A 275,051-nucleotide genomic window follows, 5' to 3' on the forward strand; every position below is an offset into this window, starting at 1 on the left:
AGGTGCCGTTGTGGAGCACTCAGGAATAATTTCGACCACCTGGGGATCTTTAACGTGCTCCGAAATCGCACAGCACACGGGTGCCTTTTTGCATTTCGCCTCGGTAAAAACGCGGCCGCCGTGCGGCTGGGTTTGAACCCGGGTACTCGGCTCAGCGCCGAGCACGCTCACCACTGATCCAGGACTTAAATTCTGCTATTCAGATGTGCCCCATGGGCAGTATTAAACGTTCATCGTGTAATCAAATTATTTTAATAACTTTTAATATCTCCCTCTCGGGGCACTAATTAACCAGTGTTTCCTAGTCGTTGCCGGAGCACCCAGCTCAACAATAGAAAGCTAGCTCAGCCTGCTTTTCTTTAGTGCGTTAGCATTAAAACAGTGCTGCATACAAAAACCAGTTTTTCGGCTTGTGTAGTGTCACTGAAAGAGGAGAGTAGTCGTAGCGTGCTTCAATGCAGCCCCGCAAGTTGTCGGTAGGCCCCCGTCATGGGCGTCCGGAGGGGGGGGCAAGGGGGGGCGGCTGCACCCCCCTGGAAAATCACTCACTCGAACCGTGAGTGATGGCCGCACGCCAGGGGCGGTGGTGCGCTCAGTCAAAAGGGTAAAAGCAGCCCCGCATGGTCACATCTGCGAAATGCCGCGTCCGGGCGTGCGTCGTTCCGCCGTTTTCAAACCACGCCATCGTTAGCTCTACTGAAGGGCGACCTGTTCCAGACATACAGCGGCACCGGCGAGCATGTGTTTCGAGCCGCCTTGAGATGGGTGTCTGTTTCTTTGATCTCTAGAGAGATAGCGACATGGAGGCAGACAGTGCACGGGGCATCTTGTTTTCGCCTATCGTTACGCCGGTCACCGATGAATTCTTAAGGAGGGAAGGTAAAATCAGCCGTGTCCACCCCCGCTTTGTCGGGCTGCTCAGGGGCAAGCGGGCGATGAGTTGGCGCCGCCGCCGCTCGCTGTCTCCTCCGATCCACGGGTAGCGCAGTTCGGTAGAAGCGCCGCTTTCAGAATCTCCGGCAAAGGGGATTAGCTGCTTTTGTTCACGGCGACGCAGTCTCCCGAGGCGCCCCCACACCAGCGTTCTTTGCGTCTTCTGCGAAAACCAGCGCCTTTGGTCAACGCAGCCCGATGGCGCCTGCCTGGCTCGCCTGTCACCTCTGGCTGGGCCTCAAATCACAACAGCGCCCATGTACTGTGCGTGTCAGTGCATGGTAAAGAGACCCAGGTGGTCGACATTACCCGGAACTCTGTACTACTCCATCCCTCATAGCCTGAGTCGTTTTGGGGCTCTGAACCCCATAAAAACACAAAAACAAATTTTCCGACTGGAGTGGCGAGTGTCCCTTCCCCTCGGAAGTTGCGCGGCGTTCCTTTCACCCCCAAAGTGCGCATTCGGGGATACTGCGGCAAGTAAGCCCTTGCACGTGTGCGCGCCTCTGTGTTTGTGCTTGGGTGTTTTTAGTGGCCGGTTGTCAGCGAAGCTGAGAACAACCAAGACAGCGGACGAGAAAACGACGAGCGGAGAGCAGTGTGTGTGCGGTTGCTCGACTGTGCGGATGCGCAAGCAAGATGGAGCGAGGTGTATGAAGCTGCGAGCGTGCATTTATCTTGTAAATAAGTTTTCGTTGTATATATAGTCATCTTTTGTTTTCAACGTACGCGTTCAACAGTTTTTCCAATCAATGTGTATGATGAGTGTGCACCGAGAGCGTGTAATGAAGCACAGAAGTGAATTTATCACACGTGTAATTACGCAATTCGCCCAGAAAAATCCGAGGCGCCTACAGTTGCTGTTCAAGGAAGACTGACTGAGTGACTGTAGTTGCGTGTTTGTGAACATATTGTGCTGTGTGCTGGTCATCAATCCGGGTGAGTCGAGAACCCGTATGCAGCAAGACTGAGCACTCTTCTCCACGAAGTGATATAGCATCTTTTTGCATTTTTATTAATTTTAGTTGTTTCTTCGTTGATAAACTCCAATGTACCTCTCCTAGCCGCGCTTTAATTTGCTGTTTGTAATTTTTCTTTCATGTGTGCATTTTGTTTAATTTTTATTTATATATAAATAAATAAATTTACTCCGCAAATAGCGCCTTTCTGCTACGAACATACCCCCCCCCCGGGGCACCAACGGGGCCCCCCCCTGCAAAAAATTCTGCGGACGCCCTTGGCCCCCGTGGCTCTTCCATGGCATTCAGCGCTCGCATTCCAAGAGTCGCATTGTGTTATGTGCGCTGTAAAACTAATTACTGCGTTACTGTTGCATGAATCCCAATGATCGCACTTCGTTCTTTTTAATTAGGTGAAATTACAATGAAGCATGGGATATATATTCCAGTACTGTAGCAGGGGGGTCAGTGGAGGGAAAGGGAGAGGGGGCCTACATTCGCATTAGCCCACGGCCCCCATTTTCCTTCATCCGGCCCTGGTAATAGCTAGGCCATAAAAATGTCAGAACCACCACTGCATCGTACGCCGACGGCTCGCAGCGTCTTGGCAAACACCAGTTGCGGCTCAATTTAGATACGAGCGCTTCGTCGGAGGTTCGACAGCTTTTCTTTTGAAAAAAGAACACTGCTAGACGAATCGGGGTCGGGCGCGTCCGGATGAATGGGAGTTGTGGGCGACAGCGCAGCTTACTGGCGTTACACTACACGCTTTACAGCGCGCTAGCATGGGCGCCGCCATATTTGGTCACGTGACCACTCCGCCATCGCCGGCCTGCGGGCCTTCTCGTGCCGGACGGCACAAAATCTTCGTGTGAGTCCGCACAGAACCTGTTGGTACTGAAAAATGTTTGCTTCAACCAAATCATTTACTCGTCCCTTTCAGACTGCCCGCATCGGCTCGAATGTGTCAACAGACCGCGGTCAGCTACCTGCGCGTTCAGCTACCTGCGCGTTCATATTTATTCAGTCAGTTCACCTTCTGACACTATTGGTGGACAGCAAAACTTGTGTAACTGCCGATTAAAAGCGGGCCAATGCCTTAAAGCTTGCGTTTTAGAGCTCGATATTTTTGCCGAATGGAGGAATATGTGCTCACCGCTATCAAGAACGTTCGCTGCTCAGCACTGCACGCGACTTACAACCGAACGTCCGCGTGCGTGCGATCGCCGACCGATTATTCAGATATTTACTTTATCCTCCGTTAACATTCCGGCTTCCAAGAAAGAGTATGGATGTTCTTCGTGGACTCTTTCAGAAGCTCGGCGACCTTCGAACATGCTCTCTCGCAAAGTAAAACTGAAAACTGCCCCGGAGTTCAGCCCCGCAGAGTGTAGCCAGCCGAAATAAGCGGAAAAATGCAATGTCTGGTCATGATAAACTTCACCGCTGTCCTATGCATTAGCGCACTTCTGTAGAGATTTGCACTGGGCGACCGAATTGCATGTCGGAGCGCCTTCTTTGAGGACTTCTACAAAAGCTCAGTTGCCGCTTCCACCCTGCTAGCTTCCACCGTGCTAGCGTTAAGTACGGACGACAGTTTAGTGAGCACTGTGCTGACGCCAAGGAAGCACCGATCGTTCGATGTATTGGATCAGTGTTTGTCAACGGTGAGAAACGTGGCAGGCATGTATGCTCGTTCTGCTATTCCCGCAGCTAATGCTGGCGCTGAAATAAACTGGCGCACGGCGTTTGTGATATGTTTATTTTCTCGTGAAACAATACATTAACGTTCTGTTCTGTTTGGAAGCAGCATGAACTCGCAAGACAGCTAATCCAAGAACGGCGCCAATTGTGTAGCGGTTTCCTTTATGTAACAAGCGCGTCTATTTTTTCGACACTGAACCACAGGGATATTTGCTCTGGATATTAATTCAACAGCAAAATTCATTCACAGGTAAATTAATTCAATAATACGCATGACGCCATCTGTCGAATACAAAGGAAACTGCTCTCTGGCGCTGGAGTCAGCAGTGACTTTCGTTGTGTAGGCAAAAGCCGGTACCGTGTGCACGGTGTAAGAATAATTTAGGTGCTGACACTCGCCGCTCCCCGTAGAGAGAAGGCGCGGGCAGATTGTGTTCGCAGATGACCTTGAGTCAGCGGTAGTTTTCGCCGCAAGAGTACAGATGGCGCTGTAGTATGGGAGCCCAGGGGCCCGCGCTGCCCGCTCGCGTGCGTTCGGAAATTTCCTGAAACTCGTGTGTGTTTGTGTGAAGGCTTCTCCGGGTTCTCGAAAATTGTTTGGTTGTGCCTGTGAGTCCTGTGAGTGCATTGTTCGGCTGAGTTGGTATTCTGCTTGGATTCACTCAACGTATACCACGCCGCGGCATATGACGCCGAGTGCAATTAGTTGCGCTCAGGCTTGCTGCGCTTCAAAATGGGCAAGTGCTTTGTACCGAATTGCAAGTCGGGGTATCGGACATGTACGGAGCGTGTGTCGCTTTTCAAGGCTCCGCGTGAACCCGAACGTTTAGAAAAGTGGTGACGGGCGATTCCGAGAGCAGACAGAGTTTTGCAGCCTACCGACCACGTGTGCGCGAAGCATTTCCCGAATGAAGTGATCTCTGCAACATATCACGCGGAATACAAGGGGAACGTCCTTCTACACACAAAAAAAAAACCGGTGCTCTCACCCGACGCTGTGCCTAGCATTTTCCCGAACTTCCCAGGATACTTGACTGTGCAGCAAAAAACGAGAAAACCTCCGCGGAAGCGGCAGGCTCTGCCGCCGACTTCTCAGAAGCCTAAGAAGCAAGGACAGCCAGAAGCGTCGAATGCTTCTGAAGAGCTACACCTGGCCGTTGAAAATACACAAAGTTTATTGCTGGTTGACATAACGAATTCAGGACATTCTGATGCCGAATCAGCAGACGCGCCTTGTAAGAGGCCACGCTTGGATTTCAGCAGCGTCGCGCCCCCTCCACGTGAAGGAGAGGATACTTATCAACACGATACTGACACTTTGAGTGGCACATGCACTGCCGACGTACCTAGTCACACAGCTGAAAAGGTAATTTCCTGCTTTAAATTCAGGTGGCATTCCTCCAGCCGCCTCATCTAAGCTCGCTAGGCGCAACAAATCATCATATTTAACTACTGAGCGGAAATTATCGTAAATACCATTTGTTGCCGCAGCCGTGTTTTCTTCCCTTCAGTATATTTATTTGATTATAATTAATTAGCCAGGATCTCATTGGACATCTAATAGCACAGTGTGCTAGTAATTGCATAAGCTTTGCTCACTATTAGGTGGCATCCGGAAAGTGAACATTCATTTATTTAATTTCAGCGCCGGCGTTCAGGCGTTAAAAAAGAGGTTGGTAACAGGAAAATGTTAGATTAATAAGAAATAACAAAATAGCACGAAACATATAACACCAGCTTGTTTAAGAGAAGTAATGACATAATATAGATGACGTAAACGAAACTTTGGCTTAGTTGGGACGGCAGAAACATTCCTGATTCTATCATTTCTTTTCATTCAGCAACAAGTTTCTTCCTCACCTGAAAAAACTACGGAGCAAGAGAGAAGTCATGGACCAACGCAAGAGCAGCGACCCACCGAGTCCCTGTTCCTCCAGGACGGAGGACAGCAAATGACAATTTCCGCTCTGTCATGCTGTGCTTCCAGCCTTAAACTTTCAAGTGAAGCCTGGGCAGACCAGTTTTCTGACAGATTTGGGTTTAAATCTGTTGTTTTCAGTGAGCTAGATTTGCCGAAAGATAGTAACCAAGCGCCTTTTCATAGAAAAGTACTAGAAGTAACCAAATTACATAATGACTCCTTGTCAGTGAAATGTTTTGTTTATGGCCGTATTGTTAACGTACAGACCATAAGTTCTGGTTTGCCCATGAATTCCCTAGCTGATATAGAGTGTGCAGAGCGGGTCTCTCATAAAATGCATGTGTGTGCAGGTGGTCCCAGTGGTGAAATGTAACAATAATATACGCCCCGAGTGCGCATATATTGACAAATGTGGAATCTGGCGGCACAACAGTTGCCTACTAGTGACAGAGAGTACAAGTTGCAATGCATGTGCTAAGTTAAAAGATGTACTTCGTATTCATGCTGCACAAAAGAAAAAGAATTCTCAACTGAAACACATTCGCATTCCGGCCAGTCCATCGAAAAAAAACACGCATTGAAATGTTGCGGCGCGCCAGGACTGCCTGCTACAAGTCAAAAGTGCGGCTTCAAAAACAAAAACATAATCTTGAACAAGAATTGGCTAACTGCAAATTGGCGAACTACGATTGTTCAGTCGCTCGATGGCAGCAGGTATTGAATTTTACAGAAACCGTGGTGTGCGCAGTCTGGGAGACACTGAAGCCACGCAAGAATTCACATTGTTTCTTAATAATCTTTTCGATGCCTTGAATCGGCGGTTTCCTCATGAAGGTGTCACAAAGCCGGGCTCTGACCTAGGCATTCTGTCACGTGGGGTAGAATGGTTGGATAACTGGGAAAAAGAGCTGCAGAGTGGAAATATCCCGAAAGATATGTTCCTGACAAAAAGCACCTCTGAAGGGCTCCGAGTTACCTTGAGATCAACTAAAGAGCTTTGTGAGGTTCTTTTGCATCAGTACGAGTACCAAGTACATGTGTAAGCTAGAGGTGCAATGGTTCAAGGTGCTTTGAGGACGTTTATTTTGTAAAGAGGATGATGAGCAGCGGCGGCAGCCGCACCGCCAGCGCGAGATCACTGGGTTGACGACCGTTCGAAGCTCGGAATGGCATTTTGGCTAGCTGTCCTTAGGCTATTTCCCCGAAAATCCTGCTACAATTTATTTATTCTTGCTTTAATTAGCTAACATTGGCGGGCGCAACTAGAAAATACGATTGATATACTGGCTTCAACGTATGCTAGCTATCAGAGCTATTACAAAAACGTCGTCGAGAAATCAGTTGCACATTCATTTAGATAATCAGTCTTGGTACTGCAGAAACCCGGTGTATTCATGACTGGGCATACTTTTCTATATACCGCGATAACGAGCGCGACAAACGAGCAACGCTTAGCATCGATAACCTACGCAGCGCGAATCCGAGAGCCTCCACCTACTAGCGCCACCTGTGGCCGCGAAACGGAAACAGCGCCGGCGGCGAACACAACCAGGACGGTGCGCCGGCCGCAGTGTCATCACCTAAATTATTCTTACACCGTGACCGTGTGCCTTGGGCACGGTGTGGCCTTGGGTATGCCACGCTTGAGCGTTTCTGAACGCATTTTGCAATATTCCGGTGAGTTGTGGTGCGAGTGGTTGAACTGCAATGCTGAAGAAAGGCAGCGGCACAAGTTTCCACAAGTTTATCGCATTTAGATATGGGCCAAAGCGATGCGCAGCGGCCGTGGAGCGGGAAAAGTTCGGCGACGGATCGGCTGCGCGGCTAGTATTGCATTTCTGCATCGAAGTGTGATAGTTTGCGCCTTTTAATCCGCATGTTTGCTCTTCAGTCGCGCGGCGAAGAGTGCAAGAATCAACGTCTGCAGCTTGTTCGCGTTCTGTTGGGCTCTCATTATGAGAATTCTGGACGCGACATTTCATGTGGGTGTGACCGTATGAATTGAACGCAGCAGCTGGGACCGTTTTCAGGTGGCAGTCACCCGGACTACGTTCCGGGCATCTCTTCGCGCTAAAAAAAAAAAGAAAAGAAAACAGCTGCTGCCAGCCGCCTTCAGCATTCATGGGGCCACTAAGCGCGACGTTTGAAGCAGCACTGTAGTCCGGTAGTAGGAATATAGGGCACGTAGTTTTTTCTCTATTTTCGCTTCCACGAGCTTCAACTTGTACGTTTTTTCACCACTTATCCTAGAAAACGATTAAACGCCGCTAAGGTATCGGCAAAATCATGCAGTGTTATTTCCCATTTTACCTGAATTTTACAATTACTGGTCAATCAGGACCTGGCGAAAAAAGCAAATACCAGACCAAATACCAGTTATCAAGCAGAATAAGGCCTGCAATCAGAATGACTTCAGATATTTAGCTCTGCAGAGCAAACGTAACTTCGTTGTAGCTCGAGGTAAACTTCTATCCATTCGCCTGTGCACCTCTCTTAAAGCCAAGCGAACAAAAAAAAAGCATTCTTTTCAGACATTACCAGTGAAGATCGCGTTTGCATGACTCATTCAAAGTAACTGCATGGCTTCAGTGTCCGGTAGTGTTCGGCGTTCTCCGCACTGAAGTGGCTGGACGAGAGCAGGCACATCGCTGCTGCCTCGCGTCGTGCATCCCGTCGTTCTTCTTCTTGCACTTAGTGATCGGGTATGCTGTATCGCCCCAAATGTTAAGACTGCAGACCTGTATACCTCGTGCTTTTTCGGTTTCATTTAATAAGTCAATCTAGTCGACCGCCGCAGCCGCGCCGTTGCTGCCAAATATAGGAGCGCTGAAAGAAGCCTATGCAGCGTTTCGCCAGATAATTCCGTCTGGCGAACAGGTTGAAAAAGTGCTGATCTGCTCTCCGGTCACCAACAGAAATGTTTCTAACCACAAGCGACGCGCACGCTTTGAAATATGCGCGCACGCGAGTTGGTTTCGAAGGCAGCATCGCTTGGCGCGGTGTAGGCATGCTACGTTTTTGCCTACACCCCGTGTCGCTGACGACCGCAGCGCCACCTTTGTTTACAAACATGACTTAGCTATACAAAGTTTGTATGGAGGCGGAGGAGGAGACGCGCGAGTAGTGAATACGGTGCTGTCTTGGAAGGTTGCTAGAGACATGTACTGTGGTGTCCCTTCCTTTCGGTGTACACCAAGATATGAGAGACAGGCATTTCCTTTCCTCAAAACCAATTTTCATTTCATTTTCCTTGAAACTCTTACGGCGCGGTTCGGGTATGCACCGAGATAAGAGAGTTTCCTGGCGCACTGTTTGTCTTCCATTTATTTTTTTAATTTGTGATATTTTATTTCTGGCGTCTTTTTTTTTTTGTTCCTGTCAGCGACCACCTGCGCCGTGCGTGACGTCGCTCGGTTTCGCGCATGCGCAGAAGTGGCAAATCTGGGCTCCGGCTCACGCGAAGCGCGGTGTTGACTAGCCTAGCGAAGCTTTTCGCTTCAAAATCCTCCACGTGAGCCCAGCATTGCAGCCTAGCAGGAACTTCCGAGCTCATTGTGAGGCTACCAGGGTTAAGTGTCAATCTCGCGGTTCGGATGCGTATCGACACTACAGTAAAAGCTCTTATTCCAACTTAAAGAACCGCAAAAAAAAAAAAATGTTCCAGTTATCTGAACTTGGAATTATCGAATGATCCTGACAAAACTGACAAGAACCGCCTGCTTTCATCGCGATATTTTTTTAACTGGACAATGGTCGTTTGCTGTTTAGGTGGGCACGGCGTGAGTGACTAATTTTCACATTCCCATCAATGCTTACTACATGCCCACTGCCAGGAGCGTCAAAGCGGAACAGCTACAAAATGATCGGCCCCGCGGCATCTTTCACGGTGCGATGTGGTAACGATCATGGAGCCCTATCACAAGAGGATGCGCCACGCCTCAGAGCCATTAGACACAATTTGCATACAGTGCCGCTCGCAGCCATTAGACGCCTTTAGCATACAGTGTTACTGTTCCCGGCGCCCGTTTCCGTCCGCTCCGACGTCTACTATTCATGTCGGTCGTGTGAATGCTTTTAGCCCGCGGACAGCTCTCCGACGTGACGTCACGGTTTCGCTCCGAGAGATCTGCGATTCAGTCCGTCGTGCGAATTATACCCGTGCCACACGGACAGATTTAATGCCAATAAGCGCTTACTGCCTTAAGTTTTAATGGCATTCGTGCGGTGCCACACGCATAAATTTAATGGCATTAGCCATACTGCCATTCGCGACCTACTGAGTTCGCCACAACTCATTTGCCCGTGTATGTGTACTCTCGTTCCCATTCCACACGCAGAAAAGCATGCAGCTTTGTTAGTAACTTCCTAACCAGTAGGAAATGGTTAATTATTAACTTTCAGTCAGATGAGGCATCTATACCACATTTTCGATGCGAAGAGCGCCATTTTAACCAGCCTTATTGACAGGTACTCTCGACTTATGTGCTGGCATGCGAGTTTATGGCTACTTTTTCGACTTGTAAAGCAGGAACAGCCGTATTTTCTGGAAAATCGTTTTTACATTACATTTGAACAACATTCCCGATATATTGTGCTCATTAGGAAAGTTATATTCAGATGAAACTTGACTACCTTGCAAGCGTTATCGTCATCGCCACTTTCGATAATGTCATTAAATGTGGACATGTAGCACCAACTCCGAAAATAATGACATTAACAAACTTAAGGCCCTAAGCATTTACTGCCATTTCTTGTGCGCGTGTGGCACGGGTATTAGAGCTGCGCTTTAAAATATCAGTGCACAACGTGAGAACGATGAGCGCAACACGTATGCGACAGACATAATTAGCATACAGTGCAGCTCGCAGCCATTAGACGCCTTTAGCACACAGTGTTACCTGGCGATGGGTGGGCTCCGCACAGTACACAGGTATGCTAAAGGTGTTTTTGCGGTCTGCCACGGTGCCAGTGATAAAACTGCCTATGCGGCGCCAGCTCTCTCCACATCGGGAGCATATAAAGGGACACTAAAAAACTGCCTATGCGGCGCCAGCTCTCTCCACACCGGGAGCATATAAAGGGACACTAAAGTCAGCAATGATGAAGACTGGTAGATGAGGACTCAAGCTAGGCTTAATCGGCCGGCCAGTCGTAATCACACCAATGAACGGCACCTCCATCTCGACGCGTGGGCTGCTCGTGTTTTATAAGGAGAGAGAAACGTGCATGCAGTGCCATAAAATGTTCACCATGGAAGTCTGCGTTTCAACGTTAGGGTCTGTTTACTTACTGCTAACTTCAAGAAGAAGGAAAGAATGCTGTGTGACAGTCAAGTTGGCCTCAACTGACCTTAACCTTTTCATGTAGCGGCGACATCTAAGGTTGTCTGCATGGATAGCCTGTGCACGAAGCCATCCAATTTGAAAGCAGCAAGTATGGAGCAGTTTAACACAGTTTTTGAGATTTTTATCAGGATGGTGCAGCTTGTCTGGTTTGCACAACGGTGGGGTGACGATTCGCAAGGTGAGGACTATTACTCAGGAGTCTGAGCCTGGCACTTCAAATGCAACTTGAGTCCCAGCTTCGAAATCCGAAAAGTGTTCAAGAAAATATTCGTCAATGTGATAATTGGCTGTTTACATCAGCAATATATTCTACCAAAGGTGACTGAAATTGAATGTGCTACACAGTTTTGTCTACCCAGAATCATTCATGTAGCTGATTTCCCAGATACAAGAGCACAAAAAACTAGGTGTAGCTCCATCCCAAAGAGTCTAGACGCTTGTCAATGATACCATGTTGATCACCAAATCCTTCAAATGATGGCATAGCAGAAAATATCACTCGAATTTTTAGTGAACAAAACACAGGAAAAGACAGCAAAAGCTGTCAGGAGTGTGCAGAGTGCCACTTTGCAGTTCACACATGCAACTTCAAAATAGATTTTTCACAAACAAAAAAAGTTTACTTGCTTGATTAGAGACGAGAGCCAAATAAAATTAAAATTTCTTATACCGCGTGTTGCGGAAATAAACGCACGCAGTAGAATGCTTCTCTCAGCTAAACAGGTGGATTGTTCGAGCTCAAATTTAGCACAGAAATGGCATTTGGCCGGCAGAATTGTTTCATGCACTTTCGCATGTCTGCGGCAAAGGAAATCAAGGCAGAGAGATTCGGCAGAGAGAGAGCGTTGCGGGATGTTTGAAGACTCTCCTTCACCAGTGAATTCAGTGGAGTTTTGGCCAAACTACATTCATTTTGATCACCAACAAAGCAGCTGAAAAAGGTCTTCAAACATTTTTGAGATTATCTATCAGGATGGCACAGCTCATCTCGCTTGCACAACTGTGGGGTCACTGGGGTATGCAAACTGAAAATACCGTAAACTTTTAGAAGAAGCAGTGTGACTTGATCCGCAAGGTGAGGACTATAAGAGTCTGAAACCAGGTCCCGGCTTCGAAATCCAAAAGTGTGCAACAAACGAGATGGCACCACCAATGCGATCACTGATGGATGGCGTGACTTCCTTCACCGTTGCCGCAGGCGATGCGAATATGCGACTTTTGTTGATAGAATCAGGCAAGTAACTCAAACAAATGTAGCATGAAACAATCCTACCGACAAAGTGCCATTTCTGTGCTAAATTTGAGCTGAAGCAATCCACCCGTTTAGCTGGGAGAAGCATTCTACAGCATGCGTTTATTCGCGCAGCACGCCTTATGAAACGTTTTGAGCAAGTTATTACTACTAATTCTTTCTAACAACCCAGGTCATGCTGTGCAGTGAATGCGTTAAAGCATATTCGTCACTAGACTCCTCTGCATACTGCTGCATGCCAGTTACATGCAGGTTGTCTCAGTGTTCCAAAGGGAAGATCCACAGAATCCTGAGACTTTGTACCCCAGCAATGCCCGAAACTAACATCAAACACTGACTGATTATTGCTTATTGGCTACCAAAACCACATCACATCAATCGCATCATTCCCACAATGGCTGGATAGCCATACGCACTATCAGGTGGCACACCAGTGTACCTTGCTTGCACAATATGTCCACCATGACACTGCCCACTCTTGTGTTCTCAAAAGGAACCATTCCCTGTGGAATGGTTCCACTATGCACATGCACACAGGATGAGAGAGACCTGAAATGTCCAGACGTGCTACAATTTATTCAGATAGAATTTCAAAAACATTAGTCCTAGTCATAAAAGAACTGGGAGGTGATTAGGCCAGATGGAAAGAGAAGCAGCCTGTTGTGGCAACCGGAAGGAAGAGTACAAAATGCACTGCCTTAGTGCATGCCCACAAGGGAGAGAAAAAAAAAAGAGCTGCATGGTCTCAGCTGCCCACTCATCACCGGTCTGTTCATCCACAGCTGTTGTGGCAGGAAGTCACCAGGAAAAAAAAAAAAGAAGAAAAGATGGTCTGGCATGGAGAATCAAAAACTAGACAAAGAAAATGCTGGGAAGAGAAGATGGTTGCACACAGCCACTGCTTCTGAGCGAGGCATAGTCGTCCACTTTCTATCCATCGAGCAGGCAGGAACTAGATCTTGGGCAACTTGGCCGCTTTGACGACAGGGTTGTTCCGCTGGAGGATGTAGCGCCCTTCCGTCTTGTAGTCATGTGAGCACGCATGCTCCTCGGCGTAACGGTGAGTGGCGCAGAAAATGCTTCCACACCTGCAGGGAAGAGAAACCTTCATCAGAGCACAGCAGCAGCCCACCTAGACAACATGCTAACTGGACTGCAGGAAAACCAAGTGCCGTACTGTGGTAAACTCATCACCTGAGAACTGGTGTACAGTCAGGGTCAAAAGCCTCTAACCCTGACTGCACATACAGGGCAGAGAGAGGGCAGGAAGGTCAGGCTCTTGACAACAGAATTGAAGGGGAGCCTCAATCCGCTTTGTCAGGCCCACATGCCAAAACGCTGGCTAGACTTCCCCTCAACCTTTGTTCATAGTGAAATGCCCTCGCTAAAACCCCATAGCATCCAAGGCAACTGTGCTGCGACTAAAAAAAAAAAATTTCCCTCACGTGGCAATTTCTATCCAACACTCAAAAATACTGCAAAAGCACCAACCACATGCGTGGCAGTACCTTTAGCAACCAGTTCACCCAAATGAGTGCACAGCAATGGCTGCACCTCTCCTCTGACAAGGCCCCTACTCAATCATCCCAGTCTACGCCCTGTCCTGCTTTTGTTCCCCTTGGTTATCTGCTCTCTTCCAATCTGTTAATGTTGCACCTCCATAGTTTGCAGCGTTTTCCTCAGTCCTACTTGAGGACAGAAGTCGCCAAGATGGCAATCGAAGCGCATGTTATCGGCTGGTGGCTTGGGACCATACTCCAGGAGGTACACGTGCCAGTGGCATCAGGGGATCGCCCCAATGCCCCCACCAGACACCATCAGCAAGAGCCCCCTCACCTGCAGACATAGGTGGAAGCAAGGCCTGTCTTCTTGTTACACCAGGAGCAACGCTTGCCCTTCTTCTTGGCCTTGCCCGGCGATGGGTGCAGTGGGTCGACCACTGTGTCATCCGTCTTCGACTCAGACGTGCTGCTTGAGTCTTCGTCCAGCTGAATGGGCACCATTCCATTGCCACTGCTCATCTCGGTGGCCGACACGGTGCCCACGTCCACAGAGAGCGCCAGATTGCTGCCACTGCTGGCTGTTGGCCCAGTCAGGCTGCTCGAGGTCTCCGCCATCAGGGTACTGGCTGCCCCTGTCGAGCTCACTGTGGTCGTGCTGCCTTCGGGAGGCACTGCAGCACCCTGCAACCACCACAAAAAACTCCGCATGAAAGCAATCACTGTGCCTTGGCCCATCTGAAATTAAACTTGCGTATTAAAGCAGTAGAGCCATTCTGCACCAACTGATGAAGACTTTACACTACACCATCTGTGATTTTTTTGGCGTATAGTAACGTAATAAACCATAATACAGCAGAATCAACTTTCAGGGGACCGCGTGAAACAGTAGTGTGATCCGGGCGTCGTATAATCAAAAATATTCGCGTAATGAACGCATCCGCTACTCTGGTTTGCAAATAAACTTCCTTTTCCCTGTGCATTATAAGAGCACCCGTTTTTGTTCTGCAAGAATTAATTCCGAGACCGCGCACAGCCAGGCTATTCGGTGTCAAAGAGTAGACGAGGCACATGGGCACTCCAGGCACTGCACACCAAGCAGACATCACATGCGCCTCGAAAACGATGCTTTGGACGACGCGCCAGAAATACGGCAGCTCCGACTCTCGGAAGGCATTTTGCCGCACACAGTACGACCATGCAAGGGATATTATGTCTTCTGTTCGGACTTCCCCTAGGACTGCTGTCACTCCACGGCAGCAATGTTTGCACTAGGAATTCGCATAATAAAGCAAAAAAGAAAACACTATGTTTGCTGGCGGCTCTTACACGTTTATATGGTAAATGGCATGCTAAGACACTTCGCATTCTTGCAACACAGCAGCACACGCAGTGCTGCTTTCCTTCCATTAAAATAGTGTTGTGCATAAAAATGGTGAATCAATCATGGTCAGTAAGGAATTCACTTGACAGCTTTATGTTTTCATTACAAATGAAACATCGTATTCACGAGAATGTTTACTGGTTTATTGGGGTCTAACGTCCCAAAGCAAATTAGGCTATGAGGGACACCGAGTGAAGGTCTCCAGAAATTTCGACCACCTGGGGTTCTTTAACGTGCACTGACATCGCACAGTACACCGGCCTCTAGAATTTCGCCTCCATCGAAATTCGGCCGCCGCGGCCAGGATCGAACCCACTTCTTTCGGGCAAGCAGTCGAGCGCCGTAAGCACTGAGCCACCGTGGCGGGGGTATTCACGAGAATGATAGAGTGACCATGAATGCAGCGCAAGGAATGAGACTGCAGTATACTGAAAGATAGGCAACACCTATCAAAACTGACAGTTGTTTGCCTCGCCTTCATTCTGAGTATCACCACAACAAGAGACTCTTGTAACTGGTTGCATTGGACAGAAGAATTGCTGTACGTCTGAAAACAGTTGTATAGTAAGCACGACACACTACGCGCCTCTTGCACAGCATTTTCATTTATATGTTGTGAAAGGACATTGTGATATATAAAATCAAAGCCCACTTTACTGCATTAGGTGACAACAAGCATTTGCTGTGCTATTTGCAGTCCTAACATCATTCTCTACGTAAGAATGAACTGAAACACGAGGTGACACTAATCTCTCCATTCGACTCAACTAATATGGTCTTGAAAGAACCTCGAGACAGTGCCACACATTGTAAATATAGGGCACTGCATTTTCAGCATGCATGGTGTACCTTGCAACACAGCACAGCTTGGCTTGCCTGCCACTTGGTTCTACTTTCCTCAACTGAGTGAAACTGATTCCTGTTGTGCAATGTTAACACTGCTGCAATGCACAAACAAAGCCCCGAGAGGAGAATATTTTGTTTGTAACAAGTGACATTCATTCTCATGCCTCATTCTCAGCCGTGGCCTCGTGGCAGAGCGCCCGCCTCGGCTTCGGGAGGTGATGGGTTCGACTCCCGCCACCGGCCGGGTACCCACCGGTTTTCTCAAAATGGGTACAAGCTATGGCCCGGCCTGGTGCTCGGCTTACTAGGGCTACATTGCTTGGGAAAGGAGCCTGCGCCTTCAAATCCCGTCACTGTGGGCAGAGAGTCGTGTGGACAAAGCGAAAAAAAAGGGCCACAAATTGGGCTTATGCCGCACGAGGCGGACTTATGGTTGCTTGGCAGGGGAACTTATCACTCATCCGCCAAGGCAACTGTTTGGTCTAAGACCCTTTTCCCAAGCATTTCACCCTAGAAGAGCCGAGCACCAGGCCAGGGGAAATCTTGTACCCATTAAAGAAACCGGTGGGTACCCGGCGGCACTGGGGATCGAACCCAGCACCTCCCGAATGCGAGGCGGATGCTCTACCACAAGGCCACGCTTCGGTGCAGATGCAGAATTAAGTGCAGATGAAAAAATCATGTCACACCAGACAGTTAGTAATACGAGACTAACGTATCAGCCCAATGAAACTGCAACAGAATAGATTCTGATGATCAGATTTCAAAGGCACAAGGACACCTAACGTTGTGGTGCATTCTGGACTGCAGGTAGGTGGGTAGAAGATCACACCGTGAATCAAACCCCCATGCCTCTCGCATATTAGTGGTGGATCCAGGGGGGGGGGGGGGGGGGGGGGGGCATCACTAATCTTTAGATGAAAGTTGTCCTCGGGTAACGCAACAAACTTGGAAGAGTTCATCACATGCTATCATGAGCAAAGGTGCATTGCACAGTGTACAGGGGCAAGTTGGTCCGTACTAAAGAAGAGAAAACAATGCAGCACATGGGAAGAGTTCCTCGTCCCGTGCGTTGCGCTGTGTTTTCCATTCTTCTGAACCAACCTTCCCGGTCAGCTCAGCACCAGGATGACCTCTAACACTGCGGTGCTAATGCTAGACGCAACGGCTCGTCGCATTCAAATCCTACCAATCTGTTTAGAACTGCAAGGAAGCTGCAAATGTAAGCAAGGCTTAGCTGATTACACATTATTCGCTGCCGTTAACCAATTGTGTGTACATACAGGGTGTTGCGTATTTATCTGTCCGGGTTGTAAAAATTCTCTTGCACAAACCACTGGTCTATTTCTGCTCAAGCACAGAGTCTGCGTCTTTCCATAAATAATTCAACATTGAAACTTGCCTGCACTTCCTGGAATCGGTGAAAAAGTGGAGTCATCTGCACGGAGCATTTCCATCGAGGCAAATGGGATAGCCGATTTGAGATGTTGCGCCATCTGGCGAACTGCAAGGCAACCAATATCCCTGCTCGGAGCTGGGGTAGATCTCAGAACACCCCAGATGGCACAGCCTGTCAAATCTGCCACTGTGCTCGCCTAGACAAATTCTCCACACAGACGACTGCAGTTTTTCACTGATTCCAGGAAGTCCAGGCAAGTTCTGACGTTTAAATTATTTACTGAAAAACGCAGACTATATCATAAGCTACCCTACGGTCCGTGCTTGAGCACAAGCAGGCAAGTAGTTTGTGCAGGATAATTTTTTACAACCCAGACAGATAAATATGGAACACCCGCTATATGACAGGCTCACCAGCACTAGTGTTGTATCTTTAACGGGTGTCTGACCTCATCCCTCTGCGTGTGCTGGTACTACACTGTATTACACTCTACCAACTCAACAGTACTCAAGTGCGCCAATCCATCTTTGCCCACATGTGCTCTGCGGTGCATGCAGATGGCCGCTTCTCCACCGCTCTTGTGCATGCCTGCTTCGTGATGCTGCTCCACAGTGTTATATGCGAGCCAGCGGTGCTGACACTCACAGGTGGCAGCCATCACAGGCATCTAAAGGAGTGCTCAAGGGAAGCCGCTGCTGCCTCTGCAGAAATTATCAGCCCCTTAGTCAGTGACCCTGCAACGTTCAAAGCAAGTGCGGACTGAAACAGGCATGACGGTGGCACATCTTCTGCCAGTGATGACCTCAAGTTGTGGGGGCCTAATTAAAGAGAGCCTTTGCCACCCGTGTTTCCCGCATTCAGTGGCCTCCGCTGAGTTGCCAACCTCTTTACGGCCCTGTAAAGTGAAAGCGTACGGTGCAAGACTTCCCCCCATGGTGCAGCAATCGCAGCATTGTTTCCTTGCGACATGCACAGCAGCACATGACCTCCCCCAAAGTCGTCAATGTACCGAAATTTCGAAGACAGTGCTGAAAGTTTGGGAGGATGACCAGGCACAGACAAACTATGGAGGTGGTTTGTTCGACTAGGATCCAGTGACGTTGAGCTGGAAACCCCAGGTCGGGACTGACCCTGAGGATGGCTGGGTGCAGTAGCATGTATCATGCTGTACGCACCTTCTGTTACTTAACAGGAGAACAGAGGTGACCTGAAGCTCCAGGGTTAAACATAAGTTGGCGGAGGAGGCACCTAAGACAGCTTACGTCCCTGGGTGCACTGACATCCACCCACACATACATACACACGCATCACAATTTTCATAAGAGGATGACGCTCCAGAAACAAAAGCTGGGCACTGTCACATGTGGTCCCTGGGTGCCCAAACAGATTGAAAAACAAGCCTGGTGGGAACAGTTTCTTCAACACGTCTTCGGTGGGTCTCTGCTTTTGGGTTCCCTCTCTATGGGAGGGACATATGCAACAAGACTTTGGAAGAACCGATCCACCTTCCGTGCACCCACACTGCTGTGAAACAAATTAAAAGTACCGTATTTACCCAATTCCAACGCGCACCTTTTTTCGGGGAAAATACGTCTCAAAATCGCATGCGCGTTGGATTCGAGTGCAAACCGAAACTGCCCCATAGCTGCCCATCGTCATCGCCATTATACGATGTGGGAGCTCACTAACTGCTGGAAACATGGGAGCACGTTTGCTCGTCGTTTTCTGCGTCGCAGGAGCCGTTTTCAACCGGTGTGGCGCTTGTTATTGGTCGCGTGCTCAGCGACCACGGACCGCGTTCACGGCGACGGTATCCCGTGCACTGCCGCGGGCGGACACCTCATCACTGCCGTTGCACGATCAAGATACGCGGATCGAAGAATATGTTGATGAAACAACGGTTATCGGAAACACGTCATTTCGGCGGTAAAGTTCCAAAAACGATGAGACTCCTTTCTGTTTTGCGGCCGACTCTCTGACAGAGATTACATCGTCCGCAGGCGGGGCACGCCGCGCCGCTGACGAGGTCGTGCATCATGCCGATCTCACAGATAACAGCGCTCCCGCGCCCGTTTTTACAGTCGAAGATCTTTATCTTCCGCTCAGACGCACTGACGAAGTCATCGATGCTCCGCAAGAAGCATCGCCGTTGCCGCAGTTACGCCTAGCAGCAGACGAACCTCCCGTAACCGGAGCTCTCCGCTTGCGCTTGGGGCGTCTTCCTTTATACTGATGCTTTGTCAGGAAATTGCGTGAGCGAAAATCTCGTTTCTCAGTCACATCCATAGCGGAGATAGGAGAAAAACCCGGGCAGAAGCGTTGGTTCACGTCTCGGTGGCGGCAGAACGAAGAAAGAGCGTCTGCGTCCGACCGTGCGGTGGAATGCTCGTAGCCAATGGAACGGCTCCGATCGTACCACGTGATTTGAAGGGCCAGTCGCGACGCTAGACTCGGGCGGGAAACGATCTTTTTTTTTCGTATTTTTTATCAAGAATGCGCCGCTGCCGAAGTGGCTTCTCGTAGACGATGGGTAGGCCTACTTCCCCGCGAATATTCAAGAGCGGGCGACGCCGTGGAGCGAAATGCCGCGTTCCCGAAATTCGGTCAAATTCGCACTTTCGCGAGCCACGGCGAGTGCTTTAAATGTATTTTTTACTAACTTCCCATTGATTGTCGGCTTTGATTTTTTTACACATAAAAGAAGAGGCTTGGGGGAATACAAAATCGACTTTATCGAAAAAAATCGCGGTTTTTTCACCCGCATCTCCCCTTAAAATATAAAAACGGTTGCAAATTATTTTCATTCGTGGAAGTCACATGCACGTTAGAAGCGGGGCTTGTAGTTTTTTTTTTTTATTACCAATATAGGGCGCGCGTTAGAATCGGGGCTTGAAAATTTTTTTTTTTTTTTTTGGTGCCGTAAATTGGGTGCGCGTTGGAATCGGGGGCGCGTTGGAATTGGGTAAATACGGTATATGTCGTTACAAGGTGCCTGAATATTTCAAGGATGCCTACAGCTGTTCTTTTCTGAAATTCGTCAAACACGGCACACAGAACAATGTTACACTAACTGTACTAGTTATCTGAGGAAAATGAAAACCTTATGCTACGTTGTACACAAAGTTAATGTCAATTAGGCGAACCAGAGTTCAAAATACATTTTACAGATGAAGAAACAACACTGTGAAAACTGCAAGGAAACAAAACAATTAGTTTAGATGGCGATCAAAAATACTTCACCATTCTTATACTCTGTTCAAGTATTGTACTCAACATTAGATGAACATCAGCATTTATTAATAAAGACGTGTTGCATAATACGGATGGGATGAATCTGCAACGTTTTCCTGACAAGAAGTTGCTGACTATATAACAATAATTAACTAATATAATAAGGGATGCACTTGAGAACACAGCACCTATCCCCAAAATGCCGCCTAAGAAGCAGATGCTCAAACTGACAGTGCTACAACAAGTCCACAAAAAAAAGAACTGCCACAACATTCTGAACCAGGAGAAGGGGGGCACCCACCGTGGCGGCTGAGTCGGCCTCGGTCGATGAGCCGGCAGTCTTCTCGGAGCCCCCGCTCGAGGGTCCATTGGATGTGGGCACAGCTCCACCTGCACACGGCAGCCCCAGCGTGTGAGGCAGGCTTCCCTCCCTCCGGTGGTGGTATCAAGGGCTTTAATAACGCAAAAGTTATGATGAAGTTATTTTTACACCAATATGCGCAGCTTCGGCTGGTCTTCTTCTCTGACCGCCCTCGGTAAATTGGCTTTTGAGGAGAGGAAATGGCACATATCTCAGTGGACACCTGAACCACGCCACAAGGAAAGGAAGGAGTGAAGGAAGACAGAAAGGAATACACGGAGCGCTTTTACAGTGGCATGTCGGCGATTTTCGCCAGACGGGATGCAGTCGACACCCAGTGTCGAGAAAAACGCCCGCCGCCGCTGATCTGGACCTGCCAGATACTGACGCACAGCGTCTGACGAGACCAGAAGCGGTGGCTGAAGCGAGCCGATAGCAGCGCAGAAAGCCTGCTCTTCAGGTCTGGCTGCCTCTGCCCACTGCTATACCGCCACCCCCAACATGACCGCCATGGCCGATGAGCTACGCAGGGACTAGAGCACATAAATCGTTATATATATATATACCTATGCACGCTTGCTGAAATTAGTACAGTGGTGTCGAAATGAACAATTTCGTGATTATGAAAGAAGAGTCAATGTCGCTGCTCTTGATGAACTCCTTGCTCAGTGGTATTGGCCACCTGTTGATCACATTTGCTTTCGGGGCAAGGCATACGGGTGCTTATTCACTTGATGTATCTCCGGCCGGGTGGTAACGCCGCCACGACATTTCTGGCAGCATGAACTTGGTCGAAAAAAAAACCGACGCATGTATCCCAGGCTTTACCGGCCGCATATTGTTAAGTGCATTCACCGCACAGGATGCTGAGAAGGATCCGGTCACGTGATACACCTTCCCCCTTGCGCCTGCTCTCGGAGAGCATGGAGCGTTTCAATGGGAGAGCACTCAGTCGAGACTCTCGCTGTGCTACTGCTCTGCTCCCCACTGCTCGCTGCCTCTGCTCCTGTTCTGCCGCTGGAATGCACCACTGGTCATGATCAGAGTATAGGTGCTTCAAAATATGTTTCAGGACAAAAGTAATTGCAGGCACATCCTTTTCCAGGCATTAGACAATAACGTAAAAAAATACTAAGCAAATCCAGGACGTCGACCAGCCATCCATTACACTGATCTTATCTGAAACTGCTCAGCAATAAAAAGAGAAAATGGCAAGCTATGACTGAAGCAACATCACCAATGGAGACAATGAGTATCAATCAACACCCAATACTACTGTATATGCATTTGCAAACTAAGAAACCAAGGCCCCAAAATGCCGGTCTGCAGCAGCCACTCACTGGGTGGAGGTGTCTTGCGGTCATCGCCCTCGTTGTCGGCTGCCCCACGGGCCCAACGAGACAGGTTGGGATGCCACAGCTCGGGGCGCACCCGGCGCAGCAGAGGGGCCACACGCAGCCTGGTGGGCGACTGCGCAGCTGCACGACGTCCACCATCCCCCAGGGCCCACCGGATGCCCTCGGCACCTCCTGCACAGCACCCCCATCATGTGCCATGGTCATCATCATCATCAGCCTGACTACACCCACTACACCCTCTCCCATGTCTCTCCAATTAACCCTGTCCTTTGCCAGTTGCGGCCACTGTATTCCCGCAAACTTCTTTATCTCATCCGCCCACCTAACTTTCTGCCGTCCCCTGCTACGTTTGCCTTCTCTTGGAATCCACTCAGTTACCCTTAAGCACCAGCGGTTATCTTGCCTTCGCATTACATATGCCCTGCCCAAGCCCATTTCTTCCTCTTGATTTCAACTAGGATGTCATTAACCCGAGTTTGTTCCCTCACCCACTCCGCCCTCTTCCGATCTCTTAACGTTACCCCTATCATTTTCCTTTCCATAGCTCGCTGCGTTGTCCTTAGTACCATGGTACCATGGTACCATGGTAGGTACCAACAAGTAGGTACCATGGTACCTACTTGTTTCATAGCAGAAGCCGCAACAATGAATGCCAGGCAGCAAAAGGTGCCTATAATCAAAGCATGTTTTCTTTTTACGAAATGAAAGTACAGCTTGCGCCAGCTCATGCTGCAAGTGGCTGCAGTATTTCTCTTGACAGATCTGCACTGGTGCGTCTCCCCCAATGACAATGGCCCATGCTTTCTGTCAATCACCACTGCAGTGTCACTCCCACAGGGTGGGGGGCACAACATGCAAAAGCTGGCCTGGGTCACCTGTTTACACCACATTTGTCCCACACAACAGACACACTCTGGCTGTGCCATGATTTGCCAACACCGCTGAACCCACCTTCAAAAAAATCTCCATTCACTCATTGCTTCTGAGCAGCCAGAAAAAAGTGAAAAATGTCCCCATGTGAAATAAACCCCACTACTTTGAGTGGCACAATGCTCATGTTGTTAAAATGCTGCTGCATACTGAAGGACAGGTCAGCAGCAGCAAAGATGGGGTGAGCTCCCAGAGGGTTATTGCCAACCCAGTGGCATGACACACCAAAATGGTGCACACAGTGAAGAAATAAAGGCAGATCCAACCAACAGCAGCAGCTGCTGCAACCTCACCTCCTAGTCCCTACTTGAGAAGACTTCCTGTTGGGCTAGTTCATCATTGTAATTTAAAGGCGCCAAAACCCACATGAGAATGGGACAGAGTGCCACTCCCAACCGGTTTATTTTGCAGAAACCACATACATGTATACACTCAGCCGGCACCTGCGCAAGTAACAATTTTACGCATCAAGTCCTACATGAAGCATAGCTCAAGAAACTTTTTTTCTGCCTGATGCAAAGATAAAGGTGTTTCGCTGGTGCACGAACTGCCTTTCTTGTTGATCTCGATAGAACTGATCTTGATAGAAGTGATTGATGAGTTTTATATCAATAAGAAAGGACCAGCGAAACACCTTTATCTTTGCATCAGGCAGAAAAAAAGTTTCTTGAGCTATGCTTATCATGCAGGACTTGATGCGTAAAATTGTTACTTGCGCAGGTGCCGGCTGAGTGTACATATGTGTGTGGTTTCTGCACGAGTAGCCAGTTGGAGCTCTGTCCCGTCCCGTTGTCTAGTGTGGGCACCTTCACATTCCAGTGCTGCCCCGACTGAATGAATGCCCCCACCTGGAGGGGGGGGCCTCCGGGCAGCAGCCAGGTCGTGGCGGCAGGCGTCCACTCCCGTGGGGAGCGTGTCCAGGAGCAGTGTGGTGGGGCTGGACGCCCGGGGGGGGCTCGGGGCGAGGGGGCCCGACGACCCTGGGCTGGAGGACGACAGGGGGCTGGGCGAGGCCTCCTTGGCGGCCCCAGCCGACGCAGCAGCAGCATCCGCCTCCCGCCCTTTGTTGGGGGAGCACGGCGAGGAGGAGACCGCGGGACGGATGGCCGAGCGGAGCACTGACAGACGCACAAACCTGCAACAGGGGGGAGATCCAGCCGCACTTCTGCAACCAACATACTGCACTGCACATGCACTTGTACACTCCTGATGATGGTTTGGTTTGGTTTATTGGGGTTTTAACGTCCCAAAGCAACTCAGGCTATGAGGGACGCCGCAGTGAAGGGCTCTGGAAATTTCGACCACCTGGGGTTCTTTAATGTGCACTGACATCGCACAGCACACGGGCCTCTAGAATTTCGCCTTCATCGAAATTCAGCCGCGGCAGCCGGGATCAAAGCCACGTCTTTCGGGTCACCAGCCGAGCGCCGTAACCACTGAGCCACTGCGGCGGGGCGTATACTCCTGATGAATCCCTAAACACTCACTGGCTCAACAATAGCAGTGCCTTGCCCAGCAGTCAGTGAGTGTAGCTGCTGAATGGCACTGCAGCTAGTGCCACCCATGCTGATGATGCAAGGAAAACTGGCACCTGTCGCCAAAGCTTTTTTTCTTCATCTAATCAAGGTATATCATGCAACAAACTATTCCTAAATATTTTCAACAAACAGATGCATTCCTTACTCTATATACCCAACACAGCTTGCCATAAAATGGATATATCAAACTGCCGAGCGCCAGCCATTGCCCGGGTTGATGGCAGGCTTTGCCTCACTACACGGGTGACTGATGGTGGAGCGGCAAGCATTCGCACTATACCTCGCTTTGCCAGCAGCACCACAGATGATACAGCAGCAAGAAAAGCTGGCAGCCAGGCAGTCGGCGCCAGTTTGCACCTCTGGCACCCAACGACAGTGCCCCGGAACCAGCGATACGGTCGGTCGGTTATAGCTTTCCAGCCGCAGTTCTCTGCCCATGTACATCGTTGTAATGCGAGAAAGCCACCTTGGCTGGCATTTGTCTGCCACATCGTGCTGCAGTGCTGTGTGGTGAAGGCAACTTAACTAGTGCTTGCTGCTCGGTTTTTTGTTGGCTCCGCAATCGCCACAAGTGGCTTGAAACGGTGCTAAAGTTGTGGAAAAGGTCTCTACCAATTGACATTCCTTCAGTGACTAAATTTAGCTCCTCCATCAGGAGTTTTTTGGTGATGTTCTATAACTATGAATTTCGGCTATATCCAACTATTTTACAATTTTTTACCAGTTCACTATAACGAGGTTTCACTGTACCACATAAAAGGACAATACGTGGAAGGTGGAAGGTATTTCTCAGTGTTTCTTTCAAAAACCAACACTGTGGCAAGTAGCCAATTAATTACCAGACAGCCCCCTCACACCATATTGTTACTAACAACTGATGTAATGACTTCACTAAAGAGGGATCCTACTGTCTCATTTCACACACAACCTCTAGTGATCCGCATGCCTGGTCAAAGCTCAGACTACTGGGGGCACTTAAGTCTGCTTATGTGCTGCGAGTGCGAAAGCATTGTGCACTACTGTTTCCGTTGGTGCGTTGGCTGATATGTCTCTGGTATTCTGTACGTTTCTTCAACTTGGTTGGCGTTGGCCACCAAACCGCACACCATTCGCAGCTCCGTAGGCTAATGCCCACCATTGCAGACATTCTCTACTTAACATTCATAGATCCCCTTGGCTGCAGCTTGCAACTTACCAGAGTTTTGTGGACAGAAAGCAGCGCTTTCTGTGCATGCCACACATGAAGCAAGCAGTGCATTAAAACAGTGCAGCCACCACTATTCTCTGATCTCTGCCAAGTCTCTGGAGCCCTGCGTCCACATGCATGCACCCTGTTTTGGGATGCCGACTCAGCAGCAAGGAATGACTGACCGAGCGGGTGCGGTGCGGGGGCGGTCACAGTCAGCCCAGTCCAGTTCAAGGGGCTCCAGCAGGGGAGCAGTGGCCATGTCCTGCTCAGGCGGCCGGTCACATTCAGGGTGCAGGCAAGAGCAACCCTGCTGCTGACGACCCACTGGAGGAAGAACCTGCAACCATTGTTTGTACAAGGGGTGCGTAAATATTGAAATTTTCCAACAATTGTGCCTCTTCTTTAGTATAGTGTACAGCCTTTTCCACTTTCAACCTTTTCCCCCACCAAGTTTACTTAATTGACACCCTAGAAGCTATTCAAAACCGTGCAGCCCGCTTTATTTCATCCGACTATCCCACCCACTCTAGCGTTACAAATATAAAATTGTCGCTCGACATAGAGCCTCTGGTGCACAGGCGGAAAATTGCCCGTTTGTCTTCCTTCCACAAACTTTACCATTGTTTTCCGTCACTTCGGGACTCCATTCTGCTTCCGCCCCTCAGAACTTCTTCAACTCCATGAGCATTCTACGCGTGCACGGCTCCACTAACGCATTTAACAGTCTTTTCTGCCTGTGCCATCGAAGAATGGAATTCATTACCCGAGTGCATTGTCATCGAACGCGATCCATGTAAGTTCCGCCAATTGCTGCTGTCACACTAAAAAACCTGATGTTGATTATTCTTCTCTTTTATGTTTGGCCACTCTCTGTGATGGGTTCATGCACATTTTTTTCTTTATATCCTGCCAGTATACGGCACTGATTGTGACCTGGCGTATTTTTGTTATGTAACCCCCCCTCCCCTTATGTAATGCCCCACCACCCAGGGGTCTTTAAGGGTCAATAAATGATGATGATGAAGAAATTAAACTAAACCAGACTAGCTAAAAAAAACATTTCGTCGGTAAGAAGTTGTGTGTAAGGTGTGTGTGTGTGTGTGTCCGATAAGTAGTCGACATAGAATAACTTGTGTCAAACGCTCCTGATGCCCACCTGATTGCCATTCTCCTAAAATGGGCTTTAGGGAATGCAGTTTGTTGTCTACCTGTTCTTCCCATGCAGCCTGCCACTTATCCCTGGCCTCACTGTGCATTAACTTGAAACAATCCGTTGTGTGGCATGTTCACGTGCTGTGTGTGACTGAATCGTGCCTGTGCTGCACATGCACCTGATTGCCTGCAATCTCGACATGGCTGTGTTACGTTTTTTTACATTATGTATAACGTTTCCTATTAAGGGTTCAGCAGCATTTTCACAGTACAATGATGTGAGCATAGTTGGGCAATCAGTGTAGATGACACTGTGTTTGTCGTTCTTTCTTACTATTTGCTCTACAGCCACAGAAATGGCACAACACCCGGCAGTAAAAACTGATGCACACTAACACTATGGCAGTCTTACAATTTTTTTCCCTTAAACTTGAGCTATTGTGCTTTTAACATGTGTTTCTGTTTTCGAGCCATCAGTGTAAAACACAGTGTCGGTGTGCTCATGTGGTGCTTGATTTTTGTATAAATGTATCAGTTAGAAGTTGCATACCGAAGGAAGGCTCTACCATGGTGGCAAGTTGGTTGGTTTCTTTGGTTTATTGTGGTTTAGCGTACCAAAGGCTATGAGGGACGCCGTAGTGGAGGGCTCCGGAAATTTCGACCACCTGGGGTTCTTTAACATGCACTGACATCGCACAGTACACGGGCCTCGAATTTCTCTTCCAAAGAAACCATGGTGGCAAGTATTCATGTCTCTGTGCAATCTTTGGTAGGGCATCAAGTACTTCGAAGTGCAGTACTAAAGGAATGATAAAATGAGGTTTGTTGTTGGACAATCTTTTTTCGATGGGCACGTGGTGACGATGGCATGGCAGAAATGTTTCAGGAGAGAACGGATCTTTACGATGTATGTGCACGTAAGTGCGATTCTTGGATCCTCTAGAGCAGGCTAATTAGTTTCAACGTAAACGCTGGCTACCTATGACATTCTGTGTGCTGCAGATGATAGGCACAGACAAAGATTATGAACAGGGTCTAGTCTTTTCAGGTAGGATGCTCTTGCTGAACCATAGTCCAGCTTGGAGCGCACCAGAGGACCGCCACAGTTTTCTTGAGAGCACTTTGAAGACGGCTTGAGAAACTTTCTTTTTGAGGTTGTTAATGTGCAGCAGAAATGTGTGAGTTTCTTGTCGAAAGTGACGCCCAAAAATTTGCGTTCTTGTTTAATTGGTAGCGTGGTTTGGTTCAGGTATAGATGGGGATCGACCTCGGAAAAAGAACAGCTACTGTTCTTTTTTCTAAGGAGAAAACCTGAATCCATTTCTCTCTCCCCAAGCAGCCAGTTTGTTTGGTGTGATTTGTATTTGTCTCACACAGGTAGATATGCTGGCAGACTCTATTTGTAGGTCAGCTACACAAACCGAATATTTTATGCGCTGTGTTGGGTTTAATGGCACACAGGCCGCCATCATGTGCCAAGCACAACGCATAGAAAAGTTTTCTGCAGACTTTTATAAAAGAAAAAGTGAAAAGCGATCGGTGGTGTAGAGGGCCTAAAATGTTACTTCTACTGCCTATGATGATGCACGAAGGACATATCCTTGGTCAGGCAAGAATCTCGAGGCTCCCAGCCAATAAAATAAAGACCTCTGCCTTTTTCTCAGAAGTGAGAAAGTGAATGAGGGGTATTGTAAAATCAAGCAAAACACTGGGTAATTCACAATTACCGAAAAAAACTCGCACACAATTTCTGAAAAAAACCTGCTTCTCTTAGAAAGCTAAAAACATAAGATATGTCAACAACTGAATCATCACTTAGCAGCGCTGGGTGAAGAGGAATGCATTCATTATCTCTTTCGCTACCGCGCCATAGGCCATCGTTCACATTTGAAAGATTCAAAGCGCCCACGCAAAAAACTCACTCCGGGGTGTCGTGGACATGCTGCACCACCTAGTTTGTGTGCTCAACAACTGTTCTTTTGATTGCAGTTTTGATTTTAGTGTGTCGACATGAGGGGGTGCAGTGAAAAATGAATCTGAACAGCCACAGCAGCAACAGCCGGCAAACATGGCGTCCGCATCGCTGCGCGCTCCTCGAAAGCAAAAGAAGACACTTCAGCTGGTTTCAGTTCCGTCTTTTGCGACGAAAGCTGCGGTGATGAGTCAGGCAATGACATACAAGCGTCTCATTTCAGCTCCAACAGCGAGACTTCGTCTCAGGGGCTGGGAACCTCAGCGCGTACTTGCATGTATGTTGTGTTTTCATTTGCTCTGTGTTTTCTGCAGTGCATGCGGTTCCTACAGTGGTTTATATTTGTGCTTCAGGGTCTTCACAATGTATGGCCAGGACGGTTTTGGCAAATGCTCAAGGTCGCGCTGCGTTTTTCAATTAAGACGACAGCCAGGTGTCCATACCGTCGCATCGCTGCAGAGCGGCACTCAGAGATTCGCTCGACCTCTCGACTTTCTTTACGTTCCTCACGGCGGAGGTGATGAAGATTGTGTGCGAAAACACTAATAAGTATGCATAGGTGAAGATTTTGGACGAGGTGAATCCGTTGGAGATGCTGAAGTTTATCGGAATCATCATATACATGGGAACTGTTGACGTACCGCGACTATCTCTACTGGAATACAGGAATCGATTCTGGCCTTCGGCTATCAAAAATCATTTCCTGAAATCAGTTTTTCACTTTGCATTTTTTTTTTTTTTTTTTGCACGTAGTGGACCTGGAAAATTCAGTGGCGGCAGCATCTCTTGGCAGGACTTGGAAAATGTCCTGGCTTTTGAACCACATCAACGAAACTTCATCCATCCTGATGTTCCAGAGCTTGCCCAAAATGCCAAATTTGATCAGCTGGCTATCAGGGAGCAGCTCATTCAACAAATCTTCGAGCATGACGAGGTAAAAGAAGTCCACGTCCCCGATCCTCCCATAGAATCCATTCATCACCAACCGAATAAAGATGAAAGAAGAAACTGCAAGCTCAGCTATCAGAGAATAAGAGAGGAACAAAGATAAAACGGTATGTGAAGCACCTGTCAGTCTACCTCTGCTTCACATTTTCACCCCCGATTGCTCTTCACAGTGGCACCATAGTCATGACCCCCGACTTGACCGGCCATGAAAAACGCAGTAATTTTTCCTCAGAGCTGAAACTGGGAAGAATGACAGCCATAAGCATGTGCAACAGTTTGTTGCACATGCTTATGGCTGCTGTGTGGCTGAAGACATACTGAACATATGGTAGTTGTTTTGAAGTTAAGAATGGTGGCCGCAACAGCTTCATATTTCGTTCAGAGCTTGACTTCATGGGTTACAACACCGCTCTGAACTACAATGGCAACACCTGCCTACTTGCCTGCTCCTGGTCGCAGCGAAACACTTTATGCTTTTTAAAAATATTCTTGTGTACAGCTCCCAAGTCTGTCTCCCGTAGACACAGTGCTACAGGAGACAGGAGAGAACTCTTGCATCACTATAGTTATTTAGAATTCCACAGAAGTTCTACTGGATAAGGAGTGCCATGATAACTTTGGGGGATGCATTCAGAGCCCTAGGTCCCTCCTTGTTGAGGGCCTGCAGTTTGCACAGCAGTCGTCGGACTGGTGGTCATTTGAGGGACATTTAAGACAGGTGTCACAGCCGTGGCAGCTTTTGGCGGACATGGCCAAACCTCTGGCATTTGAAGCAGCCTCTAGAGTTGGGTATATACGGGCGGACGGAGATTTTTGCATACTCTACCTCGATTGACTTGTAATTATGTGCACATTAGTCACATTCTGAGGAGACAGTCCTTCAGGCATCTCTTCCTCTGTTGGGTGCAGAAATTCAATGTCTGAGATGACACCGCATACTGTGTTCAATGATCTGTGTGGTGCGACAGAGACCGGAATATCAAACAAAGGTTTCAATGTTTGCAGGCTTTGATATCTGAGTTGTGTCGAGCAGTTCGAGGAGGAGGTCACCACTGGCCAATTCTGTGACTTTGCACTGAGGGCCCAAGGAATCTGTGAGAACTCGTGAAACAAGGATTTGTTTCTTTACTGTGAACTATGTGGTTGTTTGGAAACTTGTCATGTTTTTATTGAAAAATTGAGAGGTGACATCGACAGCAACTTAAAAAATAAGTCCTGCCCATGTCAGCTGACACCACAGCTATAACAAAATATGAAGTGAAAAAAAAAAAACGAGAAGGGAGGAGGAGACAGGTCAGTTGTGAGAAAGGAGATAGGAAAGCGAAAGATAGAGGGGAGGACAGGAAAAGGCGACTGCCAATTTCCCTCCCCCGGTCGGGTCAGGCCGGAGGTGCCGTCTACGGGAAGCTGGGGCCACAGTGGTGTGTGGCCTCCGCCGAGGGGCCTTAAGGGTCCAGACGCTCGGCATCGGCTCCACCACCAGGATCCCCTTTACCCCCCCCCCCCCCCCCCCCCGGACACGGCGATGCCACGCACGGCTAAGCCCCTGGTGGCGCACTGCTCACCACCATCCTCCTGCGGGATGTCCCTGCAGATGCTCGGGAAACCCCGTGGTGTCCCCACTCACCAACGTCTGCATGATGCAGACACACGTGCGGGGCCGAATACTTTACGCACTTGGGGACTACTTTAGCCAGGGAATTCATTTTTACAATGAACAGTGTCGTGCTAAGCATACACCCCTGGGGTACACCATTCTCTTGTGTGAAAGTCATGGAAAGAGTAGCTCTGAGGCGGACTCTGAATGTGCGCGTAGCCAGGAAGTTGTTCAAGCAGTTCAGCATCCTGCCGCGGATGCCCAACTCTGCCTCCCCATGGTATAATAGGCCTTCTCCAGGTCAAAGAAGACTCCAGTACAGTGCTGCTTGTGGATGAACGCTTCCGGGATGGTGTTTTCTAGGCGGACAAGGTGATCAGCAGTTGAACATGCTTCTCTAAATCCCCACTGATGATGTCTAAAAGTCTCCAGGATTCAAGTACAAAAGTCAGTCTTATGTTTACTACACATTCGAATGATTTTGCAACATGGCTGGTGAGGGCTATCAGTCTAACTGCTGGGACTCGTCTGTGGTTTCCCGGGTTTAAGAAAAGGTACTATAACTGCTTTTTTCCATGCTTCAGGTACTTTCCCAGTTACCCATATTTTATTAAAGAATTTCAACAGTGCCTCTACAGCAGCTTCTGAGAGATGGGCAAGCATAGCGTAATGCACACTGTCTGGGCCTGGTACAGTTTTTTTTGCCAGAGAATACTCTAATTCCTGCAGTGTAATAAGCTGATTGCAGTCGTCATGCGTGCCTGCTGCAAAGGGAAGTTTGTTTTTCCACTACTGCTTTGTGCTTCTGGAGTGTGTCCGTGTAGTTGGACGAACCTGAGACTTCAGCAAAATGCTTGTCCAATATATTGGTCTGTTCTTCTAATGATGTTTGTGTACCTGGTGTTGTCAACAACAGAAATATGAAAGGGGTTCCCAGATTTTCTTCGAGGGTGTTGCACTATTTATAGTCGACACACATTTTTTCCCAGGTGGTTTTCACTGCATTTGTTTGGCTGTATCGCGCTCCAGTCTTAGCCATCTTAAATATAGGAGGTATTCACATGACGTCATCCGCAAGGGGCGCTAGCGGCCGGCGCGGCATTCGCCATGTTTGTGGTCGCGCGCGCGGCCGCCGCAGCCAGCCGCAGCGTTTGAATAGCTGGTGATGGGTGAAATGTGAGTATTTCGCGTCTCGCCGCACGTAATTTCTGTCCGACCCGTGCCGCCGCGTGACTGAGTGAATATTCCGTGAACTGTGCGAAGCAGAAAAGAGCGGGCACGCTCAGAAGGTTCTACTTTGTGAAAAGGTCGACCCCCGTAGGAATGCGGAGGCACCGGCATGGTGTGCGACGTATACAAGACTGCTGCCGCGCGTTGAATTCACCGGTATCGAAGCCCACCTTGTGCACGGCTTAAGTTTGCTGGCAGGCCAAGGAATTAAAGGATATAAACATATGAGAGGGTGCAATTACTTGACAAGCGGGTGAGTCCAAGAGCCGTGCTGTGGGTGCCGACGGCCGAAGTGCCGTTTTTGAAGAGGTGAGTACTAATTCGAAGGGTCTGTTCACTTAGCTGTAGCTTAACTTGTCATCTCTACCTGCTGAAAGTGACGTGTTACAACTGAATCTAGCGGAATGGCTGCACACTGCGTTGCTGCGAAAACGGTCTTGTGCATACGAAGCAGCGCTATGTAGCTACAATCAAAACTGCAAAACATTCTCGCTGTGTCTGCCGTTCGTGCTGCGAGCGCATGGCAGTATTTGTTTGGCCGTTCTGTCGGGTAAATAAGGCAGCTATGACGCTTTGCCTTTCTGCTGAAAGACCGTACGTCTGAGAAGCGTCAGCAGTTCGCGGACTACAGCTAGGCGCTTGGATTATCAATTTCTGCGGTGGCAGTTCTGGAATTTCGGTAATCAATATTGCTGTTTATCCACGATGTGCCCTGCATGACTAGCTGACAGTTATCAACTGATATTAAAAGCTGCAAGACGTGTACGTTCTTGCGTGCAGCGCAGCCAGCCAGTTTTGCTGCCGAGTTGAGGCAGCTCGGTTATAACACGGCGCAGAAGAATTCTGCTGCAAGCTTCATGCACAATACGCGCTCCACAAAGACAAGTGGTCGCTGACGTATTCAACAACGTACAAATATGTTACGGATCACTAACAGTTCAGGCCGGGTACCTCACGGCGCACCGTGACACTGCGCGAGCTGGCCTGAAACGACCGCAAACATGGCGCGCCTGCCGCGACGACGCTCGCGCCGTCTGGTAGCGCGGCCTCAGTGAATACCTCCTATAAGTTCTCGGCTGTGGGATAACGACACAGTGTGCCTCAGGCTTTGTTTTGTTGTTATTTTGCAAATATGCCCACCATACTTCATGTTTCTTCTGTGTATCTACCGTGTTTCTACCATGTCTGTGCCATGTTCCTTCCGTGTGAGTCCTGTTGTTTGTGTTACAGCTAGTGTTGCGGACAATATTATGCATGTAGTAAGCTTTGCATTAATTTCATCTGTGCTGAGGTGATCACAAAATTCTTTTTCCAGAGTGGCATATTTGTTCTAAAAACTGGCCAGTCAGCGAGGTGAATTTTCCAGCGCCATGGTCTTGTGGGGATGATTGGAGTAGACTATGAGAGCCTGATGACAGAATGATCACATCCCAAGGGGGGGGGGGTCATTTAAAACATCCCATTTAAAATTGTGATGCGAAAGCTAGATCGAGGAAGCTCATTTTTGCTGAGCTTGGGCAACAATAAGTGGTGTTTTCTGCATTTAAAACACACACTATTTGCGAGGATAAAATCTTCAATTATTTGTTGGCCCCTAGAGTGGCAGCGTTCCCTTCCCCAAAATGGGGAACGAGCGTTAAAATACGCAACTACCAGATACGGCTCCGGTAGTTCATTTATCAGGCCTTCTAAACTTGGACTGCGGGTGTGATATGTGGGGGAAGATATACAGAATGTATTGTTGATAATTTGCAGCTGACAACGCTATAACCGCAGCCACTTCATGTTTTGTATTAAGCTTGACTTCTTGAGCAGGGGCGCTGCTTTGGACGACAACTGCGACGCCTCCCGAAAGTCTATTTGCCTGCTCGTGATGGTGTTGAAAAAAATTAATGATTTATCGGGATGTTTACATGTTGTGGGTCGAGACTGGTTTCGTGAAGACAATGTGCTATGTCAGCAGTCCATCGTACCAAAGAAGTCATGTTTGTATGCTTTGGGCCCGTAATGGGGGCTTTTTTCTGCTCAGGAGAGCTGCAACGCGGGCGGACTGGGTCCATCACCCTGCCGAACCATGGGCTCTCTCTGAGAGATGATGGCAGCCAGCGCTGAATAGGGCCCTGCCTCAGGCTCACTGCGCGAGGTCTGGGCCGGTGTGGGACACCACCCCCGCATCGGCGAAATTTGTTCTTGCTGTGGACAAGAATGTGCCTTGTGCCGTGCTTCCTTGAAAGTTATTTTCTTTTGTTTTTATCGTCCTTTTCTTTCTTCCAGGTCGGACAGAGTACACGGGGTGATCCCCTTCACAGTTTGGGCACTGTAGTGCAGCATTGCGATACTCAGATTCATGATCGTGTGATGCACATTTGGCACAGGTGCACAGTTGGCACAGGCTGTGACAACTATTGGAGCCATGGCCAAATTTTTGGCAGTTGAAGAAACATCGAGGATTTGGGACAACAGGTTGTACAGTTACTTTCAGATATTCTATTTTGATGGATTTTGAAAGCTGGCTAGAGGTAGAAGTCAGGACTATGCGCTTTGTGGGTATTTCTCCTTCACTTCAGTGACGTTTTGCTCTTTAAGACCTTCAGAAAATCATATTCTGAAATGACACCTTTCACTGTGTTCAGAGATCGATGCGCAGTAAGAGGGAAAGTCTCCAATGTTTGTCACATTTGTGAGCTTTGAATATCGTGCTTGGTCATGGATCTGCAGGAGTATGTCACCGCTGGTTAGTTTTGTCATCCTATAGCCAAGACCCAAGGCATAATTGAGAGATGTGGAAACTATGAAGGGGGGTATTTTTATGGTTGGCTTTTCTGCTTCTCCACTGTGTATCACATGACACTTGAGCAATGTTTCTTGCTTTTTCATTACAAACTGAGCCGTCACTTCGGTGCACACTCTTTCATGAGAGCGCTCATTTGGTGAGAGAGGGGGAGCTGTGCGCATTTCAACTGGGGTGCCAGGCTAGAACTTGAAAGCAGGCCCTGCCCTCGCCAGCTGTACACCCAAACTACAACCCAGTATTACATAACGCAGGGTAGTCCGCCACACAAGGTTAACCCTGGGAAATGAAAAAAACCAAGGGAGGAGAAGACAGGAAAGTGAAAGACGAAGGGGAGGACAGGAAAAGGCGACTGCCGATTTCCCTCCCCCGGTTGGGTCAGGCCGGAGGTGCCGTCTGCAGGAAGCTGGGGCCAAAGTGGTGTGTTGCCTCCGCCGAGGGGCCTTAAAGGGGCTCCAGTATGCCTAGGACGTTAATGGATGCCACTTCACAAATATCCTCCAGCAAGAATTCCTTTTAATGCCTTTTGTAGAAGCTGTAATTTTGTAACTAAAATTTTAATTTCCGCATTTTCGTGCCTTTCTCTCTCCTCTCGTCACTTCTGCTGGCCCCACCCACTCGGCCCCTCCGCGGTGGGGAGCTTCCAGACACGGCCATGTTGGCTGCGTGACGTCAGCAACAGTTGACGTGGCGAACCAATGATAGCCCTCCACTGCTGACATAATGAGCGCTGCAGGACGCACTGCACACAGATTTGGGCGAAAGCCCAGCACCACTGGTCGCCCAGAGGTGCAGAAGCACCAACTTTTAAAAATACATATTGTGAATGATCAGCTTGCTTTTGAGGTCCTGTATGTGGCATGAATGCTCGGTGGCCTACACTCTACATAATGCAACTGTATGTATAGCCAACCTCAAACACCCTTTTCAGGGACCCTTTAGAGGTCCAAACGCTCGGCATTGGCTCAACCACCAGGATCCCCTTTTTCCTGGATATGGCTGAGCCACGCACGGCTAGGTGCGTGTGCTTGGGTGCGTGGTTATGCACTGTTCACCATCATCCCCCCGTGGGGATGTCCCTGCAGATGCTCAGGAACCCATGGTGTCTCAACTCATCAACATCCGCATGTTACAGATGCCCCTGCAGGGCTATATCCAGGTTCAACTGTATCAGCTGACAACATTACACCGGATAATGTGCCTTCGCTACAACACACCTGTCTGAGATGTTCCAAATGCAGCACCTGAGTTGTTTACAAACTGCCCAGAGGGGGAGAGTACCACTGTCAGCACGAATGCTTGCCTTGGGCTGATGCCCCCAAGCATTGGCCACTGGAGTGCCTTGGTGTGGCTGACGATAGCTGGAGTGTGGCTCTACTAATCTTTCACCCGTGTCTGACCCACGGGCAGAGTGCACACTCTTGACGGGCGCATTTTCACTCATAGACGCACTCCCACGCACACACGTTGCAGTTTGTTTATCTCCGCAACGCAACATGGCTTACAAGTTTGGCCTCGAAGCTGCTGCTGGAAAGAAATAAACATTAGAAAGAGCAGAGCAAACGCGCGTTCGCGGTGAGTGTAAGGTTGGATAACAAATAAATCTGCTGCCTAAAAGGTGTTCGGGTTGTTCTCGACTTTTTCATTCTCTGCCAGTGCGCATCAGAGAGCACTTGCAGCTGTATCCGGCTTCCCACTCTGTCCACGCGGCTCAGGAAAGCGCACATTCTGGTGCGTCCTGAGCAAGAGAAGAGGATGTTTAAGCTTCGCCTTCAAGAGCAGAACGTGATAGCGTTAACGGGGGCCGCCATGCATGGGGCATGCCGGCTCTGCACGCCAACGGTGCAGCTTCGCAAGGCCTCTGCCACTGCTGCTCTTGGGATTTTTCAGGCACTACCGACAAAACGGAGCCTTGGCAGCCATGGACTGTGGCGATGCCAACAGCACCAACTTTTCCGCCTCATAAGCTCCTAAACACTCTCATGTTAAAACCATGACCCCACGCTTGCTCTGCTTTTCATAACCTGTGCTTCTTTGTCACCTGTGTCACACGCCATGCCGGGTCACAGAGAAAAGCAAACTGCAACATGCTTCAAGGTAAATTGACCTTGCATGCTCCTAAGCAAACCTGAGGGTGCAGCCACGAGTGAAACATGGCTAAATGGGCCTGTCAAGAGCGCTCTCTCGCCATCGGTCGGACATAGGCGAATGACAAGGCAAATCAAACTGAGCTCCAGCTATCATCAACTGCCACAAACATACTACAGTGAAAGCTCCTTCATTCGAACCTCAATAATTCGAATTTCGGATAATTCGAACTACACTGCTTGGTCCAGCCAAGCTCCATAGAGATCTGTGTATAGAAAAGCCCGTTAATTCGAAAGCGAGTCGGTTCCGCTACGGATAATTCGAACTATGCGCCGCCACGCCTGTGGGGCTTGGCGCACAGCACGTCGGCAAAAAAAAAAAACATCTCCGCATAGTTAGAGGCTGCACAAGTCCTAAACGGGGACAGAAGATGGAACCAGATAAAACCGTGGATGAGTGGTTAAAGCCTATACGGTGCCATCACCGGCGCGGCGGCCGGCGGCACCGGAGGGTAGGGGTTGGCGGCGGCGGCTGCCTATCCTCTTTTCCGCGCAACCTCCGGAACTCACAACTAAATACTCGTTAATTCGAGCCCTGTTAATTCGGAAATACGGATAAGTACTGTCCGCGCGGTCCCAGCCAATGCCCGTGAAAGGCTATGACTTCGGGCGGGCGCTACCAATTACGTGTGAAACTTTTTCCTTTGCGAGTGTCGTCCATCCTTCCACCCCAACGGAAGCACGCGGTCCGCGCGATCATGACGCCAGCTTTTAGCATCGTTCGCTGCAAAAGGCATTTGCTGCTGCTATCGCGCGTTCCAATGATTGAGTGGCAGTAGACAGCGTCCGCCCCAATCGCCCATGGCACGATAAGGCAAACGTACTGAAAACAAGGCTTGCACAACCCGACAAGCGTTGGCACTCTGCCAAGTTCGCTTCCCCCCTTGCTAGAGCTAACGCCAAAAGTAAACACACCGTCCGCGATGTTATCGCTGCGCAGCATCCTGGCGCACCGCCAAGAAATGCGTTGTGGATCGTGATGGCGCGAAACGGAGGGACGCATTTTTTTTTTTTTTTCAAATTGGCAAAAATCGGGGGGGGGGGGGGGGGGCATTTTGCGAGTGGGTTCGTTGCGCAAGTAAATACGGGACATATACCTTAATGTAAATGGTTCTTGCCGGTTTTTTCGCGGCCATTCAATAATTTGAACATCGGATAATTCGAACTTTTTTCCCGATCCCGTGGAGTTCGAATTAACGAGCTTTTACTGTAGAACATTTTCTCAACTCCAGCTGGCAACGCTTGTCAGCGCTGGCGTCAGTCCAAGCCATGTTGTCAAGCATTCGTGTCAAGCATGCTGACGGCGGTACTTTTGGGAAGACTGAAATGCACAGCCACGTGACAACAGTTGGACCATCACTATGCTCATTTGTTGCCCAATGGCATGCATGCGCAACTTTCCACCAAGAGTCAGTATAGTAATTATGGTTCAGGCAAGTGACGAATACACGGCCGAAAGCCCTGGGCTGGTGGCGAAGCTCAGACGCCAAAACAATGCAGCCAGGCTACTTTTTGGACTCGTGATGGAGGCCCTCCTGTCGTCGTCGATCCTGTCATTGCACGCACTTCAGATGTGGACAGGCTACAATGCACCATGCAATGGGTGGGATATTCAAACGATCGCTTGCCCTGCCACTGACTGCCCCCTCTGAGAGCCCCAAGTAAAATCCTGCCAAGTGGGCTTTCCCACATACCACAGTTGACCAAAACGAGACTGCGGAGCTCACGCTAGAAGAGTTGGGAGGACAACAAAGACAAATGGCATTATGTATGAAACCCATTTACAAAGCATCAAACAAAAAATGGCGGCAAGCTTTTGCATTGAGATTGTTTAAAGCAGGTGATCCACCATGTTATAAATACATGTTGTAAGTGGGAAGGCCCACTTGTCGAACTTTGTACAAGGTCCAAGCTTTTCAGCATCCAAATGACTGGTCTACGCAATGGAGGAGACGATGAACAATGAAGAAGAAAGCAACGGATGCCTTGAACTCCCTTCTCCAGAATGTTTGGATTTATGGAAGTCGGCAGTATTAGATCAGTGCCGATTATTCTGGAATTTTTTAACGTTCGCAAACTTTCAAATATCAATTTCTCAAATCGAAGTTTTCACGCCATTTGACAAAGTTTTCATCCGTGTGCAGCATGAGCATGCTTTCTCGTATAATAGACTTCCAGAAGTATCTCTTTCAACTGTGTATTGTCACCTTTTCTTGTTGTCACGAAGGTGCAACCAGGAGTGATGAATTCTCTAGTCAAAAAAAGCTTCACTGAAAGACACACACAGTCTGAGGTTAGTTTAAACACTGAATTCTCGCTGCATCTAGCACTGACAAAATGGGAACTAAACACCCCTGGTGGACTGCAAATTCAGTTTGCTCTTTGTGCTGCTTGGCGCATGAGAGCACTCAAAATATCAATCACATGCTTCGGCATACTGACATTCAACTGGCCAGGCAGTCAGTATTCTCGTGTTCAGCAGCAAGGGTGCCCCACATTCGGCTCCTTGCTCACCCAGTCACGCCGGGAATGACGTCATAGGTCAATTCTGCCCACAAGCAGCAACAACTGTACAGGGATGCCCAACAGCACTTCTGTGCCACAGCTCACACTGAAGAGGAAGGCTTTAGGGTGACGAAGGTGGTTTCAGAATTGTCCCTAAAGAACTGTGCAAACAAAGTATCAACTTTTCTCAAGTACCTTAGAGAAGTCGACTACAGGAAAACAAACTTGGGCTGGTTGGTACTGGCCACACGTTAAAGAGCGCAAAAAAGACTGCAGGATGAAACAAAGGGCACAGTGGATGTTGCTACTGAACCCCTCCACCTACAGTTGATGCTCAAGAGACAAAAGGGCTCACACACTCCCCCTCATTCGCGTGCCACCAGGCCATGCATCCCTTGCTGGCAACCAGCACGCTCGCCCGTGAGCTAACCACCCGGGTACCAGGAGGCCAGCTACCAGAGTTTACAGAAACCAAAAATGCTCCAGTGCCAACCACACAACCATCACCCTCCACCGAAATGCAGAAATCCCTGTCCAGAACTGACTCCACTGCCTGGTGACATCTTCACACACCTTCCCAAACCCCAACCACAAAGGTCCACTCTTCCCCTCGCAGTACCTCTTGTGCAGTCAGTCATGCGGCAGCTCCAAACCCACCTTATATCATTCTTCCATATGGGCATGCCACAAACCACCCGCTCATTCCCCACTCCTCTTGGGAAGCTGCTCTGTCCAGCTCAGAAGACTGGCAACGGCTGATCGAGGGGGCAAGTGGGATTGCGGCGACTGCCGGTGTCGGATCGAGGATGCAGCCAAAATGGTTTGGCAGCCTTTCTAAGAACAGTTCTATCACCACAACACGACAGTGGGCCCTTTCTGTATCCGCAACTGACACTGCAGCAACAATTCAGGAGAGGAAAAAACTAAGACGCCCTCTTCGAACAACGCTTTGATGAGCCTCATGTCCTCAATCAAAAACACCTGATGCAGCTACTTCACTTGCTGCAATGGCGAAAATCACCTCCCTGACAATGCTCAAAGCGCCAAGGACAGCTGCTCAAAATACTCCCACGGAATTCCGTCACCCAGTTCCCCACCCAGTAGAACACCAGAAATGCTTCACACTACGGTAGAAGTGGACACATTACATTAAAAGTAGCACGAGATATGCTGGTAGATTTAATGTCGCGGATACGGCGCAAAATACCGTACCACACACACGCACAGAAACTCGCACAAACTGGGGTCCCATAATAAAAATGATGACCGATTTAGGGTGGTTAGGCCAAAAGCAAATTAAGTCCGCTAGCAGTTCGGTTACCGCTTGGAGCTTCAGTTTTCAAGGTCAAGCAGGCCAAAGATTGGTGAAATCAGATTGAAGCTCCCTTCCCAAGAGTATGATGAAATTCGTTAATGCCCATATGTGCAGTCTGGGAGTCCTCATACCACTGGTGGAACTTGTGAAGCCCAGACTGCTCTTCCCAAGCAACCTCTCATGACCAGTCATTAACTGAACTGCCACATGCCATGGTGGGCAGGCTGCAATGACTTAACAAGGTCACATGACCTAGGTGGCAGACCTCGGGCAGGTTTCCCACAACCTGGTGGGAGGGACCTCACAGACAAACTAAAGAATAAAGAAAACAGGTTGGGACTGCACCCCTCCTCCACAGCCCCATCCCGCCACCTGGGCCCACCCAATGAGAAGGCTCACAAAGACCACCTCTAGAGATCTGCTGCATTAGAATATGACCATCAAAATAATTTATTCAATGACTTGCACAACATGGCACGTGGTGGATGGGGGGATGTTGAGGCAAGGGTGCAAGTCAGAGGCGCTCACTTCCCTCTCGCTTCTTGCAGTGGATTCCGTCTTTGTGCCGTTGCTGCCCCGAGAATGACTCTGTTCTCAGTTTGCGTGGCACACATATGGCGACACAGCGTGACACATGTATCGCAGCTGCGCTGCTCTGTCTGGTATTGGTAGTGATAAAAGCTCGACAAATATGAACACTAGCAAACGGAACGTAGGAAATGCGAAAATCGTCATCTTTGAAGCACAAGAAACTAACCAATTCTCAAGTCCCAGCATGTTTGAAAAATTGGCCGTTGGCTGTATACCGTATTCACAGGATTGTAAGAGCACCTTTTTAATTTTGAAAATCCTGCGTTGGGCGGTCGACTTGCAAATGAAACCAAAGCATCACACCATCAATAAAGGCAAAACAAATGAGATATCAAGGACGCTACGGCGTGGTTCGGTATGCGGCTATTCTGCACGCTTGCTCGAAAGGATTTTCCATTTCTTTCAACCTTCAGTGTGCACTCAGCGCTGATGGGAGTGTCAGTAGCTGATGGAAGAGCCAAAACTCCTCACGGATAGTTTCTCTTTGGCTTTGTTTGCTGCACTTGACTTCAGTGCTGGCCACTTTTTCACCAGTTTTTACTGTGGTGCCTCAATCGTCACGAGTGCTTCAGGTCCGGTAAATGTTCGGCGCTCTTCCAAGGCCACACTCGAAAAGGCTGTCATTCTTTACGTTGAAGAAACGAGCAACTGAGTGCCAGTCCGCAAGTCAATGTCGCAGTGCGGTTGTTTGCGAAGTGCGGATTTCCATGGACGATGACGTGCTGTGGGACCGCAGCAGCGATGATGGCAGCCCGAGTGAGGACGTTGGCACAAGTGTAGACAAGCAGTCCAGTGAGTAATACATTTCAGTTGTGGAATGTGCCCATGGGCACACCCTGCCATCTCTTTTGGGGGTAGACTTGTTTACAAATGCGTAAACAAGGTACTGTATGCTGAAGCTGATGAACCGAAATCCCGTCCTATCTAGTGGAAGACAATTGACTTCCCTACCCATCACACCCAGTTCCATGGCTCAGAAATCGGTGACATGGATAAGAAACTGGGGTGTGCTGTCATAAGATGGCCGACCATTTCTGCCGCAGCAGGAAGAGTCCCATTCCAACCCACCAACACCCCTGTCACACCAGAAGAACCTTGGTCTTAAACCCCTCATCCTGTCGCCTACCACAGTACTACACCAGCTGAGAAAAAGCCAGTCTCCTCCCAGTTTCAGCACAACCTTGTGAACAAACAAAAGCAGTGACTCGTGGAGGGCGCACCGGAATGAGCAGCACCAGAGGCCCCCATTCGGCGCCCATACCTTGTAGATGCGTCCAGGCTCGAGGGAGCATGCAGCGTCGTCCTCAGCCAATGAGGCACCACCCCGGGATGCCGAATGGCCTGCCTGCCCCACTGAAGTGGTAACCAGTAGCACCTGTAATAAGGCAGTGCAGACAACCCATGACCCCAGCGAAAGCACTGTGCTGTTGTCCCCCAGGGCTGCAACCACACTCTGCCTGCATGCCACGAGTCCCTGCAGAGGACCCTCGTAGGGTGTGAACAATGCTGCATTGCCCAACAGCACTTTGCATGCATTCCGAAGTGGAGCACTGAGGCATGTACACTGCAGGGTCGATGCATGATGTGATAAAACACAGCTATGAAAAGAAACAGACATTGCAAAACAAATTTTGTTCAATCTGCTACACTTGTAAGGGAGGGGGAACCATGTAGGAGCAGTTAGAGTGTACTAGATTAGGGGTAGTGGGACAAGGCTGTGCGTTCGCAAAGCCAAAATCCCAGAAACCTCAAGCGGCTGTGAGGTGGTGCCGCTGCACCTTTCACCTGGGCTGCAGTTGTACACCGGCTTGCCTGTCCCGTTGGTGTTTGTTGCAAGCAGATGGTTGTACATTCCTGCTGTGTTGTGTGCACTTTTCATGGTCTACACATAATGTGCAGTGATAATTCGAGGTTTGTGGTTTATGAGGGATTAATGCCCCAAAGTGACCCAGACTATGAGGGACACCGTAGTGAAGGGCTCCGGAAGTTTCGACCACCTGGGGTTCTTTAACGAGCACTGACATCGCACAGTACACGGGCCTCTAGCATTTCGCCTCGATCAAATCGAGCCGCTGCAACCGGGATCAAACCCACGTTTTTCGGGCCAGCAGCTGAGCGTGATCATTCGTGATGAAACAACTCTTTTGCGCCTAGCTGCAGCGAAGAACTTGTTTCTTCAAGCCCCCGACAGATTTGGGAGCGCAGCGTCCATCATGCTAACAAGACTGCGGAATTGACTGACTCGGTGAGCTCCATTTTGAAGATAAGTAGATTTTGACAGACTATGTATATATTATTAATGGCAAGAAAATCTGCCTTCCACGTGGAAAGCCTGACGCCAAGCCTACAATTCTACCAAACCTCCCGACGTATCTTTCAAAGGAACTGAAATGTGGCCGACCTCCCGTGGGGAGAAGATGTGGAGGGAGCGAAATTGTACACAACAAAAAAATTCTGTTTGCATGATGTGGATGACTGCAGCAGCACAATGTTGCAGCCCAATGAACCGGACTCAGTGATGGCACTGTTTACATCCAGGCTTCGCAGGACAGAGAGGCTCACTCTATCACTAGGAGAGAAAACAGATTTCTTGCACTGGGGCAGCAATCCATACAAGGTAACTTGTCGAACATACTGTCGGAGGACCCTATTTTAAAGCAAGTTTCCTACACTATGGACAAAGCAAGTGCTGCATGACACTGATACCTTGTTCATTAGCAAGTGTGTGGGCAAACCTACAGATTTCACTGTGTGCCCCTGATCAAAGGATTGGAGCAGCAAACGGTGCATGTGGACAGACGTGTCCTAGCCTAGCGCAAAAGGCAGAGAAAGCGTTACTGCACAAGGGGAAAGAGTCCCGGTTTTTAATATTTCATTTCATACTTCACCATGGAGCCCCCCGGGAACTGCTGAGCGACCGTGGGCGCATCTTCCTGTCCGAGGTCATGGAATCCCTTCACAAACAATGTAAGATCACTCACCATACCGCCATGGCCTAGCATCCGCAGACTAACTGTTTGACGGAACGGTTTAACCGCACCTTGGGCGATATGCTGTCCATGTACGTGTCTTCCGACCACTCTGGGACCGGATCCTGCCGTTCATCACCTACGCCTACAACACCGCCACGCTGACCACCACTGGCTTCTCGCCGTTCTTTCTTCTTTACGGGAGAGAACATTCCTCACCGCTCAACACTACTTCCTTACTGGCCCAACAAGTCTTCCAAGCATGCCGAGGAGTGCCGTCAGCTCGCTCGGTCATAAACGTCCGGTGAGCAGGGAAGTCAAATTCCACTTTGACACTACCCACCCTGCTGACAGTTTTCTACCTGGCTCTCTCGTCGGGCTTCGCGTGCCGTCTACCACACCTGGCCCCTCTTCCGAACTTCTCCCGAAGTACCATGGACCTTACCGCGTTGTGAGCGCCTTTCCCTGGTCAACTACACTGCCGACCCACTGACACCCGCAACAGATCGATGCCAACATAACCGCGAGGCTGTTCATGTGTCACGCCTGAAGCCGTACTATGACCTATTGTGTTGTTGTGTCCCTGAGTAGCCACGATGGCTTCGCCTTCAGCCAGCGGTGATTATAAAGAGGACGATTAAAGAGGATGATGGGCAGCGCGGCAGCTGCCGCACTGTCAGCGCATGGCACAAGATCGTTGGGTTGATGACCAATGCTCGGACCGCCATTTTGGCGAGCTGTCCTTAGGCTGCTTTCCCTCAAAATCCTACTCCAGTGTCATAAATTGCTTAAACTAAAACTGCATTACTGTGTCCTGCTTCATACTGCAATGCTGCATCTACTGAATGTGCTACCAAGTCTAGCATCTGTTTTTTTAGTGTTTATAAAATCTGTCCTACTGGAACGGCATGCATATCTGAGGAAGGCTCTGCAAACAAGGATGAGTGAGGAGCGAAGAAGGCTGCACAGCATGAATGGAAAATTGGTCACCTAAGCTTAGCAGGAGCACGTAAACGCTATTGGCTCAGCCAGAGGCATCAGTTTTTACAGTGGAACCCCGTTCATGCGCTTTTCACCGGACTGGGAAAAAGAAATGCAACAATGAAGAAAGCTCCAAAAATGAAAACAGTGCAGCTTTGACTTGAAACAATTTATTTCCAGAAAGTGAGCTTAGGACTTTAAAAAAATCGAGAATGGTGGATTGCAGTTTCTTTCGCTCACTGGAAAGCACCCAGCGTTTCTCAATAGCCTGGAAGGCCGCACTGCTGTCAGCGTCGCTTTGAGGTGCGAAATACCTGCAGAGGAGGTCCAAAGCCGCGACGACTTCTACAAAGCTCGGATCTGCCAACTCCCCGGAATCATGCGGCTCGCACTCCTCGTCATCATTGCAGTCAGTGGCTTCACTCACGACCGAGTTCAAAATGATCTCGGCGATGCTTTGCCACTCCAACGCCATGACGGCAGCATCCACAGTGACGTGGATAAAAAAACGGTCGATTCAGACATTTGATGCCGCAAAGTCAGTGATGCCCAGTCTGTCGGCTATATCCATCACCTTCTCACGTAAAATGCTGCCGTCGAAGTTAACACCGGCAGCGCGAGCTTGTTTAAACCAGGTAAGAAGAGCCTCATCGAGGTTTCCATACTTGGCGCCTGCTTAGCTTTCGTATCGAAGAGCGCGGCATTCCCTTCTAGCTCGGCATGCTTCAAGACGATGCTCTTAAGCGTTGAGAGTGGCAGACCAGGGTTTTTGGCAATGTCGACTCTCTTCTGCGCTGCCTACCTGTCGACTGCGTTAAGTACATCAAGCTTTTCTTCAAGGGGAAGCGCCTTCCACTTGAACGACGCCATCAAACCACGACAAAGATCGCAGTTACAAGTCTGATGTTCACGAGGAGGATGGCCTTCTAATGGACGCCTTTCCAATTCGGGTGCGGCTTCTTGCCGCCAGTTCCGTAGCCAAGCCTGGCCAACACTCGTCAAAAGTCATAATTGGGCCTTTTCAATTATCCGCCTCTGGCTGCCTGCAGGCTGCCAAAGCGCAACGCTCAATTTTCTCTGGCTGCTCCGCGCACTTCCGGACGCTGCCCAAAACGCGTTCGTTTTTCTCTGGCTGGGCAGTTTCGGGCTGCCAGCCGGCGGCCAGACTCGCCAGGACGATTTTGTGCTGGCAGCGCTCGGGCAACTAGCAGACAACGGCACAGGGGTAAGGCAGCGGGAAGCTCGCGCAGCCATTCTTATATCGACTAGAAGGACCGCAGTTCTTCATGCGATGTTTTGCGCGATGCAAGTGCTTGTTTCGACTAGGCCACAATGCTTATCGTCTGTGTCCCCTGCAATGACGCCTGTTGCAGTACTTCTCACTGTTTATTTATGTTTTGCGTGCGTACGTGTGATCGTATTTCGATCTTCTCACTACCTCGCAAGCACAAATGCTCGCTTCATTACGATCACATAGTTCTGATTAAAAAAATATTCTGGCTGTTAATTTCGTGCGCTCGGCTGATATGGCGACGGTGTTTGAGGCCTTTCATTAGAGCGGCCGCAGACTACAGCGCGCATATACGCAAGTGCTGAACGTGTTTTGTGAGGTGTTAGTTGAGTGCGATACGAGAGCGTATGGTCTTCACTGCATTCGGCGCAGTGCAAAGGCGGACATGCTTTGAGAAACGCTTGACTGAAACGTGTCATTTATTAAAAGCCCTCATGAGGACATTGCTCGAGGCAGCTCTGGAGGCATACTGTGGCCACAAAGTTGTCACTTACAACAGCCGATCGAGGCTGATTGTGTCGCCGCCAACTGTTGTACAGCTTGATGCACAGGCCTTCTGCCACATATGCTTAAAATATCTCATAAGTACTGTAGGCATGCATCTACTCGCATTTGGCTCATTAAAGAGATAAAAAGAATCTCCCAGCGCTAATCGATCATGCCAGCACACGCGATACGCATGACTTGACGGCAGCGCCTGTCATTCCAGTGACAGTTCTCTGCAGTAAAGCTGCAGCATTACAGATACGATACAAAGATAATTTCGTACTGTACACCCACCTGTTCTAGACGAACGTTCAACAAGCTGATATGCGCTTTTGTCCAGATTACGTGTGAATTCCATGCCCCCAGCAAAAGCCGGTGGCCGACAGACTACAGTCGAACGGAACGTATCCCGATTCTTTTCTGATTACAGCCTACAGGAAGCAGTTCACAAACGTATAAATTGCAACGACCACAGCAGAGTCAATCACCATGCAGGGTCGATCGTCAGAGGTCATACCAGTCATACTTACTGCGTAGTAAACAAACACGCGATAATATGAGAGTACAGCGTGTTGTTTGATAAGCAACGCACCGGCAGTTTTTTCCCTGCGATGTGGTGTCAACTGAAACACGTTTGATTGCGAATGCTCATTGCATGCTTTTGAGAATTTCTCAAAGCTTACACAGCACACTGTGCACCGAACGAAGGCACACGTTATATAAATGATATCTGCAACTCTATGCACCCCAAGAACCATCTGCGCAAAATTTTGTTGCAATCCAACGAGTGCAAGAGGAAAACATTGTGTGCACAAACTTTTAAATGGGAAAAAGCACCACTTTGTGAAAAAAAACGAAAGTTTGTTCGTCTAGATGTCGAAATTCTCACTCAAATCACATGAAACTTGGTGCTAATACAGTTCAAAACGTGGGCCATTAGATCACAAGACGAACTCTCCTAGTGTGCAAGATTCACCCTCACAGTTCTTGCGAATAGGGTCACAGGCTCACTTCACCTGACTTCAGCTGGGCAGAGATCTTTTTAATCCTTTTCTGGCCACTTTTACAGCTCAATATGAAGGGAGAACTAATTCTTCCAGCAGCTGACCATGCTCAGCACCAATCGAAGCCAAACACCACTTTCACGTTGATTGCCAAACCGCTCCAGGACACCGCCTTCACAGCTAGCAGTTCCAGCGCAATGTGACGTATATACAGCAGAAACTACTGTGGCCGGGCATGCACACTTGAGCGCCATGACAGGAGTGAAGCCCCTGCACTTATTTACTACAACCTCTAAAACAGCGAGTTCCCACTTCCCGCACATGGCACCACTCACGAGTCAGGTCAGCGCTGCAACAACACTTGCGCCACTTTCGCTGTCTCACCATCTTGGCACGCCCGCTTCTCCAACACACTCCCTAAGCTGAAAGCAACGCTTATGATCAGATCAGACGTGCCCGACTGTGCTGCCAATCAGCTCACACGGGAGGTGACACTGGTGAACTGCGCTGAGTGACAAGATGTGTTCACACAGGCGAGTAGAGTTGGTTAGCGCCTCACTTCCAGAGACTCTCTCCAAACCAGAATTGGCGGGGGAGGAGAGGCACCACTCGCATGCCCTTCCAGCTTGCACATGATGGTGTGAGCTAAAGTGGCCACGCTCAAACGCAATGTGGCTTTAAAGGCCGAGAAAGCTGCAGTGCACCACCGACAAAGCCAGCGGTGCATGCACCCGTGCTAGCAGTGACGGCAAGCAGCCAGAGCAGTCAGAAGATCAATGGTGCTACCGAAAATCAGTTTCCTCTTACTGGCTGTGGTCACGATGTGTTCATGTCCTCATTTACTACCACAGGTAGACAAAAGGCCAAGGACACATACGCGTCACCTAGCTAACAACGCATAGCGAAAGTAACCTAATTGCGAAAAGCATATTGGTTTGGTTTGGTTTATTGGGGTTTAACGCCCCAAAGCAACTGACGCTGAGAGGGACGCCGCAGTGAAGGGCTCCAGAAATTTCGACCACCCCAGCGACCACCACGGCCGGGATCGAACCCGCGTCTTTCAGGTCAGCAGCCGAGCGACATAGCCACTGAGCCACCGCGGTGTCAAAAGCATATCATTATTCATCAATCAGGGAAAATTACTTGCAGTAATCATCTCAATATCACAAAAGCAGCATACATGTATATGCATGCATGACCTGTTGTCTGTATAAATGTTCAAGACAACTCTGATATCTCTTTCCACATTTCGTTTTTTTTTTAACGGCACATGAAATTGACATGGTACTTACTCATAAGAATGAAAAAATATGTTATGACATCATTGATTGCCTCTGCAGAAAATTTCATGACAAAGAAGCGAACATCTTGTCAATTATTGAAAAAAAAAAAGAACGGCGTATGCAGTAGAAAGCGCAGTGTGGCTGCCAAAGCATGTATTTTTGAACACAGACGCCTAGAACGGCCGTGTGTGCAAGTGGCTGCCGTGCGCCATGGCTTGTATTTTCCAGCGGAGCAAGATTCCGAAACCGACAGACGTGTCAGCCAATGGTCACTGGATGGCCACTTCCAGCAGATGGTCGCTATGGCGGCTGCTGCCCAAAGATGGCCACAATTTGGCAGCAATCACGATTTTTTCAGTAACTCAGGGTCCTTCAAATATGTTTTTACGATTTATGGATTATGAAGGTGTAATATCCCGAAGCAACTCAGGCTATGAGGGACGCCATAGTGGAGGGCTCCGGAAATTTCGACCACCTGGGGTTCTTTAACGTCCACTGACATCTCGCACATTACACGGGCCTCCAAGAATTTCGCATCCATCAAAATTGGACCACCGCAGCCAGGATCGAATCAGCGTCCTTCGGGTCAGCAGCCGAGTGCCATAACCACTGAGCCACCGCAGTGGCTTTAAATACATTTTTAACTTCTAGTTAAAATCTTGGTTTCATATTTTCCTCCATGAACGTACAAGGTTCACGCAGGAAGATAAGAGCCGAAAACAAAAATAAATAAAGCCACTATTTTGAAATTTCCTTCGACCCGCATCCCCCCTTAAATCACCAGACGTACAGCGAGCGCCATGACTGTACTGCTGTGGCTTTCAAAAGAAAAACCCCAATGAAAGGCTCCTCTGACCTTCACCAGGCGAGGCAAACGCACCTTGCGGCAACGTCCCTGGAAGGTGGCGGTGGACCGGCCATGCACCACGTTGGGCTCGACACGCTTGGGCTCAATGCGCTTGGGCACAGCCCCGGTGGCTTCAGGCTTGGCACCAGCTGACTGCGGTGGGGGAAGCTGGGGGGCCCCGCCATCACTGCTGCATACGGCACCACCCTTTCAATCGGCAGCCCATGTATGATGCACCACCCACCATTCCCAGCCAGCACAGTCCCCTGACTGCTTACCTCTGGGCCCCCTTTGGCATGGGGGCAACATTTCGATTTTAAACCTCTATAGAGGCATGGTTTAATCCGAGCATAAGGTCACAAAGCACCTTTTAGCCAGAACGTGGGTACTCACGAGACTTCAGTATCAGACGCTCTTCACACCAATTCTTTTGCAATTTTTTTAAGCAGGTCACTGTGATGTTGAATGAATGTTCTTGCAGTGAACAAACAAAGCAGGCAAGTCTTGCAGACACAGAAGTGCTACGGACGCAACAGGACAGTAAGTTGGGTAAAGACTCCTGGGTGCCAATTTGAGACCACATACATTTTAAAGAAAAGATGGAGAATTCTACACAATGCACAAAAACGAGCACTAATACCTTCCTTCTGGATAACCTGATTCACCAAATCAATACACCCTGAATTCAGGAAAAAAGAAACCCTAGCCCAAAGGGCCTTATTTATGCACCACAGAAGGTTGTCAACTGCACTGAGAAATTCCACGCAAGCACCCCAGCATGCACTGAATGCAACAAGCTGCTGGTATGCAAAATGTAATAGTACAATCATTTCCAACTTTCATGCTTTCAGCAGTCAGTGTCACTCCAAATATTAGTAAAACGTTTGCTTTTGGTAAATGCATTTCGAGACAACAGTGTCAAAAAGCTGCCTGTTTGCATTGGTATGGCATTCTTCCTTCCCCTTTTTTTTTTTTTAAACAAAAGTCCTTTTCATTTCCTAGAAGCAACTGGCTACAAAGAAAGCCAGCAGTTTCTTTCCCGTGAAGAGGCTGTTGTGAGTAACTGGTATGTATGCCTCCTACAGTAATTCTTGTCCAACTAACAGTGAGATATAGCCATGCCGGCAGCTACGGAAGTAGTAGTGCACAAATATACACGACATTTCAAATAGCTTGCGAATAGCCCTTGCTATTCGATTCAATTCACACTGCACTTGTATACTATACGAAGTATTGGGATTAGAGCACTGCATGGGCTGCAATTTTTGACCCAGGCCGGAGGCCCCTTCTGTTACGGGATCGACTGAGCATGAGTGAACTCACACCTGCCTGGTCCGCCAAATGCGCAGGCCCAGTTCAGGACCAGAAACAACACAATAGCTAACCACCTCATTTTCAGAATGAAGCCATGAAATCTTCTTGCTTTTGCTTCGGATAGTTGAAAACCGGCGCTAACTTACTTGGTCTGCTATTGTTTGGTTTATGGTTTACGGGGGTTCAACGTCCCAAGGCCACTCGGGCTCTGAGAGATGCCGTAGTGGAGGGCTCCGGACATTTCAACCACCTGGGGTTCCTTAACGTGCTGCACTGACATCGCACAGTACACGGGCCTCTAGAGTTTCACCTTCATCGAAATTTGGCCGCCACGGCCGGAATCAAACCCGCCTCTTTCGGGTCAGCAGACAAGTGAGCCACAGGGGTGGCTGGCCTTCTACTGTCTTCACCTGTAAACTCCTTGAGAACGTAAAAAGTGGGAATTCAGCCACAGCTCCCGTTCAGTACGCAAGACTGAGCTTGGCCCAGGCCATTTAGCCTACAAGCAGAGCCCAGCCACAACCAAAAGCCGGCCCAGCAAGAAACTAGTGTACCTGGCCCAGCCCACAGGGCGCACTGGGCTTTCGGGTAAGCTTGTGCAGTGCTCTAATCTGGATAGTAACACACGGCCAAACATCGCAGCACATGTGTGGACTGAGCTCACATGTTACAGTAACTGACTCTTGTCGCATCAGTTAAATCCATTTTTTTCGTAAAACCAAGAGCAAAACCGGACGCGCGGTAATGTCCAGTCTTGCACAAAACCAATGTGCTGAACGGCCATCAAGACATGCCTGCTGGTCGGAAAAGGAAGCACGTGCTGTGCAACACATCGCTGTGGCATGCCACGATGCAGCTGACTGGCTGTAAACATGAACTGGTGCCAGCGATCCTCTCGTTTTTCATAAGAGACAAAACGGGGCTTGCGGTTGTTCGCTTTCACCCTTGACTACAGAGGTCAACAAGCAGGCGTATGAAAGCTCAGAGGAGAACGAAACGGTGGTTCGAGACAGTGTCCCCAAGGGGCGGGCAGTCTGGCGAAACCAACACGTGAGGGCTAAGCGTGCCACTGTCAACACTGCATTTGGAGCATGAAAGGGGTGGTAGGGCCCAAGCTGTAGATCAAGTTGCCACATTTGCAGGGACACCCATAAATCTGCCACCCTGCACACGTGTGTCCGTTTCGCGAACAGTCCTGTTGCGTGTCACCAGCAGTAATTGTGCCTGCAGTGCTTAATTCATTTATTTATTCATTTATACGATACTGCTGGCCCTGGTTTTAGACCTTAGGCAGGAGTGGGCAGTGCAATAAAGACAAAATGAACAACAAGAAAAAGCATTGTGAGAAATAATTTCACTCAAAACAGTTACAGAAAAAAGTTGCCACTGTAGCAGACAATGAAATATTTCTTGATACGCACCAGTTTAACACACAAAATTCCAGCAATATGCTGCCAAGAAAAAAAAACAGCCAGGGAGGAAAAGAAGCGATAGTCCCTCACCAAATAAATTCACTGCGATTCAAGCGCCCCTTGTCTTGTCAGTTTTCTTGACTGTCATTTGAACATTGCTTCCGATCCCTTGACCTTCAACTGTATTTGAAAATAGTACTCCATTGCCAACTAATCTTTATTATTGGCATTCGTTTCACAAACAAATTTGATATTGTCATGTGCTGGTGACAACGCTCTCAATAGACGAAAAAAAAAACTGATGCAGCACTCTTTATTTACCTGACTTGTGCCCACAAGGAATCTAACAACTTGGCAACAGTGACAGCAAGTGACAACAATCAGTACACGGTCGTCGAAGAACACAGTGACTGCCACTCTCGGCTACTCTCAATTTAAAGCTGGCAAAGAACTTTATAAAACGCAAAGAGCATCTATGATAACCTCAAACAATGTAGAAGCAAATGCACGTGGTTGCGATCACATCTCACAACACACAAAGTAATAAAACGCCGTGTGCCAGCTTCCTTGAGCACAAACATTACAGAGATTTGCTCTAATATTCACACACCTCCACACAGAGGAGAGCTATCTTAAAGGGCAACTGCAGCACTTTTTTGAGAATATCGCGATATTCAAGGTCTCAAATCTATATAGGCTGTAGGTGAAGCATGCCAAGTGTTTTTGCACTAGCACTGAGAATAGTGATGTAATGGATGATTGAATTTCGCGCTTCTCCTCAACCACTGGAGGAGTGCAGGGGAATTCAGTGTGACGTCACGGAAGGTATTATTTCAAATTACTGCTGTCGTCAGCCACACCCTGCCCTGACTCGTTAGACGCTGCCAAACAACTCTCGGTGGGATTCGCCTTCGGTGGCGTTGGTTTTTTTTCCCTAAAAGCAGGCATTTTTGTGTTGGAAATGTACAGATACCTTCGATGATGTCAGGTGCCCCCCACTTGGCATTGTGCACTGCAGAGAAGCTTGAAGGGCGTCTGGATTTTCATCGGCGATTACTTCACTATTTCAGGTGCTAGCCCAAAAAGACCTTGCGTGCTTTACCTGCAGGTTTCACACATTCGACCCTCTTAAGCTCATTGATTTCTAAAACCTATGCAGTTCCCCTTAAGCACATCTATGCTCCGACAGCAGCATGGTTAAACACGGGCACAGTCTTGGCCGAAAGGCTTGCTTCTCAATCATGTGCCATCCCCCCCCCCCAAGGAGAGCCCCTGTTCTCTCCTTCCAGCTCCCCTGTCAAGGCCAGCTACAGAGCACAAGAGCAGCTTCCCCTGCACACCACCTATGGGGAGGAGGGGCTCACCTCTGGCGCAGGGACATCCAGTGTCGGGTGGTGCGGCCAGACGACCCTGGCAGCAGGGGCAGTCCACTGGCCCTTTGGGCTGCAGTATTGGGCAGAACATGACCACTGGGAAGGGCCCCATGCCATCTTTTCTGCTGCACTGAGTTACATGTGGCATTAAAGGTGCAGTGAAGAGGAATCTGAACTCGTCTTTCTGCCCCTGCGGGAACTCAATCTATACGTTCCGAGCATTCTTAGAAGCTTCGATTCATTGCCCTGTGTGGCCGATTTCCCTAATTAAATCGGATTAACATCCAGCTCCCGCCTTCTTTCTTTTTTTTTTAATTCTCCCCGTACGGTGGGCGGAGTCGACCAACGCGTGGAGTGCCTTTCAGCCAGTCCCGTGGCGGCTTGCCGCTCTGCCATCAGCAGAGTAATACGCAGTAGTCCGTAGTAGCAAATAGTTTGTGTGTATTTTTATTTCTGCGGGCTTATTTCTCAACTATCTCATCTGCAAATGAAACTATTTATTCAAGGAAACCTAAAAAACAAAATAAAGCAACAGCAAAACCTCCACGGAGCTGGCTGAAAGGCACTCCACGCATTGGTTGACTCTGCCCACCATACGGGGAGAATTCACAAAAGAAAAGGCAGGAGCCGGATGTTAGTCCGATTCAATTAGGGAAATGGGCCGCACAGGGCAATAAGTCGCAGTTTCTAAGAATGCTCGGAACGTGTAGATGGAGTTCCTGCGGCAGAAAGACAAGTTGAGATTCCTCCTCCCTGCACCTTTAAGAATACGCACCCTGGCCATGTGCCACATCTGCTTCTGTTCCACAGAGGGGGCAAGTGCAACAGTGACCAACCGATTTTTCCAACTTGAAAAAAATAAATAGAAAACCTTGTCCACTGACAAGTTCCACCTGCAAGCGATAATATTAGCTCGCATTTTCAGCCAAAATCATGCTTCCGTGATAACCGGTCCCCATGCATCTGCTGCACACTGCAACATTTGCATGACCTGCAGCTGATGTCACAAAGCATTCCATGATGAAAAAAACTGATCAAGAATTAAAGAAGAAATTTTATGACCCACATTCTCCTTTAAAATCACGCATGCAAAATGCCTAACCACGGACAATGTCCCCCCAAATCACTCCATCATTGGATGCGTCTCACTTTAGTTAGACAACTTTTGACCAACAAAGTTTCAATTACCGTGGTTCTATACTGTACAGTCAGGGACAAAAGTCTCCGGACCACGTGTTCCTCAAACGAAGCTTATAACTCTACTATCAGACAACGGCTGGAGACCGCACTTGTGGAGATGAAAGAACAAAAATTTAACTTTTACCTCCACAAGTGTGGTCTCCAACCGCTGACTAATAGCAGAGCTATTGGCATCGTTAGAGGAACACGTGGTCTGGAGACTTTTGTCCCTGACTGTACAAACGAGAAGCATGGACACTGACGCCGCTGTTATAGTCAGTGCAAGTGGGGTCCGTGAAATAGTTATCAGCTGTAAAGCTTTAAAAACCTCACCAGCAGTTACACACTGACCCATAGGGCATGTGGCAGTGCTGCGAAAATGACCGATAAATCTAGGAGGACCAAAATTCAGCACTACTTAAGCCTCTCAATAAAAGAGAAATGGGGTTGGATTCCATCGGTAATTTTCCTCATCATACATCGGAAGAAGAAACCAGGGCAATGCCTGTACGCATTAATGCAGCAGCCTCAGCCACCTCACATCTGCTGTTGGCAGCTGAAACAGTATTCGGGCATAACATCTGGCACAACTTCACCATGGACCACAGATTGGTGCAACTGGGCACAGAATGCCCATCACTACCCATGCCCACTTTCACACTGCTGCAGCAATACTGACGAACGCGAGGCTGACTATAGTGTTTTAAAGAAATTAAGGGAAGCCTTGGCCAATTAATAGCAGCTCGTGAAGAACGCACTTAGGCGGGCACAATTACCAGAAGAATTTGACATACCACTTGTGCGCAATTCTCCGCTCAGGAAAGCCCACCCACTATGGCTGCATAAGAAACTCCCCCCTGGTAAAAACGGCACTCACCCTCGTCCCTCTTCAGAATCCGCTCACGCACTTCTGCAAGCCAAAGAGTGGTACGACAGTCTGTAGACACAGTTGGCGCCCAGAGCTGGGCCTCCTGGCAAGTGTACTCACTTTCAATGGAGGCTCTCGAATTTCCTGGTCCTGTTGGAGGAAAGAGAGTGCTGTACTCGCACACCCTGCCTCCATTTATCACAGCACACAATAAGACTGCACTATAGGGACACCCACATCCAATCACTCTGGTTTTCATTTCAACAATCACCCAGCACAAGGGGCAACGACAATTGAAAAATGAGAGAGAGTTTCATGAAGCCATAAGCATGTCTAGAGGCACTAAAAATGAAATCAAGATGCAAACCAAGTGAGAGATGTGACTGGCAACTTTGTCCACCTGTTGAGTAAGAACTTATCACAGAAGAGGCCAATGTTTGCATGAGATGTGAAGACGCATAAGAGTCAAGTATGGAGAAACTGCCAATTTGCACCCCCTCCAACACATCCCAAGGAAGAGATCATTTGAGTCCAGATGGCGTTTTTTCCATTTTGCAGAAGTACAAGGCAGTTTCCGTGCCCTATTCAAACAATTACAGCCAAACCACAAAACATTTCACAAACTGGAAATTCAACATTATCGTCAATTCAGCTCAGAACAGTGCCAGTAGACTACATAGTTCAGAGATTTCGTTTATTTCCATAACCCAGTCAGACTTGGCAGCTTTAGTTGCGCCTACATCAGTGCCATGGCGAGACTTTCGCCGTTCACCATTGCACTGACACCTTGTTATTTGAGTATGATCTCATTACAACAGACCATAATAGTCTCCATGATTTCAGTCTATTGAAAGAGTCTACAGAATCAAAATAGAGTAAAAGCTCAATTCAAAGCTCGTTAATTCAGAAATCCACATAATTTAAACTGCCAGCTCGGCCCTGGTAAGTCTAGAGTCAGATGCTCGCCAATTCGGACACTGCGGATGTTCGGGGGCGGAGCTTCCTGACCCAGCAGAGCTATCATTGGCCATGGCAGCTGCCTGAAAGAATCCTACCAACTGTCAACTTGTACACGCAGGTGCGAGTGACAGAGGAGGGTCACCGGAAGGGGCTCACCAACTATCGCGCGGGATTTCTCTGTTGCATGTATAAGTGTGTTATTTGGCTCACGTGTTCACGACAACACAATGCAATGATTGAGCGAGTTGGTGTGCTCTCCACGGAAGGTGTTTCAGAGCCCTTTTAATACTATAGAACTCCTCAATGTTGCCAGCTATATCCTGATTGATGAGGAATCCCACGCCTAGTTCTCGTCTGTCTGCTAATCCACGATAGCACAGTACGTGTCCGCTCTTTAGTACTGTATACACTCTCCTAACATCACTAAGCCTTTTGGCACACATTTAATACCCGCTAGTTCCTCTAAGAGCCCTGCTAGACTAGCCTAACATCACTAACATCACTAAGCCTTTTGGCACACATTTAATACCCGCTAGTTCCTCTAAGAGCCCTGCTAGACTAGCCTAACATCACTAACATCACTAAGCCTTTTGGCACACATTTAATACCCACTAGTTCCTCTAAGAGCCCTGCTAGACTAGCCTAACATCACTAACATCACTAAGCCTTTTGGCACACATTTAATACCTGCTAGTTCCTCCAACAGCCCTGCTAGACTAGCCTCACTGGATAAGGTTCTAGCGTTAAAACGTTTCCAGGCGCAGTTTCCAATGGCGGCCTGTCCGGAGACAGTGATTCTAAGCACCCTCCGCTGCGTCACAGGTCTGACCACCGCCTGGGTCAGCTGCTCCGCAGCTGCTGGGGACTGAGGGCCGAGGGTTAACTGGCTTGGTCACACAGGAGGTTCTGACCGAGAACTACACCAGGGTGGCCAAATCCTGTTCTGGTGAGGCAATACAGAGATCAGGGTGCACCTCAGGCCTGGTTATGCAATTCCATGGTTCGTGTAGGCAGTATTAAATTCATCTGCAGCCCAATGGGCAGGCTGCCACTGGCTACTGACACACGCTTACACAGAGAAAAGAATGACCCTGCAGGTGCCAGACCAGACCTACCTATATGTGAGCCCACTGATACACCTGACTGAAGCCAATCAGTTGAGGCTAGCTCGTGCTGCTGCAGCTTCAATCCAGAAGGAAGCAGGAGGGCAAACTGACAGCTGCAGTGCGCCAAGTTTGCAGCCAAGGTTGGACCAGAAGTTTCAGTGCGAATATATTTGCAGCTGGACTCCCTCAACAGTATCTGCGTGAGGCCTCACTGGCTCAGTGGACACCTCAACCACGCTTTGAGGTGTGGCAGTGTGCCTTTGCGCAATATTTCGAGCTTAGCAATGCTAAACCGCCAGTCATTTTTTGCTTCAGGTAGAGTGTGAACCTTCCGCCACCGTCAAGAAGAAATGGACCCTTACCAGGTGGGAAGGGGTACCAGGGAGCCGAAGTGGAGGGAACTACTGTCCCATCAGGCAACGTCTCCCGGCGCTTGGTGTTTCGGGGCCGAATGGGTGGCAGGATATGCTCAAGAGGAGGCTCTGCTGGGGTGGCATCCTCAGTTGGTGCTGGCTCCTTGGCCGCATCCCCCTTGTGGCCCTCCTAGAACAGGCAGGCAGGACATAGGCTTCGTCAGCCATGCCATTCACCAGCAGCAAAAACACTGACCATGTAATTGCTAGTGGTACAGGAGTGCAAAGAACAGGCAGGTCCATGGAGAAAAAAAAAAAGTCACTGCGCAATAATATGAGCAAATTCCTGTCGAAAAAAACAAAGCTACGCACACACACACCATAACTGAGCAGCAAAAGTCAAGACCACCCAACCATCTACAGATGTCGAAATTTTAGGTTGCTGAGCCAGGAGGGCCATCTTTTGTAGTTTCAGCATGCCTCCTACATCTCTGGTAGTTCACACAGATGCCGACACTGCCTCAAGAGAAAAGAAACGAGGGAAACGCACCACTGTGAGGACTGGATGGTGCTAAGTGGGCACCCTGCTCCTTTTAAAGGTGCAGTGATGAGGAATCTGAACTCGTCTTTTTGCCGCGGGAACTCAACCCACACGTTCCGAGCATTCTTAGAAACTTCGACTTATTGCCCTGTGCGGCCGATTTCCCTAATTAAATCGGATTAACATCCAGCTCCCGCCTTTTTTTTTTTTAATTCTCCCCATACAGTGGGCGAAGTCTACCAACGCATGGAGTACCTTTCAGCGAGCTCCATGGAGGCTTTGCTTTTGCTTTATTTTGTTTTTTAGGTTTCCGTGAATAAATAGTTTCATTCGCAGATAACATAGCCGCAAAATAAGCCTGCAGAAATAAAAACACACACGGACTATTTGCTACTACGGATTACTACATATTACTCCGCCGATGGCAGAGCGGCAAGCCAGCACGGAGCTGGCTGAAAGGCACTCCACGTGTTGGTCGACTCCGCCTACCATACGGGGACAATTCAAAAAAAAAAAAAGGCAGGAGCCGGACGTTAATCCGATTTAATTACGAAAATCGGCCACACAGGGCAATAAGTCGCAGTTTCTAAGAATGCTTGGGAACGTGTAGACTGAGTTCCCGTGGCAGAAAGACGAGTTCAGATTCCTCTTCACTGCAGCTTTAACTCCACCGCGACATGAGTGTCAAGAACGCGGGGCAGCTCTGGCAGTGTTGTGCCACGAAGCAGCTGTACACCTTTTTCCACCTTTTTCCAAGAATTTCCACTGCACACAAAACATGGCTCATATAAGTGAGGCCGCCTGTACTAACTTCGAGATCTTAACAGGAGTTGAGGCCCCCGTACAACACCACAAACTGACAGTAAACTGAACTGCCACTGAAAACACATGCGTGAACAGGCATTAACAAAGTTTAAACCATTTTCTTCCAGCTACCATGTTTATGGCTTATGGCCTGTGATGCCAGCTGATCAGCACAACAGACAGCACTCCAGCGGACCCCATGAGAACCAGTTTATGGACTGCCCCCACTATCTGAATATGCTCACAACAAAAGCTAAAGGAACAAAACAAGAACAAGCTTAGGCAGTGGTGCTTCTTCCAAAAGATACAACCCAGTTCCACTTAAGTTACCATGGTAACATGCCTCCACCACAACCATAATGGCAGTCTTAGGTGCCAGCCCTGAGCCACGCAGAGCTGAGGAGTCTATGCGCAGCACCTTTATGTAGGTGCTTCATCGGCACTGCAGAATTCAAAGGATCCTTGCTGTCACTAGTAAACACTGCCACCTAACCAATAGCGCCAAAGTGCTGTCTTCTAGCAACCTTAACCTCCTCCAGTTGAAGAGGTTTGAAAGGAGCAACTTCATATGAACAAGGGGTTCTAGCTCACCAAGAACAATGAAAGTGATTTGTAAGAGCATTACTTGATTGTGAATTTGTCAAAACGCTTCTGGTTTTCTGATGAGTAACATGCAATGGCACTGACAATGATGCCAGACCACTTCGTACAAAGTTTTTTTTCCTCTTTTTCAGGCTGCTAACTACTCGCTGCTCACTGTTCTGCAACAGTTTTGCCCTGCAGTCGTCCGTGTGGGCCAGCAACCAGCTCACTATGTCCCACGGCTGGATCAGCAAGGTGAGGTGTTTCACACTCTTCCAAGTGTGATAGGCAGGGCCTTTCAGTGACTGCCGTCTGCTGCTCTAGCAATAGGAGACCACAGTGCAAGAAATGTGCCCGCCCTGCTCAAACCACTCTTATGACGCACCACGAGACAATTTCTGAAAAAAGCTACTTTGGGGCACACTATTCCTTATTGTAGTCTACAGCGCCGAAAGGCAGTCTCTCAGCCATGCGCTGGAGCGCCTAGATCCACGCCCACTGACAGAAATGAAGATTCTCGGCCACTGGCCGCGGCGATCGTTGGAGGCCTCCAAGGCACTACTCCGCTTCTTGCGAATTTCTGGCTTGCACGATAGGCTGTGACTTCAACGAACACTGACTTTTCAGAGTGACTTAAATTTTCAGCCACTCTCTTTTCTCTTCCATTATTTCTTTATCCCCCTTCCCCCCGTGTAGGGTAGCAAACCGATTACTCTTCCTCCTCCTCCTCCTCCTTACTGTAGCCTACAGCAGGGATTTTTCAGCCTCGAGGGAACCCCCTTCCTGCCTGACAAGCACGCACAAAGTAGCACACCACTGCTCTTTTTGCAGCCCCTCAAAAAATGCCCAATTCAATAGACTGGCTCTAAACAGTGAAAGAGTATGATTAGTCTCAAAGAACAAAGTGGATGGAAGCATGCATAAATTTGGGTGCTTTCGCAACCCGAAAAGCACTTCAAGAAGCTCAAGTGTTCCGCAGAACTAAGTCTGAGGACCCTTGGTCTATGGGATAGCATTCCCCACGGGAAATATAACAATTTTACAGACAAGCTACGAAACATAGTGCATTTCTCTCGCTCACAGCACTTTTCTTTTCAGGTCATCCTGCTTGGTTTTTACCACATGAAGTGACTATGAACTGATCGTACACAACTCCTCCACACACCACTCTCTCCACAGACATGGTGGCGGCAAGTGCCACGCAATGCGCAAAACCAAAAAAGAGCATCACCTTGCGGAGTCGGCAGGAGCGCAGTTTCCTCTGGAGCTGCTCCACCTTCTGGCGAGTGATCATGTTCTCTCGGTGCCGCCGGCTCTCCGAGGCACTGTCCTCATCGCTCAGCTCACGGGGCGTGTTGTCCTCACTGCACCTCGCCAGTCACACACGCACACTTAGGCTTAGCGCACCACTTCTCTCTCCCCTCTACCTTGGAAGCAAAGCTGCCTGTGGCTAATCACCCTTCACACCTGCCTTTTTTTCCAGTGGATATCAGTGGATAGCTGATATCAGTTCATGTCTCCACTCAGCTTTCTCCCCTGTCCCAACATGAGACAGCATCTCATTGCCACTCTTACTGAAGTTGCTATTGGCCCAGCTACTGCACAACACCAGCAAAAAGAGGTCTCAAGCAAAACAAGAGGCCAGACGACAGTACTCACTTTTTGCTGGTGTTAATTTTGTGTAGCAACAGTGTAGACTACATGACTGGCCATACCAACCAAGACATAGACTCCTCAAGGCAATAAAACTAAATGAAACACACACTGAAGCTCATTGGTGGCGAAGTCACTTAGAGACCCTGCTAAAAATGTGAGGAGGCAATTACTCGGAGCAAGGCACGCATCCACTCCGTCTAGGGAGCCATAGTGCCCACCATGATCGACTGTGTGCACACAGAGTCAAATCACGCCTACATCTAGGTTCCTGACGTCGGATATCCCAAGCATTATTTTTACAGGAGTACTACTCTATCCCCCGCACACCTGGCTAGCTGCCCATACCGAGTGCACCCCACTAAGCCTAAGGGGCACTGAGGCACCTCACCCCAATGGACAACCCACTTGGCTGGAGGGTCTCCTTGGAGGGGCTCTGCATTCTTAAGAGTTGTGGCGGCCTACAGCTAGCATGAATTGGAGAAGGAGAAGCGTGCATGCGCAGAGCGGCTGTGTGAAAAAGGTCGATTCTCACCAACATGGCTGACACTCCTCTTGATGCCCACATGTTCAACTACAGACAGGACCCTCAGCATCATTAGCCCCAACAGATCACCTTTGCTTTTCAACCTGGCAATGAAAGAACTGCTCCACCACCTCTAAAATCCTTGTGGATAACAGGTACACTAGATTCCACTGTGCTACACGGCCTTGACATCATTCAAGCGCATGCTTGACATCAGTCTGGGTTTCTGTGCCGAACACTCTCGCTCAAATCCCCATCCCCCTATGCCCTTTCTCAGCAAAATTACAAGTGCAACGTGTGACTCAGCCACTCCTACAACTACTGCACCATATGGTCTCCTCCCATATCACTCATCAAAAATATGGACACAAAGGAAAAACTGAGCCACTCATCTATTCGAAGCTGGTCAGCGTTGCTCCACTCTAATTAAATAGTTTTAAGGCGCAAAAGACAGACAAGACACATAGGTAGGCGTCACCTACCTATGTGTCTTGTCTGTCTTTAATTATGAACCAAAACCAACTAGCCCAGCAGCAAGTGCTCTTATGCTCCACTCTAGTTACCATCTATGTCGCAAATGCTCTTATCAACTCCCAGAAGGAATGCACTGCAGTCTTTCTAGCTCCAAGCAAGTGAAAAAAAAACTCCTCGGCCTTTTTGTACATTCGGTCACTCACGTGCCCCCACTTCACCCATCAAACTGGCGGCTAAGAAGGGTCTCTCCAATGCTAGTACTGCTCACTAGCAGAGTGAACAAATGAGACAACAGCAAAGACAGCAGAAATCATGCGCTGCACCTGAGCAGTCCTGAAGGTGGCCTGGTGGCTCCATCCACCACCGTGTACAAGTGGACCTTGTCCCCGTCGCGCATCACTACCATTCGCACTGCCCGCAGCCGAGGGGTAGTCAGGCCTCCGAGCTCGTCACTATCAGAGGGCACACAGCATGCTCTAGAATGCACAATGGAGATTGAGGCATGCATGCATTAGGTGCGCCCAAAAACGGCACTCCAAGGAATACGAGACCCTGCCATAGATGGCTATACCAAATTCCTCACTCAGCAAGCATTTTCTTACAGTCCTACAATAACACAGAACTAATGACAACGGCAAATCAACTTCCTGGAAGGCATTCTAATCGGTAAAAAATAAATGCCTACAGGCTAACTGCAATAAAACCAAAGCTGCCATTTTTCAAATTCAAGGTAAAGAAATCCCAGAGCATCACACTGTAATGTTCAAGTCTATGCATACTGAAGTTGTCAACATAATTGAAATTCTTGCAGTAACCTTCTCCAGCAACTTGCAATGGGATGGCCACACAGACTCAGTCCCCAAGAAGCTCAGCAGTACAGCTGATCTGTTAAGTCATAACGGACACATTTTTCCTACTTCTGTTAAAATACTGCCTCGCACATCAGTCATGGTCACTCAGTATGGGGTACAACAATGCAATCAAATCTCAATATATCACTCATGCAGAAAGGCCGCTATGTCTTATTGCCAATGCATCCCACACTGAACACATTGACCCTCTCTTCGAAAGGTACCCCAGAAGAAAAATTCATAACGTGTACACATATGGACTTGTACAGGAGTTCAGTACAAAGAAGCAATTTTACATTAATGGAAATCCCCAATTTACACCACAAAGTGACAGCTACACGCTGCACACAAATGTGGAATGTTATAAGACACAGGACTTATTACAGCAAACAAATGCTTGAGAATAACTTGCCGAGGTCATTAAACAGCAAACGTTATTAGAAAGGCATAGACATCCAAAATATGAACCCTTCAGAACTTAAGGCTTTCCTATGTTCTTACCAAATGTGATACTACGAAATGTTGCCATATATTCTCTCTTCATTATCTCTCCTATGTGTTTGCATTTTTTTTTTTTCAAGGCAAGGCACAACTAACAGTCACTGTTGCGTGCACATTGGACTTGTTATTTGGAACTTGTTTGTGAAAGTATCACAATATACTTTGTATGCCATGCTTATCTGAGCTGCTGCATGTGAAAGGGGTTGAAGGCCTCTGAAGCTACATACTAGTAGCTTTTATCTTCGTCCACTCATTTGTAATGAAAATCAATAAAGAAAGAAAGCTCAAGAGCAGCAAATTATTTTGGACCATCTCTAACGTTTGGTGCATAACAGGAAAACCTTCGTGCCCACAAAGGTTGTCCCATTATCACAGTCAAGGCTCAGAGACATCGTCCGAAGAAAGCACAACCTAGTGTGAAATCTGCCTCACAAGCAGCAAGGTACACAGCTGCATTTAAATACAAGCACTGCACAGAAAACTTACACAAGCTTCCAGAAAGCATTTTGCACAGTTGGAATTTGCTGTTTTCTCTTGTAGAAGTCTATGCAGCAGTTCTTCCAAATTGAAATCAAGTGAATGTTGTTAGGAGTTACGTAAAGTACCAGCTAGTGCCAATTAAAGTCACTGAAGTGTTAACATTCCAGTTGTCAAATAAGTAGTGCATTCCCAAAAAGAGCAACACAGCAGAAGTCTTTGTTCGCAATGTGTGAACCCTTTTGTTACTAAATGAGCGTTTACTTTTGGCAGCATTTGTGACCGAAGAAGAGAACTCACCCTTTGGTGTCCAGATACTTGGCTACGTCATACAAGGTGGGGCGATCGTCAAGAGAGGCTGCACGAAATGCCAACCAAATGAGAGCTCCTCAAGGCACATGACGCTCGAACACCCCCCGCACTAAACAACTATGCCGTTTCGACCCATGCTAGCACACGGGCCGTGAGAAATGCTGTGGGCTCAGGGAACAACCGAGGCAACATGCACAATCATCTCGCAACACTCGTCCGGCCTATATAGTATTATAAATAGATAATCCCATGACCTGAATATAACGTTCACTTTAAAGAAATATCTTTGCCACAACAGGCCTACGAGATTTCCTTCTTATACCCATGCTGCACGGGCAGATTTAATGCCATTAAGTGCTTACTACCTTAAGTTTTAATGACATTCGTGCAGTGTCACACTCATAAATTTAATGGCATTAGCCTTCCTGCCATTCGTGACCCACTGAGTTCACCACAACTCATTCGTACTCTCGTTACCATTCCACACACAGAAAAGCACGAGTAACAACTTCCTAACCAGTAGCAAACGGTTAATTCGTAACTTTGTCAGATGCAGCATCTAATATATGTCGCGTTTTCGATGCGAAGAGCGCCGTTTTAACCAGCCTTTTTGACAGGTACTCTCGACTTGTGTGCGACATGCAAGTTTATGGCTACTTTTTCGACTTGTAAAGCAAGAACAGCTGTATTTTCTGGAAAATTGTTTTTCATTATCTGGTGCTGTCTACACGCTGCCTTATATTTGGGGCTGCGGACTCGTCAAGTTGCCAAGTGGCAGCTTTTTTTCCGTAGCCCTCCATCTGTAGCCCCGATGGAAATAAAGATTTGAGATTTGAGACACTACATTTGACCAACATTCCCAATATAATGTGCTCATTAGCACTGTTTACATTCAGATGAAACTTTTGACTGCCTTGCAAGCGTTGTAGTCATCCTCACTTTCGATAATGGCACTAAATGTGGACATGTAGCACCAACTCCGAAAATAATGGCATTAACAAACTTAAGGCCTTAAGCATTTGCTGCCATTTCTCGTGCGCGTGTGGCACGGGCATTAGACATCCGTTCCTTGCTTCAAGAAGATCCTTGGCATTGCCATGAATGCACTTTGGCTTTGATGTTTCGTATCACTGTTGCGCACTTCAATGCAAACAGCTGCTGCCAGAAACCAGAATGCACGCCTCGCCCGCCCCGTTAATCCGCGTGCACACACGCACCTTTGCGAGTGTTGATGGGCCCACCGCGCATGCCAAGCACCAACTTGAGGGTGGCCCCGTCAGTGATGTTGCAGTCATGCAGAGACAGCTCGTCCGGAAGCTCTTGGCATTGCCAGATCAGATGCTGCTGCGACACAGGGATGCCTGCAGGCAACAAAGCAAATGCAGCGCCGGAGAGAGAGAGAGCAGCCCCCCGGTGCCCCACGTGGGAGGCCAGGTGGTTTGATTAAGCAAGCGCTGTCCTTCAAGGTCAACCATCCCAGATTTGTTAAAAAAGTTCACGGGAACTCATTGCAATGTGCGTAATCTACTCATGGTTAATAAGCACAAAAAAGACGAAGAGAAGAAGATGACAACACGACACAGGCGCTCACTCGCAACTGAGCGTCTATTGGGAAAAAACTGCAGTATGTACACAAAGAGGCGAAAATGCAAATAAGCAGGAGACTAGGGTTCAATGACGCCACACCAGGAATCTTAATCAGGAACGGATTACACGCGCATCAACCAGAGATCTAAAGCAGTGCAGTGAGCATCGGCACGAAAGAAGAAATACCCGAGACAAAATCAAGTGCCATCAAGGAAAGGTCATCCATGAATTTTTTTATTAATGTCGACAGATACTGGCTTTCGATATAATTCTGATCATGTAATTTTGGAAGGTACAAGTAATTTTTTTAATTTAATATATAAAAATTACACTATTTTCACATTTTTTTTAAAAAGACAACTTCCTCTCAGAAGTCCACAAATACACATCTAGGGAAGCAAGACGGCCACCACCAGTAAAAAAATTTTACAGCTGAGGAAACTGAATATGTTGAAGTGAAATAAAATACTGAAGTTGCAGAAAAGAGCATTTTGAACCGTAAACACCTGTTTATTTCACCCTGAGCTGGTCCAAGTACAGAAACAAACGGTGGCGGGTTTAGTAGAGCACTTTACTGCCTTTCATTTCTGAAGTTTCAATCGAGGAGATTTTTGCTTAAAGCGGGAAAAAATTTGCGAAGTTGCGCATTTGCGCCGTAAATTGTGTAGTCTCTTAACGCCTCTCCACCGCACAGCACCATCGACACTGTGGCCAGGCGAAATGTACAGTTGTCATTCCCAAGTGAAGTTTACACCGCAGCCAGGCATCAGAACACTGTGCAGTAGAACATATATTCGTGTTGACACGTTTTGGCGGGCGAGTTGGTTAAGCATCTTGAACAAACAGCGCGAACGAAGAGAAGCACAGGAGACAAGGAAACGGACGACACAGCGCTGATTACTAACAACTGAGGGTTTATTGGTGATCACACAAGTATAAATACATAGATGTGTGCAAAGATATAAAGTGAAAAAAAAAAACCATAAATGTGACATAAATGCACAATAAATAAAGAAGCACAAACAAATCTGTGTGCTTCTATTGCTGTTGTCACATTTATATATATTTTTTTGCACTTTGTATATCTTTCCACACATCTATGTATCTATACTTGCATGATCAGCAACAAACCCTCAATTGTTGGTCAGCGCTGTGTCGTCCGTTTCCTTGTCACTTGTGCTTATAGTCCGCGCTGTTTATTCAAGACATAATCGTGGCAAAAGATTTTCTTAATGCTGCCAGGGCGGCAGGTACGCCGCCGAGGTTGTTATTCAGTGTGTTGATGCAACCCTCAGCCACGTGTAGAGGACAACGGAAGGACGGTCACTCGAGAGCAAGGCACCTCTGCGCCATCACGAGGCCGCCAGCATGTCTCGCGTTACCGGAAGCCGTGGACGTCACGTGCGCTCCGAGAAGCGCGGCGTCTCTCCGCGATCTTATTCGGACAAACACTAAGGACTCGTGTTGCATTTGCCGTGCTGGCTGGTAGCTCCTTGTGGCCCACGCAAGACAGCACATTGAATAACCTCGCTTTTCTGCTCTTGGCTGCCTGGCGCCGTAGCGGGTCCGTTTGAACTTTGAAAGTGAAAGCCAAAATGCTTATCGCATCATCATCAGCCTGACTATGCGCACTGCAGGGCCCCTCCCATGTCTCTCCAACTAACCCTGTCCTTCGCCAGCCGCAGCCACTGTATCCCCGCAAACTTCTTAATCTCACCCGCCCACCTAACTTTCTGCCACCCCCTGCTGCGCTTGCCTTCTCTTGGAATCCACTCCGTTACCCTTAAGGACCAGCGGTTATCTTGCCTTCGCATTACATATGCCCTGCCCAAACTATTTCTTCCTCTTGATTTCGACTAGGATGTCATTAACCCGCCCAAATCTGATCTCTTAGCGTTACACCTATATCATTTTCCTCTCCATAGCCCGCTGCGTTGTCCTTAACTTAAGCTGAACCCTCTTTGTTAGCTTATCGCATACCGCCTGCCAAATGCCTTAGCTCCAGGCCTAAAGATGCTCGACTGAGCAAACTGCAATGGTTATCTGGCCATAAATGTGTCATGCCAGGTGCCGTGCTCTGCGGTGAAGAAGCGTTTAAAGAGATGATGCAACTTGCTGCATGAGAGCTCAACTTTTCTCGTTTTAAACAAAAATTTTTTTTTTTTCTCACTTTAAACAAAAATCACCTCCAATCAAACTTCAGAAATGAAAGGCAATAAACTGTTCTACTCAACTCACCATCGCTTGTATTCTTACTTGGACCACCTCAGGGTGAAAAAAACAGGTGTTTACGGTTCAAAACGCTCTTTTCTGCAACTTGAGCATTTTATTTCACTTCGAAATATTCAGTTTCACAAGCTGTAACTTTTTTTTTTTAGGTGACAGGCATCTAGGGAAGCGAGATGGCCATTTCTCAATTGCCGAAAGGTCTTTTTTTTTTTCAAAAATGTCATAATTTTTACCTTCATTTAAAATGTAAAAAAATATTTATACCGTCCAAAATTACACGACCTGAATCGTATCAAAAGCCACAATCTCTGCAAATGTCATTAAAAAATTTACAAAGCAATTTCTAAAAATTCTGATTTTTTTTATCGATTATTGCGCTGTGCCTGGTTTCATGCCTTTCCGAAACGTTCAAAGTGAGCGCATCTGAGGAATAAATTATTTTTTTGGAAAAAGTACTTTAGGCTTAGATTATGCACATTGCAATAAGCTTCCAAGGATTTTTTTTTACGAATCGGAGATGGTCGAGCCTGTCTAGGACATCTGACGTGGAATGACCCTTCAGCATGCCAGCCTGTGCTCAGACATTGCTTTTTGCATACTGAACTGTTCTTTCAAAGTCACACTCAAATAAGGGACCAACCAACTCTGGATAGGTAAAAATGCAATGCACCCAGGACATGAGGTTTCTATTCAACAGCAAATCAGCCAGTGCAGCACTCTATGAGGGTACACTGCTCTTTTCACTGACCACTGTGCATGCGACAACTTCCGAGCATTGCCCTGCTCCCTTATCTTAGCTTGGCAAGCGTTCCCCAGTGCCAGCAGTTGAAATAATCACTTAAAAATCGCCTCCAGAATAATTTCCAAAGTAGGTTTCCATAGCAAGTCTCGAAAAGCTGTAGAAAGTTGCCGACAAGCTACACGGGCCAGGACAGCAGCTTGGGCATGTTGGTTATTCATTTGTGACAGAACAGCGCAAAAACACCGGGACAAGAGACAAGCGCTGACTTACAACTGATGTTTATTTCGAAGAAACTGCTTCTTATACCTTCCTCACCCCCTCAAAAGCACATGCGTCACAACCACATCGTTCAAGCATCCTAAAATGACAACCTAAGACAAATAGAGAGATTTACAATCACATTTTTAACATGTCGAATTCTTTCTTAGTCAAAGCAACAGACGGCGTGCTGACACAATTGTCGCGCAGCCTCGCTATCGAAGCTGCCTCGATTATTTCACGGACTAACTGCGCTTTGTGATTAGCCAAAAGTTCTACATTTTTGGAAATCAGGTGCACAAGTTGTTGAAGGGCAATGTCTGCAAAAATGTAGAGCCTTGGCTAATCACAAAGACCAGTTAGTCCGTGAAATAATCGAGGCAGCTTCGCTAGCGAGGCTGCGCGAAGATTGTGTCAGCACGCCGTCTGTTGCTTTAACAAAGAAAGAATTGGACATGCTAAAAATGTGATTATTTGTTTTAGGTTGTCATTTTAGGATGCTTGAACGATATGGTTGTGACGCATGTGTACTGAGGGTGTGAAGAAGGTATAAGAAGCACTGTTTCTTCGAAATAAAAATCAGTTGTAAGTCAGCGCTTGTCTCTTGTCCCGGTGTTTTGCGCTGTTCCGTCACAAACAAGCTACACGGGGTGCCAACAAAGGTCTGGAGAGATCCCAAGCCATTCTGCCTCTACAAAACATGCATGTGCACAAAGCATGTATGGCATTGATGTTTACTGCCTGCTTAAAATCAGGCTGAGAGCTGGCTGGATGCTCATGGGCGGCACCGCCATGGAGCCACCAGTTTACGCACAAGCAGCCCTGGTCTGACGCTTGGCTTTTGTGGGGACTGAACACTTAAAAACGACTCCACATGGCCTCAGTGACCTGGCATGTGCAGAAAGTGCAGGATTCAAATCACACCTCCCGCACAGCAGCTACCAACTGCCAATCATGCATCGCTTTATGCGCAGCCACTTCTTTTCCTGTACAGAGAGGGTGCACTCCTCGCAACAAACACAGCTCCATGGCAGTTACCAAGGAGGGAGATTCTTCCCCCCTCATGCCAGGCTGGTCTCCATTGCTCACGCGAAAGCATCAGATGGCTCATCAACACAAAGAAAAAAAAACCAGTGTCACCCAAAAAGTGACAGCATTACAACAAAACTCAAAATTGGTCAAAACGGTGAAACGTCAACAAAAGTGCGAAAATATGAATGTACTCACAACCACACTATACTCCATTTCATACATAGCACACAACGCTGCCAAAGCTAGTGCGCCTGTTCGCACAGGCTAAGTCCGCATGCAAAATGTAGTTCGCCGTAAAACTAAAGCGAACACAAACATATTTCGTGGCGACAAATCTTAAGTGCCGTGACTGGCACCTCCTGGACTGCGTTTTACCTCTTGCCACACTTTCGTCCTGCGACTCGTCGAGATTTCGAGAAGCAAAAAGTACACGTGGCGGTATGATACGCGGTTGGTAGGGCAAATCGCTTCTACTAGATCCGCGCCCAAAAGGTAGTTCACTCTCCGTGAAAATTATGGCCAGGGAGCCCGGACACTGAGCATCTCACAGCTTCGACCATGATTTTCAATGCTACCACATCTTTTTATACCGCTCTCTGTACTCGTCCAAACAATGACCGCAGTTTCGAGAAGAACGAATGATACGTGGCAGAGTAATATGGTTTTGCAGCAACGCCCGCAGCGTTGCCTGCTATGAATGAAACGGAGTATAGGTACACAGGAATAACGCAGAATTAGAATAGAGCTGATTATAATTAGAACACAATTAGAATGCAACAGACAGAATTGCATTACTCGCACGTAACTTCCTTCCTTTCCACATGCTTCCCTCGAAAAAGATGGCAGGATGTGCTGTCAGGCAAACAGAACAATGGATCATGAGCAGCAGCAAATATCCTGTCTAAATTTCTTAAAGGGGCTGACCACTCAATTTTTGAGCAACGGCAAGCTAATAAGGTGCTCGATCCCTCATGTCAGAAAAAGATTTTTACCGAGAATTTTTTGTACACATTTCGATGGTGGAAACCATGATCAGCGAGCACAATGGCAAGTGCATGTCAGCAAAAGTGCTGTATCGAAAGTAAACAAATCTCAACCACCAGGCAGTACTTCCAGAACTGAGCAGCATTCCACACCCAAAGCTGTTATGACACAGCAACACACGCCTCATAGACAAAAGTATTAGTGAACCGTAGCTGTACATTCCTCCAAGAAATGCAAAACACTGTGGTGCCATCCAGTGATAGATGCTACAAGCCCCTGACTGGCGACGCGAAAGGAGTGCTGCTTTTCCCTGAAGGGCACACTGGAGAGAGCATACACCAGAACAAACATGACAACCACTCCTGGAACAAAACACCGCGCATCTAAAACAAACCAGTGATATTTTACAGAGATGAGGCCACGTGGTGGGATGCCATTTCAGTTTGTTTTATGCGACTTTCAATTACAAATCCTAGTCTCTAACAATACTGGAGAGCTCAATCCTTACAACATCTTCCCATTTCCACCATAATTGCACGACACGTTTTGGTCAGCGGTTGGTCACAAGTAAACACAAGTAAACCTGCGCACACCTTTATACCAAATGCTTTTGCCCACCCAACAAATGCAGCAAAGGATAATGTGCTCAGTGTTGATGGAAGAGAAGAAAGCCTACTGGGCAGGCATGCCCTGCACCAAAGGTAGGTCTTCTGTAAAGTCCAACAGTCTTTTCAGAAACTTTAAAGGTGCAGTGAAGAGGAATCTGAACTCATCTTTCTGCCGCGGGAACTTAATCTACACGTTCTGAGCATTCTTAGAAACCTCGACTTATTGCCCTGTGTGGCAGATTTCCCTAATTAAATCAGATTAACGTCCGACTCACACCTTCTTTTTTTTTTTTTTTAATTCTCCCCGTATGGTGGGCGGAGTCGACCAACGCGTTGAGTGCCTTTCAGCCAGTCCGTGGGGGCTTGCCGCTCTGCCATCGGCGGAGTAATACATAGTAATCCGTAGTAGCAAATAGTCCATGCGTATTTATTTCTGCGGGCTTATTTTGCAGCTATATTATCTGCGAATGAAACTATTTATTCATGGAAACCTAAAAAAACAAAATAAAGCGAAAGCAAAGCCTCCACAGAGCTGGCTGAAAGGCACTCCACGCGTTGGTCGACTCCACCCACCGTACGGGGAGAATTCAAAAAAAAAAAAAAAAGGCGGGAGCCGGACCTTAAAGGGACACTGAGGAGAAATTGAAGTTGGCTTGTATCGACAGAATACCAGCTCCTGATTACAAAAACGCCACTCATACTGACAACAAAGCTCTTGTAACGTAGAAAAGAGCAAGAACCAAAATACAGGTATCGCGGCCACAGGCCAAACTCGCAAGTACAAGCGTCATGACGTCATATAACAAAACAGTGTTGCTAGAACCAATGGTTCTAGCAACGCTAGGACACGAGAAGCACAAATCACTGAGGCGCAGCCAATGCATGCGCAAATCTCCTTGACGTCGCCAGATGGCGCCACGTGCCGGGCAGCTACGCACTCGCCTGAAGCATCGGGACCAATCAGCGCCTGCTCGCCGGCGTTAGGCGGGCTCCCGGTATTCCGCTAGCGGTATCAAGGTACACGGTATGCTAAAGGTGTCTATTTGCGAGAACTTCGTTGACGACTTCGAGAACGAGATCCATCGTAACGCTCGCAAAACGCCGGTGCAAACGTAAGCGAAGCGACTGTAGCGACGGCCGCAATAGCCGATAGATGCCTTCAACGTGCGGCCGGCGGTAGCTTTCTTTTCGGCTGCTGCTAAGCCGCACTGCTGGCCGCCAGAAATCACGGAGTCTGCACACGTCATGTCACGTCATGTTTCACGTCACTTAGTCCTCTGTCGTCATAGCCGAATCCCAAGTTTGAATCACAGCGGCGGGAAAAACCTTTTCAACTTCGAATCCAAATTTCTTAGAAATAAATGCATTTTTCGCTGCCGGCCAAGTGGCAACAAAGCCATGACATGCCGAACTATCGGATTTTGCTATAAAAAATATATTAATAGTGCTCTCCTCAGTGTCCCTTTAACCCGATTTAATTAGGAAAATCGGCCACATAGGGCAGTAAGTCGAAGTTTCTAAGAATGCTTGGAACGGGTAGATCGAGTTCCCGCAGCAAAAAGACGAGTTCAGATTCCACTTCACTGCACCTTTAAAACACAAAGAGAGACAAAGTACTTTAAAAATGCCTGAAAATACCAAAAGTCAGATTAAGCAACACCAAAAGTGGAGCAGGTTGGTTTCACGTCATGATGAAAAATGCTGCCAAGGACAGACAGGACAATGCAGACAGGCGCTTAAAGTGTTGCCTGCGTTGTCAGTCTTCCCAAAGTCAGATGTTTTATTGCATAAAGAACTTTTTCTCTCATAATTTGAGCTATAAAAAAAAACGTTTGCAGCCTTACAGAAAGATGGTATTCTTTGGAGGCATTAACGTTTTTTTTTTTTTTTTTTAATATTTTCACTGGGAAATGCTAGAAGTATGCAGACGCCTGTTAAGTTAAATGTTATGAATGACAGACATTTAAAGAGCAAATGATCAGCTGTAAAACAAAAATTGTCAGGTATGAAAATTTAGCAAAGCTGAAAGCAAAACTAAAAAAATATGCCACAATCACAGATGAAAAAAGTTGGATAATACAAATCAGGCGCACAAAGTATTTTCCAACTAAGGTGACTAGCCACATGTGGCAATAATCTGACGCTGCACATTGGCATTGCATGATGAGCTGAGGGCCACTCATTGTGTTGCTCAGTTTCTGGGTTTGCAGAAAATTTCGCTCATCGCCCGGAAGCATACAAGCCAATAACAGAGGGTTTTGGGAGTACACAACTTTTGATCTAGCTATTTTGCGAGTGTTTTCCAGTGCTGTTTCAGCAAAGAAGCTGTAGGCGCTTGCTACGTCCGAGCCATGCATCCAATAGTTGAGTGAAAGCTAGGCAGAAATAACAGAAGAAATATAGTTCAGTAGCGTGGTTTTTTGGGCTTGTTGGTACATAGTTGCATTACACTGTAGTGCAGCAAAAGACGAGGACACAAGAGACGAGAGACGAACACCACGAGCGCTAACTTCCAACAGATTTTATTCTCCTGAAGCATCACATTTATACGCCAGAAAACAGTAATCACATGTGCTAACAGTATCAATTCCTTAGAAAAACAAGCTCTTTATCTGAGAGGAGAATGGAAGGTGTGCTTACACACGAGCATCCTGACCTATTTATCTTTTCGGCTTCAATGATTTCATGCGTTACTCTTTCTCTGCTTTTTCCTATTACCAGGCTTTTATCAAAGAAAGGCTTACAGGTTTTTGACTTGCATTTTGAGAATGTGATCAACCAGCGGTCCGCCTTGCCCGTTTCTGACGTTGCAAGTCAAAAACCTGCAACTTGCAACATCAGAAACGGGCAAGGCGGATCGCTGGTTGATCACATTCTCGCAAGCAAGTCAAAAACCTGTAAGCCTTTCTTTGATAAAAGTCTGGTAAAAGGAAAAAGCAGAGAAAGGGTAACGCGCGAAATCATTGAAGCCGAAAAGATAAACAGGTCAGGATGCGCGTGTGTAAGCACACCTTCCATTCTCCTCTCAGATGAAGAGCTCGCTCTTCTAAGGAATTGATACTGTTGGCTGATGTGATTACCGTATAAATGTGATGCTTCAGGAGAATAAAATCTGTTGGAAGTTAGCGGTGTTTGTCTCTTGTGTCCTGTATTGAGAACAAGAAAGGCTGGCGCATGTACTGTTATTACTGCAAGGTGTGGGAGAGAAACGTCACTTTGTGCAAGTCTCAGCACCAAAGAATCATGGCATTCCAGAAAAATTCAATGTTTGACCAGAAAAATTTTCAGCAGTGCTTTTAGCATATGTTACGCTGTTTAAACAGGTTAGTAGCACAGTTATGACATGAATGGTGAGGCGGCAGAGAAACAGTGAAGATGTGCTGCTCTATCACCAAGTCTCGTTGCGGGTTTACCAGCAGCAGAGGAACGTGCAGTTACCGCTTAAAGCTTAGGCATAAAGTCAGGGTTGAAAAGAAACCTTCACTAACCAAGGCTCACATGTTAGCAGCCCTTAGTTGCGTAACTATCGCAGATATCCAACAAGTGCAGAAGAGCCTTGTGTGCCTGGGAATAAAAAGAATGTAGTGGCAGCAACTTGATGATTATTCCCTATGAGCGAAGCATACGCCTCTGTTTTGTGGGTCGTCAGTTTCAGATCATACGGCTCAGGATAAATCCTGTTGGCTGAAATTCTGCTGGCAGTGCGGAAAAAAAAACATTCACCTCATCCCCTTTTTGAAGGGAAAATGGATGCCTCTTTAGGACCAAATCTTGGTCCACGCAATGTTGACAAACGGCAATTGACGCCTGTAACAGAGGTCATCTGCAAGACTGCGCGGATGTCTGGAAACTTGCCAAGCTTGCTAAAAAAGTTCCGCACCAGGTTGTTCAATCCTGCGCCGAAATTCACCGCTTCGTAGCAAAGTTAACACGCCGCTTCGTAAGTGAAAATTGACTTGTTGAAACTGGTATCGTAACAGAACAGAACAGCACGCGATATGACCCATGCTCAATGGGCACGGTAAGGAAAGAGTTAACAAGTTGACTCCACATAGCATCCACCCACAGCTCCGGCCAAAACAGGGAAATGATAACAGGTCATGACACAAAGGCAAGCTTAGCTGCCTGGCGTCAGCAGAGCAACACGCAAACCACCAATGACAGAGGCACAAGGCAAACTCCAAACACGCTTCGCTGGAGTGTGCCTTGGCAGCCACCAAAAAGGCAACACGTACCGAAAACCAGGCCGGGAGGAGAGGCGGCCGGCCACCGAAGGCGGCCAGGGGACGGATGTCTGCGTGCGCTCGGCCGCGCGAGCCCGGGCGCTCGTGACGCACGTTCCAGCCACTAACCCTACCGCCCCGCGATCGGCTTTCGCCGGGCCACAACTGTTTACGAATGTGGCGCAGCGGCGCCAGAAGGGCATGACAGGAGGCCTAAGGCGACGGTAGATTAGGCTCCTTCCTGCCGCGGCGGCTCAGGTTTCTCCGGCCGCGCAGGCAAACGCACTACGCTGCGCAGCTGACGACCTTTCTCGCCAGCAAGGCTCGCCTCGGAGAACGCAGCAGTCGATCGGGGCTCACCTTCGAGTCTCGAAATCCTGGACTTGATCGAGACCACCGTGTCAGCTGGCGACACCAGCAGCTCGAAGGCTGTGCCGTGCAGAGTTTCGATGAACACTTCGATCACGTCACTGCTCGCCATGGTCGGGGCAGTGCACCTGCGGGCCGCACGAGTCAGGGGGGTTTCGAACGGTCGGCCACGGGGCACGTTCGCCGCGTGCTCGGTCAGCAGCGCCGGCCGCCGCCCACGGCGGCCCAAAACAACGCCGGCCTTCGCGGCTGACCGCTCTCTGCTGGCGCCACCCCGAAATGCCCCTCGAAACGGAGAAAGAAGAAGAGCGCTCACCAGCGGCGACGAAAAAGTGACGCCTCCAACCTTGAACTTGTTTCGCCGACGCAGTCCGGCAAATAACATCAACGCAGCCCGCGACGGAGGATGAAAACGGACTCCGGTCCCGCGACAGGATGCGAGGCGAATACGACGCGAGCGGGCCGACGCTACAGGCGCGAGTGGAAACGCATAACCGCAGCTAGGATGGGTTCGCTGTCATCTGAAGAAGCACGGTCACCACAGTGAAGAAAGCGTCCGCTGTTGCTACCTCCATTGGTTAGGGCGCGAAAGCTGCTCCACAAGTTAACTCACGTCCCGACCAGTAGTGTACCACGTACTACTTCTACGGGCTTTTTCTTCGCGTGGAATAAAAGGAGGCCACACGGATTTACTAAACGCTACTCCGTACCAGAATGCGCTCTAGTGAGCCACACCCGCTCCGTATGACGATACGGTGGCCGAGGGCGCTGCAATCGCTATGCCATGCGCGGAGTGATGCAAAGACGCGTGCAAACTGATGGTAAACACGTATTTGCGTAGGGGCTTTTATAGTCTCTAAAGGCTAATTGGCACGTTGTTGACCAAATAATAGCAAAGGATTAGCCACGCTGCGCGCGATTTCAACCTCATTTCCATGATCTCGGCATAAGTGACGTCTGCTACCAAACAAGCGCTAGCTGCGCGCGCCCGATGTCCAACATCTTGCGCAAGGCTTAATTATGAGCAGCGTAATTTTTTTTACCAAAATAATAGCAATGTCAACCTCTGCTGTTATCCTCAATATAACGGTCATGTTGATCCAGTTTCGTCCAGCGATCGAGTAGCTTCGGTGCGTCTTTCTTTTCATTACATTTGCTCGAGGGCGTCGTCTGCTTGCGCGCGTTCGCTCCAACCAAATTTGTTACATAGGAACGAGGTTCTTCTGCGGCAATAATGGCATAATTGGCGGAGTTCTGGAACACAATACGCCCTACCAAATCTGTATAACTAATACTTGCTCAGTTGAGAACCGCATGCAAAAATTCGACTTCGAATTGCGCAGCTGACAACGACGAAAACGAACAGTAGTTTTTCTACTACAGGCCAGTGCACTGTCCGACGTCAGTGAACGTTAAAGAACCCCAGGTGGTCGAAATTTCCGGAGCCCTTCTCATGGCCGCTTTGGGACGTTAAACGCCAGTAAACAAGTAGTGGTTATTCCAGGTTATATTCTAAGCCAAGTCGATCACAGCGCCACCATGGCATTTTCGCTGCCATGCACCTAACTGAAAGGCGTGAGCCGCGCTGGTGGTCGGTCTCTTGACCGCTTCTAACACAATCTGCTCTAGAGCTACTATATACATGATTTTAGTTTCGATACCTGGGCGCCGCCATGTTTGTTTTACTCGAGCGCCACCTACCGCCGACGCCATCTTGGACTGATAATTTGCAGCCGGTGGGCTGCAGACGAAGCAGCGTGCGAACTCTGAAAGTGTCATTCGCCCGTTTTATTCCTGCCAAGCCTAGAAATTTTGGGTGGGGGTTCGCCTCGTGTCCATCCACCTGTGTGCTATGCCATTAGCTCCTGCAATAACCAAATAACTGCTGATCGTTCGACGCAGCGAACGATCAGCATCCGTGAGCGCCATGCTCGCAGTTCACGCGTGCTTTTTTGTCGCCGGTTGCCTGTAGGGCGAATGCGGCACGGTGTTGCATGTTAGAAAAACGAAAGCAAAATGTGTTGAAACACAAGATCGCGGCGAGCAATGAATATCTAGTTTTTCGTGGAGCGCAGTTTTTCATGAACGCTTTCGCTGCCTGCTTGGACATGGCGAGTGTGACAGTTTAGATGCTGAGCTTGCGACAGAGTACCCCGTTTACAAACTGAACATTTTGGAAACAGCGAGTACATGACCGAAACGAATCCACTTCTGACGATTAGAATGCTAGTTTGCGGAGATACGCGCGATGAAATGGAAATTCGGCCCCTCCTGCCGCTTGCGTAGGGCCGTTCGTACTACGAGCGATACAAGCCAGTTGACTGAAAGCAATTCGCATTCTCGCCTTCTCCGCTCCCGCCAGTACTCACTGGTGCACAAATACCAGAGAATGTGCAGTTACACGATCTAGTAGGTTGGTACGCTAATGCAACGCTAATACCACTTACTGACAGGCAGAATCGCCGCACTGTGTTGAGAATTCCAATCTCAATCGGGTCGGGGCACTGCTGAAGTCGCTGCGTTTGTTGTATCTCTGGCACGGTTATGCATAGTGTGGATTTTTTTTACAGTGCATTCGATGCGATTGCAGTTGAATAATTTATTACAATGCGTGGCAGAGTTTACCGTCCTGTGCATGCCGTGTATTTTTTCATCTTACGTTGCCATGGCTGCATTTTTCCTCACTTTGCAGTTGGGTAAAAGTTCATGTCGCCGCTTCTATTCATGCCATGTGTGCAAATTAAATTAGTATTGTTGCACTAACGACATGTTCATTTTTTTCAGGTGGCGATCCCCACACCCTCCCGATATTGACGATCATGTGGGGCGGCGAAACGAATTTGTGGCCAAATTTGTGAAGTCCTCACATAGTGCACTGTTGAATTAAAAGAACTCTGCCAAGGCCGTCCAAATACTTGATCTCTTAAAATTATGCACAGATTATAGTTTGGTAACCCAGGCGCTGCGCTTCGTTCCGCGCCCGATATTAGGCACAGGCAGTGGGTTTGTTTCTGTCTGCGTTTCGTTCACAAAGTGCGCTAACGTTTAAGCTTTTAGTTGGCGCAAGTATTTTTTGTTCCACAACTACGCCCACTGCCAATGCAACTCGGGACCGGCGGAAAAGCGGTGAAGAAATGGACACCGCAGACGTGCTGAGACCTTCACATAACATGGTGCACGTACATACTGGCGGCGTTTGTTTTTTTCTACTTTCGTCGACTATTTCCGCAAACGACAATAAAACAATGATGTCTAGAAGACGTTGGTGTTTCGTACAACATTGCTGTTTTTGTTGTAGAGATGCAAACACGCGCTTGACCGGTAGCTAAGCAGCCGCGGACGTTGCTCCGCGCGCCGGATTATCAGCCCAGGAGAGGACGGCAACAGTGGGGTGTCGCGCAGCGCACGTGTTTGAGAGTATTTCTCCCTCTCCTGCCCGCTCCTCGTAAAATGGTGTATATACGATCTACTAAACACTCAAAAGACGAGTTGCCACCTTCCTCCATGAGTCGCCACCAACGTTTTTAGACAGGGTCAGTTTGCGAAGAGCACCGGGGTGTGGAGGTAGCCCAAACGATCGGGTTAGTTCACGCGCGTCGTCTGCTGCCTCCCTGCATGAGGAGCGTCGGCAGGCGGAGACTCGCACGCATGAAAAAAGTGAATTTGAGAAAGAAAAACGCGGTTTTCGCCTCTGCCCTTTTCATATTATTTGAAGAAGATGCTTTAGTTGCATTATAACACCAGTTTTATCGGAGCACGTTAAAGGCGCGTCGGCAAACGGCATGAGATGCGCATTCACTTAAAAACGATATCGCTTTATTCAAACAAGCTGCTGCCTGACCTTACCATTATATTTCTATCTTGGCATGTTAACGAGGAGAGGGCTGCTAAACTGACACCATTGCCCACAAAATAAAAAAATAATAAGTTATTTTTAAAAATTCATTTCTAAGTCTCAGCTGCAGAAAATTGATTTCCGGCAAACTGACCAAGGCTAGTAAGGCATGTTGACGGGCTAGTTGGTTTTCCATCTTGAAACTTGGCGCCTGTCCGTTGTCTCCTCGTCTCTTTTTGTGTCGTGAAATCATTTGCGCCTAGGTGGTTTTTTTTTCCCAAGTTTAAAAATGAACAAGGCTAGCCAACTCCAAATATCTGTGAGCCATTCTAACTCATATGACATATTCTGATGCGGGTTTTTGCTTTTAGAGCTTTTAGGGCCTCACTTTAACGAATTTGTCACGCGCGCGAGAGAGAATGGGTGAAAAATGCACAAAAAGGAACAAATGTGCGAAAGCTAGCGCTTTAGTGTTCGAAAGTACCTTCTAAATCCTTTTTGAAAGAAAGAAGTTTTCCCTTAAGGGAGTATAGACACCTAATTTTGGTGACATGTCTTCTTCTTTGCACTGATGCGTAAGGACATTATACATGGATTCTCATGTGACATTCGCTTACGGCCGCTAAATGATACCTATAATGAAATTTTTCTCTCATGCTGCTTTGGTTTCGGTTTCAACAGTTCTGTGACGCTAAAGTTATGAGAAGACTGCGATATAATCACTGCTTAATTCATTGTCATTCCGGCCCTTAAGGCAGGCTGGCTTTAGCGCTGCAGTGTATTAAAGCGGCGGAGCAGCGATTATATCGCAGCTTCTTCATGCCTCGCGTGACCGACGCAACTTTGACGTCGCAGCCATCGTTCGCGGCTGCTGAAACCAAAACCGAAACAACATTATCTGACTTACAAATCCACGTATCCACGCGTCGTTACAAAGAAGAAAACATGCACCCAAAAATGAGGCGTCGTACTCCTTTTAGCCCTTTTATCGCGGTTTTCTTTCTTCCAAGACAGGCATACACCAAACAACCTGAAATTTTAAGAAGACCTTTGAGTTTGAAACGTTTAGGGAATGTCGTGCCCGGTCACTGAAACTTGGGAGCTCGTTCTTCAGGCTTTTAAAAGTAGCTCCAGCATGGGGAAAGTGCTGCTCGGCGACAAGTGTCAAGAAAAAAATTAACGTCTTACGGTCATATCACTAAACAATCCAAACTCTCTTTATGCTTCACTAGCAGCATCCTTGCATATTAACTCTGTGATCCTTCCTAAACATATAGAGCTTTGTTCATATATCTTGACAGCTGTGAATGTGACATTTTAATACGATTTTGAACCTGGCCGTCATTTAAAAGCCTGGAAAATATCATGTATAGGTACCCATTCCGCATACCTGTGTACGAATGTGCTGGGTATTTCGTCAGGCCCGGGGCACTTCCTTATGTTGAGTTCCAGGAGAATTTTGAGTGTGCCTTGCTTACTGATATGACAAGGTCCGACACTGGAGGTAAACATGTTTCAAAAACAGGCCAAGTGTCATCACGTTCAGTGGAAACAGATTTAAAGTAATCATTAAATGTGGTTGCGATCTCGTTTTCGGGTTAGAGTACCATTTGATTTCAAATTCGAAAGAGCCCCATGGAAGCGTGCGCCAAAATTTTTCAGAGGTGAGGTCACAATATATGTTCAGATAAACACCATGTCGTTCGTCCTAGCCTCAGTGTGTGCACCCTTGCGTCCTTCAAGCAGCGTGGTATTTTAACCATGTACCAACACCAGCTAGGCCATATTCTTGTTTGTTCACGAGGAAAAAATTAATTTACCTGCAGGTTCCCAAGCAACCACTGATATCCTTAAGACGGCCGACAGAGGTCTGTTTCGGATGTTCTGTACGTCCGCTGAACATCCGCAAACAGCCGGTAGACGTCCGTCGGCCGTCCGAAAGGTGGCCAAAGGTATACGGTTCGCCGGCCGACGGACGTCCAGTTGAGTACGTCCATTGGCGGATCTTTCTCGGATATTCGCATATATGGTGCATGCGTGCTTTTTTCACTCCGCCCGATGCAATAAAACCAAAAACAATTTGATGCATAGCACGCATATTTTATTTTGGTTGATGATACATCAGCAGAGCAATGGGTTATATTCGGAAAATTTCTTAAATGGGACTCTTCAAATGTGGCAAGCATGGGACACACATCCGTAATCTTCCCACCCACAGGATTTCTGAAATAAAAAGAACGCGGCAAACATCAGTCATGTGAAACAAATGGCACAATGCAGCAGCCCAAGTAAAAACATTGGAACCAATTAATAGAAGTGTTTAATGCTGCAATTATAACAGACAATGCACTTTAACAAACACCTCAATAAGTATAAGGCTCTCACTTTTCCACACCATATTTGACTATGTATCTGTTCTTTATTTATTCTCATGGGCCTTAGGGCACTAACCTGCGCAGCACAGTACGCGACTGTGCACAGAAAGCCGCAAAGCTTCCGTTGCGAACCACTGCGAACTACACGTGCTTTCTATGGTCTGCCTTTCGCGTGTTGTCACTCTTTATATAGGCACAGTGAACCTAGCGATACCTTAAAAATTAACAAGATGCGAAAATACTCTGTCCCGCAACTTTGAAGAGGAGTGGGAATTAGCCGCGCGAGTTGAGGGCTCCCGCAGCTGTGTGATGCTCCCGAAAGTGTGAGAACAGCACGCACTTGTGGAAGCCATCTCCTCGCGCTTACTGCTCCCACTGTCCTGTGAACGAATGTTATATGAGCATGCTGCATTGTCCTGGAAGCAAGTTCCAAGAAGTGTACTGATACATACCTTCGTAGGCAATCACATGTGCACTAAGCCTTCTTTACACCAAGGTCGACGCAGTACGGGATTCCGGTGTTCCAGAAGAGCTTCAGGCGCTTCCCGTATCTTTCGAATTGCTTAAGTTACATACAACTTTCGTCCACAGACCGAACAAAGCCACATTTTATAATAACAGAGCTATAAAGATCTGCGCGACAACACTACGCGACATATCAACAACAGCGCTACGGAGCCGTACTGATGGATTGGATTGGTCTGACCGCGAACTGACATCTATGATGATGGTGATAGCAGAATGCACGGGAGTTTTGATCATTGGTTTTGATGCTTACGAATGGTTTCAATGGCAAGTTTAGCTAGCAAAACAGTGGACATGTCGCGCAACTCCTCTAATTTGGAGAAGTTTTATAAATATAAAACTAGTCATTGAGTTCTTGCAAAATTCTGCAACACCTGCTTCTCCTCTTAGATAAATTTAGCTCGTTGGCGGCTCTTGCACTGCAGGTAGGAGTGGTTCAGTCGCATTGTGTTATGTGCGCTGTAAAACTAATTACTGCGTTACTGTTGCATGAATCCCAATGATCGCACTTCGTTCTTTTTAATTAGGTGAAATTACAATGAAGCATGGGATATATATTCCAGTACTGGAGAGGGGGCCTACATTCGCATTAGCCCACGGCCCCCATTTTCCTTCATCCGGCCCTGGTAATAGCTAGGCCATAAAAATGTCAGAACCACCACTGCATCGTACGCCGACGGCTCGCAGCGTCTTGGCAAACACCAGTTGCGGCTCAATTTAGATACGAGCGCTTCGTCGGAGGTTCGACAGCTTTTCTTTTGAAAAAAGAACACTGCTAGACGAATCGGGGTCGGGCGCGTCCGGATGAATGGGAGTTGTGGGCGACAGCGCAGCTTACTGGCGTTACACTACACGCTTTACAGCGCGCTAGCATGGGCGCCGCCATATTTGGTCACGTGACCACTCCGCCATCGCCGGCCTGCGGGCCTTCTCGTGCCGGACGGCACAAAATCTTCGTGTGAGTCCGCACAGAACCTGTTGGTACTGAAAAATGTTTGCTTCAACCAAATCATTTACTCGTCCCTTTCAGACTGCCCGCATCGGCTCGAATGTGTCAACCACGACGTGGAGTGGAATCGTACCAATTTACAAACGTCTTCGCGTCAAACCCTCCAACTGATGCAAATAAAACAGTATACATACACGAAAGACTCGAATTTTCTGTGAAATAAAAAACGTCCATACTCATGGCCTGGGAAAATACTCGACCTTACATCCTTCGGACGTCCACCTCGTCTCTCATGCGGATATACAAAAGTGGACACTGTCCGTACGTCCAGCGGATGCACGAATACGGATATCCTACGGAGACCTTCTGCATCCCAGCCACAGACATCCCTATGGAGTCGTCGGGACGTCCAATTGCACTCCAGCTAGCTCAAATACAGTTGAGTAAGCGAGTACATGGCCATTACGGGAGCCCAAAACACTGCAGAGGACTTTTGAGTGCGTCAATGCTTTATTGCGCTCGGCCCTTTCACTGAATCTTGAATCTTCTCGTTGAGCATAATCATCAGGTTTACAGGTGCGGTGACATCAATACTCTTGTGCCGAGCCCAATAAGTCAGGGTTGCTGCAAAAGAAAGCATAGTTGCTCACAAAAGTGAACAACTATGCTTTCTTTGACAAGAGAATAGCACAGCAACCACAACAAACAAGCCCAGTAATTTACGCCATTTTTACCGACGCAAGACTATGAAGCGCCCTTGCCGTTGCGGCACTAAAAGGCGTCGTGCTGAGCGGAGTGTACTTGCACACGCACTTCGGCACACCATCCGAACGCATGCCCACATTCCGGCAGTAGAGGCCAGTTGCATACATCACCAGTCTTTGTTTCAATACACAGCGAATTTGGCAAAACAGCCAAACGAGTGAGCGTAAAAATATATAGTGCCGATAAATGCGTTAGAATTTTTTCATTACGAACGCAAAAATAGCATAAAATACACTTCAATGAGTGAACTGAGACTGAGTACGCGAAAGATCACGATTCCAGCCGGTGAAAACGACTTGTAGTCCTAATTCGTACTGACGGGTCCACTTCGCCGAGTAGTAAAAGCAAGCAAACTGTCTTCCTTCAGCTCCATCAATTGAGGAAAGAACTGTTGAACAATCTTGCCAGCAATAATAAGCGAATAATTAATTCTATGTCGAGGTTCTTCAAACACAACGTTCCCACGGAACACGATGAGAAATCGCTCACGCCGTGCGCTCAACCACTACCGCTACGGCTGACCATCATGCGGAGTGTGCGAAACTGACGCATGTTTGTATCGTCTCTTTTTTATACTTAGTAGTCTGCTTGCTGTTGCACAAAAAGTAAGTCAATAATTTCTAAATTGTAACATATTACTTTTTTTTCACAGCTGTAGTCGCCATGCGCAGTTCGCGCGCTATTCTTGATAAAATACGATACGAACGTCAACGCGATGGCGGCGTTGACAGACCGCGGTTTCCGAACCGCCGCCGGTCCGCAGCAGTCACGGCGTGTCTCGGTAATCACGGTGTCTAGAAGTTCGTTTCAGTGGTTGGGCAGTTATAAATAAATAATTATAATGTTACCCTGCCCGAAACGTCTTTGTCACAACGGGCTGGAGATAGAAAGATAGCGGGCTTAATAAGAAGGAAAAAATAGCAATTGCTATTAACGCGGGCACAAGATATGTTCGCTGCAGTGCGACCCATTCTAAACTCGCGTTGCAGAGTTTTGAGGAAAGTGGCGTTATTAGCCAGGAGAGCGCCTACCGGCATTTTCGCATGCAGCTAATGCACACAGTGCTATCGGACTGATATTCGCCGGTAAGCGAGCTTCAATCTAATTTCACAGTACGTTCATTTCTGCGCCTAATGACTGCTGAGCCACATCTGCATTTATTTCCTTCTCATCGTCCCTCCAAGTCGTGAAAAAACTTCGCATTTGGTTTTTACCCACGACTAGTTCTGCCCAGATGGCCCTCAATTGGGAATTTTTGCTTCCCACTTGACCCACAAATGGAACCACTTACCCAGTTGGTCCCCAGTTCCTCCCATTTGGCCCTCTAGGAGACTTGAATAAACAGCGCGAACGAAGACGAGCACAAAAGACAAGAAAATGGACGACACAGCGCTGTGTCGTCCATTTTCTTGTCTTTTGTGCTCGTCTTCGTTCGCGCTGTTTATTCAAGATGCTTAACCAACTAGCCCGCCAAAACGTGTTAACCTCTAGGAGAGACGTCTGAGAGATTTTGCCTCGGTACATAGACGTTCATACTTAATCTGGACAGCTCTGGGAGATTTGTGGTTTGCAGGGAGGGTGTGTTCCCCTAGTCCAGGGCTCCGTTGAGGGTAGCTGCCCTGCGTGCACGCCTTACTAGCCCTATTGGACTTTCAGGATGTCGCTGGATAGCATCCTCTCCCACTGTTCCGCACTCGCGTTTTCTATTATGGCTAGCTCGTCTATTTTCTGGCAAGCCCATGTGGTATATTGGTATAGGGTTGGTTTGTCAACACACCACTCGCTGTCGTACTGCGTGGGGTAGATTTTGCTTAACATGTTTATAGGCATGGGAATATTAAGGCGGTACCTCATCGGCCGCATTTGTTTTTCCAGTCCCGGACTACTTGCTGACAGGTCTCGGCTTCCGCTCTGACAGGAAACAACGTCATGGTCACATGACCTACTTGCCATGCTTTCGAACGCGGCGCCAGAGCCGGGCTCCCGATCGGTTACCGTACAAGGACGCTGTCATCTGCTAGCAGACGACGCAAGCCACGGACACCACGACGCCGAAGCAACGCCGTGCGCTCGATCATGATACTGAGTCGATTTAAGGTGTGAGGCCACCTTTTTCAAAATTTTTTTAAATTTTGACCACTAAATTTTTATTTCACATTTACCTTATAAAGCACCACTTTATATGATATTCAAAAGCAAATAAGAGTGAAAAAAGTCATGCTGGCAATTATAATTCACAAAAAATTGCCCAAACATGGCTGTTATGCAAACACTCATAACTAGTGAATGAAGAGCAGGAATTGTAAACTTTTCAGCACAGAGTTAGCCCACTAACCATACTGTGCAACCAACTAGGATCTTTGCCATTCGATAGTTGAGAAAAAAGTTATAGCAAAAATGCTAAAGAAAACAAAAAAATATGCCATTTTTGCCTACCTTCCTTGACATAAAACATGATTATATCAAAACTCTCCATTCGATTTCATTTATCCTAGTTCATTGCACAGGCTAGTAACAAAGGAAGTAGCGTGCAAAGTTTCATTGAAAAATATGTATTCATTTGGAAGTTATCACTGTTTGCGCAACACGAAAGTGCCAGAAATAAAGTTTTGAGAAAAACAAGAATAAAGTTTTTCAGTCCTTGTAGAAACACATCATCATGCCCTAGAAAGTTAAAATCCTCCAGGTTCATAGCTAGGGCCCTCCTTAGCTGACACGAGCTCTCTTTTGGCATTTGTTGCTGCCCGTCTTTTCTTGCCGAGATGTTTTGTCTCGCCCGTTGATTGACGCTGGGCCTTCATCACACGGTAATGGTCACTGGTGCAACATGCTACGAGAGTGTGGTGGCCAGATTCGATGCCTGCTTCCCTCAAAATATCTGCTGTACTTCTGCTGCCATCATTGAAGGACGAATCCGGTAGCATTCAAAGCGATTGCGTCAAGTGCGCGCAAAGTAAACAACTGAGACACTTATATATCCATACTTGTAGAGTCTTGCATCCCCCTTGCGGAAATTTCAAGCTATGTTTTAAAAAAAAAGAAGCATTACAAATTCCCTTTGAATAATCTTTTACATATCAGACTAAAACAAAACAGAAAATTTTCAAAATACGCCGCTGATTAAAGCTGAGTTATCGTTTTCTGTTACCAAACCACATCAGTTTCGGTTTCAGAACTGTTCACCACCTGTTCGAAAGTTGGCTATATCTTTTGAAAAAAATAAGATACGAACATTATTCTTGCTGCAAAATATTTTTGAATGTTTGGGGATTCGCGAAATATAAAAAGAAAAAATGTCATTTTTGCAAAAAAACGATTTTTCAAAGGTGGCGTCATACCTTAAAGACTGTACTGTCAGCTTAGCGTAGGTGCATTACAGAACTCAGCTTCGGAGGTATGCTCGCCGCTACTGCTTGCGGCGAAGTTCGCACAAAGTAGCCCAACTCGTTGCGGATCGGCAGATAGACGAAAGCCTTCGCAAAAATGTTGACAACAAGCTCTATAGCTGCTCCAGTATACGAGTGGTTCACCTGCGATGCTTTCAGGTAAGCGTACAGACAGCATGTCGCAAAACAAGCGAACGAGAACCTCTTGACGACACGAGCAAACAATACGCGCTCGCAGCTTCGAACGCGCGTCCGTGTGCGGTGGATTTCAAGAAAATAAACGAAGATGCAAGAACAAAAAGTATTGCGATGGCTCAGAGAGCAGCTGCGGAGCTCATGTGAAGGTTTAACGCATGATATCGACCTCCAGGAACACGAAAAATACTCAAAATGCACACGGAGTCTACTACCCATTTTACGAGGAGCGGGCAGGAGAGGGAGAAATACTCTCAAACACGTGCGCTGCGCGACACCCCACTGTTGCCGTCCTCCCCTGGGCTGATAATCCGGCGCGCGGAGCAACGTCCGCGGCTGCTTAGCTACCGGTCAAGCGCGTGTTTGCGTCTGTACAACAAAAGCAGCAATGTTGTACGAAACACCAACGTCTTCTAGACATCATTGTTTTATTGTCGGTTGCGGAAATAGTCGACGAAAGTAGAAAAAAGCTAACGCCCCCAGTATTTACGTGCACCATGTTATGAGAAGGTCTCAGCACGTCTGCGGTGTCCATTTCTTGAGCGCTTTTCCGCCGGTCCCGAGTTGCATTGGCAGTGGGCGTAGTTGAACAAAAAATACTTGCGCCAACAAAAAGCTTAAACGTTAGCGCACTTTGTGAACGAAATGCAGACAGAAACAAACCCTCTGCCTGTGCCTAATATCGGGCGCGGAACGAAGCGCAGCGCCTGGGTTACGAAACTGTAATCTGTGCATAATTTTAAGAGATCAAGTATTTGGACGGCCTTGGCAAAGTTCTTTTAATTCAGCAGTACACTATGTGAGGACTTCACAAATTTGGCCACTTCGTTTCGCCGCCCCACATGATCGTCAATATCGGGAGGGTGTGGGGATCGCCACCTGAAAAAAATAAACATGTCGTTAGTGCAAAAATACTAATTTAATTTGCACAGCATGGCATGAATAGAAGCGGCGACATGAACTTTTACCCAACTGCAAAGTGAGGAAAAATGCAGCCATGGCAACGTAAGATGAAAAAATACACGGCATGCACAGGACGGTAAACTCTGCCACGCATTGTAATAAATTATTCGACTGAAATCGCATCGAATGCACTGTAAAAAAAATCCACACTATGCATAACCGTGCCAGAGATACAACAAACGCAGCGACTTGAGCAGTGCCCCGGCCCGATTGAGATTGGAATTCTCAACACAGGTGCGGCGATTCTGCCTATCAGTGTAAGTGGTAATAGCGTTCCATTAGCGTACCAACCTATTAGATCGTGTAATTGCACATTTTCTGGTATTTGTGCACCAGTGAGTACTGGCGGGAGCGGAGAAGGCGTGAATGCGAATCGCTTTCAGTCAACTGGCTTGTATCGCTCGTAGTACGAACGGCCCTACGCAAGCGGCAGGAGGGGCCGAATTTGAATTTCATCGCGTGTATCTCCGCAAACAAACATTCTAATCATCAGAAGTGGATTCGTTTCGGTCATGTACTCGCTGTTTCCAAAATGTTCAGTTTGTAAACGGGGTACTCTGTCGCAAGCTCAGCATCTAAACTGTCACACTCGCAATGTCCAAGCAGGCAGCGAGAGCGTTCATGAAAAACTGCGCTCCACGAAAAACTAGATATTCATTGCTCTCCTGCGATCTTGTGTTTCAACACATTTTGCTTTCGTTTTTTCTAACATGCAACACCGTGCCGCATTCGCCCTACAGGCAACCGGCGACAAAAAAGCACGCGTGAACTGCGAGCATGGCACTCACCGATGCTGATCGTTCGCTGCGTCGCTTGCTCCCAGTTGGTTATTGCAGGAGCTAATGGCATAGCACAAACGAGGATGGACACGAGGAGAACGCCCACCCAAAATTTCTAGGCTTGGCAAGAATAAAACGGGCGAATGACACTTTCAGAGATCGCACGCTGCTTCGTCTGCAGCCCACCGGCTGCAAATTATCAGTCCAAGATGGCGTCGGCGGTAGGCGGCGCTCGAGTAAAACAAACATGGCGGCGCCCAGGTATCGAAACTAAAATCAGCGCGGCCCGCAGCTATCGTCTGCTGCCTTCTCAGCAGCCCCAAGCAGCCCGCGGACTGCCATAGGCTAAAAACGAACGCGTTGCTATGGCGATGCAGGCAGGTAGGCGGAGCTTTCGGGCTGCCCGAGAAAAACAAATACCGGACTCGAGTCCGCAAGTAGTCCCGGACAGTCCGGGACTGAAAAACAAATGCGCCCATCGTTGTAAGCAGGAGCTGTCGACAGAAATGTCACGCTTTTGGTTGGTTGGTTTGGTTGGTTTATGGGGTTTATGGGAAATTTCGACCACCTGGGGTTTTTTAACGTGCACTGACGCTTTTCAATTGGTCGAAACGGTCGTGACGTCACAGTGCGCGAATTTCAAACGGGGCCAATAGTACTTTGGCTACTAACCATGCAATTAATTAAAGGGATCGTATAGTGATGCTTCAAGTAAGTTTGACTTAGTTTAGTTAATTGCTTACTTAACCAATTAGTCTCATTAACCTTTCTAGTCAGACCAGATAAATAAATAAAACAGAGTAAGAAATTGGCCGAGCTTGGGAATCGAACCCCGGTCTCCGGAGTGCGAGTCGAGCACGCTACCACTCCGCCAGGCCAGCTCGATGGTTTGGAATGAACAAAGGTGCGTCTAGAGAATACGGTGTCTTCGTTCACTCCCATCTTCCTCCCTTCCCGTTACGGCGAGGTTTAGGTGTCCACCGAGATATGAGAGACAGATACATTTCCTTTGCTCAAAAACCAATTTACCAGCGAGCAAGGCGTCTTTGTCCGCGATTCAGATTGGCGGTGTCGTGACGTCACCGCGCGCGAATTTTGACGAGTGTCCACCGAAATATGTGAGACAGTTACTGCGCAACTTCCTTTCCCCAAATACAATTTTCGACTAGTGTCTACTGAGATATGTGAGACAGTTAATGCGTAATTTCCTTTCCTCAAATACAATTTTCATTTTCTTCTTTCACTCACACTTCCTCCCTTCCTGTACGGTGCGGCTCAGGTGTCCACCGAGATGATAGAGAATTACAGCCCCATTTCCTTTCCTCAAAAAGCGTTGCGTTCAAAGGGCAACGCATCGCGCCGAACGGGTGGTGGAGTTCCTTGGACTCCGTGGCAGCGCTACAACACGCTGTCGCGTTCCACTCCTAAAGGCGAAGCTTATGCGTCATTAATTGGCAGTTAATGAATGCACCAACAAAATGTGCATTGAACAATCGCGTAGCAGAATGCAGCTTTCAGGCTTTCTTTCGCCTTTCACCACTTTAGCCGCTAAAGTTCCTCGTGTAATTTTCCCGTTTGTATAGATGTCGCCGTTCTACGGCGGGCGCAGGGTGCCTTGCGTGCGCTAATCAGGAGCGTGATTTCTATATGTGCAGCGTGTTGATGCCAGAATTCCTTGCACTGCAGTGCCTACGAAAATCAGCTTGAAATTCTGGGCTACGATAATTGGATATGATTAATAGCTATCATGATCATCATTAGCCTTAATACGCCCAGTCAAAAAAACCATTGAGATTTCCAATTGGAACCAGTTGATTTTTGGGCACCATTGGAACCAATTGGCTAGAAACCAATTGGAAAGACCAATTGGTTCCAGTTGGATTTTGAGCCAATTGGTTCCAATGGTGTCTGAAAACCAATTGGTCCCAATGGCTTTTTTTGACTGGGTAGTGCCAATCAACATTTTTCTAGGGAATTGAAATTAACATGTTTTTATGGAAATCAAAGCCAACAGACACATATACACACAAGCAACACTGCACATATACATTAGCTCAATATGTACATCCAGAGAACACACTTCTGCTCCAACTTATATACCCAATTTATTAGGCTCTCATGCTGGGGCCGGTGGTGCTTGCCCACTGAGCGCAGTTATTTAATTTAATTTCAGCTCCAGTGGTGGTGTAGGTGATTATGTTTGTTTGTTTATTGGGGTTTTACGTCCCAAAGCGACTGAGGCTATGAGAGACGCCGTAGTGAAGGGCTCCGGAAATTTCGACCACCTGGGGTTCTTTAACGTGCACTGACATCGCACAGCACACGGGCCTCTAGAATTTCGCCTTCAAGAAATTCAGCCGCCGCGGCCGGGATCGAACCCGCGTCTTTCGGGTCAGCAGCCGAGCGCCGTAACCGCTGAGCCACCGCGGCGGGGTGGCTCAGCGGTTACGGCGGCATGAGTACAATTTATTAGGCTAAGCTGCTGATAGCTCTTATTGTAAGTACCATATTAGTTCTACCTTTTTCGTCAAACATGCAAACATTCATTGGATAAATTGGGTGCAGTTTGGCGGACCAATTGGATGCAATGGGTAAGATCAATTGGGCTCACCAATTGGAAACCCAAACGGTCCAATTGGATAGTCCATTTGGACCGTCCAATTGGAACACCAATGTTGGTTCCAATGTTTTTTTTTTTTTTTTGACTGGGCATTCACTGCAGGGCGAAGGTCTCCTCCATGTCCCTCCAATTATTAATTAAGAGTAGTGAGCCTTAGCAACCGCTAAGTACACTGAGGAGCCAAACATTAATACTCAGGAGCTTAAGGTATGACGCCACCTTTGAAAAATCGTTTTTTTTTTGTGAAAATGACATTTTTTTCTTTTTTTATATTTCGGGAATCCCAAAACATTCGAAAATGTTTTGCAGCATGAATAATGTCCGTATCTTAATTTGTTCAAAAGTTATAGCCAACTTTCGAACAGGTGGTGTACAGTTCTGAAACCGAAACTGATATGGTTTGGTAACAGAAAATGATAACTCAGCGATAATCAGCGGCGTATACTGAAAATTTTCCTGTTTTGTTTTAGTCTGATATGTAAAGATTATTCAAAGGCAATTTGTAAGGCTTCCTTTTTTTAAAACATTGCTTTAAATTTCCACAAGAGGGATGCAAGACGTTACAAGCGTCTCAGTTGTTTACTTTGCACGCACTTCACACATGCTTCATACTATCGCTTTGAATGCTACCGGATTCGTCCTTCAATGATGGCAGCAGAAGTACAGCAGATATTTTGAGGGAAGCAGGCATCGAATCTGGCCACGACACTCTCGTAGCATGTTGCACCAGTGACCATTACCGTGTGACGAAGGCCCAGCGTCAATCAACGGGCAAGGGAAAACATCATCGCAAGAAAAGACGGGCAGCAACAAATGCCAAAAGAGAGCTCGTGTCAGCTAAGGAGGGCCCTAGCTATGAACCTGGAGGATTTTAACTTCCTAGGGCATGATGATCTTGTTTCTACAAGGATTGAAAAACTTTAATCTTGTTTTTCTCAAAACTTTATTTTTCGCAATTTCGTGTTGCGCAAACAGTGATAACTTCCAAATGCATAAATAATTTTCAATTAAACTTTGCAGGCTCGTTCCTTTGTTACTAGCCTGTGCAATGAACTAGGATAAATGAAATCGAATCGTGAGTTTTGATATAATCATGTTTTATGTCGTGGAATGTAGGCAAAAATGACATTTTTATGTTTCCTTTAGCATTTTTGCTATAACTTTTTTCTTAATTATCAGATGGCAAAAATCCTAGTTGGTTGCACAGTATGGTTAGTTGGCTAACGCTGTGCCGAAAAGTTTGTAATTCCTGCTCTTCATTCACCAGTTATGAATGTTTGCATAACAGCCATGTTTGGGCAATTTTTTGTGAATAATAAATGCCAGCATGGCTTTTTCCACTCTTTTGTGCTTTTGAATATCATATAAAATGGTGCTTTATAAGGTAAATGTGAAATAAAAATTTAACGATCAAAATTTAAAAAAAAATTGAAAAAAGTGGCGTCATACCTTAAACTCTAACATGGCTTAGCTGTTTGTCGGTATCCCTCACAGGCAAATAAGAGCATATTTTAGTATTATTGCTGCTTCAGCCCCCAGGACAACCAAGCGTGGCATTCGGGATCAGGAGTGACAATAGATGGGGCCATTTGGTAAGAAGAAGACGAAGGCGTAGCAAGCTCGCGCTGGAGGCTCTCGCGCGCTGCCGTGTTCGAGCTTCGTTCCCTCGGCAGAATTCGATTGCTGCGGCCTCGGAGCACGCCCCCAGGAATAATCACGTAGTCAGCTACCAGTTAAATCCCAACGGCCGCATCTGAAGATCCGGAGATCCTGGCAAAGAGAAGAACTGCTCGTGTTCCGAGAATGGCCTAGCACGCTTTGTGAGTACCAACGCTTAGCTTAGGCCGCTGTGGAAGACATACCTGCTTCACAGAATATACCTGCACCGACTGAATTTTTTCGGGCGAGTCGATACTAGCATGGACGGTGCAGGCAGCTACTACCCTTGGCAATGGAGACTGGGACATCTGCTACGCGGGCTTGGCAGCAACCGCCCCTGCGGCGCAGACGACCTCGGTGGATGCTGGCTCGTCGAAGACAGAGCCTCGTGGAACAGGGCGTTGAGGGCGACAAGGCTTGCGTTGACCGAGGTCGAACCGGGCAAGCTCTGCCTGCGCTCTTGCGAAGACCGAGTTTACCAGTGGGCGCGATGCCAGAGCTCCGGCAACGAAAACGATGGCGCCTTCCTCATCGCCTGGCTTCCTAGAAAACACCCGTGCATCCGCGAGGTCCGAGTGCACGACACAGCACACATTGACCGGCTCCCTTTCGTCTCGTCTGCCGTCGTTGGACAGGCGAATAGCCTGCAAAGCGTTGTGCTTCATGCCAGCTTGAGCTTTCCGCCTGATTCCAGATTTCTCCAAGCCTTTGGCCCTCCAAAGTGCCTGCGTGAGCTTGAGCTCACCAACATTTGCGTCAGCGACGACATCGCTCCCAAGGTGGCTGATGTGCTGAGGGGAAACTGGCAGACTCTCTGCAGCGTCAAGCTGATCGGCAACCTTCTGTCTCGGGAATCAGCAAGCACCCTGCTCCTTGCCCTAGTCGCGTGTGAACGGCTAGAGAACGTGGCCTTCCAGGACAGCCAAGTGTATTCAGCCTGCGACGCCCTTGCAGGGGCCTTCAGGAGCAGCAGGCTTCTGCAGAAGCTCTCCTTGAAGGGTCTGTGCGAAGCAGGTATGGGCTGCCAGCACTTAAATGGAGGGCGAAGGTGTCTTTACTGTTTGAGAAGTCTATTTGGTGCGTTAGAAGGCATTAAATCACTTCAGCACCTAACTCTGGAAGAGACATCAATTAGTGACACAGTGGGAGAGGCATTGGCAACGTTTTTGATTGGCCATCAATCACTTCAAACACTGTCGCTACTAAATTGCAGCTTTGGTAGCAGAAGTGCTACATGTATTGCGGAGGCATTATCGGCGAACTGCACTTTGAAGTACCTCGGTTTGCACAACTGTTCCATTGAAGAAAGAACTGTCAGCGAGTTGTGCGCGGCAGTTCCTTTAAACACCAACTTGAAGAGCCTCGTTCTGCCGCAGATCAGCAGCACATCACGAATTGTACAGGAGAAAAATTCTACTTTTGAGCTGCTTAGACTGAAGTGTGCTGGCCGCGTCCAACTTTGCCTGTTTGTACACCATCCCTCGTTGGTGTCTGAAACCCTGGCACAGGCCCTCGGATGCGCTGCAAAGGTGAAGATCTGCCATCAAGGGTATGCCGTCAACGACCTGTGCTCCGTGTATGCCTCGTTGGCCTCGAATCACTCACTGCGTTCACTGCACGTCGAATACGAAGGCGGCGCCACTGGCCATGATGACCCGACACAAGGAGCTCTCACCACTGCGCTCTGTGCGGCACTGAAGGCATGCGGATGCCTACGGAGCTTTCACTTAGACGTGCATAGGGTTTACTACGAGAGTGAGCTGACGGCCCCACCAATATGCAAGATCTTTCCTGCCCTCGCATGCAACGCCCGCCTAAGTAAATTTACGTTGGTAACCTCGCGACTGACCTTGAAGACTGCTCAGTTGCTGTCGGTCCTGATTGGCCTATTCAAGGGAAGCTTGGTTGAGCTGCGCATCGAGAGCACGGCCGGCAACATATCTGGCGATGTTCTTGCCGTGCTTCAAGAGATGATCGCCAGGAATGTCTTCCTGTCGAGGGTCAGTGTAAGGTGCTCTGACTGGAATGACGTGGTGTGGAATTGTGCAGGCATCGACGATGCTAATGAGCAGAACCGGGGCCTGCTCAACAAGGCAGCGAGATTCGTGATGAGCTCTGACGCAAGGCCTGCACCTTCGGCCAAACATCCCTGGGCAACTGCCTTCGACGAACTGTGCGGCACCGCTTCGCTACAGGAGCACCTGGCGTCCATCTCTGGAAAATCCGAGCTCCAGGTGTCCATGGACGTGAAGAAGGCAAGGTGCCATCTGCACGACAACTACATGATCTATGCTGGTGTTGTGCGCGCGACGGTTCTCTGCGAGGCTGGCGATGGCAGCACACAACTTGATCAACTTAATGTGCACTGCTGGCGCTCCGTAGTGCAGTACCTGAAACTGAGTGATGTGGTTTAATAACGGATTGCAAGACGTTGGATATGACCACTGTGCTCTTGTTTGGGTGGATGTGTCTTTTGTGTGCATGTGCGTTCTTGACATTTTTTCTTTGGCTTTTTTTCGTGCCGTCGGCCAGGCTTGAGTGTCCAAGGGCGTCACAATGGCTTCACTGGACGTGCCGATGACAGTAGCCATCCAGTAACGTTGGCCACGCCAATGAGCGGCGGTGCGAAACAAACTATCTAGGAACGTTGACTCGACCCGAAGTACAGTGAACCGCACTCGTTTCAAAGACTTGAACAATACTGTGTGTCAATTTTTTCACATTCTTTTCTAGATTTTCCATGGAGTTGAGAACCCTCACTTACTTACCCTAGAGGTGACAGTGGTTTAAGTCTGTCGAATCCAAGACTGGCCAAGAGCCGGGATCGGGCCGTCTTGCTTTCCCAGCGCAGGTAGCGTGTCTTTCGGCGAGTATGTCTTCAACAACCGAAAAGGCGCTGCAGATTCTTCGATACCTGCCTCGAGTAAAAATTTCGAACCTTCGTGACACACCGGGAAGCAACTATGTAACCAAGGATATGCTTCCATACGGCCCACGCCTGCGTACGCTTTGGAAAAAAGACGGTCACAAGCACCACATGGGCTGGGCTCGCCTGGGCTACGAGGGCGGCCAAACGCCGTTCTACCTGAAGATTCCCATGGAGAACTACAATGCGAAGCACTTTCTGCGCCGCCAATACCCACCGCTGTCTCTTGGCCAGCTGCAGCTGTTCATCGATCTCGGCCGCGTCGACCCTACGCGACCCATTGACCTGGCTGCGCTGTGCAACACCAAGCAGTACTTCTTGAACCCGAGCGATCGTCACTTTGGCGTCCACTTGACCGCCGAGGGTGTAGACAGTTTCAAGGCCAAGGTGCGTTGTTCGTGGCTGTGTTTTGAAGCCTTTAATGCAAAAATTGCGCCCCGTTGCTCGATAGGAGGTTCCGAGTGAGAAACGCAGGGGTGAGCAGGCATGTGTAGAGCATGTCATTAAGCGTAGAAAGCTGGGCTAATTGGTTGCTAGTGCTATTGTGAGACATTCCAGCGGCTGAAGAGACAGGGACGAAGGTAGACGAGACGGGACTCCTGTCTCGTCTACTGCCGCTGGAATGTCTCACAATAGTATGTGTAGAGCGCTGGTGAGCGGAGGGAAAGAAGCGAAATTTCAAAGATACTTGCTGTCGGCGCAGTTGAGCAGACATGCGGAGGCGCCTTTTTCCTTGCAAAGAGGATTGACTTCATTTGCGGCGCCAAACACCGCTCGCGACAAGCGCGCACAATGCGACCACTTGTCGGCCAAAATAGTCGCACTGCCGCTGCTGCGACTCGCAGGTGTTTAGAGGCCTCCTTAAAAGTAAGCTCAGATCTCCCCCCTCATATTTGAAGCTGTCAGTTCGGGGGGATATTCTCAGCGCCTTAGGTGTGGTGCCATAGTGATTGGACGTCCGGGACTGGACTGTTTCGCGTGACCTTCATTGCTCTCATGCTGGAGGAAGGATGGCATGTGTGTTCATTTTGGGGTCATCTTACGCGTGGCGAGAATTCTGCGAAGAGCCCCCTCGAGGATATTGCGACCAGAGCACCCACCATTTCTTTCTCATTAAATAGGTGCAGTAAACTCTAAATGCTGTTGACGTGACTTAACTAAAACAAGCGTGTAAATGATGACCATGGGAAAATGTTATCCATATGTTCTGTGAAGCAGAACCTCTCTGAATGGTCTTGTTTTGTGGCCAGCTCCTGGGAAGCAGTTTAGTAAAGTCTTTGTGGGTACACATTATGCCTACAAACACTTTAATGTCAGTATATAAATGTTAGGGTTGGTAGCGAGTCCTTGTGGAATGCTTCTAGATTTAGGATTATCAGTTGTTATACCACTGGGTGGCTGCAGTATCTAGGAGCTACCATACATGGTCTGTTTGAATGTAAACCTGAAGCTACCATAGACATAACTGCAAGTTCTTTCAGTGGTGTTTTCTTACTGTAAGCTTGCACAATGTCCTTTTGTTCTCCTGGTACCACTGTGGCAGTAATTTCGGTGTACATGCACAGAAAACTTGGACTTGGTGTGCGCGCATTGAACAGAACAGTAGAGAGCGGTGGACAGACCTAGCTAACAATTCAGAATCAGCTCTAACAAGCCGCAGTACCTGAAGCAGCTTGTTCAGAATGCTAGTCCAGTTTTGTGGCTGGCAAACCATTGAATTGCCTCAGAGGGGGATTGGGGTGGAGGCTCCCAACTCCATTGCCTCTGGCTGCCACAAAGGGAGTTTGCAGTGATGTGATCTCTGGACCAAGCTACACAAAGGTGCCAACTCTCTTACAGATGGACTGAGTTTGTGGCTAGGCAGATACTCTCAGGTCACGAATAGCAGATTTGCCGTTATCCCTTGAGGTGGACTCGGCCATGGGGCAGGAACTTGTGAGACTGCTGGACTTTACGTTGAGGACAGTGCAGCTGTGCAAAGGAAAATGGTGGCCATAGTGTAGAGATGCAGGGGTGGGGCAGTTAATCATGTCCTGGGTTTCTGATTGTGTTCGCACTAGTCATGAGCTATGATGGCACCTCTTTCTGTATTACCACTCTTGTGGCAAGTTTTGTGTAGAAATGTACTGTTTTGATTTGAGGAAAAAAAAAAAAGAAGAAGAAATGAGCCAGGCATGGCAGATAACCGGGGGCCCCTGAGTTTGTCCTAAGAGAAGATAAAGCAAGGGAATAAGGTGCGAGGATAACGTGACCACAGCTGGCACAGCAGAACAGGGTTTATGGGAGAGGTCCCGCAGTGGACGTAGTTGGGCTAATGATGAAGATATCTGTCAAAGTACTTGTTTGCATACTTAGTGGAGAAAATAATTTTCTGTAGCAATGCTATAATCAAATCTGCACTAATGAAACTTGGCACAAATAATGGACACAAGTGCTAGTTAACCATTTTTCTTAATTTTCAAAAAAAAATTGCAGTTCATATTTTTGTTTTACACATTTGCCCCATGACGAAATTAGAAGGAATGTGGTTCTGTTTGGATACCACTCAACAATGCAGCGGTGAATGCCTTTCAGCAGGGGAGCCCTTTAGACAGTGACGTCGTGGGCGGCTGGCAAGCGCCTCTGTGAAATGGGATTGGCTGGGGGGCCTCCTTTGAGGGGTGCTTACCTCCTCCAGGAAGTATGCAGTTCTACTTGTGTGTGTTTTGGCATGTGCACAGAGCGAAGCTATGCTATGTCTCTTTTTCATGTCTGCACCAAAACGTTCAACCACGTGAATTTTTTTTACAGTTGCAGTTGTAGAGCTGCGGGTGAACAATTTGACCTGTGACAATGTTACAGTAGTGCAGGCAGTAAATGACAGGCACAAACTAGTGCCTACTTCACCTGTCACCAGCCCTGAGCATTCGGAATGCATTAGGAGTTCCACATTGCTCCCAGATTTCTGTGCTACGTCTGAGTATTTTGCTGTTGGGAGTTCTACAAAATGAGGCAATGGTACGGCAGGGTTTTCAGGCAGGTTTTGAGCAGGAATGCCCAAGCTTGACACATCACAGACAGCAGTGGGCACCTTGTGGTTCAGTAGCTGGAGAGGGAGGCAAGATACTCTATGTGCAGAAGCAAAAACTGCTTCTTCTTCTTCTTATTGTTCACCTGTAGTTTTAAAGGCATTTTGGTTGGCCACTCGTGCCTTAACAGGGGTGGTTCATTCTTTTGGTCTTTGCAGGTGAACATTGAGGTCCAGCATGCGAGAGAGCCTGTTATTGCTGCTATTGAACGCAATGGAGGCACCATCACCACAGCCTACTTTGACATTGAATCCGTCACAGCGCTCATGAATGCTGAGAAGTTCTTCAAGCGGGGCTGCCCCATTCCCAAGCGCAAGCTGCCACCAGAGGATGCCATTCGGTATTACAGTGACCCGGCATTTCGTGGCTACCTGGCAGATCCTCGGGAGGTGGCCAAACACCGTTACATTTTGGCCCAGAAGTATGGCTACGAGCTACCCAACTTGGAGGAAGACCCCAACTGTGAGATGCTCATGGAGCGGAAAGATCCACGTCAGGTCTTTTATGGCCTTGAACCAGGCTGGGTGGTGAACCTGCGAGACAAGGTTATCCTCAGGCCAACAGACCCTGAGTACAAGCAGTACTACAACATCTGAGGTGGATTTTTGTTGGCCTCTTGGCTTGAGACTTCCATTTCAGGGCAACATTGCCAACACAGTGCTGCTGCAGATGAGGACTTTCATTTTTGTCATAATCAAAAAGATTAATGATGCCATGGGAAATGTGTGTTTGAATTCAGTGCAGAATAAAATAGGCTTGTAATTAGGGATGTGTTTTTGTCACTCTCGGCATTCTCTTACAGATTTAATTCTGTGCTCTCATCAAGTTGCCTCAGGATGGACCCAGATCAGCAGCATTTATAATAACTGCATGGCATTTTTCTGGGGCACTATTAATATAATGTGGAGTGGTGACATTGACTCTTACCATTGAGAAAGACATTGCATGCCAACAATCAAATGTAGCTCTGGTGTAGTTATGGTGGCTCTACCTAGGCCAATATGTCTTGGCGGAGGCTTGCACCACGATCATTAGCTCCAGTCCAAACTCCGTGGGTGGCTGATTGGAGCGCAATTATGCAGAAAAGAACATATTGACTGAGATCACGGGTCTGCTCAGTGCTGGTTGAGCATGTCAGCAACTCTCAGCACCATTGGGCATTAGTTGTGCTGAGAACAAAGAGGGCAGTGGTGGTATTCACCTCTTGTTGTTACAGCCATCGACTGGCTACTGCTAATTTCTGCACATTGTCTAATTCCATCATTTGGCACTGAAATCTCATGGGGTAGAAAGTAGGGGTGTGGGAATATTCCAAATTTTGAATACGAATCGAATATATTTGATTTTAAATCCATACTCGCATTTGAGAATTGATGATCAAGAATTTCCAAATATTCAGAAATTTTAGAATGTTCGCCAGCGATCATAACCGCGCATACTTTCATAAATTCGACCATGGTAAACCCACAATGTGTGGGCAATCTATCCGACATACCTCGGCACCATGAGAGGTGGCTCAATCACACTCATGGCCACTCGCACTCGCATCCACTCATTCACACTCGCATTCATGTCCACTCACTCACGCTCACACTCATGACCACTCGCCCTCACAACCACTCACACCCACCCTCATGTCCACTCACTCTCATTCACGTTCACACATTCTTTCCTTGTTTGCTGACATCAGAGGGGATGAGGGATTCACTGCCGACTGCCCTCGTGGCTCCCCTGGCATAGCCTGAGTCGCAGAGAGGTGGTGGTGAGCTGGCCAGGCTTTGTCGGGCTAGTTGGCCAATTTTCATAGTTCGATGATGCTCGATGGAAGTGGTCACTCATCACGCATATTCCATGCACCGCATGCTACGCACGTGTGCTCCCGCGCTTGCTGCTGAGATATTGAGCGTCAGCTAAGATGCTCGGACAAATTTTTGAAGGGTGTCCATAGGTGTGCGCAGGGTTCTCCATGAGAATCAGCCAAGTTTCAGTACAGTGAACCCCTCACCGAGGCCCTTACAGCTAAAACGGAGCGAAAAGATGAGGAATGATTATAAAACATTTATTTCCATGTGATGGAATTTTAATATGTACAAGATAATATTCAGCAGTAGTTTTTATTTTAATCGGCAGAGGAGGTTAAGCAGATGGTTTTTTGACGCTGTGAACAAAGGAGGGGAAAGCCTCAGGGCAGCATTTCCACAAGAGGTCGTTGTCTTCACCCAGATGGAGACAGTCCTCTTGCTGAAACGTTTGCTGAGGCTTTCCCCTCCCTTGTTCACCACGTGAGTGCCGGCAGAGGAAGGCAGTCACTGCGCCGCTCAAGCATCAGTGTAGCATCGCGCTTCCGGAGCAATTTCCACTCTCTCTAGACCCCAGAAAATGTGAGAGATTTGTTTTTTGGTTACTGTCACTGCAAAAAAGAACCTGAAAAGATTGCCTCAAAATGACCCGGCATATAAACAGTTCTTGGAATGCAACGTCATAGGTCTTCAGCTGTTAAAAAACCTACTTGGCCATAGCAGTGCACTGTAAACAATGATGGAACATGTCCGACAGAGGAAATGTATGGGGCACACTTAGCGATTAGGGGGCTTTGACGATTGGGGGGGGGGGTGCGCTTCCTTGTGCGTGCACCTATGACGGTGTCAAAGTAACAATAATGAGTTTGCCATGACAATAGTGTTGGATGGTGTCTGTTACCAATATTTGGTCTTCCTTGACAATGACGTTCCGTGACTCTGCATGAACACATTGGAGTCAAGTGGAGGCTATGAATACTTTTCGTGGCATGCAAAATGGAGCGTGTTTTTCAAACGATTGAGTCATTTCCTCACGGAAGGGAAATGGCTGGAATAACGATGCTAGGGGGAGTTGCCATTATCAATTCATTTACAAAACCTCCTATGCTTACTATGTGTGACCGATCTGTGGACATGTCTGCAGTGTAGTTTGTAATTTTCTGGATTGCACATAATCCCTGTCTGAAAGAGAGCAAACAAGGGAAGGGGAATGAGGGGCTCGTTATAAATATGAAAGAAGCCAACAGCCACAGAAACCAAGGGGCGCAGGGAATTTTTTATTTTATTTACTTATTTCGCGGTGTTGATCAATTTAGAATATTACTGAATATGTTATCGCTTAAAGCTAATTGATTAGAAAAGCAGAAGAAAAAACAACCACTGCCGCCGGTGGGATCCGAACCCACGACCTCCGAATTAAGCGTCCGGTGCTCTACCTCTGAGCTACGGCGACGGCTGTCAAATCTTCTGCTTTCGGGGGTATTTATGTTTACAAGTAACCTAACCTTGAGAGTGTTCATCAGCGCCAACCACGCTCATAAGCGGCGGACGTGGAACGTCCTGAGTTACCGCAGGTGTGACGTAGAACGTCATCGAACGAAGAGGGTGGAAGCTGCGTGAGAACCCTCTTATGCTTCCTATGGCGTCAAGGCTGCCAGAACCGAGGCCCTCGCTAAGCAATTAAGCAAACAAGGGAAGGGGAATGAGGGGCTCGTTATAAATATGAAAGAAGCCAACAGCCACAGAAACCAAGGGGCGCAGGGAATTTTTTATTTTATTTACTTATTTCGCGGTGTTGATCAATTTAGAATATTACTGAATATGTTATCGCTGAAAGAGGTTTTACAAAACAGTGCGGTGTTTTTGAGGTCAGTGCATGCGGAGACCACATGTGCATCTGTGTGATAGTAGGGGGTGTTTATATTGCACAAGATTATTCTCCAACGTCATTTGCGGAAGAATGCGTATGCAGCTAACTTGTGAGCCATTTTGTAGTGCACGCCATGCTGAATCAGTAGGACTTTACTGGGAAAAAGCGCTATCCAATTCTTAGAGGAAATTCCAGTATCCGGTTCAAAGGATACCTCATGCTGTCCAGATATCAGTGCGGGTAGGATTGCTGGAATCGGTGCGTGCAAACAGAAGTTAATCCACTTACTGTACTAGACAAAATCGTATTTCACAAGCTCATCTCGATTTCACTTGCCCAGTGCCAAAGATTATGCGCCACAAATCAGAACCATGCCTTGCACACATAGATTGGAAGCTTGTATGCGGTTGTTGACTTGCCAGGGCAGCCCCCAGCCGCTCAAACTGCTGGTGACGGAGTTCCGCTTACATGACGCTGACGGGAGCCTTTTCATGACCACACGTAAAAAAAAATTCCTGGACTCCGGGGAGAGTGTGGCAGGGGAGCTTAATTTTCAACTCTTCCCAAGGACAGTCCAGTGTTGAACATGCCGGCACCCTGTTTATGAGAAGCTCCTCCTCCCACTTCCGCCCTCAGTTTTCTGTTCTCTGCTGGTCACATTTTTGGCTGTGGCGTCCGTCGGACATTTTTCTCTTCGCTGCCTTCTCAGTATCGGCAGTTTGAACAGCAGCACTCGCTTGCACGATAATTTTAGGCGAAACAAAAACTGTCGCCCTAGCTACATTCTTATTAGCTTTCACTCGCTTGTACTGCTTTTCTTTTCTAGTTTCTTTCTCGAGCGAAACGGTGACAGTACTCAGAGACATTCTTTTTTATATCCCTTTCCGAGTACATAAAAATGAAGTTCGAACTATGCGTCCAACCAATCAAAAAGGGTGCGGCCAATTTGGTTGCCACCTCAATTCCATTGCCAAAAATCGCCACAATGTTTCATCACAGTTAAGTTTCCCTCTCAATCTTGTTGAGGGACATTGAGTTGATTCATTGAAGGATGCTTGACATCTTGCAGATTCGATACTGCTCAATCACATTGCTAGAGGACACTTCTGGAGAGGTTAACTTTTTATTAGCAATTTATAAAACAAAGAAAGCTACAAGCAAGGAGAAAACTTATTTACATTTGGTTTGGTTTATTAGGGTTTAACGTCCCAAAGCGACTCAGGCTATGAGGGACGCCGTAGTGAAGGGCTCCGGAAATGTCAACCACCTGGGGTTCTTTAACGTGCTGCACTGACATCGCACAGTACACGGGCCTCTAGAATTTCGCCTCCATCGAAATTGACTGACTCATAGTTTTATGTGACAAAACCAGCCCTCAGTCCAGCCGAAACAGCTAGTTTTAAACCTTATGTGCCCGCCCTCGGTGGGGACTGCAACCAATCAGGTAACTCCACAAACATCCACCCATTAAATCATTGGGGAAAGGAAAACATTACCAGTCAACAATTGGCGAAGGACAACACAGCCAATCAATGATTTTGGAAAGAAGTCATCTCAGCAAACACTTCAGAAATATGTACACTTTCCACTATCAAGATTTCGGAGGATTCTCCCTTCCTCCCGCGGCCTTCGCGAACATTCTCACTTTCCCATGGTGCTTGTTGTTTCAACCTCTGGTAAACCTAGGTTCGAGGAGAGTCACCTTCAGGCCCATCTGTTCAGTACCCGTGCTTACAAACTGTCCTCACGCCTGCAGTTAGCATGGCAATTGCTCCAAGGCCGGATGGGACGAGTTGGCGGGAATGTCCCCACGAGTACAGTGGCTGGAACAGTATTCCAGCCACTGTACCACGAGGCCTCGCTGGCGGAGAGCGCCGCGACGAAACAACCGGACGCGTTCCTCAGCCGAAGAAAGAGCTGTCGCCCGCGCGCGCAGCAGTCACGCCGTCCGTAGCAAACCAGCTTGGAATCCACAAAAGCACTGTGCAGAAATATGTGTACCTTTTCTGTAAGAAGGCACCTCGCAAGCAAATATATCTACCTGCCATCAACTGCAGAGGCCACATTGACTGCCAGGAAGTTCTGCGAGAAGTGCCACATCCCACAGATATGTGGTGCCATAATTTGATGGCACCCATATTCCCATCACTGCACCAAAGAAAGGGCAGAGATTTCATCAATCGTAAAATGTGGGCATCCTAGTGGTTAGGGGCGCTCGGCTACTGAGCCGCAGTTCCCGGGTTCGAACCCGGCCGCGGCGGCTGTGTTTCAGTGGAGGCGAAATGCAAAGACGCCCGTGTGCTGTGCGATGTTAGTGCGCGTTAAAGATCCTCAGGTGGTTGAAACTAAACCGGAACCCTCCACAACGGCACATCTTTCTTTCTGTCTTCTTTCACTCCCACCGTCCTCCCGTCCCTTACGGCGTGGTTCGTGCTTCCACTGCAAAAAAAAACATTTTTTTTTTTTGTATACTGAAATCTGCCACCATCCCGCTTCAGAGAAGACGTTTTTAACATTCATCCACCTATGCAAGAGCTTCTACCTTGTAGGTGCTTCCTCCCTCCTGTACGCTCCATGCTCTCTCTTCAGAGTGAGGGTGAGGGTGGTGAGCAAGACCTACTGAACTACAGACCTGCACATTTGGCACTGCTCCAGCGCGCATGTTCTAGTTCATGCCTTTTGCCGCTAGGAAAAGGCACCTACGGGAAGCGTGGCGCTACATTATACCTGTTGAACAAGATGGCCTCCTCCATTATTTTATTTCAAACAAGGCAGTTTCGTTGTTTGTCCACGTAATCATTAACATCCATTTATCTATGCTAGGCACGGTGGTGCTGACGAAAAGAAAGCGGATAAATAGAAATACGTTTTTTATACTCATCCAGAGCGAAAAAAGTCGTTATTGTGGATATTTTTATCGTTTATGGTAAGATAGCAGATGAAGACGAAACAAATGTATTAAATATCTTGCTCAAATTGGCAAACGATGATGATGATGACAGCAGACGAACAGGTCAACCGAGCGCCCTCAACGGCCAATAAGCTAACGAAAGTTGGCGCACGCTGCTCCATAGGACCCCGCCAAATGTGCAGGTCTGTAGTTCAGTAGGTCTTGGTGGTGAGGACTTGCTGCGCGTTTGGGCGCATGCGTTTCTTGCAATCATGGCCGACCCGTTGAGCTTGCTGCGGCAGTTCAATGTCAACAAAAAGGATATCACTGAGAAAAACTCGCAAATAATCTTCGATGAGTACTCCTGGCCGAAGACTGTGAAGACAAACTACCTCGTGTGGGGGTGAGTGCCGCTTTTAGCGGATTTGATCTCTCGGTAGACGCTGTTGCGCGTTTTTTTTCCCTAGGCTTAGGCAGTGTGCTCTTGCTGCGACTGAAAGTGACGTTATTAACCAGCCGCGTATTAAGCGCGGATCGAGATCGGAGGCAGGCTTGATCTTTATCGATGCTAAACGAGGGTGGAAATGCGGGAAGCGGTGTCTGGGAAAGCGCCGCAGCCTGCAAACGACGATCCATCCCGCAGGCGTTGCATAGTACGTGGTCCGCGTATTGGCGCAGACTAGGCGTTCAGCCTGATGTCCCGGCCGAAGTACGCTGCATGCTGTCGTGAGCCGCGATGCATTTGTAGCGGCCCCAAGCCAGGGTATCAAATGTGCGTCTCATTTTTTGTCTCCAGGTCCGGAAAGGATGGCACCCCGCGGGAGTACTACACGCTTCAGTGCTTGCTGTTTCTTCTCAAAAACGTGCACCTATCTCATCCGGTGTACGTGCGGCAGGCCGCGGTGAGTGCTTTCTGGATCGCGGTTTCTTCGAAGGGCCCGTAGCGAAAGCGCGTGTTTTACAGTGATGGTCTACCTGCGACTGCGAATCCAAGTGCTTAGCAGCGTACAGCAGAATGGTTTTGAACGGGCAGCTTGGCTTCATTGTGCGACATTTACCGGTGTCTGGGCACCCTGAGGTGGTGTTCTGAATGCGAGCAGTGAGCCAGTCGACTCGCGCGGTTAAAAGATGCCCCGAGCGTGTACACACGCTGGTAAATGTGTCCAGCTTGAACGTCCCTGTCGTTCTTGTAGCACAGCTGCCGCTGAAGTGAAAAGTGTTCTTAGTAGCGTTTTTCGTAGACCCTCTGCACCTAATTGCTGGGACGCCACCGTGGTGAGCATGTAGCATAAAAGACTGCAGCGTTTGGGTGCAGCTACTTAAGGTAAAGGGCGTGCAGCTAGTGTAGGTAATGGCGTACACATCATCCGTGGCATTTCATGTGTGTGCACTTACTTGCACTGGGGTCGAAAGCATTGCCTGACGGAAAAGAAAGGTAAATGCAATGAGTTGGCTGCTGCATTCCCATGAATAGGAAGGGCACAGAACATGTCAAGTCTGTAGTGATGCCTGGAATGGATTTAAGAAATTGGCAGCTTACGATTAATGTTCAACAAGATAAGTGATAGCTGAGCTTGGTCGAAATGCAGGGTGTGAATTTAATAGGGAAACAAGGCCCGTGACGTAATGGAAGGTTTTAGTATAGCCTGGTGTGCTGTGCTTTTCTGAGCTGCGGCTTTATGAGGCCGCAGCTCAGAAAAGCACAGCAAATGAGAATTTGGTAACATGCTGCTCATTGTATTGTGCTCAAGTTCTTAACTGGTGACCTTTTGTTTCTGTATGAAGAAGATGTGCAGTGATAGGTTGATGAAACCTGTTTTGGTAGCCCTGAAGAGGTGAATTTTGCAACATGTTGTGGCAAGAACTAAATAAAATTATTCACAGATTGGATGTTATAACTTTGTAAATGATTGAAACTTAGCCTCTGTAACTCATTTGACGCGGCTATAATCCAACCACACTACCTGTGTGATTGAATAGCTTTTGATTGTAGGCAGTTCAGGTAAACTTGGTCCTTCTGGTATATTGAGTTGGCAGCTTCTACCCATAAGTGTTGCGTAGTTGAGCAATGTGTTTGACCTCTGCTAATATGTTGCACGCCATGATGAATGCATAGTTTTCAAAGTGCAGTTTTCCTGCATGGTCACAAACATGGTGGCTGCTATGACATTCAAGTTTAAAGGATAATTTCACGGTTGCTGTTGGTCTTCTCAGCACAGTGCAGTGGATGACGTTTGCAGTCATTGCGATGATGGGAGAGTAGTCTGCAAGTATATGTTGAATTGAGGCACATGTGTCAACTAGCGGACAGAAAACTGTGAGATTGCATGCATGTGAGGTGAGGAAACCGTCATTGTGGAAGCTTTATTTTGCAAATTATTATTAAATCCTGACACGTGTAATTTCTGGGGCTGTTTGTTTTTGACAGCTTTGTGGTACCAGCCTTGTCGGTTGTTCAGGTCGGGGTGTTTCAACTTTGCAACCACGTACAGGGTGTGTTGAAAACTCCCCGGACACGTGTTGTTGTATTCCTCCTCCTCCCTTCTGCTTCTGAGCCATGAAGTGGGGCGTTCCCAAACTGGGAGAAGTGGCCTGGGAGGGCTTTGACATGCCCTGTACATTTCCATCGCAACAAATGTGGTTGTAAGGTGTTGCATCATTTTTTTTTTGTTTTCTTTTCAGGCTGAAAACATCCCTGTTGTCAGGCGTCCTGACAGGAAGGTGAGCCACCTTCACTGTGCAACAGGTTTGAGTGCAGTGATTGAAAAAACCACTCAGCCTTCCTTCCCCTGTGGCCCCAGAGTGAGAGACAACTTGAAGTTTCCTAAAGGAAACTAAATTTGAATGGGGCTCAGCAAGGGTGCCTGCTGCTGTTGTCATGTGCATTGGTTTGGTAAGGAAGTCACGTGCAAGAATTCACCTTGCAGAGGTGTTGTGCATGAAACTTCCTTTCTTGGTTGCTTTTGATTGCTGTGTATAGTTCTCCTTCGTTTCATGTATTCAGTATAACTAAAATGGCATGTGGGAATTTTTTTCATGCTTTGCCGGTGGAGCAATGTGCTTGCTTTGCCGAGAAGCTTGAAATTTTTTCCTTGTGCCTCTGAGTTTGAGTCAGTGATGTAAGATAAAGTTATTAAGCGGGCAGGCCGGAAAGTGGTTTGCAGTAGCAGTCTATGGAGGTGTTGTTTTGACCCTCTACCTGTGTTCATTATTTTCATGCTTTGTGTGCTTACTTGGATTGGTACAAATAATTTTCTAATGTGGTCAGTTCCAAGGGTCATCTCCTGTGGGCTGTTGGAGGCGGCTTTTGTGTGACATTTTGTGCTGGTCATGCAGGACATCCTGGCCTACCTGAATGGGGAGACAGCCACCTCGGCCAACATAGACAAGAGTGCCCCCATCGAGATCCCCACACAGGGTGGGTCATGCCTCTCATGCCAGCCTTGCAGTGTCTGTGCAGTGCAGAGCTCTCCAACTCATGGAGGGTGCTAGCCACATCCTGGCACTGGTTGGCGTCTGGCCGAGCTAGTATGTCGGGTCGCTTGTCACCTCCGAGTTCGAGAGCTGTGCAAGCAGGAATGATGGCTCATTCTGTAACTTCAGGCTGTTAATGGGAACCTGAAATGATTTCGATGGGCATATTTTAGTGCAACAGATCTACGAGACTGTTTTGGATTGAGAGCGACCTGTAATTCGGCCCCAGTTGTCAGTGCAGCACCGTCCTCGTTGTGTGTCTGTTACTTTTTGGTCTTCTCTGCTGCTGTTTTTAATTGATCATGTGCCATCTAGCTCAGCAATCGACTTTATTAACTGTGAAATCGCTTCAGGGTTCCTTGAAGTTTGCAGTAGTGCACCTCTGCTCACCGTCTGTGTGTGTAAATTGTGTTGCTTCAGAAGTGAGGGTCACGGGAAGGGATGCTGCTGGCTCTGCCTCTGCCTTATGTGCTCTGCCTGACTCTTGAGTTGGTTAAGACCAGCACTGTGACAGCCTGTTGCAGTTTTGGCCTATAGCCTATTTGTGTACACTTAGATCTCATTATAACCAAGTCAAAAGAGGGGTCGTATTTTTTTTGTTTAACCGTCACTTTGTTACAGCCACTTACCAATTATTGTATGTGAGGGTGCATTTACTGTAGGTAAGCCATCACCAAGGTATCAGCTGCCATTGCAGCTGAATCCGCAGTAAAGTGCTAATCATTCTTGCTTGTGTCACATATGGCAAGAAACAGACTGCTTTTATTGCCTTTTCATGTGGATGGTGGGTGCTTCACTGGGGCCCCTTCCTTAACGTCCTTCTCAGCTGTCTCAAGGCTGTTTTTGTGCACACCACGTCCAGTGCCTGAGAGATGATGTACCCACAGGGGTCTTTGTCCCCCACTCCCTTCGTGCAGGCAGGTAGTATCAAGCACAAAGTCGTCATTGTTCAGCTCCTCTGTTGCCACAGCAGGTTTTATCTCCACGCACAATACCAGCGCCATGGAGTATGACGGTACTGCTTTGTCTGATGTGTTGCAGTATCATAGGGTCAACTACTCTGTCCATTAACATGTTAGTGCCTTGGTCACTTTCGTTGGTGGAAAACTGTGCATACCGAAAACAGTGCTGGCAGTCACATTCATCCATGCCATGTAAAGCATTTCGATTGCCATGTACAGGTAGATCTTAGTGTCATGGTTCAGCTTCATGTTTAACACTAGCCGGTCTGTCACTCGCTTGTGGTACCCAGCTTCGAAGGGCATTACCACGCCTTGGTATCACTGCTGTTCAGTTCAGGGCAAGAACTGAGGTTCAGCATTCTCCAGCGCTGCAGTTGTGGGGGGCATCTGCTGCCTCCTCAACTCCTTGCCCCAGCCACGCACCCATCCGGCAAAAACTTCGGCATGCACTGGAGAGTTGAAGTCGCCTCTTTCCTTTCCTGAGGACAACTCTTATCAAATTTGTTAGTGAAATCCAGTAGTTGGGCATTTCGTGGCTTGTCTGATAGCGAAAAGTGCATTTATTGCTGAGAGGTTTGGATTCAGAGTCAAAAACTTTTTCCTGCCTCTCTGATTCCAACTTGCGACTTTCTGATGACGAAATACCCGATAAGTGATGTAAACTGGCGTAAGCATGGACCATGAATTTGGAGGAGTGGCCCGTACACTGATATAATGTTGTAAGTGCATGGGCAGTTGTTAGGCTCTAACGGAGGTTGAAGACAATAGAACAGCGCACCTTCCAACACTTGCATGTTCTGATGTTGCAACTGATTCAGCCGGTGAGTGGCAAAGTCAGCTACCTGAACTGCCGTTCGCCACGAGAGGTCCTGTGGCAGTAGTTTCGGATTTTGGTGCTGTGCACGCTCGTGAACTGCTCAAGTTTTCTCTGGGGCCACCTATCAATCTTTCAGGAAGATGGCTGCTAGCGGTAGCGTGCCACATAGACAACTGCGGCACGCAGTTCGAAACATCAGGGGTGGCACCAGTTTCATTGCTAGGGCCGGAGGAACTCGGTGCTGTAGTCCGGAGCATGCACCACGCCCACTCCCATAAAATTCAGTCACTGCTGCCAGGATTCGGTCCTGCAGTGTTTGGCCCACCTGCGGAATGCCAAAGCTGTCAAGTTAGGGATGCTAAGTACACAATTATGCACGCAAGGGGCCTGCTGCTGCCTTTGGCCCTGCAAATACTATAGCGTGAAATAGGTCAGCTCCGGACGCTGGTCGTTTCCCTTCCCCCAATTCTCTGCGTTAATGATCAATCCCTGGCCTGGCTTAGATCACCCTGAAAATGGATGCTGAAATATATATCAAAACCTAGTAGTCATACATCTACCTTCTTTTAAGGGTGTTAAGACTGAATGAACAAGGTCAAATATGCAGCTATGTGCAGGTTGAAAGTCAATCTGGTTATAACAGACTCACCTATGGTTATGATAAAAGTCTGGTGTAATAGAACTGCTGTTCTGCAGCAGACTTCTCTTGCAACTGACCGAAATCTTGGGACACTATTGGGGTCTGTCTAAACAAGATTTTACTGTACTGGTGCAGCCAAAATAATGCGGAGGACGCTTCACGTTTGAACTTTGCTCAAAGAAAATGTGAAAGTTTCTTGGGGTTATGCGGCAGCGCACCAGCGGCACTTGCTAGCACAGGTTTTAAGCATCTCCTAATGTTTGCAAGGTCAGGCTGTAGGTTATGCTACACTCCGTATAATGTGCTCCCAGACATTATGGCCGTGGCTGCGTATCTTGCCATGTCCGCATGAAGGGTCACTTCATGCTTCATCGAAAGTAACATTTCCTGTTCATAGGTAACAGAAAAATGTTTTTTACACTTTTATAACTGAAGCGTGCAGCGTACTACTGCGTGGAATAGGGCTGGATGGTCTTTTTCTTTAATATGTCACTGCCTGAGTAAAGTTAGCAAAGCAGAAAAGCCACAACAGGTAGCGTGCACCTTTTCTTAGAATTTTTTTTAAAGCCGCTCCTAAGGCCACTTTTTTGGAAAAAAATTTGAATAGCACACAAATGCAGAAAGTTAGTTGGATGTCTTAAGAAGGGCATTGATTTATGTTAATCAGAATGTCAGAATGAAAGAAAAAAATTATTTAAAAAAAATGTACTAAATATACATCTGATGCCAGCTGGTCCTACCGCTAATTTAGTTCATTGGAAGTAAAATTGCTTTTGCTGTTGTACACCTTCAGGAGCTGTGCAGTGAACCACGGTAATTTATACAGTCAACTGTCATTGTGTAATAGTTGAATTACCAAGACAAACACTTTTGTATAGCATTTCTGAAAAAAAAAAAATGCAACAGTAAGAAAATAAATTGCATGATTTTACTTAGAAAAAGCAGCCACCCTGTACAATGCCTTGACCTTGAGCGTACCAGAAACTTGGAAGAACACTAACATTATACTAATTCATAAGAAAGGAGACATCAAGGACTTGAAAAATTACAAACTGATCAGCTTACTGTCCTTTACCTACAAGGTATTTACTAAGGTAATTGCTAGTAGAATCAGGACAACCTTAGACTTCAATCAACTAAATGATCAGATGAGCTTTCGTGAAGGATACTCGACAATAGACCATATTCATACTATGAGTTGGGTGACAGAAAAATGTGCAGAATATAACCAGCCCCTATATATAGCCTTCATTGATTACGGGAAAGCATTTGACTCAGTGGAAACCTCAACTGCCCTGCAGGCATTGTGGAATCAGGGTGTAGAAGAGCCATTTGGGAAAATGCTGGAAGATGTCTATACAGTGAGGGCAAGGTGTCCACATCTCGGTGGACACCTGAACCAGAGGGAAGGCGCACAACTGCCCTCTTGGAACAGTGTACACCTCAACCATGCTTTAAGCTAAGTGGCGGTAGTGACCGGTGTGCGCTACATGCGTTGGCATTGACAACGTCGTGCCAGAAACGTGGCGCTGAAGCCATTGGCCATCGGCGTTCGTTGTGTTCATTGGCGTTGGCGTTGGCAACGTTTTACACTGCAATCATTTTAAGGAAAGGAAGTGCGCATAATGGCTCCCTGGGTCAGTGGGCGCCTGAATCATGCTTATAGGTACGTGGGGTGATGAGAGAGAGATATGAGCTGCAGGCATTGACAAGGCTGTGCCAGAAACGTGGCGCTAAAGCCATAGGCCATTGGCGTTCATTGTGTTCATTGGTGTTGGCGTTCAACTTTTACACTCCAACCATGTTAAGGAAAGGAAGGCGAGCGGGCATGGCGAGGCATGCCAGCCGTGCGTAGTGACCTCACTTGCTCCTTGTGCATGCGCAGTAAGAGCACAGCGAGAGTGTGGGCAATGTAGCTCACGCTACAAAAAAAAAAAAGTGTCAGTCTTTAACGCTTCCCTCCGCACCGTCCACAACTCATTTCTTGGCAGTGTGCCAAGGTGCTGCGCAGCGATAACATCAAGGTGTGTTTACTTGTGTTTACTTTTGGCGTTAGCTCTAGCAAGGGGGGGAAGCGAACTTGGCAGAGTGCCAGCACTTGTCCGTTTGTGGCAGCCTCGTTTTCAGTATGATCGCCTTATCGTGCCATGGGCAATTGGGGCGGACTGCCCTACTGCCACGCAGTCATTGGAACGCGCGAATGCCTTTTGCAGCGAACCATGCTATAAAGCCGGTGCCATGATTGTGGCTGACCGTGTGCTTTGCTTCCGTTCGACTGATGGGAGGAAAGATGGAGGACTCTCGCAAAAGAAAACAAAAAGTTTTTCGCATGTAATTGGCAGCGCCCATCCGAAGTCATAGTCTTTCATGGGCGTTGGCTGGGACTGCGCCGACAGTACTTATCCTTATTTCCGAATTAACAGGGCTCGAATTAACGAGTATTTAGTTGCGAGTTTTGGAGGTTGCGCAGAAAAGAGGGTAGGCAGCCGCGACTGCGACTGCCAACCCCTACCCTCCGGCGCCCCCGGCCGCCGCGCCGGTGATGGAGCCATATAGGTTTCATACCCACTCTTCTGCGGGTTTATCTGGTTCCATCTTCTGTGCCCGTTTGGGACATGCACAGCCTCTAACTATGCGGAGGTGCCTTTTTTTTTTTTGCCACGTGCTGTGTGCCAAGCTACCCAAATGCAGCGGCACATAGTTTGAATTATCCGTAGCGGAACCGACTCGTTTTCGAATTAGCGGGCTTTTTTATACACTGATCTGTATGGTGCTTGGCCGGAGCAAGTAGTGTAGTTCGAATTATCCGAAAATTCAAATTATTGAGGTTTCAGTCAACAAGCTTTCACTGCAGCGGGAGCACAGCAACCATAGCCCTGCATAAAGCCTGCAGTAAAATTCCATTAAGGAAGAGTGTAGGCAGGGAGATGCGATCTTGCCAATGCTATTCACCGCCTGTTTACAGGAGGTATTCCAGGCCCTGAAATGGGAACAGTTGAGGATAAGAGTTAATGGAGAATACCTGAGTAATCTGTGATTTGCTGATGACATTGCCTTGCTTAGTCACTCAAGACATGAGGTGCAAAGCATTGGTTTAGTTCATTGGGGTTTAACGTCCCAAAGCGACTCAGGCTATGAGGGACGCCGTAGTGAAGGGCTCCGGAAATTTTGACCACCTGGGGTTTTTTAATGTGCACTGAGGTTTTTTAATGTGCACTGACATCGCACAGTACAGGGGCCTCTAGAATTTTGTCTCCATCGAAATTCGACCGCTGGGGCTGGGATCGGGTCAGCAGCCGAGCACCGCAACCACTGACCCACCGCGGTGGGGCGAACTGCAAAGCATGATAAATGAGTTAAGGTAGAGCAGAACGGTAGGTCTTATAATTACGTGCTGACCCCACGTCTTTTTGGTCAGCTGGTGAGCGCCGTAACTTCTCAGTCACCGTGGCAGCCTCAGCTTAATTTAAGGACAATGCAGTCAGGCATGGAAAGAAAAATGATAGGTGTAACATTAAGAGATCAGAAGAGGGCAGAGTGGGTGAGGGAACAAACACAGGTTGATGACATACTAGTTGAAATCAAGAGGAAGAAGTGGGCTTGGGCAGGGCATGTAATGCGAAGGCAAGATAACCGCTGGTCCTTAAGGGTAACGGAGTGGATTCCAAGAGAAGGCAAGCGTAGCAGGGTGCGGCATAAAGTTAGGTGGGCGGATGAGATTAAGAAGTTTGCTGAGATACGGTGGCCGCAGTTGGGAAAGGACAGGGTCAATTGGAGAGACATGGGAGTGTGGCCTGTGCTGTGCAGTGGGCGTAGTCAGGCTGGTGGTGATGGTGATGACTTATTGTGGTTCATTGTGCAGCTAGATGTGTACAAAGTTTCAGTATTAAATCTTGTACAGGGATTAGCTAGGATTTCTTGTGTAAGAAGGAATGACAAAAATGTGAGTTCCGAGAAAGAAGATATCGAATAACTACAGATGCCATAGGCCTACTTCCTTTTTGAGTACGCATCACAGTGTAGTGGCTTGAAACCACGATTTGCTGGTAAACCATGTCATGACCCCTTGATGTGCCCATTCCTGCCTTGCAACGGGCAGGACGAAAGAGCACAGCAGAGGAGGGAAGTATGGTGGTAGCATGCAGAGCACGAGGAAGAAATGAAAAATTACCTTTTCTCAGTGGCGACAAAACAGAGTAAACTAGTGCCACGTCAGTGCACATGAGCCATGGCATTCGAGGTGGGCTCGAAGGCAGGGTTTGCTGAACCCCTGCTGCATTGTCCCATTTCGGAGGCTATGCACAAGCATTATAAGCGCTGCCACACATGGTATACAGTGCTGAATCCTCCATTCTGCACATGCCGGTCGCTGCAGCAGGGGTGGATCCTGTTTTTGGAATAGTCGTCAAAAAAAGAAAGATGAGGTGGGCCTTATTAGAACTTCGTGGCAGTTATTTGAACAGTATTGGAAAACGTGAAAACATATTTGATTTGTTTCGAGTGATTTTCAGCATGACGAATGGAATACGAGGATGTACTATTCACAGTTTCAAATTTTGCAGATAAAAAGAATGTGTGCCAAAGATGAGACGGCCACTGTGGTAGGCTGTCACACCAGGCATCCACTGGGACACCTGGCGAGGAACCAGAGTATAGCAACGAGTTTTAATCTTATACAGAGCCAGCGATATATGGACTTACAGCATCCACTACTTGAGCAGGCTCTTTCCTGAGCAGTTTACAAATGTGCACTGCTAGGAACTGTGCGTCCGCGAGGATTGCTCCCTTATTAGCCACTCACATTTCAAGGATGGTCCATGCTCCGGTGCCCATGAAGAGCACAGCCACAGGGGTCCACATAGTGCTGCTCCATCTTGTCTTTGGCAAAGGAATCATTGTCCTTGCTGACTTGGACGGAATGCATTCCAAGGTGGTGGCTGTGCGTCTGGGCATCTAAGAGAGTACTGAAATGCATCCTTAAAAGGGTCCCATTCTTTTTGTGCATGTTGGAGCACAAGGCTTGGTGTCTAAAGTGGCTGATCCTGCAGTGTTTCTGATGGAAGTGCTGTGGACACAATCATTCTTTTGTTCGGCATGCCAGCCGAAGCAGTGAATTGTAGACGAGGGCAGTGTCATATGAAAGGTTGCTAAGCCACGGGACTGTGATGCGGTGCATGCTCCAAGGACTGTGCTGTCCTCTTGGTGTGGTCAGTGGCCACCGACAGTTTTCTGTTGAGACTTGGAAGGGAGAGGGATATGTTGTCAGATGTATGCAAGGTGACGCAGAGGATCAATGCAAGGTGCATTTATTTATTTGCTTGCTTGTTTCTTTAGTGAAGAGAACAGCAGAGGAGCCCCAGAATGAGGTCATCAAGAAGCCACGCCTCGAGGTGAGTCACCTCTGCTGTTTCCCAGGACATTTGCTTGTAGCTGTTGAGGCACACACTTGCCTTCATGACAGGATGGTGAGATTCTTGTGCAGTGGGGATCTTCCCTGTCAAGGAAACTGTGGGATGGATATATACGTATATGAAAACACGAGTTTTCAGTCGCTGCCACACATGCATGTATGTATGCATATGCGTGTGTGTGGCCACATCTGAGCACATACTGTGGATTTGGTTAACAGTTTGCGTTATCCTGTCTTGGATTCCTCTCGAGTGTACTCCAAACTTCATTTTTTGGAAGACTTTATACTGGAGCAGTCAAGTGGGGGAAGGGGGGGGGGGGGGGGTACTTGTGTAGACCACTCGAGGTGAGGAAATAAATGGGTGCGAGGCATAGAGAGTAGAATGGAAAGCGGCAGAATTTAGAGACTAAGCGTACAGACCTTGCGGGTTTTCACTGCATGAGTCGTTTATTTAGAGTCCTTTCCAAACCTGTGCGTTGTTCTGTGACACCACTGGACCTTGCTCTTCTCTGTGCATGCATAGCCGGGACCAGCGTTTTTTTATTTAACTGTGGGAACATTTGGTGATGCAATTCTGCGGCAGAGAACAGCAGGAATAGGAGAGGGAAAGGTTGCACAAGCGGTGCATTGTGGTGTGGTGGATGCGCACTGAGTTGCAAGATAGACTGCTTGTGTAATGGGTGTGTGGCAGCAACTTTGCACATTCTCCCACAGTGCCCGAATACAAAGTACAGGCTGTGGGAAAAAAACTTGGGGGGGGGGCCTCGGAATTCAAAATTGGTTTTGAGGAAAAGAAAATGACGCATTAACTGTCTGGCATATCTCAGTGGACACTCGAACCGCGCCGTAAGGGAAGGCATAAAGGGGATAGGGAAAGAAAAAAGGAAGGCAGTGGTGCTGTAGTTGAGGTCTCCGGAATAATTTCGAGCACCTGGGGATCTTTAATGTGCGCTGACACAGCACACGGGCGCCTCTTGCGTTTCATCTCCGTCGAAACGCAGCCGCCGCAGTCTGGTTCCAACCCGGGTACTCCGGCTCAGTAGACAAGCCTTAACCACTGAGTCGCCACGGCAGGTATTCTTAACCACAAGGAAATGCAATAACATTTAGGTTACCTCCTATGGTGTCTATAGGGAGTGTCTAATGTTCTTGCTATTTTCCCACCAAAACTTCATTTGGAAATGGTTTGATTGTCTTTATAAGGCATACCTTCTGGAATGTTCGACTACCTTTAGGCAGGTTGCTCACAATCCGGTGGCCACGTTGCCACGGGGGATGACGATGCACAGTCGCATGACCTCTCTTGACCAGTCAGGATGACCCTTCGGGGTAGGTTGTGGTGACATCACAAGGTTGTCACCTCTCAACTAGTCAGAGAAGGTTGTGACGGAGAAGCTTGGAGTTTTTTGCGAGAACACAGCCTGAATGATGTTGAAATAACTACTCTTGCTGTTGGCAAGCTGCAGTGTGCTTAGGTTTCATGCTATCATCATCAGCCTGACTACACCCACTGCAGGGCAAAGGCCTCTCCTATGTCTCTCTCCAATTAACCCTGTCCTTTCTTAACTCTTTCGCTACCGCGGAAAAATGCACGATTTGGAGCGTACTGAAAGAAAATTTTTTTTCTCAAGAACTACTACACCCAGCACATATTGCAATGCATGAAATTGTAGCTTATTAGTTACACTTCTGAATGAAACAAACACCAGAGTTGTGTGTGCAAAAGTAAATGAACACTTATTTGTGAAATTTGCTAAAAACACAAAAAAAGTAAATAGCAAAAACAAAAATTACCGGCTGCACTAAGCCCGAACTTGATTAGAGGAAAACTGGAATATACAAACTGTTGCACATGTTTATAGCTGTCATTATTCACAGTTTCAGCTATGAGAAAAATTTACTGCACTTTCCATGGCTTGTCAAGTCTCAGGGGTCATGACTGTGGTGCCACTGTGAAGAGCAATCAGAGGTGAACATGTGAAGTAGAGGTAGACTGACAAGTGCTTCACATAAGGTTTTATCTTTGTTCCTCCCTTGTTCTCTGATAGCCGAGCTTGCAGTTTCTTTTTTTCATTCTTTTCAGTTGGTGTTGAATGGATTCTATGAGACATAGGATTGGGGGCGTGGACTTCTTTTCCCTCATCATACCCGAAGATTTCTTGAATGAGCTGCTCCCTGAAAGCCAGCTGATAAAATTTGGCATTTTAGGCAAGCTCTAAAACATCAGGATCGATGAAATAACTTTTATCGATGTGGTTCAAAAGCCAGGACACTTTTCAAGTGTTGCCAATAGAAGCTGCCGCCACTGAATCATCCGGGTCCGTTACGTGCAAAAAACAAACAAACAAAAAAAGCGAAAAACCAATTTTGAGAAATGATTTTTGATGGCAGAGGGCCAGAATATATTATTCTGGTATTTCAGTAGAGATACAGTCGTGGCAGGTCAACAATTCCAATGTATATGATGATTCCAATGAACATCAGAACCTCCAACAGATTCACGTCTTCCCATGAGCCGTCACGCCGAATTTGCTGAAAATCTTCATCCATGCATACTTATTAGTGTTTCCGCACACGATCTTCATCATTTCCGCCGTGAAGAGCATCAAAACAAAGTCGATAAGTCGAGCGAATCTCCGAGCGCCGCTCCGCAGCGATGTGCCGATATGGACACCTAGCTGTCGTCTTGGTTGAAAAACGCGACGCGACCTTGAGCATTTGGCAAACTGTCTTCGCCATACGTTGTCAAGACTCTGAAGCACAAAAATAAACCACTGCCATTAATTACAAACCGTATGCACCGCAGAAAACACACAGCGAACGAAAACATAACTCGCATGCAAGTACGCGCTGACGTTCCAGGCTCCCGAAGCGAAGTCTCGCTGCCGAAACCGAAATCCAACGTTTGTACATTGTTGCCCGACTAATAACCGCTGCTTTCATCGCAAAAAACGAAACCAAAACCGGCCGATGTGCTCGGTGTCAGCTTTTGCTTCCGAAAAGCGCGCGGCGACGCGGACGCCATTTTCTCCGGCTGACGGTACTGCGGCCGTTCAAAGTTTTATTTTTCACGGCGCCCCCTCATGTCAAAACACTGAAACCAAGGCTGCAATCGAAAGAGCAGTTGTTGAGCTCGCTAACTAGATGGCGGAGCACGTCCACAACGCTCCAAAATTAGCTTTTTTGCGCGGGCGATTTGAATCGATCATATGCGAACGATCGCCTATGGCGCGGTAGCGAAAGAGTTAATCTCATCTGCCCACCTAACTTCCTGCCGTCCCCTGCTGTGCTTGCCTTCTCTTGGAATCCACTCTGTTGCCCTTAAGGACCAGCGGTTATCTTGCCTTCGCATTACATATGCCCTGCCCAAGCCCACTTCTTCCTCTTAGGTTCGACTGGGATGTCATTAACCCGCGTTTGTTCTCTGACCCACACTGTCCTCTTTCTGTCCCTTAACGTTGCACCTATTATTTCCATTTCCATAGCTCGCTGCGTTGTCCTTAAGTTGAACCCTTTTTGTTATCTGCCCCCATAGGTGAGTACCGTAACGTAGAACTGTTATATACTTTTCTCTTCAGGGATGTTGGTAACTGCCATTCGTGATCTGAGATATCCTGCCAAATGCGCTCCACCCCATTCTTATTCTTCTAATTATTTTGCTCTCATGATTTGGATCTGTGGTTACTACCGGCCCTAAATAAACATATTCTCCGTACTACTTCCAGCACCTCGCAACCAATTATAAACCGCTGTTCCCTTCAGGGACTGTTGAGCATTAGTTTTGGTTTTCTGCATATTAATTTTTGACCCACCGTTCTACTCTGCCTGTCCAACCTTGTTGATCATGTTTTGCAGTTCATCTCCTGAGTGACGTAGCAAGGCAATGTCATCAGTGAATTGCAGATTATTTAGGTATTCTCGATTAATTATCCCCAGCTGTTCCCAATTCACGCCTTGGAACACCTCGTGTAAACAGTTGGTGAATAGCATTGGCAAGATTGTGTGTCCCTGCCCGACACCCTTCCTTATTGGAATTTTATTTGCTGACTTTAAGGAGGACTATGGTAGCTGTGCAGTCATTATAGATATCTTCTAGTGTTTTTATTAAAGGCATATCTACACTCCGATTCCGCAATGCCTGCATGACAGGTGAGGTTTCCACTGAGTCAAATGCTTTCTCGTAATATTAACACCTCTTTTTGGGCTAGTTGGTGCATACTTGAACTGGGGAAAAACTAGCGCCACACCATGCACACCACAAGAAAAGAACGAGGACGAGACACAAGCGCTAACAACTGAAATTTTATTGAAGCCAGGAAGCACCTTATATAAGGTGAAGTTTCAAGGGGAAAGAAGGGTGACATGGATGAGAGAGAGAGAAATGGACGGAAAGGCTGGGAGGTTAACCAGGTGATGCCCAGTAGGCTACCCTACACTTGGGGAGGGGAACAAAGGGGAAAAAAGGAAAAAGAGCGGCAATGAAATGAGTTTTCCAAGTGTCCAGCGACCACTATGTCACGGGGACAGAGGGCGTGCACTGAAAACTTGAAAGATTATAGACGGGAAAACAACCCGAAGTCCCTTAAGAATCTCAGGAGCGCCTTCACCGCTTTCCTTTGTGAGGGAGGTTGTGTCCGAGGCCCCAGAACGTTGGACTCTGTTAGAGGACGCGAGTCCAAGCGGTACAGAGTAACAGTCAGAAAACTGCGCTCTCACTCAAAACGTTTCATCACAACCGCACTGCTCACATGGCTGGAGACTCTGCCATTGTGATGAGATTGGAATAGGCATTTGTGAACGCCACTCCCATCGACAGGCGGCGCAACAGCGTAGTATCTCAGCCAGGGAGGCCGAATGGGTATGAAGTTGAAGCAAGAGGTCGAAATGGTGCGAGCGGGGTGTCCAACCTCCAGGGATAGACCCCGACTGTACAGTCACATTTCGGGCAAGCTGTTGAAGGTGCCTTGCTGCGTCAGCTCTTGTTAGCGGTATGCGGACAGTGTTGGTTGTATGAGAAGGTGAACAAAGGCAACCATCTGGGAACGCAGAAACAGGCAGGTAGCCAAAAATCGCACTAGAAAAAGAGCAGTTACTTGATAACAGAATCTAGAAAATTGAACTCCGAGGCAAAAAGAGATAAAGATGAGGGCTGACACACCTACAGCCCTCCAGACTAACACGTGCAGTTTTATCTGTGCTCTTGCCAAGAATCTTCGTCTCATTTAACCGCACCTCGTACCTGTCCCAGCTCATTACGTGCGCAACCAAATGTGCGTACTTATCTTTGAAATCTTGTGCTTGTGTCTCGTCCTCGTTCTTTTCTTGTGGTGTGCATGGTGTGGCACTAGTTTTTCTCCAATTCAAGAAGGGAATGATTATATTCTGTGCACTTGTCCATCAACAGATTGAAAGTGTGAATATGGTCTATTGCTGAGTATCCTTTACGAAAGCCTGTCTGATCATTTCGTTGATTGAAGTCTGAGGTTGTCCTGACTTCATTAGCGATTACCTTAGTAAATACTTTGTAGCCAACGGGCAGTAAGCTGATCGGTCTGTAATTGAATATTTCAAGTCCTTGACATCTCCTTTCTTATGAATGAGGATAATGTTAGCATTCTTCCAAGCTTCTGGTACTCTCGAGGTCACAAGGCATTGCATATACGGGGTGGCTACTTTTCCTAGCACAATCTTCCCCTTCATCCTTCAGCAGATCTGCTCTTGCCTGATCCTCACAAGCTGCTTTCCCCCTTTGCATTGCTCCTAAGGCTTTCTTTACTTCCTGTTTCGTTTCTTGCGGAATGTCTCATTTGGGTCTGATTACATTGGTTACTGTATAGGTTTGTGCAGAGGTCTTTGTCTACTTTAACTATCTTATCCATATTGCTAATGACATTGCCCTCTTTGTCTTTTGCATGCATCTGGTTTTTGCCTATGCCTAGTTTCCTATTCACCGCTTTTGGGGTACTTCAGTCTTTAGAGTATGCTCGATTCTGCCTATATTAAACTTCCTTATGTCAGTTACCTTGTGCTTATTTATTATTATTAACTCTGATAGTTCTTCCACTTCTATTCTGTCGGTAGGGTTAGACGCTTGCATGCTTTGGCGTTTCTTAATCAGATTTTTCGTCTCCTGAGAGAGCTCGCTGGTATCCTGTCGAACCATTCTACCGCCTACCTGTGCCGCTCACTGCGTAAGGATAGCTGTCAGACTGTCATTAATTGTTTGGACATTAAGGTCTTCTTCCTCAGTTAAAGCCGAATATCTGTTCTGTAGTGAAATCCTGAATCCCTGCTGGTGCCCCTTAACCGCTAACTCTTTAATGCGCTTCCGCTTCACTAGTTTCTTTCGTTCCCTCTTCAAGTGTAAGCTAATTCGAGACGTTACGCCATTCTGTGGTCGCTGCAATGCACCTTTCCGAGGACCTCCACATCCGACACGATGCCAGGATGAGTGCATAGTGTGAAGTCTATTTCGTTTAGTCTCACCAATGGGGCTCCCTCACGGCCATTTCCTGTTCTCTTGTGTCCGGGAGAAGGTATCCACGATCCGTAAACTACTTCTCTGCGAACTCTACTGATTACTCACCCCTGCTGCTATTCCTGGTGCCTATGCCATAGTCACCTGCAGCCTGGTCCCCAGCCTGCTTCTTCCCCACCTTGGCATTGAGGTCCCCCATCAGTACAGTGCACGGTGTTTTTACTTTGCTCATTGTTGATGCAGTGTCGTCATGGAAGCTTTCGTCATCATGGCTGGACGTAGGTGCCATTTTACCATATTTGCAGAAATATAAGGTTTTTTTTTTCCTTCAGTCATCTGCTTCAAAAAGCACCTCTCATTGTGTTTGGAACCAAACTAGGAACGTAGCGCAACTTTGTTTTTTTTTTTTGCTGTTCTTTGAGATACCCATCTCACACACCAGGCTTGTGAGATATGAGAAAAAAGCCAACTTCTCGTCTCCCTTGGGCCATGAGGGTTAAGTGTGCGGTAATTTCTGCGTGAAAGGCTCACGTTAACATGTACGAGGCTTGCTCTTAATACGTCTGATGTAGAATTTTTTTGTCGCATGAAATTACGGTCTTTAGGTGTAGTATATACTAAGCAGACATCCGATCTTGCGGTCCTTGGTCTTGACCCAGTCAGGCAGGAATGTAGAAAACCTTTGCCAAAAGTATGAGGCATATGGAGTGTGCTTGCAAGTGTTAATTCCACTTTTAAATCGAAAACATTACTACGCCATGTTTTGTGAGTTTCGCCGACTCCGCCGCTTTGACCTTCGGCCGCTCCGGAGCTGTGCCGAAACCGATAAGGAGCGGGAGCTTCGAAAGCAAAGGATAGGCGCATGACTGGCCCCTTGGAACAGTGGACCCCTCAGTCGCGCTTTAGGCTACGTGGCGGTAGTGACAGATGTGCGCTGCATGCGTTGACATCGACAACATTGTGGTAGAAATGTGGCACTAAAGCTATAGGCTTGTGTTCATTGGCGTTGGCCACATTCTAGACTCTCATGATTTTGAGGAAATGAAGGGTGCATAACTGGGTCAGTGGACGCATGAATTGCACTTTGAGGTATACGTGGGGTGGTGAGAGAGAGATGTGGGCTGCATGCGTCAGCGGTGACAACGCTGTGGCAGACTCGCGGCACTGCAGCAATAGGCCGCAGCGTTCGTTGGGTGAGCAGACTCTTGCAATCAACCATTAACTGCCACCTGGCAGGGTAGTAGGGTGGGTGCACTGCCTATCCGGTGTCCGGAACGCACTCAACGTTACAGACGCCAAGCCGCGTATGGTTGCCCCATACACCATAGCTTTTGCTCTCTAACTAGGTTCGGCAGTAGTTAAGCCGCAGCTAATTTCTGTTTTCTCTTTGCACGTATGTAGTCAGCTGAAATACGTAGGTTCAGGTATCTGTCGACTACTTTTCAATTTCATGCTGTGGTGGGCCCTTTGTCCAAAAGCCTCATTTTACTACGAGGTTTTTCAGGTTTCATTTTATGGTTTTCTTTGCATATTTTGCAGTGTTTTACAATGCGATATCCCAACTGCAAATTTTGTGTGCTTTGGTAGCTTTACTGGAGACTGATGGATACGGGGATACCTTGATCTTTGCTGAGGCACTGGCTTGAGCCAAGCCGTTCCAACTTATTTTTATGACATTTGCACGTGGTTATCACTTGGGCTTCGTTGTTGCTACTCTAGGCTAGTACGGCAAGCAATCATCATCATCATCAGCCTGACTACGCCCACTGCAGGGCAAAGGCCTCTTCCATGTCTCTCCAATTAACCCTGTCCTTCGCCAGTTGCGGCCACCATATTCCCGCAAACTTCTTAATCTCATCCGCCCACCTAACTTTCTGCCGCCCCCTGCTGCGCTAGCCTTCCCTTGGAACCCACTCCGTTACCCTTAAGGACCAGCGGTTATCTTGCCTTCGCATTATGTGCCCTGCCCAAGCCCACTTCTTCCTCTTGATTTCAACTAGGGTATCGTTAACCCGTGTTTGTTCTTTCACCCATTCCGCACGCTTCCGATCTCTTAACGTTACACCTATCATTTTTCTTTCCATAGCTCGCTGCGCTGTCCTTAACTTAAGCTGAACCCATTTTGTTAGCCTCCACGTTTCTGCCCCATAGGTTAGTACCGGTAGGATACAGCTGTTGTATGCTTTTCTCTTGAGGGATATTGGTAAAGTACCATTCATGACCTGAGAGAACCTGCCATATACGCTCCACCCCATTTTTATTCTTCTAGTTATTTCCCTCTCATAATCCGGATCAGCTGTCACTACCTGCCCTAAATAGACATATTCTCTTACTACTTCCAGCACCTCGCCATCAATTGTGAACTACTGTTGTCTTGCTAGACTGTTGAATGTTACTTTGGCTTTCTGCATGTTAATTTTTAGCCCCACCGTTCTGCTCTGCCTGTCTAATTCATTGATCATGCTTTGCAGTTCATGCCCTGAGTGACTTAGCAAGGCAATGTCATCAGCGAATCGCAGATTACTTAGGTATTCTCCATTTACTCTTATCCCCAGCTGTTCCCATTTCAGGCCCCGGAATAGCTCCTGTAAACAGGCAGTGAATAGCATAGGCGAGATCGTGTCTCCCTGCCGTACACCTTTCCGTATTGGAATTTTATTGCTGACTTTATGGAGAACTATGATAGCTGTGCAATCGTTATATCTTCCAATATTTTCACATAACACTCTTCTACTGAGTGTTCTACCGAGTCGAATGCTTTCTCGCTATCAATGAATGCTAAATATAGGGGCTGGCTATATTCTGCGCATTTCTCTATCACCGGATTGATAGTGTGAATATGGTCTATTGTTGAGTATCCTTTACGAAAGCCTGGCTGATCATTTGGTTGATTGAAGTCTAAGGTTGTCCTGACCCTATTAGCGATTACCTTAGTAAATACCTTGTAGGCAACAGACAATAAGCTGATTGGTCTGTAATTCTTCAAGTCCTTTACGTCTCCTTTCTTATGCATTAAGATAATGTTAGCGTTTTTCCAAGCTCTAGGTTTGCTCGAGGTCACAAGGCATTGCGTATACAGGGTGGCTAGTTTTTCGAGCACAACCTCTCCTCCATCCTTCAACAAATCTGCTGTTACCTGATCCCCACCGGCTGCTTTCCCCCATCTGCATTGCTCCTAAGGCTCTCTTGACTTCCTCCTTCGTTACTGGTGGGATGTCCCATTGATGTGCTCTACTGCCTCTCTCAGCAACATTCTGATTGCAATCGCTACTGTATAGATTTGTGTAAAACTCTTCGGCTACTTTAACTACCTTATCCATATTTCTAATGGCGTTGCCCTATTTGTCTCTTATCGCATACATCTGGTTTTTACCTATGCCTAGTTTTCTCTTCACTGCTTTTAGGCCACCTCTGCTCTTTAGAGCATGCTTGATTTTCTCCATGTTAAACTTCTTGATGTCGGCGACCTTGCGCTTATTTATTAACTTCGACAGCTCTGCTAGTTCTATCCTGTCTATGGAGTTAGACGTCCTCATGCTTTGCCGTTTCTTAATCAGATCTTTAGTCTCCTGAGATAGCTCCCTGGTATCCTGTCGAACCATCCTACCGCCTACTTCTACAGCGCACTCCATAACGATATCTTTGAGATGATCGTTCATTGTTTCAACATTACGGTCGTCATCTTCAGTTAAAGCGGAAAATCTGTTCTGCAGCAAAATTCTGAATTCCTCTACTTTCCCTCTTAATGCTAACTCGTTAATAGACTTCCGCTTCACTAATTTTGTCCATTCCCTTTTCAAATCTAAGCTATTATGAGACCTTACCATTCTGTGGTCGCTGCAACGGACCTTTCCAAGGACCTCCACATCCTCTACGATGCCAGGGTGAGCGCACAGTATGAAGTCTATTTCATTTTTAGTCTCACCATTGGGGCTCTTCCACGTCCACTTTCTGTTCGCTCGTTTGCGGAAAAAGGTATTCATGATTCGTAAATTATTTCTATGTGCGAACTCTACTAATAACTCTCCCCTACTGTTCTTGGAACCTATGCCATAGGCACCAACCGCCTGGTCTCCAGCTCGCTTCTTGCCTACCTTCGCATTGAAGTCACCCGTCAGTACAGTGTACCGTGATTTAACTTTGGTCATCGCTGATTCCACGTCTTCATAGAAGGCTTCAACGATCTGGTCATCATGGCTTGATGTCGGCGCATAGGCCTGCACCACCTTCAGCTTGTACCTCTTATTAAGCCTAATTACGATAGCTGCCACCCTCTCGTTAATACTATAAAACTCCTCTATGTTGCCAGCTATATCCTGATTGATGAGGAATCCCACGCCTAGTTCTCGTCTGTCTGCTAATCCACGATAGCACAGTACGTGTCCGCTCTTTAGTACTGTATACGCTTCATCTGTCCTCCTAACCTCACTAAGCCCTATAACATCCCAATTAAAACCCGCTAATTCCTGCAACAGCACTGCTAAGCTAGTCTCACTGGATAAGGTTCTTGTGCTAAACGTTGCTAGGTGCAGTTTCCAATGGCGGCCTGTCCGGAGCCAATAATTCTTAGCACCGTCCGCTGCGTCACAGGTCTGACCGCCGCCCCTATCAGCGGCTTTGCAGCGGACTGAGGGCCGAGGGTTAATGGGGTTGTTCATAGAAGGTTGTCGCCAAGTACTACACCAGGATGGCCAAATCCTGCTCTGGTGAGGAAGTGCGTTGTCTGTTCTAGTCACCGAGATCAGGCAGCACCCCAGACCTGTTCGTACAGTTCCATCGACACATGGAGTGTCCTCTTTCTAAAAAACCCGGTGGAGAACACTGGGGACCCAGGGGGGGCTGGCCCTACGCCTTGCTAGGGCTAAGCCTCAGTGCGAGGCCCAGAGACCAAGCGCCACGAAAAATGCGGCCAAAAAAGGCCAGCGCCCAAGAAAAGGGAGCCGGCGAGGACCGCAACCGTTCGCGGGAGGGCATTGAAACGGCCCACCTGGGTCTCCCGGCGCCGCAGGCCAGACAAACCGAGTGCTTTCCCGGTGAGGGCAGGCGCCGCGGCCAACTGCAGCAGGGCAATAGGTGGACAATGCCAAGCTGCAGAAACGGTCGAAAAACCGCTGACCGGCTGTAGGAACCGGCAGCGGTGGCCACAGGAACAGCCGGGACCGCCGGCCACAGCTGAATATAGACAAGACCTAGTCAAATAACGGAGCTGAGGAGACAACAGATCAAGCGGGATGTCCCATTGCTGTGCTGTACTGCCTCTCTCAGTAACATTCTGATTGCAATCACTACTGTATAGATTTGTGTAGAACCCTTTGGCTACTTTCTTTTTTTGGCGGGGGAGTCTCTACAAGTGTTTAGTGTAGAATGCAGCACATTTCTAATGCCATTGTGATGATGCCGCCTTCATGGTTGATGTGCACTGTACAGAAGTCTGATACAGTGTAGCTCGGTTGTCTTCTCAGGGGGAGGCAGTGCTAGTTGGGGTGTATTTGTTGGCACATAGTGGAAGTTCAGTGCACTTGTGACACACAAGCAAAATGTAGGCCAGTATGAGACGTCAGGATTGCTGTAATACAGTGAAATCTTGATACAACGAGCTTCACGGGCCCGCCAAGAATTGTTTACTATATTGATATATTGTAATTTTGAAGACTGTGAAATGAGAGCTAGTAAGTGCACTGCATAGAGGAATTTCCATACCTTTAAAAAGGGCACACACACGAGCAAGGCAGTCATCGAACAGGAGTGCAGTGAGTAGGTTGTTGCTTGTTTGTTTAAAGAGATGAGTGATTTTCTTTTGGTTTGTATGACATAAGCTCTCCAGGACGGACGCTTCGCTGTCTGCTTTCTCGTGGATGACATCAAGCAGACCTTTGCAATGTCCGATGAGCACGCAAAGCAAACATGGATGTTTGACCATATAAATGCACCGAGCATCTGAAGTGTCACCTCACTGGTGCACTGAAGCTGTTAGCTCATCTGTTATGCTGGTGAAGGCCCCTGCATGAATAATATGCACATGCAGGGTGGGCAGTCAAGACAAGTCCTTTTGAGTTGCAGCTTGTCAGGAATTGACCTCCCATACAAAAAAATGTAGGCAAATAGTAATAGACAAACGGTGGGGCTGTAAGCATTGCCGCTGCTCACATTTTTGTGCATGCAATTCTTGTGGGTACTACTGTTGAGGGGGAGCACGCGCAGTAGGGAGCGGCAAGTCTGGCACAGGGCAGTGGGTGCAGTCGGGCTGCTGGCGGTAGTTGTCTGTCTGTATATTTTAAGTACTGCAGCCCCATTCACAGGCTGTAGCAGCAGTGGATTGTGTGAAAATACAATGCAGTAGAGAGAGAATTTATATCAGTAATAAGATATAAACATACATGACATTCCAATTTGGGGGGCTTTGCTTGCATCCCTTTTAGTGCATGTGTAGCAAGGTGTGGGGGCAGTCTGCGATTGTGTGGCCCCTGAAACCGTGGTGGTTGTGCATGTGGCGCAGGAGACACAGATGCAGCGTGCCAAGGAGCAGTTCTCGGCACGCCTGGATGCCCCCAAGGAGGCCCCCGTGGTCACAGAACAAATCAGGTACTCGTCTCACTGCAGTGCACGCCATAAACGGTGGCGACAAGTGCGTGTAGGGACTCTGCTCGGGGTAAAAGGTGTCATTGTTGGGTGGGCTTTTCGCTGAAACTTGTGTATTGGCTGTGTGTGCAATTTTTTGTTTCATTACTGGAAGGGACGTGCAGTTTCTTCAGGCAGCCAGAAACATGATGGAAGGCACGAGAAATGATAAGTTTTGTGTGTGAAATCAAGGCGGAAAGCTGGGCTAGCTGGTGTGTCGTCATTAACTAAAAGACTAGCGCATAAAACTAGGACAGAGAGAGAGAAGGAGACAGGACGAGCGCTAAACATCAACTGAGGATTGAAAGCACAAGCTGATGGGCGAGTTGGTTATTCATTGTTTGATTTGAAGCAGCGCAAGGCCAAAAGCCAAAGAAGAGAGCAGAGAAAGAAACGGACAACACAGCGCTGAACTAACAACTGACATTTATTTGGCACGCTGCACGTATAAATACATTCAGGCACCAAAATAGAAAACAAAGCAAAGAGCTCATTCATGCGCTGGGAATCTGCACGCCAACACAAGCTAAGATGTGCAATTCAGGAAGCGAAGTTTTTTTTAAAGACACTGATGGAGCGCTTACACATGTGTCACCATACGCTTTGATGTTCGGAGCCTCGATTATTTCACGGCACAGCTTATCTCTGTTCCTATCCACAACTCTGCAAAATTCAAACTGTGGGGTGCACTCGCACTCACGGCAGTGCATGCTGAGGTTACGGGACTCTTTATTATCAACATTGTTGCGGTGCTGCCTAAGCCTGTCATTCAAGCACTGTCCTGTCTGGCCAATATAAAACCTATTACAAGTGAGAGGAATAGAATACACGACATTTTTTTGACACTTCACGAATTTGCACTCATGATTCTTCGGGCAAACGGGGATAGTTTTACCTGGATTGTTGACACGCATGCACAAGCTTGATAACTTAATGGGGGCCGAAAAAACAACATCCACTCCGACTCTTTTTCCAACACTTTTCAAATTATGTGATACCTTGTGGATATACGGAATGGCTGCTACTGGCTTCCTTGTTTGACATTCAGGACTCGGGGAGCATTTCAGTTTCTTCAACAAAACCTCGGCGACAGAAGAAAGAACATGAAGCGGATAGCCACAAGCAGTAAGCCTCTCTACCTGGTTACTAAAGCTGCGTGCGGTTTTATGTCGACAGGATTTTGTAAGTGCACTCCTGAAGCTTGACATAATAATTCCTCTTTTAACAAGCTTCGAGTGCGCGGAACTATATGGTAGCAACGGTTTATTAGCCCTAGGCTCGAAAGACCAGCACACACTGCAAGGTGAAAACTGCAGGCTCAAGTCTAGAAATCTGATTGTGTCCTCTACAGGAACTTCATGAGTCACTTCCAAAGGGGCAAGAACATCAGAAAATACACCTCCAACTTTGGACACTTCCCTACTAAAAGCTTCGCGGTCACAGGTGAGCAAAACTAGATAGTCATCCACAAAGCGAGAAACTGCTGCAACAGCTGTGCCATTTAAGCGGTTATTCAGTTCTCTGTCATGCATAACTAAAAAGAAATCACTCAAAATTGGGGCAATGCAGGAACCTATGCAAATGCCCTTCTTCTGAATAAAAATTCGCCCTTCCCACTCTGTATACGTGGATTCAAGGTAGGCTAATAACAATTCTAAAAAGTTTTCCACCGACATGCCGGCTGCGTTCTGAAAGCGAACGGCACCATAATTGTCAATGACGTCCCTAATGCACGAAAGGAGACTATCATGCGGAATGGAGTAGTACAGGTCCTTTACGTCAATAGAAAAAGCACACAGTTGCTTGTCATGGTAGTAGTCTAGGGTGCTAATCACATCAAGGGAATTCTTAACCTGGAAGGGATCGTCAACTGGTAGTTTTGTTAGCTTTTCTTTCAGAAACTGTCCTAGACATTTTTGCCAGGAACCTTTCTCGGAAACAATAACGCGGAACGGCACGTCAGTTTTATGTGTCTTAACAGTAAAAAACATGGTCAAGCTGGGCTTTTTACAGTTATTTATAGACGTAAACACCTTGTCTAAGTTATTCTGCTTACATAACTTTTTCACCTTGCATTTAGACTTCGCAAGACTTGTTTTTCTCCCCTCCTTACACACAGACTGGACGGCATCCATTGCTTTTTCGTTGAAACTATCCTTAGACAGAACGACAAAACCCCCTTCCTTATCCGCAGTCAGCAGGGCCAAAGAATTGTCACGTAGATAGTCCACAGACTTATTGATGGGTAGCTTCTTAGACTGATTCCTAGGGCGGGAGAGAACATCGACACCTTCTGAGATGCATCTGCTGGCCTCAGGAGCTGGAGCATATCCGGATATATGCCTTACCATAGCAAGAAGCTCTGGTGCACTTTTTCGGGGCTCAACGGCGAACTTTGGGCCAAGATCGAGCACTTGACGCACATGGGCCGGAAGCGGCCCATGGGCCGCTTCCACATGGGCCGCTTAAATGGCACAGCTGTTGCAGCAGTTTCTCGCTTTGTGGATGACTATCTAGTTTTGCTCACCTGTGACCGCGAAGCTTTTAGTAGGGAAGTGTCCAAAATTGGAGGTGTATTTTCTGATGTTCTTGCCCCTTTGGAAGTGACTCATGAAGTTCCTGTAGAGGACACAATCAGATTTCTAGACTTGAGCCTGCAGTTTTCACCTTGCAGTGTGTGCTGGTCTTTCGAGCCTAGGGCTAATAAACCGTTGCCACCATATAGTTCCGCGCACTCGAAGCTTGTTAAAAGAGGAATTATTATGTCAAGCTTCAGGAGTGCACTTACAAAATCCTGTCGACATAAAACCGCACGCAGCTTTAGTAACCAGGTAGAGAGGCTTACTGCTTGTGGCTATCCGCTTCATGTTCTTTCTTCTGTCGCCGAGGTTTTGTTGAAGAAACTGAAATGCTCCCCGAGTCCTGAATGTCAAATAAGGAAGCCAGTAGCAGCCATTCCGTATATCCACAAGGTATCACATAATTTGAAAAGTGTTGGAAAAAGAGTCGGAGTGGATGTTGTTTTTTCGGCCCCCATTAAGTTATCAAGCTTGTGCATGCGTGTCAACAATCCAGGTAAAACTATCCCCGTTTGCCCGAAGAATCATGAGTGCAAATTCGTGAAGTGTCAAAAAAATGTCGTGTATTCTATTCCTCTCACTTGTAATAGGTTTTATATTGGCCAGACAGGACAGTGCTTGAATGACAGGCTTAGGCAGCACCGCAACAATGTTGATAATAAAGAGTCCCGTAACCTCAGCATGCACTGCTGTGAGTGCGAGTGCACCCCACAGTTTGAATTTTGCAGAGTTGTGGATAGGAACAGAGATAAGCTGTGCCGTGAAATAATCGAGGCTCCGAACATCAAGACGTATGGTGACACATGTGTAAGCGCTCCATCAGTGTCTTTATCTCAAAAAGAACTTCGCTTCCTGAATTGCACATCTTAGCTTGTGTTGGCGTGCAGATTCTCAGCGCATGAATGAGCTCTTTGCTTTGTTTTCTATTTTGGTGCCTGAATGTATTTATACGTGCAGCGTGCCAAATAAATGTCAGTTGTTAGTTCAGCGCTGTGTTGTCCGTTTCTTTCTCTGCTCTCTTCTTTGGCTTTTGGCCTTGCGCTGCTTCAAATCAAACAATCAACTGAAGATTTACTGCGACAAACAGGTGCATAAAAGCCCTTCAGTGGCACATGCGCACACTGGGTCAGAACAAGCGCAAACCAATCAAAATGTGGCAAACTGCTCCTGAGATACATTTATTTTTGTTGCGGAAGAAACACTATGCTAGGTGTGAGCGATTTTGCGGAGCCCCTGAGAGCCCCAACTGCGCATGCGCGAGGAGCAAGTGTGAGACAGTTACTGCGTAATTTCCTTTCCTCAAACACAGTTTTCATTTTTTTTATTACGGCCCCTCTTTCTTCTTTCACTCCCACTTCCTCCCTTCCTGTACGGTGCGGTTCAGGTGTCCACCAAGATGACAGAGAATTACTGCGCCATTTCCTTTCCTCAACAAGCGTTGCGTTCAAAGGGCAAGGCATCGTGCCGAACGGGTGGTGGCATTCCGTGGACTCCCTGGCAGCGCTACAGCACACTGTCGCGGTCCACTCCTAAAGGCAAAGCTTAGGCGTCATTAATTAGCAGTTAGTTAGTATTTAGCCATTAATCAGTGATTAGTCATTAATTATGTGTTACGTCACCCAGTGGTGATGTCATCAGTGCCACCGAGGCAGTCAGAGTGGTGAGGAAAACGGTTTTGCCTCTACGCAGTTTTAGACAGTCAAAGTGTCCCTCCCCTGAGTTGCCGCTGAGACGCCCTGAGGCGCCGTTGCTTCCACAATTCTACCCGGGATGGCCATTGGTCAAACCACAGCCAATTTTTTGGTCAGGGCAAGTGATGTCATGCTGACACAGTTATCCCCTTCCCTGTTAATGTGATAAGGCTCACAAAGATTTCCGAAGGTGTTGACTGCTTGTTAAGTAAAAAGCCATGTCCACGTGGGTAACGTTAGCGGTGAGCAATGCAGTTCACTACCTCAAGAAGAATAATCTTTCTTTTCCGACTGTTGATAAAGAGGGGGATTCGTCGTGTTGCCGAAAACAATGCGTCATGGAAAGGCTATGCAGGCTATTGACAAGGATTTTGTCCTCCTAAAAAGATCTGGCAGGAAAGTAGAGGCAGAGGCATTAAAGCTTTGCGAACAGATCAATTTGACAGGACTACGCAAGTCTGTAAAAGCAGCGAATATGCGGGGGCTCAGCAGATTCTTTTCCGCAAAAACCCACAAAGAAGGCATGCCTCTCAGAGCTATTGTGTCCGAGAAAGAAGCCTGGCAAGGCCTGGTGTCAAAATACCTACAAATGTACCTTAGCCAACTAGACATAGAAGATCTTTTTCGCGTGAGCAACTCAAAAGATGTGATTGAATTTTTGCCCGAGCAAGGTGGTGCTTCAGGAGCCAATCTTGCTTTTTCAGTTGATATAGAGGAGCTGTTTTATTCCATTCCCCAAACAGCTGTTAGGCGCAGTAAAAGAGCGGATTGAAAGCTGGGGGGCTGTCAAGTTTCAGAATAGTAGCGGGGTTTCGGTAAATGCCTTTGTAGCCTTAGTTAAGTGTTACCTCTCATCCACTTACATTTGTTTTGACGACCAGTTGTTTGTGCAAAAGGATGGCATTTGCATAGCCCCGATTCTTGGTGGAATCTTCTTTGGCAAGCGTGTTGCAGCGTGCATGAAAGAGGAAAAACGTGTTGTGAGGTGTTTTAGGTAGGTGGATGACTTTATTGTGTTTGTGAATGTTAGTGACGAGAGTGACAAACCACAAGTTTTAAAAAGCGTTCTAGAGATTTTCGGTGATTTGTTCTGGCAAGCTGAGGCTCACGCATGAAGTTCCGATGAACGGGTGCCTCCAGTTCCTCGGGCTATGCTTGTTCTTTGGCACTGGGCACAGGTGTTGGTCGTACCAGCCACGCACAAAAAAGGAAATTTTAGCGTGTAATTTGGCCCATTCAAAATTGGTCAAATGGGGCATTGCAAAAAGTTGCCTGCGGGGTGCTCTCGAGAAGACCTGCCAGCATAAGATTGAGGACAGCCTGCAAACGCAAGTGCACCGGTTGAAGGAGGCCGGTTTCCCTAAGGACACAGGGATGGCTGTGGCGGAATGCCTCCTGAAAGAAGTCGGGGCAGGGGGCCGCCCTGGCGTGGCAGCCGGAGAAAGCTGCAAAAGGCATACGGCCATACCTTACGTGCACCAGCTTTCGCACCGGCTGAGGAAAGTTGGAGGGAAGTGCGGTGTGGACATCATGTTCACTGACCCCGAAAAGCTGGTGCGGTTGTGCAAAGCCGTCAGTGAGAAGAAGAAACCGGTATGCACCATAAACCACGAGTGCAAGTTTGTTCCGTGCACTGCTGGCGTTGTACACCGCATACCCCTCTCCTGCGGTAGCTGCTACGCGGGGCAGTCTGGACGCTGCCTAAGTGACCGGCTACGAGAGCACCGCTCGCTGGTGGATTCACTGGCGGGGGAGCGGCCATTTGGCCACGCATTGTAAGCGGTACGGGTGTGTGTCGGCGTTTGATGCCACGTGTGTGCTTGGTAGGGGAGGCACAAGGTTAGGCCGTGAGATTTGTGAGGCTTACATTAACAGATAAGGTGATAACTGGGTCAGCATGACATCACTTGCCCTGACCAGAAAGGAAGAAATGTACCCCAGGAGTGGTTTGCATTATTTTATTTAGTTTGTGCTTGTTCTGACCCAGTGTGTGCGTGTGCCACTGAAGGGCTTCTAGCCGCCGCGGTGGCTCAGCGGTTATGGTGCTCGGCTGCTGGCCCAAAAGACGCGGGTTCGATCCCGGCCGCGGCGGCTAGAATTTCTTTGGAGGAGAAATTCTAGAGGCCCGTGTACTGTGCGATGTCAGTGCACGTTAAAGAACCCCAGGTGGTCGAAATTTCCGGAGCCCTCCACTACGGCGTCTCTCATAGCCTTAGTCGCTTTGGGACGTTAAACCCCATAAACCAAACCATAAACCAAACCTGAAGGGCTTCTATTTACCTGTTTGTTGTAGTAAATCTTCAGTTGATGTTTAGCGCTCGTCCTGTCTCCTTCTCTCTCTCTGTCCTAGTTTTATGCGCTAGTCTTTTAGTTAAGGACGACACACCAGCTAGCCCAGCTTTCCGCCGTGGTGGTCACGCACAAAACTTATCATTTCTCTTGCCTTGCACCATGTTTCTGGCTGCGTGAAGAAACTGCACGTCCTATGTTCCTATGTTTGCAGTAAGTGGATTGCGAGGCACCTGCAGTCCTGTGAAGTTTTTGCGCTTGTTTTGATGTCGCTGCCTGTTTCTCTCTCAGCTAGAATACAATGTGAGCAGCACATGCATGCTGATCAACTGCCCGGGTACTGTGTGTCTTTAGAATCTGCCCTTCTTGGGCACAACGTTGATGGGCCATCCGGATGAGCCTAGTGTGAATGAGGTGGTTGGAGGTTAGTTTTAATTATGACACGGCTGTCAGTTTGTCATAGATTTTGCATGTGCGGATATGGTGATTTCTGTACATGTGGTATGTAACATCTGCCTGAGCGATGACGGACGACAGCCTATGGGAGAGCCTTCGCTAACACCCCATGCGGGTGCTACGGCGACACGTAGGCAGCGTTCGATGCCATACAGCCTTTAGTCTTATCTAGCATTACCAAAATTTTTGGGCTGAATGAATGGCAGGGACTTTCGAAAGTGCACCTCTGATAACCTCGTAGGCAGATGATGTGGCGGGCGGTGAAAGTGGGCAGAAGGCACGATTTGCCCGTCTACTTTAGTCTAAAGGCCATGCAGTTGTGCACATTTGGCAATTCCGTAGTGTTTCATCTCTCTTTGGAAGATTTAGTGATTGGTGTGTGCAGCTCAGGTGACCTCTCCAATGCAGGCGTTGTTTCTCGTGGTATGGTTGGTTATGGCACGCTGAAAAAAAAGAAATATTTCTCTGTTTTAGGGATAGGTCGAGGAAAGGTCAAGAAAGCCTTGACAGTGCATTGGTGTCTCCCTCCTATCTGCATTCATCCCCCAGATTCATCATCATCATCAGCTTGACTACGCCCACTGCAGGGCCTCTCCCATGTCTCTCCAGTTAACCCTGTCCTTTGCCAGTTGCGGCCACTGTATCCCCGCAAACTTCTTAATCTCATCCGCCCTACTAATTTTCTGCCGCCCTCTGCTACGTCTGCCCTCTCTTGGAATCCACTCCGTCACCCTTAAGGACCAGCGGTTATCTTGCCTTCGCATTACGTGCCCTGCCCAAGCCCACTTCTTCCTCTTGATTTCGACTAGGATGTCATTAGCGGTGAAGGCGGTCACCGCTCGTCATTTGTGTGCACTTCCCGCTGCGAGAGTTAGACCCGTGAAGCTTCAGAATGAGTATAAAACTACTCACCTCTTCCTCCAGCAAACTGGCAATTAGAAGTTGAAATAAAGTCATTTTTTTATTTTTTATTTTTTCTGACAAGTTTGATTTTTCTTGACAATTTCATGGACCCTAGAGTCAGAAAAATCAGTCGGCGACTTTAGTTACATGCATAGCAACAGCATTAGTGCAGCTGCTGGCCGAAAAATCAGCTGTTCTCGATCATTTAGAGTAAATTACAGCGTATATTGAGGTGCCTTATTCTGAACATTCATTCTTGCTCACAGCAGCGTTGCCATCAGGAAGCCATGCCATCGCCTAATTTGTGCTGTGGAGCCTCACTAATTCAGGCTTGAACTGAATAAAAGATTTGTTTGTATAAACCCGGCTGTAAATTTGAGCCCCCTTGAAGAGGAAGGACTGGCGATCTCCTCACATTGCCATACATTCACTGTACTGCTAGCGCATAGCTGCAGGCTCATTTCATTAGTGGCTGTACAGTTTTTTCAGCACAAACCTCAATGGTAATCATAATTTATACAATTTTCTAAACTCTATGCCTAGGCCTGTCATCCCAAATGTGTGGTGGCCATGACATTTGATTGCTGGGCCCAATGCTGGCCACAGCAGTTTTGTTGTGATGGAGGCTAAACAGCAGCTGCAAACAAACGTTCTTCAGTAGGAGGGGACACTTGAGCTCTGCCTTGACGCTTTAGTGAGTTAATGCCATTCTCTGCTTAACATTCGTGGATGTTAAGATGTTAGGGTGAAACAAAGCAGCTGACTTTTTTCAGAAAAGAAAGGTATCTTTCCTGAAATTCTACGTTGTCTGTAGCAATGCAGGTGAAAAACAAGTAAGACTCGTATCCCCGTCCCTGGTAGCAAAGTGCTTGACAGATACGTTTTTTTTTTGTTGCCTGTTTTTGTTTGTCACCTGTTTTTTTTTGTTTGTCACCTGTTTTTTTGTTTGTTTGGCGCCTGTTTGTCTTTACCCCGCAGTTTCCACGTCCCGTCTTTGTTGCGCTGTTTCAAAAATGAATACGTACCAACTTGCCCAAATTTCTGCTTGACAGATACCTTGGGCCTTGGGTGCAAGGTATCAAAAATGGCCTGTGGTAATTTACTGCTCGAACTGCGTGACACTGTCCGGTACTCTAAACTCTCAAACCGCGTGTCCATAGGGGAAATCCCTGTCTCCGTGACTTCACACCGATCTCTAAGTACTGTCCGAGGCATGATCTCTCAAGTTGATTTTGTACATCTCGCTGAGAAAGAAATGCTGGAAGGTCTCACTGACCAAGACATCATAAACGTTCAGCGGATAAAGATCCGGAAAGATAACAAGGAAATAGACACAATACACCTGATCCTCACGTTCAACACTAGCACATTGCCCGACACAATCCAAGTGGGGTATTTGAAAGTTGATGTAAGACCATACATGCCCAACCCTCGAAGATGTTTCAATTGTCAGAGGTTCTGCCACGGCTTGCAGAGTGGCTGCAGTCGAAAAACTTGCATGGAATGCACTTCGAAGGATCACCATTCTGATGAATGTGATGCTGCCCCGCACTGTGTAAACTGCAAAGGAGACCATGCTGCATACTCCAGGGCATGTCCATCCTGGAAGAAAGAAAAAGAAATTATTGCTCTCAGAACTACTGAAAACATCTTTCAGGGAAGCAAGAAGGCGATTCGCCCTAACAAACACATTCTCTTTCACGGCACAAACAAGCTTCGCCAATGTGGTGCGTGGGCGTGGCACACCACACCAGGCTTCGGCACCTGTCCAGGCCACACACAGTGAGCCTGTGGCGGGGCCATGTTGGAGTAGCCAACGCTATTCCATCGACTCCAAAGCAGGCGGTGCAGAGCCCCTGGTTGGTCGAGGCCTAACTCGAACGTCAACATGCCCTCTGCCCGGTCGTCGAGCCCCTCTGCAGAGGCGATGGACACGACCCAGGGCAGCCCCGTGCCGTCCACGTCGGACGGTCGGTGGAGCTCCCTGGATCGGTCAAAGACAGGCCCCGAGTCACGGGGCCATAAAAACAGCTTGATCTAGTTTTTCACTCCATGCAAGCACAAAATTAAGATGGCTTTCATAATACAATGGAATTGTAGAGGACTTTTAAACAATTACGGTGACATAAAAGGCATACTAGGAGCACAGGCTCCCGTCGCCCTATGTCTACAAGAGACAAATTGAGGTCCGCAAAAACAATAACTTTCTTAAATACTGTTCTCCGCCACGACTGAGAACAGGTGAGCAGGCTGTTGGGAGGTGTAGCCATCATAGTGAAAGGCGGTGTCCCGGCTCGAGAACTTAATCTAAAAACAAGGCTTGAAGCTGTTGCAGCCACTCTGGTTGCTCATAAAATCATTACAGTGTTCTCTGTGTATATTGAGCCACAGCTGAAGGTAACACTGCATGACTTGGAGGTTCTTTTAGAGCAGCTACCAGAGGCATACCCGGTAGTTGGAGACTTCATGTTTTTTGGGGAAGCGAGAAAACTGATGCTAGAGGCCATCTTATAGAGGATTTTATTCTATGCAATAACGTCTGTCTACTGAACTCAGGTAAACCCACACACTGCTCTCCAACCTTGGGGGAAATGAGTGTTTCAGATTTGTCTTTTAGTTCACCGTCTGTTTTTAGTGATTTAATTGTGTTTTACACAATCCATATGGAAGCGATCATCTCCCTGTTATAATAAGTCTGTCATCCTCGCCAATGGTCATTCTGACAAAACCACGGCATTGGAAGCTGCATTTAGCTGACTGGGCATTGTTTGGAAAGAAAGCCAGTTTGAAGGATATAATTTTAGCAAATCATAGCATAGATGAGATAAATGAAATGTTCACAGCATGCATTCTTTCTGCCGCACATGTATCAATTCCAAAATCCGCAGGAGCGATCCGCCAGAAACACAAAGTGTGGGAGCAGGTGCGAAAACTAGATGGTAGCTTCTCACCCTTCACAGTCCCGCTTTTGACAACACCTGGTACACAAACAAGCATAAGGGAACAGGCAGACATGTTGGGGGAGCACTTTGCTGTGGTTTCAAGTTTTTCACACTATAGCCAGTCATTTTTAAAATACAGAAACATAGCTGAAAAACAGAGGCTCCCAGCAAGTGGAGGTGCAAATGAAAAATACAATAGTCAATTAGACTATTGTATTTTCCAATAAATCAATAGGTACTGTCTGCCAGCAAAAAAAACTGCTCTAGGACATGACCATATATACTATGAAATGCTTGCCCATCTTTCGAAACCTGTCGTACAAGCACTTTTGAATTTCTTCGACAAAATATTCATAGAAGGAAAAGTACCTAAGGAGTGGAACCACCTTTGCATCGGGCGAGGGAGTTGTCGAAGTGACTCCTCTCTGGCTGCTTCCACCGTGCTAGCACGAATATGGCAGCGCCCAGGGTGCCCTTATTGCAAAGGTCTATAGTACCATTCCTGAAACATTGAAAGCCACTGTCACACAAAAATGTGCCTACGATTTTGAACGGTAGATGCTCTGTCTATCAAGCAGAGAAAAGGCTTCGAAGGGGAAACTCAAGACGCCACACTTTATACATGTCTGAACAACTACTACACATACGCCAAGGTAATGCTACATGAAACACCGCAGTGCTACCACACTAATGGTCCTCACGCGTAAACCACAAAGCCACACTCATACAAGCTTGCTACCAAACGCGGGTGGTTCGCATGCCATCTCAGACGCGGAGTATGGACAGAATCCCAGGTGCTACCTTGTTTCAAGAGACGTCGCCGTTCCATGAGAGGAGTGTTCAGGAAGATCAGGTGGAGGGAGTCGATGCGGCCACACTGCCTTAGCTGGATGTCGGTGTTGGAGTGTCCTCGTACCGGTGACGAGGTCTGGTAGGTGCACCAGGTGCTGGCTGAGTCGGCGTTCCAGGAGGCGTTGACACAGGGCTCGCGTTTCGAATATGCGGTCAGCGTCGTGATCCACAGGACTGGGGCATCAGCTGGTGGAGACCACTCCTGGTCAGTAGGCCTCACTATCGAACACCTCTTGCAGCAGCCGATGGCCGTGCACCAACGTCCGCGCCTAGAATGTCCCTCGTCCTGTCCACGTCGCCACCCCTCACCTCATCTTCTTCTTCCGCCTCGTTTTCAGATTCGTATTCTCCATCTCTTCCAAAAGTACCACTGCACTCTCTTTTCTTCTCTCTCCTCTCTCTCAAGTGCCAATTAACGTGCCTTTCCTTAGGTCCAATGTTTCGCTCATTCTGCTTTTCTTCTTCGCTCGTGGCAGGAAACTGTCCTGTGAACTTTTTTTTTTTTTTTTCAGTTTGGAGGAGTATTTTTAGGCATTTTTTTCTTTGGAGTGATGTGCTGGACAATACACAAGTCACGACTTGGAATTAACCTACAGCAGCTGGATAAATTACCATTGAATTTTTTCCCCGTGCCATTTTGGCTTTGGTTTCAAAAGCCGAGCAACGGCTGTAACATACAAGATGCGCTTAGGTCACGTGAGGCGGGCGAAAACTGTGATGCTATTGCTGCTTGTTCATTTTTTGTCATTCTAACTCTTGAGCAGGCTTGTGTGAGAGTGTGTGTGAATTCAGAGAAAGAAAGCAGCAACCATACTGCAGTTGTTGTATGCCTCGTGTGGCCTGGGCGCGTCTTGTACATCACAGCCATCGCTTGGCTGTTGAAACCAATACTGAAACAGCGTGAGAGAGAAAAAAAACTCAGTTATGAATTATTTACCTCTTGCTGGCACAGTCCACGGGGCTGTCTCTGTGTCCTGGTGGATCATTCTGAAGAGAGAAATAACTAAAATTTGGTGCCTCATCTGCTGTAAACTGAAAACTCCTTAGCAATACTGCATTGCTGGTTTCAAGGCCGATTTTGATCTTTGCACACCGCTAAGCCTAATTACAGAAGCGAACACCAAGGGAGTCCGTGTCATTGGGCATATAGTGGTTCGTCTTTCTGTTTTGGGCTCTGCGTACGGCAGATCCATGCAGTGTTGCTCACTTTTGCATCTAAATGTTTTCTCGCCATGTTCGCTTGTTGATGATGTGAATGCCAAACTCATGGAAGCAGTTTGTTTGTGATCTTGGTGTACAACATGTGCTGTGGTTTTGAATGGGGTATTAGTCAGAATGTACAGAAAACTATTGGCTTCTTCCTCGAGCTTGTTGGCAATTGTAAGTTTTTTTTTCTGACATTATCATGGTTCCTTGCAAGCACGTTCAGATCAGCTGGTGACTGTATTTATTTGATAACGGGGTGCTAGGATCTCTTTGATGGGGTTTCCTTGGAACTTACGCCACATGACAGTGATGGCGTGTGAAATGCTTTGTGCACATGCCTGCTCTTGAGCATGTTCCCGGGGTTTGGATTATCCATGAGGCCTAGAGAAACACCAGAGGGTCCTTTCCCTGAGCATTCAATGTTGGGCTGAAAGTTTAGATTTGAGGTCAGAGGAGTTGTGTTTTCAGGAGAGGCGATGCATTGTCGTGTGTGTGCAAACGAGGCACAAGTTTTCCTTTGGGGAATTTCCCCTGCCAGGTCCCTGTCTGAGGCCATGTCTGTGGAGAAGATTGCAGCCATCAAGGCCAAACGGTTGGCCAAGAAGCGTGCCACCATCAAGGGGGATGATGACCTGGGCCTAGCTGACATGCAGGGCATCCTCGAGTATGACGTCGATGTCACGAGGGATATCGTCAGCCGTGAGCGCCAGTGGCGTACACGAGCCACTGTGCTTCAGAGTGCAGCAAAGGTAGGGTGCTGCTGAAGCTTGTGACAAGGCTCCCCCGGTGTGCGTAACTTTGCAACTTCTTTTCAGCGCCCTGCACTATCTTCTCCTCCTCCCTGTGTTGTGTTCGCGCTGCTGATACATATCTTTTCGATTTTCAGTATAGTCTTGCTTGTGTGGAAGACCAGTGTTTAGGCACTGCACACTTGTTGCATTGCACCAGTGTTTTTGATATGGGGCAGCTATTTATGAGGATGTACCATGAAAATCTGGGTGTAATATGGTTTCTTTAGATTTTAGCATGTCAAATTTGTGCTGCATGTTATATTCAGGTCCAGACAATTTCAAGCCCAGATTTGCAGGAGGTCTGTATTTGTTTCATTCATTGCTCCTCTCTAACACCACCCTTATTGAAGCACATGTATTTGTGAACTTTGTGTGTGTTACAGCAGTTGGCCTTGATATAGTGAACTTGCTGCACCAACTGTTAGCTTTCTTTGTTGAGACAGGTTTAGCAATATTGCTGCAGGGAACTTGCTAACATGCATGCCATCCTGACATTGAGGAATGTAGCAAGGTTATAATTATCATCGTGCCTATCATAGAACTTGGAGATACGGGGTTTTGAAGTTGAGACTTCATAAACAGGGATACTAGCTTTTTTTTCCAGTTTCTAAAGTGGCAACTATGAAACCCCATATGAACTTCTGTGGTAGGCAGGGTGATAATTTTACCTTTAGTGAATTCCTTGGACGTCAAGACTAACCAATGGCACGCATTTTCACAACTAACAATTCTTGAAAGCTTGCGGCAGATAACTTGGATCTATAATCGATAATCGGCTCACGAAAATGCATGTTCGCTGAAGCTTTTTGAACTAATCATCATCATCATCAGCCTGACTACACTCACTGCAGGGCAAAGGCCTCTCCCATGTCTCTCCAATTAACCCTGTCCTTCGCCAGTTGCTGCCACTCTATCCCCGCAAACTTCTTGATCTCATCCGCCCACCTAACTTTCTGCCGTCCCCTGCTACGTTTGCCTTCTCTTGGAATCCACTCGGTTACCCTTGAGGACCAGCGGTTATCTTGCCTTCGCATTACATGCCCTGCCCAAGCCCATTTCTTCCTCTTGATTTCAACTAGGATGTCATTAACCCGCGTTTGTTCGTGTTTTTTTGAATTAACCACGATTAATTAAATTGCTTTTTTTACGAAACACTTTCCCCATCACTGAAAAGCATTCGTAGTAGTAGTTTGTGTGTGTTGAGCCTTGTGGCCACAATCTCACATGTATCCAAGAGTTTGTCATGTCTGAGTATGTTTTCCCTGTGCTGGTATTGGTTTAGTTATGGAAGGGGTGACTGGAAGGGCAGATTGGAGGACTTATCCCATGCAGGTGAGGAATGCAGAGGTTCCTTTCTTTGCACGCTGTATATATATGTTTTATTCCCTTACGTGTGGTGGGTTTTTGCCCAGGGCGGGAGTTGAATGTGGCCGAGTGCAGGGGCCTGTTTGCTTTGGATGAGCAGCTGGTTGCCCTGGCGTGCTGTGAACCTCCTCCTTTGTGCTTTGCCCTCGGGCTAAGCATTTGAGAGGGGAGTGGCAAGAATTGCAATCTTACTACAAAGTGAAACAAACAAAAACACCGAGCCGCCGCGGTGGCTCAGTGGTTATGGCGCTCGGCTGCTGACCCGAAAGACGGGGCTTCGATCCTGGCCACGGTGGTTGAATTTCTTTGGAGGAGAAATTCTAGAGGCCCGTGTGCTGTGCGATGCCAGTGCACGTTAAAAGAACCCCAGGTGGTCGAAATTTCCGGAGCCCTCCACTACGGCGTCCCTCATAGCCTCGGTTGCTTTGGGACGTTTGAACCCCATAAACCAACCAACCAAACAAAAACACCAAAGAGCTCATAGACACAGAGCGGCAGGTGGTGAATTGTGTTAGTAATCGCGTTTATGCAATGCTTCTGGATCTTTAGTGCACGTGCAGGCTGAAGGTGGGTTATTCCAGTCGTCACCTGTCTGAATGAAGAGTGTTTTGTAAATGTTTTGTTGTATGGCAGTGTGGTGTGCTGGCTTGATGATTATGATCATGGTGAGAGTCGGTAAACGTGGCTGGCCGGATCCAAACAGCAGAAGGAGCTGGGCTGTGATGATGTAGTTTGTGAATTAAGGGGGCACGAGGGGCCTAAAGCTGACCTTTTTATTTATGGCTAGAGTCTCATGAAATTTTGCACACAGATTTTGCATTCTGATTTTGCATTCTGATTCCAAATGTGTAACCATAATTGAGCTGGTGGTCTAAGATCAAAAGTTACCTTGAATTTTAGTGTAATTTGGTAATTTCTTACGCAGCTTTAATGAACTTTCTCACTGCATTTTGCTGCTTTTATTTACATGAATTAATAGCCAGCGAATTCCCATACCCAATGACATTCTTCGTTTTTCTGAAAAGGCGTGTCATCCTGATGTACTATGTCGAGAGTAAAAGGTCACAGTATTTGACACTGCAACTCGTTAAGCTAATTGTCAATTGCTATTTATACATGGCCTAAACAAAAAAAGTAAGAATGTTATCGGGTATGGGAACTCTCTGCCCATCAATTCATGTAAATAAAAGCAACTAAATGCAGTGAGAAAGTTCATTAAAGCTGCGTAAGAAATTACCTAATTACACTCTAGAATTTCAGATAACTTTTGATTTGAGACCACCAGCTCAATTACGATCACATATTTGGAATCAGAAGAGAAAAACACATCTGTGTGCAAAATTTCATGAGATTCTATCCACAAATGAAAAGGTCAGTTTTAAGACCCTCATCCCCCCTTAAATATGAAGAGAGGTCTTGCTTTAGATTAATAGTGATGATAAATTTAAAGTAGTCTTCATTTTGGGTTACGCTAGCTGACCTGTGGTAGTCAGAAATGAAACAGACTGAACGATTTTGTGCAGCCTCCAGCTTATCGATTAGTGCTGTGTGATATTAATTTTAAATAGATGAAGCTGTGAACCTACATGAGTTGTAATTAACAGTAGCTGTGAGTGTGATGGCGCGGAAGAGAAGTACCTTTTGAGATATCGTAGTGTAGAGCTGGTTTTGAACATTAAGGGGGGATGAGGGTCTTAAAACTGACCTTTTTGCTTATGGCTAGAATCTCATGAAATTTTGCACACAGATGCCTTTTTCTCTTCTGATTCCAAGTATGTAATCATAACTGAGCTGGTGGTCTTTAATCAAAAGTTATCTGAAATTCTAGAGTGTAATTAGGTAATTTATTACGCAGCTTTGATGAACTTTCTCACTGCATTTTGTTGCTTCTAATTACATGAATTAATAGCCAGCGGATTCCCATACACGATGACATTCTCACTTTTTTTTGTTTAGGCCATGTATAAATAGCAATTGACAATTAATTAGCTTAACGAGTTGCAGTGTCAAATACTGTGACCTTTTACTCAGGGTTCGTAGCGGTCCTTGAAACCCTTGAAAACCCTGGAATTCAAAAATAGCATTTTCAAGGCCTTGAAAACCCTTAATTATTTTGAAGTACTTAAATATCCTTGAATTTCTTCAATAGGCTTTCGTTCAGCCGGTTTTTAGCGGATGCGTCTTGGACGACTGGCAACTAAATACTTGAGCCAACCAACGCATCCAATCCAATCCGTTTCTGTAGCCACAACGCAGTAGCCTACCTTCAATGTGGGAGAGCATGGTGTGTGAATAATTGCTGTCGCGCCTTTCGTGTCTGCAATGTGCCGGGAAAGTGCAAGTTCCAGCAGTCGTGGTTATGCAGTGCTGCTTATAGGGATTGGATTTCTCCGGATACGTCAAACTCTCATCGGGCAAAGGGCAAGACATGCGGGAAAACCTTCAATGTGTCATCCATGGGTGAGTGGGCCCTCAGAAGTCATATGAAGAGCGCAAAACACATTGTGAACACGAAAGCGACTATGGCGAATAGTACCATGCGGAACTACTTGATGGAAATTGCTTCTGAGCAACGCACCGAGCCGGCCCCATCAACGTCGTCGGATGTGAGCAGCCTGTGCAAAGCGCACGAGTGTGTGACCGACACGGAGGTACTGTGGACCCTGAAAATGGTAACATCACATTATTCCTACAACTCGTCATCACACACAGGGGAATTGTTCAAGAATATGTTCCCTGATAGTGAAGTCGCGAAGTCATTTTCCTGCAGTGAAGGAAAATCTGCACACGTAGTGTGCCATGGTCTGAGACCATTTTTTCTCTCGTTCCTACAACGTGAATTAGAGCAATCTGATGGCTACACCGTTCTGCTTGATGAGTCTTTGAATGACTGCCTGCAGAAAAAACAAATGGACATCTATTTGCGGTACTGGAGTACCATGCCCGAGCGTGTAACCACGAGATATTGTCACCGACAAACGCAGCAGAAAAGGGGGAAGCACAGCGTTTCCTAGGACGAAGCCCGCCGAACCGCCGAGCTCATGCAGAACAAAGACGACGCTCGGCCACGTGCTGGGAGCCAAGGTTCGGCCACCAGGCCCAGAATGAGGTCCCAGAAATCCACGCACAGAATGAGGTCTTTAGAACAGTCACGCAAGACGGCAAAGGAGCCAGTGAAAGTAAGACCTCGGATCTGGATGCGGCAGGTGGAGGCGCCGATCGGCGTCACTATCGGCGTGCAAATCACGGGTCCACACCAAGGCGTCAGAACCTTACGGAGAGTCGTGGCGAGTTGACTGCTCATCACAGAAAAATCAGCGTCGGTATCGACGAGTGTGGTCACTTGATAACTGTCGGCGGTAACTAAAATTTCAGCTGAAACCAATCGTTCTCAGCACTTCGGTGAGGTCGTCAGATCGGGTCGCCACCCCCCGGGCAGTCAAGTCGAATCGTCGGGTGGAGGCTGTTGACTCTGTGCAGTGGCGGCGGCCCTACCCCCGGAGGACGCCGTCTTCAGTTTTCCCGGCGAGGGGACGTGCGTCTGAACTGACCAGAGGTTGAGGGCCGACTGGGCGAAGCAAAGCGCCTCGGGAATGGAGATCGCGATTGGCGCTGCTGCGAGGCCAGGGGCAGCACGTGAACGGCGAGGTACTCGTCGATGTCCTGCGGTCTTTCACCATAGCAAGGTCGAGGCGCGTCGGGCGGGAATCCTCTCAAACCCATACGCCGGTACGGGCAATGCCGCAGAATATGGCCAGGCTCCCCGCAGTGGTAGCAGAGCGGGCGATCGTTGGGTGTGCGCCACACGTGCGCTTTGCTGATAGGAGGGCGCAGGTTCTGCTGCTGCTCGACGGGGCGCAGGTAACGGTGGGGTGGTCGAGGTCCGGCAACGGGGCGAAACTCTTGCAGCATGGGGCAGGTCGGCGCAGGTCGCCGTAGGACATGACGTGTGGCTCCGGTAGTGGTGCTGGTGGTGGCTGCACCGCTCGCTGGATTTCGTCACGGATGACGTCCCCTGTAGAAGGTATGCTTGCCGGCGGAGCATCCATGCGGAGGTGTCGCAGTTCTTCGCGGACAATTCCTCGTTCAAGCTCTCGCAGCGCCTCATCCCCGGGGCCTGGCAAGGACGCGAAGTATTGAGTGGCCGCTACATTTGCCTGACGGCCGTATTGGGCACTCCGTTCCAGCAACGAACGTTCCATGCCCGTAGCTTCCTTGGCGAAGGCGGCGACGGTTAGCGGAGGGTCGCGCATGAGGCCAGCAGACAGCTGCTCCTTCACCCCACGCATAAGGTGCCGCACCTTTGTAGCTTCTGGCATGGTAGGGTCGGCCCGATTGAAGAGGCGTGTCATGTTCTCTATAAACATGGCCACGCTCTCGTTGGACTGCTGTGACCTGGAGCGAAGGGCAATTTCAGCGTTTTCCTTCGGTTGGCTCGAGCTGAATGTGGCGAGCAACTCACGGTGAAAAGCTGCCCAGTTGGAAAACGACGCCTCGTGGTTCTCAAAGCACGTTTTCGCCGAGTCGAGCGGTGCGAAATATACATTCAGCAGCTTCCGCTCGTCGTCCCACTGGTTGAATGCGGCCACACGGTCAAAATTGGCCAACCAGTCTTCTACATCCTCGAACCGGTCGCCGTGGAAGGATGGTGGCGGCCTAGGTGCGAGAAGGACGCACGGCGGGGCACTGCCGGAGGACTGACCTGTCTGGCTGCTGCCAGTGGTGGACGTCATAGCTCTCACAGGCGTTGTCAGTGGCTCAAACTCGGGTTGCAGGCCTCGCAGGCGACGGCTCGTTTTGTGGACGGGTGTGGGGTCCGCGGGTCGGGAAGAAGCGTCACGGCTGTCGTCGGGGTCAGCGTACATGGGATGGTACCCAGCACGGCTCCACCAAATGTCACCGACAAACGCAGCAGAAAAGCGGGAAGCACAGCGTTTCCTAGGACGAAGCCCACTGAACCGCCGAGCTCATGCAGAACAAAGGCGACGCTCGGCCACGCGCTGGGAGCCAAGGTTCGGCCACCAGGTGGCGCTGGCAGAGTGCCAGCAGTGTGGCAATATTATACATCGGTGTTCATGGGACATCCGACTGCCGAAGACCTTCGGGAGAAGCTTCTGGCTGCCTTGGCAGATTTGCCGCTGGCGAAAGCTGTCCAGCTGTCTATGGATGGCCCCAATGTGAACCTAAGTGTTTAAGGGAAATGCAGGAATACTTGCAGCAGAATCATCAAGTTCAGTGTTGTACAATACATAACGCTTACAAGGCGGCTGTTGTTGCCAGCAAGTGGGGCATAGAGAATCTTCTTTCAAGCCTCAGTGCCATTTTTCATGATGCGCCTGCTCGAAGGGAAGAGAATACAGTAGAGAATACTGTGACAGGCCAAATGACATTTCCTCTCAACTTTGTTGCTCATCGCTGGGTAGCAAAGGTTGTTGTGATCGAACGTGCCATTGCGCTGTGGGGTGATGTGAAAAGGTACGTGGAATGTGCGAAAAAGAAAGAGGTGAACTTGCCAAAGTGTGCGTCATTCACACAGCTCTGCGAATTTTGCCAGGACCCACTGCTGTTGGTGAACTCTCCTCTCGATGATTCTGAAACCATTCCTCAGGGAATACGAAATGTCACTAATGTTCTTTTTAAAAAGAGATGTAGAGTGTCTCGTGAGGAAACTTCTCACGAGATTCATCAAGTGCTCAGTGCTGCCAGCTTCAACAGGTATTGTCGGCTTGCTCAAAATGGATCTTGTAGACCCAAATAACCATGTATCTTCAGAGAAAGTTGACATTGGGCATGTAGCTGAAGAAATGGTCAAAGCCGCAAAGGTGAGCGCCAAGGACATACTTGCCTTCAGGATGGAATGCAAACAGTTCCTTATTAGTACCGCCAAGAAAGGAGCCTGTCTTCGCTAGACCCTCGCCATCAGAGCCAGATGAGTGCCTCACAGGCTTCAGGAAAGTATTAGACGCCCTCATTGCGGTGAGACGATTGGGTGAGCATGAGTGCGATTTGGTCCTAGGCAAATACACAGAACTTCTGCAAGAGAAGAAACACAACCTGCGGCAGTTTTACAAACATTCTTTTAGCCTAGACGAGTTCTACCTTGAGCTCTTGAAGGTTGACTCATCCTATAAGCACTTGTGGAAAATTGTGCGACTTCTCGTCTTGAGCCACGGGCAGGCAACTGTCGAAAGAGGCTTCAGTGTGAACCGCCACGTCTCTGTCGAAAGCCTGAAGGAGATCTCATATGTGTCGCAGCGAATCGTTTACGATACAGTAAGCAAGGCTGGTGGCATCCTGAACATTGTAATAATGAAGGAGTTGCGTAGATCTGTCTTGGCCGCACACAACCGCTATCGAGCCTACTTGGAGGATAAAAAAAAATAAGCGATCGAGCAGTCAGAGGCATCAGAGAGAAGCCACATTGAAGAAGAAATACACGGCATGAAGATGAAGAGGAGGAGGCTGGAGGCAACAATTGCCGATTTAACAGCTTGTGCTGACAACTACGCTGAGTGGGCAGAAGCTACAAGCGACATCACCTTCATTGTGAAGTCCAACAGTTTGAGAAAAATAGCAAAAGAAAAGACTCTGGAGCTTGCAGAAATTGATGACAAGTTGAAGGGAAAGCTTCAGGAACTTAATCACGAGTCCACTGTTTGAGAATGGGCCTCTTTTTGCGGGTTGTGTGCAATACGTCTGAGAAAAAAACCTAGTTAGCTATTGATTGTGGAAAATGTGCCTACTTTTGCTTGTGTGCAGTAAAAGATGTGTTTCCTTGCTGTAAAACATGTTGTGGTCTTTTTCTATGATCTCAACAAGTCGTGTTTCAAGTCCTTGAAAATTCTTTGTTAGGGCCTTGAAAGTCCTTAAAAACCCTTATATTTTTTCCTTCACGGTGACTGTGAACCCTGACTCTAGACATAGTATATCAGGATGACATGCCTTTAGAGAAAAACGAATGCCACTGGGTATGGGAACTCCCTGGCTATCATTTCATGTAAATAAAAGCAACAAAATGCAGTGAGAAAGTTCATTAAAGCTGCGTAACAAATTACCTAATAATATTCTAGACTTTGTAAGAATTAAGATCACCAGCTCAATTATGATTACATTTTTGGAATCTGAAGAGAAAAACGCACCTGTGTGCAAAATTTCATGAGATTCTAGCCATAAATAAAAAAGTTGGTTTTAAGACCCTTGTCCTTCCTTAAGTACTTGATATGTTTTTTCCAGGACAAATTTCTTGTTATGGTGGCACCAAGGTAACTGCAGGATGTGACAGATCCTAGGGCACTGAGATAGTAGTCAGTGCCTGCTGAATGCAAGGGGTTGTAGTTTTGACTGAATCGCCGTGGTGGCCATTTTTCAGCTCTTCTCAGTGGCAGGGCATGGAGCCTGTCTTCTTTTCTCTCTCTCCTCGTGCAGAACTTTGCCAAGTCCATCTTCCCGATTCTGCAATCAATCAAGATGAGGGAGGAAGGCGTCACAACCAAACATGCAGCCCCCGAGCCTTCACAGGCACCGAGGGTAATGTACAGTTTTAATGGGGGCAGTGGTGCTTAGTAGCCTGCTCAGTGCTTACCAGTCGAGTACCGCTATGGCAAGGAGAGTATGGCACCTGAGTTAATTCGGACTTAAAGGGACTGAAAGAAAGGATCTATCCCCCCCCCAAATTGCCAGAACCTGTTCGCATCATGGTAAATTTGTTTGGCGAGAACTGTGGAGCATGATTGCTTTAATGGAAGACTGCTCCAGAATGGTAGGGGCCCCTGTGGCCTCCTCCACAGTGCCACCCGTTAGTAGTGGAGCCTCTTCATAAGGAGCGTCGTCATGTGTGGAGACTCGCCACCGCAACAAACTGCCAGCAGCTCGTGACGAGCACACAGTTTTGCTGCCATGAAAAAAGAAGACCAAGTGGTGCACCAGTCAGCTCCTGAACAGAGCTGTGCTCAGCTGACTGGCCCATTCATAGCCGACCCACCATCGCCATGGCCAGCAGAAAAACTTGGAAGAGGGAAACTGTCCGGCTGCATAATTTTTCACTGCCGGTACCCTCCGAATGTCGTCATGCGTGCCGCAAAAGGGGCACTTTACCAAAGTGACATGACGCAGGATATTAGCTGGCTATGTCCTTCATGCAGGGGCTCCAGTCCAAATTAACACTCGGCAGCGTCTCACCATCTGATGCCATACTAGCCGAACCACGTGGGCAGCCCAAATTAGCCGCAAGGGTCGAATTAATGATGCTTCAAGGTGCCGTGAAACTTCACTGGAACAAACTTCAAGGGACCTCAGGAAAAAGTTTGTTAAGTGAAGGTTCACTCAACTGAAATAAGCATGCTGCAGCTTGTTACCACGAGCCAGAGGAAAAATGGGCTGCTCAGATGATATTTCAACCTATTAGCCGCCGCGGTGGCTCAGTGGCTATGGTGCTCGGCTGCTGGCCCGAAAGACGCGGGTTCGATCCCGGCCGCGGCGGCTGGAATTTCTTTGGAGGAGAAATTCGAGGCCCGTGTACTGTGCGATGTCAGTGCACGTTAAAGAACCCCAGGTGGTCGAAATTTCCGGAGCCCTCCACTACGGCGTCTCTCATAGCCTGAGTCGCTTTGGGACGTTAAACCCCATAAACCAAAACAAACCATTTCAACCTATTTATTTCTCACTCTGCTTATGTGCACATAGGACTGCTGTTGTTGTGAATTGAGGCACTGTGAACCTTTTCTGTTTCTGCTGGGCAGCAAATGCCTCTTCTTCCTGAGGTAGTGCACTCTCTGCAATCCCTTCTGTGGCTCATGTCTCAGCCACAGGTGTCCTGAAAAGGCTGTGTGTACCTAGACAGTGCCCCTCCTCTATGAGGTTGGCATTCACAGCAGTGTTTAGACTGCTGGCTTGATAGTCCGCATCCTCAGGTTTAACTGGATGGCCACCTTTACATTTTTTGTGATCAGGAGGCTGCTGCACGTGCATTTGGTTGGGAGGAATTCCACTTGGATGTTGCTGACGTGTCGACCAAGTGGGCCGAGCAGTTGTCCAAAATCTTTCTGTCTGGCCATCTCATTGTTCATGCCTACGGTCCACTTTGTAAACAGTTCAAGCGACATCCAGGCCTTTGAATCATGGCACATGGGAGCAATGCAAGCCCTTTTAACTACTTTGGACGGGCATAGCAGCCCAGTTGCATACCCGATGCATTGCAGCAAAACAGTGCTGTGATTCTGACATTCGTCCCACCTTTGCATGTGTCATCTTTGTAGCACATGGTTTTGTTCGGGAGCAGTTGGTAAAATATACCGGCCTCATCCACGTTGTACACATCATCCAGCGCTGGTCACGCCGCAGACTTTTTCTTCTCTCTCCATGTCCTTGCTGTCCACGATGCTTGCTTCATCACAGACCTGTTTTTATGCGATTCTGTAGCGCACCCGACCCGGCCACAGAAGACGGCGACAGTCCCAGCACGCACAGACTGGATTTCGTGGCCGCTTAACTGCAAGGCCGACAGCACGCTGTTTCGTTCGCCGCTGGTCGCGCATGTGCCTGAGCTGTCAGCAAAGCAAAGTGCATCGACACACTGTGACGCCGTTTGGCACGTTCCCATCTCTGGACGCCCACTTCAGCCACCTGCACGTCGCCATTGCTGGTCCCCTTCCTCCCTGCGGGAACCACCGCTACCTGTTAACCTGCATTGACAGGTTCACGAGATGGCCTGAAGCGAATGCCCCTTCTGGACATAACGGCGGAGTCGATCGCAAGAGCACTCATCACACTGTGGATCAGCCGCTACGGTGTCCCTTGCACCATTACGACTGATTGTGGTCGTCAATTTGACTCCTCCTTATTTGCCAACCTATCTCGGCTCCTCGGCTTTGATCACATTAAGGCGACCTCTTACCGCCCGATTTCCAACGGTGTCATTGAGTGTTTTCACTGGCAGTTGAAAGCTTCGTTAATGGCGTCCGCTTTTCCTTTGCCATGGATTGAGTGCCTACCCTTCGACCTGCTTGGTCTCCGCACTGCACTTCGCAGTGACTCTCCTACCTGTGCAGCAGAGCTAACGTTTGGTACTACTGTCCGTGTCCCTGGCGAATTCTTCGAGCCCTCGCCACCCACGCTTGCTGACGTCTCAGATTACGCCTACCGCCTATGTAGCGCTATGAGCACTGTTGTTCCACCACGTCAGCGCCAGTATTCTCGTCGTGTCCACGTCACCTCCGACCTTCAGCGGTGCACTCATCACGTCTTTGTTCGCCACAACGCCGTACGCCCGCCCTTGAGGCCACCATACGATGGTCCCTACCAAGTGCTCCAGCGTGCCCCTAAGCACTTTCTCCTGCTCATCACCGGCCGGCAGGACACAATCTCAGTTGACCGCCTTAAACCTCCTCGTCTTGACACCGAAGTCATCGCAAACTGTGCCACTGCATTCCCTCCTGACCGTGCCAGTCCTCGCCGCGTACGATTTGCGCCAAGAGTATTGGCTTTTCGCCATTCACACCTCGCCCATGGCTTCATCGCTAGAGGGGGGGCCCTATAGCGTGCCATCGTGGTCCGGCCACAGAAAACGACGACAACACCAGCATGCCTGCCAAGCACGCGCAGACTGGATTTCGTGGCTGCTTAACTGCAAGGCCGGCGGAGCGCTGTTCGGTTCCTGCCTGGCTGAGCGCGTCCAACCGAATATATTTGGGGAGACCCGATGACGACTGGTGTCTACGATTCGTCTCCACATAACCATCCACTGCTTGTGGTGACTTCGAAAAGCACTGCAAATTCCACGGCCTTCGCTTGAATTAGGGGTCCTGAAACTGGAGTGTTTTTCAATCGTAAATCCTTCAGCCATGTAGCCATGTGGCAACAGTGTTGTCAACTTTTCTGAAATATCCAGTGCAGAGTCTTTTGCGCATGGGGCTGAGCTGCGCGCTTTCCGATGCAGCCGGGATTGCTTGGCGCTGGCTCTTAATCATAGACAGTGATGACGCCGGAATGCCATATGCCTTCGCAACTTCGTCTTGACACTGCCTTGAGTCCAGCCTACACAAAATTTCCCATTTTCCGTCTTCCGTTGGTGACTGACGGGAGGAAGGATGGACGACACTCGCAAAGAAAAAGAAAAAAGTTTTTCGCACGTAATTGGTAGCGCCCATCCGAAGTCATAGCCTTTCTTGGGCGTTGGCTGGGACTGCGCCAACAGTACTTATCCGTATTTCCGAATTAACAGGGCTTGAATTAACGAGTGTTTAGTGGCGAGTTTCAGAGGATGCGCGGCAAAGGGGGTAGGCAGCCGCCACTGCGGCCGCCAATGCCCGTACCCTACGGCGCTGCCGGCCACCGCTCCGTTGATGGGCGCCATTTAGGCTTAACCCACTCTTCTGCGGGTTTATCCGGTTCCATCTTCTGTGCCCGTTTAGGACGTGCGTAGCCTCTAACTATGTGGAGGTGCTTTTTTTTTTTTGCCAAGTGCTGTGTGCCAAGCCGCCCAGACGTGGCTGCGCGTAGTTCGAATTATCCGTAGTGGAACCAACTCACTTTCGAATTAATGGGCTTTTTTATTCACAGATCTCTATGGAGCTTGGCTGGACCAATTAGTGTAGTTCGAATTATCCGAAAATGCAAATTATCGAGGTTCGAATTAACAAGCTTTCACTGTATCAGTTTTTAGCTCTGACTATGCTGTCTGGCTGCTTACTAAGCATGAAGTGTTGGGTTATAAAAGAAACAGTCACAAATACCTTACCTCCTGCTATTAATGCACCCTTTGTGCGACAATTATTCATTTTCATCTATCACATGTTTTCACATTTTCAAGGTAAGTTGCTGGGCGAGTTGGTTGCGATATTCTACGAGTACAGTGCAACGAACGGGACAAGAAGAAGGGCACAGGCAGAGACACAACACAGCGCTGTGTCCTTCTTCTTGTCCCGTTTGTTGCGCTGTAGTCATGGAATTCACATTTTCAACTTGGTTAACGTGCGCGTCACAGTCAAGCACAGCAAAACCACCTACGCAATGCTGCCGTGCCTCCTCTTCTTGCCGTCACTTTTGTGTGCTTTGCGCTGCCATGATACGAACGCACGCTCCTCTGTTTTCTATAGTCGCATACAACTTAAGTCTGCAGTGAAGCTCCGCCCACATTCAGCCTCCGCGCACAGAATTCTTCCACGACGAAAATGTAGTCCACTGCTTAAATGTTTCTTGTTACGTAAACAAGAAGTTTTATGGATTGGCTGATATAGCCAAGCATTAAAAAGCTCATTTCGCTTGCTGTTGCGATTGGCCAGTGGAGTAATACAGGACGCCGCGGCCCAGTGTTAGCAGCTGCTGTTTCTTTAAGTTGTATCCTACTATAGTCCTCACTGCACTCTTACCTTTCTCAGCGACCCATGCCTCCTTTCTATGTCCATAGCCAGCTTTACGTTTTCCGTGTGCGGCACACGCTTCACCTCATGGCCTCAATGTCCTCGAAAAGTTGGGTTCTCCTTGCAGCTTTCAAGTTAAGGTGGTGAAGCCACCTTAAAAAGTGCTGTTTTATTGCATTCAGTATCTGCAGGCCTCGCGATCCTAGATTTCGCGCGTGCTGCAATGTCATCATTCCATGGGAAGTTCATTGCCATGGCCAGACGCTCTTTACTGTAGCCGTTTCTTGGAAAAAATGTACAGTTGTCTGTGAAAGGCACCCTGCATTAAGAAGACATGGGGTGAGCAGTTCGCACCCACCACTGCTGCACGGTTGCTTGTGGGATTCTGGCACCCACAGCTGTCGTTGGTCAGGAGCAGGGATGGTGGAGAGCGCAGTGACGCAGTCTGTGGCAATGCTGGCGGGCAGACTGGGAGCAGAAACAAAGAGTGCCTCGATGCTGACCCATCGGGGCACCCTATCTCCTCCAGCCTGGCCGTGGTGCCTCCTCTCAGCCCCTCTCATAGCAGAAGTGGTGGTAGCTGCTGCTGCAGTCCCACCAACAGAGCGATTTATGATTTGCAGTGATGGGGGTTTACTGTGAACATTTTCGAGGTCATTAAACCTGCATTTACAGTAGAACCTCGATAATTTGAAATCCCAGATAATTCGAAGAATCTCTGTGGTTCAGTTATTTCCAGTGTAAATTTGACTGCAGCATTTGATGCGGTGGCGTGCACCAGCCCGGTTAATTCGAAGATCTGAGGTGCTATACAAGGCTGTCCAAAGCTGTCCAAAGCTGATGTCCCGAGTTTCGTCCCAAGAATGTCCCAAGGATGTCCCAAGTTTCGTCCCAAGCTCATGAAGCAATGGCCCCTCGGAGCCACTAGGCGGCGCAGCAGAGAGGTACCTATTAGTAATGCTGAAGGTCGGGATATGCCCTATTTACACGATTGTAGGTCAACCTGCTTTTTTTTATTTGAATATCCGAAGTGGAGGGTTGACTTACAATCGAAACCAAAGCATGCCACCATAAATAAAGGCCAGACAAACAAGATATTGGGGATGCTACAGCGTGGTTGCATTTCTGCTGTGGGGCTCCGTCGCATCCCTCTTGGCCCTGAGCAGCTGCTCTGTTAACGTGCAGCACCCTGTCCCCGCGCACGGCGGCTGTCGATAAGCGGCGAACTGGCACACCCCACCCTCCCCGCGCATGGCTGCGTATTGCGGCTAGTGATAAGTGGCGGCGCAATAATGCTCTCGCATTCTACTCTTTAAAGACTACGCTTAAGCGTCCTCCAATTTTTTTTTTTTTTACTTTCCACTGCGCACTCAGCGCTCAAGGGAGTCTTGATAGTTGGTGAAAGGGCCGCTGTTCCAGTCATGGCGGCACCGCCACTCAGAATGGCAGGGAGTGTCGGTAGCTGACGTAAGAGCCGACACCGCTCACACGTAGCTTCTCTTTGGCTCTGACACATTTGACGACTGCCTGCCACGTTTCACCAGTTTTGAACGTAGTGCTTCGTCAGTCGTTATTTGTGCTCCGGTTCTGGTACGGGAACGGCGCTCATTAATGGCTACATTCCAGATGGCTCTCATTCGTTACGCTGAATAAACAAGCTGCATGCCGGGCCACGAGTTCGACGTCTCGGAATGGGGGATACAGGTGTTGCAGCTGCAGCGAGGCAAAATATTCAGCTGTTCGGCGTGATTTTGTGATGTGGCTGTTTGCGAAGTGTGGGATTTCGCTGGACGACGACGTTATAACAATGTGCTGTGGGACCACAGCAGTGATCACGGCGACAGTGCTAGAGAGGACGATAGTGTGAGTCTGGACAAGTAGTTCAGTGGCTAATACATTGTAGTTTTGGTCAAGTTTAGGGGAATCCCCCAAGGTGGAGTAGATTTGTATTAAGGGAGTAATTACTCCCTGGCATCCACCTGAGCGCAGTCATACGGCTACAAAGGAAAGCTGTACAGCTTTCTCAGAAACTTCGCAGTTAAAGAAAAATTCGTCCTGGTCCGAGGTTCGAACCCGGGACCACCGCATCAAGGGAGCAGTCGCTCTACCCCGGACCAGGACAAATTTTTCTTTCACTGCGAAGTTTCTGAGGAAGCTGTTCACCTTCCTTTGTAGCCGTATGGCTGCGCTCGCGTGGATGTCAATGAGTAATTACTCCCTTACTGTAGTTTTGGAATGTGCCTACGGGCACGCCTGCGCGCAGCAGCTGATAGCGTCTGAGGATAAGTGGCAGAGGCCAGATAATGTTATCGCGTTCTGCTATTAACGGGTAATCTTAAGGGACCTCCAGGTTTTTTTTTCCTGATATGAGATATGGGGGGGTCAACTTACATTGAGTCGACTTACAATTGTGTAAATACAGTAAGGGTCCGAAACTGTAGAACCATTTGGAGTTCACTTTGCTACTAGTCAGTGCCGCATCCGTGTGTGGAGACGGTGGAATGCCGCTTTTTCGATCTCCGTTGGCTTCAGACTGCTGTCCTTTTGATTACATTGTTACGCGTTTATTGCTTTGAGCTGTGCGTGCGCCCTGATGCCATCCTGTGGGAGGCTACGAGGCAAAGCGAGGGCAGGCGCAGGGTGTGCGTCCACTGATATCTGGAGTCGACTTTCTTTCTGTCGAGGACAGGCTACAAGGTAGACTTATGCGGCAATACACGGCAGTCGCATCAGGCATCAAGATGCCGATGGTCTATCCGACTTCCTACTTCCAGCCGTTATTTCTAGCCTTTCCACGTCTGACGTCTCCTGGCCGGCGCTTCACATCAGCATTATGCCTTCGGTGCAGCGTTCCGGCCCATGGATCTCTTCTCTTCTTGACTTCCTCTCCAACCTATGGATGCTTCTTCTTCGCGTGCTCTTCGCCGCCATGCTTCTCATTTATCAGTTCGTGATAACCTCCTTTATCGCCACCACTACAGCTCAGGTGGCCGCAAGTGGTTGCTAGTTATTCCCCGTCACCTTCGCTCGGAAGTCGGCGCCCATTTTCACGCTGACCGGGAGTGTGGTCATGTCGGAGGGTTCAAGACCTACGATTGCATCTGACTACGATATTATTGGCGTAGCATGTACACATTCATCCTGAAATACATGTGTTCATGCCTTACCTGTCAACGTCGCAAGCCTCATTGTTCTGCTGGAGAATTGCGGCTGCTACCTTGCCCGCCACGCCCATTTGACCACGTCGGCACTGGTTTATACGGCCCTTTTCCATACACTTCAGCCGGCAACCGTTGGGCTATTGTCGCGGTTGACCATTTGACAAGGCATGCCGAAACCACCGCCCTTCCGGCTGCCACAGCCTCAGAAGTTGCCTCGTTTATCTTAAACCGATTCAACCTTCGTCACGGTGCCCCTCGCGAATTGCTGAGCGACAGATGCCACGTCTTCTTATCCGATGTTGTCAAAGCACTGCTCACCAAGTGCAATATAATTCATCACACCACCTCCGCATATCATCTGTAAACCAACGTTCTCACCGAGCGCTTTAACCGTACCCTCGGTGACATGTTATCTATGTACGTCTTTTCAAACGAGTCTAACTGGGATCTTGTGCTTCCGTATGTAACATGTGCGTACAATACCGCAACGCTGTTCACTACTGGCTTCTCTCCTTTCTTTCTCCTCTACGGCCGTCACCCTTCTGCTACCATCGACACCATTCTGCTGTACCAGCCCGACACTTCCGAGTACGCACCTCTTTCTGAAGCCGTCCGGCACGCCGAAGACTGTCGCCACACCGCCCGTGCTCTCACGACTGACACCCAGTGCCGAGAGAAATCCCGCCACGACCTCAGTCAAATGGTGCCGCACTTCCCCAATGGCACCCTTGTGTGGCTCTGGATTCAAATTCAAATTTCTTTATTTCAGCATCTTTTACATCGATACTGGGGGCGGTAGACTAAAAAGCCACAGAAACGGCTTGACAAGGTCCATGGCTGCATACACTTGACATGTTCCAGGTCATATTTTCTTCAAAAAGTTACGCCAAGACATTTAATTTGAGATGTCTCGTATTTTAATTCTAAATTATTGTTTATTCTTTCGGCTGGTGTGAAGTAGTTGTGTTGGCAGTGATGCAGACGTTTTTTGACAAGTGATTGCTAGTTCCACACCATTTTGGCTGCAGCTTCAGTGTGGGGCACCTTAGGCCTATCAAGTGGTGCACAGCAATCCTCCACTGCCTGGCCTGCCGATGGGAGGCACAGTGGTGCAGGACTTAGCACCGCAGGCTAGCATTGTGCTTAGGTTTTTTCCCTTTCTGCTGCACTGCTACGCATGTGAATGGCATGGTCTCACCAGGCATGGTGCAGTCTCGCCTGTGTCGTCGGTATGCTCGTATCACGTCGCAAAATGTCTTCGGAGAATCGGAAGGACCTTATATCTGGACCTGAGTGTGCATATGACCCCTTTTTGACCCCCAGTGCTGTGAGTGTGTGCATGCCTCTTACATGCAATGCAATCTGTGTTAATTAAGTGAACATCTTGAGATTTCTAGAGCACCATGAAAATTGTGCCGTGGTGCTGATTTCGAATAGACAAAAAGCCAGTGCTGACACAGCTGTTTGGCAATAAACGTTCATGAACTGCCAAATCCTGGCAACATTCTGGTCTATTTCACGCCACCCAAGTTTCTGCTTCAGTTAGAATTTGGCGTCGGTTCCATTAATTTTTGTTATAGCGGGATTGAAGCACATTGTTGCGGGGCTGCAAATGTGTGCGTGTTCCTTGTTCTTGCAGGCCACACCGGTGCGTGCAGTCCCCCAGCCGGCCGTCTACAACAGATACGATCAGGAGCGTTTTAGGGGCAAAGAAGGTGATCGACCGGGAGCAATGCTGTGCAGAGAGTAGCAGACTGTTTGGCATGCTGATTTAATTTGTTATGAAACCTTCTTGGTACCAGTTGGAAATTTACTCCTTTTATTCCTCTTGCCAAAGTCTCTGCTGTGGGCATTCGCAAACAATCGCATACCTGCCAGCAATCGCACTTTAGTCGAGGAGACTCCTGGATTTCGGCCAAACTTCCCGATTGTACAGAGATGCCCTTGTTTCTCCCAAATTGCCCCCGACTGTGTTCGGAATTTGCTCCAAAAAAAAAAAAACAAACAGACTCTGCACTGACATTAGGACATGCTGGTTATCAGCGGAAGCCAGAGTGTCTTTCATGATATACTTTCATGATGAGCTGCCAGCTTTCCTGCAGGACGGTTTCTGGCCAGTTTTTCAAAACGAATCAAGTACGTAAATTGGGTTTTTGAACTGAGCAGCATTTCTGTGGGAGCCACCATGTTGACCTCGCATGGTGCGCTTCTGCGCCGTTTGCAGTTCTCCTCGCCATCATTGGGTGTGGCGAGAAAAGGAAGGGCAGGGTCACTTTTCAGTTGCCACAACGGTGCAGTGCATGTTAAAGCACACATTGCATGTTGTTGTGCCCCCCCCCCCCCCCCCCCCCCCCTTTGTTTTCTCCTGAATTTGGGCACTGGCAAGTTGGCAGGTATGCGATCGTAATTGTCTTTGCAGTCTTCTGATGTTCAAGAGATGGGGTCAGCAAAGAACAAGTCACAGTGGCTGCAAGCATTGGTTACAGAGTAGCATGTTATTTTCTGGAAAGCAGTGGCAGCACTTGCAATTCATTCAGCCGAAGCTTGGCACGAACACTTGGTGCAGCTGTGATATTCTTTGCTCAGCTAGAGAATTGAAAAGTTGCTCTGGTGGTCAAATGTTGAGGGGAATCCCCCAAAGTGGTGTAGATTTGTACTAAGGGAGTAATTACTCATTGACGTCCACCCAGGCGCAGCCTTACGGCTACAAAGGAAAGCTATACAGCTCTCTCAGAAACTTCGTAGTTAAAAGAAAAATTCGTCCTGGTCCGGGTTTCGAACCCGGAACCACCGCTTCACCGGAGCAGTCGCTCTACCAATCGAGAGCGAATTGATCAATAACTTGAAGTGGGAACTGTGTTGGTCAAATGTTTAGGGGAGTCCCCCTAGGTGGAGTAGATTTTCAATAAGGGAGTAATTACTCAATGGCATCCACCCGAGCGCAGCCATACGGCTACAAAGGAAGGCTATTTTTCCTTTGTGGCCGTGTGGCTGCGCTCGGGTGGATGTCAATGAGTAATTGCTCCCTTATTGAAAAGTTGCTCTGAACGTCGGTTGACACTTCTCTGGGATTTGCAGAGACGGAGGGCTTCAAGATCGACACCATGGGCACCTACCACGGCATGAACCTCAAGTCGGTGACGGAGGGCAGCCAGCCCAAGCGGCCAGTGCCCGTGGCGACCCCCGCACCCGTGGCCCCTCCCGCCCCGGCAGCAGCAACAGCCGCCGCCACAGCACCCGTGCCCCGGCCAGTGCCCAAGAGAGGTGGGCGCTCCCTCCTTGTTTGGCACTTGACGACGCAGTATCGCAAAAACCCTCGTATAATAGCATTTGGGGACGGCAAAAATGGACAAAAATTTTCGTCTGCATACAATGCGAGTAACGGCTGTTTCACACGCATGCGATTTTCACCTGCGACGCTGCAAATTCCGTCAGTCTGCGACTGGGAAGGCCGTCGGTCTAGCAGCAGACGGCCTGCGACCAAGTTCTGTCCGGTTGGAATTCAGTCGCAGCGTCGGTGTGTTTGCTCTGCGACTGGCCAATGGGGAGCGCCGAAATGACGTGTGACGTAGGGTCACATGGGAGCTGTTGCCGCGGCATAAACAGAACTGTTTATTGTAATCAAAACATACGGAATATTGCCTTGCATCTAAAAACACTCTGGTCATAACATGAGCAACACATTCCGTGCAGCGTTTCTGTTGCGTTTGATCATGGTTTGCCTATGCGAACATCGAGCAACCGTGCGTGTCCCTCCGACCAAATTCGCTGGGTACGCGTTGCATGTGAAAGCACTGAGCGAAAATCGCACTGCGGCGTCATCGACTAGGCCGACTGTTTTCGTTCTAGTCGCAGCATGTGAAACGGCTCTAAGGAAAAACAGTCAGCTCGAAGACGTTGCGGAAACCAAACACCCTTCAGATTATTTGTGTACACTGGCGCAGTGGATACAATGTGTGTAGTGCAACCAGCAGGTACAGAGGGTCAAGACACGGTGCCGTGCTCACGATGATCGTGGCGCAGAGTGCGATTGTCCTTGGGACTGCAATGTCAGGTCAGCGTAGTGAAGTGGCATTGCAATGGAAACTACTGACCTGTGCCATCGCTAGATAGTGGCTCCTCTTGCTGAAAGCGTGATGACGCTCGCTCCGCTCAGTGAGCAAGCGGGAGTGCGCATGCGCGAAACACTCGCCCAGGAGCGGAACATTGGCTCGCTCCCGGGTGAGCCAAGTGGAGTGGCGCAACGAACGGGCCTCGCAAAACCTGCTGATCTTGCGCAGATTTTCACTGGTAATTGTTTGGATCCGCATTGAATACGAGATGGAAATTTGACATGGTGAAATTTGGAAAAAAAAAACGTATTATCCGCGGGTTTTTACGGTAGGGCATGCAGGCTGCTAGTTGCCTGCTAGTTGCTCATCTGAAGACTGTGTCAGTTGTGCAAAGCTTATTGAAAACAAGATAATGGTGCTTTTATTAACAGATGGTCCCCAATTCTCGTGGAACAGGTTATTATTTTGCAGGAAGACAACGTAAGTACTTGCTTGGCAACGAGCAGAGCAGTCTCATTTCTTGCACGCCACCTGAGCTAGGTGTTTGAGCAGCTTCGAAGGACGGCAGCCCCCTAATGGGGTGGAACGTTGGTCCAAGGTCACAAACCAGCCCCTTGGGCATAAAGCAGACGATCATGTTGTGTGCTCGCTTTGCGGTCCTCATCAGTCTTAGCGCATTTTGTGCTGCGGAAAGGGCAGAGTTGTAGGGTCTTATCCTTGTGTGGTTTATGTGTGGTCGCATCCCACTGGATTGAAAAGGATCATGCATGTCAATGCCTGCATTAGCTCTTTCGTTGTCATGGCAAAAATGACTGCTTTTGACAGGTGTGGCACATAATGTTTTCGTGCGAAATATGTGACGTCTAAGAAAGCGAAATTTACATGAAAATGATGGGAGTAGAATGCATGTTCTGAAGGTATTTATTTCAGTGCGAATATTGCAAAAAAAATTAGTCAGCACATAAAAAAGTTGAAAATTTAAAAAGACATGTACTGGCAAGACATGTCTTGGAGAAAAATTATAAAAACATTCTGGGAATGTACAAAATGTTTCCAATGTATTTATTAACTAGCCACCAAAAGTTTGAATTTATAACGCAATAACTTTTCTACCTAGCAATTTTTTTTTTCTGACACTACATGATAAAAGGCCATTTTTAAAGTGTGTTTGATATAATTTTTTCACACCAAGTAAAAAATTTTCAAAGTATAATGCAACATATGATAATATACCTTGATAAATGTACTTTTCAACGTTATCAGTTTCAGCTGAAAATGTTTTTAAAGAAACAGGAAAAAAAATTGCAGAAACACAGAACGTATATCCTCCATACCATTTGTGATAGTCTACTCGCATGAAAACTACGAAAGGTAATACAGTGGTATATCCTTATAGCAAATAAGTGAAAAACTAAAGTGGTTCAATGCAGCCAAAATATGTATAAAATTTCGGCAGAAACTCGAGCTGGGGAAGCAAAATTTAATTAGCTGAAGAATGGAAACTGGCAGAGACCTTTTCTATAGTTCCAGAACTGTTTTGAAGCCGCTCGCGACAGTGGCAGAGGCCGTAAAAATTTGAGTGACAAACATCAGCTAGGTTGGCTTCCTCACATTACAGCCATGTTGTAAAAAAAATTGACAGGGGCTTAACGTAGTTAGACCGAGTAGACCTGCGAAAGCAGGTGTTCAATTGGAGGGGGCACTCAAACTCCGCCTTGGGGGTGTGGCATGATATCTTTAGGGCCCACGTGTGCTGAATTGGTCATTCCTACTTGAGATTCATTAGGAGTCCTCATGTACCACTACCAGTGCAGCGGTCGAGCGATGCGCCACTGCCCCGGCAGGTGGCTGTCTCTGTCCCGGCCACCCGTCGGGATTTGGCGACCCATGTCGCTCTCCCCAAGCAACCTCTCCCGCAGATGGCACGGCGCTCGTCCGAACTTACCAGAGTTACTACCCGAGTAAGTCGTGCAAGCTCGGGTAGTAACTCGGGTTGCCAGGCAACGGCACTAGGTCGTACGTGCTGTTTTTGCCAATACGCTTGTGGTCAAGCGTTTGGTTTAGCTCGTGCCGGCGTCATGAGCTGTGAAACCCAGCGGCTGTGCGAGGGTGGTGCCCCCTGGGTGTGTGGGCGCCATCTGTTGGAGCGCAGCTGAGGCTGTTGCTAGGCAACGGCGACTCAAGGTCGTCTGGTATGCACGAGCATACGCGACGAGCCGAGCTGGGCTCCAGTAGTGTTGCCTTGGCAACAAAAATCGGATTTCAGGATGAAAACTATTGCCATTGTCACCACCTCCAGGAGAGGATGGCTGTTGGAAAGCAATAACCAGCCTTGTCACTGGTTCCGAGGTATATCTATTCTAGCCACTGTCGATTCTGTTGGCCAAAGGGCGCTTGTCGGTCGACCACCGTGTAGTGGGACCGCCTGCCTCCTGAGCAGGCATAGCTTGGCAGTTCGATTTATCCATGTGATGGCAAACCGCATTCGATGTATCAAGTAAGAAATGCATGTGTTGGTTTAAAATGTTTAGGAACTGTTTGCCAATAATTCATAATATCCGTGTTTGTTACAAGGATGTTTGACTGTAAGTTCCTCGAAAATGCTCCACAATGGTGTGATCGTACAAGGGTGGTTCCACGCAAGATTGAACAAAGGGTGGCTGGTCGACCTCTTAAATTTATTTGAAACTTTTACACATTGTTGCCTGATGACTGCACAGAAGCCGGCTGCAATAGGTTTTGTCCCTCCAAATTTTTTTGAAGCTTGTGAAATTATTAATGACGGAGAAGTGGAGTTCCGCGCTTAAGTGCTCCACTGTTTTGGCCAACTTTCGATAAGAATTACATAAAATATATTAAACTTGGGTACCTGAAAATTGTTTGGATAAATATATTGATGTTTTTGTTTGTGCTTCGTTATTTTTGTTTGTCTGCAAGCTATAGATGATTTTATAAAATTTGTCAAAATCCGCACAAGGAGCGTTTTTCTGTCTAGTTTGCAGGTAGTTACCGTATAAACGCGTGTAAGGGCCGCACCCGTGTATGGGCCGCACCCCGTTTTCCCGAAGGCAATGTTAAAAAAAAAAATAAATCCGTGTAAGGGCCGCACCCGAACTTTCCATGACCCAGGCGGGAATAGCCTTCTAAATGCACGCGCCGTGGCCTCCGCGATCGGCTCCGGCTGCGAACAACGGTGCGCTCGATCACGGAGCGCTTGATCGCGGAGGCCAAGCACGCGCACAAGAGCTTCCAAAAACCGTCCAGGGATGCCCCCCCCCCCCCCCCCCCCCCCCCCCTTCCCGCTATCTAATCAGCATCAGTATCGCCAGCTCCAGCCTTTTATGGCGGATTAGCGCGTTCGCTGTAGTTGTGGCTTTCGCGTGCTGCCGCCGAGTAAGCACCTTATCAGCTACAGGGCTGGGAGTTAGCTCTCGAATGTGGCAAGCGTGTGGCGGGCAGGGAACTCGACGGTGGCCAGGGAACTCGACGTGGCCGAGAAATGCGTCCGATGACCGTGCAATCAAAAGGGTGCATTGAGAAACACAAGCTGCAAAAAACGCGCTTTCCGAGGCGAGCCGTGTGAGTTTCCCCGAACTGCTCTGCAAGTGATGGAAATGCGAACAACGGCTACGCGTTAACAGCGGACATGCTGCGCGGCTTTTTTGGGATGAGCGTGCACCAGAATAAATGCCGTTCATTCCCTGATTGCTGTGTTTTTGCTTAAATTTTTTTTTTTTTTTCTAAATCGCGTGTATGGGCCGCACCCCGAAAATTGGCTCCCGAATCTGGAAAAAAAAGTGCGACCCTTACACGCGTTTATACGGTATATGAAAAAGGGCTTGTAGCAGAGTGGCAGTAATTACGCGTTATCATCTATGCAAACAGACCTATCAAAGTGCTGAAGTTGATATTTGTGCGTCTCTTTGACAAAGAGATATGATATTTATGCCTCTTTTCGACAAAGAGATATGATTGTGCTAACTTCAGGAAAACACAAACGAATGAAAACTTACACGACAGTTAAAAAAAAAACATTTCTATATTTTTTAAGCTTTGTCCATGTGTTCTCCTTTATGTATCAAGTTTTTGAATCATTAAAAACATGCTGGATAATTTTGTTTGTGCAGCAGTTACGACCCTTCCAGTGAGACCCTTGCGCAACGTTGAGCACACCATGCAGGTCTGAAGAGTCTTGCGTCCTTTGTGAATCGCCTGCGGGTTTTCAATTTTGGTTGGGTATTGTATGTATTCCTTTGTGTCTCAATGGGTAAGATTAGCTACGAGAGCCACTGCAGTGAAGGATGTGGGATTAATTTTCACCGCCTGGGGTTCCTTGATGCGCTGCGGCTGCGCACAGCACACAGATGTTTTTGGCATTTCACCACCACCATAACTCAGCCAGGATTCAATGAGCAGCTTTGAATACACACAAAGCAAGCAGCGTATTTCATATAATTTCTTAGCAAAATGAATAAATTGAAAAGGTCATGGGGATGTGCTTTATTAAAAGGACAGTGAGGAGAGTTCTATCAATTTTTTTTTTTGTAGTAAAATCTGATAGTTTGGCATTTTGCGGCTTTGTTGCCACTTGTTCGGCAGTGAAAGGTGCATTTATCGCCAAGAGATTTGGATTCGTAGTTGGAAAAAGTTTTTTTCCGCTGTTCTGATTCAAACTCAGGACTCTGATGACGACATAGGACTAAGTGACATGAAACACAATGTAAATTCAGACTCCGTGATTTCTGTGTAGTCCAGGGTTTGACGGAATGCCGTCTGTGCCTCCTGTTGAGATTGTGTCTTGACAGCACGTGTTTTGTTTTCAACAGGACCTTCTTCAGACAGTGCTTCGGCACAGCAATGGGTGCATCTATTTCCGTGGTCTGCGCAAACCTCGCATTGGAAGCCATTGAGAGCGTAGCCGTTTCCACATTCAAACCATCACTGAAGCTATGCCTGCGCTGTGGGGACAACTGCTTCAGCATTATGCATCGCAGCAACGTACAGCCTTTTTCTAAGAGGTCTAAACTCAATCCAGCCAAGTGTACAATTTACCGCGAGGAAGAAATTAATGGACAAGTCTCTTTTCATGATGTACGCGTCCAGAGGAACAGCACCTAGCTGAAACCTCGGTGTATCGGAGACTGACACACACTGGAAAGTACCTGAACTTTCAATCAGCACATCCTATTGGACACAAGCGTTCAGTCGCCAAATCACTCTTCAGTCGCGCGTTCACCCTCTGGTTGAGCCCGGCAAAACGCCGCTGTGAAATTGCCAAAGTAAAGGCAGATCTGAAAGACAACGGATACCCCCAGCAGCTACTGAAAAGCCAAGAGCGCTCCGCCCAAGCATCCAGACTTGGCCAAAAACAGAAAAACGCGGAAACCAAGCATGCAAGTATTTCGTACGCTGCTGGTGTGAGCAAGGCCCTTGCACACATTTTCAAAGGCTATGACGTGCACATTTCCCATCAGCCTACCAGCAAGTTGAAAGAGCAGCTGGTCCGAGTGAAAGACCGCCTAGATCGCTCAAGATACCCTGGCATGGTGTACAAGATACCATGTCAAGGCTGTGACACTGCCTACATTGGCGAAACTTGAGATGAATGCTCAAAGAGCACCAGAACGGCCGCTCTGCACCAAATGAACACAATGCATCATTGATTGGGATGAAGCATCTATCATTGCCACAGAGAAGAACTTACCATTGCCCCTCCTTTTGGAATCATGTCATACACATAGCATGCTCTTAACAGAAATCTGTAATCGCTCACTATGCAGTTTTGACCATATATAAGCCACTGACGTTCCATGCAGCTAACAAGGGCCCCTAAACGTTGTCTTTTCCTTGTGAAGAATTTGTTGCTGAGTGCATGTTTGTTATTTCCGCTCCGTGATTTCTGGCGGCCAGTGGTGGGGGCTAGCAGCAGCTGAAACGAAAGCTACCCTCACCACTGGTCGCACAGTCGCTTCGTTTATGCTGGCGTTTTGCCAGTGTTACGATGGATCCCGAAGTTCTCGCAAAGAACTCTGTCCTGCACCTCAGCCCCACAGAGCGTGCGATGCTTTTGAGGGCTGAAGTGGCTGGTGTGGCCGGATATGGAGAATGTCCAAACACCGAGGAGCCGGCATTGTCAGCAGCAAGTGCGGGAGCAGTCATCGCCAAGCCACCGTCAAGACTGATGAGTCGAGACCGGTACGGGCGGACATAAGTGGATTCTGTAATAATAGTTCTCAGAGATCGCAGTGCTGCCCAGCATCTTGGTACATTCGCTAAGCGAGTACACCGAGCAGTGCATTATCCTTTTCCAAAGCATATGTCTGCAAGGTGCTCGAAAGCAACGTTTAAGGGGGGACGAGGGTCTTAAAACTAACTTTTTTATTTACGGCTGGAATCTTATGAAATTTTGCACACAGGTGCGTTTTTCTCTCCCGATTCCAAGTATGTAATCATAATTGAGCTGGTGGTCTTAGATCAAAAGTTATCTTGAATTCTGGAGTGTAAGTAGGTAATTTCTTACGCAGCTTTGATGAACTTTCTCAGTGCATTTTGTTGCTTTTACTTACATGAATTGATCGCCAGGGAGTTAACATACGTGGTGACATTCTTCATTTTTCTCAAAAGGCATGTCATCCTGATGTACTATGTCGAGAGTAAAAGGTCACAGTGTTTGACACTGCAACTCGTTAAGCTAATTGTAAATTGCTATTTATACATGGTCTAAACAAAAAAAGTGAGAATGTCATCGGGTATGGGAATTCACTGGCTATCAATTTATGTAACTAAAAGCAACAAAATGCAGTGAGGAAGTTCATTAAAGCTGTGTAAGAAATTACCTACTTACACTCTAGAACTGAAGATAACTTTTGATCTAAGACCACCAGCTCAATTATGACTGCATTTTTGGAATCGGAAGAGAAAAAGGCATCTGTGTGCAAAATTTCATGAGATTCAAGCCACAAATAAGAAGGTCATTTTTAAGACCCTCATCCCCCTCAAAACCTGGCAGCAGCTATGTCTAGTACTGTCACAAGGAGCCGCAGCAATAAATCCTCTTATTCATTTACCGGCTGAATGCTAGGCTAAGTGAAATTTGCATTGCTGCTACAGACAAGCGTACTCAGTCAGTTTTTCTTCTTTTTGCACCGTAACTTGGTGGTCTTTTGAGGTGCAGTTGTGGACAGTGCCAAGTTTTCTGTCCAACTGTGAGGCGGTCGAGTGTGTGTGCTGCCGTGAGGTAGAGCGCCTCGTCGGGGCTCAGCCAGAGGGTGCATCACAGAGCACTCAGAATTCAGCCTTCTGTGCCTCAATATTGGCGTGCTCCACATTGCTTACTTCGAGCTACGTGCACAGCAGGAAACTCTGAGATACGATATCCACAAGTGAGGTTCGGTTTGATGCTGCATTAGGCTGCGCGTACGGTACAACTCAGCATTCCAGGGCATTCATCCCCAAATGTTTTTATTTTACACTAGATTGTAGGATTGTAGTGAATTTACTTCTTTATGCGTAAACATTTTATGCTACACGCACTGCAAAAAGGTCAATTTCTGGTGCACAGCATTGCGTATCAATAGGACTTGTAGCATACTGAGTTTTAACAACTATGTGACTTTATGCATCCTTGGGTGTTACCTAACATTCATGCACGTGTGTGTTGTCAGCACAGTGCATGATTCACTCAGTGCTTTTGTTATTTACTCCCAGAAAGTACCAGTAAACAGCATGCCAACAGTTAGTTCGGTGGCTCTGGCATCGCCTGGAAAAAAAAAAAAAAAAACATAGTCTCATCTTGCCACCGTGTGTTGTGGCAAAGATAAGGGCATCATTCCTGACATACACACCAGCTTGGTTTCAGTGTGCTGAATATTAGGAGGCAAGTACGGCCGATTTCTCAGGTTCTTGTAGTGTGGCTGTATTTCGTGCTCCTAAGGGTAAGAGTAGAGAAACGTGGTTCTCCTTACATCCCAAGAGAGCTGCTTACTGTGGGGGTTGGAAGCTGTTCATTGTAACTACTGAAAGGCACCAAAGCAATTACACATCCCACAGTGGAAGACAGCGGGACAGAGCACCACTCACAGCTGCTTTATCTCACAGAAAACACGTGCACTTGTATCCTCAGTCGTAAATTGCTCAAAGAACACATCCAGGCATCAATTCATCATCATCAGCCTGACTACGTCCAGTGCTAGAAAAAGGCCTCTGCTGTAATTCTTCTATTAACCCTGGCCTCTGCCAGCAGCGGCCACCCTATCCCTGCAAACTCCTCCACCCACCTAACTTTGTGCCGCTACCTGCTGCGCTTGCCTTCTCTTGGCATCCACTCCGTTACCCTTGAGGACCAGCAGTTATCTTCTCTACTTACTACTTGCCATGCCCTAGCCTATTTGTTCTTGTTTGATTTGAAGCAGCGCAAGGCCAAAAGCCAAAGAAGAGAGCAGAGAAAGAAACGGACAACACAGCGCTGAAACCAAGACGAAAAAACAGGGCCCTTTGTACTAGAAATGAAGCTTGAAAGCACAAGCTGATGGGCGAGTTGGTTATTCATTGTTTGATTTGAAGCAGCGCAAGGCCAATTACAAGGCTACAAGGCTACCTATTTGTAAACTGCTGTTCCCTTGCAAGCAAGACTGCTGAGCAGTACTTTAGTTTTCTGCATGTTAATTCTTAGGCCCATCGTTGTGCTCTGCCTGTCTAACTCATAGATCATGCTCATCAACAGTTTGTCCTCTGAGTGACTTAGGAAGGCAGGTTACTCAGGTGTTCCCCATTAACTCTTATCCCCAACTGTTCCCAATTCAGGCCCCGGAATACCCCCTGTAAACAGGTGGTGGAAAGCACTGGTGCGATCGTGCTTCCCTCCCTGAATTTTATTGCTGACCTTATGGATGAGTATGGTAGCTGTCCAGTTTTTATAGATATCTTCTAGCATCTTTACTAAAGGCACATCCGATTCCGTAATGCCTGCATGACAGCTGAGGTTTTTAGTGAGTAAAATGCTTTCTCGTAATCTATGAAGGCTATATAGTGGTTGGTTATATTCTGAGCATTTTTGTGTCACCAGATTGATAGTGTGAATATGGTCCATTGTCGAGTAGCCTTTATGAAAGCCTGCCTGATCATTTGGTTAATTGGTCTAAGGTTGTCCTGACTCTTATTTTGGATCAGGTGCGAGAGAAGTTTTTCTCAGCCTTATACAATATTATATATGATTTTCACTGATGCACGAGGTAACTTCCATTCTGATGTAGAATGCTTCAATCAGTTCCCTGGCTATTGTATTCTTACTTCTGGCAAGAAATCGCATGCCAGCAAAGCATTGCTCACAAAAGCATGAAGGGCAAGTTTTGATGTTCTTTTGTTAAATTTTGGCCCTCTTTATTTTGTTCAATGTTTCGTTCATGTTCCCAGATTTCCTCACTTATTCAGTGCCCGGTTTATCCTATAAAGGAAAAACCGCTTGAGAGGGTGATTTGATATACAGTCGAGCCCACTTATAACAATACTGGTTATAACAATATATTGGATATAACAATGGTCAGTCGTGGCACCATCAGCTTTGCCATGTGTTCTATGGTAAAATAAACTGCTTATAGCAATGCAGTCAGGGCACATTATTGGTTATAACAATTAAATCTGGTAATTGAGTGTCAACCATTATAGAAAAAAAAAACCAAGGAAATGCTACAACCACACCAACAAAACCATGCTTACAACACAAAAGCGTGCGCGTGTGGGGCCGACCAATGGACTGAGCTGGCGCAGCAATGCCACGAAAGCAAAAGAACCCGTGAATGCGTTCCCCTGTTCAAAAGGCCCATGCAGAGAAGAAAGTAGGGAGCATGGTAGGGAGCCTTGGCGGACCAGTCTATTATTAACGTTTCTGAGGGGTGCGCCGCTCGCAGAAAAAAAATGTGAAGAAGCATTTTTCTTTGTTTTTACACTCTGAGCTACGGCTGGCACTGGCAGCGTGTATGTTGTCCCATCTTCCGCTGTTCTTCGCTAACTTCCCCACGGTCCTCGCTTCACAAATTTCCCATGTCCCAGGGGCAGGCGTCATCGCGTCAGGAGAGCTGCTGCATTGCTGCATTGGCTACGCACGCCATGCATACCCCCAATCAGTCAGTGCAGTGCGCGTGCGTGCAGCCAGCGCGGTTTTTCTCACGTCAGCTGTCGCCGCACCCTTAGTTCTGCATGCTTCTTGAATATCTGATAAGAATCACTTCCGGAAAGCCGGCTTGATTCCTGTGATGTGGAGGTGTGCGAAGCTCCCGGTGGTGCAGTGATGGCGGTGCTTTGGTCATCGGTGAACGGTGAACATTGTTCCGGTTCCCTGAAGTTCGAATTAATGACCTTTTACAGGTATTAGGACAATCAAACCCCTCCGGGTATCTACTGTCAGTAAATGCTCTGAAGTTTGTCATCTTTTCTTTTTTTCAGCACAACCCTGTTATAACAATTATTGGTTATAACAATGGTATTTCCATGGCCTTTGAATATTGCTATAAGTGGGCTTGACTGTAGTACCCCTATGGTGCACCCCCAGTGTCAGAGACCTGCCTTTTAGACACTGATTGCATTCGCCTGAAAGGCACTGCTTTGGTGACTGAGTGCAAATGAATGCTGGGTGATTGTCATCAGCATCGTTTCTGTGGCCAGTGCCATTCTCAAGAGCAGCGACACAAAGTTTATAGTTGGCACAAATGACACACACGCATATCATGCTGGGGATAACATTTTACCCATCGAGGTCTCAAGGTTAAAATTTTGATAGGCCAATGCCTGAATCAGGATGATCATCACTGTGTATGCAGAATGCCTCTCTAAATGATCTTGTCATGAAACGCTTTGCTATGAAGGCTTTTTCTCCATCTATCATAACCGAGAGCACATCTGTTTTGTTAGGACCTTGTCTGGAGCATTCCAACTTGACCTTCGTGTAGTACTCTTGCGCCGCAGATGTGCACTCAGAGCTCACCTTATGCCTAGGGAAAGGATCCGATCTGTACCACACGCCGTGATCAAATATATCGATGCTTCGGGAATAAGAGCACCTATCTTTGGCTGAACTTCCCGGTGCATCATTTTGGCTGTAGGCCTGGCAGTGAACGCCTTCTGCACCTCACTTTGTTTTCTTTTGATGTAAGCAGGCCTGTCCCGATTTCTCACTGCACCTGGCGGTTTCAGCGGGGACACATCTGTGGTCGCAATGCTCCGGTTGATGACACCGAATTCTTCTTCAGGGAGCATAAAAATGTCATCACAAAACTGATCTTTCCATAAAGATATTTCATTGCCGATGTAGCGAAATCATGGATGTCACAAGTAGTCCATCTGATTGATTTTCACAGGTCTTTCGGATATTAGAAGTTGCTTCAAAGCGTTGGTGTCTAAGGCCTAATTCTCACAGCCGGTCTCCTGTACGGCGCTGCGGCGACGGAGGCGGAAACCGCGGCCGCAACGGAACGGAGTGGTGTTCTAATCGAAAGAGGCGCCGGACACCGGCAAACCATTTAGGGTGGGCGCTTGCTGCTCCCTCGCTGCTTTATTCGTGCCCGCGCACTCACGCACCTGCGCATCGCCGCTGAAGCCGCGACGCTCGCCAGCGCCATCTCTTGGTCCCACCAAGCAAGCGGTGGGTCACGTGAAGCGAGCTCGCGCTGTGACTGTGACTGGCGCGCTCTCCGTGAGGTGGGGCTCTGTCGTCACCGCTCGACGGAAACGTAGAGCAGGACCTGGTGGCACTGACCGCCCGATTTGGGGGGGGGGGGGGGGTGGGGGAACGGTCAAAAGACTGGTCCCTCTGTCAGATGCGGGCGCGACGGAGCAAGGGAAAAACCGGCTTTGAGAATGTGGCCTAAGTCGGTAACGCGGCGAAAATTTCGCTTCTTCGGAATGAGCGTCTTGTGCTTGGAAAGGTAATCTGCACAAAACGCTTGGTCGGAGCTATACTTTGTCCCCATGAGAGGCACGTGAGCAGCGCACGCAGTAAGAGCAAAACGCAAGCACGCCTCTCGCTCATCTGCGGCGGCGGCGACAGCAAGTCTCCTCTGGAATCAGCCAGCACAGCTTTGCTGGTGCACCCTCTGTCAACGTGATGAAGACTGCTCCCAAGATGTGCCATAATGGACCGAGGACCCGAGAGTCTGTCGCTTGGATCATCGTGCTGGGCCATGCCACAGTGCGGCCATCGTCAACCAAAAACTTCGCGCTGACCTTTGAGCATAAAAGACCTCGTTTCTGGTGGCTCTTCGGCACATAGTAGCGTGGTAATGGCAGGTGAGCTTGCATTGCCCCATCCACAGCGACCATGTCTGGGGACAAAGGACCAGTCCCTGCCGGTTTCCCCATGTGCCTGCCTAAGGATGCGAAAACGGACTCTCAAAGCGTTGCCTCGTAGAACGAGCATCTGGGGTGCGCGAGCATCTGCATAGCAGCCCCGCTCTCATGGCCGCTGTGGAGCCCATATCATCTCGATATTGATGCCCTCAGTGCTGCCGACACACCTTTTCGCTACTCCAGATCTTTTTGAAGAAAGCGAGATCCAATCGTTCCTGCATTCTATAGACAGCAGGCAAGGCGTCAGATATACTTAATATGCCAGTCCTTGCCCAAGGGTCTCATTGGAGGGAGGGGTTGTAACTACTAGAGAAACAAAATTATGCAACATATTTTTATTGATTGTGAAATCAGATATAAAGGAGAATATGTGGACAAAGTTTAAGAAATACAAAAATGTGTTTTTTTTTTAAAGTTGTCGTTAGAAGTATTCATTCTTCTGTGTTTTCTTGAAGTTAGCGCCAATATATCTCTTTGTCGAAAAGACACATGAATATCAACTTTAGCACCTTGATAGGTCTGTTTGCATAGATGATAACGTGTAATTACTGCCACTCTGCTTTTTCATATAACTACCCTTTTCATATAACTACCTGCAAACTAGACGGAAAAACTTTTGTGCCGATTTTGACAAGATTTATAAAAACATCTATAGTTTTGGATGATTTAGGACCAGTATAAAGACATCCACAGCTTTCTTATGAAAGCCCGAGAGGTCGGCACCCCGATTTCTGCCGGGCCTTGAGTCTAATCTTTTTTGAGCAAATAGAAGTAAATCTTGCGTATATGATGTCAGACATATCACTCATGGCACCTGTGTGATGTGTGAACCGGCTCCGTGAGTGAAAAAAAAAAGAGGAAAATGTAGCCTGCGGGCGGACAGGTGTCCAAGCTTTGTGCTGAGGTTGTGCAGTTTCTTAGTCAGAATCAAAATGCAACGAAATATCATTGTCAGGGTCACTGCTGCTTCAAGCACCAAAAAAAAATCTGCTGTAGATGTAGCAGAATTGCGTGAAGCAGGATTTTTCCAAAGACATGCCATCTCTGCTGCTGATGCTGTCCCACAAGCGCCCTGTGCTAGAATCTCAGCTTGAAGTGCGTTTCAAAAATTGCCACCTTGCTGGATTTTTTGAAACATACAGTATAGTGTCTAAACAACAATCTAGATAGGGAAGCAAATCCTCGTTAGCATCGAAATCGCTCCCGTCGATCACCGGTGATCGATGCATAGTAGCGTGGTAACGAAAGAGTTAACATGTTCACTGTGTTGTTGGTCACTGGCAGATGACGTTGTATATGAAAGACGTGCAGCCACGAATACCGAGTCACACGATATAGCTGAGTAGGTTGCAAAGAGCATATGAAAAGCACACATGCAAGATCACTGTTGCCATCTCATGGTGGCTTAAAGAAGCTGGAAAGGGATTAGGCGGCTGCTGCAATGAACATGTTAAGCACAAAAGATGCAATGATGTACAGTAGAGCCCTGATTACTGTATTTACATGCATAATGAACCCACCCTTTTTTTTCCAGAAAAGCTTATATCAGTTTGGGGGAGAGTTCATTGCGATATTTATTCGAATCTAGGCCAGCAAATTATAGGAAGCTCTTAGGTCGGCTTAGATTCGATGATTTTTGCGGTCGTATTTGTGGATGGAACTTTTTGCTTGCACCACAACGAGGAGGGCCTGAAGTGGAATCAATACTGACAGAGTTCATGAGGTCAGCGGCACTTCCAGTGACCACAGAACTGCTGCAGGCCAGAGCTGGCAAGAGAGCGAGGCATTCCCCGGGACCCGAGCTAACTCCAGCAGACCCTATCAAGGGCGGAGTTGAAGCTAGGGAGATCGCTGCAGTCTGGGATGACACGCCGGAGGAAAGCTTGGTTGTGCACTCATACAGAGAGTGCAGCATTTCCAGTGCACTCGAAGGCATGGAGGATTGTGCACTGTCTGGAGTGGATAGGGAGGCCAGCGAGGATGGGGATGAGTGAGCGGGAGCAGGTTCGTGGAAATAAATTCCATTGGGTGCTGTTGCTGCTGGCTTACATTCCAGGAAAGTTTTTTTTTTCTTTAGCCTCAACTTTTGGGTGTCGGCTGATAATTAAGGCCGGCCTGGATTCGAGTGAATACGGTACACGGGGGGAAAAAAACTTTCGCCAGACCTTTTTGTAAGAGTTGAAATATCATGTGCCCACCTGCCTCTCCATTCATCCATTGTCAGCAAAAGCAGATGGTTTACAAATTACGTCCCCGCGTCACCCGAATTCTTGTCGCTAGTGTTTAGCATCAGTCACTTCAAAAAGTGTTGAGTGTATCACGATCCGACAGTTTTGTGATAGGGGACAGCTCCAGCCAATAGCAGCGAGATAAAGCGAACATGCTGAACGCTGGCCCTGAAGATGAGGTGCGGGTTTCTCCTGCGAGGTTTAAAAGAAGAAAAAGATAAATTCTTGGCAATTAAAGTGGGGGATTGGTTCATTATATGAGTAAACGCAGTATGTGACTCTTAGGGGACCAGTGTTGTAGGCGTTACCGAAAAGAAGTAACTAAATATGTTACTCTTTACACTAAAAAAAAAACACGTTACCGCCCTACGTTACCTACAAAAAAGGTAACGCGTTACCGTTACCAAAAAAAAAGTAGCGCATGTTACTTTGCCGTTACTCTATGACCATAAATTTTAATCAGTGTGTCTTCGCTGTGAGAACTCAAAATAACAATTTTATAAAGCTCATACTTCATATAATTCCACCTTCACAAAGAAAACAGCTGAGCTCAACAAATTTACAGGAATTCTGGTGTGCTTCTGTTTATGAAATTACTTGGAAATCATGTAGCAATAAAGAAATGCTTAAATGTCATAGTTCCGGAAAAAATAAATTTGCGCACCAAAACAATTTTTTTTACTTGAATCTGCATAATTATCGCAAAAATTCGAGTGTTTACGTTGAGGTGTTCAAGTTCAGCTTCGCTCGCAATAACCAGAAACGTAGCCGCAGTTGCAGATAGAAACAGCCGGTTGACTGCAATCCCCTTTTCTCTGCTGTACCAGTGTACTCTTTCGACGACTCTCTTGGGGCCATCTTGAAGTGAACTGGCGACATTCCTGAGTTTGCTCAGAAGAGGGAACTGCTTTCACAAAGAATGCGAGAGTGTCGCCTGTGAAAGCGACCTTTTGGTTGGAAAAATGGAATTGAGTGGGCGAGTTGGTTTTCCATCTTGACAGTGAAAGCGCTCAAAAGGACAAGGACGACAGAAAAGGAAAGACATACAAAGACATACAAAGCGTATGTCTTTCCTTTTCTGTCGTCCTTGTCCTTTTGAGCGCTTTCACTGTCAAGTTGGTTGGAAAACAAGCTTACGCAGAAACTGACTTACAGATTTCTGCAAATGGTCCTTTGGTGGCTCGGCATGCGTCCACTCTTTAGAGAGTTGTGTGCGTGAGTGGTTTGGGGATGGAGACAAGTGTGTGACTGCGTGTTCGTGCTTTTTTTTTAGTTTAATGCGTCGTCAAGGGCAAGTGTTTTTTGGCATGCATGCGAGCCGCAACACGGGTCGTCGAGAACACCTGTAGATTTTATGTGCAAAATCATTTTCGGCGTTTTTTTTTTTTTGAAAAAGAGGCGGAGGCGGACAATTGGAATAAAAAGTAACTAGCAACGTGACACCTCACGTTACCGAAAAATGTTAACGTAAGTATGTTACCCGTTACAGTTCCGAAATGGTAACGAGTATGTTACTAAGTTACCGAAAAAAGTAGTGCGTTACCGGTAACGCCGTTACTTGTAACGTGTTACCGACAACACTGTAGGGGACCGCATGAAACTGTATTATAATCGAAAATCTTGACAGTCAGCTAGGCATGAGCACATAGTGAGTTTTCAGTTTGGAGTGAATATGAAGCGAACAATTATATTGTTTGAATCGAAGCAAATAGTTTGGGACTGGAAATGTGGTATTAAAAAAAAAAAGGCAATTCATTAGAGCTGTGAACAGCGTATGCATAAAGACTGAGTTTGCAGAATTCACTAAGGCAGTTTTGAAATTAAAATTAAACAAAATAAATTCTTTCAAATGTGCGTTAGTCAGTGTTTTTTTTATTCATATTGCAGCGAAGAAGCACGAACACAAGTAGAAGGAACACGCAAAAAACACGGACGAACGCTGCTGCGTGTTTTTGCGTGTTCCTTCTACTTGTGTTCGTGCTTCTTCGCTGCAATATGAATGAAGAATGTTACCAACTTGCCCAAAAACGTGTTTTACTCAGTCAGTGTTTAGTCGGCAGAAAGGCAAAGTACACTAAGCCTTACCTCAAGTCCTTACCATGCGATTCGGTACATACTGCTGATGTTAAATATAAAACTAAATGAAATTTTTTCGATGCTGAAATTTCGGACAGAATTTATAACCCCAGACTTGTGCGGCCCTGGGTCACGCATCCTGCTGAGTTCAGTGTTCATCGGATGCCGCAATTTCTCCGACCTCATTCACGCAGCATGCTTTCATGTCATCACACTGCAAACGAGCGATTGCATGTTTGTACTACTGTCAGAGGAAGCTATCGCCTGCGTAGTTTGTTATGTGAAAGTGAAAAGATGCCAATGTGGGTACCGCACATGCGCCAGAAGTGGAACGCGGTACCCTGCGTCGACCAGCCTTGCAACATTGCGCGTTGTACTGCTTCAGATGAAAGCACACGTCCGCACGCTTTCCTGGTTCCGAGCAGAAGAGGCCCGTCTCTCCCCCGCGTGCACGCAGCAAACGCCATCTGTGGCGCTTGTGTCGCTGCGACGCGAGCATCCTCCCGTGTTAGTTAAAGGGTCAGTCTGCTCACCGAGATGAGTGTATAAATAATGGCATATTCTGGTAGTTGGCACCCTATAACATCAATAACGGGGGAGCTGCTCCCGGTTTAGGCAGGAATTTATATTTTATTTCGGCGTTGAAAGTCGCGTAAAAATGCATGGTGGCGACCCCAAACGTTCATTTTGTTCAATAAGGTGGTAGCCTTTTTTTGTAGAAGCATAAGTGAATATACTACGTACCATTTGTATGCCCCAATGTCAGAGAAACGCACGTTTTGTTCTCGTAAACTGTAGAACGCGTACCGCTCGCTTTTTCTGTAAATCACGTGAATATTTATAGTTACATGTTCGCAAAACGCAGGCACATTCCAACTTTTAGTTCAGCGTATGCTAGCAAAGACACAAAAATAAACTCAGCCTATAGTGGCGCCATCTGGTTGTCAGGACGGGAACCGTTGCTGTTAACAAACCGACTTTCCACTTAAGCCTAGGAGCGGCAGAATCGTCACCCTAATTATTAAAATAAAGCAAATTTATCTCTTAAATGATTTTTTATAGGCGAGATGAGACGAAGCGAAAGACTAGCGCCCCATTTATGGCCAGTGAACGCAGTGAAAAAGGCAGCAACAACGAGAATTCAGTCCGAAGCGAGAGGTCCGGCTTCGACGGGCGCCGCCATGTTTGTTGCCGCTCCGCGGAAATCCAGATGGCTGCCAGATGAGACTACCATCTCAAACAGATGTGTTCCCACATCAATAAATTCTATTTTAAAATGTTCTACCGCACTTCTTGGCACCACAGCTGGCTAAACGGTAATTTGGTAAAGAGCTATCGGTCGCCGCAAAGAAAATATGGTCGACAAAATTCAGTAGACTGACCCTTTAAAGTAACACAACTAAGGAGGGTGCATTGAGGGGAAGCGAACCAGTTGAGGGTGCACTGCGGGGAAGGGCACAGGGGACGAGTCGCGTCCCCACAATATACAGCTAGTGCTCACTAGCTTGACATGCACGATCTCATGCTTCTCACACATATGAGGGTGTGTCTTGCGGTGTGGCTGGTGGCAAAAACACTAGTAGTAGGGCCAGGCCTTGCATGCAAAAAATTTTTTGCTGTTAGAGCCTCCGTGGCCATTCTCAGTGCGCATGGATCGGAACAGGTGGCAGGGCTCATACACCCTTTTCAATGCAGCAGCTTACAGAGGATAGCGGGGTGAGCTGAGCTGAATTTTGTGACCGCGCATTGATTTTGTGTAAGGCCTAGCATTATCTCGTGCAGTACGCACCGACATGAAGGGCGAATAAGTTAACTCCTGTGACAAGTGCAGGATGCTGCCATTTGGAAGTATTGCAGTTTTTCGCCACGAGTTCAGATGAACAAGAAATGCACAATTTCTGAATGTTCACAGGTTTTTAATGGTAAATACTATTTGCAAACTATTCCAAATTTCCAGTATTTGCTCTTTCTTGCTATTAAGTGGTATACTTAACTGACTACAGTACTGTAAAGCTGACAAGTAATGAGCATGTGTTGGGCTCTTTTTTTTTAAGAACCAGAAAGACCATGGTAAGGACCATGGTAAGACTGTTAAGGACATAGCTCGCTATCGTGTCAGTGAGCAGAAAAAAATGGAATGGCTTTATCCACATTGACCTTTCGCTATACCAATGGCACTTAGGCACGGCATGGTGCTCATCTGTTGATTACTTTCTGTATTGGTGCTGGAAATTACCCCTTTGTTGGTTCTTTGCTGGCAGAAGTGGCTGCTGCTAAGGTCTTTGCCACAGTAGAGCGGAAAAGGTGCCCTGTCCTTGCACCTCAGCAACAAAAGGTGTGATGACTTTCATTTTGGGCTGCTACCAGCCACTCTCGTGAGGTTTATGCCTGGGCTGTGAAACTCTTGCTTCCTAAGCTGCTCAGGTAGGCAGGCTTAGAATTTCAGGCTATCTTGCTTCCCTTGTTTTTTGTGCCCATTACGTCTCTGTTGCTCAGGGCAGAGAGTGTATGCGATCAGTAGTGGTGGTTATTTGGGGCATGCACACCCTGATTTATTGAAACTTGTGCAGTGTCGCGGACACCCATCATCATCATCCCGGCAGCCACCACCTCGCTGATCACCATGTACAATGCCAAGGACATCCTGCAGGACCTGAGGTGAGATATCTGAGGCCAAAGCTTAAGAAATGCGAAATAAGGGAGTGCACTCAATGACCGAAAATTCGGACAGCTCAAATAAACAAGCGTGATGAACTTGATTATTCTGACTTTTTCGTTACACATGAGACGCCGCAGTGGCTCAGTGATTATGGCACTCAACTGCTGACCGGAAAGATGGGGGTTCGATCCCAGCCGCAGCGGTCGAATTTCTTTGGAGGAGAAATTCTAGAGGCCCGTGTACTGTGCGATGTCAGTGCACATTAAAGAACCCCAGGTGGTCGAAACTTCTGGAGCCTTTCACTGCGGCGTCCCTCACAGCCTGAGTGGCACCGTGACATGGCCCATAGAGGTAGTGTGTAAATTTTGGACACATCTCAAGTGATTGCTCAATTCTTTGGACTTCATTCGCACTCGCTGCAGCACTGCCGCCAATAGCCAGGCCGCCATATAATGTGTAGTGGAGCCTCGTTAATTCATGCTTCAAGGGGAATCAAAAACTTGGTCAAAGCGGAAGTCAAGCTAAAAGGTTGCCTTTTAAATGGCGGGGCTGATATTCTTCGTAGGTTTGCACATTGTGCACATGTGTTTGCGAGCTGGTATTGTTCTCGGACGTTGTTCACTCCTAAAACTTGAATAGTAGTCCAATTTCTTGGGGCTTTGCCAAGTTCTGTCGTCTCGAATGCGTGATGATGCGACATCCAAGTGCATTGGAGGCATACAGCTTCATGGAGACGGTGAGTGGGAGAAAATGTCGGTGCTTTTCAAAGCGGACAGCTGGTACCTGCGACAGTATGTACTGAATCTCCAACTGTTCTATCGCAGGCACTTTGGTAACTGGCAAAACGGCTTGCATTATATGCCAGCCACAGTAGAGTGCACACAATTTCGTATACACCGCCAGTCTCGAGATTGGTTTTCAGCTTAGTCCTAATTGCGAAGTCTAATGCTGTTTATGTCTGGCGTTTGTTGGTTATTTTTTTATCAGCATTTTTGCCTACTTGTTTCGCGCCCTCCATGCAGCGAGTGCAGCGCACTTCCTGCAGTGTGGGTTCGCTTTCGTGTCTGGACTCTGCCCCAGCTCACGTGTTCGTCCACCACGTGCAGTCATCAAACGCCTAGCTTGAGCGGTCAGGGCGTGTCGAGTCATGTGAAGCATCAGAGTGTGCACAAAATCCCCTTCCTCCATCATATTGGAAGTTGACATTAAGCTATTTTTACTGGGAGATTTGATTTTTCGCACGTTTTCATGGCCCCAGCCCAAAAAATTGCTCAGCAACTGTGTGATGCCTAGGTACTGGAAACATCAATAAGAGTTATGAATAGTGCCCCTAGTTTCCTGCAATTACATGAAAAGTTGCAGATTCTAGCATTTTTATCGGAATTGTGTGTTGCAGCTGCACACGGTTCTTTTTTTTTATATATATAATGTTGCATTTGTGGACGGCGGCAGGACGAATGAAGTCATGGAAATGTGATTAATTTAATCGCCTGACTTCTCTTGGAACACATAATCTGGCAATGAATGAAGTTCTGCTGGTGCCTTGACACGCTGGCTTCCCCATCCGCTGAAGAAAGCTTGTGCGTCAAGTGCTGCAGTTCTTGCAGCAGCAGACCCGCACGCTCCTGAGGGATGAGTCACGATTCTGGCACTTGTCGAAAGCAGTATTACCACATTTGCACAAACACAATGTGATTTTTTTTTTATTGAATAGTCTCCTCCAGAAAGTACCTCACGTTATATTTGGAACAAAACTACGAATGTAGCATGAATTTTTTTCGCTGTTCTTCTAGATAGCCACAGCAAGCTCACCCACTTGGCTTATGAGCTGGAAGGAAAAGCCAACTCTCAACGACCTTGGCCTATTGAGACAAAGCATGTGGCCACTTCTGTGCGAAGGGCTGCATGCGTCAACGTGCAGGAGGTTTCATAGGCATATCTCAGATTCTTTGTTCTCACTTCGCAAAGTTTTTTGTTTTTTGCTGCAGAAAATCGGGGCCTTAGTTATGGGGCTTGGTTATTGAGGCATATGGTGTATACCTCATATGCCATATATGCATGAGCCACCGTCGGTCCGGCAAAGTCTTGGCGTTGGCGTTTTTGAGCCGGTGCCTCTTTCTTTCTTGCTTACAAAGTGCCAGGAGCACACATGTCGAGATGGAGGCCGATCAACGTTTTCAGGCCTGCATGTCTAGAGTCTACCTTTCATTGGCGTGATTACGACTGGCCGGCCGATTAGGCTTAGCGTCAGTCAAACAATCGAAGGTTGAGTTTAGTTATGACACAGACTTAATTTAATGGTATCATTAACGTGTGCGCATGTGGCGATTTCCGCGTAAACAGCACATCGCATCATCTAGCGCTGGCAAGCAGCAGCTTGTGGCCAAAGCCCGTGCGGGCCAGGTGGCAATGCGTAGACGTGGTTCCGTGCTATACGCCGCCAAAGTTTTCGGCCGAGTGAATGGTTACTTGTGCACAGTCCATTTGTGAAAATCTCACAACGTGGCTGACAGTGAAACTTGGATGTGAGGCGCGATCTGCCCATCCACTTTAGGCTAAGAGCCGTGCAGTGGCGCTGGATTGGCCGCAAGCTTTCTCTGCTATTTAACATTTCATCTCAATTCGAAGGCATTCGGGATCGGTGCGTACAGCTTGGGCGATATCTAGTGGTACTGGTGAACATGCTTCGATGCACAATGATATCGTGTCACTTCGCGCGGGTTGACTGAGGCAGGATCAGATCTTTTATTGCCCGCTATGAAATAAAACGCATATTTTGCTCTTTAAAGCGGGTACGGTGGGGGCATTGGGAAGGACAGCAAGTGTTGAAAATGCATTAGCGTGTGCCACTCTGCTCCTCCTCTGCCACGGCGAGGTGAAAAATTGGAACCTTGTCGTTCTACCCACTCGACCTGCCGCGTCCACTCGAAACAGTCATTTGCGTTGTGGTGGCAGAAATCCCAAGCATTTGTGCATCCATGTGAAACAGGCTTACGCGGGTAACCTCGCAGTGAGCTTGAAGTGTGTGCTAGATAGAACAGTGCAGGGCTCACATGGAGGACTTTTTTGCTGCTTGCTGTTGCATACGTGTACATCATTTTCACGTTGTGTGCTAAAAATTTTTGATGCTCATGTAGTATGTTCACGAGGAAAATAACTGCTGTGAGGCACATTCTCCCACACGGGCTTCTAGCCTGTGCATCTTCTTTGCAACCAAGCACCGTGTCCGAGGGCATTCGATGTATCCGAAACCCAGTGCCATACATCAGGCGGGGTTAGTGCTGGCTTTGTGCACACCGGGCACAATACTTGATTGGTTTGATTTTTCTGGGGTTCAACGTCCCAAAGCGACTGAGGCTATGAGAGACGCCGTAGTGGAGGGCTCCGGAAATTTCGACCACCTGGGGTTCTTTAACGTGGGGAGCAGATTTAACAAGGAATGAAGAAAAGTGGAGAGCCACATATCAGCACACTTGTGCTACTACTTTGCTTGCGAGTTGTGCAAAGTATGTGCTCTTCAACTAAACAGTGTGTGACATATTTCGCAATTAATGGGCATAAAATAAAATTGAAGACATCTCAGCCGGGACTCTGGGCCAATAATGACAAGCGCAATGGTATAGCACATCTTTACATCAGACAAACTTTTTCAGCACTGCTTGGAAAGTAAAAAATAAATAGCGGTAGGGTTTTAATGTCATTAAGCCAAGTAGATGTTGGCTCTGCTGGCGACTCCAGTTAAGTTCTGATAGAGCTGCACACCACAAATGGACGACGATGCACAGTGTGAGAGTGGGCTGACCTGTGGCCTCCCCTGACTAGGTTCATCAGCACGGATGAGAAGAAGAGCCAGGGCTGCAAGCGTGAGAATGCAGTGCTGATCCAGCGGAGACGGAACCGAGGGGCCACTGTCTCCTATCGTGTCATTGACAACCCTTCCACCCTGGCAGCCGAGGATTGGTGAGCCACATCACCACTGGCATGAATGTGAACCACTAGCTCTTGTCCTAAAAGCTATGTGCCCCATGGAAATGGCTCATTGCTTTTAAGGTTTTTGCCGTGTGAGTGGTGATTGCTGCTATATTAGCTAATTTCGATGATTTAACTTTTTGTTGTTGATGGTGCTCACATAAAATGCACTATCAAATGAGAGAAGAAATTGCAATCTTGGAAAAACTGGAAGGAATTGTTCTGTGTGCTATGAAGCAAATTGGCCATATAATACAGTCGACGACCGAAAATTCGGACGCCTGATTTTTCGGACATGCTTGATTATTCGGACTTTTTCGCGGCACCGCGACGTGGCCCATAGAGCCAATGTGTAAGAGCGCTTGAAATTTCGGACGCACCGCAACTGACCACTCGATTTTTCGGACCTCGTTCGCACTCGCCGCCAGCACCCAAGCCGCCATATAATGTGTACAGTGGAACCTCATTAATTCAGACTGCAGGAGATATCGAAAACTTGATCAAACAAAACGAAATTCAGGCTTAAAGGGAGCCTCTAGCGACGCTGAAATTCTGCGCGAGTCGGCACATTGCGCTCGCATGTTTTCGAATTCGTACTGTCCTTGAATGTCTTCCGCCGCACGAACTTGAACCGTAGTCTGAGTTCACGGAACTCATCTGGGCCGAGTCTTTAGTCCCGAACACGGAACGCGAATACGATCGCGGAGGCTACGCGCACGCCGTGGCCTCCGCGATCGAAGCGCGCTTCGGGCGCGCCGCCGGATCTTATCGCGGCCGCGATCTGCTCCGGCGCTGCGCCGTTCGCGGAGGCCACGCGCGCGCACCGGAGCTTCCAAGTGCTGTCCATGGATGGCGCCGTGATCATTATCAACATTTTTCTCGGTCGCGATTTTCCGCTGTTCACATCGGCATCAGTATCGCCAGCTCCAGCCTTTCGTGGCGTGTTAGCATGCGTGTTAGCGTATTCGCCGTGATAGTGGCTTTCGCGTGCTGCCGCCGAGCTTCACAGTTTTAGCGCGATGGGCAAGCACCTTAAGCTACACGGCTGGGAGTTAGCTCTCGAACGCGGTCGGTAAGCGTGCGGCGGGCGGGAAATTCGACGTGGCCGAGAAGTGCGTCCGATGATGGTGCAACCAAAAGAGAAACACAAGCTGCAAAAAGCGCGCTTTCCAAGGCAAGCCGTGTGAGTTTCCTGAACTGGAAGAAGAGCTGTTCCTCTATGTGATGGAATTTCGGAACAACGGCTACGCGTTGACAGCAGACATGCTGCGCGGCTTCTTTTGGTATGAGCATGCACCAGAGCGCAGCACCAGCTCAGGAGTCTAAATACTTCGCGAGTGACGATTGAACATAGAATAAATGCCGCTCATTCCCTGGTTGGTGTGTTTTTACTTTAAAAAAAAAATTTTTTTTTCGCATATCGCGTGTATGGGCCGCACCCCGAAAATTGGCCCTCGAATCTGGAAAAAAAAAAGTCCGGCCCTTATACGCGTTTATACGGTATTTCGCGCGGCGAAATATAGTCATGAGGAGCTTTAGAATGTGTGCAATACAATTGGCCGCTTTCTCCGGCATAGTGGTAATAAGTTCGTGATTTTTTCGGTGAAGTTTGATTTTCCGGACTGCCCGATTTTTCGGTCGTTTTCGCGGTCCCTAGAGGGTCCGAAAAATCGGTCGTCGACTGTATCGGTATTTCTGCAGATGTATTAAAGGTGCAGTGAAGAGGAATCTGAACTCGTCTTTTTGCCACGGGAACTCAATCTACACGTTCCCAGCATTCTTAGAAACTTCGACTTACTGCCCTGTGTGGCTGATTTCCCTAATTAAATCGGATTAACATCCAGCTCCTGCCTTTTATTTTTAATTCTCCCTGTACGGTGGGCAGAGTCGACCAACGCGTGGAGTGCCTTTCAGCCAGCTCCGTTGAGGCTTGCTGCTCTGCCATCGGCGGAGTAATGCGTAGTAATCTGTAGTAGCAAATAGTCCGCGCATGTTTTTATTTCTGCAAGCTTGTTTTGCGGCTATGTTATCTGCGAATGAAACTATTTATTCACGGAAACCTAAAAAACAAAATAAAGTGAAAGCAAAGCCTCGACGGAGCTGGCTGCAAGGCACTCCATGCGTTGGTCGACTCCGCCCACCGTACGAGGGAGAATTAAAAAAAAAAAGGCGGGAGCCGGACGTTAATCCGATTTAATTAGGAAAATCAGCCACACAGGGCAATAAGTCGGAAGTTTCTAAGAATGCTCGGAACGTGTAGATAGAGTTCGCGTGGCAGAAAGACGAGTTCAGATTCCTCTTCACTGCACCTTTAAAGCAGGGTTTCTCAAACTGGGCTTCGCGAGACCTAGAGGTTCTGCAGGCTGTTTTTGTGGGTTCCGCGAGCACCCAAACTGGCCCTTTTCCTAGTACACTTTTTGGTGGGCATGTGTGAAGCACATTCCTGGTTTGTTAAAACTACTTTCAAAGCTTAGCTCTTCTCAGCTCGTTCTTTCAGTTGTGAGCTGTCATTGTTGGTGATGCTGTGCACCAGTAACGGCACTGGGGGCTCGCCTGGGGAACTTGGCAGCGTGCCAAGACGCAGTGTTTAGGATGCTGGCAAGGACAAGACAACGCGTGTTATATGCACTCGTGCGCGTTGACTGGAAGAGCTCTTAGTAGCGTGCAGCGTGCTTTCTTTGCTTGTGTCCAGCTGTAAAATTTCTGACTGCTGAAGAAATTGCTGCCATGCAAGTGACTCGGAATTTGCCTCTTGATGATAGTGTCGATGTCTCCTCGCTGGATGAAGAACCTGCAGAAGAAGCTGAAGAGGGGTGCAGGCAGGAAAAGAAGAAAATAATTATGTTTTTTTAAGGAGGGCACGTAGGCTTCCTGGTTTTATTTTGACTCGGTAAAGTTGCTGATTTCAATTCGCATTGCAGGTTAACTCTTTTCCTACCGCGCCCGTTGAGTGTCGTTAGCCCGCTAACGATCATTTCATGCCCCAATTTCAGAACCCTCTATGTTGCTAATGACCACATTGCAGATTTAGCTTGTTGGCAAGGAACCAAAGTTTTGTTCCCAGTGTAGTTTTCTTTTGTCCCGCGAGGGGGCACTTTCTAACGCGCTGCGAAGAAATGAAGACGCAGACCTGCGTTCATTGCCCGCCATGTTGCCCGCAGATGACTCCTTCGCCGCTCGACTTCGGAGCCTTCCGCTCTGCTTACAGGCACGATGCGCATCTGGCTTGTAGCCGGGGAACTGAAGTTTTGTTTCCGATATACAGTCAACGACTGAATTTTCGGACGCCCAAATTTTCGGACATGCCCGATATTTCCACGAGCCCCATAGAATCAATGTATAAAAACATCTGTAATTTCGGACGCTCGAACCCCCCGCCATCCAATTTTTCGGACTTTTTGACGCCACGGAAGGTCCTCGGAAGGCCTTTTGACTCCTCACGCAGCGCTCTTGCGAAGGAAATCGACTTGCAGCCGAAGCATATCACCGCTTTGAGCCACAACTAGCCGAATCTAGCCGTCACGCACCGATTTGGTCTGGCCACGCTGCCAATGTTCACCAGCCAGGCGTTTTGAGCCACAACTAGCCAAATCTAGCCGTCACACACTGATTTGGTCTGGCCACGCTGGCTATGTTCACCAGCGCCGCCTCCGGAGTTTGCGGAGGCGTCGCGGCGTTGTTTCGTTGCGCATTTTGGCTAGCGTTGTTGTTTGAAGTGTGCTCTGCGACGCTAGGCCTAGGTGCTTCGACGCTCGTCAAGAAACTCCACTGTTCTCATCTTGAGCATTTCGCTTGCCTGCGATGGCCCCCACTCCGTCTTCGTCGTCCTCGCCGATGGCATCGAAGCGCGGAAAGCAGTACCGTCGGTTAACGATGGAGAAGAAAGCCGCCGTTATCAAGCAAGTTATGAGCGGCCGATCGCAGGCTGACGTGGGCAAGGAGTTCGGCATTTCCAAGCAGACCATTTCGGATTTCCTGAACAACAAGGGCAAGGTCTTGGAAGCGGCCGAAAAACCATCTGGTGCCCAAAAAAAGAATGCAAGCCAAGGTGTTCATCCGAAGCTTGAGGAAGCTCTCGTTGTGTGGCTTAACTCTATGATCGCGAAGTGGTTGCCTGTCTCGGGCTGCATCTTGAAAGAAAAAAACGGAAACTCTCGCTGTTCAAATGGGCATTGAGGATTTTAAGTTTAGTGATGGATGGTTGAGGAACTTTAAGCATCGGAATGACCTCAAGTTCAAGAAGATATGCAGTGAGAGCGGCGCCGTCGACAGTGCAGTTATCGAGCAGTACCGCAACGGAAAACTTCAGGCTTTGTTGCAGCAGTTCTCTGCTGACAACGTTTTCAACTGCGACGAAACTGGTTTGTTTTATAAGATGTTGCCGGAAAGAACGCTCGCTTTTGCTGGTGACCCATGCCGTGGTAGCAAACATAGTAAGGAACGGCTGACCGTTCTCGTCGGCAGCAACATGTCTGGCAGCGAGAAGCTTCCCATGTTAGTGATCGGGAAGTCGAGGAACCCGAGATGCTTTAAAGGGGCAACCCTGCCAGTTTTGTACGAAGCCAACAAAAAGGCATGGGTGACTCAGCAGTTATTTGAAAGTTACGTCCGCAGGTTGGACAGGAAGTTCGAACTTCAGAACAGACGTGTCGTGCTTTTCGTTGACAACTGCGCCACTCATGGTCACATCAAGAACTTAAAGGCTGTCCAGCTGGAATTCATGCCACCCAACACGACTGCAATCCTCCAACCGATGGACCAAGGCGTCATCCGCAATCTAAAACTTTTGTACCGTTCACGGGTACTGAACCGCATGGTGCTGTCTGCGGAAAACGGGAAAGGCTACAACGTTGACCTTCGGTCTGCTGTTGGAATGCTTGCAGACGCATGGAAGGCAGTGAGGCAAGACACAGTTCGCAGCTGCTTTCGCCACGCGGGCTTCGTACTCGCCACAGAGGCAGACTTTCCTGAAAGCAACATCGCGGTTGACGTGTGCCCGCCCATGGACGACGTGATCAACGACCTCTGCACTGCTGGGGTTTCCATACCCACAGAAATAACTTTTGAGCAGTTTGTTGACGCTGACAACGAGCTCGACTTCTGCGCAGAACTGACTGACGAAGAAATAGTCCGTCAGGTTGTGGAGGATTCAGGAGACTCCGATGCTGAAAATGAGGAGCCAACGCCTGCGCTGCTTACGAGCGCCGAGTTGACGCGAGCGTTGTTGACGCTTTCATCGGTCTACAGTGCTGACATGACCCTTGCACAGATCGAGGCGAATATGATCGCATGCAAGCGGAACGCCGTCCAAACAACAATCGGCCAGTTTTTCAAGCCATTGCAGCAATAACACGGGCTGCCCTGACGACACACGCCGCCTCTCCTCCTCCTCTTCTCTCAAAGCTCCTTTGGCAGCTTTTTTTTTTCAACGGTCCCTCTCGGGGCCACCAATCGAGCTTCGGCAGAGCATGCAGGTGCGATGCTTCCCGCTGTGTCTCACTCGAGTTCCTCTCTCTACACCAAGTCGCCTATGCGCAGACACATGGTGCAGTCGTTTCGCGCCACGCACTTTCACGTGCGCGGCGACGTAAGAACAGTCGTGTCACGTCATAAAAACAATTGTGATAATGAGGTATAAACAGTGTTGTAGGCGTTAGCGAAAAAAAAGGAACAAAATACTTTGCTCGTTAGGATAAATTACTGCTTATTCGTCTTAAGAACTAACAACAACAATATTGCAAAGCTCATATTTAACTTAAAACGCCTAGCTCCACCAACTACTTTACGAGAAATCCTTATTTAACGAGAATAACTTAGCAATTTTACAGTGGCCTTCAGTTGACTAAGAACACGAAATGGCACTTTATCATCAATTATAACTTCACAAAGAGACAATCGGTGAACAAATTTACAGTAATTCTGAAAACTATGATGTACCTAAATGCTCGGCATGCTTGCACTATAGAGAGAGTTGTGTAACAACGCCAGCAAGGCAGTATCACACAGTTAATTATCCAACGGCAGGCCGGCGGCGGCAAGCCCGCGATGGCGCCGTGGTAGCACGCAGCGCTGGAGATGCGATATTAGCCTAGGGCGGCTTACAGCCGGCGTTTTGTCATCGCAGGGGTCTGTTGAACCCCGAGTAGCAGTATCAAGACGTTTCGTTGAAGCGCGCGTGAGCATTGACTTATGCAACGCCAGGCCGGCGGCAGCAAGCCCGCGATGGCGCCGTGGTAGCACGCAGCGCTGGAGATGCGATATTAGCCTAGGGCGGCTTACAGCCGGCGTTTTGTCATCACAGGGGTCTGTTGAACCCCGAGTAGCAGTATCAAGACGTTTCGTTGAAGCGCGCGTGAGCATTGACTTATGCAACGCCAGGCCGGCGGCAGCAAGCCTGCGATGGCGCCGTGGTAGCACGCAGCGCTGGAGATGCGATATTAGCCTAGGGCGGCTTACAGCCGGCGTTTTGTCATCGCAGGGGTCTGTTGAACCCCGAGTAGCAGTATCAAGACGTTTCGTTGAAGCGCGCGTGAGCATTGACTTATGCAACGCCAGGCCGGCGACAGCAAGCCCGCGATGGCGCCGTGGTAGCACGCAGCGCTGGAGATGCGATATTAGCCTAGGGCGGCTTACAGCCGGCGTTTTGTCATCGCAGGGGTCTGTTGAACCCCGAGTAGCAGTATCAAGACGTTTCGTTGAAGCGCGCGTGAGCATTGACTTACGCAACGCCAGGCCGGCGCCAGCAAGCCCGCGATGGCGCCGTGGTAGCACGCAGCGCTGGAGATGCGATATTAGCCTAGGGCGGCTTACAGCCGGCGTTTTGTCATCGCAGGGGTCTGTTGAACCCCGAGTAGCAGTATCAAGACGTTTCGTTGAAGCGCGCGTGAGCATTGACTTATGCAACGCCAGGCCGGCGCCAGCAAGCCCGCGAGAGCGCCGTGGTAGCGTGCAGCGGTGCAGATGCGATGAGGCCCGACGGCTCTCGAGGAGAGAGGGTGGTAGTAAGGGAAGGAAGCCCCCGCCTCTCCCGCCCGAAACGATGTGGGGGAGGAGGCTAGTAGAGGAGGTGGTGAAAGAAGTAACGGAGAAGAGGAGGAGGAGAGGCGGCGTTGGGCGAGGAGACATATGCAACGCCAGCCCGGGATCGGCCTAATAAACCGAATAAACCGGCAGTCGGCTGCATACAGAGCTTTTGAATGCCTTTTCTTAGCCACTTCTCTGATGCTTTGGCAGGGTTTCGGAAGCCTGGTGCTTCGCCCTTGACCCTCTAGATCCGAGAAAAAAAAAAAGAAAAAAGGTGCGTTTTTTGCATGCATTCATTTTTTCGGACTGCCTGAATTTTCGGACGTTTTTAAGCTCCCTAGAGGGTCTGAAAAATCGGTCGTTGACTGTAGTTTTTTTTGCCCTCGCAAAGCGGCAATTTTGGAACGCGCTCCAAAGATGCGGTACCATCAAAGTCGCTTGGCAGCCTCCACATGCGCGCCACGCGCTCTAAAACATAGCAAATCTCGGGACTCTGTTTCGTCTGCGAGTGATTCAATCGATGACCTGTGCAACAACGAGCCTGAAAATGTTGCAAGGCACTGAGGATGATTCAGTTCTCACATCGGTGATGATGGAAACCAGCCTGAAACACAGGCGGCCGTGCTCCGATGCACAACTATAGGGCTTCCAGTTATTGTTTTGTAGCAAGAATACTATTCAAGATAGAAATGATCTTTTCTTTGTAGGTAGTGGCCAGTGGAGTAACAAACATTTTGCATATTTCAGGAAATTTTTTACATTTTTTTTGTTTTTAAATTTAAGCTTTTTAAATACAAACGACGTGCTACTATGGTGCCCGAGCCTAGCGGGCTTCCCGTCGCCAGAAACGTGCCGCCAGCATGGGTGCACCGCATTGTAGTTTTTTTTTTTTGCGCCACATAACGTTTTGTCGTTTCTGGTGGGAATGCAGAACCTGCAAGACGAGTTAGCATTGCTGCACAACACATGCGGGGTGGTCCATCAGCTCCCAGCATAATGTATACAGTCGAACCCGGATATATCGAACCCGCATATTTCGAATTATTGGCTATATCGAACACACAGATTACCCCCTTGAAAATACTATGTAAAAGTATAGGACAGTTGCGTTGTATATCGAATGCCATTTTCGCCGGACATTGGATATATCGAACGCTGCGCCGCGCCCCTGGACGGTGCGCTTTCCCCAAAGACATTCCTGTCCGGTCCTCAGCCGCCTCAGCGGAGAACATTTCCGCAGTCAGTCAGCAGGCGCAGGACCCTTTTTTTTTTTTTGTTCCCCGTTTTTGCGCCTCACCGGCGCGAGCTTTCCCGCTCCTCCTGTATCGCGGCGTGTGCTCCGTCAAGGTCATTTAGCGAAGAGAGAGTGCGGCATGGAGACGCGCGGCGCCGGTTCTAAGCCACGCTTCTTGGGGAAAGGGAGAGAGAGAAAACGGTCGCTCGTGGGCACATCGTGGGTCTGGGGAAAAGAGAGAGCTCAGAAAAAAAAAAAAAAAACGAAGCCCAGAGCGCCGATCTTTCTCCCTGCTCTTTCTTTTCCCTCTGTCGTTCCTTCTCAGCCGCGTTGACTGCCGCTCGCATAGGCTTCGCTCTTATCGCTCCATCTGCGCCTCGCGTGTTTTTTTTTTGTTTTTTTTTTGTGTGTGCCTGTGTTTCAACGCGCGACGTGAAGCAGGCCCCAGTAGCCAACTGTTTTGGCAAGGCAGGCCTTGAAGTGGCCGGAGATGAATGTCCGGAAGATTTAGATGACGATGTGTTCTTGGACGACGCGTTTCGCGACTTGTCCAATTTTCTCGGCGCCATTCCGTCCGAAGTGACTGTTGAGGACTTTAACGCTGACAGCGAAGTTCAAGTGGTAACTGGCGTTCAAGACGCCGACTCCAGCGACGACGAGGGCAACTGTGTTGTCGAAGAAACGCGTCCGTGCGCAGCCACTGAACTGGCGTCAGCGTTAGCCTGATTCGGCGCTGTTGCGGCGAAATGGAAGGCACTGTGCTCTCGCACCTGGACAGTCTCGAGAAGATCGAGGCCAGTGTTTTGAACTTCGTTTCCCAGGGGAAAAAGCAGCCCAAAATTAGTGATTTTTTTTCCGCGAAATAAAGCGCTTTCACATTACGTGCCCATACTATGTGATTCGCGGCTGTTCCAAACGGTAAGCCACAATTTGTTATGATCGGGAGTGCAGTTTTAGCCTATATCTGTATATCGAATTTTCGCTATATCGAACTATTTTCCGATCCCCTTCGAATTCGATATATCCGGGTTCGACTGTACCACGTGGGCAAAGTTATGCACGCATGAAGCAGTTCTTTTGGCTGACTTAGTTTTTGCTTTTTCCCAATATACTGGCTGCCATGTTGGGGTGTGGCCCTTACACAGGGGCAGCGCTTATACGAGCACATGCAGTACTGATCTGTGTAGAAAATACTCAGACTGATAAAACTGTTTGGAGAACGTCACTGCATGAACCATTCCTGTGGCTAAAATTTAAGAGTGACTGTAGGCTCTTACTTTGTTTTGTTGTTGTGCCAGGCTTTCTGCAAGTTTGGTATAGCAGTGAAGCACATAAAAATTTACAATGCCAAAACTAAAGGTATGTAAGTGAAAATTTGTATTTAGTCATTTGGTGCACTCTCCACTAATTGTGCCAAGTTTCATTGCTTTTGTGGTAAGAAATAAAAATTTCACCTCTGAAAGTGTCCCCCGTTAACACAAGTGTTGGGTCAGTATGGAAACTTTGCAGCATTGCCATGGGCTAAATACCAAACCTCATCTTCCTCTGCATGGTGGATGATGTGTCCCCTGCTTTCCCTGAGAAACTCTGTGGCAGCACTGTCTCTATCATGGCTGGTCTCTAATTTGGCTCGGTCGAGTCGTGGCCCATAGGCATCGTTCCACATTTTAGTGAGGTCGCCGCCAGAACTGCCTAAGCCGAGCAGTGGAGTCGAGCTTTGGAAATTGACCGACAGTTTGCCAAACACCGATGCAGTGACATTATGGCTAATGTTTAAGAGCACAGTTAAATATTGCATTGAAGTATTTATTCTCGAGCAACAAATAAAAGCAAAGCGAAGAAATCCAAACATTATACATCTAAAACACATTGTGAAGCATGCGAAAAAGCAAGAAATTAGAAATCCTGAGGAAATTCTACGACTCCAAGCCCAGCTCTCGACTGAGTTATTATCCGCCCAAAATAGGTATTTCTCGTCAGCGTTGCCAGATTTCATGAAAACTAGCCCAGATAGATTTTGGTGTTACTTGGCACTAAAAGCGCAGACATAGAAAAAATTTTGAAAAAACGGCGAAGTCATCACAGAACCCCCTAAAATTGCAGAAGAGTTGAAATCTGGGTTAGTTGGTACATTATACTTAAGAAAAACCAGCCAAAAAGACGGGGACAAAGGAGAGACGAGGCACACACAACGACTGGACTATCAACTGTGCTTTATTGAAAAAACAGCCAGTCTCCAAGAAAACCCAACAGAGCATGCGCAACTCAACGGCACCGCAAAACCAGCCCAAAAATCAAGAAACGCGATCTCGTAAGATAGTCAAACTGCGGTGTCAACGGGACAAGTAACCTAATTCTTTCTGCATCAACGTGATAGAAGCCGTGCTAACACAGTTATCTCCATGATTGCTAATGTGAAATGCTTCGAGGATTTCCCGCTCAACCTTATCCTTGCCTCTACCGAGAAAAGTGACATTGGAAAACAACGGGTAGCACCCGCAATCGCGGCAATGGCGAGGCAAGTTTGCTCCGTCAGCCGGAGTCAGAGAGTTATGGTGCTCTCGTAGCCTTTCATTTATACACCGGCCAGTTTGACCGATGTAAACTTTTTCGCATGTCAGCGGAATCTTATAAACCACCCGTGTCGCACAAGGAACATAGCAGTTTTGATGCCGCGTCGAACAAACAGGTGGTCTAGTTCTGCCACGCGCGACACGTGAACAAAGGCTTGAAAGTTTGCAAGGAGCAGAAAAGACAACATTGACACCTTGTCTTGCAGCAACTTTTTTGATATTGTGGGAAGCCCCATGCACATAAGGCATCACCTCAAATTTTCTTCTTTCAGCCCTAGTAGGGTCAGCCACCTTTTCGTCACGGCTCTTAATTCTTTGCAGCAACGACTCTGCCACAGCATTCAAAAGCGGTTTTGGGAAACCGGCCTCTTGCAAACGCTTAACCTGGTTGTCGAAACTTGACTTCATGCTATGGTGGCAACTCTTCTGCAGAGCATTGCGAAAACAGCTCATGGCAATCCCTCTCTTGACGACTTTTGAGTGTGCAGACGAGTACGGTAATAAAGCTTACTCCTAGGTAAAAAACACCAGCATACATGGCCATCGTCACGAAAAGTTAGTTGAAGTTCTAAAAAACGAATCGACTGGTTAGCGGGTAGTTCAAAGGTAAAAGAAAGGGAGCTTGAGCAAGCTTTAAAATCTTCTAAGACATTTTCTACAACCTCATGCAAGGAGTCAGTCGGTGAAAGATTTAACATTATCAAGAAATCGTCAACATATCTAAAAACTTTGCACACTCGTTTGTCAAGAAAAGAGCCTAAAAGTGTGTTGTCAAACTTTGCTAAAAAAATTTGGCACAAGATAGGAGCTACGCTAGCACCAATACAGATTCCTTTTTTCTGTATGAACAGACCGCCCTTAAAATCTACAAGGGTAGATGAAAGATAAGTAGTTAACAGTTCTAAGAACGCATCGATGGAGATGCCACAAGCATTTTGGAAGGCAACTAGGCCGTTCTGTTCAATCACTTCACGCACTGCAACAAATAGTTCGTCATGAGGGATGCTGTAAAACAAGTCTTCGATGTCAATAGAAAACCCAGCGTTGGCTCCGGGAATGCCGTCGCTGAGTACTTCAACCACAGCAGCTGCGCTTGCAACGTAGCAGGGGTCCTGCACATCAAGGGACTGCAGGTGTCGCTGCAAATACTGGCCCACTAACTTTTGCCAGGTGTCAGCCTCGGTCACAATGGCCCTCAAAGGGCAGTCCGTCTTGTGCGTTTTTCCGGAGAAAAAGATTTGGAGGCGATTACCTTTGCAATTCTTCACCCTCTGAGCCAGATTATCCAAGTTGTTGGCTTCTAGGAGTCTCACGGCTGTGGTCTTCAGTTTTGAAGGCTTGCGTTTCGTAGGAAGGAAATTCTTGTGTACGGCTGCCAAAGCCGTACACAAAATTGTTGATGTTATGAAGAATTACTTTCATTCGGTGTATGCCTCAAGGGATGATACAGCCAACACGTCTTTGCCATCAATACCTGAGCCAGACGTTGTAATGTTTGAAAGAAAAATCTGCTGGAGGCCCCGACAACATCCCAAATTTCTTCCTTCACCGTTATGCCGAACCTGTGTCCCATATATCAGTGGCCATTTTTCGCTTGTCATTATGTACTGCAGTACGATTGTACTGTATGACTGGCGTGTTGCTCGTTTTATAGCCATTCACAAGAAAGGTGATTGTCTCTTGATGGAAAACTACCGCCCTATATCATTAACCTCTGCGTGCTCTAAATTATTAGAACACATCATTGCACATTTTTTCACAATTTTCTTGAAAGCAATAGCTTCTAGTCTTCTTTCCAGCGCGGATTTCGAAAGGATTATCAACATGTAACAACAGTCTATGTTGTCGCTAAAGTTCTTGATTCATCTGTCCAGGCAGACCTCATCTTCCTCAACTTTAGCAAGGCCTTTGATTGTGTCCCTCATTGCGAGCTTTTCACTCCATTCATAATAAATCCGATAAACACATACCTTTCAAATCGCGCCCAGTTTGTTGACATAAGAGGGTTTTCTTCAATACATTACCAGTGTCATCGGGAGTTCTCCAGGGAAGTGTTTGAGAGCCTTTTTTTTTTAATATACGTGAATGACGTAACCGCTGAAATTCATCCTGATGTTAACATCTGCCTATTTGCAGATGACTGCCTTCTCTATAAGCATATAACATGTGAAAATGATCAAAAAAACCTATTGTCCAGTTTGATAAAAATTGATGAAAGGTGTATGAGGTTGGGTATGACATTAAACTCTGAAACAACAGTGGTGCTTCGTGTCACAAATAGAAAACGTCCGTATCTCTTTTCATACCAAGTTATGGCAACTTTGTAAAGGAAGTTAAGGAATATAAATACCTAGGAATTACACTTACTAGCACCCTTTCATAGGCTACAGATATTAAAAACACTTGCGCTTCTGCTACATGGAAACTTGGCTTTCTGCGACATGTTAAAACAGGCACCCTTGGAATTGAAACTTCAAGTACGCTTTAGTGGTATGAGATCCCTTCTACATGAAAGACAAGCAAAAGCTGGCAATGGTTCAAAGACGCGGAGTTCGTTTTATATTTAGGAAATATGGGGCTGCACATTCTCTTTAAAAGGTCCTCGCAGACAATAACATCCAAAACTAGAAGTCACAAGGGAAATTGCGCTACTTAAGTTTTTATATGCTGTTTACACAAAGTGCCAAAATCTTAAACACTTAAGCTGTTTCCATCGTGTTCATCCAGGCATCGTCATGTTCACAATTTGCTCCCATATGCCGCGTGCTCAAATTTTTTCAAGTCTTCATTCTTTCCATAAACTATAACCGAGTGTAATGATCGGCCTCCAACAGTTTTTTTCTTGGGAAAATTTGGAGTGCGCTTTAACCACTGCGTTTCAATCTTGATGTGCGCTTGAGGTTTCTTTGTGATGATTCTTTTCACCCAAATGCAGTTCCGTATTGAGCGTTTCCGTTTTCCAGGGAGCGGGTGGTTGCTGTGTTTGTGCAAGGCCCGGCGTGGCAGTTCAAGGGTTGGCCCTGGGGAGGAAACCCCATAGAGATCTTCTCACGCAGTAAGTATTGCATGGATCACAAGTGAGCCCACCCAGTCTGTGCAAGCAGATTCTTTCTTGGTGGTGCATTGCAATGTGTGAAATTTATTGGTGGGTCTTTTTGTGCCACCTGGGTTCATTTCCAGTTACCTCAGGGGATTTTTGAGTGTCTCGATGGTCGTAAACGTATCTGCATGCCCCCTTGGAAATGCCATGACCACTGTGATGCGGGTCCTCATGATCAGTGCTCGCATTGTCCAAGGCACACTTGAAAGTTCACCTAAACTTGGCCTCATGCGTGTGCTGTGTAGTGGAGTGCTCGTTTGAAGGCCCAGGAAAGTCAGGGTGGTCACAAGAGCACTGATTGTTGCCACCCCCCCCTGCAGTCAAAGCGTTCCACCTCAAGTGGGATGAGATCACCCTGGACAGCAACGTGGCCAAGTGGGCTGTGCACGTGATTCAGCTGAGCAAGCAGAAGCGCCACCTGGACAGGGCCAACCTGCTCAACTTCTGGGAGGTGCTCGACAGGTGAGGCCACTTGTTAATTGGAGTGTGCAGTGTTAAACAAACACCGTATTTACGCGCACCCTCATCTTATCACCCGGGTTTATCTTTGACTCGCATATTTTACGCACCATGCTGCACTACGCTATGGCTCTACCCAGTAGTATTCGGCTATTGCGCGCTTGCATGGGCGTTCATGGTGGCCGCTGTTTGGCTGATGCACGTGACCCGACTGCCAGCTGTGCTTCTCTTGTTGGTGGCTCTGACGATTTGTGTTTGGTTGTTAGTTTGTGTCTTGCGATGGGCTATCACAACTGCACGGCAAGTTTCAAACTGCTTGTAATACAGTTCGCGGAGGAAAACGGGAACCACGCCGCTGCCAAGCAGTACAAAGTGAATGAGAGCCACACGTTCGTTACTGGCGAAAGCACAAGTCTCAGCTGGAAAATGCAAACCCTGCTAAGAAAAGCATTCAGGAGACCTAAAAAAGGCAAATACCCCGCTGTTGAAGAGGATCTCGTACAGTATATTGGAGAACATCGGGCCTCCGATATCGCCGTGCCGTGCGAGATGCTTCGATTCCAGGCAAGAAAAATTGCACTTGGAAAAGGAGGCCCTGCTGCAGCATTCAAGGCAAGCAGAGGGTGGGTGAAACGGCACAATCTGTCTCTGAGACGAAGGACGACCCTCTGCCAGCCCTCCAGACTATGAAGAGAAGGTGTTGTCGTTCCGTGCTTGTGCTGCGCAAGATCGAAAACTGCATCATGTCACAGATTGGAAATGCAGCCGAGACGCCACTGACATCACCTAATACTACACTGAGCGAGAAATGCTGGTGGTGACTGCAGATAGACGAAAACTGCCACCCTTCGTCATTTTTAAGCACAAAACGCCGCTGAAAGTGAAGGTGCAAGGGCGCAATCACGTCCGTGTCCACGAAAAAGGATGGGTCAACGAAGCATTAATACTTGACTGGCTGGACACTGTGTGGGGAAAACGCCCAGGTGCTCTGCTGCGGCTGCCATCAATGTTGGTTCTCGATAGCTTTAAGGGTCATCTCGTCAACAGTGTGAAGCAGAAGTTACGGGAGATCAAAACAAACCTGGCTGTCATCCCGGGCGGCCTAACATCAGTCCTGCAGCCCTTGGACGTTTCCCTTAAAAAGCCCTTTAACTCTTTCGCTACCGCACCATAGGCCATCGTTCGCATATGAACGATTCAAATCGCTCGCGCAAAAAAGCTCATTTTGGAGCGTCGTGGACGTGCTCCGCCATCTAGCTAGCGAGCTCAACAACTGCTCTTTCGATTGCAGCCTTGGTTTCAGTGTTTTGACATGAGGGGGCACCGTGAAAAATGAAACTTTGAACGGCTGCAGCAGCGTCAGCCGGAGAAAATGGCGTCCGCGTCGCTGCGCGCTCCTCGAAAGCGAAAGCTGACACCGAGCACGTCGGCCGGTTTCGGTTTCGTTTTTTGCGGCGAAAGCAGCGGTCAGGCAACAGTGTACCAATTTACAAACGTTGGATTTCGGTTTCGACAGCGAGACTTCGCCTCGGGCGCCTGGAACGTCAGCGCGTACTTGCATGTGAGTTCTGTTTTCGTTCGCTGTGTTTTCTGCGGAGCATACGGTTTGTAATTGATGACAGTGGTTTATTTTTGTGCTTCAGGGTCTTCACAATGTATGGCGAAGACAGTTTGCAAAATGCTCCAGGTCGCGTCGCGTTTTTCAACCAAGACGACAGCTAGGTGTCCATTTCGGCACATCGCTGCGGAGCGGCGCTCGGAGATTCGCTCGATCTCTCGACTTTTTTTTGATGCTCTTCACGGTGGAAGTGATGAAGACCGTGTGCGAACACACTACAGTAAACTCTCACTTGAGTGAACTTCAAGGGACCGAAGGAAATAGTTCACTTAACTGAAAGTTCACTAAACTGAATATTCACTAGACTAACATAAGACATGGCATACAGAGTCAAAAGTGTGAAATTTATACATATCACCTTATACAAGGTGCATAGCAGTTAAAACGCTACCTTTCTCACTTAAGGAATTCAGTAATTTTCTTCTGCACGTGTACATTTAAACCACAGGAAGTAACAAAACTGTCGAAAGAGTCAATGTTTAGGCTGAATGGAGCCGATGAAAAACACACACCATGTGGGTCGTTTGTGTGGACACGCGGAAGCGACGAGACCGGAAAGAAAAAAGCGACGTTCACGACTAGCCGATCGGAAAAGAACAGGCACACCACGTGGTTTGTGGTGTGACACATTCCCGCGTTGCTCCGGCGGCGCTGTAAACGCCAGCGATGTTATTTTGTTCATGGCCTCTGAGATCACTTGCACGTTTCACTATTGATCTCGGAGGCCATGCCTCCTTGCCGTTTTTCTTCCGCACCGCCGCTTTGCCCCATGGGCGCTGTAGCACGAGCGACGTTACACTGCCGCAGAAGTGGCGGTTCGATGAGGGCGGGCATTGGTTGCGCCTGCAGTGGAGGGCTCAAAACTTCGTTGAACTGATCGGAAAAATAAGCCTGGGTCCTCTGAGCGAGTTCGTTAAACTGAAATATTCACTATTCCGAAATTCGTTTAAGTGAAACATTTGTGCATAGAATCTATCAGAAAACTGCCGGAGCTTTTTAAAAAGTTCGTTATTCTGAAATATTCGATAAACCAGCGTTCGTACAACTGAGAGTTTACTGTAATAAGTATGCATGGATGAAGATTTTGGACAAGCAAACATACGCTCGGCTTTACGGCTCATGGGAAGACGTGAATCCGTTGGACATGCTGAAGTTCATTGGAATTGTTGACCTGCCGCGACTATATCTCTACTGAAATAGTGGAATAATCTATTCTGGCCCTCTGCCATCAAAGATAATTTCCCAAAATTGGTTTTTTGCTTTTTTTGTTTGTTTTTTCGCACGTAACGGACCCGGATGATTCAGTGGCGGTAGCATCTATTGGCAAGACTGGGAAAGTGTCCTGGCTTTTGAACCACATCGATAAAACTTATTTCATCCATCCTGATGTTTTAGAGCTTGCCTAAAATGCCAAATTTTATCAGCTGGCTTTCAGGGAGCAGCTCATTCAAGAAATCTTCGGGTATGATAAGGGAAAAGAAGTCCACGCCCCCAATCCTCCCATAGAATCCATTCAACACCAACTGAAAGAAATTAAAAAAAGAAGAAACTGCAAGCTCAGCTATCAGAGAACAAAACGACCAAAAATGAAACGTTAAGTGAAGCACCTGTCAAGTCTACCTCTGCTTCACATCTTCACCCCCGAACGTTAAGTGAAGCACCTGTCAAGTCTACCTCTGCTTCACATCTTCACCCCCGATTGCTCTTCGCCGCCGCGGTGGCTCAGCGGTTATGGTGCTCGACTGGTGACCCGAAAGAAGCGGGTTCGATCCCGGCCGCGGCGGTTGAATTTCTTTGGAGGAGAAATTCTAGAGGCCCGTGTACTGTGCGATGTCAGTGCACGTTAAAGAACCCCAGGTGGTCGAAATCTCCGGAGCCCTCCACTACGGCGTCTCTCATAGCCTTAGTCGCTTTGGGACGTTAAACCCCATAAACTAAACTAAACTAAACGATTGCTCTTCACAGTGGCACCATAGTCATGACCCCTGACTTGACCGGCCATGAAAAGTGCAGTAATTTTTTCTCATAGCTGAAACTGTGAATAATGACAGCTATAAACGTGTGCAACAGTTTGTATATTCTAGTTTTCCTGTAATCAAGTTCTGGCTTACTGCAGCCGGTAATTTTGTTTTTGCTATACAGTCGAACCCGGATATATCGAATTCGAAGGGGATCGGAAAATAGTTCGATGTAGCGAAAATTCGATATACAGATATAGGCTAAAACTGCACTCCCGATCATAACAAATTGTGGCTTACCGTTTGGAACAGCCGCGAATCACATAGTATGGGCGCGCAATGTGAAAGCGCTTTATTTCGCGGAAAAAAAGATCACTAATTTTGGGCTGCTTTTTCCCCTGGGAAACGAAGTTCAAAACACTGGCCTCGATCTTCTCGAGACTGTCCAGGTGCGAGAGCACAGTGCCTTCCATTTCGCCGCAACAGCGCCGAATCAGGCTAACGCTGACGCCAGTTCAGTGGCTGCACACGGACGCGTTTCTTCGACAACACAGGTGCCCTCGTCGTCGCTGGAGTCGGCGTCTTGAACGCCAGCTACCGCTTGAACTTCGCTGTCAGCGTTAAAGTCCTCAACAGTCACTTCGGACGGAACGGCGCCGAGAAAATTGGACAAGTCGCGAAACGCGTCGTCCAAGCACTCATCGTCATCTAAATCTTCCGGACATTAATCTCCGGCCACTTCAAGGCCTGCCTTGCCAAAACAGTTGGCTACTGGGGCCTGCTTCACGTCGCGCGTTGAAACACAGGCACACACACAAAAAAAAACACGCGAGGCGCAGAAGAGCGAAGCCTATGCGAGCGGCAGTCAACGCGGCTGCGAAGGAACGACAGAGGGAAAAGAAAGAGCAGGGAGAAAGATCGGCGCTCTGGGCTTCGTTTTTTTTTTTTTTTTCTGAGCGCTCTCTTTTCCCCAGACCCACGATGTGCCCACGAGCGACCGTTTTCTCTCTCTCTCTTTCCCCAAGAAGCGTGGTCGCCGCGCGTCTCCATGCGGCGCTCTCTCTTCGCTGATCTCCAATGACCTTGACGGAGCACACGCCGGCGGTACAGGAGGAGAGGAGGAGGGGGAAAGCTCGCGCCGGTGGGGCGCAAAAACGGGGAACAAAAAAAAAAAGGGTCCTGCGCCTGCTGACTGACTGCGGAAATGTTCTCCGCTGAGGCGGCTGAGGACCGGACAGGAATGTCTTTGGGGAAAGCGCACCTTCCAGGGGCGCGGCGCGGCGTTCGATATATCCAATGTCCGGCGAAAATGGAATTCGATATACAACGCAACTGTCCTATACTTTTACATAGTATTTTCAAGGGGGTAATCTGTGTGTTCGATATAGCCAATAATTCGAAATATGCGGGTTCGATATATCCGGGTTCGACTGTATACCGTATTTACTCGAATCTAGGCCGGCCACGATTCTAAGCCGAGACCCGAAAGTTGAAGGCCACAGAAAAAAAAAAACTTACCTCGATTGTAGGCCGGCCGAAAAAACAACTTACGAAAGCAAACTTACACAATCCAGAACTACCGAGCAATAGGCTTGGTCGCAAGCAATGGCGCCATTTTAGTGTCTTATTGAGCTTTGTGCATGCACCTTCTTGCCTTCCCGCAAAGGGGGGGGTGCAGCATGGGGTGTGGGTTCGGGTGGTGACGTATATGCAGCAACATACACTATACCTATATTGCTCATTATGTAATTAAAAATTAAATTAAAATTAAAAATTTAAAAGTGCGCAAATTATGCGCATAAACACGGTAGTTTCCCACTGTGTACCAGCGCAAGTGGTGGAAGAAGAGGCAGCTCATTAGAGCTCAGAGGATTGCTCCAGGATTATCATTCTGATACAAAGGTGCTCCAAAATGTATCTTTTTCTGCTCCAAGAAGTGCTCCAGAACTTGAAATCCGTGTAAGGGCCGCACCCAAACCTTCCACAACCCATGAAATGCATGCACCATGGCCTCCGTGATCAGCTCCAGCTGCGAGCAATGGCGCACTTGATCATGGAGGCCACATGCGCGAACAGGAGCTTCCAGGTGCCGCCCATGGATGGCCACGTCTCATCGTTATCATCATCGTCAACTTTTTCTCCCCCACAAGGTCCCGCTATCCATATTGGCATCAGCATCATCAGCTCCAGCTTTTTGTGGCTGTCGAAGGCACAGGAGTTGTGGTGGTATGTTAGTTTGGCGCAGTTGTGGCTTTCGTGTGTTGCTGCCGAGCATTGCAGTTTTAGCACAGTGGGCAAGCACCTTAATAGCTACATGGCTGGGAGTTTTCTCTTGTACACGGCAAGTGTGCGGTGGGCAGGAAATTCGACATGGCCGAGGAGTGCGTCCGTTGATGGTGCAACCAAAAGGAGGCATTGAGGAACACAGGCTGCAAAAAGAGCGCTTTCCGAGGCAAGTTTCCCGAACTGGAATAAGAGCCGCTCTGGTGTGTGGTGGAAGTGCGGAACAAGGGCTATGCGTTGACAGCGGACATGTTACACGGCTTCTTTTGGGATGAGTGTGCACCAGAGCACAGCACCAGCTCAGAGTGGGAAAACTCTGCGAGTGACAATTGAGCGTAAAATAAATGCCGCTCATTCCCTGATTGCGTGTTTTCCCTCATTTTTTTTTTTTTCGCATATTGTGTGTATCGGCCACACCCTGAAAATTGGCCCTCATAACCGGAAAAAAGAGTGCAGCCCTTACACGCGTTTATATGGTAACCTAGCTGGAATCATCGAGGTTTTGCAGTATTTCATTTTTATCAGGAGAAGCAGCTTGTGATAGGCCATGAAGTTACAGTAAGCCCTCCTTTACTCAAAGGTGGGGTCAAATTCTAAGATGAACACACTTTTGGGGAACAGCAAAGCATTGATATTTTCAACTGGTTGTGCATCATAAAAATTTCAGCCTTCTTTGTAGCACTGCATCAATGCTCAATCATGATAAAGATATAGCAGCATGGCATTGCAACAAACAAATAAGAGCACACAATGCGACAGCATCTCCGGCTATCATTGTGTAGTCACTCCTGATGTCTCTATCATGAAAGAACAGAGGGGCACTCTGGGCCAGATTTTTAAATATCTGAATTTCATCTATAAATCCAGAAGAGTGGTATAGTGGAAAACAGTGCAATCAATTTGGTGCCCTCACAGGCCTGGCATGTGCCGTATATGAGGGAACTGACACCTACTGCAGACAAGGGGTGGAAGCAGTGGCAGGCCATCTTTAGTGCCAGCATCAATTTGCATCGTCCTTTCCAATCTGATTGCAGCCTCTCTGGACTGCTTTTTGCACCTGGCACTGCCAATCCACGGTGCAGTGAACAGTAAGGCGGCACTCAGGTAGCAGTCCATGGTTGCAATCAGGCACGGCTGGCGTCAACAATTTTAGTGCCGTAGCACCACGTTCAGGGGGTTCTTTTTCAGCTTTGTACATGTTCTTCTCATCGGTCACATGTAAACTATCAGTGAGGCTCTTCTTTACATTTTGTAGTTATTAGCTGTGCCCTTGCAGGATAGGAAGGTGTGGATTGCCGCTTCGGAAATTTTTACGCGTGCAGTATTGCAGCCCAACAGTGTTTTGCTTTTGACAGATGTGAAATGCATTCACCCCATGGGTTGCACACCAAGATCACTACGGCTTCTTTTGTAGGGGAGATTTCACTTGTGTCATGGCAGAGTTCACATGTGCCTTCTGTTTTTTTGTTTGCAGGGTCGAGTTTCAGCGTACATGGATGCATGATGCAGCCCGGAATGCGTAATGAGTTTCTGGCAGCGCTGTCTAGTGGAGCAAAGTTCCCGAGCAGTGGGAGTGTGGCCGTTCCATTGGCATGGTACACAAGGTTGTTCGGCCGCAGTGTGACCCCGTCTCTGCCTGCCCACTTTTTGTTTCTTCAACATCGGCGCCATCTGTTTTGGTGCAAAACTGCGGTCATTGCGGTGCGTGTGCTGCGAACAACTGGGCACTGTGGAGCCTGGCAAGTGTGCTGCACTGGCTGAGAGCTGCCTGTTGATGTACGCTTGTTGTGTTGCAGTTTTCCACTTCCACCCCCTGTAGTATTCCACCAGCCTCAGTACAAAATGAAACAAGGAACTGACTGTGGCGCTGAAAGGGAACACAACTGCTGCTGCCACTAGCATTGAATGCACTTCTAAGAGAAGAAGGGAGCAGCTCAACTGTGTCTTGCTGCGCGGTTCCCTTCGGCAGGAAAATGTTGTCGTCATCCCACGTCGCCTGCATGCTGCGAACGGATGAACACACTACTTGAGGGAAGCGGCAGAGGCCACATTGGCTTTCTCTACACAAAGGGGCACGTTGAGTCAGCTTGACGTGCATTGTTTCTCCAAGTTTTTTTTCCCCCACATCATCATAGCCAACCAACACCTGCAAAGCACCACTTGTGTAAAATAGTTCCTTCCCTGTCTGTGCATGTCTACTCTACTGCTATTGATCCTTATTCTTTTTTTTCCCTTCTCATGAAAGTGTGTCACATGATCCCACATAATGCAGCTTCCATGTTGGACTGGCTTCCAAAAACTAGAACTTTGAAGAAAACAGTAACTTTGAGGCAACAGTCTTTTCTGCGCCACCAGTCTCTATTGGCACTCGAGGAACTCATTTGGTCAAAATGGATTTTTCTCTGTTTAGCAATGGTCTGGCTTGTGTGTGTTTTTTCATGTGCATTTTGTAATGTACCATATTTACTTGCATAATAGGCGCACTCGCATAATAGGCGCACCCCTAGTTTGGTCGCGATAAGTCAGATTTTTTTATTTCCGCGCATAATAGGCGCACCCCGAACTTGGCACTGTGATCAATACTGTATTTACACGATTGCAAGCCGACGCCTTGCCGCCCCCCACCCCCAATCTTTATTTTAACAAAGTTCTTGCTGAACTGACTACTGGTCCACACTAGCGCTGCTGCCGTCGCAGCTGCTGCGGACCCACAGCACGTACAACAACATCGTGTAGAACAGCCGCACTCAGTTTTCAGGGATGCTCACTTTAAACGTCTGTTTGGAAAGTTTCATCTCCAGCCGGAAACCTCGGCGCCTGGAGTCACGTACGAAAATTTAGGCACGCCACAGACGCAACTGCCGCACTTCTCGGCCACGTTGAGTTTCCGACCTGCCGCACGCTTGCCGTGTTCGAGAGCAAACTCCCAGCCGTGTAGCTATTAAGGTGCTTGCCCGTCGAGCTAAAACAGCAACGCTCGGCGGCAAAGCCATAAACCACGATGAACTACGTGCTACCGCAGATCCCGGCACTTGATAGCAAAAAAAAAAAAACCTGGAGCTGGTTTCATTTCATTTCATTTCAGTTATTTACCTTAAAGGCCCCTTTTGGGGTATTACATAAGGGGTGGGTTAATCAAAAATTGGTACATTTTTTCACGATGACTTATGAAGTTCAATGCTGGCGTTGAAGAGTGACGGGCAGGTGATAGCAGCAGCGGAGTGGGAGAGGCCGTTCCAGTCTGACGCGGCTCGTGGAAAGAAGGAGGTGGAAAAGGTTGCGGTACGGGCACGTGGACGAGTAACTTGAAGGGGGTGACCAGTGCGATGTGATATGCGCGGCGGAGGTGCGCAGATGTATGGTTCATGGCCGAGTGAGCTGTAATAAAATTTATGAAAAAGAGATAGGGTTGCGACGCGACGACGGCAAGAAAGACTTCGTAAGTTGGACAGTGATTTCAGGGATGACACACTGACTTCGTATGAATATTGGGAGTGAATGAAACGGGCGGCGCGATTTTGCACTGCTTCAAGTGCATCGATTAGATATGCTTGATGGGGGCTTCAAATGGGGGATGCGTATTCTAGTTTCGGTCTTACCAATGATGTGTAAGCGAGTAATTTGACCTCTTTTGTTGCGTGACGTAAATGGCGCTTCAGATATCCAAGGGTTCTGTTTGCAGATGAAATAACATTAGTAACATGTTCCCGCCAAGTTAGATCATGACACACAGTGATACCTAAGTATTTATATGAATGAATGTGCTCTATTGGATTGTTAGAAATTCTATAGGAAAAGGACAACGGATTAAGTCTGCGGTGAAATGAAATAAGCTTGCATTTGTTAGGGTTAAGTGTCATTAGCCAATCATCGCACCATTTTTCAATGCGGTTAAGATCATCCTGAAGGGCTTTTTGGTCGGAAGTGTTAGTTATTGAGTGGTAGATAACGCAGTGATGCTGATGGCGATATACGTGCTCGCGGCGGAAGAAAACATTGATGATGATGATGAGCTTGGCCTTGGGCGCCCTTCGTGGGCAGCGTCTGGAAGCTCCTTTGCACGTGTGTGGCCTCCACGACCAAGCGCCCGTTGCCCGCAGCCGGAGCTGATCGCGGAGGCCTCGAAGCGTGCATTTCAAAGGCTATTCCCGCGTGGGTCGTGGAAAGTTTCGGTGCGGCCCTTACTTTTTTTTTTTTTTAAATATTTTCTTCGGGAAAACTGGGTGCGGCCGTACACGAGTGCGTTTATGTGGTATGTTCAATTTTGCGAGTTGAAAAATTTCCGGAAATTTTACCCCGCGTAATAGGCGCACCCCGAACTTTGAGCCGGATTTTCTGGAAAAAAAGTGCGCCTATTATGCGAGTAAATACGGTATATTATGATGAATCATGAGGCATACAGTTCTACATTCACAGTCAAAAGTTTATGGAGCGGAGTATTACCATTGTGAGGCACTCTGGGTGGAAATCCATAAAAGTGCTTAGTCGCTGTATCAGCAGAGCCACTACTTGAGCTGGGCCTGTTAGCTGTGCCATTCATCTGGGAGAACTGTGTCTGTCTTCGGTGTAAATAATAAAGCATTTCGAAGAGAGTAACCACCTGGTGTAAGTACTGAAGTAGGAGACAGTTTTGAGGGTAGCCCAGGAATGTGTTCCAGAATTGCAGGAATGTGTTTTTATTTTTTTATCATGTTTTGAAAATGGCTGGTGCAAGCATCGTGTGCTGAATTATGTAAGCGCTTGTCATTGTGGTAGGCTTGTCATCACGGGTCAACTGCAGTGACAAACGCCAACTACAAGACACCTAAGCCTGTCAATATTGGAGGCACACCTCCAATATCTATGCCTCTGCAATGCCTCTGTTGAGAATGGGCTTGTTTGGCAAATAGTATGCCATTGTTTAAATTTAAGGCAAGCTGTATCAAAAGCGCAGGTGTGTTTGCATTACCTCCATGTGGCGGTGGTGAGAACTGGTCCAGGTGCATGTGGCCACCAGCAGAACACACACGGTGCATTGCTCTCTTTCTCAGTGCAGTTCGTGTGCACTTGAAGGAGGCATGTCCCTGATTCTGCCTTGGATGTGATTGGGTTGCGAGAGCCTTGGGGCAGTGCACCGAGCAGTTGCACCACATTCGTAGCTTCTGTGCTCCCTGTCCTACAGGGCCAGCCACCACATCCTCACGAACTTCCCACCTGACCCTCAGTGCTATGTTTGCCTTCTTTGGAGACACCCATTACCTTGCCTTACATGCTCTGGCCATGTCTTCCACAGTAGGTGTAGCTTCTTTTTTCCTTAATAGTTGGGCTGTGCACTCTCTCTCCCTTCATGGTTATGCATTTTAATGGTTGGGAGGGGTGGCAACAGCTGTTGGTGGGTGGGGACAAGACTGCATTGTAATGCTTGTATCTCGTCTGTTCAAACATTGCCAGGCAGTGAATCCGGTGGTGTCTCCCAGGCAGTGCCGTTGATGCTGCGTGCATTTTCATACATTTTTCTGCGCCATTATGTGCCAAAAGCAGCATTAAATGGCCCAAATTGCATCAGGGTTAGGCGAGCGCGACCAATTTTTGCTCGGTATGTTGCAGCTTGGTGGGTTTCGTTGGAGTGTGAAATTGTGGGCAAGTGTCACGCGTGCACGTGTTGCGTGATGTGCGCTCCTAGGCTTCCTTGGAGTGTGTGGAGGTAGCTGTTCCGGTCTCTCGGGGGATGCCCTCGACTAAGCGTGGCAAACTCAGCCAGAAACCAGCCACTATAGTGCACTAGATAGATTCCAGCCACCAGTTGACTAGGAGGGAGTCGTTGGTTGCCCAGCTTTCGCCTGTGGTAAGCGAGAGAATGGGTCGGAGTCACAACAACAAAACCTTCACAACAAAAGCTTTAGCAGCAGAGACGGTGCACAAGATTTACATAGCACTCATAAGAACACATGCATAGTGTTCTCCAAAACAATGCAACACAAGATGTAACAGGCTACAATGCAAAATAAATCTTGCTAGTAAAGTGCATCAATACACGAGAGAGACAAAAGAAAAATTGTTCACTGGGCACTGCGACAGTCCGATGATCGGAGGGTCATGATTAGGCCGTACCGATAACTGACGGTCACTGGTCCGTGGATGCGGGAGCGCTTCGAAGCTAGAAGTATGGAACGGTCTGACTGATGGCGTTAAACCATGCTAAACGTTCTTCTAGCATCTGTTCTGCGCATACACGTAGTGTCCCGTTACATACCCCTCGCCTTCCGACCGGGTTTGCGTCCCCATTGGTCAGGCGTGGAGCAGGTTCCTGAAGATTAGTCGCTTTCCGGCCCAGCGCTGCAGCTTCCCACAGCCTTTCTCTTTTTTTGCACTGCTACACCCTCTTATCACACAGCACACTCAAGGTTATGCGCTCTCCGTGGGTTGTTTCTCCAAGCTTCTTGATCCTTATGTGGCACGCGCAGACAAGATTCCTTTCATGCCGTGCCGGCTATCCAAAATGTACTGATTTTTTATGACAGCAAGGCAGTGCATCGTTTTTCGCAAACCCTCCAATGTGTGCCGCCTGAAACAAGGGCATTCTCTTTCGCACAGGTGTTTGCAGTGTGCATTCTAAGCATGACGACTATCTAAGTGCGGTCAAGAGGTCATTACAAACAGTAGGGGGCCCCTACAGCTTGGGGAATAGCTGGGCGCCAGTGCGCAGGACACCGCTAGGATTATTGTTCTGCACGTGCACCCGCTTTTCCCCTATCCACCTAGCCGATAGAGTGCCCCTGCTATAAATGTCCCATTAGTGAAGAAGCGGCACAAACCAAGAGCGACCCCTCTCGCCTGCCCCCGCCATACTTTCCACCTTAAAGGGATACTGAATAAAAATCTGAAAATATTGAGAAAGCACCACATTTTCATTCGTAGGATACGATTGCCCAAGAATGCAATGATTCCGGTTATTTTTGTTCAGATAGTTGCATCTTTAAAGAAGGTAGATGCAGCGCGTACGATGAGGACGAGATCAGTGCCCTGTCTGTGGCTCATCTTGTCCTCGTCGTATGCGCTGCCCCGATTATGCATTTTTAATGTTTTGTGAGCGTCCACTGACTCACCCGCGGTGCGCTCCATAGAGTTTCTTACTGTTACCTAGAGGGAAAGCGGACGCCCTGTCTTATGGGAGTTTGCTTGGAGCCCCCTCAAGACCACTTCAGCCACCATGGGCGCTCTAAGCATCGTGGGCCGGTGAGCTACCGACTGCAGAACCACAACTTTTTGCCAAAAAATAATGCAGAAATAAACGCTGTTCAATGATCAAGAATGCCCTAACACTCAATATCCTGTCTATAAATTGCAGCAGAAGAGCATGTCCATGCAAAGTTTGCCCAAAATGAGAGATGGCTTGTACTCCTAATGGCGAAGTATTGAACAGTACAGAAACTAGTATTTCGTGCTTAACAGGTGCACTTTTTAAAAGAAATAGGTTTTGTGACGGCATTTCGGAAAAGAAACCTTTTAATGGCGTCATGTGCTGCAGCGTTTTCCCTACTATAGCTTTTGCGCACTACGCTCGCGCCAAAATTGTCTGCGCGCAGGCCACGCCATTTGACAGCTCTTCTCCGAAGCAGCACATACGCGCGCGCACACGAACTGCATTTTTGAAATGGGACATTTCATTTAAGCCAAACTGTGCTCCCGAAAAATCCGACTACCGCACCAGGTAGCTCAGCGGCCCATGATGCTTTGAGCATCCATGGTAGGTAAGTGGTAGTGATCAAACTCTGGTATCAAACTCAGTTATGGTATCATACTCTCTGGCACGCCAAGCGTAGAGTTAATATACTGGCTCCAAGAACCGTAGTAAGGCCGTAGGCAGGCTAGCTGGCAGTGCGGAGTTGATTCCAGACATGGGATTCCTCATCTCGCGCCGTGCTTACGAGCATTTATGCTGAACCTTAACTGCATGAATTCGCAGATGAATGCGCAGATTCCGAAAAATCAAACAGGGCTTTAAGTATAGCATCATACGTGGAAGATAGCAAACTCAGCGTTTTTTTTAAAAAATCAAATCAATGTTTATGGCCACTAAATTGTACACAAAAGTTTTCTGCTCATTCTAAGCGCACAGTGCTTGTTAGTAGACCAGGCAGCTTGTGAAACACCTTTAGAAGGGGATAAGAAGCATTATACAATAAAATGAAATTTCAAAGAAAATAACAACATAAAAGGATAAAAACAATTTCCTACTCAGTGAATGAAACTGCAACAACTAAAAAAACACGTTGCACAACAAAGTTGAACATCATTTTATATCTTGACTCTCTGCCACGCAGTGTTTTCACAAATTCTTTTAAAGCATTTGAATAGTAGTAGTGGGACCCAGAAAGCTGTACTTTTCTTGTTCTAGTTCCGTTGCCTATGCTATACTACTGGCAATTCTTTCTACTGCGCGAATAATAGCTTGCTTTCTATGGTCAGAACATGTGCCGTATAATGTGATCCCATATGCAATTACTGATCCTACTAATACTTTATATATAGTAATTCTAAACTGACAGTTTTCCCTCGCAGATTGTACATTATGGACACGACTGCCCTTAGCTTCCCGCAAAGGTACATGACGTGATTATTCCAGGTGAGGTGCTGGCCTAAAAACATTCCTAATTAGTTAACCACTGGCTCAAACCGTAATGGCTGGCAAAGGCATGCCTTACAGTTTGATTTATGTAAATATAGGTTCCTATCTAATTAAAGCGCCTTATGAGGGTTCCTGAAGAAAATTTTTTTTGGTGATTTATAAAAATAGAATTGTGTGCGAACCAATCTACAATCCTTAAATGTCTTTTCTTATTATTTATTTATACAAAATACCCTCGAGAGGGTATTACATAGGAGGGGGGAGGGGTTGGTCAAAATGACACAGAACCACAAATAAAACAGCATGACATAAATAAGCAAAAGAAAAGTATGGCAGCGTGGCAGAGTAAAAATTACTGCAGTATTAAAATTATACAAACTAATGCAAGAAACATTTCAATAACATACCTTGCAAAAAAGGAAACCATGAACAAACAAAATGACAATGTACGGAAAGAGTTAAGCAGTAGGTATTGAAGCTATAAGATTACAATGTTTATCGGGATCAGTGGTGGTAGCGATATGTGAAGGCAGAGTGTTCCAGTCAGATACTGTGTGTGGAAGAATGAATTCGCATAGTTAAATGTTCTGCACGTGAAACGCCCCACTTTAAAGGGATGATCGCAGCGGTCAAAAATCGAAGCAGGCAAAGAAAGTCGTTATGAAGTGATGGATGATGATACAGTTTATGAAAAAGGAAGAGGACGGAGCTGTGCTGACGTGTCTCGCATGGGCTCCCGCCTCGAAGCCACTTTTCGGCAGAAAGAGTCAGCCTTCGGGCTCGAATATTTTGGACGACATCCGGGCCATTGTACAGTGCCTGCTGAAGCCGGATTTTGCCAATCTACGGACACCTAGGCATATTGCCGGCTGACTGCCGGCCTAGCCATCGATGATAACTTTTATTTCCACCGATGTAGGAGGTCCCCTACTCCCCGTCCCTGGCGCGCAGGCCTAGGGGACGGGGGACGGGACCTCCGCGACTAAAGACTGGCGAAGATACATTGGCTCTTCGCGGCTTCAGCCGCCAGGCGGACAGCTCGTTTCTGGTCGGCGGGGACCTCGCTTCGCAGAAGGGCCTCCCAGGCTGCTCTACTCTTAATATTGTCCGCAGCACCCGGGGATCCGGGGCATTGCCAAATTATATGATCGAGGGTCCCCCTCGCTCCGCAGGTCTTACATTTGTCATCTTTTTTTTATCGTCTAACGTGGTTTGAAATAACCAGACGGGGTAACGAAATTTCCGGCCTGTAATCGTCGCCAGGCGATGGCCTCTGCATTGGTTAAGTTTGGATCTGGTGGTGGCATTAGACGCCTGCCTAACCTGTAGTGCACGGCGATTTCCGCGTACGTTTTCAAACATTCGTCCATCCCCTGGGGTTCGGGTGGCTCTACAGTTACCCCGGAAGTAGAGATCTCGGGCTAACATGTGGGCCGCCTCGTTACCGGGGACGGATGTGTGTGCTGGGACCCAAATTAAGGTGATCTTGCGATCAATTTTGGCTGCGGACAGAATTCGAGCCGTTTCTGGCGAGACCCTGCCCTTTCCGATGTTGCAGATTGCTGTTTTGCTGTCACTAAGAATCAAACTAGCCTTGGTTCCGGCTATAGTTTCTACTCCTAATGGAGGCGGCGGCGACTGGTGCACCTCGGCCGTCGACCACTGAGGCGACCGCCGCCCCCGACCTGCCACTCGCTGCGTCCACGTAGGCAACCTCATATGCCCTGAAATTCCCGGCCCTTTTAACCAACGCCTCCGCCCTCTTCTCCCGTCTTTCCCTGTGATGTTCTGGGTGCATGTTGCGGGGGAGGGGGGAACGATGATATTCTCGCGACATTGTGGCGGTAGGGCGACCTTGTCGCATATGCCCCTATCGACTTTTCGGCCGACCCACTCTAAGATGGTGCGGCCCGTATTCGTTGTACTCAGTCTTTCGAGCTGGGCGATTCGCACCGCCTCGGCGAGTTCAATCCAAGTATTATGCACCCCCATTTCCAACAGGCGGTCTGTTGAGATAGGTAGGCCCAGCGCCCTCTTGATGCAACGCCGAATAATTGCGTCGATCTTCTCTCTCTCGTTTACCCTTATATCGAGGAATGGCGTGGTATAGCATCCCAAGCAACCACAGATATCCGTTGGACGTACGAGCTAGATCCGAACGTCCTTTGCCGAGATCGGACGTACGAACACAATCCGATTTCGGATATCCGTATTCGTGCATCCGCTGGACGTACGGACAGTGTCCACTTTTGTATATCCGCATGAGAGACGAGGTGGACGTCCGAAGGATGTAAGGTCGAGTATTTTCCCAGGCCATGAGTATGGACGTTTTTTATTTCACAGAAAATTCGAGTCTTTCGTGTATGTATACTGTTTTATTTGCATCAGTTGGAGGGTTTGACGCGAAGACGTTTGTAAATTGGTACGATTCCACTCCTACCTGCAGTGCAACCCACGAAACACAAAACGTCTTACGAACGTCTCAGAACAGCTTCAAATGACTACAAACGTCTTGCGCTGTGTTCAAACGTCTCATAGATGTCGACAAGAAGAAGTTTCCTCTGCGACGTTTCTGAAACATCTGCAGTCAGACGTTTGCTGTGAAACTTCTGTGAAACATCTGTAGTCAGATGTTTTCTAGACTTGTTTCTAACACGTGGAACTTGAGACCACGTCAAGGAGATGCGCCAGTAATCAGCAGAGAGTTGCCACCGTGGATTAAGCGTGCTGTAAATCACGGCACATAAATTAGATGGTTCGCTTGCTTGACGTTTCGAAGAGCAGGCGCGCCGGTGCAAAGACCGCTCTTTGTATTCGAACACAGAAAGCGCGTTTTCTCCTACGGAGCCCGAATCACGTTCCACATCGAGTGCAGCTAACCCGCCACTCGTAAGGCTGGATTTAGGTAACATATAATTGCCCTGAAAGCCGACGCGAGTGAAAAAATTTGCTTCATGTTGCGAACGCCTCTGTTACGCCTCGGCGAGCTGGCGGCAGCATGCGGATTGACAGGCGCAGCGCAGGCTGCCTTCGCCGCCTTCCCGCCGCCTTCGCCGAGCTCGCTCGCGCGGTTTATCGCGCAGATCACCCGCGCGCTATCTTTTCGTGGCGGCGTATCTTGGAGCCAATCTTTCCACGGCCGGGCTGCATGCAGCGGAGCGCGCGCGCCGGTGCATTCAGTCCGGCCGTGATCTTTCTCGAGTCACGCCGCAGCTTGCTGCTTGGTGTCGCTCCGCACGGTGGCGATGCAGAATAGTTTGCCAAAGTGGTTTTAGCCGTTTAAAGCAGAAAAAAATCTTAGCCGAAGCGGCAAGTGCTTAGTTTTACATGAAAGTATTAGATTCAATTTGTTTTTTGGTTCTTTGATGATTTGTTTATTTTTACGTTTAGAAATTTAGTACTTCATTTGGCGTTGCAGAGGCTAGCGATAGCTACGCGCGCGAAGCGGATGCTGCGCACGTTGTAGTACGTTTCGCTATAGTGCATAGTTTCGCTGCGCACTTTTTTCCGCGCTGGTTGGCACTTCACGCCGCTGCAGTTTGCATGTTCCTCTTTTTCTGCGGTATCGTTTACTACCAGTGTTGCACTGAGATGTGAGCCTCGTTTTCCGCAAAAGTAAGTAACCTTCCATTTCTCTTCTGTGGTGAAAGTGTCGGCTTTGCCGGCTAAGCCACTAACGCGCCTGATTGAACCTTTGGTTTACAAATCACAAAACAGTATCAGCCAGTGTTTTACATACCAAAGTGCAGCGTTGAATGTATTAAAACAGGGCATTTGCATGTATTTGAGCTTTTGTTAAGTGGATACAACTAGGCTGCTCTCGCATGCGAGTTGCTTTCTTTACCAAGGCGATGACAAGGTGAACGGTATTCTTGCCAAGGACTCTCATCTGGCCACCTGTGTGCTCCAATTCTCCTTGCTGTGATTGCCGTCAGTGAAACTCGCGTTAAAAAGGCTTTGGTTATCTTAACTGCGTCAAGATTTTATTTCATTGCGATTGAGAGCCCCGGCACAAAGGTAGTTTACTCAGTGGTGCTGCTCTGTATGTGTGCAGGCTGTTTTGACAGTGCAGTGAAGTACTACGGCTCTTTGCAGGCATGGCAGCTTTTATTTTTTGGAAAACCATTACACCGTGCACAGCTGGCGTTGTCCCTACTTCACTGTGTACATTTCGTTTTGGGTACAGGCTGTTCAACAGTGGTTTTCAGAGGACCTCCTTGCCTGCTCAACTTCTCAAGTTTTGGTAAGCACGCTTTGCAACTCCTTCCTTTTCTTTCACTTCATGATTTCTTGTATAGGTCTAGGCTCTTTGCTAATGTTCATTCCACAAGCCCCATTATTTGTTTGTCCTTTAGAACTCCAACTGTTGGCCGGAGGAGCAAGGACCTGGTCTAGTTTCACGCAAATCAATAGCAGCACCTTGTACTTGGTTGTTCAGACGACTTGGCCTGGAGATTGTTTCAGTTCTGAGGTGGGAATCTGGACTAATGCTTCTTGTGCAGTGGTGTAAGTAATCTCTTGCCCACTGTTTGAGCTTCATCGTACAGATTAGAAAGGGCTTCTTTGGAAATGCAGTGTTAGAAACCTTATACACACGCACTTTTATTTGTCTTATCTTTCAGATGTGCCCTGTGTGGCTGTCAAGTTAAGGTCCAAGATTTAACACATCTCTGGTGTATACTGAAGTGATGTAGGCATTACCAGGACAGCAGCATCTCTATGTTTTCATGCGACGGTGCAAGATGTCAAACATCAACCACTTTTGATTCAGCCACATCTTGCAGGTAAGAGAAAGCCTGTTTGCAAGATGCCGCTTAGGAGGTTCTATGAGTACAGTATGCATCACAGTAAGGCAGTGCACTTGCTATTGACTGCTTGGCTTTCAGTGTCCATGCACGCTGTTTGGATTTTGCTTCTGTTAAAGGCCTCCACAGTGATTGACTTCTTGAGTTTATGGTGAGCCGTAGCACTCTGCTGAAATGCCGCTTGCAGTGACATCATATGCATCTATGTTTTTAGCTAGCTTATTTTATTGCCTGTGCTGTCACTCCTTGCCATTTCCTGGTCTTATTTGCTTCCGACTCCTCATTGGCCATTCTACATGCACGTGACTGACTGTGCTTTTGGTTACTCTAATATTTTTCACTTCTGCAGGCTGCTGAACAGAGCTGGATTTGACTTCCCCTTGTTACCGTCTAGTTGGCATCCTCCTTGCAAGAAAAGCGATTTTTGGAACACCTAGCGAGCTCTTCAGTGTCATCCACATCCCGCCATCCAAGTGCTTACCGCTCCATGGCTTCCAACATTAATTTCCTGGTCCCTTTCTTTTTTTGTGTGGGTGTATGCACTGGATTCAATAAAGAGTAACGCAGTGACTGAAAAGTGTGCTAGCACATACATTTATGGCTCATTACTACAGCCATACATCCCTTGTAATGTGGGCTCATTTATGGCCGACAATGTTCGGGTCATTGCAATCAGTTTTGAGTTCATTTTTGAGTGGTGTATACCAGAAAAATGAACTATAACATTTTTAAAGCTTTAGAGGGTTTAAAGGCAGCACTAAAATCAGTCTTGAAATGCGTAAAATAATACAGGCACCCATTTCGGAAAAAAAAGGAACGTCTAAAAAAATTCTAGAAAAGTTCTACCTCAGAAGTTTTCTAGCCGTATACAAGCGTAGCGTTAGCAGAGCTAATAGAGGGCTAGTAAACGTCTAAGTCTAAAAAACTGCTTAGGTGAAACTTCTTCTAGATGTCAAGCTTTTTTTTCCGAGACTTTTTTTAGACGTCTATTAGCGCTTTTTGTGTTTCGTGGGAAGAGCCGCCAACGAGCTAAATTTATCTAAGAGGAGAAGCAGGTGTTGCAGAATTTTGCAAGAACTCAATGACTAGTTTTATATTTATAAAACTTCTCCAAATTAGAGGAGTTGCGCGACATGTCCACTGTTTTGCTAGCTAAACTTGCCATTAAAACCATTCGTAAGCATCAAAACCAATGATCAAAACTCCCGTGCATTCTGCTATCACCATCATCATAGATGTCAGTTCGCGGTCAGACCAATCCAATCCATCAGTACGGCTCCGTAGCGCTGTTGTTGATATGTCGCGTAGTGTTGTCGCGCAGATCTTTATAGCTCTGTTATTATAAAATGTGGCTTTGTTCGGTCTGTGGACGAAAGTTGTATGTAACTTAAGCAATTCGAAAGATACGGGAAGCGCCTGAAGCTCTTCTGGAACACCGGAATCCCGTACTGCGTCGACCTTGGTGTAAAGAAGGCTTAGTGCACATGTGATTGCCTACGAAGGTATGTATCAGTACACTTCTTGGAACTTGCTTCCAGGACAATGCAGCATGCTCATATAACATTCGTTCACAGGACAGTGGGAGCAGTAAGCGCGAGGAGATGGCTTCCCCAAGTGTGTGCTGTTCTCACACTTTCGGGAGCCTACATCACACAGCTGCGGCAGCCCTCAACTCGCGCGACTAATTCCCACTCCTCTTCAAAGTTGTGGGACGGAGTGTTTTCGCATCTTGTTAATTTTTAAGGCATCGCTATGTTCACTGTGCCTATATAAAGAGTGACAACGCGCGAAAGGCAGACCATAGGAAGCACGTGAGGTCGCAGTGGTTCGCAACGGAAGCTTTGCGGCTTTCTGTGCACAGTCGCGTACAGTGCTGCGCAGGTTAGTGCCCTAAGGCCCATGAAAATAAATAAAGAACAGATACATTGTCAAATATGGTGTGGAAAAGTGAGAGCTGTTATTGCCTTATACTTATTGAGGTGTTTGTTAAAGTGCATTGTCTGTTATACTTACAGCATTAAACACTTCTATTAATAGACTATATGCGAAATGCGCAGCGCCATCTCTCGACGCTCCGAGAACTAAGTCCTCCATGTTGGCACGGTACAGAAAACGAAACTGCTGCCCAGCGTTGGGTTAAAACGGCTGCGCTTCGTTTGAAAAGTAAAATGCCGATGCAGTGTTGCGCTATCCTCTCCACTGTGAAAAGACACTACGATGCGTGCCAGAACTAGGTGCGTTCCAGCTTTTCGCTTTTCTATTTTTTTACTCCGTCCCAACGTTTTAGTAACACAAAACGCCATGTGAGGTATCGTGTGTCAGCACGCGTCAGTGCGCAGCTTTCGCTTCCTGCGCTGATTTTTGACAAATCTCTCGAGGTGATTTGCGTTTAAATTAAGATAAGGACCACAGCCTTTGTTGTCTCTGATCAAAATTAGAAGCTGATTTCGTGCATTTATCAACTCCCCGGTCGGGCGTGAATATATATAGACGCATACTTGAACAACGTAATAGAGAAGGTAATTTTTTTGCGCGGGCCAATCGCTCGTGCCGTGGCGAAATAAGTTCACTCGGAAAAACCATATGCCGATTACTGCTTAGTTTGCTACGTGTTCAGTTAAGTTTTTCCCGCGTTCAATTAGTTTTAGAAGGGCGAGCAAACTCTCTGGACCATACGCATATGTTATGCGCGTTAAGGAGTCTTTGTGAACCAATACACCCTACGTATAAAAACTGAGGTGCGAATGCTTTATTTCTTGAGGATTCCTATACCTTCCATATCTGCGGCGACGAAAATTAAAAAAAAAAGAAGCGAATAATATAGCTACTTTATTATGAAGGAGGGATGCATTTCTAAGCTAGAAAGTTCGTGCAACAGTGTTCTGAAAACGCTTCAGGCCATCAGATTTTATTATCGTTGTGACAAGCTTCAACAGCTTGCTTCGCAACAAAGCCATTTGTCCAAGTTTGGGAGTAAGCTAATTGAGTTTCGGAAGCAACCGAACATGCTAATTTCGCCCCTGCACACACAACTATCGAGTCCGTGCAAGCACCTACAGCTGTACGCTCTTTCTCTAAGCAAGCCGCCGCGGTAGCTCAGTGCTTATCTGAAAAAAAAAACTGCGTCTTTGCTTACATTTTGAATTATATGTGCCAACTTTCCTCTTGGTAATATCGATTGACAACATCGCAATACTCGCTTCAACTGCGTCTTAAGCAAGACGCGGTTTCAACGAATTGCGGCGAAAATCAACCGACGCCGGGCTCTGAAACGGTGACGTTGAAAACCGCACGTGCGCATTGCACATTACAGTAAAGGAATCGAATTACGCAGCTGGTCGAGGGTCTTGTGTGATTATACTGCAATGCACGAAGCTCCTGGCGTCGGCGCGAACGAAAGTTCGCACTATCACAGAAGTTTGTCAACACACGTGCGCACTCACCGCAAGATAACCGCTCGCTACCCTACAAGATAAATTCACGTCCACCTGGGAATAAAATAGCCATGATAATGCGTGATGCTTGAACTGGTGCTTTAATGCGAGCATTAAAACGACAACAGCACACGGTCACGGTTCGACTTTCCAACCCACTTTCGAGTGCCGATTATTGCGATCATCAGCGCCAGACTTCAAGCGAAGCTGAGGACGCGGAAGGAGTAAGCTGGCGCTTATTAAAAGCACCTACGTTTAGTCAAAGATCAGCTGTGAAAACAACGCAGCAGCTGATGCTTGCCTGTTGAAATTCCACTCGCAAGAAGAAAGTACGCATAGCGAACGATGCACCAGCTCGACGAGCTCGACCGCGCCAAGATGGAAACCGGAAGTTGTGGGGGCGGTGTTGCCAGACCGCCAAGCAATTTCGCATATCGTCTATTGGTTCCAATGTTTTTACTTTGGCTGCTGCATTGTGCCATTTGTTTCACATGACTGATGCTTGCCGCGTTCTTTTTTATTTCAGAAATCCTGTGGGTGGGAAGATTACGGATGTGTCCCAAGCTTGCCACATTTGAAGAGTCACATTTAAGAAATTTTCCGAATGTAACCCATTGCTCTGCTGATGTATCATGAACCACAATAAAATATGCGTGCTATGCATCAAATTGTTTTTGGTTTTATTGCATTGCGCGGAGTGAAAAAAGCACGCATGCACCATATATGCGAATATTCGAGAAAGATCCGCCAATGGACGTACTCAACTGGACGTCCGTCGGCGGGCGAACCGTATACCTTTGGCCACCTTTCGGACGGCCTACGGACGTCTACCGGCTCTTTGCGGATGTTCAGCGGACGTACAGAACATCCGAAATAGACCTCTGTCGGCCGTCCGAAGGATATCGGTGGTTGCTTGGGATATTCGGCTAATAATATAAGCCTGCGTCAGTTTCAAGAGGCTACTTTCTTTGAGGCCCCTGCCCTTCAGCGCGACCCTCCTGAAGATCCCTGTTACTTGCGCAGCGTAGTTGCTGAGCTTCTCGATAGTTCATTATAACCGTCCTCTTGGATAAAAAGTCCGAGGATCCTGATGTGATTAACTTTAGGTACAGCTTTGCCTTCTACCTTAATTTCAAAATTCCAGTCGCGCTTGCACCAGAGCGCTTTCGGATTGTAAACAAAAAGTTCCGATTTATGCGGCGAACACACAAGGCCCCTTTCGGCCGTGTAGGACACTACCCACGAAACAAAACGTCTTACGAACGTCTCGGAACAGCTTCAAATGTCTACAAACGTCTTGCGTTGTGTTCAAACGTCTCATAGATGTCGACAAGAAGAAGTTTCCTCTGCGACGTCTCTTAAACATCTGCAGTCAGACGTTTGCTGTGAAACTTCTGTGAAACATCTGTAGTCAGATGTTTTCTAGACTTGTTTCAAACACGTGGAACTTGAGGCCACGTCAAGGAGATGCGCCAGCAATCAGCAGAGAGTTGCCACCGTGGATTAAACATGCTGTAAATCACGGCACATAAATTAGATGGCTCTCCTGCTTGACGTTTCGAAGAGCAGGCGCGCCGGTGCAAAGATCGCTCTGTATTCGAACACTGAAAGCGCGTTTTCTCCTACGGAGCCCGAATCACCTTCCACATCGAGTGCAGTTAACCCGCCACTCGTAAGGCTGAAAGCCGACGGTAGTTACGCGAGTGAAAAAATTTGCTGCATGTTGCGAACGCCTCTGTTACGCCTCGGCTAGCTGGCGGCAGCATGCGGATTGACATGGATTGACAGGCGCAGCGCACGCTGCCTTCGCCGCATTCCCGCCGCCTTCGCCGAGCTCGCTCGCGCGGTTTATCGCGCAGATCACCCGCGCGCTATCTTTTCGTGGTATCTTGGAGGCAATCTTTCTTGAGTCACGGCGCAGCTTGCTGCTTGGTGTCGCTCCGCACGGTGGCGATGCAGGATAGTTTGCCAAAGTGGTTTTAACCGTTTAAAGCAGAAAAAAATTTTAGTCGAAGCTGCCAGTGCTTATGTTTTACATGAAAGTATTAGATTCAATTTCTTTTTTTGGTTCTTTGATGATTTGTTTATTTTTACGTTTAGAAATTAGTACTTCATTTGGTCATTTGGCGTTGCAGAGGCTAGCGATAGCTACGCGCGCGAAGCGGATGCTGCGCACGTTGTAGTACGTTTCGCTGCGCACTTTTTCCGCGCTGGTTGGCACTTCACGCCGCTGCAGTTTGCATTTTCCCCTTTTTCTGCGGTATCGTTTACTACCAGTGTTGCACTGAGATGTGAGCCTCGTTTTCCGCAAAAGTAAGTAACCTTCCATTTCTCTTCTGTGGTGAAAGTGTCGGCTTTGCCACTAACGCGCCTGATTGAACCTTTGGTTTACAAATCACAAAACAGTATCAGTCAGTGTTTTACATACCAAAGCGCAGCGTTGAATCTATTAAAACAGGGCATTTGCATGTATTTGAGCTTTTGTTAAGTGGATACAGCTAGGCTGCTATCGCATGCGAGTTGCTTTCTTTACCAAGGCGATGACAAGGTGAACGTGACAAAGCTTCAAACCAACCAGCTTTGTTTAAGCGTACGTTGATAAGGCGCGAATTTTTTCCTACACATTGATTAAAGTCTGCGCTCTATTGCATTCTGGCAGGGTTTTATTCTTGCCAAGGACTCTCATCTGGCCACCTGTGTGCTCCAATTCTCCTTGCTGTGATTGCCGTCAGTGAAACGCGTTAAAAAGGCTGTGGTTATCTTAACTGCGTCAAGGTTTTATTTCATTGCGATTGAGAGCCCCGGCACAAAGGTAGTTTACTCAGTGGTGCTGCTCTGTATGTGTGCAGGCTGTTTGACAGTGCAGTGAAGTACTACGGCTCTTTGCAGGCATGGCAGCTTTTATTTTTTGGAAAACCATTGCACCGTGCACGCTGGCGTTGTCCCTACTTCACTGTGTACGTTTCGTTTTGGGTACAGGCTGTTCAGCAGTGGTTTTCAGAGGACCTCCTTTCCTGCTCAACTTCTCAAGTTTTGGTAAGCACGCTTTGCAGCTGACACATTTTCTTTCACTTCATGATTTCTTGTATAGGTCTAGGCTGTTTGCTGATGTTCATTCCACAAGCCCCATTATGTGTTTGTCCTTTAGGACCCCAACTGTTGGCCGGAGGAGCAAGGACCTGGTCTAGTTTCACGCAAATTAATTGCAGCACCTTGTACTTGGTTGTTCAGAAGACTTGGTCTGGAGATTGTTTCAGTTCTGAGGTGGGAATCTGGACAAATGCTTCTTGTGCAGTGGTGTAAGTAATCTCTTGCCCGCTGTTTGAGCTTCATCGTACAGATTAGAAAGGGCTTGTTTGGCAATGCAGTGTTAAGAGCCTTATACACACGCACTTTTATTTGTCTTATCTTTCAGATGTGCCCCTGTGTGGCTGTCAAGGTTAGGTCCAAGATTTAACGCATCTCTTGTGTATACTGAAGTGATGCAGGTATTACCAGGACAGCAGCATCTCTTATATGGTTTCGTGCGACGGTGCAAGATGTCAACCATCAACCACTTTTGATTCAGCCACTTCTTTCAGGTAAGAGAAAGCCTGTTTGCGAGATGCAGCTTAGGAGGTTCTGTGAGTACAGTGTGCATCGCAGTAAGGCAGTGCACTTGCTATTGACTGCTTGGCTTTCAGTGTCCATGCACGCTGTTTGAATTTTGCTTCTCTTAAAGGCCTCCACAGTGGTTGACTTCTTGAGTTTATGGTGAGCCGTAGCACTCTGCTGAAATGCCGCTTGCAGTGACATCATATGCATATATGTTTTTGGTTAGCTTGTTTTATTGCCTGTGCTGTCACTCCTTGCCATTTCCTGGTCTTATTTGCTTCCGACTCCTCATTGGCCATTCTACATGCACCTGACTGACTGTGCTTTTGGTTACTCTAATATTTTTCACTTCTGCAGGCTGCTGAACAGAGCTGGATTTGACTTCCCCTTGTATACCGTCTAGTTGGCATCCTCCTTGCAAGAAAAGCGATGTTTGGAACACCTAGCGATCTCTTCATTGCCGTCCACATCACAGCAACTTGATCGTCAACGCATCCGTTGTGAACAAGGCCTGGGGCCGAATGAATTTTTGATTTAACAATTGGTTGCTGCTCGACACTTTCCCGCCATCCAAGTGCTTACCGTTGTAATGTCAGCCAAACCAGTGAAGCTACCTCCTCCATGGCTTCTAACATTAATTTCCTGGTCCCTTTCTTTTTTTGTGTGGGTGTATGCACTGGATTCAATAAAGAGTAATGCAGTGACTGAAAAGTGTGCTCATTTTTCGGGTCTTTGCAAATCAGCTTTGAGTTCATTTTTGAGTGTATACCAGAAAAATGAACTAACATTTTTAAAGCTTTAGAGGGTTTAAAGGCAGCACTAAAAATCAGTCTTGAAATGCGTAAGATATTACAGGCACCCATTTCGGAAAAAAAAGGGACGTTAAAAAAATTCTAAGAAAGTTCTACCTCAGAAGTTTTCTAGCCGTATACAAGCGTAGCGTTAGCAGAGCTAATAGAGGGCTAGTAGACGTCTAAGTCTAAAAAACTGCTTAGATGAAACTTCTTTTAGATGTCAAGCTTTTTCTTCCGAGACTTTTTTTAGACGTCTATTAGCGCTTTTCGTGTTTCGTGGGTAGTGTCTGCCGCTGCCTGCAGCCGCTCTTCTATGCTACCGTCACTACCGCTGTTCAACCATATGTTGATGTCATCTGCGTACAAGCTAAATTTTATGCCATCTATATTCCTGAGTGCGGCGGGAAGGCCCCTCATTGCCACGTTAAAAAGGAAGGGGGAGAGCACCGATCCCTGCGGCGTTCCCTAATACTTCCCAGGTAAACCGTGGGGGATTCTAAGTCCTGAAATTTTAGTTTTAGCGTCCTGCGTGACAGGAAATCCTTGATGTAATTATACGTCCTTTCGCCGACACCTATTTCCTGAAGCCCCGCAAGGATGGCCGCATGCGTAACATTGTCGAAGGCTTTGGTTAGATCTAAACCGAAAATCACCTTCGCGTATTTGGATCTCGAATTTATGATGTCATGTTGCAAGCGAAGCATCACGTCCTGCGTACACAAGCTTGGCCGGAATCCGACCATCTCGTGCGGCCACAGGTCGTTCTGCTCCATGAAGCGTGTCAGTCTAGTCTGGATGACGCGTTCCATAAGCTTTCCTACGCACGAAGTTAGGGAAATTGGTCTAAGATTTTCCAATCCGGGTGGTTTACCCGGCTTAGGGATTAGCACCACGTTTGCAGTTTTCCATTGCGGAGGGAGACGGCCGCCACTCCATACCTCCTGCATGTATTTCGTGAGCGCCGTTATGGACATGTCGGCCAGATTCCTTAATAATTTGTTCGTAACACCGTCTGGGCCGGCGGCCGATCGCGTCTTTAAAGTCAAAATTTCAGCGCTAACCTCCACCTCTGTTATGGGCGCATCGAGAGTCTCGTTAGGAGGGCCCTTGTACTGCGTAAGGGGGAGGGATTCTGTGTCGCCGATGTAGGTGTTCACTAATTTTGCCATGAGCTCCGCGTCCGTCCCCTCGAACGCGTGCCTGGCCTTCGCCAATCTAGTGCCGATTGTGTTTTTGAGCTATCAGGGTCCAAGAGATGTCGCAGCAGGCCCCACGTCTTGGAAAGGCTCATATTGCCTTCATCGTGAGAGGGAACAGCTCGAAACAAAACGACGGACAAAGTAAGAGGACACAAAGACGAGCGCTGACTCGAAACTGAATTTTTTATTGAAAAACGAAAACATATATACATCATAATCACGTGAACAAACAGAGCAACGAGCATTGGTCTAGCGGAATCAAGACCATCAAACGTACAAAATGCCACGTGGTGAGTTCCGAACAAAAGCACCCCTGAAAACCGAAATGAAGCAAGTCATGAATTATCTAAAAACGATACTTCTTTGTTAACTAATGCCAAAGAAGGCTGGCTGATACACTGTGATTCCTTCTTTCGTATGAAGTAAGCTTCCATAATCTCCCTTGTCAATTTATCCCGGTGTCTGAACAAAATTTTTGTTTTTGTGACCAAAGGGCGGCACTTTTTCTGTTTTTTATCATTTTCCTTCCCACACTCGCGGCAATGATCTTTCAGATGAGAGTATCTGGTGTCTGATAGTGAATTAAGATGTTCCCTCAGGCGAACATTAATACATCGGCCTGTCTGACCAATGTATACTTTTTTGCACGAGAGTGGAAGCTCGTAGACTACAGAGCATGCGCATTCCACCAACGGTGACCTGTGAGTAACACGGCATTTAAATGGACTAACTCCTAATACACTTTCACTACGGTTTCTGATGGCCCGGCAAAGCCCGCTCAACTTACAAGGTGCCGAAAAAACAACTTCGACTTCAAACCTACCAGCTACATTTTTTAGATTATGGGCTACTTTGTGAATGTAGGGGATGACTGCCCTTTTCATACATGCCTTGTCCCTCTTTGACTTGACGAAATCCGTCCTCACCAGCCTGCACCAACTTTTCGCACGTTGCCGAAATAACCGAATCAGGGTACCCTGCGGTTTTCAGCCTGCTGACCTGTAACAATACACTCTCTTCGATCCGGTGAAAACAAGAATTCTGTAAGCTCGAGCGGAGGGCAGACACAGCTATTCCATTTTTTACATTTTTTGAATGTCCGGAAGAATAGTGCAAAACCTGTTTCTGGGATCTTGGGCAGTAAAGCCAACAAACATGGTCGTTCTTGAAAAACAACTTAATACTAAGAAACTGGAGAGAATCCTTCAAGGGCACTTCAGAGGTAAACGACAGGCCATCTGCGCACTCTCGAAACAACTTCAAAATGTCTATCATCGTCCTATTGAAGTTGTCTCTTTTTGCCAGTACCAAAAAATCATCCACATATCTGAAAATCTTCACCACCATTCCCTCACTGTGTCTACTAATTTGTTTATCAATCTCACCTAAGAAAATATTGCTCAAAACAGGCGCTACCCTAGACCCGATACAGATCCCCTTTTTTTGCACATAGACGCCGCCTTGCCAGCCTACATGAGTTGACCTTAAATAAAACGATAACAGTTCAAGAAAGTTGTCAAGAGGAACCCCGCACTGACCAATAAAGCCTACTTCATCATTGTCATCAATGATGCACTTTTTTACTGCTTTCATAATCCCATTGTGAGGAAGTGAATAGTAAAGATCTTCAATGTCAATACTGAAGCCTGTACAACCACCCGGATTGTTATGCTTTAGGAAAAGGGTTACCTTGTCTGTATTACTAACCAGGAAAGGATCATCCACAACTAGATACGAAAGGTGCTTTTGTAGATAACTAGATACACAGTGCTGCCAAGTGCCAGTTTCCGAAATGATAGCTCTGAAAGGAATATTAACTTTATGAGTCTTGGCGGAGAAAAACAGATCTAACTTATCGCCTTGTGCTTTTCTAACAGCCGTCGCCAGCGGTCCAAGATTACATTGGTTCAGTAACGAAACGGCCTGTTCCTTAACACTCTGCGAATCTACATCGACACGATTAAAGCACTTACTTACAGCCTGTGAAGCCTTTTCAGCATAAATGCCTTCGGGTATGACAACAAAATGACCTTCTTTATCAGATAAAACAAGCCGCAAATTATTGCACTCGAAAAAATCCACTAAAGACCGTAAGTCCTTACGTCGTCGAGGCGCCCCTGGGGACGCAACCAAAGCGTTGACGCTCTCTTCAAGGAATCTCGGGCGCACCCCTTCAACGACTTCCCTGGAAACGGTTCTTGACAGGGCCAACCTTTCCACCGGTGACACTGGCAGTTCGTTGGCATACTTTGGTCCGCGCTCAAGGGTCTTCAGATGTTGCGCAGGAAGTTGCGCGTCGCCCAAAAGCTGTACTTTACCGGCAGGAACCTTCTTCTTCTTCCTGGGAAGGTGTGGAAGGGCCGATGCCCACAGAAACTCCGTAGTCTGCTGTGAAGTGTCGAACCATTCCCTGTACATCCTGGCTCGCTGACGTTCGTCGCCGTACCCACCACAAGCCACCCACAAGCACTCCTTGAAGTAGCGAGCTTGCCGCCAAAGTTCGGAGCGCAGAATGCGGCACATCCTTCTAGAATGCCCCGTTGAAGGCTGTAAAGGACCGCAGCAGAGCTGAAGTTCCAGTGGACACAAGCCTGTCTTGAAGTGCCAGGCAAAAACTCGTGCTCTGTATACACACACCGCATAAAGCGTTGCTACACACGCTGGGTTAGTTAGGTTGAAGTTGAAACACTGAAAAGGGCCCTGTGCAATAGAAATACATTGAAGAAGGATGGATAACTGGGCGAGTTTGTACTGATACATCGTGGGAGGGAACAGCGCGAAACAAAACGACGGACAACGACGGACATATTGCCTTCCATTTCATCACATCTACTACACCAGTTTTGCTCAGAAAGTTTAATTGCGTACTCCTCAATTTCCTTATTATGCCTGGCTATTCTTCGCCTCAAATTTCTGTTCCATCTCTGTGTGCGGAGACGCTTTTCCATGCCTCGTTTAGCTTCCCACATGTGCAAGAGTTTGCTGTCGGCGGTCGCCGGTGCGTCTTCCTCCTGTAGGATAATTGTAGGGGACTTTAACGCGGCCCATCAAGAGTGGGGATACAATAGGCACGACCCGAAGGGAAGGCAGCTGTGGGAAGACTTTCACGAATAGGGCCTCACACTGCAAACGGACCCGGGCTGTCCGACCAGGGTGGGAAACAGCGTGAGCGTCGACACTACCAGAGCCTAGCCATCGAGCTCGACCTAGCTCGTCACCTATCCGCCGGGAACTGAGCTCCCAGGGACCCGCAAAGATGGAGTACGCCGTGGAAGGCGAGAAAATATCAGCGTCGGAGCTCGAGGACGGAAAATGGGAAACCATTCTTGTAGTGAATCGACAAGTGGTTGGCGAAGAAGAAGGAACGAGCTTTATTAACGGTTAGTAGTTTTTATAGCCTCTTGGCTAGTGGCGTCACTGGGACCACTGCCGATAACAGATGGCTTGGTCGGTGGGCCTCATAAGATAAGCACGGCACGTGTCAGTAGCGCATTCGGTTCACAACAATTCTTCCCCCTTAAGGAGTGAAGCGGACCGGGGGCCGACGCTGCCGTTTTGACCTACGCGGTGCGTCAGCGCCGTCTGGTTCCCTGTGCTTAGTTTGTACAGTCTTCGGCTTGCGCGTCTGGCGTCGTTTGACTGTCCGGTCCTGGTTGGGACCCACTCTCCCCACTGCCGTGACCTTGAGGCTGCGAGTCCACCGATGCTCTTGCGCTGTCCTCAGCCATTGATGCTTCCATGGGTGCCTGGGGCTTAACGTCAGCCCCTTCCACACTGGTCCTCCTGGTCTTTAGTTGGTCGAGGTGGCGGCGATGTTGCTCCCCATCTGCTGTCCTTACGGTTGTCATGCGTGAGCCCTGGGTGGACTCTACCACGCATAGTTTCCATTTGTCGCCCACTCCGTAGTTCTTGAACCAGATTTCCTTGTGCAGCGGTTTTCCGGTGTAGTATTCATCTGCACAAGGAAAGGGTCGTGATACCACATTGTGTAATAAACAGCGTGGCTGATACCCGAGAAGCATGGAAGCCGGAGTCTTCCCGTTGGGAAGGGAATGAGAAAGAATGTGGTCCAGGCGAGATTGCAAACTACCTCGCGTGTTTTTGTTTAACCCGTGCTTCACAGTCCGTACCGCCCTTTCCGCCAGACCGTTAGACTGTGGTTTGTAGGGAGCTGTCCGCATATGACTGATGCCATTGCGCATCATATATGCCCTGAACTCCTCGCTAGTAAACTGCGGCCCGTTGTCCGTCACAAGGGTCCTCGGCAAGCCGAATCGGCTGAACATAGTCTGCAGTGCTTCAGTTGTTTTTCCCGAGCTGGCTGCCTTCATTAGAGTGACCTCGATCGATTTCGTATGAGAATCTACCACAATCATCAGCATGTCACCTTCCACAGGACCTGCAAAATCAACATGAATTGTAGACCACGGCTCCACTGTTTCTGGCCAAGGCACGGTTTGTTGTGCAGGGGGCAAGCTGCCCCATTCTATGCACGTTGGACATGCGCTAGCCAGCTTCTCAATGTCTTGATCGAGTCCTGGGTACCAGAATACAGAACGGGCCAATCTCTTCATAGCCGCTACTCCTTGATGAGCATCATGCAACATACGCAGCATTGGTAGCCGCGCACTCCTCGGAATTACCGCTCGATGGCCCCAGTACACGATTCCATGGCTGGACGTCAGTTCGTCCTTCCTGTGCATGTATGCGCGTAAAGGCTCCTGAGCAGGTTGCAAGTATCGTGGCCAGCCGTTCTGAATGTAATCGCGGACTTGTGCGAGTTGGCTATCGTCCGCAGTCATCGTAGCCAGATCGCTCGCCGACAGCGGACCGGAGTCTAAGTGATCGGTTAGAAGGACGTACTCACTAGCCTCCTCTTCTGCAGCCTTAGCGTCATGCGCCTGCCGTACAGGCAAACGGCTGAGGGTGTCCGCCGGAATTAACGCCTTCCCTGGCTTAAACTCTATCTTGTAGTTGTAGGCGCTTAGTAGGAGTGACCAACGCTGAATCCGTGCAGCGGCCATGGCTGGAACGGGCTTAACAGGGCTGAAAAGGCCGAGGAGGGGCCTGTGATCTGTGACGAGCGTGAACCGATTCCCGAGTAGATATTCCCGTAACTTTGTAACACCGAAGACCACAGCCAATGCCTCTCTTTCGATTTGCGCGTAATTCCGCTCAGCCGGTGACAGAGTTCGTGATCGGAACCCGATTGGTAGATCTTGCCCGTTTACTCTGTGATATAGCACTGCGCCAACGCCACACGAGGATGCATCGGTTTCCAAGATAAGGGGCCTATTTGGATCGTAATGCACCAAAAACTTTGCCTCTTGTAGCAGCCGCTGGGTTAATCGGAAAGCGTTATCTTGTCTCACTCCCCATTGCCAGCGTGCGTTCTTCTTAGCAGTTCATACAGCGGCTCCAAAACAGTAGCCAAGTTTCCCAGAAATGCGTGGTAATAGGTTACGAAGCCCAAGAATGCTCGCAGTTCCGCAACACAGTTTGGTTTCGGCATCTTTGCTATCGCGGCCATGTTGTCATTCTTAGGTAACAATCCGTCCGCACTTATACGATGTCCCAGAAATTCAACTTCTGGTTGCCTGAACTTACATTTCTGCGGATGCAACTTGACACCGTGCTGCCGGAAACGTTCGAAAACTTGACGCAGCGTCTCCGAGTTCCCTCGTTTCTCCGCGATTACCACATCGTCCAGGTAAACTTGAACGCCCGGAATGCCTTGCAGGATGCCTTCCATACGTCTCTGAAAAATAGCAGGGGCGGAGGCCACACCAAAAGGAAGTCGATTAAAGCAAAACAGGCCTTTCTGAGTGTTTACGACCAAGAGGTTCCTGGTTTCCTCGTCGAGTGGCAACTGATTGTACGCATCTTTCAAGTCGATGGTGCTGAACACTTCACCCCCGTTCAGGTTAGCAAAAATATCCCGTATTTTTGGCAATGGGTACTGCTCTGTGACACATGCAGCGTTCGCGGTCACTTTGAAATAGCCACACAATCGAATGGAGCCATTCTTCTTGATAACGGGAACGAGAGGCGTGGCCCAGTCCGCACTGTCGACAGGCGATAGAATGCTTTCTTTAACAAGCCGGTCTATTTCCTTAGACACTTGCTCTCGCATTGCATATGGCACAGAACGAGCTTTGCAGAAACGCGGCGGCGCATTTTCATGCAACCGCAAATGAACTACGGGACCACCAATGCGTCCTAGGCCTGGTGTAAACAGATCGCTAAACTCTTCTAACAGCGCGCTAACCGAAGCTTGATGTGGAAAATTCCTCTCACCCGTACTTGCCTCGCCGACAATGCTCAGGACAGCCCTTCCGTTGCGTTCAAATGCGCTGATAACGTCGCGTCCGCACAAGTTCGGACCGTCACACTGCAGCATGGTTAGCTTCGCTTCCAGAGTTTTACCCGAGTACGAGACAGGAAGCCGGAGCTCCCCCTTCACGGGAAGCTTGCCAAGAAAGCAGGACAACTGCAAAGACGTCTCGCGGAGCGCAGGCCAGGCGTGCCGATGCTTGCAGTATGTCCCCCACGTAATTATGGAGACCGGTGAACCGGTGTCTACTTGCATCTTCAGCCGAATTCCACTCCAGTCGAAGGTGCGAACCACGGGCTTGACCAGGTTGACAGATGCAGTGTACACATTTAGCAGACAAAGCTCGCTGTCGCTCTCTGAAGAATGCTCTTCTCAATGTGCCACTCCTGGTTGTTGCAGTACACACATCTTCGCTAGATGCCCTTTTCGTCGGCAGCGAAAACACTCCGCCCGGCGAAACTTGCATTTCGCTGCTCTGTGCCCAGTGCTACCGCAGCACGAACAAACACCACCATCGCTCGGTCTAGGTGAAGTATGCAGGCGAGTCTTCTGGTAATGCGGTGGACCCTGCAGCTTGCTCTTCACAGCGTGAACGTTGCCTTGACCCTTTGTCTTATCCATGTGATCCACGTTGAGGACTGCCATCTCTGCCGCTAAAGCTGCCTCCTCTGCTTCTTTGAGTGTCAGCGACGATTTTGCCAAGAGTGCTCGCTGAACTCCAGCGTCACGCAGGCCGCAAACTAGTCTGTCTCGTAGCATCCTGTCCCTTGACTCGCCGAAGTTGCAACCGCAGGCCATCTTCCGAATTGCGACAATGAAGTCCTTCGTTGGTTCGTCAGGACGCTGATACCTGGTGAAGAACTTGTAAGACTCCACTATTTCATTGCCCTGCGGCGCAAAATGCCCAGTCAGTAGCTCGATCAGCTTCTCGTAGGTAAGCTCTTGAATCTTGGCCGGCGCGCAACGCCCCGTTATTATGCCGACTGTTGCTGTACTTAAAGCTGCCGTTAGAAGCGCCCGTCGCTTCTTCGAATCATCGATTCCGTAGGACTCCAGACGTACTTGGTTTGCTTCCCAACTGTCTTCCACTTCGTCGAAACCCGGCGGTCCAACGTGGGCTGCCATGGAGCAGCCAGTGCCCGGCGGTGGGCCGCTCGTCGCCACTGTAGTGAATCGACAAGTGGTTGGCGAAGAAGAAGGAACGAGCTTAATTAGCGGTTGGTAGTTTTTATAGCCTCTTGGCTAGTGACGTCACTGGGACCACTGCCGATAACAGATGGCTTGGTCGGTGTCAGTAGCGCATTCGGTTCACAACAATTCTTCGGTACCGCGACCGACAACGAGGCCTGAAGAATAAAGGGCCCGCATCAACCGACGACGAGCCTGCGCAGGGGCACGGCCAAGGCAAGTCTAATTACAATTTTCCATCGCGAAAGAACGGGAAAAAGCTACTTGTACTCAGCAAGAAAGCCCTTCTCCCGCGCTTACCGACCGATGACTACAAAATCGTCTGCCGACCACAAGGTGGAATCTGAGGGACTTTGCACCCGGACTACTGCTCTTCTGCGCCTGCGAGGTGGCCAGGCTGCCGTATGATACGGTGAAGAATGAAGACATTATCAGAGTCAATTCGGCCAACAACACCTTCACGCTATGCACACCCGATCGTCAACGGGCGACTGCATACGCCAAGATTGAAAAACAACCTCCAAGGTCAAACCTACAACGTGACGTCGTGCGTGGCGGCGCCCGAAGACTCGGTAAAAGGGGTCATTTACAACGCCTACGCGGGAGACTCGCCCGAAGCGGTTCGCCAAGGCTTCGGAGACAGAAACGAAGGAATAGAAGTTGTGGATGCCCGAAGGATCGGACAATCCAGAACAATACAAATCACCTTTTTTGGAAAGAAGCTACCCAGCCAAATAATCTATCAGTGCGGCGTCTTTCGGGTCCACCCCTTCAGGGAGGAACATGAAGTATGCTACAACTGCAGGAGGGTAGGACACCGGGCCGATGTCTGCTACAAACCTACGACGTACCTTTGCCGCCGCTGCGGAGAAAATCACTCGCCTCCACCTGAGGGAGAACAGCCAACCTGCCAACCCGTATGCATCGTCTGCAACGGGGGCCACAACACAGGCAGCCGAACTGCAAATTCCGGCTGATCAACAAGAACAAACAAGGAATGCCCAAGGAATGCCCCATGGCAACCAGACACCCAAGCAAGGGGACAACGACTCATCACTACACGAACACCAGTCAAGGCCCAGGAAGAAGGAACAGGGTGCTACCGGAAAAGGAGGCAGCCACAGCCAGAACAACTCCAGCTCCTTCCCGCCCCTGGGGAACCCTGCAGGGAACGAGAAGAGAAGCTCGAGCCGCGGACGCAGCGATAGCCGCTCCAACAAAAAAGTGAGCTGGCCAGCAGAGGCCTCCCAATCTATTGACGCTCGAGAGAAGGAGTTTCAGATCCAACTACAATCCCGAGACAGAGAAATTGCCAGCCTTAAGAAAGAGTTGGCTGACATTAAACGCCTGTTACAAGCGCATCAGGTACAGAGTGCCACTGCGGCTAGAACGCCACCCACCGCGTCCCAGGCTTCGACCAATAATGCGATGGAAACAGACGCCATTTGCCCCACTCCCTCCACCGCGTCCCAGTCTTCGGCCCATAACGCGACGGACACAGACGCCAGAATAGCAACTAAGAGACCGCTTCCTACAAAAGAAGGCGAGGAATCCAAAAGAAAGGCCGAGGCTTCGGAAGCCGACACCCCGCAGCCGTCGAAAGCGCCTACCAAACTCAGGGCAGACATGAATACTCCGTCAGAGAGAACTAGCGCTATATCAACAGAACAAGCAACCTTCCAAGGCCTAGTTACTACCAAATTTGCAGAGATAGATATTCGCTTTGCAACACTAGAGGGACAGGTATCCGTATTTGCTTTCACAGAGGTGAAAGCTGCATGACCATATTACCTGCATGTTCAAGCTTCCGGGTTATACGGAGCATTTCCTTACCCGCCAAATGGGTAAGGGTGGAGGAATTGCTGTTTTCTTCAAGGATTCATTATCGGTTTCCAATATCAACATCTCCATCAACGCTGCAGAGGCAATGGGATTTGAAATTTCGTACAGCAACATTTCGAGTCATATCCTTATCATATACCGCCCACCGTCTGGAAACGTGGCTAATTTTATCACAGCATTGCATGACGTTTGTATGCAGAGGTTTAGCCAAGGTAACCTATGCATAATGGGTGACTTGAATATTGATCTGTTAAAGCCTGAGAGAGCATCTGCGCAAAACTACCTAAATGGCCTTGCTGATCATGGTTTAGAAACTACTTTCAGATCCTACTAGAGAAGAGATCGTAAATAAAAGTTTGTGTAAAACTTGCATAGACCACGTTAACGTACGCGCGTCGGACTTGTCTTATGTTCTGGCAGCTGTCATTCGAAAGAAGTTAGCGGATCATTACTTTACACTATGCCACTTTGCTAAGGTCGATTCTGCACAGAAACCTAATGATAGCAGGTGTGGTATGACTATACTAGATTGAAAACTCTTTGACAGTAAGGTGTCATCCTTCGACTGGAACTCATTTATATCACGAAATAACAAAGATACCGCCTACCATAACTTTGTTTTGGTTCTTAAAAATTTAAAAGAATCCTGCAAAAAAGTATCATTGTCAAAAAACGAAATAATAAATGCTTCTGGCTTACAGCTGACATTCTCGCAGCCATTAGATGCAAAGAAGCGCTGTGGTCAAAATGTCGCGCTTCACCAAAAAATGCAAACTTACGAAATGCAGTCAAGAGTTTGACGAAACGTCGTCTGGTCAGGTAGAGGCATAATAAAAACATAGGTTCACTGACCAAGTCAAAATTTTAATGAAACGTATTGACGTTTCGGAAGCCCTACGGCTTCCTTGTTCACAATGGGGACGAAAGCCCTAGAAACATTCGAGCCACGCCCTAAATTATTCGTCAGGTACGTGGACGATTGTTTTTGCATCTTAAAGAAACAATACGTCCAACGGTTCTTAAACCACCTCAACGGCATAGAAGCCTCAATCAAGTTCACTGTGGAAGAGGAGGCGAATGACTGCATCTCTTGTCTGGACACCCGTGTGACGCGAAAACCCACGAGCCTGGAGTTCACCGTGTACAGGAAGCCTACGCACACAGGCCGTTATCTTGACTTTTATTCTGTCCACCCGATGGCACACAAGCGCTCTGTCGTCTGCTCTTTGGTCGAAAGAGCAATAAACACGTGCTCTAACGAGCAATCCCTGAAGGAAGAGCTAAAGACTGTTGAAAGGGATTTGGCGAGAAATGGCTATCCAAGAAGCTTTGTGGCAAACACAAAAAAGAAACTACTGGAGCGACCGCCACCTTCTGACGTCTCCAATGCTTCTAAGCCAAAACGCGCCTCAATCCCCTACATGCCACAGATCAGTGAAGCGCTTGGTCGGGTATTCCGAAAGTACGGCGTGCAAGTTGCCCACGTTCCAACAAGCAAGCTTAGAAACGAGCTCGTCAATGTGAAAGACCCGCTTCCCCCTGACAGATACCCTGGGGTCGTGTACAAGATTCCGTGTGAAGATTGCGACCGGAATTATATCGGGGAATCCGGAAACTGGTGCAGACGGATCCAGCAGCACAAAAATGACGTGGCGAAAGGACGCAGTGCTGCTAACGCTCTGGCCGAACACGTGCAAGAAACTGGACATATCATCAATTGGGACGGGGCACGTGTGCTTGCCAGGGAACGAATCACTTCTAGACGCTTGTATCTAGAGTCCTTGATGATACAAACCACTCCCGGTACACTAAATCGGACGCAAGGAAATCTGCCTGCCGACTACGCAAGATCATTGCGACGCATTTTTGAATAAGATATAAACGCATGCTTTTGCCTGGTTTCACCCGTTGTGTACAAGGAAGCCGTAGGGCTTCCGAAACGTCAATACGTTTCATTAAAATTTTGACTTGGTCAGTGACCCTATGTTTTTATTAAACTTACGAAATAAATTTCGGGCTGCTAGGAACAAAGTAACCGCTCTTCTTCGGTCCTCTAAAAGGCGTTACTATGCTAGCCAGTGTCGCAATTGCCACCATGACGTGGCCAAAACTTGGGCTATCGTCAACGAACTACGTGGGCGTCAGCGTAGACCGGTCAAGGACGCAATAGAGCATAGTTTTGGTCACTTGACATCCTCTTTGGCAAATGATTTTAATAACTTTTTTTCTAAAGAACAGCGCATTGCCCGTGCCACATCACGTTCGCCGTTACTTCCTTCTTCTGTGATTGACTCAGCATTTCTTCCACACATAACAGAGCCAGATCTTTTCAGCATAATCTCCAGTCTACGGCATAACAAATCAGCTGGAATTGATGGAATATTTATCAGCGACCTTTCTAGAAACTTCCAAAGCTTGAAGTGTGTCCTTCTTTTTATGCTAAATGATATGATTGAAAGTGGCTTCTTACCATGCTCTCTTAAACAAGCGCGTGTTATACCTCTTTACAAGGGTGGCAAAAGCAATGATATCTCGAATTATCGCCCAATATCTATCGTGTCGTGTATATCACAAATTTTAGAAAAACACGTCTGATGTGCAATGTCAGCATTTTTGCTGAGGCATAACGTGCTTAGCCCACATCAATACGGATTTGTTGCTGGATCTGGTACCCAAACGTTATTAGAAAAGATGTCGGATTCCGTTCATTCTAGTTTTGATAAAAATGAAGTGGAATTTGGTCTCTTTCTTGATGTCAGGAAGGCATTTAATACTGTTCACCATGATATTCTCTGTGAAAAGTTGTTTTGCTATGGTTTTCGTGGTCCTTTTCAAATGTTACTAAGAAATTATGTGTCTCAGCGATCTCAAATGGTGGAACTTGGACCTGTGCAAAGCAGAATTATAAACTTGTATAGTGGTGTTCCCCAGGGATCCATCTTATCACCCCTCTTATTTAATCTCTATGTTAATGACCTCCCCAGCATTATAACTTCATCACAGATTTATCAATATGCAGATGACACCCTCCTCCTCTCATCTAATACAGATTTTTCTTGCGCACTCCGTCAACTTCAACAGGACGCTACTAATCTATATGATTGGTTTCAATGTAACCTGATTTATATAAACCCCCCAAAAACTCATCTAGTGTGCTTTAGAAATGCACACAAGCCAATCCCGAAAAACGCTGTGGTTTTTTTGCACAGCTCCAGTTGCACTGCATGTTCTTGCTACCCCATTACATGTGTTCCGTCCGTGAAATACCTTGGCATTTACTTTGACAGTGATTTATCCTGGAACACGCACATGGCACACCTCAGTAAGAAGCTTAGAGGCGTCGCATGCTTGCTCTATGCTCTAAGGGCCTACCTGCCATTTGCCATAAGACGTTTAATTGCACAGTCTTTGGGTTATTCTGTGCTGAGATATGGCATGTGCTGTTTCTTCAACTGTTCTGCAACATGGAAAAATAGGATAAACCGTATTCTCAAGAATATGGCTAAGAGTGTCATCTATTCAATACCCCATAAACAGCAAAGTGTATTCCTTTCTTCAGGTCTGCTTTCCTTTGACATTGTGTTTAAACAAATCACTGTACTCAGATATTTCTGGAACTATGAATTTCGGTTCCAAAACGTTAAACCAATCCCATTAAGAAAAGTTTCTCGATATATTGTCCCTGCAGTGCGAACTCATTTTGGTATGTCTATGAGGTCATATTATATCCCATGTATATTCAATGAGATGCCTGATAATGTTTTCAACTTGAACACTCGCAGACAGTTACGGGATGCTACTGCCGAGCTTGAACAGCTCTAGTGCATATGTTTTAATCTACACAAAAAAAAAGAATTGATTTGGTAACAGAGGTTGTTGCTGCTGCCGGACGGCGCCCTACAAGCCCAATTGAGGCTTTGGCGCGTCCGCGTCTTGCATTGTTTCTTTGGAGTAAATAAAGTATTTATTTTATTTATTTATTATTTAAAAAATAGCCACCTGCATGCAGCAAATAATGGATAGGCTTACAACCATCGAGGCCCGCCTACCCCCCATCTTGGACCTGTCCACGACGCCACAACCATCTATAACCCAACATGGCACCACGCCAAAAATTTGAAATTTGGCAATGGAACTGCAGAGGCTTCCGCCGCAAGCGGGCCCACTTGCAGCTCCACATCCAACAAGCACCGTCTGTTCCAACCCCAGACATGATTGCATTGCAAGAAGCTAGCGGCAGGGCTACACTGCCAGGCTATAAAACATATCTGCCACCTCATTATGATACTAGTAACGCAGCCGGCTCCTTCACAGCCACTCTGGTGCATAGAAATATCACCGCAATTCAATATTTTATAAATGATTCGGAAGAAGATTACACCCTACTTGAAATAGTACCAAGGCAAAAAGGAGACTCAAATCTCTTCATCCTTAATGTATACAACCCGCCCAGAAACAAAGGCAATGGACTCCCACACTTGTTGATAAACACAATAAAGCTGGCTGCTAGGGCTCAACTAATAATTGTGGGAGACTTCAACGCTCAACACCCAGCATGGGGATATACCAAAGCAACTCCGAAAGGGAACCTGCTCTGACAAATCATACAGTCACTAGGGCTCACAACGCAAAACAACCCGAGCGACCACACACGCATGGGTAACAGTGTATGTGTAGACACATCTCCAGACTTATCCCTCTCTAAAAACGTCAAGGACGCAAAGTGGGTCAACACCGGGCAAAACCTAGGTAGCGATCACTTCATCCTTAGCATCACCTTCCCCACGACAAAACTTAAAAACAAAGCAAAAGAAATACGAACCACGGATTGGGACAAGTTCAGGCAACTTCGCGACAAAACAGCTCCAAAGGAGATCTCTAACCTTAGCGACTGGGTTATCTCCCTGAATGAGGATGTCAGCTCCACTAGCGTTGTGGTGCCAGTTGAGAAGGAGGAGCAGATTGCAGACTCAAAACTCTTACACCTGTGGCAGGCACAAAAAGGCCTCCAAAAACGCTGGAAGAAGCAAAAACACAACAAGCGACTACGCAAAAAGATCGCTGAAATCGAGAGGCGAATCGAGGAACATAGACTTACTCTCCAAACACAACAATGGAACCAAATATGTGAAAGCGTCAATGGACAGCTCGGAAATAAGAAGACATGGCATCTTCTAAGACACCTGCTCGACCCAGAACAAACACGTCCCGTGCAACAAAGTCAACTGTACAGACTCATACATAAATATGAGGGTACAACTGAAGACCTAATCAAAGAGCTAGCAGAACGTTATCTAAACACGGATGATGGTACCACACAACCAGAATACCGGGGGACTCCTAATCAAAATTTAGACGCAGAGGTCTGGTACGCAATTGGAAAACTGCGGACAACATCTGCGGCAGGACCAGACAAAGTAACAAATAAGACGCTCAGGAACTTAGACGCAACGTCGATCGCGGCGGTTACAGACCTTATGAACAATACTGGCATGCAGGCAACATACCACAAGAGTGGAAACACGCGAAAATCACTTTTGTTCCTAAAGCGGGTAAGAAACTCAGCACTGAGAATCTACGCCCAATTTCATTAACATCATGCCTAGGCAAACTCATGGAGCATGTCATCCTCAATAGGATCCAAAACTATGGGAGGACATGAACCTCCTACCTGAAACAATATTAGGATTCAGGGCCCAACTATCTACCCAGGACATACTCTTGCAGCTTAACAAGGACATAATTGAAGCTGACGAGAGAACAGGAACGAAAGCAATATTGGGTTTAGACCTTGTTAAAGCTTTCGACAACGTCACCCGCAAATCCATTTTGACAAACTTGTCAGAAATCAACCCCGGAGAAAGGACGTACAACTACATCCGATCCTTCCTCACTAACAGAACAACAGTGATAACGGTCGGAACAATAGAGTCTGCCCCAATCACACTAGGAAGTAAAGGAACGCCACAGTGCTCCGTCCTGTCCCCTTTCCTTTTTAACCTCTACCTCATCAAAATTCCCCCCAAACTGGCACAAATAACAGACCTACATCACACGTTCTATGCAGATGACATCACACTTTGGGTAACCAAAGGATGCGAAGGCTACATAGAAGACACACTCCAAGCAGCAGTGCACATCATTGAGGCATGCGCATGGGAATCCGGCCTCACTTGTTCTGAGCAAAAATCTGAACTCTTCGTGATCCGTCGTAAACAAAGAGGTAGGCATACCACGACATCCCCCCGCAAATAAACGTCTATGTTAATGGACGATCTGTCAAAGAGGTACAAACCATGAGAATACTGGGGTTGTATTTACAAACAAATGGAAAGAATACTGACACACTCACTAAGCTAAAACGCACGGTAGAAGCGACGGCGCGATTAAACCGCCGCATAGCTAACCGCTGACAAGGGGTGAGGGAAAGAGATTTATGCAGACTAGTGCAGGCCTTTGCGCTAAGCAGGATACTCTATGCCACCCCTTATCTCAAATTTTCGAAAGCAGAAAAGGACAAATTGGATAGCATGATACGGCAGGCCTGTGAAGCTGCGTTAGGACTCCCACTAAATGCCTCAACCGAAAGGCTTATGAGGTTAGGAATACATAACACCTACAATGAACTGAAAGAAGCCCATTTAATGGCTCAAACAGAGCGATTAGCCAATTCCAGAACTGGCAGGAGTATTCTTACCAGGCTCGGAATTAACTTTCAACCTACGAATAACGATGCTAAAGTAGACTTACCCCGCGACTATAGGACGGCCGTACTAATCAAACCACTCCCCAAAAACATGCACCCCTTACACCATGAGGGTAGAAGACAAGCACGAGTCAAAGCCTTACATAACAAATACAGACAGTGCGCTGGAACACTTTATGTAGATGCGGCAGAATACAAAAATACCAATGCCTTTGCAATTGTGGTTGTGAACGAGAATGGTGACCACATCGTCTCGGCAACAATCAAAACAAAATCCTCTGAAACGGCAGAAGAGGCGGCTATAGCCCTCGCCCTAGCGCATACCCAAGGGAGCATCATCCTCAGCGATTCCAAAATGGGTATCAATAATTTCGCTAAAGGGCGAATTACAAACACCTCCCTCAGAATCCTTAACGCAACCAAATTCTCACCAAATTATTCCGAATTGATATGGGTCCCAGCCCATTCGGGGAATCCGGGGAACGAGGCAGCCCACAATAAAGCCCGAGGTTTCGTCGAGCGGGCAGTGGATGAGTCTGGCTCCCTGAATTTCACGAAGGACTCCATGATCACGTATCATGATCTCACCAATCATTTTAAACTAGAGAGGAGAATTTTCCCCCCTCCAGACAAAAGACTTACTAAAGAACAAGAGGTTACGTGGCGTCGTCTACAGACGAGATCGATACGCACCCCATCACTCCTCGCGCACATTTATCCAGATCTTTACAACCCAAACTGCAAACACTGTGGCCAACGTGCTACCTACGATCACATCCTGTGGGACTGCAAAATAGAGCCACCTCCGGGTGATCTAGTTACAGCTCCTTCTCTCGAGCGGTGGGAGACCGTGCTGGCTGGCTCTGACCCCAGAACGCAAGTTTTGGCGGTGGAGTGGGCTGACAAAGTCGTCGAGGGCTATGTACTCTCGACCACTTAACGCGACCTCTTGCCAAGCTCTTTCCGGCGAATAAAATGTTTTACAATAAATGAAAAAGTGATAGTCCTGCAACTTTGCGGCGGAGACAAATCATTGAGACCTGCGCGTTTCTTCAAGGCTGTGATGCTGGTATTACATGAATAATCGGAGTAAATTAAACGAACTGCGCGGTTCTGCAATGATTCAATGTTATTTATTAGGTAAGGTTGGTAAGGGTCCCAAATAGCCAAGGCATATTCAATTTTAGGTCGAATTAGAGTGGTATAGGCATGGGCACAGAGGTGAGGAGGAGCATGCTTTAGGTTATCTTTTGTGGGGTTTTAAATTGGGAGATAAACACGTCCTCCCCGTTTAACCGCGGCTGACCCAGTTCAAAACCGCGCGGACCCCACCCCGTGGTCGCGAGCGCTACCGAGCGCGGGCCTTGCTCTGAGGGAACAAAGGAACGACACACTGGCTGACACAAACAAGGCATTTATTGCTATAACAACAATAACGCCAGCTATAGCAACAAAATACACAGGAATCCAGGACGTCCGACTCACCAGCACGGTTACGAGCGAATGTTCGCCCACGGTAGGGCAGGGAAAACTCCCGAGGCCGTACGGGACGGATTGGCGGGAGCATGTTCCGACCAGAAGGCGCCAGTCGACGAAGAGCGGAGCCGCGCGCGACACGTCCGTGCGCTTTCCCGGTGCCGAAAGGAGACCCGTCTCTCCCCCGCGCGTGAGCAGCGAACGCGCCATCTGTGGCGCTGGTGTCGCTGCGACGCGAGCGCCCTCCAGTTAGTTAAAGTAACACAACTAAGGAGAGTGCGTTGCGGGGGAGCTAACCACAAGGAACGAGTTGAGGGGGAAAGCGAACCACAGGGGACGAGGGCGTCCCCACATCCCCCCAACCTTAATAGACCTGCACGCCTGCAAGCACATGCTATGGAGGAGTCTCCTGGTCTTCATGCACTTGAGGCAGGCCTTGCAGCAGAGGTCAGGCCGACAGCGTGCACGCCGTCTTCCGCGGCATATTCCGAAGGCGGCGTGAAGGTCTCCGCTGGGACATCTCGCATGGCCCGCGAAGAGGAGGGCCGGTTGACCACTGCAGATCAGGATTCTGCAGTAGTCGCCAGGGCAACAGCAGCCGGAGGTGGCTGCGGTGTGGTCTCGCCACGGCTGCCCCGGATGGATGTGGCGAACGACACAGGCCGCTCCGTCGCGGCAGCGAGACGATGCGCACAGGACAGCAAGCCGAAGTGGCTCCACTGGATCTGCAAGATTTCCAAAACACACTCCGCATGCCTTTAACGGGAGGGGAAATGGCGTCCGCAAAGGCCACGTGGCTCAATGTTCAACTCGCTAGCAAAACGTGTCGGGCGGTTGTGCAACGCAAAGTTCGAGTGAACAAAGCCCTTTCTTGAGTTAAACGAGACTGCTCTGTTCATGCGAGGTTACAAAATGGGTGGGCAGCAAAGTGCGCTCCCTCTGAACACCACGGTCCGGTGGTCGTGTCTCTTGCGACATGGTACAGGCAGCTCTGCAGAGCCTTAGGCCTCGCTACCATTGTGACACCGACCCTCAACAAAAGACCCGAAACGGGTTTCTTGCGCGCAGCCGCGGGGAGACATCAGCTTTGTGGGTAGGTCCTACCCCGCTAACTGCATGAAGCAGCTTAGCGGTCGGCGCCCACCGTATCAGACGGTGTCGGAGCGCCCGGTGCCGAGCTGCAATACCAGCGAGCTCGTAGCGGCACCCGTGGACCCAGGTCACCCGGCTACCGGAGCCGCAACTCCCAGAGTCGAAAAAGAGACAGCGAGAAAATATATACAGAAAACTCGGACCACCCACGCGGCTTCCGTACTCACTCGCTTAGGGCTCGGCAACTCCGCGGGCGCTAGGCCTCGCGCTCCCTCGATGCGGACCAAGTGGTTCTTGAAGAAACTCCAGGAAGAAAAACTTGACAAAAAACATGCTGAGCATGTCGAAAAGTTCAAACATGCTGCACCGCAATACACCTCGCACTCAAGAAAGCATGCCGTAGGTCCTAGCGATCAAAATTCACACTAGGCCTAGCACTTGTCTAATCCGTACAAAGAGCGTTCCTCAAACCGAACAGACAGTCGTCGAATGTTCCAAGAGCAGGCCCCACGTTGGGCTGCCAGATGTGGGGGTTTCAACTGGGGAGATAAATCCGTTCTCCCCGTTTAACCGCGGCTGACCCAGTTCAAAACCGCGCGGACCCCACCCCGTGGTCGCGAGCGCACGCCGACCACGGCGGGCCTTGCTCTGAGGGAACAAAGGAACGACACACTGGCTGACACAAACAAGGCATTTATTGTTACAGCTACAATAACGCCAGCTAGCAACAAAATACACAGGAATCGAGGACATCCGACTCGCCAGCACGGTTACGAGCGAATGTTCGCCCACGGTAGGGCAGTGAAAACTCCGAGGACGGACTGGCGGGAGCATGTTCCGACCAGAAGGCGCTGGTCGACGAAGAGCGGAGCCGCGCGCGACACGTCCGTGCGCCTTCCCGTTGGTGAGAAGAGACCAGTCTCTCCCCCGCGCGCGAGCAGCGAACGCGCCATCCGTGGCGCTGGTGTCGCTGCCACGCGAGCGCCCTCCCCTGTTAGTTAAAGTAACTAAGGAGAGTGCGTTGCGGGGGAGCTAACCACAAGGAACGAGTTGAGGGGGAAAGCGAACCACAGGGGACGAGGGCGTCCCCATAGTTTAAGAGACCTAATGACCGATTAGCAGATGTAAGCATAAGGTTAATATGGTGGTTCCATGTTAGGTCTGAACGAAAGTGAAGTCTGAGGTACTTATACGTGGTGACTAGCTCGAGTGATCTATTATTTAAGGAGTATGCTGTTTGAATTCGAGACATTCGGTTAGTAAAATACATCAATTTTGTTTTTGAATGATTAAGTTGCATAAGCCAGGGTTAGCACCATGCTGTTACTGAATCCAGGTCAGATTGAAGGGATTGGCAATCGGTGTTAGATTAAATTTTGTGATAAATTACACAATCATCAGCGAAAAATCTGATATGGAAAGAAATGGAATCCGGTAAATCGTTGATATATATTTGGAAAAGTAAGGGGCCAAGCACACTTCCTTGTGGGACGCCAGAGTGTACTTGGCTGAAAGACGAATTGTGGTTATTGACAGTTGTAAACTGAGACCTGGAAAAGAGAAAATCTTTAACCCATGCAATGACAAGAGGGTGAATATTAAGCAGTGCTAGTTTCATTAATAACTGGTTTTGAGGTACCCTGTCGAAAGCTTTAGAAAAGTAAAGAACTATGGAGTCTTCTTGAATGTCAGCATCAATCGATCAACGTATGTCTTGAATGAATCCGGCAAGTATGTTGATATTTAAAGATAATATTATGTTCTTCAAGATAGTTAATTACCTGCGAGTGAATTATGTGTTCAGGAAGTTTGCAAACAGTGCTAGTTAGTGAAATGGGTCGATAATTCAGTGGTGAGGAACGATCGCCAGACTTGAAAATTGGCACAACTTTAGCTAGGCGCCAGTCCAGCGGAATCACGCCAGATGTAATAGAGATTGAGAAATAATAGCGGACAAGATGCGATGAATACCATCAGATGAAGTTTTTAGTATTTTATGCTATGCTGATATTGTTTTAAGCTTCCCTAGTAAGGATAAGATATCGGTCTCACTGATACATATTTCGGATATTGACGTATTAGAAGTGCTGATAGGAATAGGAGGTAGAGGGAGATCTTCAGGGGTAAAAACGGATGTGAATGCATTATTGAAAAGATCGGCGCATTCGGCCACTGGAACACTGCTGCCCTCCGCGTTGGTAAGAGTAATGGCGGGATGATTAGCGGGGTTTACTATCTGCCAGAACTTCCGTGGATTATTTGTTAGCATTGCCGGTAGGTCGTGTGTGAAGAAGTGACTACGTGTTTCAAGAAATGCTTCGGCGCGGCAGACAAGGACAAAACGTAGAATAACACCACAGAGCGCCAACTAACAACTGATTTTATTGGAACCCGCGTCAACGAATATATGCTTTGCGCTCATCAATGACAACAGAAAAAAGATAACATGCAGTGAAGACAGCATTAGGAAAAAAAAAAAATGATCAGCACCCATGGCACGTGTGGCACACGCGTACGTCGTCATGCCCCAAATCTAATCATTCTGATAGGAATTCTAATTCTCTCTTGAGAAGCGTCACAGATGGATTGCTCACGCATGTGTTTGTCCCCGAAGGAAGGATGACTGCTGCTTCAAAAATTTCTCTTTGAAGCTTGTCTTTTCTGCGGCCTAAAATAACTGTACCGCTGAAGAGCGGGAAACAGCCACATTCTTTGCAGTGCGCCGGCAGGTGCTCCCCAGTGCGGTTCTTAAGAGAGTTTGAATGTTCTCTTAGTCTGTCATTTATGCACCTGCCGGTTTGTCCAACATAAAACTGACCACAGGTGAACTTGATTTTATAGATCACGCCTACTGCACATGGGATGAAAGGATTTTTGTGTTTTATGCCGCAGACTATTCTTTTTGATTGCACCCTGCCAACCATCGGGCATAGTGTTGACAGTTTACAAGGTGCAGTAAAAACCATGCTGACACCATGCTTCGCAGACACCTTTTTAAGGTTGTGTGAAACTTTGTGTATGTATGGAACAACCTCAAATTTCTTTTCTCTTGAAGGTTCCTGTGATGTGGCCGCTCTGCCTGGGTTCTTCAAATTTTTGAATAATGATTCCGCGGCTCCCACCATCAGGGATGACTTGTAGCCGGCCATGCGAAGACGCTCTGTTTGAGTTCTAAAACTGTCGCTAACTTTGTGCTCGCAAGACTTTAGAAGGGCGGATTTAAATAGGGAAACCACAAGACCGCGTTTTACAAGTTTTTGAATGGCAGGAATTGAAGGGCAATGGAGCCTTCTTACACCGCGGGAGATACTGCCAACAAATGTGCTCTTTGTTATCAAAAGATAACCTTAAATCTAAAAATTGAATGCACTGCGAAGATGGCAACTCAGAGGTGAAACGGAGGGAATTAGACACGCTAGAAAAAACAGACAGAATGTCTCCGGCTATATCTTTAAGAACGTCTGCTTGGGATATCTTTAAAATAACCAAAAAATCATCTACATATCTCAGAACTTTCACGACGCAACCGTGTGTCAAATTGAGCGCAAGTTGGCGGTCGAACTTTGCAAGGAATATTTCAGAAAGAACAGGGGCAACACAGGACCCAATGCAAATTCCTTTTCTCTGTACATAAAATCCGTCTTCAAATTTGACAATTGTCGACTCAAGATAAAATTTTAGAAGCTCTAGAAAAGATTCAATGGAGACACCACAAGTGTTCCGAAAGGCAACAGCACCCGACTGATCTATCAAATCCCTTACAGCAACGAAAAGATCACCGTGCGGAACTGAATAAAAAAGTTCCTCCACATCCACCGAAAAGGCAGAATTGGCCCCTGGAGCGCGTTCTTTGAGAATGTCAACCACACAATTAGAGCTGGAAACTTTGAACGGATCTTCTGGTTTAAGATGACTCAGATGGGACTGTAAAAACTTGCTGACGAGCAACAGCCAACTGTCCCGCTCCGTTACTATCGTCCTGAACGGACAAGAGTCTTTGTGGGTTTTGGCGGTAAAAAAGATGGTTAATCCTTCAGGTTTGCATTTAGAAACCTTAGTTGCGAGGGTCTGCAGATTCAGCTCACCCAGGAGAGAGACGGCACGTTGCTTCACCTTGGACGGCAGAAGATTAGTTGTCTTGAAGTTCTTGTTGACGGCCTGTCTGGCTTTTTCGTCGAAGAGCGCTCGAGGAAGGACAGTGAATCCTGCTTCTTTGTCTGCCAGGAGCAGAGAAAGGTTGTTTTCACGGAAGTGGTCGGCGACATGGCGCAAAACCGTCCAACCACCAGAACACTTTTTGAAGTTCCTTCTCAAGCTGTCCACCCCTTCCAAAAGACACCGGGATCGTTCCTCTGTGGGTGCCTTATCTGCCACCTTGTGGACCGCCGCTAGCAGTTCAAGCTTGTCCGCTGTAGGCTGAAGGGAGAATTTTGGTCCATGCTGTAGTACACTCTCTACTTCATCTGGGAGGGAGGCATCACCGAAGTAGGAAACCGGGACGACGCCAAGGCCCCTTCTTTTCTCCTTCCTCGGTAGGTGTGGTCGCAGGGTACTCCACAGGAATTCGGCCGACGCTCTCGTAAGGTTGTGGTACTTCTGCCACAGTTGCATGCCTGATGCCCCGAGTCCTTTCCATTGAAGGCACAACACCCTCAGCCAGTCCTCAAAGAGTCTCGCCTGCCTCCAGCATTCCGCCTTCAAAATCTTGCAAATTCTTCTGCAGTGACCAAGGGATGGCCTTAGCACGCCAAACAGGGAAGAAATGTTGGGCGGACAGACGTTGACTCGCAGGCAGTAGGCATAGGCGCGGGCACTGCACGTTGAAGAAGCGATGATGGCGGAACACAAAGCACATTGCCTGTCTAGCGGGAGAGAACACGTGCACATAACAACTACGTGCACATAACAACTCGGACTGATATTCCTTATCACATAGTTTGTACCGTTGCCAAGATTCGGAGTGTCTGTTCTTGTCGGCCTGTCTGTAAAGACGCTTTTTCTTATTATTAAAGGTGCACTGAAGAGGAATTTGAACTCGTCTTTTTGCCGCGGGAACTCAATCTGCACGTTCCGAGCATTCTTAGAAACGTCGATTTATTGCCCTGTGTGGCTGATTTTCCTAATTAAATCGAATTAACGTCCGGCTCCCGCCTTTTATTTTTGAATTCTCCCTCGTACGGTGGGCGGAGTCGACCAACGCGGGGAGTGCCTTTCACCCAGTCCCGTGGCGGCTTGCCGCTCTGCCATCGGCGGAGTAATACGTAGTAGTCCGTAGAAGCAATTAGTCCGCGCGTATTTTTGTTTCTGCGCGCTTATTTTGCGGCTATATTATCTGCGAATGAAACTATTTATTCACGGAAACCTAAAAAACAAAAAAAGCGAAAGCAAAGCCTCCACGGAGCTGGCTGCAAGGCACTCCACGCGTTGGTCGACTCCGCCCACCGTACGAGGGAGAATTAAAAAAAAAAGGCGGGAGCCGGACGTTAATTCGATTTAATTAGGAAAATCAGCCACACAGGGCAATAAATCGAAGTTTCTAAGAATACTCAGAACGTGTAGATCTAGTTCCCGCGGCAAAAAGACGAGTTCAGATTCCTCTTCAGTGCACTTTTAAGGCGACGTAGATGCATATTAAACCAAAGCGCTGTGTTAGTGCATGGGATACTGATGACGGGTATGAATCTGTCAATGAGAGTAGCAAGTTTCACGCTGAACAGGTTCCAGTTCATTTCCACGGAGCGTGACGAAAAATCGTGAAGAAAATAATCAGCAAAGACTGACAACTGAGCATTTATTTTGATGAAGTTTGCTCGGTTGCAGCACCTTATTTGTTTAGTACGAGGTGCTTTCTTTATGGGGCACAAAATTCAGGTTTCCCGTGATTATGGAATGGTCGGAAAGGTCTTCTAAGTGCGCAATGTTGGAGCAAAGGTAAGGATTATTGGTCAGCATAAGGTCGAGAATATTGGCTGTAGTGGCGGAACGACGCGTAGGTTCAGAAATAAGTTATTGCAAAGAGAAATCGATACAGGACTGGAGGAAAGCCTGAGCTTCAGGATCATTGGCAGTAAGCTGGAATTCGAAAAACGACAAGCAAGATCGCTTAGTAAATTAGAAAACTGACTTAAGAATCAAGAATTCATGTCCGGAGGGCGGTAAATAGCGCCAAGGATGACGACCGTGGGACCACATTTCAACCGAACCTCTACCTATTCAAGGTACGACGTGACCTCGATAGGCACAGCAGTCATCACTTTATTGATGGCCAGAAGTACACCACCACCTCTACGGCCCGTGCGGTCACAACGAAATATGTTGAATTCGGAGTCACAGGCGAAAACGACATCAGGAACCATGTCATTTAAACAAGTCTCGGTAAGCGCGATGACAGAGGAGCAGCATGAATCAATCAATCAATCTTGTTGAAAGATTTGAACTTACCCGCCGCGGTGGCTCAGTCGGTAGTCGAGCGCCGCGGTTGCGCTCGTCTACCGAGCCGGAGTACCCGGGTTCGAACCCGGCCACGGCAGCCGCGTTTCGGTGGAATCGAAACGCAAAAGGCGCACGTGTGCTGTGCGATGTCAGTGCAAGATCCCCAGGTGGTCGAAATTATATGGCACCTCTTCCTTCTTTCACTCCCATCTTCCTCGCTTCCCTTATGGCGAGGTGCAGGTGTCCACCGAGATATGTGAGACAGATACTGCGCCACTTCCTTTCCTCAAAAAAAAAAAATCGATTTGAACTGTCGTCTCAGGGTCGCGCTAGCGGAATAGCGCCTCAGGGTCACGAATTTCAAACGCTGCCAGCGTCGTCGCGAGGTGCAGACTTCTTCCTTCTGCCCTCCGTGCCTTCTGTGTATTGAAACATTTTTGATTTCAGTGGTAGCAGGCAGAGATCAGAAACATATTGTCACGACCAGAGGAGCCGCGAAGGTAGGCGTCGGCAAGAACCCAAGACTGGGAGCGGGAGCCTTCTTTTAATTATAGAGCCAGCTTCCACGACACCAAACAGAACAAGCGCGCCGCGAGAGTCCGCCGCTGCTTCGTCGTCGTCTTCGATTCAGCGCGGAGGCCGCGCGGCGCGTTAGGCGCGTGGCATTATTCCCCCCCCCCGCGAAAGGAAACTTCGTCTCGATGTGGAATGGGGTATGTACAGTGAGAGGAGGAGGAGCAAAAACAAGAAGAATAGGGGTGAGGTGAACTATACAACTTGCGCTAAATGAAATGCGGCGAGAGTCAAGGTCACACGTGGGGTAAGGGGAAAAAGGTAAGAAACACAGCGTGAACGCAGCGCTCAGTCACGCGAAAAGTACGGCTTTAAGCGCACTACATGCACAATTTCAGGCCGTTGACGCTGAGGGCCGACGATCACAGTTCCATGGGGTACAACTTCGGAGTTGACGCTGTTCAAACGGCGCAGGACTCTGTACGGGCCAAAGTACCTATTTATAAACTTTTCGCACAATCCCTTGCGGCGCACGGGTGTCCACACCCACACGTGGTCGCCGGGCTCGTAGTGCACGTCCCTGTGCCGAAGGTTATAGTGTCGGGCATCGGCGGATTGCTGGTCCTTGATGTGCAAGCGGGCCAGCTGACGGGCCTGCTCTGCTTGTTCCACGAAGTGGCCTGCTTCAGGGGGGAGCTCTGCGTCGCCGTACGGCAGCATGGCGTCTAGCATCATGCGGACCTCTCTGCCATACACGAGACGAAACGGGGTGAACTGGGTGGTTTCCTGCGTCGCGGTATTATATGCGAAGGTGACGTACGGCAAGACCTCATCCCAGGTTTTGTGTTCAACGTCGACGTACATCGAGATCATGTCCGCCAATGTTTTGTTGAGCCGTTCCGTTAGACCATTGGTTTGGGGATGATACGCTGTTGTTGGTCGATGAGCAGTGTGGCTAAGCGCTAAGATGTCACGTAGTAGTCGGGCTGTAAACGCCTTGCCTCGGTCAGTAATGATGGCCGATGGGGCGCCGTGTCTAAGCACGATGTCGTGCATAAAGAAGTGGGCAACTTCGGCGGCAGTACCTCGCGCAAGGGCCTTCGTTTCAGCGTAGCGGGTCAAGTAGTCTGTGGCGACTACGATCCACTTGTGGCCGGTAGACGAGAGAGGAAATGGCCCCAGAAGGTCCATGCCGACTTTGTCGAATGGTATTTGTGGCGGCTCGATGCACTGAAGCAGTCCAGGAGGCTTGAGCGCGGGTTTCTTTCGCCGCTGGCATTGCCGGCATGTCCGGACATAATGCTTGACACTTGAAGTTAGGTTGGGCCAGTAATAGTTCTGCCGGATTCGGGATAAGGTGCGGGTAACTCCAAGGTGGCCGGAAGTCGGTTCATCATGGCAGGCAAGGAGGACTTCATCCCGCAGATCAGACGGTATGACGAGCAGGTAAGTTGTCGGACTTGAAGTAGAGTTCTTTTTATAAAGCACCCCTCTCCGCAGGCAAAACGACGATAGTCCACGAGTTAGGTATCGTGGTATTTCAGGGCAACCACCTTCGAGATGTTCGATGAGCAGACGGAGCTCAGTGTCGGCACGCTGTCTGGAAACGAGCTCAGATGTGCTGACCGCTCCAAGGAAGCTATCATCGTCGGTGGTGTCTTGCGGAGGAGGCTCGACAGGAGCGCGTGACAAGGTATCAGCGTCGGTGTGTTTCCGGCCTGACTTGTAGGTGACGGTGAAATCGAATTCCTGCAGGCGTAATGCCCAACGTGCTAGGCGGCCGCAAGGGTCCTTTAAATTTTTCAGCCAGCACAGCGAGTGGTGGTCGGTGACGATACAAAACGGTCTGCCATAGAGGTATGGGCGGAACTTGGCGGCGGCCCAGACTACCGCTAAACATTCTTTTTCCGTGGTAGAGTAGTTCAACTCAGCACGCGACAGTGCGCGGCTGGCGTAGGCAATTACTTTGTCGACACCGTTTTGCCGCTGAACTAGAACGGCGCCAAGACCGACGTTGCTCGCATCCGTGTGCACCTCCGTGTCGGCATCTTCGTCGAAATGTGCCAGGATGGGCGGTGATTGGAGTAGGCGTCGTAACTCGTCGAAGGCAGTCTGTTGTTCGTTGCCCCAGGAAAATGACGTGTCATCACGGGTTAGGAGCGTCAGAGGGCTGGCGAGTTGGGCGAAGTTTCTAATGAAGCGGCGATAATAGGAGCACAGGCCCAGAAAACGTCGGACTGCTTTTTTGTGGCAGGGGACCGGAAAGGCAGCAACGGCAGCAAGCTTCTCTGGGTCAGCGCGGATTCCGTCAGCACTAATGACGTGCCCGAGGAACTTCAATTCGGTGAACCCAAAGTGGCATTTTTCTGGTTTGAGGGAGAGGTTGGCGGATCGAACGGCTTTGAGGACAGTCCTGAGGCGGTGCAGATGTTCCGTGAACGTTGCGGAAAAAATGATGACATCGTCAAGATAAACAAGACAGGTCTGCCACTTCAAACCGGTGAGAACGGTGTCCATCATTCTTTGGAACGTGGCAGGAGCACAGCAGAGCCCGAAAGGGAGGACGCGAAATTCATACAGCCCGTCCGGTGTAATGAAGGCGGTTTTCTCACGGTCCCTCTCATCAACTTCTATCTGCCAATAACCACTTCTGAGGTCGACCGAAGAGAAGTACTTGGCTTGACGAAGTCGGTCGAGGGAGTCGTCGATACGCGGGAGCGGGTACACGTCTTTCTTGGTCACACTGTTCAGCTTCCTGTAGTCGACGCAGAACCGTAGTGTCCCGTCTTTCTTTTTCACGAGGACGACAGGAGACGACCACGGACTGCTTGACGGTTGGATGACGCCGTCTGTGAGCATCTCTTCGACCTGTGTTTGAATAGCATCTCGCTCACGAGGGGACACACGATAGGGCTGCTGATGGATGGGGCGGGCTCCTTCATGCGTGATAATGCGGTGTTTAACTATCGACGTCTGGCGCACTTTAGACGACGACGTGAAACACGCACCAAACTCCCGCAAGAGGTCCTGGAGTTGCCTCTTTTCAGTGGGTGGAAGGCCAGGATTTATGTCTACGCTGGTGACCGCTTCGGCGTCAGCTCCAGGTGTGTCCTCCGCACAAGCAAAGCATTCGGCCACTTCCTGAACATGGTCGACGTAAGCGATGGCTGTGCCACGGAACAGATGTCGATGCTCATTGCAGAAGTTGGTGACAAGGACCTCTGTACAACCGTCATGAAGGGATCCAAGGCCCCGTGCCACCGCAACCCCCTTAGTGAGCACGAGGGAGACATTAGGCTCGACAACCCGGAGTCCCCTATGTGGCTCGTCGCAGGTAACTCTAGCGAGAATGCTGGCACGTGGTGGCACCGTAACGTTATCGTCGGCGACTCGCAGGGCGGACCGAGAACCCTGGTGCGCAGGTTCTTCTGTGGCCATTGCGGTAGAAAACGTCACCAAGCGGTTCGGCAGGTCTATGATAGCACCGTGCTCGCGAAGAAAGTCGATGCCAAGGATGACATCGCGAGAACATTCGCGGAGAACGAGAAAAGTGGCAACGAATGTGCAGCCTCGAACCGTAACCCGGGCCGCACACATGCCGAGTGGTGCGACAAGATGTCCACCTGCCGTGCGTATGTCGGGGCCGTCCCAGGGTGTCGTCACTTTTTTCAGGGCCGTCGCAAGCCGTCCGCTAAGGATAGAGTAATCTGCGCCCGTATCGACCAACGCACTGACCTCCTTTGTGTCGACGAGAACAGGGATATCCAAGGAGACCCTGCCTTCAGCACGGCCCGTCGATGGCTGTTGTGGAGGACTCAGTCGGTGCGGCGGCGGAACCTGGTCGGCGACTGGGGTTGCGCTGTCGGGGCGATTCAAGCGGTGCGTTGGGGGAAACTCTTCGGTGATGCGGCGTTCGGCGTCGGGGCGATTGGGTCGGTGCGGCGGCGGAAGCGGGTCGGCGATCGGGGTTGCGGCATCGCGGCGATACGAAAGGCGCGTCGGGGAAAACTGTGCAGCGATGCGGCGTGCGACGTCGGGGCGATTCAGTTGCTGCGGCGGTGGAAGCTTTGCGTCGGAACGGCGTTCGGCGGCCTCGCCTCCAAAGGCCGCCGGAGCTAGTTTTCCCGACGAGGGCTCGAGGAACCACGTTGTCCTGGGGCGAAACGGGACCCAGAGGGCGAAGACCGGCGTGGAGAGGGCGATCGCGACTCGCGGCGCGGAGGAGACGGTGAACTACGCTGGCGGGTGACATACTCAGCGATGTCTTGAGGGCGCTCGCCAGGGCGTGGACGGGGGCTGTCGATGGAAAAACCGCGTAGTCCCATTTCGCGATAGGGGCACCGCCGGTAGAGATGGCCGGCCTCACCACAGTGGTAGCAGAGCGGGCGTTGATCCGGAGTCCGCCAGAGGTCAGTCTTCCGCGGTGCCTGGCGCCGATCCGCCCAGTAAGGAGTCGGCTGGGCAGAGTGCACCGCGACCAATGGTGCGGTGTAAGGCGAAGGCCCAGGAGGTGGGGCCGCGCGGCGCACGACGTCCGCGTACGTGACTGGCTGGACAGGAGTCGGGTACGGCGCGGGATCGTATGGGGTCGGTTGCGGCGCCGGCACAGCTGCAGCGTCTTGTGCCCGGAGTGCCTGCCGGACTTCCTCGCGGATGACGCTGGTGACGGAATCGACGCGAGGGGCAAAGGTGGCTTGAAGGTGCTGCAGCTCCTCGCGGACCACGGAACGGATTAGTTCGCGAAGGGAGTCCGGATTCGGCCTGGGTTCATGGTCGAACCGGTCCAACGTTGATAGAGTCGAAGTTTGACGCAGTTGCCGGTCGTACTGATGGGATCTCTGCTGCAGCAATTTCTCCATGTGCACGGCGTCGGCCAGAAACTCCGCGACGGTGTTGGGCGGGTTCCGCACGAGGCCGGAAAAGAGCTGGTCTCTTACGCCGCGCATCAGGTGCCGCAGCTTTTTTTCTTCAGGCATGGCCGGATCGGCGCGATGGCAAAGACGCGTCACATCCTCGACGTACATAGCAACACCCTCATTGGGAAGCTGAATTCGAGAGGACAGTGTACGCTCTGCGCTCTCCCGGCGGTCGCTGTTGGCGTACGTACTCACGAGCTGACGTCGAAAGTGCGGCCACGTACAGAAAGTAGTCTCATGGTTTTCGAACCACGTTCGTGCGGAGTCTTCAAGGCTGAAGTACACGTTACGCAGCTTTGTAGCGTCGTCCCAGCAGTTAAAGGTCGCGACCCGTTCGTACTGAGCCAACCAGTCTTCGGCATCTTCAAACAGGTCACCGTGAAAGGGCTTAGGCGTGCGTGGAGTCTGAAGGGTGAGATAGGTGGGGCTGGCTGCAGGGACGGTTGTAGGCAGGGCGGGCAGTGGCGTCGCCATGAGCGGAATGGTAGTTGAAGGCGCGCTGACAACAGGGAGGGCCTCGGGGGACAGGCGTCGGGTCCTCCGGCTGGCACGATGGACGGGGGTGGTCACAAGAGGCGGGCGCGTCGAGTCGTCCTCAGGAGTAGGGAGCATCGGTCGCACCTCCACCAGTGTCACGACCAGAGGAGCCGCGAAGGTAGGCGTCGGCAAGAACCCAAGACTGGGAGCGGGAGCCTTCTTTTAATTATAGAGCCAGCTTCCACGACACCAAACAGAACAAGCGCGCCGCGAGAGTCCGCCGCCGCTTCGTCGTCGTCTTCGATTCAGCGCGGAGGCCGCGCGGCGCGTTAGGCGCGTGGCAATATGTATATATTAAATAGTATTGGTCCTAGTGTGCTTCCTTGGGGCACACCACACTTTATTATTTTGAATTGACTATAGCTATCCTCTAATTTGAGACATTGTAGTCGTTCAGGAAATAATTTAGAAAAAAAAACTGATAAAATTGACCTCAGAAACCTAGTTTCTTTAATTTATTCTGTAACAAATTGTGTTCTACTGTGTCAAATGCCTTTCTTAGGTTTAAAAATAGAGCTAGGACTTCATTATTATTTTCTATTGATGTGCTAATGTATCAGTGCCCTCTAGCCGAGAAACTTTCCATCCTTTGCGATCCTAGAGTGGGCCCAATTATTCAGCGAATACTTTTCGCACATTACTGAGACCACGTACTTTTCCATTATGTGCGCTAGCTATTGTCGATATTATCGCGATAATTTGCGCAGTCACTTTTCTTCCGCTCCTGCCCAGAACGAAACAGCGCTCGTTCCCCTGTAGGGCACGAGATAACGCGAGTCTCTGAGAAATGTTGCTTTTTTGATTCGCCGTCGCTGCATACGGTGCGGTATTCATTCTGGCCTAATTAGGCATGTAGTTATGTAAAGTATACAACCACGAGTGTGGACACGAGGAAGCCGAACGTGTGTTCAACGAAGCAAAAGCACGTCAAACGGCCGCGGTCCGCGGCGCTCTCTATTACTCCGCTGGCCAATCGCAGCAGGTAACGAAATCAGCTTTTTAATGTTTGACTATATCAAACAAGCCACGCGTCAGAATTCTAGAGCTCATAATCTTTTTCTTGTGATAAGCTTCTTCTTCAAGTAGCAAGAAACGTTTAAGCAGCGGACTACTTTTTCGTCGTGGAGGAATTCTGTGTGCGGAGGCTGAATGTGGGCGGAGCTTCACTGCAGACTTAAGTTGTATCCGACTATACTTTCGTGCGGTCTGTGGGAGACACCATGGAGGAAGGAAACCATGGGATACACATTTATCGCTTGCCTCACCCACACTACTCTCTGCGCATGCGCTGCGTTGCTATGGAGACGGAGGCGGGCATTTCTTTGACAAGACTTCGCCGCTCCCCTCCAGCACTACAAAGCTGTGCGGTCGTAGCGTCCTGTCGCTAAATTTGGTTTTCTTGGGGTTTAACGTCCCAAAACGACGCAGGCCATGAGGGACGCCGTAGGGAAGGTCTCCGAAATTTCGACCACCTGGGGCTCTTTAACGTGCACTGACATACACGGGCCTCTAGAATTTCGCCTCCATCGAAATTCAGCCGCCGCGGTCGGGATCGAACCCGCATCTTTCGGGTCAGCAGCCAAGATAATCGTGTGTGTGGCACACTGTACGAGCAGTCGACGTGAGACACCTCACGTCTCACGTGTGCGCACGCTGACGCACGGACACAGGGACCCACTCAAAATTCCACATCCCTCGAACATATCCCGCACGCTGCGCCGACGCTCCGGTCTCCAGAGAAACACCCAATCACGATAACACGGAAGCAACTTCACACTGGCAACATTTACACATTTGTAGGCACACTTTTCTTCGTTCCCTTAGTTTTATTGCATCATTCGCTGCGACGTAATCACAAAGTGTCCTGTTTTTCTTTTAGCTCATGCACTCGTTATTTCATTTCTTTATTTCGTTCCTCAGTGCTGCGTGTTGGCCTTCCTTTTCCTAGTTTAGGCATAATGCCTCCGTTCGTTTACTTAAAATTTTGTTTTTATATTTTTATTTTTATGCGGTTTTTGGCTCATCGGTGTAGCTCCACATTCCTCCATTACGCACCGCTGTTACTTTTTCGAAATTGTCGCGTTCCCGCACGTTTCGGGCTGCCTGTGTGTTAGGCTTTGCACCACCGAACAACTGTTCAAACACAGGTGCGTGGCTTCGGCGTGCCTGTATCACAGAATACATCGCGTTGCAAATCACTGCAGGAAGAGAGAACAGGAGTTTTTCTAATTTTATGTTTGGTTTTCGTTTGTTGCCTTTTGCTGGTCGTTTCACAACAAATTTTTTCCATAGTGCCTCTGACTGTATACCTTTTATCTTTTTCTTTTTCGTCCCATAATCGTTATTTTCGTTTTCTTTCTAAATACTCGTTGAAAGATGTTCTAATCGTTTTAACACTTCCTCTGGCCACTCTTCTTTGCGGTTTACAGATACCGCTGTCCATTCAAACAGATTGACCTGCTTTCCGCGCGCCGTATTCGCGTCATGGTATTTGTTCGTCGGCACATTGCGTGTTTGGCACACGGAATGCAGCACGGACTTTAACAAGACGGTTTTATTTTCACCCACTGAAAATTCCATATCCCTCGAACATATCCCGCACGCTGCGCAAACGCTTCGGTCTCCAGAAAAACACCCGATCACGATAACACGGAAACAACTTCACACTGGCAACATTTACACATTTGCAGGCATACCTTTCTTCGTTCCCTTTAGTTTTTTTACACCATTCGCTGCGACGGAATCACAAAGTGTCCTGTTTTTTCTTTTGGCTCATGCACCCGTTATTTCATTTCTTTATTTCGTTTCTCAGTGCTGCGTGTTGGCCTTCCTTTATTTAGGCATTGTGCCTTCGTTCGTTTACTTAAAAATTTCTCGTTTTTATTTTTGTTTTCTTTTGCAGTTTTCGGCTCATCGGTGTCGCTCCACATTCCTTCATTGCGCACCGCTGTTATTTTTTCGAAATTGCGTTTCCTTCCTTCTCCCCAAGGCGAATTTTCTTTTCTGAATGGCGAATGCCCGCTGCCTCTCTTCATCTTCTGATCGGTTTTTACAGTATCTGTTGCATTACTTCTGCCGTCGCCAACGAAGGTGCGCACAGCCGCATGCATCAGGCGCTTGGCGATTCATGTCCCAGCTCCGCATTATTTTTTCCTACACTATTCTTCGCATTCTGACACAGTACCGCCGGCCGTGGTCGTTCATTACTGCGTCATAATTTACACCCCCAACACACATGATGACAAACACTATCAGTAACATTCATACAGACAAATTTGGATCACTGCCGTCGAGCTACCGGAGTGCTGGCCGCGGAAATCCAACGCGTAGGCTTTTATTTCGCACTGTTGTCGGACCCCTATATGTGCGAGAAGGAAAAATACCCGACCTACCACAAAATTGGCCTCATTTCGCGGACGATGGCGGCCCAAGAACCGCGGTGGTTGCTTGTCGGCCAAAGGCCGACTGCTTTCCCATCCTCACCACTCCGCGGGTGGTTGCGTTAAAGTGCACCACATCTTCAGATTCATTTCTTTTGGTGGCCGCTTACGCGCCCCCTCATTCGCCTGTGTCGCCCGTTTTCGACGAGATCAGGCACGCGCTGATGCTTGCACCCGAACTGCCCGCGGTCGTTGCTAAATACGAGGTTTGGGGTCCGAGCGTCTGCCATGCGCGGGGGGGGGGGGGGGGGGGGGGGGGTGAGCTTCTCGCTATCGCGGTGGGCTCGGGCCTCGTAGTCCTTAATGACCCGGCGTCCCCGCCAACATACTCAACACCATACACAGGCAGTTGGATCGACGTCACTCTCGCTACGCCGAGTTTGGTGTTGGGTGGAGTGCGTTGGTCCCTTTCAGACACGGACACACTATCAGAACACACACACGTATACATGTACACATTGGCGTTGGCGGGGGATCCGGGGAGCGCGGCCTCACTCACCTGGGTACCACGCGACTTATTCGCAACCTCGCGCACAATGATTTTTTCAGGGCGGTCCGGGGTGCGCGCCTCGCTTCGGGGGCGGCGCTCGAGTGTGTGGTGGAAAAATGTGATCACATTTTCGAGCGAGAGCGCCGCAGGCAGTCCTCCGCTCGTCGCGTTCGTCCGGGTGGGGCAGTGGTCTGGCGGGCGGAGTGGTGGACCCCAGAGCTCCAGACTGAGTGCCAGCGGGCTCGAGCGCTCCGGCGCATATATCAGTGCTGCAGGGCGGAGTCGCTCCGCCCGCTATACAGAACCGCCTTCAATAAGGCACTCACAGTTTTTCGAAACAGAGTTGCTGCTGCGCGTGAGTTGGCGCGACAGGCGGCGCTGGAGAACTGACACGGCCGTCCGTTTAGTGAAGCGTTCGTCCGTTTGAGGGGACCGGTGATTTGGCCTCCTCCCACACGGCAGGCGCATGACGTCGTTGTTGGAGACGGCCGAGTTTCTTCTGCGCGCGCAGGTCCCGTCCGACGATGTTGCCCGGGATACTCCACTGGGAGGAGGTCCCAACGACGTGCCCTTCACGTATGGGGAGACGGCGCTGGCGGTGGCACGCGTGAAGATGGGTACGGCGTCGGGACTGGACGGGATCACGCCGCGTGTGGCCCGTGAGCTTTGGTCGAGCCATCCAAATTTCTTTTCATTTATATTCAAATCGGCTCCAAAATTAGGTCATTTTCCCCTTTCCTGGCGCCGCGGGCGCATAATGCCGCCTGATGCCGCGTCATCTTATCTCCCGGTCGTCATGAATTCGACGCTCGGTAAGGTGCTGGAGCGTCTGCTGTACGGGCGGATGTACCATTTTCTCGCTAGTCGTGGATTGCATCACGAGGCGCAGTTTGGATTGACCAGGGGTCGTGGAGCGGTTCACGCGTTCCACGCCCTGGTCTCAAAATTGCGATCGTTGAGGGACACCGACCTGCACGTGCTGCCCACACGTTGCTTTAGATTTCAAGGGGGCCTTTGACAGTGTGTGGCACCCTCTGGTCCTGACCTCGCTCGGCGCGCGGAATCTCTGCGCACTGCTCCGGTCATTTCTATCTGACCGAGAGGTGGTGTACCGCTCCTGTACGGGCGACACGGTTGCGCGGCCTACCTTAGGCAGGTGGTGCGTGGCCTTCTTTCGGTGGAGATACCACAGGGCGTGATGGTCCAGGCCAGCGCCTCCTTTAATAGATGAGGCGCTGTCCAGGCTTACGCGGACGACGTTGTCGTCCTTGTGTCTGGTCGCCTGGTGGCCTGGTCCCAGCAGGAAGGCGCCTGAGGATTTGGCGGATGATGCGCTCGGACGAGTCGCGTCGTGGGCGAAGGGGGCGAAGATTACCATCACACGGGAGAGGACGGTGTACGTTCTCATTTCCCCTCCCCGTAGGGGCATGGGACGCACAATGCCCGCAGTTCGCCTTGACGGTGTGCGCTTGCCTTTTAGGCCTGCGGTCAAGGTGCTGGGCGTCGTCTTCGACCGCTCTCTCTCCTTCATTCTCCACGGCCACAGGCTCAAGGAGCGTGCCGAGAAGCTCTCCGCGCACCTCAGCACTTTTCTGCGGCTTTGCGGCACGCAGGCGCCTCCCCGTTTGCGGGCGCTTTATCGCCAGGTCGTGCTGCCCACACTCGCTTACGCGTCGCCCGTGTGGCGGACATAGTGCCCCCATTCCGGTCTCCGTGCGCGCCTGTTATCGGTGCAGAGAGCCCCGCTTTTGGCGTTAGCGGGGGCTTCACTCCACGACTAGTACGAGAGCGCTGCAGATACTTCTGCACGCGCCGCCGCTAGCTCTCGACCTTGATCGGCTGAACGCGGAGTTTGAGCTCTTCGCTCTTAGCCGCAATGTCTCTTCCGGCGCGAGACAGTTCACTGCGACTCTGTACTGCGACAGAGGTCGAGAGACCGTACGATGACACCCTCCGACACCCGGCGCTGGTGGTCGCTTTCCAGCACGTACGGTTGGATGTGGGCGCCGCGGCGGCGATGGCGTCGTTGCCGGGTGTCCACGTCTATACCGATGGTGCCTACACGCCGGTCGCCGCGGGCGCCGCGTTCGCTGTTTTCCCGGCCGGGCATCGCATTCGGGCTGTCGGTCGGCTTCGAGTCGAGGGCGCCTCCAGTGCTTATTGCACAGAGGTGGTCGCCTTCAGGGAGGCGCTCGGGCACGTGCGAGAGTTGCCTGGGGTGACCGCCGTGTACATTTACACGACCTCCTGTCTCTCCTTGCGGCGCTCTCGGTCTACAAAACCCCCGGCTGCCGAGTGGCCGACCTGACGGACTCCCTGACCGCCATCGCAGCGTGGCGCCCGATGAAAATTTTTCATGTGCCGGCTCAGTCGGCACATGAACCACGCGACGCGGATCTGCAAAAGCGGCGCAGCGCAGGAGCAGGAACTCCAATGCCCGCAATGACATGAACGCGTCGGCGAATGAAAGTCCGTGGCGCCGGTCTATCCCCGGGCTACACGCAGCCGACGCGCATTAAAGGATCATCGCGCGCTGGAGACGCGACGCTGGAAAGCGTGCGCCGACAACGGAGATGTGTTCTCCTTGCGCGATGCGTGCGCAGCGCGCGTCCGGGTGTTAGCGGCGGGGATGATCGCGGATAACCGCACGGACGTCCTCCAGGGTGAGCGGAATGTCATATAGGAGGAAGCTGATGTGCGGCGCGGTGGCGAGATCGTCGACCTCCTCGTTGCCGGCGATGCCGCAGGGACAGGGCGCCCAATGCGCACGCACGAATGCTGCATCCTTGCTCTGCGAGGCGCACAATCTCGGACTGGCGGTTAGAGGGTGCGCCGACTGTGTCGCAAGCCACGCGCTCCGTTTTGGCATTTCTTTTCAATCGCGATATTATACCTCAAAGTCGTTCGCGGTGCACGCCGTATTCTTATTTTAGAGTGTGCTTTGGACGCGCTGACTCGGATAATTGGCATGCACGAACCTTGCTCAGTTCGTATGTTGATATGAAGGCGAGGTCCCGTTCAAGGTCCACAAACTCCTCGCGAGATGGTGCGTATCCTGTGTACATGTTTCCTTGGCTCTTTAAATCCAACAAATGTCCTTGACACGACGCCTGTCATTGGCGAGGCGCAGTTCTGTTCACGTACGAAGCTTGCAACCGTACCGCCGGAGAAATTTGGCGCGAATGCTTGGAAGCAGGCCACGGAGCCGGGCTGACGACGCGCCGCGCTACAGGGGAGTGCCAGAGGGGGGAGGGTTGAAAATTGGGCGAGTTGGTACGAATTCATACTGGTGTGGCACCACAGGGACAGGGACAGAGACAGAGTGACAACAACACAAGTGCTCACTAACAACTGACAAAGTTTATTAAAAGCACAAAAATATATAGACCAGAGGGGGCGGCGCTGTATTGCCCGTCGCAAAGAAGTGCAAACGAAAGCAAATCAGAACAAAACAAATGCGCGCGCCGAGGCGCCAAGAGGGGAGGACTCTTAAGTAGACCTTGGTCATTGCTGTTGCAAAGCCATCCATGCAATCCGGCAACGCTCACAACCTAGGTGCATATTTAGCTAACGCCGCCGTGGAAGCAGACGACTACACTCTCGCAGCCTTCTCCTCTGACGTCGTTCAAGTAAAAATGCTAAATCGCACGCTAGCCGAGCGAACGGCTGTGGGGCCGCGAGCAGCATACGACGCGCACCTCCGTAGCCATAGCTACGGCACCTATAAGAAAAAACAAGTAACCGAAATAAGGAATGGCAGATGAGCTATGCCCTACAGCATGCCAGCCTGTAACTCATCTGCAAACATGCCCAAGGTTAGCCGAGTCACACGGTGAACTTTTCTTGGCGCCTTTATGTTGACCTTAGTCCAATGCACTGTGAATTCCTCTGCACGAGTCAAAGGCTGAAACTTTTCGCTGCCTTCCTCCATAGCCACTGACTGATGCACTTCAATGCATGTCAACATGTTTTTCTTCCCTGCTTATTATCTCAATCTCTACAAAGTCGTGTACACACCTATATTCATTCTTGAAGCATTTGATTATGTATATATACTGTACCTACCTTGACACATTTTTTTATCATATGCATATTCTTTGTGCGTTCATGCCTTCTAGGATTTTTAGGATGCCTGTTACTGATACTGCAATGTCACTGATGCCTAAAATCACTTTCTGAACATCGATTGTCACCACTGATGTTTCCTTTAATAAATTTTTCTTTGCACAAAACCATTTAAGCTTTTGTTCCTCGAGGCAGCTGCTAAGCTAGGGTGCCTCGCAGCGCCGCGGACATCAAGGCACCCTACTGCTAAGCAGTCGCGCAGCTCGTCACCATGCACCATGCTACAACAACAGGCACATCGAAATGTAAAAGCGAGTGAGCAGATTCCGTAAGTACCGTCTGTGTCAAAAGTAACCAGGCTCCATGGTTTGGTTCTAGCTTGTATAGTGGCGCCCTTGTGGCTTTCCCAAAGATCAAAAGGTGTTGGAAGGTAAGAAGACCCCCAGTCCTTACCTTTAACGACCACTTCAGCTTGAGGGAAGCTGTAAGGGCTCCACTGTACGAGCTAGAAGCAAACCATGCAGCCTGGTTACTTTTGACAAAGACTGTACTTAGGATATCAAGCGCGAATGCAGCGCGGGAGCAGTTAATCACCAGTATTTGCAAAGCTTGGATCGCGCTGGCGGCCGCCAGCACCAGGAACGCGCGAGTATAGTGCCTAGAGTATACCAGTATATTCTAGGCAGCGCGAGCAACCGGCCGCAACGAGCCGCCTTAACGCGCGCCGCCATATTGGATTTCTGGATTGACTTGTTTGAGCTAAGACTAGGCTAAGACCTACTGAACTACAGACCTGCACAAATGGCCCTGCTCCAGCGCGCATGTTCTAGTTCATGCCTTTTGCCACTAGGGTAGAAACATTACGGGCGGCGTGGCGCTAATATATACCTGTTTAGAAAATGGCTTCCTTCATCATTTTATTTCAAACAAGGAAGTTTTGGTTTATTGGTTTATAGGGGTTTAACGTCCCAAGCCACTCATGGTAGGAGGGACGCCGTAGTGAAGGGCTCCGGAAATTTCGACCACCTGGGGTTCTTTAACGTGCACTGACGCCGGACAGTACACTGGCCTCTAGAATTTCGCCTCCATCGAAATTAAGCCGCCGCGGCCGGAATCGAACCCGTGTCTTTCGGGACAGCAGCCAAGCGCCATAACCACTGAGCCACCGCGCCGGGAGGGGGGGGGGGACAAGGCAGTTTTGTCCTTGTCCACCTAATCATTATCATCGATTTATCCATGGAGGAAGGAAAATTTTGAGGAGAGGCCGTCACGTGACATTTTTTTGAAACCGAAAACTGATCTCCACTAGGGGGCTGAATGGCGCATCGAGCGCCTGAAAGTGAAGCCACCGGAAGTAAGCGGCTTTGTCCCGGAAGTCAGCCTTTGGTAGTGCACGAAATCGGACCTTAGCACGGTTTTTCAGTTGCAGTTTTGTTTTCCCGCTTAGCATTTCGTGTTTTCGCCGTTCTCGTCTTTTATGCGAAGCATACTAGCCGCACAACCGAGCTCTTCCTTGCTGCGCCGCGCGAGGCCGCGTGGCTACCGCTTGACCTATATCGGCGCACCACGTGATATGACGTCACAACAGCTGTGAAAGCTGGGGCTCAACTCGTGCGCTCGCTTGCGGACGCGCAGCCGCCGCCGGCGGTATGCTTCGCATCCTAGGCTTAACCATAAGCTAAGCCAGGCCATTTTTTTTACATAACAATGCCTACCTTTTGCACTGTCAACTGAGAGAGGAGACCAACGAAGACTCCGGGAAAGGCGTTTCAAAAATAAGGGTCCATTGTATCTCAATGGGACGACACTAGCAGACGCCAGGACGTCGCTACACACAGCAAGTATGAAGCCTCGTCTGCTCAGCTCTATGCCGTCCCGTTGCGCTAGCGTCGCCAACTCTGCTGTTTACTGTGATGCTTGTTCTCGTGCTCAAGCCCAAGTTATGCTATCAATGGGGAATAAATATAAGAAAGAATAGGTGGAAACACACACCAGGCAGTTCAGTTTGCTGCGACCATTTCACCGAATTATGTTCAGACCGAACCGCAGCGAGGGCTAGGCTACGATCTGGTGAGGTGTCGACGGTGTTCGGTTGGTTCACATTAGCGCCTCCAAAATGTATGGTACTGCTTTTTCGACGGAGCG

The 275,051-nt window shown here is 48.3% G+C and overlaps 4 protein-coding genes, 2 long non-coding RNA genes and 1 pseudogene across 15 annotated transcripts; 5 read left to right on the forward strand and 2 right to left on the reverse strand.

Moving 5' to 3' along the window:
• Nucleotides 1–12,671: 12,671 nt before the first annotated feature.
• On the reverse strand, nucleotides 12,672–79,002 carry LOC149326004 (uncharacterized). 7 transcript variants are annotated; one of them, XM_089565039.1, is made up of 18 exons: nucleotides 78,593–79,002; nucleotides 78,268–78,404; nucleotides 67,462–67,605; nucleotides 66,233–66,290; nucleotides 64,427–64,579; nucleotides 62,682–62,814; nucleotides 59,533–59,713; nucleotides 57,225–57,254; nucleotides 57,114–57,146; nucleotides 55,049–55,127; nucleotides 50,992–51,145; nucleotides 43,359–43,472; nucleotides 26,032–26,186; nucleotides 23,971–24,257; nucleotides 22,175–22,363; nucleotides 20,775–20,863; nucleotides 13,951–14,297; nucleotides 12,672–13,202 (listed from the first exon to the last, which is right to left on the reverse strand). In XM_089565039.1, exons 2-18 carry the CDS (start codon nucleotides 78,386–78,388, stop codon nucleotides 13,067–13,069), a joined length of 2,403 nt encoding a protein of 800 aa, XP_089421165.1. In that variant the 5' UTR covers nucleotides 78,389–78,404; nucleotides 78,593–79,002; the 3' UTR covers nucleotides 12,672–13,066. The 7 variants fall into 7 exon arrangements, with proteins under 7 accessions (XP_089421165.1, XP_089421166.1, XP_089421163.1 ...); XM_089565040.1 differs by having other exon boundaries at nucleotides 50,992–51,148; nucleotides 64,427–64,555; nucleotides 78,593–79,001; XM_089565037.1 differs by having other exon boundaries at nucleotides 50,992–51,148; nucleotides 78,593–79,001.
• A 5,188-nt stretch (nucleotides 79,003–84,190) lies between these two features.
• On the reverse strand, nucleotides 84,191–85,426 carry LOC149326005 (uncharacterized). The gene is made up of 2 exons (XR_016286181.1): nucleotides 84,939–85,426; nucleotides 84,191–84,334 (listed from the first exon to the last, which is right to left on the reverse strand). It is a non-coding gene; the product is annotated as an uncharacterized LOC149326005 (long non-coding RNA).
• An 11,161-nt stretch (nucleotides 85,427–96,587) lies between these two features.
• Nucleotides 96,588–98,772, forward strand: LOC149326006 (uncharacterized). Its single transcript, XM_089563700.1, has one exon. It carries the CDS (start codon nucleotides 96,588–96,590, stop codon nucleotides 98,739–98,741), a length of 2,154 nt encoding a protein of 717 aa, XP_089419826.1. The 3' UTR covers nucleotides 98,742–98,772.
• Nucleotides 98,773–99,116: 344 nt separating this feature from the next.
• Nucleotides 99,117–103,088, forward strand: LOC149326007 (large ribosomal subunit protein uL15m-like). Its single transcript, XM_089562412.1, has 2 exons — nucleotides 99,117–99,640; nucleotides 102,480–103,088. The coding sequence occupies exons 1-2, from the start codon at nucleotides 99,200–99,202 to the stop codon at nucleotides 102,915–102,917; spliced, it is 879 nt and encodes a 292-aa protein (XP_089418538.1). The 5' UTR covers nucleotides 99,117–99,199; the 3' UTR covers nucleotides 102,918–103,088.
• A 6,022-nt stretch (nucleotides 103,089–109,110) lies between these two features.
• On the forward strand, nucleotides 109,111–216,037 carry hyx (cell division cycle 73 hyrax). Of its 2 annotated transcripts, XM_089562752.1 has the most exons (15): nucleotides 109,111–109,283; nucleotides 109,677–109,782; nucleotides 111,563–111,601; nucleotides 112,217–112,298; nucleotides 120,108–120,163; nucleotides 133,158–133,243; nucleotides 146,736–146,946; nucleotides 155,779–155,880; nucleotides 165,510–165,585; nucleotides 166,949–167,134; nucleotides 187,136–187,223; nucleotides 191,047–191,184; nucleotides 204,987–205,078; nucleotides 205,444–205,585; nucleotides 212,916–216,037. In XM_089562752.1, exons 1-15 carry the CDS (start codon nucleotides 109,153–109,155, stop codon nucleotides 212,962–212,964), a joined length of 1,584 nt encoding a protein of 527 aa, XP_089418878.1. In that variant the 5' UTR covers nucleotides 109,111–109,152; the 3' UTR covers nucleotides 212,965–216,037. The 2 variants fall into 2 exon arrangements, with proteins under 2 accessions (XP_089418878.1, XP_089418879.1); XM_089562753.1 differs by lacking the exon at nucleotides 155,779–155,880.
• LOC149326009 (uncharacterized) lies at nucleotides 150,558–155,771 on the forward strand (annotated as a pseudogene).
• Nucleotides 216,038–216,189: 152 nt separating the features above from the next.
• LOC149326010 (uncharacterized) lies at nucleotides 216,190–232,593 on the forward strand. Of its 3 annotated transcripts, XR_016286092.1 has the most exons (5): nucleotides 216,190–224,144; nucleotides 224,236–224,292; nucleotides 231,437–231,587; nucleotides 231,704–231,869; nucleotides 232,240–232,593. It is a non-coding gene; the product is annotated as an uncharacterized LOC149326010 (long non-coding RNA). The 3 variants fall into 3 exon arrangements; XR_016286094.1 differs by lacking the exons at nucleotides 216,190–224,144; nucleotides 224,236–224,292 and adding exons at nucleotides 224,840–225,005; nucleotides 225,204–226,356 and having other exon boundaries at nucleotides 228,815–231,869; XR_016286093.1 differs by lacking the exons at nucleotides 216,190–224,144; nucleotides 224,236–224,292 and adding an exon at nucleotides 224,840–226,356 and having other exon boundaries at nucleotides 228,815–231,869.
• The last annotated feature ends 42,458 nt before the right edge of the window (nucleotides 232,594–275,051 follow it).

This window comes from Amblyomma mixtum, chromosome 10 (genome assembly GCF_055824585.1).
Source record: "Amblyomma mixtum isolate Tamu chromosome 10, ASM5582458v1, whole genome shotgun sequence".
NCBI classification, from domain to species: domain Eukaryota; kingdom Metazoa; phylum Arthropoda; class Arachnida; order Ixodida; family Ixodidae; genus Amblyomma; species Amblyomma mixtum.

Coding starts and splice junctions, on each gene's coding strand:
- LOC149326004 (XM_089565037.1), bottom strand. CDS start 78,388: ATGGCGAGCAGTGACGTGATCGAAGTGTTCATCGAAACTCTGCACGGC. Junction 64,580..66,232: donor AAGTATCTGGACACCAAAGG/GTGAGTTCTCTT, acceptor TGTGCATTCTAG/AGCATGCTGTGTGCCCTCTG. Junction 22,364..23,970: donor CCGGAGGCCCCCCCCTCCAG/GTGGGGGCATTC, acceptor GGTGCTGTGCAG/GAGGTGCCGAGGGCATCCGG.
- LOC149326006 (XM_089563700.1), top strand. CDS start 96,588: ATGGACGGTGCAGGCAGCTACTACCCTTGGCAATGGAGACTGGGACAT.
- LOC149326007 (XM_089562412.1), top strand. CDS start 99,200: ATGTCTTCAACAACCGAAAAGGCGCTGCAGATTCTTCGATACCTGCCT. Junction 99,641..102,479: donor TAGACAGTTTCAAGGCCAAG/GTGCGTTGTTCG, acceptor TGGTCTTTGCAG/GTGAACATTGAGGTCCAGCA.
- hyx (XM_089562752.1), top strand. CDS start 109,153: ATGGCCGACCCGTTGAGCTTGCTGCGGCAGTTCAATGTCAACAAAAAG. Junction 111,602..112,216: donor TCAGGCGTCCTGACAGGAAG/GTGAGCCACCTT, acceptor CTGGTCATGCAG/GACATCCTGGCCTACCTGAA. Junction 191,185..204,986: donor ACCCTGGCAGCCGAGGATTG/GTGAGCCACATC, acceptor TCCGTTTTCCAG/GGAGCGGGTGGTTGCTGTGT.